The 269,654-nt window shown below is 56.0% G+C and overlaps 19 protein-coding genes, 1 long non-coding RNA gene and 1 other non-coding gene across 51 annotated transcripts in view; 11 read left to right on the forward strand and 10 right to left on the reverse strand.

The window, feature by feature from the left end:
- The first annotated feature begins 8,883 nt into the window (after positions 1-8,883).
- On the forward strand, positions 8,884-38,720 carry TKTL1 (transketolase like 1). The gene is made up of 12 exons (XM_007185521.3): positions 8,884-8,971; positions 13,308-13,405; positions 15,064-15,255; positions 15,337-15,464; positions 16,693-16,886; positions 20,003-20,167; positions 30,514-30,670; positions 32,234-32,364; positions 34,074-34,157; positions 36,441-36,540; positions 36,670-36,789; positions 38,071-38,720. Exons 1-12 carry the CDS (start codon positions 8,888-8,890, stop codon positions 38,241-38,243), a joined length of 1,626 nt encoding a protein of 541 aa, XP_007185583.2. The 5' UTR covers positions 8,884-8,887; the 3' UTR covers positions 38,244-38,720.
- Positions 38,721-45,054: 6,334 nt separating this feature from the next.
- LOC130706335 (uncharacterized) lies at positions 45,055-51,567 on the forward strand. The gene is made up of 5 exons (XM_057537722.1): positions 45,055-45,117; positions 45,284-46,056; positions 46,423-46,537; positions 46,855-47,014; positions 47,278-51,567. The coding sequence occupies exons 1-5, from the start codon at positions 45,055-45,057 to the stop codon at positions 47,571-47,573; spliced, it is 1,407 nt and encodes a 468-aa protein (XP_057393705.1). The 3' UTR covers positions 47,574-51,567.
- Positions 51,568-52,864: 1,297 nt separating this feature from the next.
- Positions 52,865-78,409, reverse strand: FLNA (filamin A). 2 transcript variants are annotated; one of them, XM_057538019.1, is made up of 48 exons: positions 78,264-78,409; positions 74,711-75,198; positions 71,286-71,534; positions 71,083-71,180; positions 70,816-70,963; positions 70,315-70,433; positions 70,144-70,221; positions 69,889-70,051; positions 69,588-69,788; positions 68,992-69,129; positions 68,779-68,902; positions 68,525-68,661; positions 68,231-68,424; positions 67,981-68,094; positions 67,746-67,889; positions 66,894-67,017; positions 66,647-66,807; positions 66,470-66,560; positions 66,213-66,382; positions 65,844-65,961; positions 65,483-65,745; positions 64,660-65,257; positions 64,400-64,573; positions 64,152-64,314; positions 63,914-64,074; positions 63,651-63,821; positions 63,121-63,244; positions 62,875-63,031; positions 62,024-62,213; positions 61,845-61,868; positions 59,302-59,549; positions 59,123-59,218; positions 58,850-58,952; positions 58,622-58,762; positions 58,385-58,513; positions 58,016-58,189; positions 57,758-57,919; positions 57,461-57,664; positions 57,232-57,384; positions 56,995-57,117; positions 56,610-56,876; positions 56,336-56,473; positions 56,022-56,137; positions 55,363-55,495; positions 54,412-54,588; positions 54,029-54,247; positions 53,741-53,944; positions 52,865-53,352 (listed from the first exon to the last, which is right to left on the reverse strand). In XM_057538019.1, exons 2-48 carry the CDS (start codon positions 75,081-75,083, stop codon positions 53,165-53,167), a joined length of 7,944 nt encoding a protein of 2,647 aa, XP_057394002.1. In that variant the 5' UTR covers positions 75,084-75,198; positions 78,264-78,409; the 3' UTR covers positions 52,865-53,164. The 2 variants fall into 2 exon arrangements, with proteins under 2 accessions (XP_057394002.1, XP_057394003.1); XM_057538020.1 differs by lacking the exon at positions 61,845-61,868 and having other exon boundaries at positions 78,264-78,408.
- Positions 78,410-83,188: 4,779 nt separating this feature from the next.
- On the forward strand, positions 83,189-85,601 carry EMD (emerin). 3 transcript variants are annotated; one of them, XM_057538021.1, is made up of 6 exons: positions 83,199-83,463; positions 83,588-83,695; positions 83,855-83,932; positions 84,134-84,267; positions 84,742-84,788; positions 84,835-85,601. In XM_057538021.1, exons 1-6 carry the CDS (start codon positions 83,382-83,384, stop codon positions 85,199-85,201), a joined length of 816 nt encoding a protein of 271 aa, XP_057394004.1. In that variant the 5' UTR covers positions 83,199-83,381; the 3' UTR covers positions 85,202-85,601. The 3 variants fall into 3 exon arrangements, with proteins under 3 accessions (XP_057394006.1, XP_057394004.1, XP_057394005.1); XM_057538022.1 differs by having other exon boundaries at positions 83,209-83,463; positions 84,871-85,601; XM_057538023.1 differs by lacking the exon at positions 83,855-83,932 and having other exon boundaries at positions 83,189-83,463.
- Positions 85,602-90,631: 5,030 nt separating this feature from the next.
- On the reverse strand, positions 90,632-95,615 carry LOC103000302 (uncharacterized). Its single transcript, XM_057537723.1, has 5 exons — positions 95,553-95,615; positions 94,614-95,386; positions 94,133-94,247; positions 93,656-93,815; positions 90,632-93,392 (listed from the first exon to the last, which is right to left on the reverse strand). Exons 1-5 carry the CDS (start codon positions 95,613-95,615, stop codon positions 93,097-93,099), a joined length of 1,407 nt encoding a protein of 468 aa, XP_057393706.1. The 3' UTR covers positions 90,632-93,096.
- A 6,674-nt stretch (positions 95,616-102,289) lies between these two features.
- On the reverse strand, positions 102,290-145,697 carry LOC130706211 (transketolase-like protein 1). The gene is made up of 12 exons (XM_057537521.1): positions 145,587-145,697; positions 141,153-141,250; positions 139,303-139,494; positions 139,094-139,221; positions 137,672-137,865; positions 134,392-134,556; positions 118,801-118,957; positions 108,307-108,437; positions 106,514-106,597; positions 104,130-104,229; positions 103,881-104,000; positions 102,290-102,599 (listed from the first exon to the last, which is right to left on the reverse strand). The coding sequence occupies exons 1-12, from the start codon at positions 145,668-145,670 to the stop codon at positions 102,427-102,429; spliced, it is 1,626 nt and encodes a 541-aa protein (XP_057393504.1). The 5' UTR covers positions 145,671-145,697; the 3' UTR covers positions 102,290-102,426.
- Positions 145,698-151,619: 5,922 nt separating this feature from the next.
- Positions 151,620-154,266, forward strand: RPL10 (ribosomal protein L10). 2 transcript variants are annotated; one of them, XM_007185522.2, is made up of 6 exons: positions 151,620-151,774; positions 152,628-152,686; positions 152,772-152,879; positions 153,099-153,237; positions 153,803-153,965; positions 154,050-154,266. In XM_007185522.2, the coding sequence occupies exons 1-6, from the start codon at positions 151,752-151,754 to the stop codon at positions 154,200-154,202; spliced, it is 645 nt and encodes a 214-aa protein (XP_007185584.1). In that variant the 5' UTR covers positions 151,620-151,751; the 3' UTR covers positions 154,203-154,266. The 2 variants fall into 2 exon arrangements, with proteins under 2 accessions (XP_007185584.1, XP_028023115.1); XM_028167314.2 differs by lacking the exon at positions 154,050-154,266 and having other exon boundaries at positions 153,814-153,922.
- Positions 153,624-153,758, forward strand: LOC114238301 (small nucleolar RNA SNORA70). Its single transcript, XR_003623690.1, has one exon. It is a non-coding gene; the product is annotated as a small nucleolar RNA SNORA70 (small nucleolar RNA).
- A 1,771-nt stretch (positions 154,267-156,037) lies between the features above and the next one.
- DNASE1L1 (deoxyribonuclease 1 like 1) lies at positions 156,038-159,186 on the reverse strand (the record flags this gene model as incomplete). The annotated part of the gene is made up of 7 exons (XM_028167318.2): positions 156,038-156,551; positions 156,634-156,882; positions 156,962-157,074; positions 157,211-157,311; positions 158,397-158,483; positions 158,565-158,653; positions 159,013-159,186. Coding segments are annotated over 7 exons (966 nt in total), but the record flags the coding sequence as incomplete, so codon positions are not given.
- Positions 159,187-163,482: 4,296 nt separating this feature from the next.
- Positions 163,483-171,024, forward strand: TAFAZZIN (tafazzin, phospholipid-lysophospholipid transacylase). 9 transcript variants are annotated; one of them, XR_009006635.1, is made up of 10 exons: positions 163,483-163,933; positions 164,103-164,231; positions 165,255-165,300; positions 165,545-165,630; positions 168,871-168,951; positions 169,058-169,099; positions 169,210-169,378; positions 169,524-169,576; positions 169,966-170,043; positions 170,165-170,224. XR_009006635.1 is itself a non-coding variant. In XM_057538014.1 (10 exons), the coding sequence occupies exons 1-10, from the start codon at positions 163,825-163,827 to the stop codon at positions 170,712-170,714; spliced, it is 771 nt and encodes a 256-aa protein (XP_057393997.1). In that variant the 5' UTR covers positions 163,484-163,824; the 3' UTR covers positions 170,715-171,024. The 9 variants fall into 9 exon arrangements, 6 of the variants coding, with proteins under 6 accessions (XP_057393995.1, XP_057393999.1, XP_057393998.1 ...); XM_057538014.1 differs by lacking the exon at positions 170,165-170,224 and adding an exon at positions 170,631-171,024 and having other exon boundaries at positions 163,484-163,933; positions 169,316-169,378; XM_057538013.1 differs by having other exon boundaries at positions 163,484-163,933; positions 169,316-169,378; positions 170,165-170,407.
- Positions 171,025-171,473: 449 nt separating this feature from the next.
- LOC130706384 (uncharacterized) lies at positions 171,474-178,055 on the reverse strand. The gene is made up of 2 exons (XR_009006662.1): positions 177,664-178,055; positions 171,474-173,596 (listed from the first exon to the last, which is right to left on the reverse strand). It is a non-coding gene; the product is annotated as an uncharacterized LOC130706384 (long non-coding RNA).
- Positions 178,056-178,218: 163 nt separating this feature from the next.
- ATP6AP1 (ATPase H+ transporting accessory protein 1) lies at positions 178,219-185,592 on the forward strand. Its single transcript, XM_007185523.2, has 10 exons — positions 178,219-178,438; positions 178,687-178,813; positions 181,180-181,254; positions 181,524-181,717; positions 182,109-182,149; positions 182,943-183,028; positions 183,433-183,674; positions 184,158-184,205; positions 184,287-184,518; positions 184,737-185,592. Exons 1-10 carry the CDS (start codon positions 178,287-178,289, stop codon positions 184,944-184,946), a joined length of 1,407 nt encoding a protein of 468 aa, XP_007185585.2. The 5' UTR covers positions 178,219-178,286; the 3' UTR covers positions 184,947-185,592.
- A 585-nt stretch (positions 185,593-186,177) lies between these two features.
- On the forward strand, positions 186,178-192,084 carry GDI1 (GDP dissociation inhibitor 1). Its single transcript, XM_057538104.1, has 11 exons — positions 186,178-186,352; positions 187,513-187,620; positions 187,755-187,854; positions 187,997-188,131; positions 188,603-188,801; positions 189,048-189,179; positions 189,731-189,830; positions 190,165-190,336; positions 190,637-190,781; positions 190,907-190,961; positions 191,052-192,084. The coding sequence occupies exons 1-11, from the start codon at positions 186,308-186,310 to the stop codon at positions 191,202-191,204; spliced, it is 1,344 nt and encodes a 447-aa protein (XP_057394087.1). The 5' UTR covers positions 186,178-186,307; the 3' UTR covers positions 191,205-192,084.
- Positions 192,085-192,703: 619 nt separating this feature from the next.
- FAM50A (family with sequence similarity 50 member A) lies at positions 192,704-197,296 on the forward strand. 2 transcript variants are annotated; one of them, XM_057538954.1, is made up of 13 exons: positions 192,704-192,940; positions 194,177-194,261; positions 194,360-194,459; positions 194,733-194,878; positions 195,312-195,388; positions 195,500-195,566; positions 195,723-195,784; positions 196,029-196,105; positions 196,333-196,387; positions 196,578-196,626; positions 196,719-196,789; positions 196,884-196,994; positions 197,105-197,296. In XM_057538954.1, the coding sequence occupies exons 1-13, from the start codon at positions 192,830-192,832 to the stop codon at positions 197,111-197,113; spliced, it is 1,020 nt and encodes a 339-aa protein (XP_057394937.1). In that variant the 5' UTR covers positions 192,704-192,829; the 3' UTR covers positions 197,114-197,296. The 2 variants fall into 2 exon arrangements, with proteins under 2 accessions (XP_057394937.1, XP_057394938.1); XM_057538955.1 differs by lacking the exon at positions 192,704-192,940 and adding an exon at positions 193,018-193,157.
- A 6,863-nt stretch (positions 197,297-204,159) lies between these two features.
- PLXNA3 (plexin A3) lies at positions 204,160-219,588 on the forward strand. Of its 5 annotated transcripts, none has more exons than XM_057538409.1 (33): positions 204,160-204,298; positions 206,152-206,774; positions 207,177-207,716; positions 208,099-208,281; positions 209,218-209,346; positions 209,418-209,518; positions 209,787-209,910; positions 209,996-210,152; positions 210,229-210,328; positions 210,503-210,617; positions 210,757-210,957; positions 211,161-211,257; positions 211,378-211,568; positions 211,648-211,793; positions 211,886-212,006; positions 212,122-212,258; positions 212,341-212,511; positions 212,716-212,809; positions 212,895-213,134; positions 213,213-213,356; positions 213,434-213,668; positions 213,755-213,897; positions 213,987-214,243; positions 214,332-214,398; positions 214,492-214,638; positions 214,725-214,884; positions 215,046-215,149; positions 215,359-215,455; positions 215,663-215,919; positions 216,223-216,392; positions 216,922-217,134; positions 217,344-217,494; positions 218,518-219,588. In XM_057538409.1, the coding sequence occupies exons 2-33, from the start codon at positions 206,178-206,180 to the stop codon at positions 218,611-218,613; spliced, it is 5,685 nt and encodes a 1,894-aa protein (XP_057394392.1). In that variant the 5' UTR covers positions 204,160-204,298; positions 206,152-206,177; the 3' UTR covers positions 218,614-219,588. The 5 variants fall into 5 exon arrangements, with proteins under 5 accessions (XP_057394392.1, XP_057394394.1, XP_057394393.1 ...); XM_057538411.1 differs by having other exon boundaries at positions 215,729-215,919; XM_057538410.1 differs by having other exon boundaries at positions 214,029-214,243.
- A 4,867-nt stretch (positions 219,589-224,455) lies between these two features.
- LAGE3 (L antigen family member 3) lies at positions 224,456-225,850 on the reverse strand. Its single transcript, XM_007184598.3, has 3 exons — positions 225,521-225,850; positions 225,035-225,163; positions 224,456-224,783 (listed from the first exon to the last, which is right to left on the reverse strand). The coding sequence occupies exons 1-3, from the start codon at positions 225,793-225,795 to the stop codon at positions 224,669-224,671; spliced, it is 519 nt and encodes a 172-aa protein (XP_007184660.2). The 5' UTR covers positions 225,796-225,850; the 3' UTR covers positions 224,456-224,668.
- Positions 225,851-231,235: 5,385 nt separating this feature from the next.
- On the reverse strand, positions 231,236-233,902 carry UBL4A (ubiquitin like 4A). Of its 2 annotated transcripts, XM_057538810.1 has the most exons (5): positions 233,743-233,902; positions 233,463-233,568; positions 233,033-233,247; positions 232,811-232,917; positions 231,236-231,397 (listed from the first exon to the last, which is right to left on the reverse strand). In XM_057538810.1, the coding sequence occupies exons 1-5, from the start codon at positions 233,788-233,790 to the stop codon at positions 231,286-231,288; spliced, it is 588 nt and encodes a 195-aa protein (XP_057394793.1). In that variant the 5' UTR covers positions 233,791-233,902; the 3' UTR covers positions 231,236-231,285. The 2 variants fall into 2 exon arrangements, with proteins under 2 accessions (XP_057394793.1, XP_057394794.1); XM_057538811.1 differs by lacking the exon at positions 231,236-231,397 and having other exon boundaries at positions 232,732-232,917.
- Positions 233,903-234,495: 593 nt separating this feature from the next.
- SLC10A3 (solute carrier family 10 member 3) lies at positions 234,496-238,343 on the reverse strand. 5 transcript variants are annotated; one of them, XM_057538807.1, is made up of 2 exons: positions 238,320-238,343; positions 234,496-236,303 (listed from the first exon to the last, which is right to left on the reverse strand). In XM_057538807.1, exon 2 carries the CDS (start codon positions 236,163-236,165, stop codon positions 234,732-234,734), a length of 1,434 nt encoding a protein of 477 aa, XP_057394790.1. In that variant the 5' UTR covers positions 236,166-236,303; positions 238,320-238,343; the 3' UTR covers positions 234,496-234,731. The 5 variants fall into 5 exon arrangements, with proteins under 5 accessions (XP_057394790.1, XP_057394789.1, XP_007184656.2 ...); XM_057538806.1 differs by lacking the exon at positions 238,320-238,343 and adding an exon at positions 238,184-238,315; XM_007184594.2 differs by lacking the exon at positions 238,320-238,343 and adding an exon at positions 237,917-238,177.
- Positions 238,344-242,210: 3,867 nt separating this feature from the next.
- On the reverse strand, positions 242,211-250,163 carry FAM3A (FAM3 metabolism regulating signaling molecule A). Of its 3 annotated transcripts, none has more exons than XM_057538922.1 (10): positions 250,010-250,161; positions 249,603-249,675; positions 247,612-247,725; positions 247,021-247,044; positions 244,771-244,894; positions 244,609-244,667; positions 244,214-244,264; positions 243,808-243,892; positions 243,605-243,731; positions 242,211-242,899 (listed from the first exon to the last, which is right to left on the reverse strand). In XM_057538922.1, exons 2-10 carry the CDS (start codon positions 249,613-249,615, stop codon positions 242,804-242,806), a joined length of 693 nt encoding a protein of 230 aa, XP_057394905.1. In that variant the 5' UTR covers positions 249,616-249,675; positions 250,010-250,161; the 3' UTR covers positions 242,211-242,803. The 3 variants fall into 3 exon arrangements, with proteins under 3 accessions (XP_057394905.1, XP_007184650.1, XP_057394907.1); XM_007184588.3 differs by lacking the exon at positions 250,010-250,161 and adding an exon at positions 249,793-249,954; XM_057538924.1 differs by lacking the exon at positions 244,214-244,264 and having other exon boundaries at positions 250,010-250,163.
- A 4,787-nt stretch (positions 250,164-254,950) lies between these two features.
- On the reverse strand, positions 254,951-266,604 carry G6PD (glucose-6-phosphate dehydrogenase). Of its 2 annotated transcripts, none has more exons than XM_057538915.1 (13): positions 266,464-266,604; positions 265,471-265,598; positions 259,316-259,353; positions 259,127-259,235; positions 258,398-258,615; positions 257,423-257,581; positions 257,210-257,335; positions 256,866-256,959; positions 256,398-256,584; positions 256,075-256,310; positions 255,910-255,986; positions 255,731-255,823; positions 254,951-255,632 (listed from the first exon to the last, which is right to left on the reverse strand). In XM_057538915.1, exons 2-13 carry the CDS (start codon positions 265,588-265,590, stop codon positions 255,542-255,544), a joined length of 1,548 nt encoding a protein of 515 aa, XP_057394898.1. In that variant the 5' UTR covers positions 265,591-265,598; positions 266,464-266,604; the 3' UTR covers positions 254,951-255,541. The 2 variants fall into 2 exon arrangements, with proteins under 2 accessions (XP_057394898.1, XP_057394897.1); XM_057538914.1 differs by lacking the exon at positions 266,464-266,604 and adding an exon at positions 266,165-266,321.
- IKBKG (inhibitor of nuclear factor kappa B kinase regulatory subunit gamma) overlaps positions 262,096-269,654 on the forward strand; it is a 24,829-nt gene continuing 17,270 nt past the window's right edge. For 3 of the 6 annotated variants that reach the window (XM_057538921.1, XM_057538920.1, XM_057538916.1), the window contains exon 1: positions 266,715-267,188. The gene's annotated coding sequence lies outside the window, so the exon portion shown is untranslated. Of the gene's footprint in view, positions 262,266-262,898; positions 263,264-266,714; positions 267,189-269,654 lie in introns of those variants that run through there. The other 3 variants (XM_057538918.1, XM_057538919.1, XM_057538917.1) reach the window with 3 other exon arrangements.

Consider the following 269,654-nt stretch of genomic DNA (forward strand, 5'->3'; position numbering starts at 1 on the left):
GCAGCCAAAAATTAATTAATTAATTAATTTTTTTAAAAAAAGAAGCCCAAGATATCCCAAGCAGGATAAAACGGAAATAGATCCACACCTAGACACAGATCTTAGAAGCAGCCAGATTGTAAAAGCTGATTACCATGACTTTTAGACTGAAAGCTACCTTCTCTAAGGCATCAATGAAATCCAGAAGAGTTGAATAATATCTTCAATATGCTGAGAGAATAACTGTCAGAGAGAGAAAAAAAAAAAGGTCACATTCAAAGAATCAGAAGCCAGAATGTCTTCAGACTTTTCAGTGAAGCACTAAGAATTAGAAAACAATGAAGTAATGCCTTCCAAATTTGGGGGAAAAACGATTTTCTCACCTAGAATTCTATAACCAAACTGTCAATTTTTAGGTTAAAGGCATTTTCTAACATGAAAGAACTCAAATAGTTTACTTCCTTTGAATTCTTTTTCTGGAAGCTACTAGAGAAGACGTGCCACCAAAACCAGAGAGGAACCTAAGACAGAGGTAGAGACGGGATTTATGAAACTGGGGCCCCAAGCTCAAAGAAAGGCAAGGGCAATCTCCAGGATGATGGAAGGGGACCCAGGCTGGCAGCTGGGCAGTGGGCCTGGCGGGCAAGTCAAAAGGCTCCAGGAGAGAGTGCTCCAAGTGAATGAAATATGCAGGACATCTTTCAGCAGCTGGAGAGGAGATATAGCCAGTTTGGGGAAGTGCTGACCTATAGTAAGTAGTAGAGAACAAGCAACACGGGGTGGGGAGAGACAAGTGTTAACTCTAAGGAAAACAAAACATCAGGAGAGAAAGGAAAAGTCATCAGAGTTGCCGTAGACTTGATAACGTGAACACCAAAGAATAATCTAATGCAGATGATTGTATACTGTACTGGAAGGATGGGGGTGGTGAAAGAGCTACATCATCATCTTTTACTGTGAGAAGTCAATCAATAATTCCCAAAATCTAAAAAATAAAGAAACAGCACTATAAACAATTTATTTACAGAACTAGAGGTAAATGCCAAAAGAAACAGCTAAAAGGGTTGAATGTAGTTGATTCTGGGGAATGGATGGACGACTGTGGGTGGAAGCAAGAGACTGTTATTTTTTAAAAATATGTATTTATTTGGCTGTGCCAGGTTTTAGTTGCAGCATGCAGGATCTTTAGTTGCAGCACGCGATCTCTTAGTTGCAGCATGCGATCTCTTAGCTGCGGCACGTGGGATCTAGTTCCCTGACCAAGGATCGAACCTGGGCCCCCTGCATTGGGAGTGCGGAGCCTTAGCCACTGGACCACCAGGGAAGTCCTGTAGAGATTGCTATTTTTTGTAATAAACCTTGTAGAACCATTTAACTCTTTGAACCAGGGGTTGGCAAACTATAGACTGGTTTTGTACAGGTGTGAGCTAAGAATGGTTTTTATGTGTTTATATGGTTGAAAAAAATCAGAAGAAGGATATTTTGTGGCATGTGAAAATTGTATGAGATTCAAATTTCAGTGTCCACAAAGGGTGATTGGCACACAGCCACACTGATTCACTTACATATAGTGTATGGCTACCTTTGTGCCACAACAAAGGTCTAGTTGAACAGCTACAACAGAGAACATGTGGCATCAAATATTTACTATACGGCCCTTTACAGAAACAGTTCGCTGACCCCTGCTTTAAACAATGTTCATACGTAGCACTGATAAATGAAAGAACTAAGTATTTTTAAAGAAAATAGTTAATAGAGAAAGTTAAAATTTGCTAATGACTTGTTCTATTGAGGAATTTTATAGATATCATATAAAACTCAAAACTGACAAAAGAATATACTGGTGAAAAAAAAATTCAAGGCAACCAGTAGAAAAAAGCCAGGTAAATAACATCCAAATAATCAAGGGCAGAAAAAAAGGAACTTGATTAATCCAGAAAAGGGAAGGAAAGGAGGAACAAAAAGAAATGAGATATCAGGTTAAATAGAAAATACAAAATAGGATGGCAATAAGATGTGATTATCAATGGCTGTATACCATGTTCTTGAGAAGACTCAATACTGTAAATATGTCAGCCCTCTACATATTAACTTATAAATTCAATGAAATAACAGTTAAAAACCCAATGGGAATGTCTTATGAATGTTAGATTAGCTAATTCCAAAATGCAAAAGAATAGCTAAGAAATTTTGGGAACGAAAAATAAATATGGTCTTGGGATACTTGGCTATTTGAATAAAACTAAGTTAGAGTGCTACTTTACATCATATACAATAATAAAGTCGAGACAGAATAGAGAACTAAACATAAATATGAAACTCGAAAGGTATCAGAAGGACACAATAGGAAATGTTTTTATAATCTCTCTGTGGAGAACACCTTTTTGAACAAGTCTCAAACCAAAATGCCATAAAGGAAAAGATTTACATATTGTACTACAGTTAAAAAAATGTTTAAACCTTCTTATGGTGAAGGAAGCATAAAGTTAAGAAGCAACCTTTCGGTTTTGGTTCAAACACTTGCTTCTTCTTAAAAATAAAGTATCTCCATTAACATTTTTAAAGAGCAACAGATTAAGAAAAAAAGATTTGCAATTACCTCTAAGAGATAAAAGGCTAATCAACATAATATATAAAGAACTCCTACAAATTAGGAAGCTAAAAACAAATCATCAAACATAAAAACAGTAAAGGGTAGTAATAGACAATTCAGAAAAGATGAACTATGAATACCAGTAAACATATGAAAAATGTGCAACTGCAAGGAAATCAGGCAGACATAAATCAAATGATTAAAAAAGATGTTCTCATACATCAGAATGCCACACATTAAAAAGACTAACATCAGGTGGTGATGGGGACGTGGGGAAAGGCGCACTCACATATCTGCGGTAGGAGGACATGGAGGTTTGGGGTTTCGTTGCGCCATTGTCAATGCACGAAGCCTTTAACCCGGCGAGAACGTGGGCCCCCGGCCAACCTCAGGGCCGCTGGGGGTCTCTCGGGAGGGCGACACTTTTGAACTAAGAAGCTCCCCAGTGGCTGAAGTGAGGGTGTGGTGTTGTGGGGATGGTGCCACTGGGGCATTGGAAAAGCATCTCAGAGTCGGAGGGATAAGCTCCAACACTACACTGTGGCCTTGGTGATGGGGGCTTTCAGACTGAAAGTTAACGGAAGCCCCCTCAACTCAGGCTTCCCGGAAAAGCTGTAGCCTAGCGTTGGGCTCACGCCACCTCAACGGTAAGGCGGGGCTGGCCGTCCAGAAGGTTCTAGAAAGAGAAAGAAGGTCCGCGCAGAGATGCCACACTGCCTCAGAACGCTCAGGCAGCCTCACCTGCTGTGAAGACCTCCCAACCCCCACTGCCCGGGGCTGGGCTGCTAAGGGGCTGGAGGGAGGCGGCTGCAAAGGGGAAAATTCCAGCGTGGTTTTTTTTAATAATGTGAGGAAGTGCGCAAAACAAACTGCACTATTGTATCACTAACTTTTTAAAATCCTGTGAATGCATCGGCCCTCCTTTACTACAGTCACCACGTCGCACAACTATCACACCACCTAGTTCCAGAATTTTTTTATCACCCCAAAAGTAGACCTGGTCCTGCGCGGAGGCAGCCCTCTTTGAATTGATAGGACCAGGGCAGATATAAAAGAATTAAATTATTTCGAATAATGTGCAACATATGAATAACAATTGTTCAAAATCCATAGAGTTGGAGGGCGCGCGGCGGGAGCGTCGCGCGGCGGGAGCGTCGCGCGGCGGGAGCGTCGCGCGGCGGGAGCGTCGCGCGTGCGGCCGGCTGAGGAGGCTCCGGGCCATTTGCTCCTCAGACGCGGGCGAGATCACAGCTATGGCTGACGAGGAGGCGAACAGAGCGATGGTGGAAGAAGCCAAGCTTGAGGAGAACATCTTGCAGGTGCTGCAAGACATAGCCAATCGCCTGCGCCTCCACGTCATCAGGTCCCTCTGTGCCTCAAACTGTTGGTAAGGCACCCTGGTCGAAGCTCCGGTCATTGAGCGGCCGGCCCTGCGGCGACGACCGGGGAGAGAGTTGAACGGAGCCGTCGGGGGCGGGGTGGGCTCCGTTATTTAGTGGCCCCATTTCAGGCCCTCGGGGCTTGGCAGCCACCCCCAGACTCGTGGCCGCCGCTGGCCAAGTACTCAGGCAGCCGCCCCTCACTGGCCCACGGAGAGAAGCCGAGACGCGGGCCGGCTGGCGGAGCGCCTGCGTCCGACGGGCTAGAGTGGGAGCGGCCCGGCGTTTTCCGTGTAAGTGGTTGTCCTCGACGCCAGGGTCCGATCCAGGACGTGGAGTTCCGGGAAGTAAAGCCTAAAAGTAATAGGCGAGTAAGAATCGGAGCAAAAGGGGACTGTTGGTTCTGCTGGTATTTTGTGAAGGATGTTTGCGTCAGTATTCGTAAGAGATTTTAGCCGTTAGCTTTCCCCGAAGGTATTTGTCTGCCTTTAGTATGGGGGCAATTCTGACCCCAGAGTGAGTTTCAATGTGTTCCCTTCAGTTTTTTGGGGAAAGTTGGAGGAGGATTGAGGATTCACCAGTGAGGCCATCAGGTTCAAAGTTGTTTTTTGTCACGGAGCTTTTCGACTACTGATTCAATCTCCTTATTGTAGGTTTATTCAGATTTTCTATTTCTAAAAATTTCTTCTAGGTTAACTGATTTATTGGCGTACAATTGTTCACAGTCCTTTATAATCCTTTTTATGTCTGTAGAATTGGTGGTTATATCCTTACTTTCATTCCTGAAATGTAATTAGTAATTTCAAATCGGATTTAGTAAATTCAGTAATTTTCTCTTTTTTCCTTACTTTAGCTAAAGGCTTTTGTTGGTTTTTTTTAGCTGCGTTGGGTCTTCATTGCCGCGCGCGCGGGCTTTGTGACGAGCGGGGGGGGGGGGTTATTCTTCGTTGTGGTGCGCAGGCATCTCTTGTTGCGGAGCACGGGCTCTAGGCACACGGGCCTCAGTACTTGTGGCTCGCGGGCTCTAGAGCGCAGGCTCAGTAGTTGTGGCGCACGGGCTTAGTCGCTCTGCGGCATGTGGGATCTTCCCGGACCAGGACTCAAACCCGTGTCCTCTGCATTGGCAGGCAGATTCTTTTTTTTTTTTTTTTTTAGTTTATTTTTTGGCTGTGTTGGGTCTTCGTTTCTGTGCGAGGGCTTTTTCTCTAGTTGCGGCGAGCGGGGGCCACTCTTCATCGCGGTGTGTGGGCCTCTCACTATCGCGGCCTCTCTTGTTGCGGAGCACAGGCTCCAGATGTGCAGGCTCAGTAGTTGTGGCTCATGGGCCCAGTTGCTCCACAGCATGTGGGATCTTCCCAGACCAGGGCTCGAACCCATGCCCCCTGCATTGGCAGGCAGATTCTCAACCACTGCGCCACCAGGGAAGCCCAAGGCTTATTAATTTTGTTAATCTTTTCAAAGAACCAGCTTTTGGTTCATTTTCTACATTGCTTTCCTAGTCTTTTATTTATTTCTGCAATAATATTTATTACGTTTTCCATTCTGGTAGCTTTGGGTTTAGTTCTGCTTTTCCTAGTTACTAAGTTGTGAAGTTAGGTTTTCTTCGAGATCGTTCTTTTTTTAAAAATTTTTATTTACTTATTCATTTATTTATTTTGACCGTGCCGTGCAGATTGCGGGATCTTAGGTCCCTGACCAAGGATCGAACCTGGGTCCACGGCAGTGAAAGCGCCAAGTCCGAACCACTGGACCACCAGGGAATTCCCAGAGATCATTCTTTTTTAATGCAAGCATTTACAGCTATAAACTTATCTCTTGTCACTGCTTTTGCCACATCCCATAAATTTTGGTATCTTGTGTTTTCTTTTTCATTTGTCTCAATACTTTCCAACTCTCTTGAAGTTTCTTTGACCCATTGTTCGTTTAAGTGCATTGTGGGGGAAGGTTGTTTTCTTTTTTAATAGAAGTGTAGTCGACTCTTACATTAGTGTCACGTGTACAATATAGTGATTTAATGTTTTTACGTATTATACCCCATTTAAAGTTATTCTAAGAGTGTGTTGTTTAATTCCCACAAATGTGTGAATTTTACCATTTTCTTTCTATTATTGACTTCTAACTTCACCCTGTCCTGGTCAGATAAAATAGTTTGCACGATATCTTTTTTAAGTTTTGTTTTCCAGCCTGTGCTATAACATGAAAGAGGCAATGTCAATGAGTTTAAGACCTGCATGGTTTGGATTTTTTTTTTTTTACACTTTCATTTTGCTCCCTTCACCTTCAAAATTAATAAGTTTGCATTTTCTCAAGAGATCTGTAACAGCTTTTAAATCCAAATCATCCACCTGGGATACTTGCAAAGGCAAGAGGCTTAACTCTCCATTTTCTGTATTGTGAAACTTGAAAGGGGAGATTATTAATACACATGAGCTGGGCTTAAAATGTTACTCTTCTGACTTTTGGGGTGTGGCAGGGCTCTAGGGAGTTGGTTTTGTCCTCTGCCCTGCCACCTCCTCCCCTTCTTAATTAATGGCAGACTGCCTGGACTCCCATGCAGGCTGCTTTCTAAGAGCAGCAGTTACTTCATTCTATAAGGGCCTCAAGTTACACCACAGCGAGAAACTTCTCAGTCTGACCATTCACTTCCTAAAAGAAATTCATTTTAGGAAGTAGAATGCATTTTCTTTGTTGGATTTTTAAAAAATTTTCTTTCCCAGTTTTATTGAGATGTAATTGAGCACACAGCAGTATCTAAGGTATACAGCATAATGATTTGACTTACATATATTGTAAAATGATAAATACAATAAGTTTATTTATCACCCATCATCTCATAGATACCAAAAAATGGAAAAATGTTTTTTCCCTGTAATGAGAAGTCTTAGGATCTACTGTTAACAACTTTCAAATATACCATACAGCAGTGTTAATTATAGTCATTTTGTTATATATTACATCCCAAGTATTTATTTATTTATTTTTAAAATTTATTTACTTATTTGTGGGGTTTTGTGGGTTTGTTTTTTTTTTTTTTTTTTTTTTTGGCTGTGTTGGGTCTTCGTTGCTGCACGCCGGCTTTCTCTAGTTGTGGCGAGCGGGGGCTTCATTGCGGTGTGCAGACTTCTCATTGTCGTGGCTTCTCTTGTTGCAGAGCACGGGCTCTAGAGCGCAGGCTCAGTAGTTGTGGCTCATGGGCTTAGTTGCTCTGCAGCATGTGGAATCTTCCCGGACCAGGGCTCGAACCCATGTCCCCTGCATTGGCAGGCGGATTCTTAACCACTGCGCCACCAGGGAAGCCCTGTATTTATTTATTTTATATCTGGAAGTTTGTAACTTTCGACACCTTCATCCAGTTCCTCATCCCCTCAACCCCGACCTTTGGTAACCACAAATCTGGTGATCTCTTTTTCTGTGAGTTTGGGTTTGGGTTTTTTTTTAGATTCCACAGTGTAATAATACAGTATTTCTTTTTCTGTGAGTTACTTCATCTAGCATAATGTTCTCAAGGCCCATCCATGTTGTCATAAATGGCAGAATTTCCTTTTTGTGTCTGAATTATGTTCCATTATATAGCTGTACCACATCTCCTTTGTCCATTCATCTGTCAGACACTTCGGTTGTTTCCATAGCTTGGCTATTGTAAATAGTGCTGCTGTGAACGTAGGGGTGCAGATATCTCTTCCACATAGTGTTTTCATTTTCTTCAGATATACTCCCAGTAGTGGAATTGCTGGATCATATGGTGGTGTTTTTTTTTAAGATCCTCCATATTGTTTTCCATAGTGGCTCCTCTAATTTACATTCCCACCAACAGTGCACAAGGGTTCTCTTCTCTCCACATCTTTGCCAGATTTGTTAACTCATCTTTTTGATGACAGCCGTTCTGATAGGTGTGAGGGGATATCTCATTGTGGTTTTGACTTGCAATTTCCCTGATGATCAATGGTGTTGAGCACCTTTTCATGTGCCTGTTGTATGTCTTCTTCGGGAAAATGCCTATTCAGATCGTTTGCCCATTTTTAAGCGGATTTTTTGTTGTTTTGTTATGGAATTATGTGAGTTCTTTATATATTTTCCATATAAACACATTATCAGATATATGATTTGCAAATACTTTCTCCTATTCAGTAGGTTGCTTTTACATTTTGTTGATGGTTTCTTCTGCCATGAAGAGTTTGGTTCAGTCCCACTTGGTTTTTGTTTGTTGTTTTTGTTGCTTTTTTTTTTGCTTTTGCTTTTAGTGTCCGATTCAAAGAACCCTCTCTAAGACTCAGGTCAAGTAGCGTAGTGCCTATGTTTTTCTTCTAGGAGTTTTATGGTTTCTGGTCTTACGTTTAAGTTTTAATCCATTTCAAGTTAATTTCTGTGAGTGGTATAAGGTAGGTGTCCAGTTTCATTTTTTTACATGTGAATATCCAATTTTTCCTGTATCACTTGTTGAAGAGACTGTTTTTTCTGCATCGAGTATTCTTGGCTCCCTCATCAAAAATTAGTTGACCACATACGTGTGGGTTTATTTCTGCTTTGTGAAATTTCTGATTAATGATATCACAGATGAATTCAAACAAGTGAAATGACACTCAAATGCTTACAGAGTCACCAGGCGAACTTCCCCAAGTATGCCGGTGCTCCACTGATAGAAGGGGGCTGGTCTGTGAGGTCTTGCTCCCTACAGGGAGAGGAGTTGTGAGGTTCCTGGGCCTGAAAGCATCCTTACAAGCTGTGAACTTGGCGGGCAGTGGCCCAGCATCCCTTTCCCTTGGCTGGATTCTTTCAGGACTGGCAGAAATGACTGCTGCTTCCAGTTTGAGGAGACCATGTGCTGAAAGGCCTCCTCATGCACTGTGTGTGTCCCTGGTGAGTCACTTGCCTGTGAGAAACGACCTGTGCCATGTCTTTCAGCCACCCCACAGTGTGCAGCAGTGCTGCTGAGATCATGTCTGTGCTGTTTTTCTACATCATGAGGTATAAACAGATGGACCCGGAGAACCCGAACAATGACAGATTCGTCCTCTCCAAGGTAAGCTGGCATGGGAACCCATGCTCAGACACTTGGTTCCTGAACTCATTTTAAAAGCCACCATGTGGCAACAAGACCTGAAATGGCCTCTGTTTATCCTTTTGGTGCTTCTCTCTTTGCCTCATGTCTTCATCTGTTCAGGCTGATATAATAAAACATCAAAGACTGGGTGGCTTATAAACAATAGAAATTTATTTCTCACAGTTCTGGAGGCTAGAAGTCTAAGATCAAGGCACCAGCATGGTCATGTTCTGGTGAGGGCCCTGTTCCTGGTGGCAGACTTCTCACTGTATCCTCGTGTGATGTAAGGAGAAATGGTCTCTCTTTTATAAGGGCATTAACCCCACTCTTCAGGGTTCTGCCCTCATGACCTAATCACTGCCCAAAGACCACTACCTCCTAATACTATCACCTTGGGCCTTAGGTTTTCAACATAATGGATTTTGGGGAGGGGGCACAAACATTCAGACCATGGCACCTCATAAAGATCTAAAAGGTGTTCTAGTGAGGACTGCGTGGTGGGAAGGATGACTTGCGGCAGCTGGCAGTCCTTCTTTTCCTTTGATGGTGCCTCACTTTACCCCACCTAGCACTAAAGCCCCCCTTGTCAGGGTCATGCTGCTCCGATCCTCTGCCACCTGGGTAGAGGAGGGCCACATGAGTGAATCCGACTTGTTGAGCTCGAGGAGCGTTGAGCTTGATTTGGAGGGATGTCCCACCCGTCAGTCAGCTTTCTCTTCCATTTCCCTGCATATCTGACCTGATACCAATAAGGAGTTTCTCATTAGGCTAGCTATAGTACGAGATAACCTCATGACACTGGGGGACAGGAAAGAAAAGAAATATTAAAAGCAAGGTCGATCTAGAAGAACAAGCAGCTCTTTTGATGCTGTCTGAAAGTTTGCTGTGTTCTGAGCAAAGCATTTAAAGCTCAACTGGTAGAACGACATGTGCAAATAGAAACCCCAAATCTGGGCAGCGGGAAGTAAAGACAAAGGCAGAGTATAGGCAGAGTACCTGGAGCCGTAGTTATGATCCTTGCCTTGGTGTCTAAAACATAATCTCAAATGAGGTTTGGCAAAGGATAAATAAAACGTGTGTGTAGAGGAAGAGAGATGAAGCAAACGAAGTCCATTAGTAATAGTTGACAAATTTAGGTAAAGAGTATATGGAACTTCATTGTACTATTCGTACAACTTTTCTGTAAGCTTGAATTTCCTTCATCATAAAAACTGAATAACTATAGGTGTACAAACAAAGTATGGGTGTTTAGAGCTTTACTTTAAAAAAGGGAAAGATGTGGGAATTCCCTGGTGGTCCAGTGGTTAGGACTCCACGCTTTCACTGTTGGGAGCCTGGGTTCAATCCCTGGTCAGGGAACCAAGATTCCGCAAGCCGCACAGCACAGCCAAAAAAAAAAAAAAAAAGATGCCTAGACTATCCCATAACCGCTGCTATCATATAATCAGAGTCATTGGCCTTAGAGGGATAGAGAGACTTTCTGGCGTGTAGCCTCAGGCTGGGCTCTACTCATTTGCCAGATTTGTGTGTTCATCAGACTTACACAGCAGATAAAGTTTGAAGACAAGAAAAAACACTCAGGGGACTTCCCTGGTGGCGAAGTGGTAAAGAATCCACCTGCTGGGCTTCCCTGGTGGCGCAGTGGTTGAGAATCTGCCTGCCAATACAGGGGGACACGGGTTCGAGCCCTGGTCTGGGAGGATCCCACATGCCGCGGAGCAACGAAGCCCGTGTGCCACAACTACTGAGCCTGCGCGTCTGGAGCCTGTGCTCCGCAGCAAGAGAGGCCGCGATAGTGAGAGGCCCATGCACCGCGATGAAGAGTGGCCCCCGCTTGCCACAACTAGAGAAAGCCCTCGCACAGAAACGAAGACCCAACACAGCCAAAAATAAGTAAATTAATTAATTAATTTAAAAAAAAATATATATATATATATAAAAGAATCCGCCTGCCAATGCAGGGGACACGGGTTCGAGCCGTGGTCTGGGAAGATCCCACATGCTGCGGAGCAACTAAGCCCGTGCACCACAACTACTGAGCCTGCGCTCTAGAGCCCACGAGCCACAACTACTCAGCCCACGTGCCACAACTACTGAAGCCCGTGCGCCTAGAGCCCGTGCTCCGCAACAAGAGAAGCCGCTGCAATGAGAAGCCCGTGCACCGCAACTAGAGAAAGCCCACATGCAACAACGAAGACCCAATGCAGCCAAAAATAAATAAAATAAATAAATTTAGTTTAAAAAAAAAAACACTCAGGAGCATAGTCCATCTTGGCTCTGGTTGGGAATGGAGTAAATGGACTCGCTAGAGGCCGAGAAGCCAGGGTCTCCATAATCTGTGCTCCCGGGGCAGGAGTGTCTATGTAGACAGCTGCATGAGGAGGCCGCTTGCTAAGGCCTGGCCATGGCACTGACTGAGGTGCTCATGATCTCTCCGTCCACCACCCAGGCCTTAGTTTTTGTTTTATCAGCTCTTTTGTTTTCTTTAGCCAAGGAGGCTTGGGAAGTAACCAAAAAGCCTTCTTGTAATTTGTTCTTGAAGCACACTTTGTGTCAGAACAAAGATGAGAAGTACCACCTGGAAGAGAAAGCTTTCTTTCCTGGGTGCCCTCAGCAGCTTGTGTGCATCTTTATTCTTGGCCCCTCAGTTGTGAGTGTCCCCCCCACAGCGAAAGGATTCTTAGGAAAGGAAAGGGAACCCATGTGGGCGTGCTTCCACCATGCCAGACATCATGCTGATGCCCCACCAATCTTCTCAAGTAATCCTACAGCCTCTTGCTTCCTGAACGGGGCTTTCCTCACCATCATACCCAGAGAGCAAAGCCTTATGGAAGTGGGCTTACTTGTCCCCTGCGTTAAAGCTGGGGGGAAGTGGAGTTGGTCTGAGTGTAGAGCGCAGGCTCACTCCAAGGGCACGTAAGGCACCTGGGAGCCAGAGCTTGTTACAGGAGTAAAATAGGAGCTGTAGGGAGAAAGACTAAGCTAGCGATGTTGTCAAGAGAGACTTCAGTGGGACAGTTCTCGGGGCTAGAGATGCAAAACAAATCTGTGAGGGCACAAAGCACGTAGAGAAAGTTAAGGAAGGTCAAGAGCCCCAGGAAGAGCAGAACAGTAGGGTGGAGCAAGACAGGAGAGGGATCTGAGACTAACAAGTACCATCCACTCATCCGTGGTAGTGACAACACAAACCAGTCTCTGAATGGAGCTGACATCTGAATGGAGGAAGGGGGCAGACAAGAAACAAACCCAGAAATAGCATGTCAGATGGGGCTGAGTATCCTAGATCCAAGGGAAGTGGAGGGCAGGTACTAGGTGAAAGAGATGGTCCAGGAAAGCCTTGGTGTTGACATTTGAGCAGAGACTTGGAGGGTGTGAGGGAGTGAGCTGTGCCCTTATTTAGGCACAAGCACTGAGCACTCGGGGGAGAGGGGGCCACACGTGCTAAAGCCCTGAGGCAGGCATGTGCGTGGCGGGTTCAAAGGACATCCAGGAGGCCAGGCACCCGGAGCAGTGGGAGGTGATGGGGGTCTGGAGTGAACAGGCCACTGCAAGAACTTGAGCTCTACTTGACGTTAGATGACAAGACCTTGGACAGTTCTCCGCAGCGATTGAGGGGCGGGCTTCGGTTTTATCGTGCTCCGCCTGGTGGCTGTGTTGAGAACGACTGTGGAGGGAAGCAGGGAGGCCACTGCTCTGACAGAGGCAAGAGATGTTTGTGGCCAGGCCAAGATGGTGGCAGCAGAAGTGTTGAATAAGTTCGCTATCTCTTGAGAAGCTTGGGAGCGAGTGAGGCCTCAGTGCAGCAGACCTTTGGCACTGGCACCACCTTGTGGCCCTCAGAGGGCCACACTCTCTCCGTGGGACCGTGATAGCCTGTGCGTACAAGCAGGTCAGTGGGGATAAATGGAGTGGTGGTAGAAAGTGACTTATTTCTAGCATAACCTCCTACATCACCACTTCCCAAATCTCAGTTGACTTGAGTTTTACAAACCAGGGAAATTGAAATCTTCTTCAGTGTTTCTAGTTTCTGTTTAAGAGTCCATATTCTCCAAAAACATTGAACATCTGGTCTGTATACAGCTAGATAAAAGGTCTTGTGGAAATGGCAAGACTTCTGCTTATGTTTTTTTCTGCTTTGCTCTTGGGCTCTGTTTAGACTGCTGTGTGCAGAAGCTTCCCACTTCTATGTTGTCAGAGCTCCAGTTGCCCTCACCAGCTGCATGGATTACCTGAGACTCTGTTGTCTTTGTGACGTTGATCTGACACTTTGAGGTGCATGAGGGTGTGTAGATTCATTTGGTGCTTTCTCTTACAGAGTCTGTCGTTTGTTAATGTGGCAACTGGATGGCTGGGGGAAGGACTGGGGGTCGCGTGTGGGATGGCATATACTGGCAAGTACTTTGACAAGGCCAGGTAAGGCGCTTACCCAGAAACCACTTAACTGTTCCCACCCCACCCCACCCCCAGCACTTTGGCTTTATTTATCGCTTATTAGTTTGGGAAGACAGTGATTGTGTTAAAAGTTCAGGTTACCAAGTACTCAAGGAGTAAAAAGAAATCATATTTCATGAAGCGGTTCTAGCATCTCCTGTTGGGTTCTAAGTGCTGCCTGCAGTATAGAAATCAGTTCATTAGGGACTTCCCTGGTGGTCCAGTGGATAAGACTCCGCACTCCCAATGCAAGGGGCCCAGGTTCGATCCCTGTTCAGATAACTAGATCCCACATGCATGCCGCAAGTAAGAAGCCCACATGCTGCAACTATGAGCCCACATGCCACAACTGTAGGATCCCGCATGCTGCAACTAAGACCCGGCACAGCCAAAATAAATAAATAAATATTTTAAAAAAGAAAGAAAACAGTTCATTAGGATTCAAGTCTAAGTTTTTTTAAAACATTTATTTATTTACTTGTTTGTTTATTTAGCTAGCTAGCTAGCTGCGCCGGGTCTTAGTTGCAGCATGCGAGGTCTTCAGTGGTGGTACGCAAGGTCTTAGCTGCAGCATTGTGGGATCTAGTTCCCTGACCAGGGATCAAACCCGAGCCCCCTGCATTGGGAGTGCGGAGTCTTACCCACTGGACCACCAGGGAAGTCCTAGGATTCAAGTTTTTACTAAGAGAGACATCTTCCTGTTTCCCATATCTCAGTGAGCTTCACTGTAGAGTGAACAGATGGTGTATTTGCCTTTCCATTGGGGACCCTTACATGTTAATCAAAGGTCTCTTTTTCTGGAATGGTCCACCTTCCTGAAGACAGGCAGATCCATGCCTTTCTTGCAGGGGTGTGTGCCCAGGTGCTGCTGATGTAGGAGCAGCAAGATGGGGGATCCTGGGGGGCTCAGGGTTGGCCATGATGGTGTGCATGTTCTACTCCCATGGTTCACCCAGGGTGCCTGAGTCTGCAGCCCCTCGGTCCCAGGTTCCAGCCCAGGTGGCCCCTCTGGAGGCACTTTGTTGTGCTTCCTCCACTGTTGACCTTTTTCATCTCTCACTGTTGCCTCTGTTAGTCCCTATCCTGTGGTTAATCACTTTTTTTATACCTCATTTATAGCATTTTGGGGGGGGTCTGGGTTGTGTTTTAGTGCTTTAAACATTTCATGTTTCTGCTGCGGAGGAGTTTAATATTTGTAACAGAACATACGCTCCTGAGGTAGGATGTTTTGATTGTTATTATTGTATATAAATTTGTAAGATCAGAAATAGAAGGTGGCAGTGCTTAACATGGAGCTTATCAAGAAACCATATATGTAAATGTTTGGGCATTTAAGGGAGCTGCCTTCTCCCCATCCGCTCTTATTCGTCGGGCCCAGGGAAGTGGCAGAAGAACGTAGAAATTACTTTTACAGCTAGAATGAGAAGACTAGCCAAAGGTGCAGCCCATGTCGTGAGGCCCAAGCTTTTAAAGCTGTGTTTCCTCAGCTGTGGAATTTGGGCAGCGTTGACAGGGAAAATTGTCTTAGGTCTGAAGCAGCTGCTTCTGTCTCCTCCTTTGTTTCTCTCCATGAAATATATTTGCTCGAGCTGCCCAGAGGAGCCCCAGGCACGGTCCTAACGTCTCTCGGCTTGCCCCAGCTACCGGGTGTTCTGCCTCATTGGAGGTGGCGAGTCCTCGGAAGGCTCCGTCTGGGAGGCCATGGCCTTTGCTTCCCACCACAGTCTGGACAACCTCGTGGCCATCTTTGACGTGAATCGCCTGTACCACAGCGGCACCCTGCCCCTCAAGCACTGCACAGACGTCTTTCAGAAGCGCTGTGAAGCCTTTGGGTAACTGTCCTGTTTTGTGGCACCTTCTTTCCGCCCCATCCCCCCTTCGCCTTCTAACCTGGCCCACTTCTCGCTTGACAGGTGGAATACTTTCGTGGTGGATGGCCGCGATGTGGAGGCACTGTGCCAGGTGTTCCAGCAGGCGGCTCAAGTGAAGAGCAAGCCCACTGCTATAGTTGCCAAGACCTTCAGGGGCCACGGCATGCCACGTAAGGAAGTGTTGCTTTTCTGCTTGTGGTTGTCAAAAACCTCTGCCTAGCATATGAGGTGGAGGGAGGCTTAGGCTAGCTGGGCAGACAGCTGACTTCACGCACAGTGATTACGCCTGTGACTTGCGCCCAGCGCTCTTGCTCTTTCTCATGCTTGTAGATAGCAGATCTGGTTAGGGCAAGGGGGAGGGAGCCCAGACCCCCAGCAAGCGAGCGCAAGGGAGCGGCTGAGAGGATAGTCCCTCAGTTAGAGGACCAGCAGGGAGCCATCTCCACGGGAGTTCAGAGCCAGAGGGGGGCTGAGCGTGAGCAGATACGTAAACATGAGTGTACGTGCCTGCGAGCGCCCTAGCCTGTGCCCACGCTACCTGGGAGGACACACAGGCCACTAGTAAAGCAGCGCCTCTGGGAAAGGTAACTGTGGAACTGAGGGTCGGGGAAGGGAGGGGGTTTTGAAAGTCTTAACTTCTTGCAGATTTCAAAGTGGACCTCTGAAGTTGTTCATCTCAAGTATAAATAGTTGCAGTAGGTGTGATCCCTGGTGTGTTTTTAGTGTTGACATTTTAGAATAAAACTCTTCTATGACTCCTTCTCAAAATACAGTCTTATTCTGGTACCCCCGTTCAGTAAATGACGACTGGACCAGTTTGCTCCTGGCAGAAACCTGGGTATTGTCCTTGCCTCCACCTCTCCCTTATGTGCCCCCTACACACATACCCAGTCTTTCATCGATTCTGATTGATTCTGCTCCTGACGTACGTCTCAAGTCTGTTCGCTCCTCTCCATCTCTCTTGCCCAGGCCCAGTCACCTCTCCCTAACTGCAGTCTCCCCAAGCCAGCCCCCACATGACTGCCGTGGTGATCTTTCTACAACATGAATCTGATCAGTCACCATCCCCCTTCCAAACCCGTCAGTGGTTTCCCATCTTGCTTTGGACAGAACTCAGACTCCTTATACCCATAGGATCCTCCATGGTCTGCTCTGCCTGTCCAGCCTCATCTCCCTCACTCTCCCCTCCATTCACCAGCACATGGGCCAGTGGCCCCCTCAAGAGCCTCTCGGCCTTTGTCAAGGCTGTCTCCTGCAACTGCAGTACCATGTCAGGCCCCCTGTGCCAGCTTTTTACTCTGTGGCTGACATCTTTTCCATCTGGATGTCTTTCAGATGACCAAATAGGAGCTCATTAGATACTTAGGGAATGAATGTGTTTTATCCATTGGGTTGCAGAAGTTGAGGATTCAGAAAATTGGCATGAAAGGCCAATGCCAAAAGAAAGAGTGGATACAATTATCAAACTAATTGAGAGCCAGATACAGACCAAGAAGAAGCTTGACCCAAAACCCCCTGTTGAAGACTCGCCTCAAATCAACATCGCAGATATAGAAATGATCTCTCCACCTGCTTACAATGTTGGTGACATGGTAGGCAAACTGCTTTTTTCTCTGCTTTTCCTAAATACAGAGGACTCTGTTTACTCTGATCTCCAGGAATGAACAAATTGTTAGGTGATGTGGTATTTAACTAAAGATTATAAGCAATAAATATGGATTTACCTTCTCTTTTACTGTTTCTGATATTTATTCTTTGATTTCAAACTTAACTCAGGTCTGAATTTTCTTACCAGTCAGTCACTACTTATTTGTGTCCAGTGCTGTGCAACTTTTGTTTGCTTCTGTGTCTACTCAAAGGATGGGGGCCTGGCTGGATTGATCTGTTGGGCTTATTCCCTGGATTACACAAGGAAACACACCAATTCATCAAAGACCAGTTCTTCAAAAAGGAAACAAATTAGGCACGAAAGGCTGAACATAAAACCTTTCTGCTTTTTGTTACCATTTTTGTATTCAAAGTATGCAGGGTCTTCACAACCTAAGGAAATAAGGTGGTGAGCCTGGGAGGAAGGAAATACTTATTTATTTGGGGACATTTTGAGTGTTACTTACGTTTTCTTAGCCTGGTAATATGGGTTTAAAATAAATGAATTGACTATTTGAGAAATTAGAAAACAAATTTAAAAGCAGAAGAACGCTATTAATAAGGGAAAAGTACATATAAACAGAGGCTACTTTGGTAATATGTGTTAACACTTTAGCTGTTCACACCCTTCAAACTAGCAGTGCAACTCACAGGAATTTATCCTACAGAAACACCTGTGCAAGTGTGCAGAATAGAATGAATGTCAATTGCAGCATTGACTATGATGAAATGTTTATGTCTGGAAGGTAGGTGGGATTATGGGAGCTTTTCATTTTTTGAAAGAAGTGTATATATTTTACTAATAGGAAAAATTAAGGAAACAGGCCAGTTCGTAAAAAGTTAATGAATTAAAGAACAAGAAGTCACATTAATACACAAATCAAAGAGTTGGCTCTTTGAATTACTAATACAGTAGACAAACCATTATCTAGCCTACTTAAAGAGATGAAAATCATAAATGAATAAAATTAGTCACTAGAGGAGATAACCACAGATGCGGAAAACAGAATTTTGAGAAAACTATGCTAATTGGTATGAAAACCTGTAAAAAAAAAAAAAAAAAAAAAAAAAAAAAAGGACCTCTTTTAGGAATACATAAAATACCAAAATTGACTAAAAAGACACAAAACACTTAAGTGGATCAACAGCCATAGAAAAATTTGAGAAAACTGTCCAAGAGTTGTACCTCCAAAGTGCCAGGCTCACTAAGTTGCAAGAGTGACTTAATTTTAACCTTCAAGGAATGGGTTAATTCCTAGGCTATTTCAAACCTTCTTGAATATGGAAAAAGCCATTTATGAAGCCAAAATGTTATAATGCTAGCCCAAAGGAAAAAACTACAGGCCAACCTCACTTATGAATATTGATGTAAAAATTCTAAATAAAATGTTCGCTGGTCTCAACTCAGTACCTTAAAGAGGTATATGAATCAGTGAAGTTCAAATTAGTAATGCATATCATTCCCCAGTATTAGGAGGGGGGAAATTATGATCATTAACAATTAAAGACTCAGTCCTGACAATGAAAAGGCAAGCCTATTTGCAGGTGGTAGAGTTGTATGTCTGGAAAGCCCAAGAGAATCGAGAGAAAATGGTTAGAAATAAGAGGAGTCCAGAACGAGAACTTGTAGCAAAACTAATATACAAAGATTGATTCTTATATTAATAAAATGGAGAGATTATCCCTTTTACAATGGCAATGAAAACTAAAATAACTAAAAATAAACTTAAGTATATAAGGTCTATGTTAAGATACTTATAAAACTATAGCCCTAAAAGAAGCTCACATGCCTTGTATGCATGAGATGCTCACCAAGTATTTGTGAGTAGACCATTGCCAAAAGGATGCCACACAAACCTGTCATTTCCCTTACCTCTGGGGAGAGGAACTGGGAGAGCAGGAGGAAGATGGCCTTTTCACTCGATATCCTTTCATAACCTGACTTTTGTACTCATCTACATGAATTGCCTGTTTTAAAAAATATTTTTAGGAGTGTTTAGATGAATGAACAAAGACAAATGAGGAGGCAAACCTTGTTTTTTTAAATAACAGCTTTATTGAGATAATAAAGCTATATAAAGCTATAGATTTCTATATAATCTACCCATTTGAAATGTACAATTCAATGGTTTTTAGCATACTGACAAGAGTTGTGCAACCATCACCACACTCAATCTTACAACATTTCCGTCATCCCAAAGAGAAACCCTATACCCATTAGCAGTTACTCTCTATTCCCACCCAGCCCCTAGTAACTGCTAATCTACTTTCTGTGTCTGTGGATTTGCCTATTCCAGACATTTCATGTAAATGGGATCATATAATATGCAAAGTTTTGAGTCTGGCTTATTTCACTTAGCACTGTGTTCTCGAGGTTCATCCGTGTGGTGGCAGTACTCCATTTTATGGGTATATCATATGTTTTATTTATCCATTCACCTGTTGCTGGGCATTTGGGTTGTTTCTGCCTTTTGGCTATTGTGAATAATGCTGCAATGAACATTTGTGTACAACCTTTCGTATAGATGTATTTTTCTCTTGGGTATATACCTAGGAGTAGAATTGCTGGGTCGTAGTAATTCTGTTTAACTCTTTGAGGAAATGCCAAGCCTTGTTTTTTTTAATAGAAAAACTCAATATTGTAAGGGTGTCAGTTCTCCCCTAAATTAATCCATAGATTGAGTCCAATCTCAAACAATATCCTAATGGAATTGTTTATTATTTGTATTATGTTTCTAAAGTTCTACATTTTAATATTTACAGTGAGTATTATCAGTTTTATAGTTAAACACTCACAGAGGCATTTGCATTTTGGGAAATGTAAATTTTTAAATCAACTATAGGAATGGGACAGAAGAATAAATTTATTTGGGGGAAATTGATACCCAGTGAGCCAAGTATGGATTTAAAATTGGCTAGCAGTCCTTTTTTATGACCCTAAAGGAGATTATTGGTGAATCACAAATTTGCTTTCTTCATTAAGGTAGATGACAGTTTATAATTCTACCAATTCACCTTCCTTCTAAACCCATTCTAAGAAACTCTACTGTTTAACTTCCAGATAGCTACTCGGAAAGCATGTGGTTTGGCTCTGGCTAAGCTGGGCCATGCAAATGACAGAGTCGTTGTGCTGGACGGTGACAGCAAGAACTCCACCTTCTGTGAGGTATTCAAGAAGGAACACCCTGAGCGCTTCGTTGAGTGTTGTATTGCTGAGCAAAACATGGTATGTATGCTGGGGACATCCATCTTGAGTCTTCTCATTGACAAACAGTGGCCCACCAGACATAGGAGGGCTGCGCTGTGTTACAGTTTTTCTTTCCACTTACAAAAGCAAAGGAACTGGAGGAAAAAAGTGTCGGGGGAAACAAGTACAGAGCAGCCAGGCAGAGTCTGAGGGGTGACTTCCAGGACCGCAGGGAGGGGCTCCAGCCATCTGCCCTCAGGTCTCCAGGCCTAAAGCATGCCCAGCTCCCTGGTAGCTCTAGGTGACCCCACTCTTCCTGCCCTGCCCATCCCACAACCAGGCAATCCTACAACATCCCAGAGGCCAATAGATTGAAAGCTACAAGGGACTGTGGTTTTTCTCTCCACCTTGTTGCATGGGGCCTAATATATCCTAGATATTCAAATGTTGCCCTAATTGCAGCCTCAAGAACGTCAGTAGTGCTGTGGCCTTAGGTAGAGCTGTTCTGCTTCTCTGTGCTTCAGTCTCTTCCCAGGATGACATTCGCGCAGGAGTCCCTTATGCATGCACGTATCCGCACACACTCCCCTCGAGAGAGAGAAAGGGGTTTGTGCAAGTAAACGCCTTGACTTGTAAAGCTCTGTGCCACTGCAGAGGCCAGCGCACATGCACCTTCACATCGTAGAGGCCAAAAACAGCACTGGCCAGAAATCTATGGGCCAGCAGGCCTTACGTGACCACCAGAGAGATTGTATTTGGCACAAGTAGTATTTACAAATATTTTAAATTAGTTGTCAGCTTTTTTTTTCTTTTTTTTTTTTTTTCTTTTTTTTTGCCTGTACCATGTGGCATGTGGGATCTTAGTTCCCCGACCAGGGATCAAACCCGCGCCCCCCTGTGTTGGAAACACGGAGTCTTAACCACTGGACCGCCGGGGAAGTCCCAGTTGCCAGCTTTTAAAAGTCAGGAAATTTTATATGGAATCCAAATTTCTGGATTCTCTTGAAGAATGGGAAGATCTGGCAACATTGGGACGACATTCCTTCCTTCCTGCCACCAGTTAGCTGGAGCCAAGCAGGGGCCCCATTTAGATGGGGGTCCACAGCCAGCTCACCATGTCCCTGCGTCCTGCTGGCCCGCTCATTTGTTCACGGTGCTTCCCTGGCCCTGTCAGTGTTGGAATTTAAGCCCCCCTGTTCAGTAAAGTAGGTCATTGCAATTGTAAGAATATGTACATTTTTCTGTGGGTCTCATTAAGCTAAGCTGTTTCCATTTTGAATGGAAAAAAATACAATTCATAATTTTCTGAATTGAGCCACCTATCAAAAAGCTTGCTTCCTAACTCATTGATTCTTTCAGTCAGCAACTGAAGGCAACGAATAAAGCAGCAGCCAGCAAGTGGGTAGCATCCAGGGCTACCAGGTGAAACTGGTGACTACAGTGATAGCGTGACTAGGGCCAGTCAGCAGCAAGGTCTCAGAGGACGTGACGTTTAAGCTGAGACTTAAGTGACAAGGAGTCAGTCATGCGCAGATCTTTGGGGGACGGTATTCCCAGCAGGGGGCCCAGCTAGCTCTGTGGCACGCCCAAATCTGAGCTGTTCAGGGAGCAGAAGGGAGGGCTGCTGTGGAGAACAGCTTGCTGGGGGGAGCGGGGGAGGTGACAGGAGATGGCGACTTGGACCAGGGCAGCAGCTGTGGGGTTGGAGAGGAGCAGACTCATCCAGAATCTGCTTTGCCGGGAGAGTCGGCAGGATGCCATGGGGTAGGTGTCAGGGCAGGAACCAAGGCTGGCGCTAGGGCAGAGGCCAGAGCACCTGGGAGCGGAGGAGTGTTGCTTCCTGAGATGGACAAGACTGGGGGAGGAATGGGTTTTGGGAACGCAGTCAGGAGCTCTCTTTGGGCCCTGGGGTAGGGGGGTCAGGGTACCTGTTAGACTGGGGATGGGGGTGCCAGGTAGCTTAGAGGATAGATCATTTATCTCCAAATGTGTTTGCTTTCCAAACTGCTGAATGTGTTTTTCTAAACTAGATCTTTTTCTGCCTAGCTTTAAGTTAACATCTAAATTTTTCATCACAGATTTAAGTAGATGCAAAGGATATACTTTCCCGTATATTGAAATTTGTGACACTTTAACACTCAAATCATCCAATTACATGAAGGCTCTTTGTCAGAAATTAAATCCGTTTTTCTACTTGAATTCTTATTTCCGTTCTGCTTCCCCAAATATATTTATGCATGAAGGCCTTTTGTTGACAGTTCTTTTCTGCAATAAAAATATGCATATACATTGACAGTTTTTAAAAATTTTCTTATGTCCATAGGCCTTGGAGCATTACAATTTGTTTTCTTCTAGATTGAGCTACAGTTATAATTATTAGCTTGTGTAGCATTGGTTAAGTACACTTAAAGCTAGAATGAGACAAGTTTCAGAACAAAATCTATTCGTATTTTAATGATGTAAGTGCCAAGAAACCTTGTTTACATAAATAAGGTGATGGGAAGGGAAAGAGTTTTGTTGCGGCAACATCATTCAATTCATTTGAATTCCTTCCCAGTTATAAGCCAAAAATGACACAGTGATCTTTCATGTTAAGTTGTTGGTGGAAAATTATTTGTAAAGGGTTGACAGTTACATTAGGTTCTCTTTCAGTTTTGTTAAAAGAATTGGAAAACCCCTGACTTAAAAAAGAATTTGTTATCCAATCTTTTGAGTTCTGTAGTTTCTCAAGGCTGCTATGATTATTTCGAATTGTCCTTTCTGTTTTGATCCGGAGCTCTTACACTCCAGGGTGTTGCCCAACTGAAGGACCCAATGAGGGTGAGAGAGCGCCTTTCGGCAGTCAGTGACTGGGAGGCGATTATCAGGGAGACAGTGGGAAGTAGGCCCTGGGCCCTTTTGCTGGCAGACGGACATGGGAGTCAAGGATCTTGACGTTGAGACCAGCCACAGCCATGTGCCCCTTGGACGGTCTTTGTTTACCCCAAGATGTTCATCTTCTACTTTGAAGCCTGCCAGGGTATGTGAGCCTGCCCTTCCAGCAGAGGTGAAGAATAGAGAGAGAGAGGCGTGGTTAGCATCAAGCACATCAGACTGACACAGTGGGACCATATGCTGGTTCCCTGTGGAGGGGGCAGATGAGGAGGAGTGTGGCCCGAGGCCCAGGACTCAGTCTAGGTGCGCCCCCCAGCAGAAGCGGCCTAGGCAGGGTCAGCAGCGTTCAGTGAGACGGCTGGTCTGTAGTGCTGGAGGCACCTGAGAGGCCAGGTAAGATGCAGACAGGGTCTGTAGTGCTGGGCGCTCCTGAGAGGCCAGGTACGATGCAGAGAGGGTCTGAGGTGCTGCAGGCTCCTGAGAGGCCAGGTACGATGCAGACAGGGTCTGTAGTGCTGGAGGCTCCTGAGAGGTCAGGTACGATGCAGGAAGGGTCTGTATTGCTGGAGGCTCCTGCGAGGTCAGGTACGATGCCGGCATGGTCTGTAGTGCTGGAGGCTCCTGCGAGGTCAGGTACGATGCAGGCAGGGTCTGTAGTGCTGGAGGCTCCCGAGAGGTCAGGTACGATGCAGGCAGGGTCTGTAGTGCTGGAGGCTCCTGAGAGGTCAGGTACGTTGCAGGCATGGTCTGTAGTGCTGGAGGCTCCTGAGAGGTCAGGTACGATGAAGACATGGTCTGTATTGCTGGAGGCTCCTGAGAGGTCAGGTACGATGCAGGCAGGGTCTGTAGTGCTGGAGGCTCCTGAGAGGTCAGGTACGATGCAGGCAGAGTCTGTAGTGCTGGAGGCTCCTGAGAGGTCAGGTGCGATGCAGACAGGGTCTGTAGTGCTGGACGCTCCTGAGAGGTCAGGTACGATGCAGACAGGGTCTGTAGTGCTATAGGCTTCTGAGAGGTCAGGTACGATGCAGACAGGGTCTGTAGTGCTGGACGCTCCTGAGAGGTCAGGTACGATGCAGACAGGGTCTGTAGTGCTATAGGCTTCTGAGAGGTCAGGTGCGTTGCAGACAGGGTCTGTAGTGCTGGAGGCTCCTGAGAGGCTAGATACGATGCAGACAGTGTCTGTAGTGCTGGAGGCTCCTGAGAGGCCAGGTACGATGCAGGCAGGGTCTGTAGTGCTGGCGACTCCTGAGAGGCCAGGTACGATGCAGACAGGGTCTGTAGTGCTGGAGGCTCCTGAGAGGCCAGGTACGATGCAGGCAGGGTCTGTAGTGCTGGAGGCTCCTGCGAGGTCAGGTACGTTGCAGGTATGGTCTGTAGTGCTGGAGGCTCCTACGAGGTCAGGTACGATGCAGGCAGGGTCTGTATTGCTGGAGGCTCGTGAGAGGTCAGGTACGATGAAGACATGGTCTGTAGTGCTGGAGGCTCCTGAGAGGTCAGGTACGATGCAGACAGGGTCTGTAATGCTGGAGGCTCCTGAGAGGTCAGGTACGATGCAGACAGGGTCTGTAGTGCTGGAGGCTCCTGAGAGGTCAGGTACGATGCAGACAGGGTCTGTAGTGCTGGACGCTCCTGAGAGGCCAGGTACGATGCAGGCAGGGTCTGTAGTGCTGGAGGCTCCTGAGAGGCCAGGTACGATGCAGGCAGGGTCTGTAGTGCTGGAGGCTCCTGAGAGGCCAGGTACAATGCAGGCATGGTCTGTAGTGCTGGAGGCTCCTGAGAGGTCACGTACGATGCAGACAGGGTCTGTAGTGCTGGAGGCTCCTGAGAGGTCAGGTACAATGCAGACAGGGTCTGTAGTGCTGGAGGCTCCTGCGAGGTCAGGTACAACGCAGAAAGGGTCTGTAGTGCTGGAGGCTCCTGCGAGGTCAGGTACAATGCAGACAGAGTCTGTAGTGCTGGAGGCTCCTGAGAGGCCAGGTACGATGCCGGCAGGGTCTGTAGTGCTGGAGGCTCCTGAGAGGCCAGGTACGATGCAGGCAGGGTCTGTAGTGCTGGAGGCTCCTGAGAGGTCAGGTACGATGCAGGAAAGGTCTGTAGTGCTGGAGGCTCCTGAGAGGTCAGGTACGATGCAGGCATGGTCTGTAGTGCTGGAGGCTCCTGAGAGGTCAGGTACGATGCAGACAGGGTCTGTAGTGCTGGAGGCTCCTGAGAGGTCAGGTACGTTGCAGGCATGGTCTGTAGTGCTGGAGGCTCCTGAGAGGTCAGGTACGATGAAGACATGGTCTGTATTGCTGGAGGCTCCTGAGAGGTCAGGTTCGATGCAGGCAGGGTCTGTAGTGCTGGAGGCTCCTGAGAGGTCAGGTACGATGCAGGCAGAGTCTGTAGTGCTGGAGGCTCCTGAGAGGTCAGGTGCGATGCAGGCAGGGTCTGTAGTGCTGTAGGCTTCTGAGAGGTCAGGTGCGATGCAGACAGGTTCTGTAGTGCTGGACGCTCCTGAGAGGTCAGGTACGATGCAGACAGGGTCTGTAGTGCTATAGGCTTCTGAGAGGTCAGGTGCGATGCAGACAGGGTCTGTAGTGCTGGAGGCTCCTGAGAGGCTAGATACGATGGAGACAGTGTCTGTAGTGCTGGAGGCTCCTGAGAGGCCAGGTACGATGCAGGCAGGGTCTGTAGTGCTGGCGGCTCCTGAGAGGCCAGGTACGATGCAGGCATGGTCTGTAGTGCTGGCGGCTCCTGAGAGGCCAGGTACGATGCAGACAGGGTCTGTAGTGCTGGAGGCTCCTGAGAGGCCAGGTACGATGCAGACAGGGTCTGTAGTGCTGGAGGCTCCTGAGAGGTCAGGTACGATGCAGGCATGGTCTGTATTGCTGGAGGCTCCTGAGAGGTCAGGTACGATGCAGGCATGGTCTGTAGTGCTGGAGGCTCCTGAGAGGTCAGGTACGATGCAGACAGGGTCTGTAGTGCTGGAGGCTCCTGAGAGGTCAGGTACGATGCAGGCAGGGTCTGTAGTGCTGGAGGCTCCTGAGAGGTCAGGTACGTTGCAGGTATGGTCTGTAGTGCTGGAGGCTCCTGCGAGGTCAGGTACGATGCAGGCAGGGTCTGTATTGCTGGAGGCTCGTGAGAGGTCAGGTACGATGAAGACATGGTCTGTAGTGCTGGAGGCTCCTGAGAGGTCAGGTACGATGCACGCATGGTCTGTATTGCTGGAGGCTCCTGAGAGGTCAGGTACGATGCAGGCAGGGTCTGTAGTGCTGGAGGCTCCTGAGAGGTCAGGTACGATGCAGACAGGGTCTGTAGTGCTGGAGGCTCCTGAGAGGTCAGGTACGATGCAGGCAGGGTCTGTAGTGCTGGAGGCTCCTGAGAGGTCAGGTACGATGCAGGCAGGGTCTGTAGTGCTGGAGGCTCCTGAGAGGTCAGGTACGATGCAGGCAGGGTCTGTAGTGCTGGAGGCTCCTGAGAGGTCAGGTACGATGCAGGCATGGTCTGTAGTGCTGTAGGCTTCTGAGAGGTCAGGTGCGATGCAGACAGGGTCTGTAGTGCTGGAGGATCCTGAGAGGTCAGGTACGATGCAGGCAGAATCTGTAGTGCTGGAGGATCCTGAGAGGTCAGGTACGATGCAGGCAGAATCTGTAGTGATGGAGGCTCCTGCGAGGTCAGGTACGATGCAGGCAGTGTCTGTAGTGCTGGAGGTTCCTGAGAGGCCAGGTACAATGCAGGCACGGTCTGTAGTGCTGGAGGCTCCTGAGAGGTCAGGTAAGATGCAGATATGGTCTGTAGTGCTGGAAGCTCCTGAGAGGTCAGGTACGATGCAGGAAGGGTCTGTATTGCTGGAGGCTCCTGAGAGGTCAGGTACGATGCAGACAGGGTCTGTAGTGCTGGAGGGTCCTGAGAGGTCAGGTACAACGCAGGCAGGGTCTGTAGTGCTGGAGGCTCCTGAGAGGTCAGGTACGATGCAGGCAGAGTCTGTAGTGCTGGATGCTCCTGAGAGGTCAGGTACGATGCAGGCATGGTCTGTAGTGCTGGAGGCTCCTGAGAGGTCAGGTACGATGCAGGCAGGGTCTGTAGTGCTGGAGGCTCCTGAGAGGTCAGGTACGATGCAGGCAGGGTCTGTAGTGCTGGAGGCTTCTGAGAGGTCACGTACGATTCAGACAGGGTCTGTAATGCTGGAGGCTCCTGAGAGGTCAGGTACCATGCAGGCATGGTCTGTAGTGCTGGAGGCTCCTGAGAGGTCAGGTACGACGCAGGCAGGGTCTGTATTGCTGGAGGCTCCTGAGAGGTCAGGTACGACGCAGGCAGGGTCTGTAGTGCTGGGGGCTCCTGAGAGGTCAGGTACGATGCCGGCAGGGTCTGTAGTGCTGGAGGCTCCTGCGAGGTCAGGCGCGATGCAGGCAGGGTCTGTAGTGCTGGACGCTCCTGAGAGGTCAGGTACGATGCAGACAGGGTCTGTAGTGCTGTAGGCTTCTGAGAGGTCAGGTGCGATGCAGACAGGGTCTGTAGTGCTGGAGGCTCCTGAGAGGCCAGGTACGATGCAGGCAGGGTCTGTAGTGCTGGAGGCTTCTGAGAGGTCAGGTACGATGCAGGCAGGGTCTGTAGTGCTGGAGGTTCCTGAGAGGCCAGGTACAATGCAGGCATGGTCTGTAGTGCTGGAGGCTCCTGTGAGGTTAGGTAAGATGCAGGCAGGGTCTGTATTGCTGGAGGCTCCTGAGAGGTCAGGTAAGATGCAGATATGGTCTGTAGTGCTGGAAGCTCCTGAGAGGTCAGGTACGATGCAGGAAGGGTCTGTATTGCTGGAGGCTCCTGAGAGGTCAGGTACGATGCAGACAGGGTCTGTAGTGCTGGAGGCTCCTGAGAGGTCAGGTACGATGCAGGCAGGGTCTGTAGTGCTGGAGGCTCCTGAGAGGTCAGGTACGTTGCAGACAGGGTCTGTAGTGCTGTAGGCTTCTGAGAGGTCAGGTGCGATGCAGACAGGGTCTGTAGTGCTGGAGGATCCTGAGAGGTCAGGTACGATGCAGGCAGAATCTGTAGTGCTGGAGGATCCTGAGAGGTCAGGTACGATGCAGGCAGAATCTGTAGTGCTGGAGGCTCCTGCGAGGTCAGGTACGATGCAGGCAGGGTCTGTAGTGCTGGAGGTTCCTGAGAGGCCAGGTACAATGCAGGCACGGTCTGTAGTGCTGGAGGCTCCTGAGAGGTCAGGTAAGATGCAGATATGGTCTGTAGTGCTGGAAGCTCCTGAGAGGTCAGGTACGATGCAGGAAGGGTCTGTATTGCTGGAGGCTCCTGAGAGGTCAGGTACGATGCAGACAGGGTCTGTAGTGCTGGAGGGTCCTGAGAGGTCAGGTACAATGCAGGCAGGGTCTGTAGTGCTGGAGGCTCCTGAGAGGTCAGGTACGATGCAGGCAGAGTCTGTAGTGCTGGATGCTCCTGAGAGGTCAGGTACGATGCAGGCATGGTCTGTAGTGCTGGAGGCTCCTGAGAGGTCAGGTACGATGCAGGCAGGGTCTGTAGTGCTGGAGGCTCCTGACAGGTCAGGTACCATGCAGGCATGGTCTGTAGTGCTGGAGGCTCCTGAGAGGTCAGGTACGACGCAGGCAGGGTCTGTATTGCTGGAGGCTCCTGAGAGGTCAGGTACGACGCAGGCAGGGTCTGTAGTGCTGGGGGCTCCTGAGAGGTCAGGTACGATGCCGGCAGGGTCTGTAGTGCTGGAGGCTCCTGCGAGGTCAGGTACGATGCAGGCAGGGTCTGTAGTGCTGGAGGCTTCTGAGAGGTCAGGTACGATGCAGGCAGGGTCTGTAGTGCTGGAGGCTCCTGAGAGGTCAGGTACGTTGCAGACAGGGTCTGTAGTGCTGTAGGCTTCTGAGAGGTCAGGTGCGATGCAGACAGGGTCTGTAGTGCTGGAGGATCCTGAGAGGTCAGGTACGATGCAGGCAGAATCTGTAGTGCTGGAGGAACCTGAGAGGTCAGGTACGATGCAGGCAGAATCTGTAGTGCTGGAGGCTCCTGCGAGGTCAGGTACGATGCAGGCAGGGTCTGTAGTGCTGGAGGTTCCTGAGAGGCCAGGTACAATGCAGGCACGGTCTGTAGTGCTGGAGGCTCCTGAGAGGTCAGGTAAGATGCAGATATGGTCTGTAGTGCTGGAAGCTCCTGAGAGGTCAGGTACGATGCAGGAAGGGTCTGTATTGCTGGAGGCTCCTGAGAGGTCAGGTACGATGCAGGCAGGGTCTGTAGTGCTGGAGGCTCCTGAGAGGTCAGGTACGATGCAGGCAGGGTCTGTAGTGCTGGAGGCTCCTGAGAGGTCAGGTACGATGCATACAGGATCTGTAGTGCTGTTGGCTCCTGAGAGGTCAGGTACGACGCAGACATGGTCTGTAGTGCTGGAGGCTCCTGCGAGGTCAGGTACGATGCAGGCAGGGTCTGTAGTGCTGGAGGCTCCTGAGAGGTCAGGTACGACGCAGGCAGGGTCTGTAGTGCTGGAGGCTCCTGAGAGGTCAGGTACGACGCAGGCAGGGTCTGTAGTGCTGGAGGCTCCTGAGAGGTCAGGTACGATGCAGGCAGGGTCTGTAGTGCTGGAGGCTCCTGAGAGGTCAGGTACGATGCAGGCAGGGTCTGTAGTGCTGGAGGCTCCTGAGAGGTCAGGTACGATGCAGGCAGGGTCTGTAGTGCTGGAGGCTCCTGAGAGGTCAGGTACGATGCAGGCAGGGTCTGTAGTGCTGGAGGCTCCTGAGAGGTCAGGTACGATGCAGGCAGGGTCAGGTGTCCTCTCTGTTTGGCAGCTTCTGGGTCCCTCACAGGGAATGGCAGCCTAGATGAAGGGAAACGGGCAGAAAGTGGGAAATTAGGAAGTGTGCGAAGTTTCCTGTGAAGGAGAACATAGACGAAGGGCAGCATCTGGCGCGGGAAGACAAGGTGAAAGTGAGGGGGGAAGATGGAAGATAGTAGCACACACTTCAGTCATCAGAGAGGGAGAAAGTGAGGGAACATGGGAGTGGAGGGAATGATTGCACATTCAGAGATGCCCTTGAGGAAGCAGGAGAAGGCTGAGGTTCAGCAGGGTGGGCACGTGGGCCTCAAGTAGGTACCGGTCTGCCCCGTCTCCTACTGACACGGCGGGGACGTGGGGACGGGATGGGAGAGCCTCCGTTGTTTACCTCTCTTCCCCAGGAAATGCGCAGGGGAAGCATGCGAAGGGGCAGGGAGAGAGGGGACAGAAGGTAGGGGAAGAGAATAGGAAGGAGACCCACGGTGACTGCAGGGCAGCCTTGAGTGTCTCGAGCTTCCACATCTTGGATTTGAAGGAGCAGGGTCAGCACCGCAGCTCCTCTTTTGTGGCAGCATTCAGGGGACACCGTGGATTTGCCAGGTTTGGGGTTTTCCCAGGTAGGTGCCTGGGGGAGGGGTGGCAAGGTGAGAGGGTGCAGAGTAGAGGTTTCCCTGAGATCCCCACACTCTGTGCTGGGGAACGGAAGGGGCAGTGGTGTCCGGGAGTGTTCTAATTCACCTGCTTTGTGTTGCAGGTGAGCGTGGCTCTGGGATGCGCCACCCGTGGTCGGACTGTTACTTTTGTTTGCACCTTCGCTGCCTTTTTGAGCCGAGCATTTGATCAGATCCGGCTGGGAGCCATCTCTCAAAGCAATGTCAACCTCATTGGGTCCCACTGCGGGGTATCCATAGGTATGAGTTCTCAATGCCGTCATTTTAATCGCCTTCCTCCTTTACAGAGAAAGATTAGCCTGTAAGAGGTTGAACTGCCAGCGTGCTTAAGGTTCCATAATGTTTGATTATCATAACCTCCGTTTTGAAAAAAGCCATGTCATGTTTTAGAAGTTCCAGACACTCTGGGTAACTTTTGAGCCGATCTCTTGGTATTACTGAAAAGTGCCCATTTTTTCTGTCATCGAGAAATAATTATCTGTCCTGAGTGCCTCTTCTTTGTCAAGCCACGTACTAGGTAGAGATTGGGTCACCCTGGCATCACCGAATTGTTTACTGCTCTCTGGTCGCCTTAGTCTAAGTGGGGACAAGCTGCATGGGCACAGCAAAGTGAGCAGCACAGCCTGCCAGGGCTCCCCCAGCCCGAGCAGCCTGCTTGGACAGAATGGGAAACCTCGAGGCGCCCAACACGTGGGCATTAACCGTGGATGGGCTACATGGAAGCTGGGGGAAACACGGGAGCCGGGAGGAGGACCGAGGCGTGTGTTAGCAGTGGATAGAAAATCGGGCGAGTCTGTGAGAACCTGAAGAAGGATTTCAGCGTTGCTGACAGGAGGAGTCTCAGACGGCAGGAACAGCAGAACCCCAGTCCCCGGGGGTTTCTTGCCTGGGAAACGTCCGGGATGACAGAAATGGGGAGTCTAGAGAGACGGGGCACCTGACATTCCTGTGGCGGGGCAGGTCAAGGTAGATGTGGCAGCTTACGCTTGCTGCCAGAACGCTGGAGGGGAGGGCTGGACGTGCGTGTTTGGGTGTCGTCTTGGGGACTTCCTGGGAGAGCAAGACTGGCTAAGAAGTCTCTGGATGGCCAGATGCAGGGGAAGAGAGCAAGGAGGGAGGAGGGCCTGGACAGGGGTCCGGGGTCTCTGCCTGGGGCTGGGTGAGGAGTCAGTTTTAGACTCAGCTGAGTGGAGAAGTGGCTCTAGGTCCAGCCCAGAGGAGCCGGGGTTCTGAGGAGAGACAGTGGTCCCAGGCCAGGCGGTGTACGCGGCGACAGTTCCCTTCCTAGCTGGAAGAGCTAGGCCGCCCTGGTGTACATCGGGCTTTCTCTTTGCACAGAGTCTCTTTCCCCCCCCCACGAAGGCCCTCTGAGTTCCAGCAGCACCCCGAGGGCACCCCAAAGGCTATGTTCTGTGATTCTCAGCTACTTTGAAGGCCATGAGAAATGAATGAGACCATTTGAGTCTGAAAACTTTAGTCTCTTGATGGAGAAGGTAGAAGAGCAGAGAAGAAATGACAGAGTCTGAGGGGGCCTCCTAGGGAGAAGTGCACAGGGCCAGAGACCTGGCGCTCGGGGACGAGTGTTGGGTCGCGCAGGGCAGCAGCGCTAGGACCGTGTGCCAGGGGTTGGCGAGGCTTGGGGCCGAGAAGAGGCCTGTGCCGTGTTGCTTGCAGCGCCAGTTGGGAGCCTCAGGCGGGGCGTGGCAGTGACCTGCGCTGCGCTGGCGGCCACCCCGGTGGCACGCGTGCTTGGCTGACTGGGCGGGCTCACCTTTCCATTGGGCTGTGGCTTTGCTTTCTCAGGTGAAGACGGCCCCTCCCAGATGGCCCTGGAGGATCTGGCCATGTTCCGAGCGGTTCCGAACTGCACGATTTTCTATCCGAGCGATGCCATCTCAACGGAGCACGCCGTGCTCCTGGCGGCCAACACCGAGGTATCCGTAAGGGGGCACTGGCGCCGACAGAAAACATTGCTGGGCTCTGATGCTGCTTTGGTACTGATGGCTTGATTTTTTTTTCCCCATTTTTTTCTCAGCATAAAGAAAATAGATGTTCGTTATAGGAAATTTGGTTGTAGGATTCCTTTTAAAAGTAGAACCATTGCCCCAGAAAAGGGTGATGAACCACGAAGAACATGAACACATTCGCGTTGTAAAAAGCAGTGCAGAAGAATTTCGAACCCCTGACGACCTGTATCGGGTGGGACTTGGGTCAAGAAGAGGGGGTGCTCTGGGGCTCTGAGACAGGGAGCCCTTGGCAGGGCCACGGAAGTGGGTCCCAGCGCCAAGCCATCATGTGCTGGCCTTAGACACAGCCCGCGCAGCTGCCACCTCGTGATATCAGAAAACTGGACAGTTGCCAGTGGGAGGCCACTGCAGACAAACCCTGGGGTCCCCAGCCCTGTCCCGCCCTCAGAAACAGCTTAGAAGGCTACAAGTCTGGCTTCTGCCCTGCCTGCCCCTCCTGAAGTCTCACCCAGGGGCATCAGATGGACACAACCTAACTCCTGTCCAGAACCCAGCCGCAGCAGAGGCTAGGGGACAGAATCTTTACCTTTCTAACCATTCTAGCTAGCGGCCGCCAGACTCACCTCACCCTCCAGGCCTGCACGCACCCATGCCCCTGCACAGGCAAACCTGGGCACAGTTGGGGTGGGTTGTACAAGTTCCGTTCCAAGCATTTCCAACGTGTTAGAGACATGAGTTTCTTTTACTTTTTTCCTTTAAACCTAAGTGGCCTCACACATTGTTCTGGATTTTTCTACGTGCTATATCCGGGACATTGTTCTATGTCCTTGCATGTACAGTGCAATCTCGTGTGCTGCAGGATCTTATTTGTGGGAAGTTCAAAAGAGACAAAGCTGTGGTGACGGAAATCAGAATAGAGGTTGCTTCTTGGGTGGGGAGAGTGACAGGAGAGAGGCATGAGGGAACTTTCTGGGCAGGTGCAAATGCTGTCCAGACTCAGGAGATGGTTACATGGTGTATAACTTATCAGAATTCGGGGCGTGCTCCACTTAAGTAAATTTTACCTTGTAAAAATACACCGAATAGAACTAGTTCATAACATGTAAATGAACAAAAGGAATCAGTGTTCCTAAATTAATGTATGGGTTTATCATGTACGATTTAAATATGTATGTAAATTAACAAATACTAGACATTTGAGTATTCATTTACATTCCTGTTTATATGTTCAAGGTGATAAAAAACGTATTTACATCTTTTTATTGGAGAAATAGTCATGTTATATTCCGGTGTCTAAGGTCCTTCTAAGGATGGAGCGTTCATTACAAGCTGTTGTGACAAAAGTTGTTTCCCATGTGTTTTAGGCTTTCTAGTCAAGGTGAGTCAGCGCTCCTGCTCCACGTTTATGTTCTGTGGAGACACAACCGATCGATTTATATTTGAGAAAGCTTTCCTAAACGGGTGAGCAGGACAGTGTGGAGAGCTCGTCACAGGGCACCCAGCAGGGTCCTTCGCAGTAACCTGACCCCGTGACAGTTGGCCCTCACTCCAGAAGGCACATTTTGTTTTTAGTACAAAGAATTGTTAGGTCCTCCCCCGCTTCTTTTTGAGGTTTATTAGTTGGAAATTTAGTTTGATTTTCTAAACTGTGGCTCTGGTGTTCATTTACACCCTAGGGGATGTGCTACATTCGGACCAGTCGGCCAGCAACTGCAGTTATTTACACCGTATACGAAAACTTTGAGGTTGGACAGGCCAAGGTAAGGCCTTAAGTTCTCCAGTGTCTTCCAGCATCAGTTCACGTGGAGAGCACTGTTCTTAAAGCCAGCGCTAGAGACATCCACAGTTGACGCCTCATTCTTTCTTTGCACTAGTTTAAAAAAAATTCATGACCTTTGCCTGCTTTTCTTCAGGAAGGAACATTCTGCCAATATCAGCCTGAACCGAACTTTCCTCCTTTCTGAAAGGAGTCTCTTTGTTGAGCCCTTAAAGATAAGCTGGTAACAACTTGAAGGCTTTTGAGTTGCTTTGCTGTACCTTATCACAGCCTCAAGCTAAACAAAATAATAGAACCCATTTCAGATGAATAGTATATCTGTTAGGTTCTGGTTTTGCAGGTCCAAGGCCAGGAATATAACAAACAAATATGAACCATCTTGCCTCTGGCCATTGTGTGACCCTGCGGTTGGTTTTGCACATGGATTGTGGCCTCGCCCCCAGGCCTGCTGATAAAGGCTGGCATTGCAAGGTGCCTCCTATCTCCTGTATCCTTGAGAAAGCCCTAGAAGCACAGATTGTTAGCAGCCAGCCATGTTTTGTAGATGAGGGCCAGAGAAAGTGTTCAGGAAGACCAGGATTCAAGCCCCTACGGCAGCTCGACGTCTGTGTGCCTGCCTGTCCGAGCTGCGCGTGCAGAAAACCAGCAGCGTCTGTGGAGAAAATAAGTGACTGCCCACCACCTAGAGAGCAGGGCTTACAGACATTTGGCCGTGTTTTCTTCCTGGCTTTTTCTATATACACGTATATATATGTGTATATCTTAGTTGAGATCATACTGCATAGGAAAGTTTTATGTCCTGTCTTTATCTTATAAGCCTTTTAGAACGTCATTAATACTCTCCTTAAGTATGTGAAAGACTGATAGCCACTCTTGAAGAGCAATAGGTGACTTCCAGCTTGACGGCTAAGGGCTAGGCTGCCCCAGAATTCACAGTGGCTAGTGCTCAGGATGAGTGAATGCGCGCTGGGTGGCTTTAGTGCCGCAGTAGAGCAGGTGCGCCCAGAGCCGTTAATAGTCCCCCATAGTTCCATTCTGCTGAATGGAAAAGCTGTATTATTCACTTCAGTGTGGACTACACGCTCACACTATTGTTCCCTGGACTCCCACGTTTAACTCAAAGCCATATGTTTGCCTCCGGGGGTGGTGGGGAGTGTGTCTTGGTGATAGTTATATGGTTTTCAAAGCTTTCTCATATCTCTCTTCTTTTTTTTCCCCCCCTGATGTTTGTCCTGTCCTGACAAAATGAAGTAAACTTCCTGATGTGAGTTAAAACGTGTGTGATAATATGCATGCCATGGATAATTCAAGGGCTGGATTTGCAAAGGGGGACGTAGGTGTGTGTATGTATGTGTGTATATGTATGTATCTATACATGTATATTGTGTGTGTGTGTGTGTGTGTGTGTGTGTGTGTATGAAAACACTAGAACATTCTCGAAGAATGGGGGTGGGTGGTTTGAAGCCCTGAATATCTGTAGTCAGCAATGGTTCTTAAGCCACAGGAAAAGCTATACAGAGGAATGCAATGCAGACTTCCAGATGCCTTTGGTTGGGTGACTTTGGAGGAAACAAAACGATGGAAAAAAGAGCAGAGAACCCTGTCTGCTTACAGAATAGCGGGTGGTTGGGAGCATGGGCTTTGAAGTCAGATGGGCCTGGCTGCTGGTCTCAGCCCTGCCCTGGGCGAGTTCCTCCTGTTCTGAGATTTGCTTTCCACAGCCACAGAAGGGGCCCGCTAATGCACGGGCTTCACAGGGCACTTGGGCACGCACCTCGAAAATGCCCCCAAATGGTCCCCATCCGCGTGTTCGTGATTGCAGTCCAGTCTGTGTGAGTGCCCCAGCAAGATGTTCACGCAGCCCGGAGGTGGCGCCTTTGCAGACCCCTTGGTGGGCGTGAGTCCGTGCTCTGGAGCAGATGGGCTGCACAACTCGCTTCTGGCCTTCAGCCTTTCACATCCCAGTTGGAAATGCACCTGCTTTGCTAAAGGGTCATTTTGCATACGTATTGTAAAAGAACTTAGTAATTTGGCATCGTGAATCATGAGGAAAAGTAGGTGAATTTGTTAAACAAACATGAAGTGGGGCTTATTAAAAAGAATATGTCCTTGTTGGTCAGTGTGCTGACTCGGCCTTTTTTATAGTGAACTATTAAGGAGTGACATTGGTAGGCTCAGGAGAGCAGTGTAGCAGAGTGTCCTCCACTTTGAGACACACTCTGTGTGTAGTAAGCACAGCATTTTTGTTTTGTGGGTGCGACACCAGGTCGTCCGCAACGGTGTCAACGACAAGCTCACAGTTGTTGGAGCTGGAGTGACCTTGCATGAAGCCTTAGCAGCCGCCGATGATCTTTCTAAGCAAGAAGGTCAGTTGGTTGTTGCTGAATGCTGAAGTTCAAGCTGGGAGTGGCAGGACTTGGGCTGCCTGTGTGCCCCCATCTGTCTTTTATTCTAAGTCTGCTTCATACACCAAGCTGGTTATCTCTGTTCTCCAGATATTTCTATCCGCGTCATCGACCTGTTTACTGTTAAACCCCTGGATGCAGCCACCATCATCTCCAACGCAAAAGCCACAGGTGGCCAGATTATCACAGTGGAGGATCACTCTTCAGAAGGTGTGTGCAGGCCTTGGGGACCACTTTGAAAGTCTGCTTTGGTGCAGCGTGTTTTTGTTTTCCTTGACCAGAGGTGTGCCGTGATCGTGGGCAGCACCTCCAGCCAACCACTCACCCAGCAACCTGTATTACTTGCTCTTTGCGACGGTGTGGGTATAGGGTCTCCTGCCCGCCTGCACTGGCTGGCTAAGGGTGGGGCCGTGCCCATCCTCGTTTGTGTGTGCTCAGCGCAGGGTGCAGTGCCTGGTCCCCGGGTAGCTGGCTCAGTGGCAGTGCAGAGGAGTGTCTAACTTGGCATTGTGAGGGGAGGCGTCATAAGAAGCTTCACAGTTGCTCTTGAGTATTGAATGATTAATAGTTTGCCCCCCACAGAAAAATGGCAATAGTGCCTTGCAAGCAGAGAACACAGCAAATGCAGGAAAAGTGTGGCCAGGGAGAGGGGGCTGGGCAGTGTTTGGCCAGGGAAGGTCAGGTGGGGCAGAGGAGGGAGTGGGGAGCTTCATGTGTTTGCGTGTCAGGGGCCCCAAGAGCACCCCCGTGATCTGCAGGAAAGCACTCCAGTGCCCTCCCGGCTGAGGTTGATGGCAGGGAAAGGGCACACGCCAGCACCCCCAAGGACAGAAGACACGGGTCGGGGGTGGAGAGCCCCACCCCTTCAGCTTCCTCTCTCCCTCCCATGAGGGGCCAGCCGAGCACTCTCCCTTCGCCGGCAGTCACAGATGCCTCCCTGGGGACCCAGGGAGCCCACTCGAGACTCAGCGCCCCGGGTTTCATTGAGGGCTGGTCGCAGCCCGGCACGTGCCAAACTTCCCGATTCCCAGGGGAAAGCAGGTGTGCCCCATAAACCACCCTGTGGTGCCAGAGTCCAGGCACAGGGACCACCCTTATCAGTAGGGAAAGTGTCTCGTTGATGCAGGGCACTCGCACCAGCCCACTGCCCGGGCACCACCCCAGGGGCAGCCTTGCCAGCTGGCCCTTCCGAAGCCGGCACCCAGTTCGTAGGTTTCTGACAGCTTTGAGGATCTGAGTTCCACAGACGCCTGTGTCCGTGGAGCCCCAGTGGAAAGAGCCCCTGCCATGAGTGAGGCTGGGAGCAATTTGGAGACTCGCACTTTTGAACGAGAACGCTTCTGGTCAGTCGGGGAATGGCTGTTTATGAATCAACAGCCAGTGAAAAATATCTTTCCCTGGGAACCACAAATTCAAAGGCGTCTATGCGATGGGGTTTTAAGGCTGACTAGCTGTTTCCAGAACAGAGCCTGATGTCCCTTGCTTCCCCAGGTGGCATCGGGGAGGCTGTTTGTGCAGCGGTGTCCATGGAGCCTGACATCCTGGTCCATCAGCTGGCAGTGTCAGGAGTGCCTCGGAGCGGAAGGCCGAGTGAGCTGCTCAGTATGTTTGGAATCAGTGCCAGACACATCATAATGGCTGTGAAGTGTGTCTTAATGAATTAAAATAGCTGTTGGCTTTGGTCTTAGAAGACTGGCCTCTTTACCTTACATTTATGCTTATTGCCAAACCATCACTTAAATCTATACTGTTGCGCTTTATTCTTTTTAAAAGCAAAGCCAGTTAACTACTTTCCTGTTAAGCCATAACTACGTATACAAGAGTAACTTTCACCTTTGAATCATAAATGTGGGTTACAAGACAAGGTTTTAAGTGACAGAATAGCTAACAAAACAACCACCTAATAAATTTTCTGATGAGACTACAGATAACTGGGCTGGGGACCAACATAAGGTAACAGTTTCTTAAATGTGTGTCATAAGTAAAGAAAATGCGAATTGAATTGTAGACTGCAGTTGCCCAGGTTTGGCAGCGCTATACCCCCATGCTGCGCACCGCTGTCCCAGCTCAGTCCACCTGCTGCCATCCTACCTGTAGCCTCCCAGGCACTGTGTCAGCGCAGTTGCCCTGGAACTTCCTCTGGTGTCTGCCTTCATCTCCTCTCTTCCGCGAGGAGGCTGCGCCTAGTGTGTCCCGTGCTGCTTGCGGCGACTGCTCCGCGGAGAGGACACAGCCCGTTCTCGTCTCCACACCACACCCTCCTGTGAGATCTCAGAAGTGTCTCATTTGCCCAGTGACCAACCCGAACTGTTATCTCAACTGTACTCATCTGCTAAGCATGCTAGTTAAAGTTAATGTTAATAAAGCAATTAAGAACCGGCTGCCTGCTTTATTGCGTTTGTGCCTTGTATGTGTAATTTGGTTTCTCCTTGACAAAATCCTAAATGAGGAAGGAGCTGTTATCTAAACCAGCAGAGAGCCATGTCCCTTAACAAGCCCTGGAAATGGTACTGGGCAGGAGATGCACCACTAGAGGACAGTATACAGCCTGAAAAGCCAGCCCTGAGCTGACTCCTTAATTTAGCTCTGAGCATGTAAACCATGTGGCCAGAATACAAGAAGAAAATACCTGCCAGGTAAATTAAAGATAGGCCCCGCCTCCGCACCCCCCCCCCACCCCCCGCCATAACCGAAGAGTCCTGAGCCCTCTTCTTTGCGGGCTGTACGAGAAGTCCTCCTTCCCTGGAGACCCGGGGCGGGGTCTGCGCCCTCCCGCGAGAAAGGCCAAGAAAAAACCGCCCCCAAGATCCAGGGCTCAGGAGACCCCCGTGAGCACCGTTGGGCCCACCCTGACCCGGCAGAGAAAAGAGACGTTGTGCTCCCCAGGGTGACTTGGAGAAGGGGAAGAGGAAGGTGGCGACCCCACCCAGATGGCAAACGAGCACTGTCACTCCTTGTCCGGCTGGGCCCCAGTCCTGGCCTCTCAGAGCTGCCTTGATCTGTACTCCTGGGAGCTTCCACCCTCCCACGGCCCAGAATGTGGCACCCACCCCCACACACAGTTCTCTCCCCGCCCACTGAATTCCAGCGCCTCCTGAGTGTGCCTCTGAGATATTCTAAGATAAAGCACGGATCCTTCCCCCGCCCGCCCAAGGATAGCTGCCAGAGAAGTGTCCAGAGCTAGTACCCATACCACCAGGGATCTAAGTATCCGCCAGAGGTGCCCACGCTTCTAGAGGTGGGGACAGCAAGAAGGTAACAAAGTCTTCCCCATGTCACTTGACAGGTGTGACACACCTGTTCTTCTCCAGGACGACCTGTCACTTTAGTGAATGGGTCCTTTAGGAAGGCTTGGGAAGATTTGCGGTGTGCACTTCCAGCAATGCTGCAACAAGGTCCTTCCCAGGGAACACGGCCTCCCCTTCCATCAGGGGGGCTCTGGGTCTGGAAACTGGGTGAGAAGGTGTGACTCTCCACGGGGGCAACTCAAGTCAGGTTTTTGCTCCCAGAACTAGAGGGTTTAGGGTTATACGCATCAAGCAGTCCTGTAGCAGGCTGCCCAACTATTTCCTGCTTAGAGGCTCATTTTCTGCGCCTTGCTCGCTTGCCTCCAGCCCGCCATTCTTGCTTTTCCTGGAACATGCCAGATTGTTCCTTGGGGTCGGGGCCTTGGCTCCGGCTGGTCCTCAGTCCTTACGCTGGTGTTCCTGCTCTAATGGCTCTCTCAGCGCCTTGCTGAAAAGAGCTGCTTCTGGACCTATCCCTGGAACACAGTTGGGGGGTGGAGTGTTCAGGCTGGATATGATGAATCTACTCTCAAATTCCTCTCTCCCTAAGCTTATGGATTCTGTCCTGCACCTCCTGTCAGGGCATTTCTGGCATCAAAACCCATGAAATGCAGGTCAGTAGTAGGTCCAAGCCAAGCATGCGAGTGCTAGACTACACACCAGCTGCATGTCCTAATACTTTTTTTATTTTTAAATTTATTTATTTATTTATTTTTGGCTGCATTGGGTCTTCGTAGCCGCGTGCGGGCTTTCTCTAGTTACGGCGAGCGGGGGCTGCTCTTCGTTGCGGTGCGCGGGCCTCTCATTGCGGTGGCTTCTCTTGTTGTGGAGCACGGGCTCTAGGTGCACGGGCTTCAGTAGTTGTGGCCCACGGGCTCAGTAGTTGTGGCTCGCGGGCCCTAGAGCGTAGGCTCAGTAGTTGTGGCACACGGGCTTAGTTGCTCCGCGGCCTGTGGGATCTTCCCAAACCAGGGCTCGAACCCGTGTCCCCTGCATTGGCAGGCGGATTCTTAACCACTGCGCCACCAGGGAAGTCCCTAGGCAGGCAGATTCTTAACCACTGTGCCACCAGGGAAGTCCCTGTCCTAATACTTTTAATCTGGAACCTCTAGTAAATACACTATCAGTTAATCCACCCCATCGAGTGGCCCACTTCCCCTACTGAGTCGCACACCCTGAGAACCTACTACCACAAATGTTCAAATACAGTTCAGTTGGTAGGTATCGGTGAAGTCCGGAAAATATGTTTTTTATATCCTTATGGAAAATATTTATTGACGTATGAGCTGTTTCCTCTAGGGTCAGGCTTTGGTCTGTCCCCCTGGATCATGCTGTGATTGGGCCCCAGTTACGGGTCTAATGGCAACAGGGTGTGGTGGCAGAGGGTGTGGAGGACAGTGGGTGTCCCCTTGCAAGGCATCTGCGCCAGGTGAGGTGATGACACAGTCCCCAAGGGAGAGAACACCAGCCTGCCAGACACGGGAGGGCAGGCTACTTCCACCCGCAAGGGAGGCTCAAGGGGACTGCGGGCTTCCCGACTGTCAACCCCCACCGTGGGCAACCAGATGTCCCGATTCTAGGTTTCAGGTCCCACTCCTCCACCCAGTGCCGTACCTTTCACACGAGAAACATGGAGAGGCTGGGAATTCAGGTGACCTTGGGATTCTGCACAATGATGCAGGTTTTGTTTGTGTTTGTAGTGTTTGATTTCCAGCACCCTCAGCCCTGCAGGTACAGGAAGAAGAGAATTTTTAGGGCTGCCATGGAAGTGCTCTGGCTGTCATACTGTGCCTTGAGCTGAGAGGTAAGGAATCTGACCTTGTCAGTTTTTTCTCTGTGCCCTCCCGGGGACACTCTGGAGTCAGCCCACAGCACAGCCTTGATTCCCCAGCGTCCCCTCCACGACAGTTCAGGGCAGCAGCCGGTCCGGCTCCCCTGGGCACTTGCTGCACTTGGCCCTTCATCCCAGTCAACCACAGGGGAGAGCTTGATGAATGGTGAGGCCCCCGCAGGTCATGGGTGCCTCGAGCCCCACTTGGTTACTCGGGGATCGGAGGGCTGGATGAACAGAGATAGTACAGGAAGAAGCTGCCCCCCACCCCCAGAGCCTGGGAAAAAGGGAGGGGGTTAATGTCATCTGCAGCCTAGAAGCCAGGATGAGGGGCCTTGAAGAACAGAGGCTGGATCTCTGAGGAGGGGCTGCTGCAGTCTCTCAGGGAAGGAGAGAGCAACAGCACCGGCTAAGAGGGGCAACGGGGCAGGAGGGGCAGGAGGGGCAGGAGGGGATTTCCGAGGCACCACCTATCTTCCAGGTCACTGGTTCCTTCTTCGGTGGCATCCGATCTGTGGTTTGATTCATCTGTTGAGATTTTTATTTCAATGACTGTGGCTTTGTTTTTAACTTCTAAAGTTCTCTTTCAAATCGGCCTGGGCTTTTAAAATTAGTCTTATCTTTGTGATTCCTTCCTTGGTATCTTTGTTTTGTGTCTCGGAGGCTGTTGAAGACTTGGGGAGTTGGAGTAGCCTTCTGTCACAATAATGCAGACGATTTGTAAATACCCATGAGAACTGCTCTCTGATCTCAGGAGAATCCAAAGGTAATGTCAGTCTGTGTTTCAAAGGTCCCCCTGATTAAGCACAAGAGTAGAAGGCGTTTCTCTTTCTCACCCTCCTTCCTTTATGGGCTGGCCCAAGGCCGGGGCGGGGATAGTCACCAGGACTCACCTCCGACGCCTTCAGGGCAAGCTGATGTACCACACGCGCCACGGCCCAGGAGCCTCCCTGCGAGGGAGCGATCCAGATGCAGCGCCTGGCCCGCAAAAGGAGGTCAGGGTTGGAGGCCAGTGTCCTTGATCCACACCTCGCCTTGGCCACCTGCTAGCTAGTGATTCAGAACAAGCTACTCAACCCTTCTGTGTCGTGCTGTCCTCATTGCTCATCTGGAGAATGGGGAGGACACGCTCCCAACTTCCTAGGGCCACCGCGAGGGTGGGATGGACGAGTCCAGGCACGGAGCAGACACTCGCAGCCCTCACCGAAAACTATATTATCTGGCCTCTGACCGGGATGCCCTGGGGACGGGACGTTGACAGGGCCAGTCTTCCGATGTTCCATGAGGGTGGGCGGTGTCTTCAATTTGAGATGGCAGACCCATCTTCGGCTGGGCCTCTGGGAGTCCCGAGGGGGAAGCCAGGGGTGAGGTGTCCCCGTCCAGGGAGCGACTGCTCTTCGGGGAGCCCAGCAGTACTACCACGATGGGGGGCGGTGGGCATCCTCTCCCTCTCAGCCTGCGGTTCTCTGAAGCGCCTCTGTCTGCGGCAGTGGGGAGGGGAGGCAGCCCCAGCTTGTGGATGATGGGGCCAGGGTGCTCCTCTCCTGCTCACTCAGACCCATGCTGGGATGGACCCACTTCTTCTTACAGCCCTGTCCTTCCTTTTCACTGTGCAGGTGACCTTTCAAGAGCGCTGGTTTCAGGCGGATTCTCAGTTCTGCTCGCTCACCTTCTGCGGCCCATTAACTCTGAGCCCCTCGGAAAGCCCGCCCGCAGCTCCTCTCCCAGCCCCAGCCTCGGCCCCAGCCACCCCACTGATTCCACTTGTGGTTTCCCCCATGGATCTCCCTCGCTCCCCTGCGGGCCACCTATGCATTTAAATAATATAGCTAAACTCTTCTCGTTACACATTTGCTTGTCTTCTCCGCAACTGGACTGGCACCCCTGGAGGGCAGGGGCTGGGTGTCTGAGAGGCACAGCCCCCAGCCCCGGTCTACATAGCGTGGGGTCATGTGACAAACACCACCTCCCCCCAATCTGCCCCCCCCCCGCGCGCGTGTGCGCGCGCGCGCGCGCACACACACACACACACACACACACACACAGTGATTGGCCAGCAGGCCGACCCGCCAGCCAGGGTCAACGAGGAATTTGCTGTGGGGACTCAGAAATCCCCCCCGCCCCGCCCCCGGCGGTCGCATCACTCTCCTCACACGTGGGAGGAGGCCTTTGTGCCCAAGATACAAAACCCAGAAATCATCAACTGAGAGTTTAATAAATTTGGTCATATAAAATTGTATAGCCTCTTGACAGCCGAAACCAACTAGCCTAGTCTTTCAAGACAAGAGACAGACTGAGGGAAAATATTTACAACATATGGAACAAAGGACTAACAGCCCTAGTGTATGACAAGCAGGGTCTTTTGGGGAGGCAATTATGTAGTGTCCATTGAAACTGTAAATGCCCATAGGTTTTGACCTGGCAGGTCCACTTAGACGTAATTATTCTAGGGTGACACTGACACATGTTCAGAGCAGGTAGCAAAAACAAAGAAAAAGGAGAAGACAAAGAAGAAGAAGGGAAAAGGTAAAAGTTCATCAGTTGGGGATTTGTTATGTAAATTATAGGACGTGTACTCTATCAAATACCGCGTGGCCAGAGAAGAAATGAGCTAGATGTTTCTGTACTGACATGGAAGAATTTCGAAGCTATATTATTGCTAGTTAAAAGAAAATCACAATTGAATGTACAGGGTTTGTGTTTTTTAAAACTGTGTGAGTAACTATGTTGGTGATTGCATACAAGAACATGGTTAGAAGTGAGAAACAGAACTGTTAACAGTCTTGCTTAAGATAATGTTTTGTAAAAATTTTCAGTTATGTGCTTTAAAAATATGCGGGTTGCTAACGTGTAAAATGGTCCAGCCACCGTGGAATGCAAATTGGCAGTTTCTTCCAAGGCTAAACTTCCACCTCCTTAGAACCCAGCAGTTGCACTGTTGGGCAGGCATGCCAAAGAAATGGAAACTTCTGACCACAGGAAAACCTGTACACGAACGTTCATAGCAGATTTATTTGTAGAAGCCTAAAAGTGGGAATCGGCAACATGTCCCTCAGTGGGTGAAGGCCCGAACAAACTGTGGCTGATCCACACCGAGGACGACAGCTAGCAATACAAAGGAACAACTAACTATTGATACCTGCAACCATTCCGATGGATGATGGATCTCAAGAGCAGTGTGTGAGTGAAAAAAAGCCCTGGTGGCTCGCGGGATCCTAGCTCCGGCCCGGAGCAGGGATGGAACCCCCGCCCTTGGCAGTGAGAGCGGGGACTCCTAACCACTGGACCGCCAGGGAAGTCCTTATGTAATGTCTTCAAATGACAAAATTACAGAGCTGAGAATAGAATCCGGTTGCCATGGGTTGGGAGGAGGAGGAGGGAGGGGGCTGTGGCTATGAAAGGTCTACAGGAGGGGTCCTTGTGAGGGGACGGGCTGGATATTGATGGCAGTGGTGGTCACCTGAGTCCACACACACGCACACACACACACACACACACACACACACACACACACACACACGGGGATAAAACCCGGAGCAGCTCTCCGCTGGCACCAATGCCCTTTCCTGGTGTGCGGTCCCACTAGCTGTGCAACAGGCTGACGCTGGGGGAACTGCGGGAGGTGCTCCGGCCTCTTGGACGTTTCCGTGTAACTTCCTGTGAACTTAATTCCTTCAGAATACAAGTTCACACCAAAAGCACACAAGCAGGGCTTAGAGTGTACACATCGGACCACTCGCGCGACTCTGCACGGACAGTCCCCGCTCTCCTGGTGGGGACACCTAGAGGCCGCAGCCGGCCCAGCCGGCGGCCGCGGAAAAACCGCGCGGGGGCAGAGCCGAGAGGAGCGCGCAAGGGGGCTTCTTTTGATTGGGCAACGGAGGTGCCCGTCACACCAGAGGGGCCGGGCTTTCTGGGGGCGGGTCTCGTCACGAGTCGAGCTTGGTCATTGGCGAAGCCAGCCGGAAGGGGTGGGCAGGAAGGCGGTGCTCCGCGGCTTCCGGTGGGCGCGCTGAAGGGACGTGAGGAGGCCGGCGCGGGGGCGGTCAGGGCGGGGCTCGACGCGCCGGGACGACGCCCCGGCCTTGTGGTCACCGCCCACCTTTCCCGGACTCCGCCCCCCGCCCCTCTGGTTCCTGGGCCTGGCCAGAGTCCCCGTTCCCCGAGTCCCCGGGAGCCTACGCCCTCTCCCGGGGAGAGGCCGAGGAGACGCCTCCACCGAGTCCAGGCCCCTGGAGACCTCGGGGGCTCCGTCGGGCGCCCCTCCCGCCGCTCCCGGCAGGATTCCCCGCACTGTCCTGAGGGCGTCTGGCGCTCGAGAAGGCCAGGGACAGTGTATTGGGGGTCCCCAGGGGCCTGGTGAGGGGGGAAAGGAGGGCGGCGACCCCACCGGGATGGCAAAGGGCACGGTCACTCCGTCTGCGGCCCCCCCGCCCCAGTCCTGGCCTCTAAGGGCGGCCTTGGCTCCGCGCTCCTGAGAGCTTCCACCCTCCCGCCACCCCACCCCTTGCCTGGCCCACTGTGTTCCAGCGCCCCTGAGTGTGATTCGGACGGTTCCCTGTGAAGCACGGATCCTCCCCGCTCCACACACACGTGGTATCCAGGGAGAGGTGGGCAGAGCTGCGGCCGTGCCCGGAAACTTGGTGTCTGCCAGGGGTGTCTGTCCATGCTGCGGGAGGGGGGGACGGCACGAAGTAACAAAGTCTTCCCCATGTCACTTGACAGGTGTGGCCTGCTGGGAAGGAGTCCTGCCCAAGCACGCCTGTTCTCCAGGACAACCTGTGGTTGCAGCCATCGGCCATCAGTGCCTGCCTGCCTGCCTCTCACCTGGGAAGTCAAGGTGAGCCCCGCAGAGAGAGAAAGCTCATGGCTTCTCTAGAAGAGGGTGCGATCAGGAACCGTCCATCCCGGTGGTGGTTCTCACGCTGAGAGGCGCGTAAGAACACCTGGAGGGCGCGTTCAAACCTGGGTTGCAGGGCCCCACCCCAGAGGCTCTGATCTTGCACACCTGGGGCGGGGCCTGCGAATTTGCTAGTCCAGCAATCCTGGGTGATGCTGCTGCTGGCCCAGGGACCCCGCTGTGAGAAGCACTGCTCTAGAGGCCTGAGACTCCTCGGTGTGTGCCCCCTGCCCTACCCCACACTGGCTCCTCTGCAGGGTCCCCACGGGCCTGGGAAGCGCCAGGAGGGTGCTGGCTCTCGCGAGATCTGGGGCTTCCCGTTGAGCAGCCTTCACCCTTCCCTGCCTGAGGATGTGGTCCACAGCGCCCCGCTCCCCCTTCCCCCCCCCCACCCGCCCCGGCAGGATCAGGTGTCAGGTTCGTACACGTGCTCAGCAGTTCCCGGACTGGGGCTGATAACATCTGGACACTTAGGAGGGAGGGGCGGAGGCCTGGGCGTGGGGATGGGAAGAACTCTCTGATGAGGCAGAGGAAAAAGACCTGACCGCCTAGCTCAGAGATGGGAAAGGAACACGGGCCCTGAGACCAAGAGTGTGGATTTGGGGGAGCGTGGAGGCCAGAAAGGGGGTTGTCTGCCCGGGAACTGCCCTGACAGTTGTCTGGTCTGTGGGCGTGGCCAGCCCTCTCCAGCCGCCGCCGCCGCCGCCTTTCCTGCCAAACGTTCCTCACCAAGAGGGTCTCCCAGCTCCTGGGTGACGCTGCCCAGACCTGCTCAACGCCCAGCGCCACCACCCACCGTTCTGGCCAGTCCTTGCGGTGGCTGCTCTTTGTTCGGCTCCAGGATGGCCCGCCTTCTAGTTGGAGCCGCAGAGCAAATGCAGTGCCGGTCACCAGACCCCATGTGTGCCCGGAACCAGCAGCTCTGGGACCCCAACACCCGAGCACGTTCTGGCTGTGGGATCAGATGGGGGGGTAGCCTTTGGCTTGCATTTTCCGCGGCCCCCTCCTGCACCCCCTTTTCCTTTGCGTCGTTGGGCTTTCCTTGTTGACTGGTTCAGGCTCTCTATGCGTTAACGATATGAGCCCTGAGTCGCGTCTTGCTACTATTTTTTTGCCCCGCTTTGTCACTTGTGTCTTGACTTTGTGGTTTGGGGTTTGTGTTTGGCCAGGCATACGATTTTAGTGTTTGTATCATCAGACTTTCCGGGCTTCTCCTAATGGCTCCTGGGGCTTCTCGTCGGTTTGTTTGCTTCAGACTGACTTGGAGTGGTCTTCTCCATTTAAAATCATCGTGTATTAGTTACCCGTTGCTGCATAACAGATTACCCCAATCGTAGCACCTTAACGCAGCCAACCGTCGTACTCTCCTGCGTGTGTGAAGGACAGGATTCTAGAAGGCTTGGCTGGGGGCTTCTGGCTTGGGGTCCATCACAGGCTTCAGTCGAGGCCTCCGCTGGGGCCACAGCCCCCTGGTCTGCCTAGGGTGTGGGGATGGGCGGGGGCAGCTCTGCTTCCAAGATGGCCTGCGTGGCTGTGGCGGGGCCTCGGGCCTCCCCCTCCCCCCGGACCTCTCCCTAGGGCGGCTCAGGGCGGGGCTTCGCCAGAGCCCACGACCTAGGACAGAGCAGCCCCGAGATCAAGGCCGCAGTGTTTCTCTAAGAACTTCAGCTCGAAGTGACACCCCCTCACCTCTGCTGTATTTTTATGGCTCACACGGGTCAACCCAGGAACAGCGGAGGAAGGGACGGTACCTGCTAGGGCGTAGCTTGTTCGCGTTCATGGCGGATGAGAAGGCTCCAAGGAGTGTCCTCGCTCCTGAATCTGGGTGCGGGACTCCTGGTCCGCACAGGCCCCTTGGGAATGCGTCCTTTGTCTGAGCGGGGGTGGCAGGTTCCAGCCCGGGACTGAGACAGGCAAGGCCTGTGTTTGTAAGGGCAGAGAGTGGCTTTTCACCTTTCAACGGTCGCAGACAAAACACACAAAAAGCCAGAGAAAGAGGGACTTCCCTGGTGGCGCAGTGGTTAAGAATCCGCCTGCCAAGGCCGGGGACACGGGTTTGAGCCCTGGTCCAGGAAGATCCCACATGCCGCGGAGCAACAATGCCCGTGCGCCACAGCTACTGAGCCTGCGCTCTAGAGCCCGCGAGCCACAACTACTGAGCCCGCGAGCCACAACTACTGAGCCTGCAAGCCACAACTGCTGAGCCTGCGAGCCTGAACTACTGGAGCCCGCGCACCTAGAGCCCGTGCTCCGTCCGCAACGAGAGAAGCCACCGCAATGAGAAGCCCGCGCACCGCAACTAGAGAAAGCCCGCCCGCAGCGACGAAGACCCACCTCAGCCAAAAATAAATAAAATTTTAAAAACAAAAGTTAAAAAAAAAAGAGCCAGAGGAAAGAAAGAACATGTGACTGGACCCCAGCGTGGCCCACAAAGCCAGCGGTGCGTGCCCCCTGCCCAGGAGTTTGCAGCTCTGGTGGGAGTCCTGGCTAGTTGCGCTGCCGTGGGCGCGGGGGCCGGAAGCGCTTTCTCATCACAGCAGCCCATCCACTGCCAGGGCCATGCAAGTGCGCACCCAGGCCTGGGCCCCAGTGCTCTCCGACCTCCAAGGTCCCCACCCCCTCTCCTTCCCAGTGGGGTGGGGGCGGGGGCAGCTACCTTGCCTGAGGCTGGGATGGCCTCTCTGTGCCCATAGGTGCAGGCCCTCCTCTCCCCGCTCCCCTCCCCACCCCACCAGCCTCCCACCGTGCAGCTGGGAAGTGGGTAGGGGCAGGGAGCAGAGAGGGGTGGGCCCCATTGTGAGGGTGCAGGCTGGCGAGCCCCTTGTCCTCAGTGACCACGCCAGGTAGCCCCGGGCTGGGTTGTGATGGCTCAGCAGTGGCAGGCGCCAGCCCGGGGTGGCAGCCGAGTGTCCCTTTGGTCCCAGGAAGGAGCTCCCACTGTGGCCAAGGGAGAGGTGCCCGCCGCATCCTTCTTGGCTGGGACTCAGACGTGACTCCCTGATGACACGCTTGGTGGCTCTGAATTTGTCACGCAGGTTCTGTGGGCGGTGAGTGCCTTTCCTGTTGGCTCTCGCTGCTGGGCAATGCCGGGGCCCTTGGCGACAGCTCCCCGGCCCCGTCCAAGGCCGCCATGCACTTCTTGAACCCCAGGACCGTGGGTGTCAGGAGAGCCGGGCTCTCTGTCTCCGTCCCATGAGCAGAGGCCGAGGCCGAGGCCGTGCTTGCTGGGCCCGGCCTCCTGGCTGTGGTGGTGGCTGCCAGGGACACCCTCCGGCCGGGATGGGGGGCCGCAGGGTCCTGGGGCTCCGGGAGATGCTCGGGCCCGCTGAAGCCCCACACTCCTGGGCCATCTGACGGTCCCCCTAAGTAGAGCCACCTTCCAGTCCCTCAGCTCTGGGCAGAAGGAACGACAAGGCGGGCCCGGCTTCCCTGCAGTCTTCCCTCTGAGGTGGCCTGCCCACGGGGGCCCAGGGCACTGCGTGGGCGCGGGTCCTCCCTTGCCCGGGGGAGCTCTTCCTAGCAGCCCGCTCTGTGGATGGGCATAATCAGGGCAGCAGCCAGGCCCTGTGCCCACCCAGCCGCTACCCCCCTGCAGTGCTCATCCTTGGCCCTCACCCTCTCCGCCCGCCCGAGGACCTGGGTGCCTCTCCCCCCCCCCCCCCCCCGCTGAGCACGGGCGTCTGTACCTGGCCCGTCCTCAGTAGGTGCGCCGACCCAAGGGCAGTCCCCCAGCCCCGCCCATTGTTTAGCGCTGTCCTCAGTCCTGCTCCCCTGCCTGGGGCCTCGCTGGGCTTGTGGGGACCTTCCAGACACACACACACACACACACACACTCCCATCACTGGCTTCATCGGGGTTCCTGGGGGGTGTGGAGGTGGCTGCCCTGGAGCACCGTGGCCCTGTGCCCTGGAGTTGGGTGAGGCCGCCCGTGCTGGGGGCCTGCATGGGAATCCCAAGGGTCTCCAGACGAATGTCTCCCTTGTTGAAGTGCTGGGGCTCCCTCACTGTCGGGTGGGTGGCAGTCCCATCCTGAGGGGCCGGTGCTCCCCTTTCCTCAGCCGGGTCCCTCCCATCCTCCTGGGGGAGCGGGCAGCAGGGAGGGTCGGGTGCAGAGGTGTGGCCAGAGCAGGGGTGGAGGCTGGCCGTGGGGTGTGGGTGGTCAGCTCCACCATCCCCCTGCCCTGCCTGGACTCAGGCCAGACAGGACCTGCAGGATGCGGGGCTGCTGCCAACTGGGGCGACCAGCCACCCCCTCCCCAGACTTAGTAGGTGAGATGGGGCCAGCCTGGGGGAAGGCGTGTGGCTGGGACCTCGTCTCTGCTCCTGGCACCTGCTGGTGAGCGGGGCTCGGGCATGGGCGTGGGGCCTGTTGGAGCTGGGCCACCACCCCTGCTGGCTCTGGGTGGGTGGCCCGGGCTGGACACCCTGCGTGTGAACCTGGCTGAGGCCCAGGCCTCGCACTTCCCTGTCTCCTAGCGGCCGCGGTGTCCTCTGGGGGATTTGCTCAGTGGGGCCAGGTCCCAAGCCGTTTGCCCCCAGCAGGATGGGGTCTCGGTGGTCCTTTTCCTGGTGCCATCTGCCTGTCCCCCCCGCCCCAGAAGCCCTGGCAGGGATGGTGCCCCAGTCTCGCTCCCTCCTGACCCCTGCCCGGGCAGGCCTCAGGCTCAGGCCTGGTCTGTCCCGTGGCCTCTGTCCTCAGGGCTGTCGTCAGGGTCCTGTTTCCCCCCATCCAGGGTGGCATCTTTTCCCCCGCTGCCGCCTAGCGTGCCTCATGGCTGCCTGGGTGTGATGTGGAGTCCGGGGCGGGGACGGAGCCTCCTGTTTAAGCTCAGCCTGGCTCTGGGGCCATTCTCCCATGGGGGCCCGTCCAGCAGGCGGGGTTCGGAAAGGACGGGAGACAGGACTGTCTCCTCCTGGCCGACTGGTACGGGGAGCAGGCAGGAGGCTCTGGGTGAGTCGGCGGGAGGGGTGCCTGGTGGGCCGAGGGGAGAAGGCGGTGCCTGGGGGGGACCACCTCTATCCCCCCCACTGGGGCTGGACTTCTCTGGGCCTGGCTCTGACCCTTCTCCACCTGAGCAGCTTCTAGACGAAGAGTCTCCAGGGACTGGCCGCAGGCCAGCCCAGGGGCAGTAGCGGTGAGGACCACGACCCTTTCCTGCAGATCAGTGACTGCCCCTGCTCTGCCTGCTCCCTGCATGCTCGGGAGGCGGGGCTGGAGGCTGGGTGGAGCCCTTGGTCTGGGTGTTGGGGAGCTGGCCACTGGCCCCTGCCTGCTCCTCTTCCTCTCCCTTCCTGAGCTCATGCTTTTTTTTACTGGGCTGTGGCTGAGAAGCAACTGTGATCTGAATCTGGGCTCATGGTGGCCCAGAAAGTGCTTCCAGAAGGGGGGCATGGCCAGCATGTTTCCAGCTGCCCAGTTGGGAGAGGAGGCCTGAAAGCTTGAGCCTTGGCTGGCTTTAAGGCGCTTCCCTACATCCAGGGGGCGAGGCTGGCCGCTGCCCAGGGGAGGAGCAGGGTGGCTGTGCGGCTGCGGGAGGGACATCAGAGCTGTGTGCAGAGGGCGGAGAAGCACGGAGGACTCGGGCTGTGGCACTGGGCACAGAGGTGAGGGAGGCTCTGAGCAGGGATGCAGAGGAGCCTGAGCGGCTGGGATCGCCCCTGCGCACCAATGGCAAGTGGGAGCCATGGCAGGGCCCACCCAGGGAGGTAGGGCAGGACAGGCGCAGACACCTGAGGCTGGAGTTGGGATGGGGCGGACTCTGTGGCCAGTGCCTGGAATGCGTCCACCTGCTGCCACCTGCCCACTGAGGGGCCTGGAGACCCACAGCCTGCCCCCCGGGTGGGGAGCCTGGTGACAGTCCCTCCTCGGGGGATGGTGGCGCGTTTAAGCTGTCTGCGGGATGGCCAGGGCTCGCTGTGACTTCAGGTCCTGCTTATCTGGTCCTCCCACCCAGCATTTTACCTCCTGTAGCCTGGCCATGGCCTGGCCTTCCCCCGGGACAGCATCGTTGCTGGTGGGGTCTGGGATAAGCACACTAGCGTCAGGCCCTGTTCTGGAGGCACGACACACCCTTTGCCCCACATTGGTCTGGACTCAGGGAGGCAGAGAGGAGGCCAGTGCAGATGGGACCCGAGTCAGGACCCACTGGGTGCCAGGGCAGTGGGAGGGGGCCGGGCCTGGAGATCCAGCAGCCTGTGGTCTGGGCCCGTGCCTCCGTCCAGCCTGTCTACCGTGTCAGCACCCTTGCCAGAGAGCTCGAGCCACCCTCAGGAGAATGGAAGCAGAACTTTATTCCTCTTGGCTAGAGAAGAGAACTAGCGGGCAGTTGTGCACAAGACCCCCACCCCTCACCCCTCCCAGGAGCAAAGAAGACAGGCAGCCTCCCTCTGCTCGCCTCTCTCCTTTGCCCAAGTGGAGGCAGGTGAGCGCAGCACAGGGCAGGGTCGGCTGCGGTGACAGGGTGGCCAGGGCTGGCCAGGGCTGGGGCGGGTGCTGCTTGGGTGGCGGAGGGCGGGCGCAGGGGCACTTCTCATCCTGGGAGCTGCTGGCTGGCACGGACACAGAACTCAGGGCACCAGGACGCGGTAGGGGCTGCCTGGGATGTGCTCGTCGCCCCATTTGACCACCAGCGTGTATTCCCCCTTGTCCTTGAGCAGGTAGGAGACGCTGTAGAGCCTGCTGCCCACGTGCTTCACCAGGATCTCCTCGCAGGGTGTCCGGGGCCCGTGTACCCCCACCAGCAGCATGTTGTTGCCTGGGGGTGGGGGAAGGGGCCTCAGTGCCAGGCCCCATGTCCCTCCCCTCAGCTGTGACTGCGCTGACTCCCTTCTCCTGTCCTGTCTCCTCCCCTTCCCACCTCGTCGCCTGTGTCGCCTGTTTCGGGGTGACAGCCCTTCCTAAGGAGCTGCCAGCAACCTCCCCCGCCCCGCACCCGCCCGGCAAGACCAGCAAAGGAAACTCCAGCTCCTCCAGGGCACTCTCCTGAAAGGTAGAGGAGACGGCAGGGAGGCCCAGGCTGGAAGTGGCCCGCTCCCAAAGGCATTCCCGCCCCCTCACTCCCCTTCTCGTATTCCCAGGCACTGGCTGTCTGCTCTTATTTCCAGCCTCATCTTCTGGAAGCGGGCTACGGCCTGGACGCCCACCTGCTTTGCTGCAGTCCACCGTGAAGCTGCTCTTCTGGCCCATGTAGGCCTTGCTCAGCCCCACGCCCTTGGCCAGCACCTTGCTGGCGTCGGTGGGACCTGGGCCTGGGGCCCCATGCTGGGGGGCACTGGCAGTCTTGGTCAGGGAGTCCACAAACACTGATGACGTCTCATGGAGGCTGTGGTTGCTGACCAGACGGTGACCTGCAGGGCAGAGCAGGCGGGGCTAAGAGGTGGCCAGAGTGTCACGCACTGGGTTGGGTAGCAGCAGTCTGGTATAAGGCTCACCTGTAACTCTGGCCTTGAAGGGGCTGCCCCCAATGTGGTAGGGGCCACCGTACTTGATGGAGATGAGGTAGCTGCCAGGTGCCATGGGGGTGTAGGTGACGCGGTAGCCCTCAGGGCACTCCTGGCAATCCATCTTCACCTTGGAGGGCCCGTCGATTGTGACCGATAGGGCACCAGCGCCCGCATTGCTTGTGTTCACAATAAACTCAGCTGGGCTCCCTGGGGGCACGGGAGGTTAGGCAGAGCTGGCCTGGCCTGTTTCCCCACCCCAGCCCCCCAGTGTAGCCTTGTCACCTCCGCACGCCTCCTGTTGTCACTGAGAGCTTGGAGGAGGGACCCGAGCAGTTGTGTTCACACACCGGAAGCTGCACCCACTGACCTACCTGTGACGCCGCCTTCCAGGCCAGCTCCGTAAGCGGACACCAGGCCTGGGTCCCCTCCATGCCCAGGCTCCCCAACTCGGATCTTGAAGGGGCTTCCAGGGATGTGGGTGCCATTGAACTTGACATCAATCAGGTAGATGCCATTCTCCCGTGGGATGAAGCGCACGGCGTACTTATCTGAGGAGCAGAGGAGCGTGCTGTGGGCCTGGGGTCTCTCCTCCAAAAGTGAGCAGCTGGCATCGGTGAGGGGCTTCCCTTGCCCGCCAGCGTTGAGCCCAGCAGGTCTAGGGGGCCCACTCAGCTTTTTCTGGAGACCGTGCTGGGCACCCACACCCCACTGCACAGACCTCCTGAAGCCTGAGGGGTGAAGCTTAGATGCCCAAGCTACTGATAGGACTCATTCGGACTGGAATCTTTTGTAGGCAAAACGCCCGCCTCGATGCCTCCTTCTCCAAAGGGTACCATGAGTGCCTTATCCCCCACATGTTCACTGGGGCCCAGAGACAGGCAGGAACTTGCTTGAGGTCACGCAGCTGGGAAGGGGCAGGACTAGGCTGTGAACTAGTGAAACTGGGCTGAGCAGCTCCCCCCACCCCCGGGGCTGTCCCGGGCCTGTCCCCAGGTTCCAGGCGCCTGGGCAGCCCCCATCACTGGACTTCAGGTCTCTCCCTCAAGAGACTGCGCTATACGGCCTGCAGAAGGCGTTTTCCTTTCTAGCAGCATGGCTGCTGAGCCAGGTCCCCAAGGGCTTGGGTCACAAGTTGAAGGCTGAAGGAGCCCGGCTGAAGGAGCCCAGGCCTCTGGGCCCTGTCTCAGCTGCTTCCGGAGTCTGTGCCTTCCCTTTGTACTCTCAGCCTGCTTCCAGCCAGTGGGCCAGGCCCGGGGGAGGCCCACTGCTCCCAGTGGGGCCAGGGCAGACGGCTGGGTGGCCGGGAAGGGACAGGGCCTCACCTTGGTCGATCTCTGTGACATAGCACTCCTCCAGGGCTCCTGAGGGGCTGTGCACCTTGGCATCGATCGCCCCCTTGGCCCCGTTCAGGCTGACTGCAAAAGAGGCTGGCTGGTTGACCTTTAGCCCTGACTCCTGGAAGCACAGCAGACGCGGTTAGGGGCTGGGGCGGGGCAAGGGAAGGCAGGGCTCCAGAAGCAGGAGGCCCACGGGGTTGCACTTACCCATCTGGCGTCCAGCTTGGTTTAAAGAGGGAGAGCCATTGATTCTTGAGGGGCAGCAAGCTACAGGCACACACCCCCGCTCCCAGACCCACGCTCTACAGTCACACACCGGGCGGCAGGAAGGGGGGTGGCCCCGCCCTGCGGGCAGCACTCAGCCCTGGCAGGCTGTCCCTCTTTAAACCTCAGCCCTGGTGCTCAAGGGGCACAGGCTTCTGTTCAAAGCCTTTAGAGCTGAGACACGAGAAAAACTCCACGCGACGGTCAGGGGTACTTCCTCCGACCCCAAGCGTGGGCTGCACCCGGCCAGAGCAGAAGCCCGGCGCCCCGAGCTGGGCTGGGCGGGTCACTCGACACAGGGCCAAGGCCTGCTCTGTGCGGCGGCTCTGGTCTGGCCGGGCCCAGGAGCCCCAGGCGGGCGGTTTCTCTCGGTGCCTCACCTGAAGACTAGAAACAGTAAGGCGGCGGGCGTCACCAGACGGAGAAGCCACAGGCACCACAAAAGGGCTATCGGGGATGTGCTCCTCGTTGAACTTGACTGAGACCTCGTAGTCACCTGAGCAGGGAGAGAGAACAGAGGGCGTGCCGGGAGGTCCCCACCTGTCAGCATTCGAGCCTGCCGCCTCCCACAAACAGCCTGAGTGGCCCTGGGACCTCAAGGTGGAGGGTGGGAGCCAGGCAGGGCTGTCCGCGTAGACCCAGACCAGCACCCAAACCCGGGTGCTGCCTCCCAGCCCCAGCCACATCTCAGTACCTGGCTCCTGGACCACATAGGCCACGCCACAGGAGCCATCCTTGCGGTCCTCGAAGGAGATCTCGGCCTTGCTGGGGCCCTCGACAGCAATGGCCAGGCCCCCGGCGCCAGCTTCCCTGGTCCAAATGCTGAATTCAGCTGCGGGAAGGTACAGTGTGTCCTCACGGAGGGCTGCTCCCCTGGCATCGGCCCCCGCCAAGCATGGCTGCTAGCCCCCTCCTTCCCCCCAGCCCCTGCCCAGGAGTGGCAAGAGCCCCGCGGGAAGTGGGCCTACCTGGCACTCCAGCTTCAGCCCTTTCCAGGCCAGGGCCCCCGGCGCGGACCTTGTGGGCTCCCCCTTCCCCCAGGGGCCCTACGGTGAACTGGAAAGGGCTGCCAGGCACGTGCTGGCCCTTGTATTTGACGCTGACGGTGTGCATGCCCATCTCAGCGGGCACGAAGCGGATGCAGTAGGTATGGTTCTCCCCTTCCACGATCTCGGCCTCATGGCTCTTGCCTGATGGGCTAGTCACCTGGGCTGTCATGTCCTGGATGCTAATTTCTGTAGGTGGGGGACAGCCTGGTGAGCAGGAGACCGAGGGCCCACCCCTCTGTTTGGGACCACCTCGGGCTGGCACCTAGGACTCCCTGGGACCCTCCCTGGCTCCTGTAGCTCCTACCAGGGATCTTCAGGCTGAGGTCACAATGACTGCCAACGTTAGCCACCGAAGGGGCCCGTCGCCTGCGTGTGATGCTCTCTTTCACCCGGCCCTCGCCTGTCACCTTCACGGAGAAGGGGCTGCCTGCAGGAAGAAAGCACAACCCACATCCCACACAAGTTACGTTCTGCAGGTGGACCCTGGCGTGGCAAGGAGGGTTGCCCAGCCATGGGGAAGGTGCGTGGGTGCCTCACTCACCAGGCACGTGCTGGTCAGCGAACTTGATGTTGATGATATAGTTTCCAGGCTCCGTGGGGCAGTAGGTGACCCTGCATGTGCCATCCTCCAGGTCCTCTGTGTTGATGTCCACCTTGCTGGGACCCTCGATGGACAGGCTGAGCCCACCATAGCCTGCGGGAGGGACACCCCTGAGCCGGGGGGCCAAGTACAGTGGGCTCACCCCAGCTTCCAGACCACCACCACCTACCTGCATCGCGGGTGTCGATGATAAACTCCGCAGGCTCAAAGGTGTGGCCTTCGTGGAGGCCCCGGCCTGAGACCCGCACGCGGCTGGCGTCCCCGATCTCCGACTGGCTGATCACCACGGGAATGGGGCTGCTCGCCACGTGCTGGCCACTCTTCTTCACGTGCACCAGGTGCTCCCCGGCCTCCTTGGGCACGAATGAGATCCCTGGACGCGGGGAGGGGCTGTCAGCCGGGGAGAGGCGTGCCCCCACCCCCAGCCTCCCCCCTTCCCAGAAGGCCCTGCTCCCCAGCCTCTTACCCACGTGGCCATTGCGCAGCCGCTTCAGCAGACAGGGCTCCTCCCGGCCCGAGGGCGGCACCACTGTGGCTGTCAGCAGGCTGAGGTCCGTCTCCGAGATATTGATGGGGATGTCAGCGGCAGAGCCCACCTTCAGGTGGGACATGCGCATCGAGTCGTCACCTGGCGGGGGACGGTCACTGTGTGTCCAGGCACAGAGGGAGACTGCACCCACCCTGCCACCTGCCTCCTTTTGTCACTGCGCTGGGTATCACCTACCTGTGACCCTGGCAGTGAAGGGGCTGCCCGGGATGTGCTGCTCGTTGTACTTGACCAGGATGCTGTAGTCACCAGGCAGCACGGGCAGGTAGGAGACGCTGCACGTCCCGTCCTGGTTGTCAGTGCAGCTGATTTCTGCTTTGGATGGGCCCTCGATGGCCAGGGACAAGCCCCCTGGAGAGAGTTGTGGGTGAGGGTGGGAACTGTGCCCAGCGACACTGCGCCAATGAGGAGAAGCCCCAACGGGCAAGCAGAGGCCGGGGGTGGGGCAGGGAGCCTCATCTGGGGAGCATCTCCAGTGTCTAGCCCCCCACCGGCTGACAGTAGCCCGCGACACACAGGCAGGTCAAGACGAGAGCTGCCGCTCACCTTCTCCTGCATCCTTGGTGTTGACGGTGAAGACAGCAGGCTTGTTCACCACCCCGTGGGTGAGGCCAGGCCCGTAGGCTGTGACGTGGCCGCAGTTCACATAATCCACATAGAACTGTAGGGGGCTTCCTGAGGCAGGAAGAGGGGCCACGTGGAATGGGGGCCTCGTGTTGCCCCCAAGCCCCTCCCCCAGCCCCACGCCCCTGTAAGGTGGTGGTGGCATGCTGGGGGGCGCACCTGGGATGTGCATGTTGTCGTAGCGGATGTCCATCTCATGCAGGCCGGCCTCGCTGGGTGCGTAGCGCACGGTCACGGTGCCATCCTTGTTGTCGGTGATGGCCGGCTGCGCCACCTTGCCCGAGGGCATCCGCACCTCCCCTGCAGGGCAGTGGGGCCCGGGTCAGGGCAGCCCGTTGGCACACTCTGGCCTCTGTGGCCCCCTAGCTCCTTCCCGCCCCCGCTCACCAGTGATCTCGCCCTTCTTGATGGTGAAGGGGATGACAAGGTCGAAGGGCCTCAGGCTGGTCACATCCAGCCCGTTGACACCCACCAAGGGTCTTTCTGGGGCCTGCAGTGGAGACAGAGGGCCTGAGTGAGGAGCTGCAGGAGGGAAGGGAGTCCCGCGTGGGAGGATCTGGGGTCCCTCCTAACAGGTGGCAGAACAGGGCCTCACGGGACACCCAGCTGGCCGGTCCCCGAGTGTCCCCTAGGGCTGGGAGGAGGTGGGCCAGGCCATACCCAGGTCTGCTGGCCACCCTGGGCGTAGGTGTACGGTGGGGCCAGCTGCTGAGGCCGTAACGGGGGCTGTGCCGTGGGCTGGTCTCCAGCCAGAGCCTGCAGAGCAACGCACAACAGCTGGAGACTCTGTCATCGCAGATGAGTCCCGCCCGGACGCCTCACCCCTGACCCCTCCTGACCGTCACTTGGAAGGGGCTGTTGGGCACATGTTCGCCGCCAAAGCGCACGCAGATGACATATTTGCCCGGCTGGGGGGCCGTATAGAAGATGTCAAAGGTGCCGTCCTCGTTCTCTACCACGTCCACGTCCACCTCAGAGCCGTCGGGTGTGCACACGGTGCAGGTCACCTTGCCTTTGCCTGCCGCCTTGGTGTCCACGGTGATCACCGTCTCCTCCCCAATCTGGATGGTGGGGCCGATGCCAGCGCCTGGTGGGGCAGGGTGGGTCCCCAAAGGGGGGGCCAGTGCATGAGCTCGGCGCTCGGGCCACTCCTGTCCACCTGCCACCCGCCCAGGCCTCTTACTGCCACCACCAAGCACAGCCAGGCCTCCCGCCCCCGCCCCCCCAAGCTGGGATGGTGAGTGATTTCTCAGAAGGCAGGAAAGGTTCCCCTGAGCCACCTCAAGCCTGGGAGTCCTGTCTCGGGGGAGTCCCCCACATGGGAAAGGCCCAACGGGTGGCACCCAGGAGTCTGAGAGGAAGGAAGGGCCGGGAAGCCCATGAGGCCACCGCCGCCATCAGGGCACAAGCATTTGCTGCCACCGCCCCTGCCCACTTGGCTTCAGCCTGCGCCGTGGACCATGCTGACCGGCGCCAGCGCTCCAGCTGGGCCCACAGCTGCCTTCGCCCCCGCGGCCTGGCCCTGGCCCCCAGTGCCGTGTGCGGATGCGGTGAGGCGGAGTCCTGCTGCAGCGTGGGGAACGTGACACTCGCCCCCCGCCCCCCGGGCCTGAAGGTGAAGTTGGAGTTTCCTGACAACTGAGAACGCTCGCTCAACCGGAGGCTTGCAGAGAGGGGCGGCCGGGCGCGGCCCGGCGCAGGCAGGGAGCTGGGAGCAGGGAAGCAGGGAGGCAGCACAGCGCAGCAGGCAGTGGCAGCACCCAGGGGGAAGGGGGGCAGGAGGCCCGAGCCAGAGCCGCGGCTGCGAGGTGGCGAGAGCAGAGCAGCGGAGCAGCCTCCGGGGCCCCAGAGTGCCCGAGGAGAGGGGAGGGACAGTGACGTTATGATCTGGGCTCAGCCGTGGAGGCTCGGGGGGGCTGTGGGCTGTGAGGCCTGGCAGCGAGTGCTTTCTGGAGCCCGGCCCCTGCCGGGGAAGCAGCTGGGAGCACCGGACCAGCTCGAGGGCTGAGTGCAAGGGGGTCCCCCGGGCAGCCTGCCACTGAACTCTCCTGTCTGCCGAGGGCTCCCACTTTGCTGGGCTTCATGCTGGCCTTCCGCGGCTCTCCTGAGCTCTACACCTGGCCCCCCCTGCTGCCCCCCCTGCCCTGGGAGGCCTCACCTCGCACACAGCCACACCTGGTCTCCCTGGCTCAGAACCTGGACCTGCCACCTAGCTAGTAGCTCGGGCCCCAACCTCACGGTCAGCCCCGACTCCCCGCTTTCCCTGCCCAGCGCCCAGCCCCTCAGCTGCTCCATCCTCAAAGTAACCCCCCAATTTGGCTCCCCCTCAAGCCCCACCACCAGCAGCCTAGCCCAAGCCACCCCTCCGACTGGTCCAGAAGTGACTTCGGTTCCCCAGCTGGGCGCCCTGTCTCCATTCTGCACACAGTGGCCAGGTAAACCGAGACCACTCCCTCAGCCCAGTCCTGCCCCTGCCCCTGCCCCCCCAGGCCCTACCCCCTGCCCTAGGCACGCAGGGCTGGCATCTCAGACCCCGAGGCCTGCTGTCCAAAGTCGTCGAGCCCCTGCCGTGGAGCCCCAGCCACCCTCTAACTTTCTCCCTGGCTGCCTCGGCCAAGGTCCAGGCCGACAGCCTTCAGAGGCTCCCGTGTAGTCGTTGCCTCTTCTCGGTGTCCCTGGCTGGGGCTGGCTCTCCCCTCCCATGCCTGAGCAGGAGAACCTCCGTGCCTGGTTGGGGACCATCTGAATAACGTCACTGCTTGGGGAATAGGGGGAGGGAGGGGGGAGGGGGGCCACCGAGTGCACTTTGGGGCTCTGAGGCCGGGCCGGGCCCCGCCATGCTGGCCGCCCAAGCAGTCGACGCTGGTGCTACGGCACTACCAGCCAGCCCCACCCACTCATGCAGCCTGCACCTCCCCCGGCCTGGGACGCAGAGGCCCCCGGGAGGTGGGGATGGGGGTCTGTGGATCCGGCCGGGGCCGGGGACTCCCGCTGCTTGGGGGAGACCCCACGCGAGAGCCCTGGACGCGGAAAGAGGAAGTGAAAAGAAAGGGCCTGCTGCCCGCCCCCGGGACTTCCCCGGGAAGCCAAGATCCCCAGACCCCAGAGCCCCCAGGGGGGTGCCTCTCAGGATGCACCTCACCCCAAAGCTCTCAGCTGCAACCCGACTTCTCAGATGGGGAAACGGAGGCCCAGAGAGGGGGAGGGCCGGAGCGCTCATGCTCAGCTCCGGAGGCCCCCCTGGGCCCTAACCCTCCAGCTCCCCCCTCTGTCCCTGCCAAGAGCTGCAGCTGGAACTGTCCTGGGAATCAGCACGGAAGAGGAAAGGAAGCTGCCCTCTGGGCAGGAGGGGCATTGGGAGTGGCCCCAGCAAGCAGCTTACCTAGCCCGTGACCTCCGATTGACACTGAGGTGAGAGGGCAGAGAGCAAGGAGAAAGGTCAGGTGAGTCACTCAAGGGGGCGGCCCCCACTCCCACACGCCGCCCCAAGCAGCGAGCCCTTGCACACAGGCACACCCAAGCCCCGTGCTGAGCGCCGTGGCCGCTGGCGGGCTGGCTCACCTGTGACGGTGCACTTGCTGGCATCCCCAGTGGGCACGGCCCGAACGCGGTACGGGGAGAAGGGGATCTCATCACCACCATACTTGATGAGGATGGTGTAGCGGCCCGTCACGTCTGGCACGTAGGCCACCGTGTACGTGCCGTCGTGGTTGTCTTGGATGTGCGTCTTCTTGGGCTTGCCCTCAGGGTCCTGTGTGGCAGAGCACAGGGGAGGCAGTTGGCCCAAGCCCAGCCAGGCCCGGGGTTCCCTCAGGCCCTCTCAAAGGACCAAGCGTCAAGCACCACTGCTGCAGGGACAGCCTCCGAGCCGCTCAACCACCATGGCCCAAGACGGCTGCCTGCATCCACCACTGTCCTTTACTTCCCCACGGGCAAGGTCCAGAAGGGAAGCGCCAAAATGCCCAGTGCCCCCCTCCCCACCCTGCGTGATAACAGGCAGGGCCAGGGACTTGGCGCCCATCCTGCTTTACCCCCACGAGGACCTCTCAGCTCCCATCCTCTACCCCAGGGCCTGCCCCAGCACTAGGACGAGCTCCCCCGAAGATCTCAGAGTCCTAGCCTTAATACCTGGCCCCAGAGAATGTTACAGGCAGAAAAGCTGAGGCACTAAGGGCTTTGGTGACATCAGAAGTGAGCAAGTGCATGCATGGGGCAGCCTGTGTGGCGGGGGGGCCTGCCCTGGCTGGCACGGCTCCTAAGGGAGACCAGAGAGCCGGACTGGCCCATCTGCCCCAGGCCGCGGACCCCGCGCTGCACCCCGCTCCAGCCTGGGCCCCTCCCCTCCCTCGCCTTCCCTGTGCCCGGAGCTGCAAAACAGCAGGACCAGGCGGCCACCCGCGCGGCCAGCTCACCGTGATCTGGACCGCCAGCAGGCCCTCCCCCGCGTCCTTTGCGTCAATGGTGAACTCCACAGGCAGGCTGGCGGGCACGCCAGTGGTGTTGAGCCCGGGGCCGCTGGCCTTTACCTTGCTGGCATCATGTGTAGGCAGCACCTTGACCTTGAAGGGGCTGTTGGGCCAGGATGCTGTGAGCGGTCAGGAAGGCTCTTGGTGCCCAGCCCAGGCCCCTCCCCACAGGCAGAGGGCCCAGCCTCTTACCTTCGGGGCACCTCTTCTTCCCCATACAGCACTGAGATGCTGTAGGGCCCCTCACGGCTGGGCACATAGTTCACGGTCTGGGTGCCATCGGCATTGTCCACCACATCCACTGGCTCCACCAGGCCTGGCCCCAGTCCCACAGACAGAGCCTTAGCCGGTGCCCTGGGCCCCTAGTCCCACCACACTAGAAAGCCGAGTCTGGGCCACGCACCCAGCCCTCACCCCAGGGGGGCTCGACTTGCCCTCACTTGCCCGTCCCCAGAACAGCCCTGAGCCCCTGTGACATCTCAGACCCTTGCCCGCTCTACCTGCCTCCCGCCTGCCACATCTGCTCAGTTGCTGAGTCCTGTCTCTTCTACCTCCTTTTGGTCCCCTGCCCCAGGGCACTGGCTCTGGGGTCACCTGAGGCTCCTCCGTCAACTGCCTGCCCACCGGCCCCGCCCCCCGCCCCCGCCGTGTGCTGGGTCCCCTCCCTCAGAGGACCACACTCTCCTGACCTGACCCCCGCTCCCAGGCACAGGAACACTCACCTTTGGGCCCCTGCACTTTGACCTGCAGCGGTGCCACGCCGGCCTTGCTCGTGTCCACCTGGAAGGACTGAGGGAGGTTGGCACGGACCATGCCTGGGCTCAGGCCAGGCCCAGAGCACTTGACCTTGGACGCGTCTGTCACATCGTGCACAGGGACCTTGAAAGGACTGCCTGGAGGCAGGCAGAGGGATGGCAGCTGTGTGAGACAGAGTGGAGGGCGGACGGGTGGTCCCAGCCCGGCCCCAGCTGACCTGCCTCCTCACCTGGCACTTGATGGCCGCCATAGGTGACGTTCAGGCTGTAGGTGCCGGCCTCGTAGGGCACGTACTCGACCGAGCAGCTGCCGTCCTTGTTGTCCATGCAGGACATCTTGGCCTCGGAGGGGCCCTCTACGGCCAGGCCCAGGCCCCCTGTGCCAGCTCCCCTGGTCCAAACAGACAGCCCGTTATCCCCTGGGTTCCAAGGCCCACTGCGGCCCCTGCCTCTGGGGCTCTCGCTCACCTGGTCTCCACGGTGAACTTGTTAGGCTTGTTGGTGGTGCCGCTTTGGATGCCCGGCCCGTGGACGCGCACTCGGGAGGGGTCACAGCCCTCGGTCACGGGCACCTGGAAGGGGCTGCTGGGCACAGGGCTGCCGTCGTAGGTCACGTCCACAGAGTGGAGTCCTGCAGGAGGGCAGGCTGGGTCAGGAGGAGCCCAGGTCGCCCTGCCCCCGCCCCCGGCCCATCCCTCCAGCGCCGCAGCACACACCCTCCTCGTAAGGCGTGTACTCCACTTTGTACGTGCCGTCGCCACAGTCCTGCACGTAGGTCTCGGTCAGGTTGCCCGAGGGGTTGGCCACGCGAGCCTTGACGTGCGGCCCTCCGGTCTGCGTCAGAGCCCGGGCATCCACACTGAACTCAGTGGTGGCTTCTCGGAAGACGCCTGCAGGGGGGCAGGGAGAGGAAGAATGGGGCTCCAGGGACCCCGGCTCTCCCTGCTCGCATGCCCTATGGTGGGAGGCCTCTCACCTTGGCCCTCGATCCCGGGACCATAGCACTGGACGCCTGAGGTGTCCACTGCGGGCTCCACCTGCAGCTTGCTGGGGAAGTTGGGCACGGGCTGGCCGCCATACTTGATGGTGACAGTGTAGGCCCCGGGGCACAGGGGGATGTAGGTGATGGTGTGCGTGCCATCGCCGTGGTCCTGGATGTGCACCTCGGCTGGCAGCCCCGCCTCGGAGCGGATCTCAATGGTCAGCTCTGCGCTGCCCGCGCTCGAGCAGTCCACGTGGAACTGGCCCGCCTCGCCGGCGGTGGCCCGCTCCAGCCCGGGGCCCGAGCACTTGACCTTGGACGGGTCAAAGCAGGGAACCACGTGGGCCTTGAACGGGGAGCCGGGGATGTGGGTGCCAGCGAAGAGGATGTTGATGTTGTAGTCCCCGGGCTCCGCAGGCACGTAGGACACGGAGCACGTGCCGTCCCCGTTGTCCAGGCACTCCAGCTGGGCCTCACAGGGGCCCTCCACTGTCAGGCCCAGGCCGCCTGTGCCGGCGCCCTTGGTGTCGATGGTGAAGCGGGCAGGGGAGCCTGCGCTGCCCCCCTGCAGCCCCGGCCCAAAGGCTTTCACCTGCGGGAGGAGAGGCAGGTCAGGAGCCAAAGCCACGCCACCTCCCTGACTCTCGACCCTCAGACCCCCAGCCTGACTCCGCCTGCCTCCTCTCGTTCTGGCTCCCCTCCCCCGCCAGACGGGCACAGGCAGGCCTGAGCAGGGCCACCGCTCAAAAGGACAAAAATGAGAAGGGGCGAGGGCGAGTCTGGAGAAGAGAGGGGGTGGCACCTACACCCCAGTTACCTTGCTAGGCTTGGTGGGGGGCACAGCTTCGAGAGAAAAGGGGCTGCCAGGCACAGGCATGCCGTCGTAGGTCACCTCGACCTCGTAGGGCCCCTCCTCACGGGGCACAAAACGCACCACGCTGTTGTCAGCCCCTAGGCCTGGCTCCACCTTGCAGGGCACCGCTGTCCCCGAGGGGCCCACAATCTTGGACACCACTTTGCCTTGGCCACCGGCACCCTTCGACTTGACTGTGAACTCTTGGTCTTTGCCAACATCCACCTCTGTTGACATGATGAAAGGAAGGAGAGAACTGTGACACGGGCCCAGGCAGCCCCGGGGCATGCTCAGTGGCTGGCTGTGACAGGCCCCAACTACTTACTCTCTCCCAGGCCGGACACCTTGATCTTGCTGAGGTCCAGGCTTGGAGACACCGCCACCGAGAAGGGGCTCTTGGGGATAGGATCCCCTCCATAAGTGACACTGACACCCACTGGGCCCTGGGAAGGGTACAGAAGGGCAGGGTCGTGGGTCATGGCTTCCCAACTTGGGCATGGGGAGGGGGCTTCAGAGACAATGGCTTCTCTCTGCCACTGCACCCCCTGGACTTCCATGCCCGCTCTCTCCCAGGTGGAAAACGAGAGTGGGCGGGAAGCCCCCTGGAGCTGCCCACCCAGCCCACCACGTGAGGGGGCCCACGGGCTCAGCAGGTGTATGGACAGGCGTGGCCACAGGGGGTCAAGGTAGCTACCTGCTGCACAGGAGTGTACTTGACGGTATAGGTATTGTCATGGTGGTCAACGAGGTCTACATCACGCACCGCGTCCCCCTTGGCCAGCCCCGAGAACTGGACATCCAGCTTGCCTTTGCCGGCAGCTTTGGCATTGACCGTGAAGTGTGTGGGTTTGCCAAGCTCGACACCTGAGGAGAGACAGCTACCCTGTAGGGGCACCTTGCCCCACACCCCCTCAGGGCTCCCCAACCTCCCCATGGGGTACTTGTCCTCACCGGTACGACTGAGGCCAGGGCCCTCGGCCTTCACCTTGCTGGCGTCATGGGAGGGGTCCACCTTGACCCGGATGGGGCTGGTGGGCGTGGCCTGCAGGGGGCAGGAGGAGAAGGGCTGAGAGGAGAGCAGCACCCCAACACCCAGCAGCGTTAGGGGCCGGGAGTGGCAGCACCCACCTGGTCAGCAAAGAGGACCATGATGGTGTAGCTGCCCGCCCCACGGGGTGTGTACTTGACCGTGAAGGTGTCGTTGTCATTGCGGATGATGTCGAAGTCAATGTCGGCCTCGGCGGGGCCCACCACGCCAGGGGCACACTTGATGCCGATGCTGACGTCACCTGCGGGCGAGGAGGGAGTGGAGGCTGGGGCCTCATGGGGACGCCTCGCCCACTCGCCCACCCGCGCTCTCGAGGCAGGGCCTTACCCTGGCCGGCCTCCGTGCAGTCCACAGTGAAGTAGGTGGGCTCGTGAGCCTTGAGTCCCGTCTTGGCCACTCCTGGGCCGTACACCTTGACCTTGTTTGGGTGGCTGCCGGCTCCCACATTCACCTGCAGGGCACGGGGGCAAGTGCAGGGGCATGACCAGTCTGGAGTAGGGGCAAAATGGCGTGCCCACCCTGGGGAGTCGCCTGGTGGCTGCTTGAACAGTGACGTGTAAAGCAACCACACGCTGCTGCAATGCCGCCACCCTTCGCTCCCTATCCAACCAGAGCGATGAGATCGCTCGTCTGCACTAACACCTGTACTGGAGCGTTCATGGCAGCACTGCTCACAACAGCCAAAAGGTGAAAAAACCCCAAATGCCCATCAACAAATGACTGGACGCCTAACATGTGGTCTATCCGTACGATGGAGCACCATTCGACCGTGGAAAGGCAGGAGGCACTGACTCGTGCTATGCTGCGGGTGAACTAACGCGAACACGACGTTGAGTGAAAGCAGCCAGACACAAAAAGCCACAGGGCCTGGGAGTCCGTCCCCAGTAAATGTCTAGAGAAGGTAAACCGCACAGCCAGAAAGTGGGTGAGTGGCTGCTTCGGGCCGGGGGCAGTTGGGGGGTAGAGGAGTTTCTCTGGGGGACGGTGAAAATGTCCTCATCCTCGACTGTGGTGATGGCCGCACAACTCTGAACTTACTCACAACCAGCGAGTTGTTTAACTGAAAGGGGTAGGCTGTACGGTATGCGAGTTTCATCGAAGAGGGCCGTACCAGAGCAAAGCAGGTGCCCAGGGAGGTGGGCTAAAGGCCTGTCTGAGGCCTGCAGAGGGCAGGCTCACCCGGAAGGGGCTGCTGGGGATGCTGACGCCTCCCCAGGACACCATGGCCGTGTGCTTCACCGGCTTCCGGGGCACGTAGGAGCAGCTGTAAGTGCCATTGCCGTTGTCCTTGACCACCGCCTCCACGGGGCAGCCCTCGTTGTCCTGGAAAGTGGGCGGGCGCAGGCAGCCTCCTGGTCAGTGCCCGGGTCTGGGCACCTGCCCACCCTGCCCCCCCCACAGACGGGCACCCCACCTGGACTTGGACCCTGAGAGGAGCCTTCCCGCCGTGCTTGGCGTCCACCGTGAACTCTGCCGGCTTGTTGACGGCCACGCCCGTCTTCTCCAATCCAGGCCCACGTGCCTTCACCTAATGGGGGGGCCACCCAGATCTCAGGGGACCAAGTGCTGGCCTCCAAACACAGAGTGGCAGGAGCACGCTGCCGGCGATGCCAGCCCAGGGCCCCAAAGCCCAGAGACCCAGCCCAGCGGCCCGCGCCCTTTACCCTGTCAGGATGGAAATCCTGGGGCGCCTCGCGGATGTCGGCCATGAAGGGGCTGAGACGGATGTCTTCACTGTTGCACAGCACGTGCACGGCATACTCGCCAGCCTCCTGGGGCCAGTAGCGCACATCACAGGAGCCATCGCCCTTGTCATCACATTCGATCTTGGCCTGTGACGGGCCCTCCACCGAGAAGCCTGACAATAGCCACTAGCTCCGTCAGTGCCCTGGAGCCTCGGGAGGGTGGCCCTCACCAGCCTCTGCCCCCAGGTGCCCACATCGCAGCCTCCAACTTACCCAGGGTGCCCACGTCGTCCCCAATGGCCTCCACCACAAAGTCTGCGGACTTGCCGACGACGCCGCCCTCCAGCCCGGGGCCCCAAGCCCGCACCTTCTGATTGCCACACTCGGTGCCCACCTTCACCTCGAAGGGACTGCAAGGAGAGAGCCACCCAGGGGAGTGCCAAGGGGCCCCGTCTTGGAGGGGGGCCGGCCCGAAGCCAGCAGAGGGAGGAGCGCGCCACCTCTGAGCGCTCAGCCCAGGGCCTCACCTGCGCCCGATGTTCTGGCCGCCCCACGTGATGGTGACAGTGTATGTGCCGGGGACCATGGGGTAATACTCGAAGCCATAGACACCATCCCCCAGGTCCTTCTGTTTCACGCGCTCCTCGCCCTCTGCCGGAGACAACAGAGGGCCTCAGGCCTGCCCAGCGGTGGCCGGGGACTGGCACCGGCCACCCCAGCCCAGCCACAGGCCAACTTACTGGGACCCTTCACGGTGACCTTCAGCTCCCCACTGCCCGCGCCCTTCGTGTACACCTTGAAGTCGGCAGTCTCCTTCACTCGCACACCCTTGGGTTGGAGGCCTCGGCCGACGGCGCGGCAGGCACCTGGGTTACAAGCTGTGGGCAGAGGGCTGGCTGAGCTGCGGGGAGCTGGCGCGGGCGACCCCTCCCTTGCTCCCACAGGGCCGGTGAGGGACGCGTAAGAAAGAACTGGCCATGGCAGGCCTCCTCCCACCTGCTCCAGCCACGCCAGCCCCCAGCCCTCCGCCCACCCGCCCCTAGGAAGACAGATCCAAGTACCGTTGACCCTGTGGGCAGAGCAGAGAGCAGCAGGTTTCTAGACAGCTGGAGCGAGCTCTTCCGAAGGTGAAAGCGTGGAGAGAGAGAGATGGAGAGGGCGAGAGGAGGAGGAGGAGAAGGGTCCCAGCCGGGCCAGAAAGAGTGCGCCCGCACAGCGGAAGTACAGAAGCCCAGGGAGCCGGGGCGGGGGCTGGAACGGGACCTGCCCGGCTGCCCCCCTCCGAGACCGCAGGGCTGGAGCCGTGCCCAGCGGGGGGCGGCCGGGACTGGCCTACCTTGGCCAACAGTGACAGTGTAGGGGCTGCGAGGGATGGGCACACCAGCGAAGGTGACATGCACCGTGTGGACGCCCTCCATGGTGGGCTGGTAGCTGCAGCGATACGTGCTGTCGCCCCGGGCCTCCAGCTGAGGCTCCACGGTACCCTTCCGTCCTGCGGGGTCCTGGATCACCACTTCCACCTCGCCTGTCCCCGCTCCTGTCGGGAGGCATCGGCTCAGATCCCAGAGCCTCCAGGCCGCTCCCGCGCCCCCGCGGCTCTTTCCCCAGACCTGCCGGCCTCGGCACCCTCCCCTCACCCGCCGTGAAGATCTCAAAGTAGGTGGTCTTGTTGGCGATGTTGCCGCTGGGCTCCAGGCCAGGGCCCTGGGCCGTCACTTTGCTGGCATCTCCCTGGGACTTGTCCACATACACCTCGAAGGGGCTCTTGGCGATGTGCTGGCCGGCAAAGAGCACGGTGACCTGTTCCCAGGAGGGGCGCACCATGAGGGCAGGGTTGGGGGCGCCCTCGCCACTGCCCTCGCCACTGGCCTCCCCTTGGGCTGAGGGCTCACCTTGTGAGTCCCCGTCACCTCGGGGACATACCAGACAGAGAAGGTACGGTTCTTGTCATTATTGGCGGTCACCTTTGCCTAGGGTGGGAAGGAATCCGTGAGCCGTTGCTCAGAGCGGCCCCTCCGCGCGGGGGCCCGGCAGCGCCCTGCCCTGCCTGCCGGCCGCCCTACCTCCTCCTGGTGCCCGGCTGGGTCCTCCACGTACACCAGCACCTCTCCCTGCCCAGCGCTTCTGGTCTCCACGGTGAACTCTGCCCGCTTCTTCACCATGTTGCCTGTGGGCTCGATGCCTGCCCGGGGATGGGGGGAAGCCACAGGCTGGCTGTGAGGGCTGACGCACCCCCACCGCAGCCCCATCAGGCCGTTCGGAACGGGGTGAGTCAGTTCGGTGTACACCCCAGCACGCAGAACCCAGCCTTCAGCCCCAGCTGCGCTCCTGCCGTGGGACAGGCCTGGGCCTGTTTTCTAGAACGCTGGCTTGAGTTTGCCTCGGGCTGGTGTGGCGGGGGGAACACAGAGCCAGTGGCCAGTTTTGACCAGCCCTGACCCACTCCTGTCTGACTCACGGGGGGCATTTGATAACCCGGCAGCCACGTGACTGCAGACTCCCCAGGAGCTCACGTTCAGGGAGGAGGTCACCTTGCAGGAGAACCCCCCGCCCGGCTCTCTCACCTGGCCCGTAGGCTCGGGCTTTCTTCGGGTTCAGTTTGGGCCGCAGGGGAGCCCCTGGTTTCAGCTTGGCCTTGGGGAACTGGGACAGGTAGGTCATGACGGAGTGCTCATCCACATTGGGGTCCACGATCTCCTCAGGGGTGATCACCTGTCACGCGCAGAAAAAGCAGCCAGTTGGCCTCCAAGCCTCAGGGTCCTGGGACGCACCACCTCCCCGCACTGGGACCTCGGCCCCCAGGCGGCCCCGGTTGGCCCGGCGGAGTGTACCTGAGGGATGCCCAGCCAGTCGTCGGCCTGCTGCATGGCTTCCCTCGCATTGTTCACGGGCTTGCTGGCATCCCAGGAATCCCAGTCAGGGCACAGGCCTGCGAGGCAAGGAAGGCCATGAGTCTGGGGGGCCACGAGACCCGGCTGCAGGCCACCCCCTCCACCCCCCTACAGGCGGCCCCGGCCCCCCCGATGCCCCTCACCCGGGGCACAGCTGTCAACAAGGGCGCCCAGGGCCCTGCCACTCTGCCAGTCCCGGCTGAAGTTGGTGATGGGCAGCTGCGGCAGCTTGTTCTGGATCCAGCCCAGGAGCCTCTGCTTGGGTGTCTGTTTCTTGGTCTCCTCGTCCTCCTCCTCGTCCCACATGGGCATGGAGATGGAGTAGTGCAGGATCAGGGTCCAGATGAGGCCCAAGATCAGCTTGAGGTTCCCGTCCACGATGGCCTTGCTGTCTGTAAGGGGAACGAGTGGCAGCGCTGGGTGGGCAGGGCCGACCCGGGAGTCCCCGTGCGTGCGCGCACACACACGCACATGTGGCTTTGGGGGGTGGTGCACGTTCAGGGTGTCAGGCCACTCCCAGGCACTGGGGAATGTGGCAGCACAGCAGGCCCCAGGGAGGAGGCGGAGGCCCCCGTGGGGCAGGGTGGGGTGTGGGTCGGGGCCCTTTCTGCCCAGGGCCCCTTTGGGGGTGTGAAGGAGGTTCAGAGGCCAAACACCTGTAGACACATGGTGACAATACAGCACAATGAGGGGGCATTGCTGGAAGCCCTGGGGCCGTGGGGACCCAGAGGAAGGACAGGAGACAGACCTAGGCAGCAGACAGGGCCAGGGGAGGCCTGGGGACGAGCGCCCTTCCCCAAAGGTGGCTCTGGAGAGTGAGTGGGATGAGTGCTTTGCAGGGGCCCAACGCCCATCCCCAGGGATCTCCAGGAAAGGGGTAGGAGGAGCAGCCGGGCCCCAGGCCCTTGACGCCACGCCAGGGCCCCTGACCTGGCACTGAGAAAGAGGAAGGCAGGCGGGCGGAGAGGTTGGGAAATACGGCTGCTGCCCTGGGGTCGCGGGGGCGGGTGGATGGCATGAGGCCGGGGAAGCGGAGGCGTTGGGCAAGGACCCTTTGGGTGGAGGGTGTGAGCCCCGCCCCCCCACTGCCTTAGTGCTCCCCCTCCCCCAACAGAGCCAGGCTGGGAGTTGGGCAGCAGCCCTGGTGCAGGGGGAGGGGCTGGGAGCCCCAAGGAACCAGTGGTTGGGCTGCATGGCCCTGACTCACTGGGGCCCGGCAGGGATGGCCTGCCAGCCAGGATGACGGGCAGGACACATTCCAGGGGCCCCCTCACCCAGCCCGAAGGGGGAGGGCGGAGCCAGTGAGCCTGGGTTGGGCGCTCAGGGCCCAGCTTGGGAGCCTGGGTGGCAGAGGTCATGGGTGGGGTCCCCAAGTCCCGCTGCCTCAGCAGAGCCTGCTCAGCTGCTGCCCGCCCTCCTCGCCACCTAACGGGCCACTGGGCTGCAGGTTGGTGGCCGCCAAGCTCACCACAGGGGAAGTGGTTAGGGCGGGCACCCTGCACCCCATCACCATGGCAATCCCTCTGGGCTCTGAGCCCCACCCAAGGCCCTTCTGGGTCTCAGCCTCCTCAAGCGATGGGGGGGGGCTGGGGGGGGTTCTCTGAGAACTCAGGAGGGCTGCTCATCTTTGGAATCCCTGCTGGCGTGTTCCACCTACCATTCCCCAACAATCAGTAGAAAATACTTGTCTAGTGAGTCAACTTAGGGGTGGGGAGAAGGGGATGGACACCACCAAAAGGGCCATCAATGGCAGGTAGCCTCTGAATCCAGTAGGCAGCACCTTGCGGACCAGCTCAATGCCACTCAAAGCAGAGCGGCCTTCCTGCTCCTAGACTGGGGCTGGTCCCGGTCCCTCACCACTGCCTTGCACTGTCCCCAGATGGCAGGTAGCAGGGTGGAGTGGGGGCTTCAGGCTAGGGGTGACGGGAAGGTTCAGACAAGACCAAGGGCGCAGGAGCAGCCGGGCCTTCCCGCCAGGCTCCCTCCCGCAGAATCCTGAGTCTAGCACAAGCCCTCAGCAGGCCCGAGGTCCACTATGACCCACGAGGGGAAACACAAGGCCAAGCTCATCAGCCATCATGGGGCTGGGCCCTCCCCACCCCCCCCCCCCCCCCCCCCCACCCCCCGTCCATAGGAGGCTGGCCTAGGCCCTCCCATCCACCTCACAAAAGAGGGTGGGAAGGACCGGGCTCAGAGTTGAGAGACTGACTGGTTGGATGGCCCCGCCCCATCCCACCCCCTTTCCCCAGCCCCCGGGGCCAGCCTGCCCCCTCCCTCCCCTAATCACTGCTGCTTTCCAACATTTTTTTGCCTTATATGGCAAAGCTCTGGGAACTAGGCCTGCTCCAGCCAGCTCACAAGAGGAGGAGAAGGAGGGAGGGGGGGAGGAGGAGACCCCCCCCAGACAATTGGGGTGTGGCCCGCCTCCCCACATCCGGTTGCCCCCCCACCCAAGGCTCAGAGATGACTCAGCTTGGCTAGACTGAGGCTGGGACTGGGGGGTGGGCCTCGGCCTCGACTTGCATTCCAGAGAAAGAGGTGGGGCCCTTGAGACCTGCCCTGAGTGGTTGGGGGCACCTGAGTCTCGGTCCCTCCTTTTCTCAGGCTCAGCATGGACCGGGCCAGGGCTGTAGGGACAACTGGAAGGCCTCTTTCGATTCTGAAGGAAAGAAAGCTCATGCCCCTCCTCTCCCTGTCGCGTCTCCCCGCCCCCCGAAGTCGCCAGCTCTGGTGCCTGTCCCTGTGTGGCTCTCATCTCCGAAATGCCTGGGATGATGCAGTAGGCCCGATCAAGGCCAGCCTCACCAGCCCGGTGACATGAACACTGGGCTGGCAGCGAGCCCAGCACATGCTGGAGTACCTCCCAAACAACTCCTGCATATTCTAGATGCAGGAAAGCAAGTCCTTACATGGAGGCAAGCGTTTGGCACAAGCTCGACAGTAACTGGGTATCTAAGTGACTACAAGCCAGCTCCCTTCACTGGCCAGCGCCCAAACCCATCTCAGGTGCTGTTTTGCTAGCTATGGCCCTCTCTGGCCCCCTAGTTCCCGAAAGGAGATCTAAACTTGGGGTATGAGCCATCTTCACTGGAGGGCACTAGACAATGGGACCCACAAGCTCCAATCCCCTGTTTAAGGAACCACAGGGGTGCCTGAAGCCCAGAGGGCCCTCTCCAAACTGCTGTAGGGGGTGGAGAGACCCGGCCTCCCCCTCGTTAGAGATGGGGCACTAGGCGCACGGCCAGAGCTTGGCCAGTGCCCGCCCCCCCAGGCCCTCTCCCACCGCGGGCGCAGCGGCGGGGGCGCGGCCTGTGGAGGATGTGAGCTCAGCCGGGGCGTGGGCCAGCCGGGGACCGGCGGGCGGGGGCGCGTAGCGGTCCGCACGCACCGCCGGCCTGCGAGCCTTTGTTCTCGAGGCCCACACGGAGCTGGGCGGCCCCGGGGACTCCCGGGGCAGCGCCACAGCTTAGGGGGGGTGTCTGCGAGGGGTCAGCCCGGGGAAGATGGGAGGACGCGCGGAGCCCCCCTCCCTCGCCTCCCAGCGCCACCGGGCGGCCCGCGCCCTCACCGATGGACACGAGCTTGATGCTCTCACGCTCCAGGAACTCGAGCGCCACCGACACATTCTCGAGCTGCATCTGGCGGAAGGTGGGCCTCTGGTTGTGCTTGCGGTGCATCTTCTTCTGGCTGAGCACCTCGAGCAGCGCGATAAGCCGCAGCCCGTCACTCAGGTCCGTCTGCAGGTTGGCGATGCGCTTGCTCACGCACTTGAGGTGCTCGTTGCACCAACGCGTGAATGTGTTCTGCTGGATCTTCTTCCACGGCGCATCCTCCGCCAGGTCCTTCTCGGTGGCCGGCATCTCGGCGTCTCGCGTGTCGGCGCCACTTCCCGGAGCCGCGCCCGCAGCGCTCTGGCCCGCCCGGGAGTGGGAGCTACTCATTTTGAGGCGCGAGGAGCCGAGGGGCGGTGCTGCAGCCCAAGCGAGGGGACGGCCCTTTAATTAAAGTCGCAGGCACCTCAGCGAGCGCGGGGCGATGCAGACAGCAGAGGTTGCGCTGCGGAGAGAGCGAGCCCTTTAAATGCGGGTGGGGGCGGGGCTGGGAGGCGGAGTCACATCGGGGCGTGGCCGTGGGTGGGGCTTCGGGCCGTGCCCGCCCCGCCCCACCCCACCCGTTGGAATGCCCCCCTGAGTCCCCCCGCCTAGGCGATTTCGACCCGACCCCCAGGCTCCGGGAAGGGTTGTTGGGCCCCATAGCGGGCAAGGATGCGCTCAAGTCCTGCGATCTCCCTCCTGCACTGCAGGAAACGCTGCAGCGAGGAAAGGCTTAGCAGCGCCTGGCGCTGGACCGCTTGGCTTCCAGCGGGCACACCATACAAGGGACTTTCCTTCCCCAAGGCCCCTGCGGGGGGGTGGGGTGGCTCGCCCTCCCTGAGTCACGTGGACTCCGCTCGGTCCCCGCAGCCCCCCGCCGTCCCCTCTCCCCCGAGCTCCGGCGCTTGGGGTTCCCTGGACGCGCCCCAGCCGGCGGCCCCGGCAGCAGCAGCAGCAGCAGCCCCAGCGGGAAGGGGCCCGATCTGAAGGGCGAGCCCTTGGAGAGCGCAGGTCTGGGCCAGGCGCTGCTGGCAGCGCTTTGCGCGCGTGCGCCACGCCAGGGAAGCCCGTAGCGCCCGAACCCTAGGCCGCCCCCCCCAGACCCCCAGACCCCCTGCCCCAGCCCGCCTTCCCGCTCTGCAGGGCCTGGCCTGCGCACCTGCGCCTCGCCGGTCCCCACCGCCTCCCTCCCTCCCCGCTCCACCCGGGAGGAAATGGGGCACTGGGCCAGGAGGCCACCGGCACTCCAGGAGCCAGCAGCCTTGGAAGGGGCCCGGGCGTGCCGATGCGCACTGGCACAGGGCGCCGTGTGATGCATGCAGAGACAGCGAGTGCCCGCCTCACCCACCCGCTGTCCACCTGGGGCGGGAGGGGCTTCCGCTCCTGTCGGAATGGCCCCTGAGCCCAGTGTGACCAGCGGCCGGGCAGCGGCGGGGGGCGGGGGTGGGGGCTTCCAGACTCAGAGGGACCTGCTCCGGGGTTCCAGTAAGACTTGGTGGGCTCTGAGCACCTGGGTCTCGGTGGGCTTCGGGGCCGTGGTAGTGCAGAGCGGGCCCCCAGGACAGGGGGCCAGGGGACCGAAGGGGGCAAACCACGGAAGGCTGCCAAGGCCTGCTGGGGAGCCGGGATGGTGTCTCCAGGGCAATGGGGAGATATTTGCTCAAAATTAATTTTCTGGTAGATAACTGGAGACCGTGGGAGGTCACTGTGGGGAGACATTGACCGGCAAAGGCACAGGGGCAAGAGGCCTGTTGGGACATTCACTGCTACCCTCCTCAGTGAAGAGAAGCCAGCTTACTCATGGCTTTGTCACCAGAGTGGACTCACTTGCCCCAGTTCTGTGTACCTCCCCTCTCCAGGATGTTCCCTTCTTTACATCTTTTTTCCAGAAAGGCATGTCTCTGTCCCTCCTGCTTGATTCTTAGATTGACCCACAGACTAGCAGTAATTAAGTTATCTGCTGAAGACCAGTGGGAGAGGAGGCCCTGGGTCAGCCAGCACGTCATGCCCAAATATGGTTGACTCTTGCACAGCCCTGGTATCTGCATCACCCACAGTGGGGCTGCAGTCCCCACGGGCATCTCCCCTGCCCTCCAGCATGCTCGCTTAGGGGCTGCCTGTCACCCCATTGGTTTTTCCTCACCAGTGGTGGTGGTATGGGGTCCAAATGATGTTTTTCAGTCTGAGGCTCACCTCCTGTGCACTGTCCACTCCTGACCACTTTCAGACACACATGCACAAAACTCCACACTGCGGTGTCTGGGAACTGGGATGGAGGTGGGAGAGACAGCTGTAGAGGGGGACCCGTGTGGACCCCTCCCTACCAGGCCCCATTCAAGAGGGGGTGAGAGTTGTTCTTCTGATTCCCCTGCCCCACTGGAAAGCAAGTTCTCAAGGACAGAATTACACCAAGAATTGATTTTCACTCCATAACTGCCATCCAATTGGGTCTGTGTTCATTCCTTAATCTTCAGAGAGCAGGGAAACTGAGTCAGAGTAAGCGACCAGAAGCCGGCTCCAGCAGAAAGGGGGACAGAAGCTGGGTGCCCTGGCTTCCAGCCCTAGGGTTTCCCTATTTGGGGGCGATAAGTGATGGGGGTGTAGAGGGTTCTTGTCCCTAGGGGACATAGTATCACCACCAGGTGGCGCCCCATCCCAAAGCCCCCAGATTGGGCAGTCCTTGGAAGCCAAAATCCAGCTCTTTCATATTTTCCCTTATTTGGAGTAGATTCTTGGATGTTAGACACACCCCGCCTCCCACCCCACTCCTGCCCTCAGACTCCAGGCCAGACCCTCCCACAGGAGTGCTTCGGCTGATGAAGAAAGCCGAAGAGTGGCAGGAGGGGCTGCTCAGGCAAGTCCAGGTGCAGCAGGTGACAGCACTCAAGTCCTGAGTTCCCACTTCGACAGTGCTGCCTGGAGCACACGCAGGTGGGTCTGCCAGCGGACTTCACCTGCTTCTCCTGGACCAGGTGGCATGGGAATCTGGGGACCCTGCCGCTCACATCCCGGCTGGTGTGAACATCTAGCTCAGAGCCAACCTGGGACAGGGCGCAGCCTGAGAATCTGGCCTGGCCACCCTCCCACCCGGGTCCCCGTGGAGCACAGCAGCCCAGGAGCCAGCCCCCATGTACCCAAGGCAGTTGGTGCCCAGAGGACTGGTGTCACTGAGGTACCCACTGTCACCCTCCCAGGGGGCATACTGGCTGCGAAGTGTCCTTCCAGGTGGTCACTCGCGCTCAGCCCACACAATGTCCTGGTTTCAGGGCCTTGCCTTCCTGGACAGTCATGCAGTGACCCGCTCACGGGCACCCATGAGAGCCCATATCCTGCCAAACGCTCAGACACCCTCTCTCTCAGGGACCCCCCGTGGCTTTCGGCTCCCACACTCCTGGGCACACACATAGATTCCCGGGGAAACCAGGGAAGGCGGCTGCGCTCACGCACCCGGCTGCAGCTGGCCCTGGGCTCCCGCTCCGCGAGCAGCTTGGTGACCGTCCCACTCGGTGCCCGCCTCGGAGGCCTCACCTGCTGTCCCTGCGGGCGGTCGGCGACCGCGGGGTGGCGCCTGGCCGGTCCTACAGCCCGCGCCGAGCGCCTCGGGGCTCCGCTGGCGTCCGCTGCGCGCCGCGCGCCTCCACGCGAATGGGCCGCCGCCGCCCGCCTTCTTGTTTGCCGCACCCCCGCCCCGCGCCCGTCCCGGCCCGGCGAGAAAGCCTTAATTGGTAAAATCGCCCAGGAGCGGGGGTGGCGGGGCGCCGCGGGGGCGCGCCGTGAGCTCAGGCGCCCGGGCCGCCGGCGACGCCCCCCCACCCCCGATGAGCTCACCGTCCAGCGAGGGGAGGGGTGCGCCCAAGGGGTCTGCAGGGCCTGCGTCTCAGCCCAGCAGCAAAGGCCACCTCCTCCAGGGAGCCGCCCACAGTCACGGCCCCCCGCCTTTGCCCCGAGCCTGGGCTGTCCAGACAAGTTTGATTCTGCCCTTGGGGGTGGGGGGCGACAGGCGCTTGCAGGTGCTCACTGAGCGCCTACCACCCGGAAGTCCGCACTGGGGCAGGGACCCGAGCCCTGTGATGAGCCAGCGTCCTGGCTGCCACTGATTTGGCCTCTGATGGGTGCCAGGCCTGGCCTGGGAGCGAGCAATAGAAATGTTCTGAATTCTCAGGAGCATGATTAGGTGCAGTGCTGAGCTCTGGGCGTGTACAGTGGGGTGTCGCCGAGGAGCCAAGTGTCTGTGAACTGGGTGGGCACAGCCATGCCCTGGCACTGCCAGGTTCCCTCTTCCTCTTCTACGTGCCCATTTCCTGGTAGCTTCATATTCAGCTCAAATGTTACTTCCTTGGGGAAGGCCACATAAAGCAGTGTCTTAATATTTTGCCCACAACCCTCAATAAGAACTACATTTTACATCCTGAGCCAGTACCTGCACGCACACACAGATTGACACAAATAACTGAAACAAACGTTCCACCAAATGAGACTTTCCCTTACTGCCTGAAAACACTCTGATATTTCCTATTCTATTCTACTTCATAAAAAGAGAGAGAGAAAAGAAGGAAGGGGGCTTCCCTGGTGGTGCAGTGGTTAAGAATCCACCTGCCAATGCAGAGGACACGAGTTTGAGCCCTGGTTCGGGAAGATCCCACATGCCGAGGAGCAACTAAGCCCGTGCGCCACAGCTACTGAGCCTGTGCTCTAGAGCCCGAGAGCCACAACTACTGAGCCCGCGTGCCACAACTACTGAAGCCCGTGCGCCTACAGCCCGTGCTCTGCAACAAGAGAAGCCACTGCAACGAGAAGCCCGCGCACCGCAACGAAGAGTAGCCCCCGCTCGCTGCAACTAGAGAAAGCCCGTGCGCAGCAACGAAGACCCAGCGTGGCCAAAAATAAATAAATAAATTTTAAAAAATACCTTTAAAAAAAAAAAGAAAAGAAGGAAGGGAGGAAGGGAAAAAGGGAGAAGGAAGGAAGAGGGAGGAAGGGAGGAAGAAGTTTGGTCACACCTGCTAAAATGCTGGCTCTGCTGGCAATGACCTTTCCACCTTGACCCATGGTGGGATCTCCTCGCAGTGCCTCGGCCTTTGTCTCTCCATCTACTGGGATCCCGTCCCCACAGCACTGGGTTATCCGCACTTGACAGATGAGTGGCCTGAGTTTAGATCCATGAGGTGGCTGTGTTGGAGCTCATGGCCAAGGCTGTCCTTCAAGGAGGGAAACCCACCTACCACAGGCATTGCAGTCAGAGCCAGGGGTACAAGAGGTGGGGTAGCAGGAAGGAGACACCTTCATTTTAATTTTCTCTTTACACTACTATCTCCCTCCCCTCCCCCCACACCCCTGAGACACAAAAATCTCGGGGTCTCTACTTCTTCCAGGTCTGGGGGAACAAAGGTTTGTACAGCACCAGCTCTTGCCTGGTAGAGACCGTAATAAAGACTTTTTCTCCTTGTGTTGAAGGTTCCTGAAAAGCACTAGAACCGGCTCCATTCCCACTGCCAAGGCAAGCTGACTCTCCAGCTAGTCGTGCCAACGGTCCCAAGGTGGACGGATGTGTTCTAGGGCTGGAACACAAGGTGTTAATTGAGAGGATTTTGGTCAGCTAACCATTCCCTGCTGTATATTGACTGGAACAATCTTCCACATGTTAATTTTCACAATAATCACCATCTTACGACTTTTGTTACTATCTGAGCAATGTTTTAAAGTATTTGATTGCCAGGCAAAACCCATAGGATGTTTAACATCCTTGAAGAGAAAAACTAAATTTTGTATTGTACCAAAGTATTAAGGTTCTGATCTTTTTAAAAAAATATTTATTTTATTTATTTGGTAACTATTTATTTGGTTGCACCGGGTCTTAGTTGCAGCAGGCAGGCTCCTTAGTTGTGGCATGCAGGTGGGATCTAGATCGAAACCGGGCCCCCTGCATTGGGAGTGCAGAGTCTTAACCACTGCACCACCAGGGAAGTCCCCTTAAGGTTCTTATCTTAAATAAAACATTAATAGCTCAGTGAATAATCGTCTCCTTGGACCTGACTGTTGAGAAATGTATTCATGTTGATATTACTTTTCCTTACAATTTTTGATGTTGCTGGGATTACAAGTTATAGAATATACTGCTTAGAATCCATTCCCCATTCTCAAAGGAGAAACTGTCTTCTTGTTCTTGACTTGGAATCGGTGGCTTCCAAGCCCACTCTTCCCAGCAAGACTCCCCTCAAGGCCCCAGATCTCCCCTAACAGGTCCTCTGCTGACTCAGAACCCCCGCTGGGCCGCACTGTCCAGGTTAGGACCTCGCGGGCTAGGTACTGGCTGGGGGAACATCCATGAATGAATTGCACTCGGGGCCCTTGCACAAGTCTCCTCCCTCTCTGGGTCCCCAATTCCTCCTCTATGTGACGGGGTGGTGCCGAGGGCCTCTCAGCTCTGATGGTCAAGGGCTCGCTTGGTTTCTGGTGGTCTGGGACGGGTCTGCCTGCAGTGGGGCTGGACTTGGGCTCCAGGTGGGCTTGTGCGCAGGCAAGTCAGACTCCTGGTGCCATCCATGGTGGGACCTCATAGCGGGGCAACTGGGGGAGAGGGAAGTAAAAGGCAGAGGGCCAGGGCAGGTGCCGGGGGAGGGGCTGTTCCTAGAGGAGAAGGCAAACTTAGAATTCCTTGACCTCATAAGGAAACATCTTGGGTCTGTATGGGGAGGGGTGGCATGGGGAGGACAGCCTCTGGGACAGGGGCCAGCACTGCAGAAGGCTTGGAGAGGTACTGGGGAATCTGATCTTGCCAAAACTCCAAATTCCATGAGGCCAACTCTGAGCGGCCCAGAGCCCAAACGCCATCTCCCTCCCTGCCCTGAGATAAGCAGCAAGACCCTGCCCTGCCCAGGGCTCTGCCCCCTCGTACTGCCATGCATGTCTGGGGCCCTCATATTTTGGGAGACAGAGCAGGCCTCATCCTTACTCTAAAACCCAGCCTACAGCAACTTTTCTGAGGGTCTTTGTGTGTGGTCAAACCAGGGCCCTATCTTCTCTCCACCCCACGAACAAACCTCCATGCAGAACTGGTCTGTGACCCTCACCAGCTGGGCCAGCCTTCCTGCCTTGTCTTCCCCCAGGTACCAGCCGTCATCTATGAGAACCTCCTCCCCAGGCTCCCAGTTCCGGGAGAAGCACTTAAGTGCCCCCACACTCCATCAGCTGCCTTCGTTTAGAACGTGACTGTCATCTCCTTCCCAATTTCCACAGGGCAGCTCTTTACTGACCAAGCCCCTCACCAACTCCTAGTAACAGTCCCGGCTCCCCAGCAGGCCTTGGCAGCCTTCCGTGGTTTGCCCCCTTCGGTCCCCTGGCCCCCTGTCCTGGGGGCCCGCTCTGCACTACCACGGCCCCGAAGCCCACCGAGACCCAGGTGCTCAGAGCCCACCAAGTCTTACTGGAACCCCGGAGCAGGTCCCTCTGAGTCTGGAAGCCCCCACCCCCGCCCCCCGCCGCTGCCCGGCCGCTGGTCACACTGGGCTCAGGGGCCATTCCGACAGGAGCGGAAGCCCCTCCCGCCCCAGGTGGACAGCGGGTGGGTGAGGCGGGCACTCGCTGTCTCTGCATGCATCACACGGCGCCCTGTGCCAGTGCGCATCGGCACGCCCGGGCCCCTTCCAAGGCTGCTGGCTCCTGGAGTGCCGGTGGCCTCCTGGCCCAGTGCCCCATTTCCTCCCGGGTGGAGCGGGGAGGGAGGGAGGCGGTGGGGACCGGCGGGGCGCAGGTGCGCAGGCCAGGCCCTGCAGAGCGGGAAGGCGGGCTGCGGCAGGGTGTCTGGGAGTCTGGGGGGGCGGACTAGGGTCCGGGTCCGGACCCGTGCTCTCCAAGGTCTCGCCGTTCAGATCGGGGCCCTTCCCGCTGCTGCTGCTGCCGGGGCGGCCGGCTGGGGCGCGTCCAGGGAACCCCAAGCGCCGGAGCTCAGCGGAGGGTGGACGGCAGAGGGGGCTGCGGGGACCGAGCGGAGTCCATGAGACTCAGGGAGGGCGAGCCCCGGCCAGCGCGCGACCCCGCCCCACTTCTATGTCCTGGCCGGTTTCTGCCGGTTCCACGGCCACAGGCCCCGCCCCTCTTCATTTCGGGCCCGAACAGGCCAGCTGGTGACGTCTTGGCTCGCCGACCCCGCCCCGCTCCCAGGTCCTGGCGGGTCTAAGCTCGTCCCCCTCAAGCGCAGGCCCCGCCCCTCGTTCCCGTCTAGCCCAAACACGCCAGCGTGTGACGTCTCTGGGCTCGCAGGCCCCGCCCCCTCCCGGACGCACAGCCCCGCCCTCTCCCACGGCCCGACCGGTCCGCGGCTCTTCGGCTCTAGCGCACCCTACATCCCTCTTTCGCCTCTAGCCAATCCCGTCAGCCCTGTGACGTATGGGCTCGCCAGCCCCGCCCCCGCCCGTTCCCAGGGCCCGACCGCTCTGCGCCGGGGGCTCCCCGCATCCTGGCTCCGCCCCGCGCAGCGCGCGCGGCCCGCAGGGACCGCGGTTGGACGCGAACGTGACGCAGGCGTGACGCGGGCGTAGCCGCTCCCGAGGCGTTCGCGCTGCCCCTGCCGCGCTCTGAGGCAGTCGTAGCTCGGCCCGTATCGCCAGGCCCGGGCCACCCCCAGGCCTCTGCCGCCCGCTGCCCGCCATGGACGACTACGCGGTCCTGTCGGACGCCGAGCTGGCTGCCGTGCTGCGCCAGTACAACATCCCGCACGGGCCCGTCGTGGGTACGCGGCGGCGGCGGGCCCCCTCCCCGCGCTTCGCCCCGCGCCCCCTTCCTTAACCCCTCTCCGCGCCTCCCCCGGTCTCGCGGCCTGCGCCCTGACCGCCCTGTGCCCCATGTCTGGCCAGGTTCCACTCGCAAGCTCTACGAAAAGAAAATCTTCGAGTATGAGACCCAGAGGCGGAGGCTCTCGCCCCCGAACTCGTCCACATCCTCTTTCTCCTATCGGTTCTCGGGTGAGGCCCCCGCCCCACGGCTCCACCTGGCCGCCCTCGGGGACAGGGTTTGGGAGGAAGGGGTCGCGATGGTGTGGCAGGGGCGCTGGCCGGGAGGGGCACAGGGGAAAGGGGAGGTGAGCCTTGGAGGCAAATGGCCCTGGCCCCTCCCCCATTCAGACTTAGATTCAGCGTCCGTGGACTCGGATATGTACGATCTGCCCAAGAAAGAGGACGCCTTACTTTACCAGAGCAAGGGTAAGGCAGGGGTGGGGTGGGCACCCTGACACCTTCATTCCAGTGTCAGGGAGAACCTGAGATCTCAACCCCCGCCGTCCTACAGTAGTCCTGGAGGGGAGAAACCGAGTCACAGGCCCCAAAATGGGATTCAGATTAGGGCCATCTGGCCAGGTGGGGACACCGTTGCTCCCTCTGCTACCGCTGCCCCCCCTTCCCAAGGCTATAATGATGACTACTATGAGGAGAGTTACTTGACCACCAGGACTTACGGGGAGCCTGAGTCTGTGGGCACATCCAAGGGCTTCCGCCAGCCCTCGGCTTCACTCTCAGATGCTGACACCTTTCACCACCAGGTGAGCTGGCTGTCGGGCACCCTGTACTTGGGTACAACCTGAGGGGGTGATTGCGGGGTTTGGATAAATCAAGGGGGCCACTGGGTGCAAATGGGGGCTCCCAGAGCCTCCCGGGAGAGGTGGGGTCAGCAGACACCTGCCAGGTCAGTGCCTTTTTTGGGGGGGGGGCTGTCAGAACTGTTTGACTAGAGTGCCTGGTACATGCCCTGCACCCTTGCCTGGGATCTAGGTTTGAACTCTTTCTGAGAATCCTGGGGCAGAAAGTAGGGTGTAGGCAGCTGGGACAGTCACTTAGCAAGTGGCAAGGCCCCACAGACATAAGGCCGGGAACCAAGAAGGGTGCTGGAGGGTGGCAAGGCCCAGGCCTTGAAGCAGTGTTCAGAATAGTCTGGGCAGGGAAGTTTGGACTGAGGGGTATGACGGGGCCACGCTGACCCTGCCAGCCAGTATTCTTACCCTGATTCACTTCTATAGGTTCGCGAAGACAATCTTTTCTCTTCTGAAGAGGAGGGCAAGGATAGGTGAGTAGTAGGGAGGGCCAGGGACTGGGGCTGATTCTGGGCTCAGGCCTTCCTGGCCTATCTGCTCTCCTCTTTGCTTTAGGGAACGCCCCGTGTATGGCCGGGACAGTGCCTACCAGAGCATCGCACACTACCGTCCTGTTTCCAACGTCTCCAGAAGCTCCCTGGGCCTGTCCTATTACCCCACCTCCTCCACCTCTGCCGTGTCCTCATCTTCATCTCCTCCTCCTTCGTGGCTCACCCGCCGTGCCATCCGGCCAGAAAAGCAGGCCCCTGGGGCTGGTCTGGGCCAGGATCGCCAGGTCCCACTCTGGGGCCAGATGCTCCTGTTCCTGGTCTTTGCTGCCTTCCTGCTTTTTGTTTACTACTCCATGCAGGCCGAGGATAGCAACCCCTTCTGGGCGGGGCCCTGAGGGTCTGGCTTGGTGGCTTGGGGCCAGCTGCTCTTGGAAGTCCTGGCTGACTGCCTTAGCAGTGTTTTCTGGGGGAGGGGGGTTGGGGCTTTTCTGTGTGTTCTAGCTTGGGGGTACTGGGACAGGGGCAATGTTTGCTTCCCCTGCCTTGTCCTGCCAGGGAGGCAGCAGGCCTGGGCCCTCTGCAGCATGGTGGGCCTGGGCAGGTGTTCCTCTGGAGCCTCCTGGCCCTACTTGCCTCTGACCCTTAGGGCCTAGGAGGGCAAGACCCTTCTCGTGGAGAGGAGAACATGGTTGTCGTCATTGCATGCCTCCTGTTCATTGTCACCTCATTGGGGGGGATTAACCAAAGGCCACCCTGACTTTGTTTTCGTGGACAATAAAAAGACTTTATTTTTAACGTGTGGGCTCTTCCCTTTAATGTGTGGGGGGGGGTTGGGCTGCCCCCTGCTAAGGCCCTCCAGGCCTTGGGTCTCCAGAATTGCCATCTGGCTTTGTTGGTGGTTCTTTTCTTCCTTTGCGCTTGGGGTAGGGATCACATGCTACCCATGGACATATTTGTGCTTTGCTTTTGGGGTCCGCTCCCTGACTCGTTACCCAAAGCTCTTGTAACTACTCATAAAAATAACTGTCACACGGAGAACCCACTTGGAAATGCAGGTGAGGCTGCTTGCACGATGTCAGTTATGGGTGTTTAACTTTCCAGCAGACGCCAGTCTTGGTGTTCAAGGGTAGGGGGATGAAGAGGAAACGAGGCGTCTGCTTGGTGGGCCATTTCTGCTGGAAAGCTGATTGTTTAATGCTACAGGGGAAGGCTCCCAGTACTCTGCAATGCTCCATCACCTTTCGGTAAACCAGTTCCTCACCTGGCTATATTCTTTCTTATTGCCAGGTTTTCTGCTGTGGGTATTTCATAATTTTCAAAGAAGGAAACCAAGGGTAGACTGCCACAAGAGGCTGTGCGTCCTGGCTCTGCACTGCCAGTAGAGGGCAGTAAAGCATGGAGAGGCTGGCTCCGTGTAAACAAGTGGGAATCAGGCACCACAAGGGCTACCTCATTGGGTGGGGCCCTAGCATCAGTCCCTCTCACCTCTGACCGGCTCCTTGCTACAGGTGGCAGGACTTGGCAGGGCCTGGCCTCTCACCTGCATGTACACTATGAGATCCTGAGCCTTTGGGGGCTCTTGGCTGTCTATGGCTGCATGGTGAGCTTTGGTCAGGGCTGGGGCTGGAACCATCCTACCAAAGCTCCTGGACATTTCTTTCTGATGCATCCTAGTCTCCCCACTTTTTTTTCTAGGGGGGCGGGTGTTTTCTTAAAAATAACACATACTTTTTTGTGCATTTAAAAAAGAATGATGGGACTTCCCTGGTGGTCCACTGGTAAAGAGTCCACCTTCTGGGACTTCCCTGGTGGCGCAGTGGTTAAGAATCCGCCTGCCAATGCAGGGACATGGGTTCGATCCCTGGTCCAGGAAGATCCCACATGCCGCAGAGCAACTAAGCCCATGCGCCACAACTACTGAGCCTGCGCTCTAGAGCCCACGAGCCACAGCTACTGAGCCGGTGAGCCTAGAGCCCATGCTCCACAACAAGAGAAGCCACTGCAATGAGAAGCCCGCGCACCGCAACAAAAGAGTAGCTCCCGCTCTCTGCAACTAGAGAAAGCCCACGTGCAGCAACGAAGACCCAACACAGCCAAAAATAAATAAATTTATTTTAAAAAAAAAGAAGAATCCACCTTCCAATGAAGGGGACACGGGTTCGATCCCTGCTGGGGGAACTAAGATCCCACATGCCGTGGGGCAACTAAGCCCACGTACCACAGCTACTGAGCTTATGCACCTCAACGAGACAGCCCACGCGCCCTGGAGCCCACGCCACAACTAGAGAGAGAAAAACCCACACGCCGCAATGAAGAGCCCGAGCGTCACAATGAAAGATCTTCTGTACCGCAACTAAGACCTGATGCAGCCAAAAAATATATATATTTTAAAAATATTTTAAAATATATACAAAAAAGAATGAAAGAAATTGCTTCTAATTTTCTCACCCCTCCCACAGCCTCAGCCTCCTTTGTTTGTTGCAAGCCCCTCCCACCTGGCTCCCCCAGCACCCAGCCAACTGTGGCATGGACTCCCCAGGTCTCCAGCTTCTGCCCCTTGCCATCCCAGTGCAAGAGCTGAGATGAGACTTGGTTGCTTCATGGTGGGTGGTGGGCATGGGCAGGGGGTGCTGCCTCCTCATCGGTGACAATAAGGCCTGATGGTCAGATCAGTGAGCCTGAATGGGGGTGGGGGTGCAGAAGAGGTAGTCACGTTGCCAGTGCACCACAACTCCAGGGCGGCATGGTGAGACATCTTGCTTCAGCAACGGATCCCAAATCAAGTATGTTGAGAAGAGGGACCGAGCCTGTGAATACAGCTCCCCCACAGGCTCACACTACCTGGGACTGCTGTTCAGCTGGAGCCCCACCAGGTCTGGGCAGAGAGGCAAGAGGAGCCTAGGGACGTGGTAAGGTTGACATGCTGATACTCTGTGGAGTAGCTGGGGCGGAGAGAAGGGACAGCATGGGAGCAAGGGGAGCTGGGCTTGGGCCCTCCCAAGGAAGGGGAGAGAGATGGCATGGCCTCTGGGTGGAATGGTCCTCTCCAGGCCTCAGGTCCTTGATCTGTTCCAGGAAAGAGGGGGAGGCTAGGTGTGCTTGGCAACCACTGTGGTGTCTGATAGAAGAGAGGAAAGAGTCCCCACCCAGGTGACATAGTCTCCCTGTTCTCATTCATTTATTCCCCAAGGGCAACCACATCCATTGATCACCATGCACCAGAGGGAGGGTTGCTGCGGGCTCCTGAGTGGCTTCAAGCTTCCTGCCCCAGGGCTCTTAGACACCCCCCTCACAAAGAGTTCTAGCTCCCAAGGGCTCTGGACCGCCCCCAGCACTCCCCTTCAGGCGTGGCCCCACTTCCCAGGGCTCTGAGACTACCTCCAGCAAGAGCTCTGAGGGGCCCAGCTGCCTGAAAGTCCCCCGAGGGCTCTGGAGTTCCATCACAGGGCAACTGAGGATTTCCATTCCCCAGGGCTTAGGCCATCCTCCCTTCCCCCACCAAGGGCTCCAGTGGTGCTGGGAACACAGCAGGGGGGAGCAGCTGCCCAAGGTTAAGGGGACAGTGCCTCCCCTGCTGTGTAGGTGCCAGCAGAACGGAGGGGGGAGGGAATGGTGGTGGTGGTGGTCCTGCCAGGCAGGGAGGAGCCTGGATGACGCAATGGAGCTGGTTGCAATGGAGCTGGATGCGTGGCTGCTACCAGAGGTCTGAGCCGCATCCCTGGTGGAGCACAGAAGGGAGGGCCCTGTGGGTGGGGCAGGGGGTGGAGCCAGGAATCCTAGCTCAGGATCCCACCCTTGACCTCCACCCCCCTGTCAGGTCCAGGGTAAGCAGCAGACAGTGTTGGGCAGACCTAGGTCCACCCCTACCTTGACCCCCACCCTGTGCTGGAGCTGGCTGCTTGAGCTAGAGAGGGTGGCTACTGGGCGGGTCCCCACACTGAAGAGGACAGTCCATCCAAGAGAACAGTCCAAGCGGTGCACAGCCTGTGGATCCACAAGGATGAACCACCCCAGGCCCCGAGGGTCTAAAGGACAGGAAAGTGCCACTGTTACTACCCCGGGGGCTGGCCAGTTGCCCTAGGTTCAGGGTGGCCATCGCTGGAGACTCTGAAAAAAGTCAGGTCCCGCCCCCTGGCCCACCAGTTCTCAGGCCATGCCTGCTGCCTGGGGGGTGAGGGGGGCAGGCACACTCTGGAGGCTTCTGGAAGCTGCTCAGCTGGAGAAGTCCAGCCCCAGTGGGGGGGATAGAGGTGGTCCCCCCCAGGCACCGCCTTCTCCCCTCGGCCCACCAGGCACCCCTCCCGCCGACTCACCCAGAGCCTCCTGCCTGCTCCCCGTACCAGTCGGCCAGGAGGAGACAGTCCTGTCTCCCGTCCTTTCCGAACCCCGCCTGCTGGACGGGCCCCCATGGGAGAATGGCCCCAGAGCCAGGCTGAGCTTAAACAGGAGGCTCCGTCCCCGCCCCGGACTCCACATCACACCCAGGCAGCCATGAGGCACGCTAGGCGGCAGCGGGGGAAAAGATGCCACCCTGGATGGGGGGAAACAGGACCCTGACGACAGCCCTGAGGACAGAGGCCACGGGACAGACCAGGCCTGAGCCTGAGGCCTGCCCGGGCAGGGGTCAGGAGGGAGCGAGACTGGGGCACCATCCCTGCCAGGGCTTCTGGGGCGGGGGGGACAGGCAGATGGCACCAGGAAAAGGACCACCGAGACCCCATCCTGCTGGGGGCAAACGGCTTGGGACCTGGCCCCACTGAGCAAATCCCCCAGAGGACACCGCGGCCGCTAGGAGACAGGGAAGTGCGAGGCCTGGGCCTCAGCCAGGTTCACACGCAGGGTGTCCAGCCCGGGCCACCCACCCAGAGCCAGCAGGGGTGGTGGCCCAGCTCCAACAGGCCCCACGCCCATGCCCGAGCCCCGCTCACCAGCAGGTGCCAGGAGCAGAGACGAGGTCCCAGCCACACGCCTTCCCCCAGGCTGGCCCCATCTCACCTACTAAGTCTGGGGAGGGGGTGGCTGGTCGCCCCAGTTGGCAGCAGCCCCGCATCCTGCAGGTCCTGTCTGGCCTGAGTCCAGGCAGGGCAGGGGGATGGTGGAGCTGACCACCCACACCCCACGGCCAGCCTCCACCCCTGCTCTGGCCACACCTCTGCACCCGACCCTCCCTGCTGCCCGCTCCCCCAGGAGGATGGGAGGGACCCGGCTGAGGAAAGGGGAGCACCGGCCCCTCAGGATGGGACTGCCACCCACCCGACAGTGAGGGAGCCCCAGCACTTCAACAAGGGAGACATTCGTCTGGAGACCCTTGGGATTCCCATGCAGGCCCCCAGCACGGGCGGCCTCACCCAACTCCAGGGCACAGGGCCACGGTGCTCCAGGGCAGCCACCTCCACACCCCCCAGGAACCCCGATGAAGCCAGTGATGGGAGTGTGTGTGTGTGTGTGTGTGTGTGTCTGGAAGGTCCCCACAAGCCCAGCGAGGCCCCAGGCAGGGGAGCAGGACTGAGGACAGCGCTAAACAATGGGCGGGGCTGGGGGACTGCCCTTGGGTCGGGGCACCTACTGAGGACGGGCCAGGTACAGACGCCCGTGCTCAGCGGGGGGGGGGGGGGGGGAGAGGCACCCAGGTCCTCGGGCGGGCGGAGAGGGTGAGGGCCAAGGATGAGCACTGCAGGGGGGTAGCGGCTGGGTGGGCACAGGGCCTGGCTGCTGCCCTGATTATGCCCATCCACAGAGCGGGCTGCTAGGAAGAGCTCCCCCGGGCAAGGGAGGACCCGCGCCCACGCAGTGCCCTGGGCCCCCGTGGGCAGGCCACCTCAGAGGGAAGACTGCAGGGAAGCCGGGCCCGCCTTGTCGTTCCTTCTGCCCAGAGCTGAGGGACTGGAAGGTGGCTCTACTTAGGGGGACCGTCAGATGGCCCAGGAGTGTGGGGCTTCAGCGGGCCCGAGCATCTCCCGGAGCCCCAGGACCCTGCGGCCCCCCATCCCGGCCGGAGGGTGTCCCTGGCAGCCACCACCACAGCCAGGAGGCCGGGCCCAGCAAGCACGGCCTCGGCCTCGGCCTCTGCTCATGGGACGGAGACAGAGAGCCCGGCTCTCCTGACACCCACGGTCCTGGGGTTCAAGAAGTGCATGGCGGCCTTGGACGGGGCCGGGGAGCTGTCGCCAAGGGCCCCGGCATTGCCCAGCAGCGAGAGCCAACAGGAAAGGCACTCACCGCCCACAGAACCTGCGTGACAAATTCAGAGCCACCAAGCGTGTCATCAGGGAGTCACGTCTGAGTCCCAGCCAAGAAGGATGCGGCGGGCACCTCTCCCTTGGCCACAGTGGGAGCTCCTTCCTGGGACCAAAGGGACACTCGGCTGCCACCCCGGGCTGGCGCCTGCCACTGCTGAGCCATCACAACCCAGCCCGGGGCTACCTGGCGTGGTCACTGAGGACAAGGGGCTCGCCAGCCTGCACCCTCACAATGGGGCCCACCCCTCTCTGCTCCCTGCCCCTACCCACTTCCCAGCTGCACGGTGGGAGGCTGGTGGGGTGGGGAGGGGAGCGGGGAGAGGAGGGCCTGCACCTATGGGCACAGAGAGGCCATCCCAGCCTCAGGCAAGGTAGCTGCCCCCGCCCCCACCCCACTGGGAAGGAGAGGGGGTGGGGACCTTGGAGGTCGGAGAGCACTGGGGCCCAGGCCTGGGTGCGCACTTGCATGGCCCTGGCAGTGGATGGGCTGCTGTGATGAGAAAGCGCTTCCGGCCCCCGCGCCCACGGCAGCGCAACTAGCCAGGACTCCCACCAGAGCTGCAAACTCCTGGGCAGGGGGCACGCACCGCTGGCTTTGTGGGCCACGCTGGGGTCCAGTCACATGTTCTTTCTTTCCTCTGGCTCTTTTTTTTTTAACTTTTGTTTTTAAAATTTTATTTATTTTTGGCTGAGGTGGGTCTTCGTCGCTGCGGGCGGGCTTTCTCTAGTTGCGGTGCGCGGGCTTCTCATTGCGGTGGCTTCTCTCGTTGCGGACGGAGCACGGGCTCTAGGTGCGCGGGCTCCAGTAGTTCAGGCTCGCAGGCTCAGCAGTTGTGGCTTGCAGGCTCAGTAGTTGTGGCTCGCGGGCTCAGTAGTTGTGGCTCGCGGGCTCTAGAGCGCAGGCTCAGTAGCTGTGGCGCACGGGCATTGTTGCTCCGCGGCATGTGGGATCTTCCTGGACCAGGGCTCAAACCCGTGTCCCCGGCCTTGGCAGGCGGATTCTTAACCACTGCGCCACCAGGGAAGTCCCTCTTTCTCTGGCTTTTTGTGTGTTTTGTCTGCGACCGTTGAAAGGTGAAAAGCCACTCTCTGCCCTTACAAACACAGGCCTTGCCTGTCTCAGTCCCGGGCTGGAACCTGCCACCCCCGCTCAGACAAAGGACGCATTCCCAAGGGGCCTGTGCGGACCAGGAGTCCCGCACCCAGATTCAGGAGCGAGGACACTCCTTGGAGCCTTCTCATCCGCCATGAACGCGAACAAGCTACGCCCTAGCAGGTACCGTCCCTTCCTCCGCTGTTCCTGGGTTGACCCGTGTGAGCCATAAAAATACAGCAGAGGTGAGGGGGTGTCACTTCGAGCTGAAGTTCTTAGAGAAACACTGCGGCCTTGATCTCGGGGCTGCTCTGTCCTAGGTCGTGGGCTCTGGCGAAGCCCCGCCCTGAGCCGCCCTAGGGAGAGGTCCGGGGGGAGGGGGAGGCCCGAGGCCCCGCCACAGCCACGCAGGCCATCTTGGAAGCAGAGCTGCCCCCGCCCATCCCCACACCCTAGGCAGACCAGGGGGCTGTGGCCCCAGCGGAGGCCTCGACTGAAGCCTGTGATGGACCCCAAGCCAGAAGCCCCCAGCCAAGCCTTCTAGAATCCTGTCCTTCACACACGCAGGAGAGTACGACGGTTGGCTGCGTTAAGGTGCTACGATTGGGGTAATCTGTTATGCAGCAACGGGTAACTAATACACGATGATTTTAAATGGAGAAGACCACTCCAAGTCAGTCTGAAGCAAACAAACCGACGAGAAGCCCCAGGAGCCATTAGGAGAAGCCCGGAAAGTCTGATGATACAAACACTAAAATCGTATGCCTGGCCAAACACAAACCCCAAACCACAAAGTCAAGACACAAGTGACAAAGCGGGGCAAAAAAATAGTAGCAAGACGCGACTCAGGGCTCATATCGTTAACGCATAGAGAGCCTGAACCAGTCAACAAGGAAAGCCCAACGACGCAAAGGAAAAGGGGGTGCAGGAGGGGGCCGCGGAAAATGCAAGCCAAAGGCTACCCCCCCATCTGATCCCACAGCCAGAACGTGCTCGGGTGTTGGGGTCCCAGAGCTGCTGGTTCCGGGCACACATGGGGTCTGGTGACCGGCACTGCATTTGCTCTGCGGCTCCAACTAGAAGGCGGGCCATCCTGGAGCCGAACAAAGAGCAGCCACCGCAAGGACTGGCCAGAACGGTGGGTGGTGGCGCTGGGCGTTGAGCAGGTCTGGGCAGCGTCACCCAGGAGCTGGGAGACCCTCTTGGTGAGGAACGTTTGGCAGGAAAGGCGGCGGCGGCGGCGGCTGGAGAGGGCTGGCCACGCCCACAGACCAGACAACTGTCAGGGCAGTTCCCGGGCAGACAACCCCCTTTCTGGCCTCCACGCTCCCCCAAATCCACACTCTTGGTCTCAGGGCCCGTGTTCCTTTCCCATCTCTGAGCTAGGCGGTCAGGTCTTTTTCCTCTGCCTCATCAGAGAGTTCTTCCCATCCCCACGCCCAGGCCTCCGCCCCTCCCTCCTAAGTGTCCAGATGTTATCAGCCCCAGTCCGGGAACTGCTGAGCACGTGTACGAACCTGACACCTGATCCTGCCGGGGCGGGTGGGGGGGGGGAAGGGGGAGCGGGGCGCTGTGGACCACATCCTCAGGCAGGGAAGGGTGAAGGCTGCTCAACGGGAAGCCCCAGATCTCGCGAGAGCCAGCACCCTCCTGGCGCTTCCCAGGCCCGTGGGGACCCTGCAGAGGAGCCAGTGTGGGGTAGGGCAGGGGGCACACACCGAGGAGTCTCAGGCCTCTAGAGCAGTGCTTCTCACAGCGGGGTCCCTGGGCCAGCAGCAGCATCACCCAGGATTGCTGGACTAGCAAATTCGCAGGCCCCGCCCCAGGTGTGCAAGATCAGAGCCTCTGGGGTGGGGCCCTGCAACCCAGGTTTGAACGCGCCCTCCAGGTGTTCTTACGCGCCTCTCAGCGTGAGAACCACCACCGGGATGGACGGTTCCTGATCGCACCCTCTTCTAGAGAAGCCATGAGCTTTCTCTCTCTGCGGGGCTCACCTTGACTTCCCAGGTGAGAGGCAGGCAGGCAGGCACTGATGGCCGATGGCTGCAACCACAGGTTGTCCTGGAGAACAGGCGTGCTTGGGCAGGACTCCTTCCCAGCAGGCCACACCTGTCAAGTGACATGGGGAAGACTTTGTTACTTCGTGCCGTCCCCCCCTCCCGCAGCATGGACAGACACCCCTGGCAGACACCAAGTTTCCGGGCACGGCCGCAGCTCTGCCCACCTCTCCCTGGATACCACGTGTGTGTGGAGCGGGGAGGATCCGTGCTTCACAGGGAACCGTCCGAATCACACTCAGGGGCGCTGGAACACAGTGGGCCAGGCAAGGGGTGGGGTGGCGGGAGGGTGGAAGCTCTCAGGAGCGCGGAGCCAAGGCCGCCCTTAGAGGCCAGGACTGGGGCGGGGGGGCCGCAGACGGAGTGACCGTGCCCTTTGCCATCCCGGTGGGGTCGCCGCCCTCCTTTCCCCCCTCACCAGGCCCCTGGGGACCCCCAATACACTGTCCCTGGCCTTCTCGAGCGCCAGACGCCCTCAGGACAGTGCGGGGAATCCTGCCGGGAGCGGCGGGAGGGGCGCCCGACGGAGCCCCCGAGGTCTCCAGGGGCCTGGACTCGGTGGAGGCGTCTCCTCGGCCTCTCCCCGGGAGAGGGCGTAGGCTCCCGGGGACTCGGGGAACGGGGACTCTGGCCAGGCCCAGGAACCAGAGGGGCGGGGGGCGGAGTCCGGGAAAGGTGGGCGGTGACCACAAGGCCGGGGCGTCGTCCCGGCGCGTCGAGCCCCGCCCTGACCGCCCCCGCGCCGGCCTCCTCACGTCCCTTCAGCGCGCCCACCGGAAGCCGCGGAGCACCGCCTTCCTGCCCACCCCTTCCGGCTGGCTTCGCCAATGACCAAGCTCGACTCGTGACGAGACCCGCCCCCAGAAAGCCCGGCCCCTCTGGTGTGACGGGCACCTCCGTTGCCCAATCAAAAGAAGCCCCCTTGCGCGCTCCTCTCGGCTCTGCCCCCGCGCGGTTTTTCCGCGGCCGCCGGCTGGGCCGGCTGCGGCCTCTAGGTGTCCCCACCAGGAGAGCGGGGACTGTCCGTGCAGAGTCGCGCGAGTGGTCCGATGTGTACACTCTAAGCCCTGCTTGTGTGCTTTTGGTGTGAACTTGTATTCTGAAGGAATTAAGTTCACAGGAAGTTACACGGAAACGTCCAAGAGGCCGGAGCACCTCCCGCAGTTCCCCCAGCGTCAGCCTGTTGCACAGCTAGTGGGACCGCACACCAGGAAAGGGCATTGGTGCCAGCGGAGAGCTGCTCCGGGTTTTATCCCCGTTTGTGTGTGTGTGTGTGTGTGTGTGTGTGTGTGTGTGTGTGCGTGTGTGTGGACTCAGGTGACCACCACTGCCATCAATATCCAGCCCGTCCCCTCACAAGGACCCCTCCTGTAGACCTTTCATAGCCACAGCCCCCTCCCTCCTCCTCCTCCCAACCCATGGCAACCGGATTCTATTCTCAGCTCTGTAATTTTGTCATTTGAAGACATTACATAAGGACTTCCCTGGCGGTCCAGTGGTTAGGAGTCCCCGCTCTCACTGCCAAGGGCGGGGGTTCCATCCCTGCTCCGGGCCGGAGCTAGGATCCCGCGAGCCACCAGGGCTTTTTTTCACTCACACACTGCTCTTGAGATCCATCATCCATCGGAATGGTTGCAGGTATCAATAGTTAGTTGTTCCTTTGTATTGCTAGCTGTCGTCCTCGGTGTGGATCAGCCACAGTTTGTTCGGGCCTTCACCCACTGAGGGACATGTTGCCGATTCCCACTTTTAGGCTTCTACAAATAAATCTGCTATGAACGTTCGTGTACAGGTTTTCCTGTGGTCAGAAGTTTCCATTTCTTTGGCATGCCTGCCCAACAGTGCAACTGCTGGGTTCTAAGGAGGTGGAAGTTTAGCCTTGGAAGAAACTGCCAATTTGCATTCCACGGTGGCTGGACCATTTTACACGTTAGCAACCCGCATATTTTTAAAGCACATAACTGAAAATTTTTACAAAACATTATCTTAAGCAAGACTGTTAACAGTTCTGTTTCTCACTTCTAACCATGTTCTTGTATGCAATCACCAACATAGTTACTCACACAGTTTTAAAAAACACAAACCCTGTACATTCAATTGTGATTTTCTTTTAACTAGCAATAATATAGCTTCGAAATTCTTCCATGTCAGTACAGAAACATCTAGCTCATTTCTTCTCTGGCCACGCGGTATTTGATAGAGTACACGTCCTATAATTTACATAACAAATCCCCAACTGATGAACTTTTACCTTTTCCCTTCTTCTTCTTTGTCTTCTCCTTTTTCTTTGTTTTTGCTACCTGCTCTGAACATGTGTCAGTGTCACCCTAGAATAATTACGTCTAAGTGGACCTGCCAGGTCAAAACCTATGGGCATTTACAGTTTCAATGGACACTACATAATTGCCTCCCCAAAAGACCCTGCTTGTCATACACTAGGGCTGTTAGTCCTTTGTTCCATATGTTGTAAATATTTTCCCTCAGTCTGTCTCTTGTCTTGAAAGACTAGGCTAGTTGGTTTCGGCTGTCAAGAGGCTATACAATTTTATATGACCAAATTTATTAAACTCTCAGTTGATGATTTCTGGGTTTTGTATCTTGGGCACAAAGGCCTCCTCCCACGTGTGAGGAGAGTGATGCGACTGCCGGGGGCGGGGCGGGGGGGATTTCTGAGTCCCCACAGCAAATTCCTCGTTGACCCTGGCTGGCGGGTCGGCCTGCTGGCCAATCACTGTGTGTGTGTGTGTGTGTGTGTGTGCGCGCGCGCGCGCGCGCGCACACGCGCGCGGGGGGGGGGCAGATTGGGGGGAGGTGGTGTTTGTCACATGACCCCACGCTATGTAGACCGGGGCTGGGGGCTGTGCCTCTCAGACACCCAGCCCCTGCCCTCCAGGGGTGCCAGTCCAGTTGCGGAGAAGACAAGCAAATGTGTAACGAGAAGAGTTTAGCTATATTATTTAAATGCATAGGTGGCCCGCAGGGGAGCGAGGGAGATCCATGGGGGAAACCACAAGTGGAATCAGTGGGGTGGCTGGGGCCGAGGCTGGGGCTGGGAGAGGAGCTGCGGGCGGGCTTTCCGAGGGGCTCAGAGTTAATGGGCCGCAGAAGGTGAGCGAGCAGAACTGAGAATCCGCCTGAAACCAGCGCTCTTGAAAGGTCACCTGCACAGTGAAAAGGAAGGACAGGGCTGTAAGAAGAAGTGGGTCCATCCCAGCATGGGTCTGAGTGAGCAGGAGAGGAGCACCCTGGCCCCATCATCCACAAGCTGGGGCTGCCTCCCCTCCCCACTGCCGCAGACAGAGGCGCTTCAGAGAACCGCAGGCTGAGAGGGAGAGGATGCCCACCGCCCCCCATCGTGGTAGTACTGCTGGGCTCCCCGAAGAGCAGTCGCTCCCTGGACGGGGACACCTCACCCCTGGCTTCCCCCTCGGGACTCCCAGAGGCCCAGCCGAAGATGGGTCTGCCATCTCAAATTGAAGACACCGCCCACCCTCATGGAACATCGGAAGACTGGCCCTGTCAACGTCCCGTCCCCAGGGCATCCCGGTCAGAGGCCAGATAATATAGTTTTCGGTGAGGGCTGCGAGTGTCTGCTCCGTGCCTGGACTCGTCCATCCCACCCTCGCGGTGGCCCTAGGAAGTTGGGAGCGTGTCCTCCCCATTCTCCAGATGAGCAATGAGGACAGCACGACACAGAAGGGTTGAGTAGCTTGTTCTGAATCACTAGCTAGCAGGTGGCCAAGGCGAGGTGTGGATCAAGGACACTGGCCTCCAACCCTGACCTCCTTTTGCGGGCCAGGCGCTGCATCTGGATCGCTCCCTCGCAGGGAGGCTCCTGGGCCGTGGCGCGTGTGGTACATCAGCTTGCCCTGAAGGCGTCGGAGGTGAGTCCTGGTGACTATCCCCGCCCCGGCCTTGGGCCAGCCCATAAAGGAAGGAGGGTGAGAAAGAGAAACGCCTTCTACTCTTGTGCTTAATCAGGGGGACCTTTGAAACACAGACTGACATTACCTTTGGATTCTCCTGAGATCAGAGAGCAGTTCTCATGGGTATTTACAAATCGTCTGCATTATTGTGACAGAAGGCTACTCCAACTCCCCAAGTCTTCAACAGCCTCCGAGACACAAAACAAAGATACCAAGGAAGGAATCACAAAGATAAGACTAATTTTAAAAGCCCAGGCCGATTTGAAAGAGAACTTTAGAAGTTAAAAACAAAGCCACAGTCATTGAAATAAAAATCTCAACAGATGAATCAAACCACAGATCGGATGCCACCGAAGAAGGAACCAGTGACCTGGAAGATAGGTGGTGCCTCGGAAATCCCCTCCTGCCCCTCCTGCCCCTCCTGCCCCGTTGCCCCTCTTAGCCGGTGCTGTTGCTCTCTCCTTCCCTGAGAGACTGCAGCAGCCCCTCCTCAGAGATCCAGCCTCTGTTCTTCAAGGCCCCTCATCCTGGCTTCTAGGCTGCAGATGACATTAACCCCCTCCCTTTTTCCCAGGCTCTGGGGGTGGGGGGCAGCTTCTTCCTGTACTATCTCTGTTCATCCAGCCCTCCGATCCCCGAGTAACCAAGTGGGGCTCGAGGCACCCATGACCTGCGGGGGCCTCACCATTCATCAAGCTCTCCCCTGTGGTTGACTGGGATGAAGGGCCAAGTGCAGCAAGTGCCCAGGGGAGCCGGACCGGCTGCTGCCCTGAACTGTCGTGGAGGGGACGCTGGGGAATCAAGGCTGTGCTGTGGGCTGACTCCAGAGTGTCCCCGGGAGGGCACAGAGAAAAAACTGACAAGGTCAGATTCCTTACCTCTCAGCTCAAGGCACAGTATGACAGCCAGAGCACTTCCATGGCAGCCCTAAAAATTCTCTTCTTCCTGTACCTGCAGGGCTGAGGGTGCTGGAAATCAAACACTACAAACACAAACAAAACCTGCATCATTGTGCAGAATCCCAAGGTCACCTGAATTCCCAGCCTCTCCATGTTTCTCGTGTGAAAGGTACGGCACTGGGTGGAGGAGTGGGACCTGAAACCTAGAATCGGGACATCTGGTTGCCCACGGTGGGGGTTGACAGTCGGGAAGCCCGCAGTCCCCTTGAGCCTCCCTTGCGGGTGGAAGTAGCCTGCCCTCCCGTGTCTGGCAGGCTGGTGTTCTCTCCCTTGGGGACTGTGTCATCACCTCACCTGGCGCAGATGCCTTGCAAGGGGACACCCACTGTCCTCCACACCCTCTGCCACCACACCCTGTTGCCATTAGACCCGTAACTGGGGCCCAATCACAGCATGATCCAGGGGGACAGACCAAAGCCTGACCCTAGAGGAAACAGCTCATACGTCAATAAATATTTTCCATAAGGATATAAAAAACATATTTTCCGGACTTCACCGATACCTACCAACTGAACTGTATTTGAACATTTGTGGTAGTAGGTTCTCAGGGTGTGCGACTCAGTAGGGGAAGTGGGCCACTCGATGGGGTGGATTAACTGATAGTGTATTTACTAGAGGTTCCAGATTAAAAGTATTAGGACAGGGACTTCCCTGGTGGCACAGTGGTTAAGAATCTGCCTGCCTAGGGACTTCCCTGGTGGCGCAGTGGTTAAGAATCCGCCTGCCAATGCAGGGGACACGGGTTCGAGCCCTGGTTTGGGAAGATCCCACAGGCCGCGGAGCAACTAAGCCCGTGTGCCACAACTACTGAGCCTACGCTCTAGGGCCCGCGAGCCACAACTACTGAGCCCGTAGGCCACAACTACTGAAGCCCGTGCACCTAGAGCCCGTGCTCCACAACAAGAGAAGCCACCGCAATGAGAGGCCCGCGCACCGCAACGAAGAGCAGCCCCCGCTCGCCGTAACTAGAGAAAGCCCGCACGCGGCTACGAAGACCCAATGCAGCCAAAAATAAATAAATAAATAAATTTAAAAATAAAAAAAGTATTAGGACATGCAGCTGGTGTGTAGTCTAGCACTCGCATGCTTGGCTTGGACCTACTACTGACCTGCATTTCATGGGTTTTGATGCCAGAAATGCCCTGACAGGAGGTGCAGGACAGAATCCATAAGCTTAGGGAGAGAGGAATTTGAGAGTAGATTCATCATATCCAGCCTGAACACTCCACCCCCCAACTGTGTTCCAGGGATAGGTCCAGAAGCAGCTCTTTTCAGCAAGGCGCTGAGAGAGCCATTAGAGCAGGAACACCAGCGTAAGGACTGAGGACCAGCCGGAGCCAAGGCCCCGACCCCAAGGAACAATCTGGCATGTTCCAGGAAAAGCAAGAATGGCGGGCTGGAGGCAAGCGAGCAAGGCGCAGAAAATGAGCCTCTAAGCAGGAAATAGTTGGGCAGCCTGCTACAGGACTGCTTGATGCGTATAACCCTAAACCCTCTAGTTCTGGGAGCAAAAACCTGACTTGAGTTGCCCCCGTGGAGAGTCACACCTTCTCACCCAGTTTCCAGACCCAGAGCCCCCCTGATGGAAGGGGAGGCCGTGTTCCCTGGGAAGGACCTTGTTGCAGCATTGCTGGAAGTGCACACCGCAAATCTTCCCAAGCCTTCCTAAAGGACCCATTCACTAAAGTGACAGGTCGTCCTGGAGAAGAACAGGTGTGTCACACCTGTCAAGTGACATGGGGAAGACTTTGTTACCTTCTTGCTGTCCCCACCTCTAGAAGCGTGGGCACCTCTGGCGGATACTTAGATCCCTGGTGGTATGGGTACTAGCTCTGGACACTTCTCTGGCAGCTATCCTTGGGCGGGCGGGGGAAGGATCCGTGCTTTATCTTAGAATATCTCAGAGGCACACTCAGGAGGCGCTGGAATTCAGTGGGCGGGGAGAGAACTGTGTGTGGGGGTGGGTGCCACATTCTGGGCCGTGGGAGGGTGGAAGCTCCCAGGAGTACAGATCAAGGCAGCTCTGAGAGGCCAGGACTGGGGCCCAGCCGGACAAGGAGTGACAGTGCTCGTTTGCCATCTGGGTGGGGTCGCCACCTTCCTCTTCCCCTTCTCCAAGTCACCCTGGGGAGCACAACGTCTCTTTTCTCTGCCGGGTCAGGGTGGGCCCAACGGTGCTCACGGGGGTCTCCTGAGCCCTGGATCTTGGGGGCGGTTTTTTCTTGGCCTTTCTCGCGGGAGGGCGCAGACCCCGCCCCGGGTCTCCAGGGAAGGAGGACTTCTCGTACAGCCCGCAAAGAAGAGGGCTCAGGACTCTTCGGTTATGGCGGGGGGTGGGGGGGGGGTGCGGAGGCGGGGCCTATCTTTAATTTACCTGGCAGGTATTTTCTTCTTGTATTCTGGCCACATGGTTTACATGCTCAGAGCTAAATTAAGGAGTCAGCTCAGGGCTGGCTTTTCAGGCTGTATACTGTCCTCTAGTGGTGCATCTCCTGCCCAGTACCATTTCCAGGGCTTGTTAAGGGACATGGCTCTCTGCTGGTTTAGATAACAGCTCCTTCCTCATTTAGGATTTTGTCAAGGAGAAACCAAATTACACATACAAGGCACAAACGCAATAAAGCAGGCAGCCGGTTCTTAATTGCTTTATTAACATTAACTTTAACTAGCATGCTTAGCAGATGAGTACAGTTGAGATAACAGTTCGGGTTGGTCACTGGGCAAATGAGACACTTCTGAGATCTCACAGGAGGGTGTGGTGTGGAGACGAGAACGGGCTGTGTCCTCTCCGCGGAGCAGTCGCCGCAAGCAGCACGGGACACACTAGGCGCAGCCTCCTCGCGGAAGAGAGGAGATGAAGGCAGACACCAGAGGAAGTTCCAGGGCAACTGCGCTGACACAGTGCCTGGGAGGCTACAGGTAGGATGGCAGCAGGTGGACTGAGCTGGGACAGCGGTGCGCAGCATGGGGGTATAGCGCTGCCAAACCTGGGCAACTGCAGTCTACAATTCAATTCGCATTTTCTTTACTTATGACACACATTTAAGAAACTGTTACCTTATGTTGGTCCCCAGCCCAGTTATCTGTAGTCTCATCAGAAAATTTATTAGGTGGTTGTTTTGTTAGCTATTCTGTCACTTAAAACCTTGTCTTGTAACCCACATTTATGATTCAAAGGTGAAAGTTACTCTTGTATACGTAGTTATGGCTTAACAGGAAAGTAGTTAACTGGCTTTGCTTTTAAAAAGAATAAAGCGCAACAGTATAGATTTAAGTGATGGTTTGGCAATAAGCATAAATGTAAGGTAAAGAGGCCAGTCTTCTAAGACCAAAGCCAACAGCTATTTTAATTCATTAAGACACACTTCACAGCCATTATGATGTGTCTGGCACTGATTCCAAACATACTGAGCAGCTCACTCGGCCTTCCGCTCCGAGGCACTCCTGACACTGCCAGCTGATGGACCAGGATGTCAGGCTCCATGGACACCGCTGCACAAACAGCCTCCCCGATGCCACCTGGGGAAGCAAGGGACATCAGGCTCTGTTCTGGAAACAGCTAGTCAGCCTTAAAACCCCATCGCATAGACGCCTTTGAATTTGTGGTTCCCAGGGAAAGATATTTTTCACTGGCTGTTGATTCATAAACAGCCATTCCCCGACTGACCAGAAGCGTTCTCGTTCAAAAGTGCGAGTCTCCAAATTGCTCCCAGCCTCACTCATGGCAGGGGCTCTTTCCACTGGGGCTCCACGGACACAGGCGTCTGTGGAACTCAGATCCTCAAAGCTGTCAGAAACCTACGAACTGGGTGCCGGCTTCGGAAGGGCCAGCTGGCAAGGCTGCCCCTGGGGTGGTGCCCGGGCAGTGGGCTGGTGCGAGTGCCCTGCATCAACGAGACACTTTCCCTACTGATAAGGGTGGTCCCTGTGCCTGGACTCTGGCACCACAGGGTGGTTTATGGGGCACACCTGCTTTCCCCTGGGAATCGGGAAGTTTGGCACGTGCCGGGCTGCGACCAGCCCTCAATGAAACCCGGGGCGCTGAGTCTCGAGTGGGCTCCCTGGGTCCCCAGGGAGGCATCTGTGACTGCCGGCGAAGGGAGAGTGCTCGGCTGGCCCCTCATGGGAGGGAGAGAGGAAGCTGAAGGGGTGGGGCTCTCCACCCCCGACCCGTGTCTTCTGTCCTTGGGGGTGCTGGCGTGTGCCCTTTCCCTGCCATCAACCTCAGCCGGGAGGGCACTGGAGTGCTTTCCTGCAGATCACGGGGGTGCTCTTGGGGCCCCTGACACGCAAACACATGAAGCTCCCCACTCCCTCCTCTGCCCCACCTGACCTTCCCTGGCCAAACACTGCCCAGCCCCCTCTCCCTGGCCACACTTTTCCTGCATTTGCTGTGTTCTCTGCTTGCAAGGCACTATTGCCATTTTTCTGTGGGGGGCAAACTATTAATCATTCAATACTCAAGAGCAACTGTGAAGCTTCTTATGACGCCTCCCCTCACAATGCCAAGTTAGACACTCCTCTGCACTGCCACTGAGCCAGCTACCCGGGGACCAGGCACTGCACCCTGCGCTGAGCACACACAAACGAGGATGGGCACGGCCCCACCCTTAGCCAGCCAGTGCAGGCGGGCAGGAGACCCTATACCCACACCGTCGCAAAGAGCAAGTAATACAGGTTGCTGGGTGAGTGGTTGGCTGGAGGTGCTGCCCACGATCACGGCACACCTCTGGTCAAGGAAAACAAAAACACGCTGCACCAAAGCAGACTTTCAAAGTGGTCCCCAAGGCCTGCACACACCTTCTGAAGAGTGATCCTCCACTGTGATAATCTGGCCACCTGTGGCTTTTGCGTTGGAGATGATGGTGGCTGCATCCAGGGGTTTAACAGTAAACAGGTCGATGACGCGGATAGAAATATCTGGAGAACAGAGATAACCAGCTTGGTGTATGAAGCAGACTTAGAATAAAAGACAGATGGGGGCACACAGGCAGCCCAAGTCCTGCCACTCCCAGCTTGAACTTCAGCATTCAGCAACAACCAACTGACCTTCTTGCTTAGAAAGATCATCGGCGGCTGCTAAGGCTTCATGCAAGGTCACTCCAGCTCCAACAACTGTGAGCTTGTCGTTGACACCGTTGCGGACGACCTGGTGTCGCACCCACAAAACAAAAATGCTGTGCTTACTACACACAGAGTGTGTCTCAAAGTGGAGGACACTCTGCTACACTGCTCTCCTGAGCCTACCAATGTCACTCCTTAATAGTTCACTATAAAAAAGGCCGAGTCAGCACACTGACCAACAAGGACATATTCTTTTTAATAAGCCCCACTTCATGTTTGTTTAACAAATTCACCTACTTTTCCTCATGATTCACGATGCCAAATTACTAAGTTCTTTTACAATACGTATGCAAAATGACCCTTTAGCAAAGCAGGTGCATTTCCAACTGGGATGTGAAAGGCTGAAGGCCAGAAGCGAGTTGTGCAGCCCATCTGCTCCAGAGCACGGACTCACGCCCACCAAGGGGTCTGCAAAGGCGCCACCTCCGGGCTGCGTGAACATCTTGCTGGGGCACTCACACAGACTGGACTGCAATCACGAACACGCGGATGGGGACCATTTGGGGGCATTTTCGAGGTGCGTGCCCAAGTGCCCTGTGAAGCCCGTGCATTAGCGGGCCCCTTCTGTGGCTGTGGAAAGCAAATCTCAGAACAGGAGGAACTCGCCCAGGGCAGGGCTGAGACCAGCAGCCAGGCCCATCTGACTTCAAAGCCCATGCTCCCAACCACCCGCTATTCTGTAAGCAGACAGGGTTCTCTGCTCTTTTTTCCATCGTTTTGTTTCCTCCAAAGTCACCCAACCAAAGGCATCTGGAAGTCTGCATTGCATTCCTCTGTATAGCTTTTCCTGTGGCTTAAGAACCATTGCTGACTACAGATATTCAGGGCTTCAAACCACCCACCCCCATTCTTCGAGAATGTTCTAGTGTTTTCATACACACACACACACACACACACACACACACACAAATATACATGTATAGATACATACATATACACACATACATACACACACCTACGTCCCCCTTTGCAAATCCAGCCCTTGAATTATCCATGGCATGCATATTATCACACACGTTTTAACTCACATCAGGAAGTTTACTTCATTTTGTCAGGACAGGACAAACATCAGGGGGGGAAAAAAAAGAAGAGAGATATGAGAAAGCTTTGAAAACCATATAACTATCACCAAGACACACTCCCCACCACCCCCGGAGGCAAACATATGGCTTTGAGTTAAACGTGGGAGTCCAGGGAACAATAGTGTGAGCGTGTAGTCCACACTGAAGTGAATAATACAGCTTTTCCATTCAGCAGAATGGAACTATGGGGGACTATTAACGGCTCTGGGCGCACCTGCTCTACTGCGGCACTAAAGCCACCCAGCGCGCATTCACTCATCCTGAGCACTAGCCACTGTGAATTCTGGGGCAGCCTAGCCCTTAGCCGTCAAGCTGGAAGTCACCTATTGCTCTTCAAGAGTGGCTATCAGTCTTTCACATACTTAAGGAGAGTATTAATGACGTTCTAAAAGGCTTATAAGATAAAGACAGGACATAAAACTTTCCTATGCAGTATGATCTCAACTAAGATATACACATATATATACGTGTATATAGAAAAAGCCAGGAAGAAAACACGGCCAAATGTCTGTAAGCCCTGCTCTCTAGGTGGTGGGCAGTCACTTATTTTCTCCACAGACGCTGCTGGTTTTCTGCACGCGCAGCTCGGACAGGCAGGCACACAGACGTCGAGCTGCCGTAGGGGCTTGAATCCTGGTCTTCCTGAACACTTTCTCTGGCCCTCATCTACAAAACATGGCTGGCTGCTAACAATCTGTGCTTCTAGGGCTTTCTCAAGGATACAGGAGATAGGAGGCACCTTGCAATGCCAGCCTTTATCAGCAGGCCTGGGGGCGAGGCCACAATCCATGTGCAAAACCAACCGCAGGGTCACACAATGGCCAGAGGCAAGATGGTTCATATTTGTTTGTTATATTCCTGGCCTTGGACCTGCAAAACCAGAACCTAACAGATATACTATTCATCTGAAATGGGTTCTATTATTTTGTTTAGCTTGAGGCTGTGATAAGGTACAGCAAAGCAACTCAAAAGCCTTCAAGTTGTTACCAGCTTATCTTTAAGGGCTCAACAAAGAGACTCCTTTCAGAAAGGAGGAAAGTTCGGTTCAGGCTGATATTGGCAGAATGTTCCTTCCTGAAGAAAAGCAGGCAAAGGTCATGAATTTTTTTTAAACTAGTGCAAAGAAAGAATGAGGCGTCAACTGTGGATGTCTCTAGCGCTGGCTTTAAGAACAGTGCTCTCCACGTGAACTGATGCTGGAAGACACTGGAGAACTTAAGGCCTTACCTTGGCCTGTCCAACCTCAAAGTTTTCGTATACGGTGTAAATAACTGCAGTTGCTGGCCGACTGGTCCGAATGTAGCACATCCCCTAGGGTGTAAATGAACACCAGAGCCACAGTTTAGAAAATCAAACTAAATTTCCAACTAATAAACCTCAAAAAGAAGCGGGGGAGGACCTAACAATTCTTTGTACTAAAAACAAAATGTGCCTTCTGGAGTGAGGGCCAACTGTCACGGGGTCAGGTTACTGCGAAGGACCCTGCTGGGTGCCCTGTGACGAGCTCTCCACACTGTCCTGCTCACCCGTTTAGGAAAGCTTTCTCAAATATAAATCGATCGGTTGTGTCTCCACAGAACATAAACGTGGAGCAGGAGCGCTGACTCACCTTGACTAGAAAGCCTAAAACACATGGGAAACAACTTTTGTCACAACAGCTTGTAATGAACGCTCCATCCTTAGAAGGACCTTAGACACCGGAATATAACATGACTATTTCTCCAATAAAAAGATGTAAATACGTTTTTTATCACCTTGAACATATAAACAGGAATGTAAATGAATACTCAAATGTCTAGTATTTGTTAATTTACATACATATTTAAATCGTACATGATAAACCCATACATTAATTTAGGAACACTGATTCCTTTTGTTCATTTACATGTTATGAACTAGTTCTATTCGGTGTATTTTTACAAGGTAAAATTTACTTAAGTGGAGCACGCCCCGAATTCTGATAAGTTATACACCATGTAACCATCTCCTGAGTCTGGACAGCATTTGCACCTGCCCAGAAAGTTCCCTCATGCCTCTCTCCTGTCACTCTCCCCACCCAAGAAGCAACCTCTATTCTGATTTCCGTCACCACAGCTTTGTCTCTTTTGAACTTCCCACAAATAAGATCCTGCAGCACACGAGATTGCACTGTACATGCAAGGACATAGAACAATGTCCCGGATATAGCACGTAGAAAAATCCAGAACAATGTGTGAGGCCACTTAGGTTTAAAGGAAAAAAGTAAAAGAAACTCATGTCTCTAACACGTTGGAAATGCTTGGAACGGAACTCGTACAACCCACCCCAACTGTGCCCAGGTTTGCCTGTGCAGGGGCATGGGTGCGTGCAGGCCTGGAGGGTGAGGTGAGTCTGGCGGCCGCTAGCTAGAATGGTTAGAAAGGTAAAGATTCTGTCCCCTAGCCTCTGCTGCGGCTGGGTTCTGGACAGGAGTTAGGTTGTGTCCATCTGATGCCCCTGGGTGAGACTTCAGGAGGGGCAGGCAGGGCAGAAGCCAGACTTGTAGCCTTCTAAGCTGTTTCTGAGGGCGGGACAGGGCTGGGGACCCCAGGGTTTGTCTGCAGTGGCCTCCCACTGGCAACTGTCCAGTTTTCTGATATCACGAGGTGGCAGCTGCGCGGGCTGTGTCTAAGGCCAGCACATGATGGCTTGGCGCTGGGACCCACTTCCGTGGCCCTGCCAAGGGCTCCCTGTCTCAGAGCCCCAGAGCACCCCCTCTTCTTGACCCAAGTCCCACCCGATACAGGTCGTCAGGGGTTCGAAATTCTTCTGCACTGCTTTTTACAACGCGAATGTGTTCATGTTCTTCGTGGTTCATCACCCTTTTCTGGGGCAATGGTTCTACTTTTAAAAGGAATCCTACAACCAAATTTCCTATAACGAACATCTATTTTCTTTATGCTGAGAAAAAAATGGGGAAAAAAAAATCAAGCCATCAGTACCAAAGCAGCATCAGAGCCCAGCAATGTTTTCTGTCGGCGCCAGTGCCCCCTTACGGATACCTCGGTGTTGGCCGCCAGGAGCACGGCGTGCTCCGTTGAGATGGCATCGCTCGGATAGAAAATCGTGCAGTTCGGAACCGCTCGGAACATGGCCAGATCCTCCAGGGCCATCTGGGAGGGGCCGTCTTCACCTGAGAAAGCAAAGCCACAGCCCAATGGAAAGGTGAGCCCGCCCAGTCAGCCAAGCACGCGTGCCACCGGGGTGGCCGCCAGCGCAGCGCAGGTCACTGCCACGCCCCGCCTGAGGCTCCCAACTGGCGCTGCAAGCAACACGGCACAGGCCTCTTCTCGGCCCCAAGCCTCGCCAACCCCTGGCACACGGTCCTAGCGCTGCTGCCCTGCGCGACCCAACACTCGTCCCCGAGCGCCAGGTCTCTGGCCCTGTGCACTTCTCCCTAGGAGGCCCCCTCAGACTCTGTCATTTCTTCTCTGCTCTTCTACCTTCTCCATCAAGAGACTAAAGTTTTCAGACTCAAATGGTCTCATTCATTTCTCATGGCCTTCAAAGTAGCTGAGAATCACAGAACATAGCCTTTGGGGTGCCCTCGGGGTGCTGCTGGAACTCAGAGGGCCTTCGTGGGGGGGGGAAAGAGACTCTGTGCAAAGAGAAAGCCCGATGTACACCAGGGCGGCCTAGCTCTTCCAGCTAGGAAGGGAACTGTCGCCGCGTACACCGCCTGGCCTGGGACCACTGTCTCTCCTCAGAACCCCGGCTCCTCTGGGCTGGACCTAGAGCCACTTCTCCACTCAGCTGAGTCTAAAACTGACTCCTCACCCAGCCCCAGGCAGAGACCCCGGACCCCTGTCCAGGCCCTCCTCCCTCCTTGCTCTCTTCCCCTGCATCTGGCCATCCAGAGACTTCTTAGCCAGTCTTGCTCTCCCAGGAAGTCCCCAAGACGACACCCAAACACGCACGTCCAGCCCTCCCCTCCAGCGTTCTGGCAGCAAGCGTAAGCTGCCACATCTACCTTGACCTGCCCCGCCACAGGAATGTCAGGTGCCCCGTCTCTCTAGACTCCCCATTTCTGTCATCCCGGACGTTTCCCAGGCAAGAAACCCCCGGGGACTGGGGTTCTGCTGTTCCTGCCGTCTGAGACTCCTCCTGTCAGCAACGCTGAAATCCTTCTTCAGGTTCTCACAGACTCGCCCGATTTTCTTTTTTTTTTTTTTTTTTTCCACACACACACACTGTATTTTATTTTTACAAGAGATAAATAGACTGACACCAAGCATTGTACATGGATGACCACAACAAAAGCAACAATGATTGCAATTACCAAACATGAAACACACTTATACTATGTCATAATATTGACATTCAGTCCAGTAATCCTCCACTGTAACAGCTCCTTTACTTTGCAGTGAAAATTGATTTGTATATTCTTTGCCTCTGAGTCCTTGTGGGATTTTTTTTTTTTTAATTCAGACAGAAAGTCACATAAATTATACTCATCCTCATCAGTTCACTCAGTCCCATGTAATTAATTTCTTTTTTTTTTTCATCTTGATCTTTTGTTAGCACTTTTATGAGTTCATCAGTTTTTCATTAGAGTTCTGAAAATGCTTATTCATTCAGTTCAGCAGTACAGTCAGTTACCAGAAACCTGTACTTGTCAGAGTCTTTTCCATGAATTTCTTGAAGATGAAACCCTTTTATAGGAACATATTTGCAAAATCATCAGAGTACACCCAGAACTGTCTGTAAATGACAAAAGACTTAAACATGACCATGGTTAAAGATTTGAAGAAAGTTCATAATAATGCAGTTGACAAGAAAATTAGTTATTTCTGAGATATACATTTTAAAGTAATAACTAGGATTATTACTTATAACATTATACCAGAACATATAAGATTTTTAGACGTTTCCTGTAATGTCTGAAACATTTATATTAACATATTTCCATACATATTTCCATACAAATACAAATATAAGATTTTTAGAAATTTCATGTAATGTCTGAAACATTTATATTAACATATTTCCATACATATTTCCATACAAATACAAATATAAGATTTTTAGAAATTTCATGTAATGTCTGAAACATTTATATTAACATATTTCCATACATATTTCCATACAAATACAAATATAAGATTTTTAGAAATTTCATGTAATGTCTGAAACATTTATATTAACATATTTCCATACAAATAACCCAATGAAAGTTTAGTATTAGTTGTTTTGTTTGTTTTTTTATACTGCAGGTTCTTATTAGGCATCAGTTTTATACACATCAGTGTATACATGTCAATCCCAATCGCCCAATTCAGCACACCACCATCCCCACCTCACCGCAGTTTTCCCCCCTTGGTGTCCATATGTCCATTCTCTACATCTGTGTCTCAACTTCTGCCCTGCAAACTGGCTCATCTGTACCATTTTTCTAGGTTCCACATACATGCATTAATATACGATATTTGTTATTCTCTTTCTGACTTACTTCACTCTGTATGACAGTCTCTAGATCCATCCACGTCTCAACAAATGACTCAATTTCGTTCCTTTTTATGGCTGAGTAATATTCCATTGTATATATGTACCACACCTTCTTTATCCATTCGTCTGTTGATGGGCATTTAGGTTGCTTCCATGACCTGGCTATTGTAAATAGTGCTGCAATGAACATTCGGGTGCATGTGTCTTTTTGAATTACGGTTTTCTCTGGGTATATGCCCAGTAGTGGGATTGCTGGGTCATATGGTAATTCTATTTTTAGTTTTTTAAGGCACCTCCATATTGTTCTCCATAGTGGCTGTATCAATTTACATTCCCACCAACAGTGCAAGAGGGTTCCCTTTTCTCCACACCCTCTCCAGCATTTGTTGTTTGTAGATTTTCTGATGATGCCCATTCTAACAGGAGTGAGGTGATACCTCATTGTAGTTTTTTTTTTTTTTTTTTTTTTTTTTTTTTACAAGAGATAGATAGACTGACACCAAGCATTGTACATGGATGACCACAACAAAAGCAACAATGATTGCAATTACCAAACATGAAACACACTTATACTATGTCATAACATTGACATTCAGTCCAGTAATCCTCCACTGTAACAGCTCCTTTACTTTGCAGTGAAAATTGATTTGTATATTCTTTTCCTCTGAGTCCTTGTGGGATTTTTTTTTTTAATTCAGACAGAAAGTCACAAAAATTATACTCATCCTCATCAGTTCACTCAGTCCCATGTAATTAATTTCTTTTTTTTCATCTTGATCTTTTGTTAGCACTTTTATGAGTTCATCAGTTTTTCATTAGAGTTCTGAAAATGCTTATTCATTCAGTTCAGCAGTACAGTCAGTTACCAGAAACCTGTACTTGTCAGAGTCTTTTCCATGAATTTCTTGAAGATGAAACTCTTTTATAGGAACATATTTGCAAAATCATCAGAGTACACCCAGAACTGTCTGTAAATGACAAAAGACTTAAAAATGACCATGGTTAAAGATTTGATGAAAGTTCATAATAATGCAGTTGACAAGAAAATTAGTTATTTCTGAGATATACATTTTAAAGTAATAACTAGGATTATTACTTATAACATTATACCAGAACATATAAGATTTTTAGACGTTTCCTGTAATGTCTGAAACATTTATATTAACATATTTCCATACATATTTCCATACAAATACAAATATAAGATTTTTAGAAATTTCATGTAATGTCTGAAACATTTATATTAACATATTTCCATACATATTTCCATACAAATACAAATATAAGATTTTTAGAAATTTCATGTAATGTCTGAAACATTTATATTAACATATTTCCATACATATTTCCATACAAATACAAATATAAGATTTTTAGAAATTTCATGTAATGTCTGAAACATTTATATTAACATATTTCCATACATATTTCCATACAAATACAAATATAAGATTTTTAGAAATTTCATGTAATGTCTGAAACATTTATATTAACATATTTCCATACATATTTCCATACAAATACAAATATAAGATTTTTAGAAATTTCATGTAATGTCTGAAACATTTATATTAACATATTTCCATACAAATAACCCAATGAAAGTTTAGTATTAGTTGTTTTGTTTGTTTTTTTATACTGCAGGTTCTTATTAGGCATCAGTTTTATACACATCCGTGTATACATGTCAATCCCAATCGCCCAATTCAGCACATCACCATCCCCACCTCATCGCAGTTTTCCCCCCTTGGTGTCCATATGTCCATTCTCTACATCTGTGTCTCAACTTCTGCCCTGCAAACTGGCTCATCTGTACCATTTTTCTACGTTCCACATACATGCATTAACATACGATATTTGTTTTTCTCTTTCTGACTTACTTCACTCTGTATGACAGTCTCTAGATCCATCCACTTCTCAACAAATGACTCAATTTCGTTCCTTTTTATGGCTGAATAATATTCCATCGTATATATGTACCACAACTTCTTTATCCATTCGTCTGTTGATGGGCATTTAGGTTGCTTCCATGACCTGGCTATTGTAAATAGTGCTGCAATGAACATTCGGGTGCACGTGTCTTTTTGAATTACGGTTTTCTCTGGGTATATGCCCAGTAGTGGGATTGCTGGGTCATATGGTAATTCTATTTTTAGTTTTTTAAGGAACCTCCATATTGTTCTCCATAGTGGCTGTATCAATTTACATTCCCACCAACAGTGCAAGAGGGTTCCCTTTTCTCCACACCCTCTCCAGCATTTGTTGTTTGTAGATTTTCTGATGATGCCCATTCTAACAGGAGTGAGGTGATACCTCATTGTAGTTTTGATTTGCATTTCTCTAATAATTAGTGATGTTGAGCATCTTTTCATGTGCTTCGTGGCCGTCTGTATGTCTTCTTTGGAGAAATGTCTATTTAGGTCTTCTGCCCATTTTTGGATTGGGGTGTTTGTTTCTTTGATATTGAGCTGAATGAGCTGTTTATATATTTTGGAGATTAATCCTTTGTCCGTTGATTCATTTGCAAATATTTTCTCCCATTCTGAGGGTTGTCTTTTCGTCTTGTTTATGGTTTCCTTTGCTGTGCAAAAGCTTTGAAGTTTCATTAGGTCCCACTTGTTTATTTCTGTTTTTATTTCCATTACTCTAGGAGGTGGATCGAAAAAGATCTTGCTGTGATTTATGTCAAAGAGTGTTCTTCCTATGTTTTCCTCTAAGAGTTTTATAGTGTCCAGTCTTACATTTAGGTCTCTAATCCATTTTGAGTTTATTTTTGTGTATGGTGTTAGGGAGTATTCTAATTTCATTCTTTTACATGTGGCTGTCCAGTTTTCCCAGCACCACTTATTGAAGAGACTGTCTTTTCTCCATTGTATATCTTTGCCTCCTTTGTCATAGATTAGTTGACCATAGGTGCGTGGGTTAATCTCTGGGCTTTCTATCTTGTTCCATTGATCTATGTTTCTGTTTTTGTGCCAGTACCATATTGTCTTGATTACTGTAGCTTTGTAGTATAGTCTGAAGTCAGGGAGTCTGATTCCTCCAGCTCCATTTTTTTGCCTCAAGACTGCTTTGGCTATTCGGGGTCTTTTGTGTCTCCATACAAATTTTAAGATGATTTGTTCTAGCTCCGTAAAAAATGCCATTGGTAATTTGATAGGGATTGCATTGAATCTGTAGATTGCTTTGGGTAGTATACTCATTTTCACAATGTTGATTCTTCCAATCCAAGAACATGGTATATCTCTCCATCTGTTGGTATCATCTTTAATTTCTTTCATCAGTGTCTTATAGTTTTCTGCATACAGGTCTTTTGTCTCCCTAGGTAGGTTTATTCCTAGATATTTTATTCTTTTTGTTGCAATGGTAAATGGGAGTGTTTCCATAATTTCTCTTTCACATTTTTCATCATTAGTGTATAGGAATGCAAGAGATTTCTGTGCATTAATTTTGTAACCTGCAACTTTACCATATTCATTAATTAGCTCTAGCAGTTTTCTGGTGGCAGTTTTAGGATTCTCTATGTATAGTATCATGTCATCCGCAAACAGTGACAGTTTTACTTCTTCTTTTCCAATTTGTATTCCTTTTATTTCTTTTTCTTCTCTGATTGCCGTGGCTAGGACTTCCAGAACTATGTTGAATAATAGTGGTGAGAGTGGACATCCTTGTCTCGTTCCTGATCTTAGAGGAAATGCTTTCAGTTTTTCACCATTGAGAATGATGTTTGCTGTGGGTTTGTCATATATGGCCTTTATTATGTTGAGGTAGGTTCCCTCTATGCCCACTTTCTGGAGAGTTTTTATCAGAAATGGGTGTTGAATTTTGTCAAAAGCTTTTTCTGCATCTATTGAGATGATCATATGGTTTTTCTTCTTCAATTTGTTAATATGGTGTATCACATTGATTGATTTGCGTATATTGAAGAATCCTTGCATCCCTGGGATAAATCCCACTTGATCGTGGTGTATGATCCTTTTAATGTGTTGTTGGATTCTGTTTGCTAGTATTTTGTTGAGGATTTTTGCATCTATATTCATCAGTGATATTGGTCTGTAATTTTCTTTTTTTGTAGTGTCTTTGTCTGGTTTTGGTATCAGGGTGATGGTGGCCTCATAGAATGAGTTTGGGAGAGTTCCTTCCTCTGCAATTTTTTGGAAGAGTTTGAGAAGGATGGGTGTTAGCTCTTCTCTAAATGTTTGATAGAATTCACCTGTGAAGCCATCTGGTCCTGGACTTTTGTTTGTTGGAAGATTTTTAATCACAGTTTCAATTTCATTACTTGTGATTGGTCTGTTGATATTTTCTGTTTCTTCCTGATTCAGTCTTGGAAGGTTATACCTTTCTAAGAATTTGTCCATTTCTTCCAGGTTGTCCATTTTATTGGCATAAAGTTGCTTGTAGTAGTCTCTTAGGATGTTTTGTATTTCTGCGGTGTCTGTTGTAACTTCTCCTTTTTCATTTCTGATTTTATTGATTTGAGTCCTCTCCCTCTTTTTCTTGATGAGTCTGGCTAATGGCTTATCAATTTTGTTTATCTTCTCAAAGAACCAACTTTTAGTTTTATTGATCTTTGCTATTGTTTTCTTTGTTTCTATTTCATTTATTTCTGCTCTGATCTTTATGATTTCTTTCCTTCTGCTAACTTTGGGTTTTGTTTGTTCTTCTTTCTCTAGTTTCTTTAGGTGTAAGGTTAGATTGTTTACTTGAGATTTTTCTTGTTTCTTTAGGTAGGCTTGTATAGCTATAAACTTCCCTCTTAGAACCGCTTTTGCTGCATCCCATAGGTTTTGGGTCGTCGTGTTTTCATTGTCATTTGTCTCTAGGTATTTTTTTATTTCCTGTTTGATTTCTTCAGTGATCTCTTGGTTATTTAGTAACGTATTGTTTAGCCTCCATGTGTTTGTCTTTTTTACGTTTTTTTCCCTGTAATTCATTTCTAATCTCATAGCGTTGTGGTCAGAAAAGATGCTTGATATGATTTCAATTTTCTTAAATTTACTGAGGCTTGATTTGTGACCCAAGATGTGATCTATCCTGGAGAATGTTCCGTGTGCACTTGAGAAGAACGTGTAATCTGCTGTTTTTGGATGGAATGTCCTATATATATCAATTAAATCTATCTGGTCTATTGTGTCATTTAAAGCTTCTGTTTCCTTATTTATTTTCATTTTGGATGATCTGTCCATTGGCGTAAGTGAGGTGTTAAAGTCCCCCACTATTATTGTGTTACTGTCGATTTCCTCTTTTATAGCTGTTAGCAGTTGCCTTATGTATTGAGGTGCTCCTATGTTGGGTGCATATATATTTATAATTGTTATATCTTCTTCTTGGATTGATCCCTGGATCATTATGTAGTGTCCTTCCTTGTCTCTTGTAACATTCTTTATTTTAAAGTCTATTTTATCTGATATGAGTATAGCTACTCCAGCTTTCTTTTGATTTCCATTTGCATGGAATATCTTTTTCCATCCCCTCACTTTCAGTCTGTATGTGTCCCTAGGTCTGAAGTGGGTCTCTTGTAGACAGCATATATATGGGTCTTGTTTTTGTATCCATTCAGCCAGTCTATGTCTTTTGGTTGGGGCATTTAATCCATTCACGTTTAAGGTAATTATCGATATGTATGTTCCTATGACCATTTTCTTAATTGTTTTGGGTTTGTTTTTGTAGGTCCTTTTCTTCTCTTGTGTTTCCCACTTAGAGAAGTTCCTTTAGCATTTGTTGTAGAGCTGGTTTGGTGGTGCTGAATTCTCTTAGCTTTTGCTTGTCTGTAAAGCTTTTGATTTCTCCATCAAATCTAAATGAGATCCTTGCTGGGTAGAGTAATCTTGGTTGTAGGTTCTTCCCTTTCATCACTTTAAGTATATCATGCCACTCCCTTCTGGCTTGCAGGGTTTCTGCTGAGAAATCAGCTGTTAACCTTATGGGGGTTCCCTTGTATGTTATTTGTCGTTTTTCCCTTGCTGCTTTCAGTAATTTTTCTTTGTCTTTAATTTTTGCCACTTTGATTACTATGTGTCTCGGCGTGTTTCTCCTTGGGTTTATTCTGTATGGGACTCTCTGCGCTTCCTGGACTTGGGTGGCTATTTCCTTTCCCATGTTAGGGAAGTTTTCGACTATAATCTCTTCAAATATTTTCTCTGGTCCTTTCTCTCTCTCTTCTCCTTCTGGGACCCCTATAATGCGAATGTTGTTGCGTTTAATGTTGTCCCAGAGGTCTCTTAGGCTGTCTTCATTTCTTTTCATTCTTTTTTCTTTAGTCTGTTCTGCAGCAGTGAATTCCACCATTCTGTCTTCCAGGTCACTTATCCGTTCTTCTGCCTCAGTTATTCTGCTATTGATTCCTTCTAGTGTAGTTTTCATTTCAGTTATTGTATTGGTCATCTCTGTTTGTTTGTTCTTTAATTCTTCTAGGTCTTTGTTAATCATTTCTTGCATCTTCTCAATCTTTGCCTCCATTCTTATTCCGAGGTCCTGGATCATCTTCACTATCATTATTCTGAATTCTTTTTCTGGAAGGTTGCCTATCTCCACTTCATTTAGTTGTTTTTCTGGGGTTTTTTCTTGTTCCTTCATCTGGTACATAGCCCTCTGCCTTTTCATCTTCTCTGTCTTTCTGTAACTGTGGTTTTTGGTCCACAGGCTGCAGGATTGTAGTTTTTCTTGCTTCTGCTGTCTGCCCTCTGGTGGATGAGGCTATCTAAGAGGCTTGATGGGAGGGACTGGTGGTGGGTAGAGCTGACTGTTGCTCTGGTGGGCAGAGCTCAGTAAACTTTAATCCACTTGACTGTTGATGGGTGGGGCTGGGTTCCCTCCCTGTTGGTTGTTTGGCCTGAGGCAACCCGACACTGGAGCCTAAGTGGGCTCTTTTGTGGGGCTAATGACAGACTCTGGGAGGGCTCATGCCAAGGAGTACTTCCCAGAACTTCTGCTGCCAGTGTCCTTGTCTCCACGGTGAAACAGAGCCACCCCCCGCTTCTGCAGGAGACCTTCCAACACTAGCAGGTAGATCTGGTTCAGTCTCCCCCGGGGTCACTGCTCCTTCCCCTGGGTCCCGATGCACACACTATTCCGTGTGCGCCCTCCAAGAGTGGGGTCTCTGTTTCCCCCAGTCCTGTCGAAGTCCTGCAATCAATTCCCACTAGGCTTCAAAGTCTGATTCTCTAGGAATTCCTCCTCCCGTTGCCGGACCCCCAGGTTGGGAAGCCTGAGGTGGGGCTCAGAACCTTCACTCCAGTGGGTGGACTTCTGTGGTATAAGTGTTCGCCAGTCTGTGAGTCACCCACCCAGCAGTTATGGGATTTGATTTTACTCTGATTGCGCCCCTCCTACCGTCTCACTGTGGCTTCTCCTCTGTCCTTGGACGTGGGGTATCCTCCTTGGTGAAGTCCAGGGTCTTCCTGTCAATGATTGTCCAGCAGCCAGTTGTGATTCTGGTGTTCTCGCAAGAGGGAGTGAGAGCACGTCCTTCTACTCCGCCATCTTGGTTAATCCACCTCGCCCGATTTTCTATCCACTGCTAACACACGCCTCGGTCCTCCTCCCGGCTCCCGTGTTTCCCCCAGCTTCCATGTAGCCCATCCACGGTTAATGCCCACGTGTTGGGCGCCTCGAGGTTTCCCATTCTGTCCAAGCAGGCTGCTCGGGCTGGGGGAGCCCTGGCAGGCTGTGCTGCTCACTTTGCTGTGCCCATGCAGCTTGTCCCCACTTAGACTAAGGCGACCAGAGAGCAGTAAACAATTCGGTGATGCCAGGGTGACCCAATCTCTACCTAGTACGTGGCTTGACAAAGAAGAGGCACTCAGGACAGATAATTATTTCTCGATGACAGAAAAAATGGGCACTTTTCAGTAATACCAAGAGATCGGCTCAAAAGTTACCCAGAGTGTCTGGAACTTCTAAAACATGACATGGCTTTTTTCAAAACGGAGGTTATGATAATCAAACATTATGGAACCTTAAGCACGCTGGCAGTTCAACCTCTTACAGGCTAATCTTTCTCTGTAAAGGAGGAAGGCGATTAAAATGACGGCATTGAGAACTCATACCTATGGATACCCCGCAGTGGGACCCAATGAGGTTGACGTTGCTTTGAGAGATGGCTCCCAGCCGGATCTGATCAAATGCTCGGCTCAAAAAGGCAGCGAAGGTGCAAACAAAAGTAACAGTCCGACCACGGGTGGCGCATCCCAGAGCCACGCTCACCTGCAACACAAAGCAGGTGAATTAGAACACTCCCGGACACCACTGCCCCTTCCGTTCCCCAGCACAGAGTGTGGGGATCTCAGGGAAACCTCTACTCTGCACCCTCTCACCTTGCCACCCCTCCCCCAGGCACCTACCTGGGAAAACCCCAAACCTGGCAAATCCACGGTGTCCCCTGAATGCTGCCACAAAAGAGGAGCTGCGGTGCTGACCATGCTCCTTCAAATCCAAGATGTGGAAGCTCGAGACACTCAAGGCTGCCCTGCAGTCACCGTGGGTCTCCTTCCTATTCTCTTCCCCTACCTTCTGTCCCCTCTCTCCCTGCCCCTTCGCATGCTTCCCCTGCGCATTTCCTGGGGAAGAGAGGTAAACAACGGAGGCTCTCCCATCCCGTCCCCACGTCCCCGCCGTGTCAGTAGGAGACGGGGCAGACCGGTACCTACTTGAGGCCCACGTGCCCACCCTGCTGAACCTCAGCCTTCTCCTGCTTCCTCAAGGGCATCTCTGAATGTGCAATCATTCCCTCCACTCCCATGTTCCCTCACTTTCTCCCTCTCTGATGACTGAAGTGTGTGCTACTATCTTCCATCTTCCCCCCTCACTTTCACCTTGTCTTCCCGCGCCAGATGCTGCCCTTCGTCTATGTTCTCCTTCACAGGAAACTTCGCACACTTCCTAATTTCCCACTTTCTGCCCGTTTCCCTTCATCTAGGCTGCCATTCCCTGTGAGGGACCCAGAAGCTGCCAAACAGAGAGGACACCTGACCCTGCCTGCATCGTACCTGACCTCTCAGGAGCCTCCAGCACTACAGACCCTGCCTGCATCGTACCTGACCTCTCAGGAGCCTCCAGCACTACAGACCCTGCCTGCATCGTACCTGACCTCTCAGGAGCCTCCAGCACTACAGACCCTGCCTGCATCGTACCTGACCTCTCAGGAGCCTCCAGCACTACAGACCCTGCCTGCGTCGTACCTGACCTCTCAGGAGCCTCCAGCACTACAGACCCTGCCTGCGTCGTACCTGACCTCTCAGGAGCCTCCAGCACTACAGACCCTGCCTGCGTCGTACCTGACCTCGCAGGAGCCTCCAGCACTACAGACCATGTCTGCGTCGTACCTGACCTCTCAGGAGCCAACAGCACTACAGATCCTGTATGCATCGTACCTGACCTCTCAGGAGCCTCCAGCACTACAGACCCTGCCTGCATCGTACCTGACCTCTCAGGAGCCTCTAGCACTACAGACCCTGCCTGCATCGTACCTGACCTCACAGGAGCCTCCAGCACTACAGACCCTGCCTGCATCGTACCTGACCTCTCAGAAGCCTCCAGCACTACAGACCCTGCCTGCATCGTACCTGACCTCTCAGGAGCCTCCAGCACTACAGACCCTGCCTGCATCGTACCTGACCTCGCAGGAGCCTCCAGCACTACAGACCCTGCCAGCATCGTACCTGACCTCTCAGGAGCCCCCAGCACTACAGACCCTGCCTGCGTCGTACCTGACCTCTCAGGAGCCTCCAGCAATACAGACCCTGCCTGCGTCGTACCTGACCTCTCAGGAGCCTCCAGCACTAAAGACCATGCCTGCATCGTACCTGACCTGTCAGGAGCCTCCAGCATTACAGACCCTGTCTGAATCGTACGTGACCTCTCGGAAGCCTCCAGCACTACAGACCCTGCCTGCATCGTACCTGACCTCTCAGGAGCCTCCAGCACTACAGACCCTGCCTGCATCGTACCTGACCTCTCAGGAGCCTCCAGCACTACAGACCATGCCTGCATCGTACCTGACCTCTCAGGAGCATCCAGCACTACAGACTCTGCCTGCATCGTACCTGACCTCTCAGGAGCCTCCAGCACTACAGACCCTGCCTGCATTGTACCTGACCTCTCAGGACCCTCCAGCACTACAGACCCTGTCTGCATCGTACCTGACCTCTCAGGAGCCTCCAGCAATACAGACCCTTCCTGCATCGTACCTGACCTCTCAGGAGCCCCCAGCACTACAGACCCTTCCTGCATCGTACCTGACCTCTCAGGAGCTTCCAGCACTACAGACCATATCTGCATCTTACCTGACCTCTCAGGAGCCTCCAGCACTACAGATCGTGCCTGCATTGTACCTGGCCTCTCAGGAACCTCCAGCACTACAGACCCTGCCTGCATCGTACCTGACCTCGCAGGAGCCTCCAGCACTACAGATTCTGCCTGCATCGTACCTGACCTCTCAGGATCCTCCAGCACTACAGATTCTGCCTGCATCGTACCTGACCTCTCAGGATCCTCCAGCACTACAGACCCTGTCTGCATCGCACCTGACCTCTCAGAAGCCTACAGCACTACAGACCCTGTCTGCAACGTACCTGACCTCTCAGGAGCCTCCAGCACTACAGACCCTGCCTGCATCGTACCTGACCTCTCAGGAGCCTCCAGCACTACAGACCATGCCTGCATTGTACCTGACCTCTCAGGAGCCCCCAGCACTACAGACCCTGTCTGCATCGTACCTGACCTCTCAGGAGCCTCCAGCAATACAGACCCTTCCTGCATCGTACCTGACCTCTCAGGAGCTTCCAGCACTACAGACCATATCTGCATCTTACCTGACCTCTCAGGAGACTCCAGCAATACAGACCCTGCCTGCACCTTACCTAACCTCGCAGGAGCCTCCAGCACTACAGACCATGCCTGCATTGTACCTGGCCTCTCAGGAACCTCCAGCACTACAGACCCTGCCTGCATCGTACCTGACCTCGCAGGAGCCTCCAGCACTACAGACCATGCCTGCATCGTACCTGAACTCTCAGGAGCCTCCAGCACTACAGACCATATCTGCATCGTACCTGACCTCTCAGGAGCCTCCAGCAAAACAGAACCTGCCTGCATCGTACCTGACCTCGCAGGAGCCTCCAGCACTACAGACACTGCCTGCATCGTACCTGACCGCTCAGGAACCTCCAGCACTACAGACCCTGCCTGCATCGTACCTGACCTCTCAGAAGCCTCCAGCACTACAGACCCTGCCTGCATCGTACCTGGCCTCTCAGGAGCCTCCAGCACTACAGACCCTGTCTGCATCGCACCTGACCTCTCAGAAGCCTACAGCACTACAGACCCTGTCTGCATCGTACCTGACCTCTCAGGAGCGTCCAGCACTACAGACCCTGCCTGCATCGCTCCTGACCTCGCAGGAGCCTCCAGCACTACAGACCCTGCCGGCATCGTACCTGACCTCTCAGGAGCCCCCAGCACTACAGACCCTGCCTGCGTCATACCTGACCTCTCAGGAGCCTCCAGCAATACAGACCCTGCCTGCGTCGTACCTGACCTCTCAGGAGCCTCCAGCACTACAGACCATGCCTGCATGGTACCTGACCTCTCAGGAGCCTCCAGCATTACAGACCCTGTCTGAATCGTACGTGACCTCTCAGAAGCCTCCAGCACTACAGACCCTGCCTGCATCGTACCTGACCTCTCAGGAGCCTCCAGCACTACAGACCCTGCCTGCATCGTACCTGACCTCTCAGGAGCCTCCAGCACTACAGACCCTGTCTGCATCGTACCTGACCTCTCAGGAGCCTCCAGCAATACAGACCCTTCCTGCATCGTACCTGACCTCTCAGGAGCTTCCAGCACTACAGACCATATCTGCATCTTACCTGACCTCTCAGGAGCCTCCAGCACTACAGACCGTGCCTGCATTGCACCTGGCCTCTCAGGAACCTCCAGCACTACAGACCCTGCCTGCATCGTACCTGACCTCGCAGGAGCCTCCAGCACTACAGATTCTGCCTGCATCGTACCTGACCTCTCAGGAGCCTCCAGCACTACAGATTCTGCCTGCATCGTACCTGACCTCTCAGGATCCTCCAGCACTACAGACACTGTCTGCATCGCACCTGACCTCTCAGAAGCCTACAGCACTACAGACACTGTCTGCAACGTACCTGACCTCTCAGCAGCCTCCAGCACTACAGACCCTGCCTGCATCGTACCTGACCTCTCAGGAGCCTCCAGCACTACAGACCATGCCTGCATTGTACCTGACCTCTCAGGAGCCTCCAGCACTACAGACCCTGTCTGCATTGTACCTGACCTCTCAGGAGCCTCCAGCAATACAGACCCTTCCTGCATCGTACCTGACCTCTCAGGAGCTTCCAGCACTACAGACCATATCTGCATCTTACCTGACCTCTCAGGAGCCTCCAGCAATACAGACCCTGCCTGCATCTTACCTAACCTCGCAGGAGCCTCCAGCACTACAGACCATGCCTGCATTGTACCTGGCCTCTCAGGAACCTCCAGCACTACAGACCCTGCCTGCATCGTACCTGACCTCGCAGGAGCCTCCAGCACTACAGACCATGCCTGCATCGTACCTGACCTCTCAGGAGCCTCCAGCACTACAGACCATATCTGCATCGTACCTGAACTCTCAGGAGCCTCCAGCAATACAGACCCTGTCTGCATCGTACCTGACCTCGCAGGAGCCTCCAGCACTACAGACACTGCCTGCATCGTACCTGACCTCTCAGGAACCTCCAGCACTACAGACCCTGCCTGCATCGTACCTGACCTCTCAGAAGCCTCCAGCACTACAGACCCTGCCTGCATCGTACCTGGCCTCTCAGGAGCCTCCAGCACTACAGACCCTGTCTGCATCGCACCTGACCTCTCAGAAGCCTACAGCACTACAGACCCTGCCTGCATCGTACCTGACCTCTCAGGAACCTCCAGCACTACAGACCCTGCCTGCATCGTACCTGACCTCTCAGGAGCCTCCAGCACTACAGACACTGCCTGCATCGTACCTGGCCTCTCAGGAGCCTCCAGCACTACGGACCCTGCCTGCATCGTACCTGACCTCTCAGGAGCCTCCAGCACTACAGACCCTGCCTGCATCGTACCTGACCTCTCAGGAACCTCCAGCACTACAGACCATGCCTGCATCGTACCTGACCTCTCAGGAGCCTCCAGCACTACAGACCTTGCCTGCATCGTACCTGGCCTCTCAGGAGCCTCAGGCACTACAGACCCTGTCTGCATCGTACCTGACCTCTCAGGAGCCTCCAGCACTACAGACCCTGTCTGCATCGTACCTGGCCTCTCAGGAGCTGCCAGCACTACAGACCGTGCCTGCATCGTACCTGGCCTCTCAGGAGCCTCCAGCACTACAGACCGTGCCTGCATCGTACCTGGCCTCTCAGGAGCCTCCAGCACTACAGACCCTGTCTGCATCGTATCTAGCCTCTCAGGAGCCTCCAGCACTACAGACCCTGTCTGCATCGCACCTGACCTCTCAGAAGCCTGTAGCACTACAGACCCTGCCTGCATCGTACCTGACCTCTCAGGAGCGTCCAGCACTACAGACCCTGTCAGCATCGTACCTGACCTCTCAGGAGCCTCCAGCACTACAGACCCTGCCTGCATCGTACCTGGCCTCTCAGGAGCCTCCAGCACTACAGACCCTGTCTGCATCGTACCTGGCCTCTCAGGAGCCGCCAGCACTACAGACCCTGCCTGCATCGTACCTGGCCTCTCAGGAGCCTCCAGCACTACAGACACTGTCTGCATCGTATCTAGCCTCTCAGGAGCCTCCAGCACTACAGACCCTGTCTGCATCGTACCTGACCTCTCAGGAGCGTCCAGCACTACAGACCCTGTCTGCATCGTACCTGACCTCTCAGGAGCCTCCAGCACTACAGACCATATCTGCATCGTACCTGACCTCTCAGGAGCCTCCAGCAAAACAGAACCTGCCTGCATCGTACCTGACCTCGCAGGAGCCTCCAGCACTACAGACACTGCCTGCATCGTACCTGACCGCTCAGGAACCTCCAGCACTACAGACCCTGCCTGCATCGTACCTGACCTCTCAGAAGCCTCCAGCACTACAGACCCTGCCTGCATCGTACCTGGCCTCTCAGGAGCCTCCAGCACTACAGACCCTGTCTGCATCGCACCTGACCTCTCAGAAGCCTACAGCACTACAGACCCTGTCTGCATCGTACCTGACCTCTCAGGAGCGTCCAGCACTACAGACCCTGCCTGCATCGCTCCTGACCTCGCAGGAGCCTCCAGCACTACAGACCCTGCCGGCATCGTACCTGACCTCTCAGGAGCCCCCAGCACTACAGACCCTGCCTGCGTCATACCTGACCTCTCAGGAGCCTCCAGCAATACAGACCCTGCCTGCGTCGTACCTGACCTCTCAGGAGCCTCCAGCACTACAGACCATGCCTGCATGGTACCTGACCTCTCAGGAGCCTCCAGCATTACAGACCCTGTCTGAATCGTACGTGACCTCTCAGAAGCCTCCAGCACTACAGACCCTGCCTGCATCGTACCTGACCTCTCAGGAGCCTCCAGCACTACAGTCCCTGCCTGCATCGTACCTGACCTCTCAGGAGCCTCCAGCACTACAGACCCTGTCTGCATCGTACCTGACCTCTCAGGAGCCTCCAGCAATACAGACCCTTCCTGCATCGTACCTGACCTCTCAGGAGCTTCCAGCACTACAGACCATATCTGCATCTTACCTGACCTCTCAGGAGCCTCCAGCACTACAGACCGTGCCTGCATTGCACCTGGCCTCTCAGGAACCTCCAGCACTACAGACCCTGCCTGCATCGTACCTGACCTCGCAGGAGCCTCCAGCACTACAGATTCTGCCTGCATCGTACCTGACCTCTCAGGAGCCTCCAGCACTACAGATTCTGCCTGCATCGTACCTGACCTCTCAGGATCCTCCAGCACTACAGACACTGTCTGCATCGCACCTGACCTCTCAGAAGCCTACAGCACTACAGACCCTGTCTGCAACGTACCTGACCTCTCAGCAGCCTCCAGCACTACAGACCCTGCCTGCATCGTACCTGACCTCTCAGGAGCCTCCAGCACTACAGACCATGCCTGCATTGTACCTGACCTCTCAGGAGCCTCCAGCACTACAGACCCTGTCTGCATTGTACCTGACCTCTCAGCAGCCTCCAGCAATACAGACCCTTCCTGCATCGTACCTGACCTCTCAGGAGCTTCCAGCACTACAGACCATATCTGCATCTTACCTGACCTCTCAGGAGCCTCCAGCAATACAGACCCTGCCTGCATCTTACCTAACCTCGCAGGAGCCTCCAGCACTACAGACCATGCCTGCATTGTACCTGGCCTCTCAGGAACCTCCAGCACTACAGACCCTGCCTGCATCGTACCTGACCTCGCAGGAGCCTCCAGCACTACAGACCATGCCTGCATCGTACCTGACCTCTCAGGAGCCTCCAGCACTACAGACCATATCTGCATCGTACCTGAACTCTCAGGAGCCTCCAGCAATACAGACCCTGTCTGCATCGTACCTGACCTCGCAGGAGCCTCCAGCACTACAGACACTGCCTGCATCGTACCTGACCTCTCAGGAACCTCCAGCACTACAGACCCTGCCTGCATCGTACCTGACCTCTCAGAAGCCTCCAGCACTACAGACCCTGCCTGCATCGTACCTGGCCTCTCAGGAGCCTCCAGCACTACAGACCCTGTCTGCATCGCACCTGACCTCTCAGAAGCCTACAGCACTACAGACCCTGCCTGCATCGTACCTGACCTCTCAGGAACCTCCAGCACTACAGACCCTGCCTGCATCGTACCTGACCTCTCAGGAGCCTCCAGCACTACAGACACTGCCTGCATCGTACCTGGCCTCTCAGGAGCCTCCAGCACTACGGACCCTGCCTGCATCGTACCTGACCTCTCAGGAGCCTCCAGCACTACAGACCCTGCCTGCATCGTACCTGACCTCTCAGGAACCTCCAGCACTACAGACCATGCCTGCATCGTACCTGACCTCTCAGGAGCCTCCAGCACTACAGACCTTGCCTGCATCGTACCTGGCCTCTCAGGAGCCTCAGGCACTACAGACCCTGTCTGCATCGTACCTGACCTCTCAGGAGCCTCCAGCACTACAGACCCTGTCTGCATCGTACCTGGCCTCTCAGGAGCTGCCAGCACTACAGACCGTGCCTGCATCGTACCTGGCCTCTCAGGAGCCTCCAGCACTACAGACCGTGCCTGCATCGTACCTGGCCTCTCAGGAGCCTCCAGCACTACAGACCCTGTCTGCATCGTATCTAGCCTCTCAGGAGCCTCCAGCACTACAGACCCTGTCTGCATCGCACCTGACCTCTCAGAAGCCTGTAGCACTACAGACCCTGCCTGCATCGTACCTGACCTCTCAGGAGCGTCCAGCACTACAGACCCTGTCAGCATCGTACCTGACCTCTCAGGAGCCTCCAGCACTACAGACCCTGCCTGCATCGTACCTGGCCTCTCAGGAGCCTCCAGCACTAAAGACCCTGTCTGCATCGTACCTGGCCTCTCAGGAGCCGCCAGCACTACAGACCCTGCCTGCATCGTACCTGGCCTCTCAGGAGCCTCCAGCACTACAGACACTGTCTGCATCGTATCTAGCCTCTCAGGAGCCTCCAGCACTACAGACCCTGTCTGCATCGTACCTGACCTCTCAGGAGCGTCCAGCACTACAGACCCTGTCTGCATCGCACCTGACCTCTCAGGAGCCTCCAGCACTACAGACTCTGACTGCATCGTACCTGACCTCTCAGGAGCCTCCAGCACTACAGACCCTGCCTGCATCGTACCTGACCTCTCAGGAGCCTCCAGCAATACAGACCATGTCTTCATCGTACCTGACCTCTCAGGGGCCTCCAGCACTACAGACCATGCCTGCAACGTACCTGACCTCTCAGGAGCCTCCAGCACTACAGACCCTGTCTGCATCGTACCTGACCTCTCAGGAGCCTCCAGCACTACAGACCATGCCTGCATCGTACCTGACCTCTCAGGAGCCTCCAGCACTACAGACCTTTCCTGCATCGTACCTGACCTCTCAGGAGCCTCCAGCACTACAGACCCTGCCTGCATCGTACCTGAACTCTCAGGAGCCTCCAGCACTACCGACCCTGTCTGCATCGCACCTGACCTCTCAGGAGCCTCCAGCACTACAGACTCTTCCTGTATTGTACCTGACCTCTCAGGAGCCTCCAGCACTACAGACCCTGCGTGCATCGTACCTGACCTCTCAGGAGCCTCCAGCAATACAGACCATGCCTGCATCGTACCTGACCTCTCAGGAGCCTCCAGCACTACAGACCATGTCTTCATCGTACCTGACCTCTCACGAGCCTCCAGCAATACAGACCCTGACTGCATCGTACCTGACCTCGCAGGAGCCTCCAGCACTACAGACCATACCTGCAACGTACCTGACCTCGCAGGAGCCTCCAGCACTACAGACCCTGCCTGCATCGTACCTGACCTCTCAGGAGCCTCCAGCACTACAGAACCTGTCTGCATCGTACCTGACCTCTCAGGAGCCTCCAGCACTACAGACCATGCCTGCATCGTACCTGACCTCTCAGGAGCCTCCAGCACTACAGACTCTTCCTGCATTGTACCTGACCTCTCAGGAGCCTCCAGCACTACAGACCCTGTCTGCATCGTACCTGGCCTCTCAGGAGCCTCCAGCACTACAGACCCTGTCTGCATCGTACCTGGCCTCTCAGGAGTCGCCAGCACTACAGACCCTGCCTGCATCGTACCTGGCCTCTCAGGAGCCTCCAGCACTACAGACACTGTCTGCATCGTACCTAGCCTCTCAGGAGCCTCCAGCACTATAGACCCTGTCTGCAACGCACCTGACCTCTCAGAAGCCTATAGCACTACAGACCCTGTCTGCATCGTACCTGACCTCTCAGGAGCGTCCAGCACTACAGACCCTGTCTGCATCGCACCTGACCTCTCAGAAGCCTATAGCACTACAGACCCTGTCTGCATCGTACCTGACCTCTCAGGAGCGTCCAGCACTACAGACCCTGTCTGCATCGCACCTGACCTCTCAGGAGCCTCCAGCACTACAGACTCTGCCTGCATCGTACCTGACCTCTCAGGAGCCTCCAGCACTACAGACCCTGCCTGCATCGTACCTGACCTCTCAGGAGCCTCCAGCACTACAGACACTGTCTGCATCGTATCTAGCCTCTCAGGAGCCTCCAGCACTACAGACCCTGTCTGCATCGCACCTGACCTCTCAGAAGCCTATAGCACTACAGACCCTGTCTGCATCGTACCTGACCTCTCAGGGGCGTCCAGCACTACAGAACCTGTCTGCATCGCACCTGACCTCTCAGGAGCCTCCAGCACTACAGACCCTGCCTGCATTGTACCTGACCTCGCAGGAGCCTCCAGCACTACAGACACTGCCTGCATCGTACCTGGCCTCTCAGGAGCCTCCAGCACTACAGACCCTGTCTGCATCGTATCTAGCCTCTCAGGATCCTCCAGCACTACAGACCCTGTCTGCATCGCACCCGACCTCTCAGGAGCCTCCAGCACTACAGACTCTGCCTGCATCGTACCTGACCTCTCAGGAGCCTTCAGCAGTACAGACCCTGTCTGCATCGCACCTGACCTCTCAGAAGCCTATAGCACTACAGACCCTGTCTGCATCGTACCTGACCTCTCAGGAGCGTCCAGCACTACAGACCCTGTCTGCATCGCACCTGACCTCTCAGGAGCCTCCAGCACTACAGACCCTGCCTGCATCGTACCTGACCTCTCAGGAGCCTCCAGCAATACAGACCATGCCTGCATCGTACCTGACCTCTCAGGAGCCTCCAGCACTACAGACCATGTCTTCATCGTACCTGACCTCTCACGAGCCTCCAGCAATACAGACCCTGCCTGCATCGTACCTGACCTCGCAGGAGCCTCCAGCACTACAGACCATACCTGCAACGTACCTGACCTCGCAGGAGCCTCCAGCACTACAGACCCTGCCTGCATCGTACCTGACCTCTCAGGAGCCTCCAGCACTACAGACCATGCCTGCATCGTACCTGACCTCTCAGGAGCCTCCAGCAATACAGACCATGCCTGCATCGTACCTGACCTCTCAGGAGCCTCCAGCACTACAGACCCTGTCTGCATCGTACCTGGCCTCTCAGGAGCCTCCAGCACTACAGACCCTGTCTGCATCGTACCTGGCCTCTCAGGAGCCGCCAGCACTACAGAGCATGCCTGCATCGTACCTGGCCTCTCAGGAGCCGCCAGCACTACAGACCCTGCCTGCATCGTACCTGGCCTCTCAGGAGCCTCCAGCACTACAGACACTGTCTGCATCGTATCTAGCCTCTCAGGAGCCTCCAGCACTACAGACCCTGTCTGCATCGCACCTGACCTCTCAGAAGCCTATAGCACTACAGACCCTGTCTGCATCGTACCTGACCTCTCAGGAGCGTCCAGCACTACAGAACCTGTCTGCATCGCACCTGACGTCTCAGGAGCCTCCAGCACTACAGACCCTGCCTGCATTGTACCTGACCTCGCAGGAGCCTCCAGCACTACAGACACTGCCTGCATCGTACCTGGCCTCTCAGGAGCCTCCAGCACTACAGACCCTGTCTGCATCGTATCTAGCCTCTCAGGATCCTCCAGCACTACAGACCCTGTCTGCATCGCACCCGACCTCTCAGGAGCCTCCAGCACTACAGACTCTGCCTGCATCGTACCTGACCTCTCAGGAGCCTTCAGCAGTACAGACCCTGTCTGCATCACACCTGACCTCTCAGAAGCCTCCAGCACTACAGACCCTGCCTGCATCGTACCTGACCTCTCAGGAGCCTCCAGCAATACAGACCATGCCTGCATCGTACCTGACCTCTCAGGAGCCTCCAGCACTACAGACCATGTCTTCATCGTACCTGACCTCTCAGGAGCCTCCAGCAATACAGACCCTGCCTGCATCGTACCTGACCTCGCAGGAGCCTCCAGCACTACAGACCATACCTGCAACGTACCTGACCTCGCAGGAGCCTCCAGCACTACAGACCCTGCCTGCATCGTACCTGACCTCTCGGGAGCCTCCAGCACTACAGACCCTGTCTGCATCGTACCTGACCTCTCAGGAGCCTCCAGCACTACAGACCATGCCGGCATCGTACCTGACCTCGCAGGAGCCTCCAGCAATACAGACCCTTCCTGCATCGTACCTGACCTCTCAGGAGCCTCCAGCACTACAGACCCTGTCTGCATCGTACCTGGCCTCTCAGGAGCCTGCAGCACCTCAGACCCTCTCTGCATCGTACCTGGCCTCTCAGGAGCGCCCAGCACTACAGACCCTGTCTGCATCTTACCTGGCCTCTCAGGTGCCTCCAGCACTACAGACCAGCTGTCTCACTGAACGCTGCTGACCCTGCCTAGGCCGCTTCTGCTGGGCGGCGCACCTAGACTGAGTCCTGGGCCTCGGGCCACACTCCTCCTCATCTGCCCCCTCCACAGGGAACCAGCATATGGTCCCACTGTGTCAGTCTGATGTGCTTGATGCTAACCACGCCTCTCTCTCTCTATTCTTCACCTCTGCTGGAAGGGCAGGCTCACATACCCTGGCAGGCTTCAAACTAGAAGATGAACATCTTGGGGTAAACAAAGACCGTCCAAGGGGCACATGGCTGTGGCTGGTCTCAACGTCAAGATCCTTGACTCCCATGTCCGTCTGCCAGCAAAAGGGCCCAGGGCCTACTTCCCACTGTCTCCCTGATAATCGCCTCCCAGTCACTGACTGCCGAAAGGCGCTCTCTCACCCTCATTGGGTCCTTCAGTTGGGCAACACCCTGGAGTGTAAGAGCTCCGGATCAAAACAGAAAGGACAATTCGAAATAATCATAGCAGCCTTGAGAAACTACAGAACTCAAAAGATTGGATAACAAATTCTTTTTTAAGTCAGGGGTTTTCCAATTCTTTTAACAAAACTGAAAGAGAACCTAATGTAACTGTCAACCCTTTACAAATAATTTTCCACCAACAACTTAACATGAAAGATCACTGTGTCATTTTTGGCTTATAACTGGGAAGGAATTCAAATGAATTGAATGATGTTGCCGCAACAAAACTCTTTCCCTTCCCATCACCTTATTTATGTAAACAAGGTTTCTTGGCACTTACATCATTAAAATACGAATAGATTTTGTTCTGAAACTTGTCTCATTCTAGCTTTAAGTGTACTTAACCAATGCTACACAAGCTAATAATTATAACTGTAGCTCAATCTAGAAGAAAACAAATTGTAATGCTCCAAGGCCTATGGACATAAGAAAATTTTTAAAAACTGTCAATGTATATGCATATTTTTATTGCAGAAAAGAACTGTCAACAAAAGGCCTTCATGCATAAATATATTTGGGGAAGCAGAACGGAAATAAGAATTCAAGTAGAAAAACGGATTTAATTTCTGACAAAGAGCCTTCATGTAATTGGATGATTTGAGTGTTAAAGTGTCACAAATTTCAATATACGGGAAAGTATATCCTTTGCATCTACTTAAATCTGTGATGAAAAATTTAGATGTTAACTTAAAGCTAGGCAGAAAAAGATCTAGTTTAGAAAAACACATTCAGCAGTTTGGAAAGCAAACACATTTGGAGATAAATGATCTATCCTCTAAGCTACCTGGCACCCCCATCCCCAGTCTAACAGGTACCCTGACCCCCCTACCCCAGGGCCCAAAGAGAGCTCCTGACTGCGTTCCCAAAACCCATTCCTCCCCCAGTCTTGTCCATCTCAGGAAGCAACACTCCTCCGCTCCCAGGTGCTCTGGCCTCTGCCCTAGCGCCAGCCTTGGTTCCTGCCCTGACACCTACCCCATGGCATCCTGCCGACTCTCCCGGCAAAGCAGATTCTGGATGAGTCTGCTCCTCTCCAACCCCACAGCTGCTGCCCTGGTCCAAGTCGCCATCTCCTGTCACCTCCCCCGCTCCCCCCAGCAAGCTGTTCTCCACAGCAGCCCTCCCTTCTGCTCCCTGAACAGCTCAGATTTGGGCGTGCCACAGAGCTAGCTGGGCCCCCTGCTGGGAATACCGTCCCCCAAAGATCTGCGCATGACTGACTCCTTGTCACTTAAGTCTCAGCTTAAACGTCACGTCCTCTGAGACCTTGCTGCTGACTGGCCCTAGTCACGCTATCACTGTAGTCACCAGTTTCACCTGGTAGCCCTGGATGCTACCCACTTGCTGGCTGCTGCTTTATTCGTTGCCTTCAGTTGCTGACTGAAAGAATCAATGAGTTAGGAAGCAAGCTTTTTGATAGGTGGCTCAATTCAGAAAATTATGAATTGTATTTTTTTCCATTCAAAATGGAAACAGCTTAGCTTAATGAGACCCACAGAAAAATGTACATATTCTTACAATTGCAATGACCTACTTTACTGAACAGGGGGGCTTAAATTCCAACACTGACAGGGCCAGGGAAGCACCGTGAACAAATGAGCGGGCCAGCAGGACGCAGGGACATGGTGAGCTGGCTGTGGACCCCCATCTAAATGGGGCCCCTGCTTGGCTCCAGCTAACTGGTGGCAGGAAGGAAGGAATGTCGTCCCAATGTTGCCAGATCTTCCCATTCTTCAAGAGAATCCAGAAATTTGGATTCCATATAAAATTTCCTGACTTTTAAAAGCTGGCAACTGGGACTTCCCCGGCGGTCCAGTGGTTAAGACTCCGTGTTTCCAACACAGGGGGGCGCGGGTTTGATCCCTGGTCGGGGAACTAAGATCCCACATGCCACATGGTACAGGCAAAAAAAAAGAAAAAAAAAAAAAAAGAAAAAAAAAGCTGACAACTAATTTAAAATATTTGTAAATACTACTTGTGCCAAATACAATCTCTCTGGTGGTCACGTAAGGCCTGCTGGCCCATAGATTTCTGGCCAGTGCTGTTTTTGGCCTCTACGATGTGAAGGTGCATGTGCGCTGGCCTCTGCAGTGGCACAGAGCTTTACAAGTCAAGGCGTTTACTTGCACAAACCCCTTTCTCTCTCTCGAGGGGAGTGTGTGCGGATACGTGCATGCATAAGGGACTCCTGCGCGAATGTCATCCTGGGAAGAGACTGAAGCACAGAGAAGCAGAACAGCTCTACCTAAGGCCACAGCACTACTGACGTTCTTGAGGCTGCAATTAGGGCAACATTTGAATATCTAGGATATATTAGGCCCCATGCAACAAGGTGGAGAGAAAAACCACAGTCCCTTGTAGCTTTCAATCTATTGGCCTCTGGGATGTTGTAGGATTGCCTGGTTGTGGGATGGGCAGGGCAGGAAGAGTGGGGTCACCTAGAGCTACCAGGGAGCTGGGCATGCTTTAGGCCTGGAGACCTGAGGGCAGATGGCTGGAGCCCCTCCCTGCGGTCCTGGAAGTCACCCCTCAGACTCTGCCTGGCTGCTCTGTACTTGTTTCCCCCGACACTTTTTTCCTCCAGTTCCTTTGCTTTTGTAAGTGGAAAGAAAAACTGTAACACAGCGCAGCCCTCCTATGTCTGGTGGGCCACTGTTTGTCAATGAGAAGACTCAAGATGGATGTCCCCAGCATACATACCATGTTTTGCTCAGCAATACAACACTCAACGAAGCGCTCAGGGTGTTCCTTCTTGAATACCTCACAGAAGGTGGAGTTCTTGCTGTCACCGTCCAGCACAACGACTCTGTCATTTGCATGGCCCAGCTTAGCCAGAGCCAAACCACATGCTTTCCGAGTAGCTATCTGGAAGTTAAACAGTAGAGTTTCTTAGAATGGGTTTAGAAGGAAGGTGAATTGGTAGAATTATAAACTGTCATCTACCTTAATGAAGAAAGCAAATTTGTGATTCACCAATAATCTCCTTTAGGGTCATAAAAAAGGACTGCTAGCCAATTTTAAATCCATACTTGGCTCACTGGGTATCAATTTCCCCCAAATAAATTTATTCTTCTGTCCCATTCCTATAGTTGATTTAAAAATTTACATTTCCCAAAATGCAAATGCCTCTGTGAGTGTTTAACTATAAAACTGATAATACTCACTGTAAATATTAAAATGTAGAACTTTAGAAACATAATACAAATAATAAACAATTCCATTAGGATATTGTTTGAGATTGGACTCAATCTATGGATTAATTTAGGGGAGAACTGACACCCTTACAATATTGAGTTTTTCTATTAAAAAAAACAAGGCTTGGCATTTCCTCAAAGAGTTAAACAGAATTACTACGACCCAGCAATTCTACTCCTAGGTATATACCCAAGAGAAAAATACATCTATACGAAAGGTTGTACACAAATGTTCATTGCAGCATTATTCACAATAGCCAAAAGGCAGAAACAACCCAAATGCCCAGCAACAGGTGAATGGATAAATAAAACATATGATATACCCATAAAATGGAGTACTGCCACCACACGGATGAACCTCGAGAACACAGTGCTAAGTGAAATAAGCCAGACTCAAAACTTTGCATATTATATGATCCCATTTACATGAAATGTCTGGAATAGGCAAATCCACAGACACAGAAAGTAGATTAGCAGTTACTAGGGGCTGGGTGGGAATAGAGAGTAACTGCTAATGGGTATAGGGTTTCTCTTTGGGATGACGGAAATGTTGTAAGATTGAGTGTGGTGATGGTTGCACAACTCTTGTCAGTATGCTAAAAACCATTGAATTGTACATTTCAAATGGGTAGATTATATAGAAATCTATAGCTTTATATAGCTTTATTATCTCAATAAAGCTGTTATTTAAAAAAACAAGGTTTGCCTCCTCATTTGTCTTTGTTCATTCATCTAAACACTCCTAAAAATATTTTTTAAAACAGGCAATTCATGTAGATGAGTACAAAAGTCAGGTTATGAAAGGATATCGAGTGAAAAGGCCATCTTCCTCCTGCTCTCCCAGTTCCTCTCCCCAGAGGTAAGGGAAATGACAGGTTTGTGTGGCATCCTTTTGGCAATGGTCTACTCACAAATACTTGGTGAGCATCTCATGCATACAAGGCATGTGAGCTTCTTTTAGGGCTATAGTTTTATAAGTATCTTAACATAGACCTTATATACTTAAGTTTATTTTTAGTTATTTTAGTTTTCATTGCCATTGTAAAAGGGATAATCTCTCCATTTTATTAATATAAGAATCAATCTTTGTATATTAGTTTTGCTACAAGTTCTCGTTCTGGACTCCTCTTATTTCTAACCATTTTCTCTCGATTCTCTTGGGCTTTCCAGACATACAACTCTACCACCTGCAAATAGGCTTGCCTTTTCATTGTCAGGACTGAGTCTTTAATTGTTAATGATCATAATTTCCCCCCTCCTAATACTGGGGAATGATATGCATTACTAATTTGAACTTCACTGATTCATATACCTCTTTAAGGTACTGAGTTGAGACCAGCGAACATTTTATTTAGAATTTTTACATCAATATTCATAAGTGAGGTTGGCCTGTAGTTTTTTCCTTTGGGCTAGCATTATAACATTTTGGCTTCATAAATGGCTTTTTCCATATTCAAGAAGGTTTGAAATAGCCTAGGAATTAACCCATTCCTTGAAGGTTAAAATTAAGTCACTCTTGCAACTTAGTGAGCCTGGCACTTTGGAGGTACAACTCTTGGACAGTTTTCTCAAATTTTTCTATGGCTGTTGATCCACTTAAGTGTTTTGTGTCTTTTTAGTCAATTTTGGTATTTTATGTATTCCTAAAAGAGGTCCTTTTTTTTTTTTTTTTTTTTTTTTTTTTTACAGGTTTTCATACCAATTAGCATAGTTTTCTCAAAATTCTGTTTTCCGCATCTGTGGTTATCTCCTCTAGTGACTAATTTTATTCATTTATGATTTTCATCTCTTTAAGTAGGCTAGATAATGGTTTGTCTACTGTATTAGTAATTCAAAGAGCCAACTCTTTGATTTGTGTATTAATGTGACTTCTTGTTCTTTAATTCATTAACTTTTTACGAACTGGCCTGTTTCCTTAATTTTTCCTATTAGTAAAATATATACACTTCTTTCAAAAAATGAAAAGCTCCCATAATCCCACCTACCTTCCAGACATAAACATTTCATCATAGTCAATGCTGCAATTGACATTCATTCTATTCTGCACACTTGCACAGGTGTTTCTGTAGGATAAATTCCTGTGAGTTGCACTGCTAGTTTGAAGGGTGTGAACAGCTAAAGTGTTAACACATATTACCAAAGTAGCCTCTGTTTATATGTACTTTTCCCTTATTAATAGCGTTCTTCTGCTTTTAAATTTGTTTTCTAATTTCTCAAATAGTCAATTCATTTATTTTAAACCCATATTACCAGGCTAAGAAAACGTAAGTAACACTCAAAATGTCCCCAAATAAATAAGTATTTCCTTCCTCCCAGGCTCACCACCTTATTTCCTTAGGTTGTGAAGACCCTGCATACTTTGAATACAAAAATGGTAACAAAAAGCAGAAAGGTTTTATGTTCAGCCTTTCGTGCCTAATTTGTTTCCTTTTTGAAGAACTGGTCTTTGATGAATTGGTGTGTTTCCTTGTGTAATCCAGGGAATAAGCCCAACAGATCAATCCAGCCAGGCCCCCATCCTTTGAGTAGACACAGAAGCAAACAAAAGTTGCACAGCACTGGACACAAATAAGTAGTGACTGACTGGTAAGAAAATTCAGACCTGAGTTAAGTTTGAAATCAAAGAATAAATATCAGAAACAGTAAAAGAGAAGGTAAATCCATATTTATTGCTTATAATCTTTAGTTAAATACCACATCACCTAACAATTTGTTCATTCCTGGAGATCAGAGTAAACAGAGTCCTCTGTATTTAGGAAAAGCAGAGAAAAAAGCAGTTTGCCTACCATGTCACCAACATTGTAAGCAGGTGGAGAGATCATTTCTATATCTGCGATGTTGATTTGAGGCGAGTCTTCAACAGGGGGTTTTGGGTCAAGCTTCTTCTTGGTCTGTATCTGGCTCTCAATTAGTTTGATAATTGTATCCACTCTTTCTTTTGGCATTGGCCTTTCATGCCAATTTTCTGAATCCTCAACTTCTGCAACCCAATGGATAAAACACATTCATTCCCTAAGTATCTAATGAGCTCCTATTTGGTCATCTGAAAGACATCCAGATGGAAAAGATGTCAGCCACAGAGTAAAAAGCTGGCACAGGGGGCCTGACATGGTACTGCAGTCGCAGGAGACAGCCTTGACAAAGGCCGAGAGGCTCTTGAGGGGGCCACTGGCCCATGTGCTGGTGAATGGAGGGGAGAGTGAGGGAGATGAGGCTGGACAGGCAGAGCAGACCATGGAGGATCCTATGGGTATAAGGAGTCTGAGTTCTGTCCAAAGCAAGATGGGAAACCACTGACGGGTTTGGAAGGGGGATGGTGACTGATCAGATTCATGTTGTAGAAAGATCACCACGGCAGTCATGTGGGGGCTGGCTTGGGGAGACTGCAGTTAGGGAGAGGTGACTGGGCCTGGGCAAGAGAGATGGAGAGGAGCGAACAGACTTGAGACGTACGTCAGGAGCAGAATCAATCAGAATCGATGAAAGACTGGGTATGTGTGTAGGGGGCACATAAGGGAGAGGTGGAGGCAAGGACAATACCCAGGTTTCTGCCAGGAGCAAACTGGTCCAGTCGTCATTTACTGAACGGGGGTACCAGAATAAGACTGTATTTTGAGAAGGAGTCATAGAAGAGTTTTATTCTAAAATGTCAACACTAAAAACACACCAGGGATCACACCTACTGCAACTATTTATACTTGAGATGAACAACTTCAGAGGTCCACTTTGAAATCTGCAAGAAGTTAAGACTTTCAAAACCCCCTCCCTTCCCCGACCCTCAGTTCCACAGTTACCTTTCCCAGAGGCGCTGCTTTACTAGTGGCCTGTGTGTCCTCCCAGGTAGCGTGGGCACAGGCTAGGGCGCTCGCAGGCACGTACACTCATGTTTACGTATCTGCTCACGCTCAGCCCCCCTCTGGCTCTGAACTCCCGTGGAGATGGCTCCCTGCTGGTCCTCTAACTGAGGGACTATCCTCTCAGCCGCTCCCTTGCGCTCGCTTGCTGGGGGTCTGGGCTCCCTCCCCCTTGCCCTAACCAGATCTGCTATCTACAAGCATGAGAAAGAGCAAGAGCGCTGGGCGCAAGTCACAGGCGTAATCACTGTGCGTGAAGTCAGCTGTCTGCCCAGCTAGCCTAAGCCTCCCTCCACCTCATATGCTAGGCAGAGGTTTTTGACAACCACAAGCAGAAAAGCAACACTTCCTTACGTGGCATGCCGTGGCCCCTGAAGGTCTTGGCAACTATAGCAGTGGGCTTGCTCTTCACTTGAGCCGCCTGCTGGAACACCTGGCACAGTGCCTCCACATCGCGGCCATCCACCACGAAAGTATTCCACCTGTCAAGCGAGAAGTGGGCCAGGTTAGAAGGCGAAGGGGGGATGGGGCGGAAAGAAGGTGCCACAAAACAGGACAGTTACCCAAAGGCTTCACAGCGCTTCTGAAAGACGTCTGTGCAGTGCTTGAGGGGCAGGGTGCCGCTGTGGTACAGGCGATTCACGTCAAAGATGGCCACGAGGTTGTCCAGACTGTGGTGGGAAGCAAAGGCCATGGCCTCCCAGACGGAGCCTTCCGAGGACTCGCCACCTCCAATGAGGCAGAACACCCGGTAGCTGGGGCAAGCCGAGAGACGTTAGGACCGTGCCTGGGGCTCCTCTGGGCAGCTCGAGCAAATATATTTCATGGAGAGAAACAAAGGAGGAGACAGAAGCAGCTGCTTCAGACCTAAGACAATTTTCCCTGTCAACGCTGCCCAAATTCCACAGCTGAGGAAACACAGCTTTAAAAGCTTGGGCCTCACGACATGGGCTGCACCTTTGGCTAGTCTTCTCATTCTAGCTGTAAAAGTAATTTCTACGTTCTTCTGCCACTTCCCTGGGCCCGACGAATAAGAGCGGATGGGGAGAAGGCAGCTCCCTTAAATGCCCAAACATTTACATATATGGTTTCTTGATAAGCTCCATGTTAAGCACTGCCACCTTCTATTTCTGATCTTACAAATTTATATACAATAATAACAATCAAAACATCCTACCTCAGGAGCGTATGTTCTGTTACAAATATTAAACTCCTCCGCAGCAGAAACATGAAATGTTTAAAGCACTAAAACACAACCCAGACCCCCCCCAAAATGCTATAAATGAGGTATAAAAAAAGTGATTAGCCACAGGATAGGGACTAACAGAGGCAACAGTGAGAGATGAAAAAGGTCAACAGTGGAGGAAGCACAACAAAGTGCCTCCAGAGGGGCCACCTGGGCTGGAACCTGGGACCGAGGGGCTGCAGACTCAGGCACCCTGGGTGAACCATGGGAGTAGAACATGCACACCATCATGGCCAACCCTGAGCCCCCCAGGATCCCCCATCTTGCTGCTCCTACATCAGCAGCACCTGGGCACACACCCCTGCAAGAAAGGCATGGATCTGCCTGTCTTCAGGAAGGTGGACCATTCCAGAAAAAGAGACCTTTGATTAACATGTAGGGGTCCCCAATGGAAAGGCAAATACACCATCTGTTCACTCTACAGTGAAGCTCACTGAGATATGGGAAACAGGAAGATGTCTCTCTTAGTAAAAACTTGAATCCTAGGACTTCCCTGGTGGTCCAGTGGGTAAGACTCCGCACTCCCAATGCAGGGGGCTCGGGTTTGATCCCTGGTCAGGGAACTAGATCCCACAATGCTGCAGCTAAGACCTTGCGTACCACCACTGAAGACCTCGCATGCTGCAACTAAGACCCGGCGCAGCTAGCTAGCTAGCTAAATAAACAAACAAGTAAATAAATAAATGTTTTAAAAAAACTTAGACTTGAATCCTAATGAACTGTTTTCTTTCTTTTTTAAAATATTTATTTATTTATTTTGGCTGTGCCGGGTCTTAGTTGCAGCATGCGGGATCCTACAGTTGTGGCATGTGGGCTCATAGTTGCAGCATGTGGGCTTCTTACTTGCGGCATGCATGTGGGATCTAGTTATCTGAACAGGGATCGAACCTGGGCCCCTTGCATTGGGAGTGCGGAGTCTTATCCACTGGACCACCAGGGAAGTCCCTAATGAACTGATTTCTATACTGCAGGCAGCACTTAGAACCCAACAGGAGATGCTAGAACCGCTTCATGAAATATGATTTCTTTTTACTCCTTGAGTACTTGGTAACCTGAACTTTTAACACAATCACTGTCTTCCCAAACTAATAAGCGATAAATAAAGCCAAAGTGCTGGGGGTGGGGTGGGGTGGGAACAGTTAAGTGGTTTCTGGGTAAGCGCCTTACCTGGCCTTGTCAAAGTACTTGCCAGTATATGCCATCCCACACGCGACCCCCAGTCCTTCCCCCAGCCATCCAGTTGCCACATTAACAAACGACAGACTCTGTAAGAGAAAGCACCAAATGAATCTACACACCCTCATGCACCTCAAAGTGTCAGATCAACGTCACAAAGACAACAGAGTCTCAGGTAATCCATGCAGCTGGTGAGGGCAACTGGAGCTCTGACAACATAGAAGTGGGAAGCTTCTGCACACAGCAGTCTAAACAGAGCCCAAGAGCAAAGCAGAAAAAAACATAAGCAGAAGTCTTGCCATTTCCACAAGACCTTTTATCTAGCTGTATACAGACCAGATGTTCAATGTTTTTGGAGAATATGGACTCTTAAACAGAAACTAGAAACACTGAAGAAGATTTCAATTTCCCTGGTTTGTAAAACTCAAGTCAACTGAGATTTGGGAAGTGGTGATGTAGGAGGTTATGCTAGAAATAAGTCACTTTCTACCACCACTCCATTTATCCCCACTGACCTGCTTGTACGCACAGGCTATCACGGTCCCACGGAGAGAGTGTGGCCCTCTGAGGGCCACAAGGTGGTGCCAGTGCCAAAGGTCTGCTGCACTGAGGCCTCACTCGCTCCCAAGCTTCTCAAGAGATAGCGAACTTATTCAACACTTCTGCTGCCACCATCTTGGCCTGGCCACAAACATCTCTTGCCTCTGTCAGAGCAGTGGCCTCCCTGCTTCCCTCCACAGTCGTTCTCAACACAGCCACCAGGCGGAGCACGATAAAACCGAAGCCCGCCCCTCAATCGCTGCGGAGAACTGTCCAAGGTCTTGTCATCTAACGTCAAGTAGAGCTCAAGTTCTTGCAGTGGCCTGTTCACTCCAGACCCCCATCACCTCCCACTGCTCCGGGTGCCTGGCCTCCTGGATGTCCTTTGAACCCGCCACGCACATGCCTGCCTCAGGGCTTTAGCACGTGTGGCCCCCTCTCCCCCGAGTGCTCAGTGCTTGTGCCTAAATAAGGGCACAGCTCACTCCCTCACACCCTCCAAGTCTCTGCTCAAATGTCAACACCAAGGCTTTCCTGGACCATCTCTTTCACCTAGTACCTGCCCTCCACTTCCCTTGGATCTAGGATACTCAGCCCCATCTGACATGCTATTTCTGGGTTTGTTTCTTGTCTGCCCCCTTCCTCCATTCAGATGTCAGCTCCATTCAGAGACTGGTTTGTGTTGTCACTACCACGGATGAGTGGATGGTACTTGTTAGTCTCAGATCCCTCTCCTGTCTTGCTCCACCCTACTGTTCTGCTCTTCCTGGGGCTCTTGACCTTCCTTAACTTTCTCTACGTGCTTTGTGCCCTCACAGATTTGTTTTGCATCTCTAGCCCCGAGAACTGTCCCACTGAAGTCTCTCTTGACAACATCGCTAGCTTAGTCTTTCTCCCTACAGCTCCTATTTTACTCCTGTAACAAGCTCTGGCTCCCAGGTGCCTTACGTGCCCTTGGAGTGAGCCTGCGCTCTACACTCAGACCAACTCCACTTCCCCCCAGCTTTAACGCAGGGGACAAGTAAGCCCACTTCCATAAGGCTTTGCTCTCTGGGTATGATGGTGAGGAAAGCCCCGTTCAGGAAGCAAGAGGCTGTAGGATTACTTGAGAAGATTGGTGGGGCATCAGCATGATGTCTGGCATGGTGGAAGCACGCCCACATGGGTTCCCTTTCCTTTCCTAAGAATCCTTTCGCTGTGGGGGGGACACTCACAACTGAGGGGCCAAGAATAAAGATGCACACAAGCTGCTGAGGGCACCCAGGAAAGAAAGCTTTCTCTTCCAGGTGGTACTTCTCATCTTTGTTCTGACACAAAGTGTGCTTCAAGAACAAATTACAAGAAGGCTTTTTGGTTACTTCCCAAGCCTCCTTGGCTAAAGAAAACAAAAGAGCTGATAAAACAAAAACTAAGGCCTGGGTGGTGGACGGAGAGATCATGAGCACCTCAGTCAGTGCCATGGCCAGGCCTTAGCAAGCGGCCTCCTCATGCAGCTGTCTACATAGACACTCCTGCCCCGGGAGCACAGATTATGGAGACCCTGGCTTCTCGGCCTCTAGCGAGTCCATTTACTCCATTCCCAACCAGAGCCAAGATGGACTATGCTCCTGAGTGTTTTTTTTTTTAAACTAAATTTATTTATTTTATTTATTTTTGGCTGCATTGGGTCTTCGTTGTTGCATGTGGGCTTTCTCTAGTTGCGGTGCACGGGCTTCTCATTGCAGCGGCTTCTCTTGTTGCGGAGCACGGGCTCTAGGCGCACGGGCTTCAGTAGTTGTGGCACGTGGGCTGAGTAGTTGTGGCTCGTGGGCTCTAGAGCGCAGGCTCAGTAGTTGTGGTGCACGGGCTTAGTTGCTCCGCAGCATGTGGGATCTTCCCAGACCACGGCTCGAACCCGTGTCCCCTGCATTGGCAGGCGGATTCTTTTATATATATATATATATTTTTTTTTAAATTAATTAATTAATTTACTTATTTTTGGCTGTGTTGGGTCTTCGTTTCTGTGCGAGGGCTTTCTCTAGTTGTGGCAAGCGGGGGCCACTCTTCATCGCGGTGCATGGGCCTCTCACTATCGCGGCCTCTCTTGCTGCGGAGCACAGGCTCCAGACGCGCAGGCTCAGTAGTTGTGGCACACGGGCTTCGTTGCTCCGCGGCATGTGGGATCCTCCCAGACCAGGGCTCGAACCCGTGTCCCCCTGTATTGGCAGGCAGATTCTCAACCACTGCGCCACCAGGGAAGCCCAGCAGGTGGATTCTTTACCACTTCGCCACCAGGGAAGTCCCCTGAGTGTTTTTTCTTGTCTTCAAACTTTATCTGCTGTGTAAGTCTGATGAACACACAAATCTGGCAAATGAGTAGAGCCCAGCCTGAGGCTACACGCCAGAAAGTCTCTCTATCCCTCTAAGGCCAATGACTCTGATTATATGATAGCAGCGGTTATGGGATAGTCTAGGCATCTTTTTTTTTTTTTTTTTGGCTGTGCTGTGCGGCTTGCGGAATCTTGGTTCCCTGACCAGGGATTGAACCCAGGCTCCCAACAGTGAAAGCGTGGAGTCCTAACCACTGGACCACCAGGGAATTCCCACATCTTTCCCTTTTTTAAAGTAAAGCTCTAAACACCCATACTTTGTTTGTACACCTATAGTTATTCAGTTTTTATGATGAAGGAAATTCAAGCTTACAGAAAAGTTGTACGAATAGTACAATGAAGTTCCATATACTCTTTACCTAAATTTGTCAACTATTACTAATGGACTTCGTTTGCTTCATCTCTCTTCCTCTACACACACGTTTTATTTATCCTTTGCCAAACCTCATTTGAGATTATGTTTTAGACACCAAGGCAAGGATCATAACTACGGCTCCAGGTACTCTGCCTATACTCTGCCTTTGTCTTTACTTCCCGCTGCCCAGATTTGGGGTTTCTATTTGCACATGTCGTTCTACCAGTTGAGCTTTAAATGCTTTGCTCAGAACACAGCAAACTTTCAGACAGCATCAAAAGAGCTGCTTGTTCTTCTAGATCGACCTTGCTTTTAATATTTCTTTTCTTTCCTGTCCCCCAGTGTCATGAGGTTATCTCGTACTATAGCTAGCCTAATGAGAAACTCCTTATTGGTATCAGGTCAGATATGCAGGGAAATGGAAGAGAAAGCTGACTGACGGGTGGGACATCCCTCCAAATCAAGCTCAACGCTCCTCGAGCTCAACAAGTCGGATTCACTCATGTGGCCCTCCTCTACCCAGGTGGCAGAGGATCGGAGCAGCATGACCCTGACAAGGGGGGCTTTAGTGCTAGGTGGGGTAAAGTGAGGCACCATCAAAGGAAAAGAAGGACTGCCAGCTGCCGCAAGTCATCCTTCCCACCACGCAGTCCTCACTAGAACACCTTTTAGATCTTTATGAGGTGCCATGGTCTGAATGTTTGTGCCCCCTCCCCAAAATCCATTATGTTGAAAACCTAAGGCCCAAGGTGATAGTATTAGGAGGTAGTGGTCTTTGGGCAGTGATTAGGTCATGAGGGCAGAACCCTGAAGAGTGGGGTTAATGCCCTTATAAAAGAGAGACCATTTCTCCTTACATCACACGAGGATACAGTGAGAAGTCTGCCACCAGGAACAGGGCCCTCACCAGAACATGACCATGCTGGTGCCTTGATCTTAGACTTCTAGCCTCCAGAACTGTGAGAAATAAATTTCTATTGTTTATAAGCCACCCAGTCTTTGATGTTTTATTATATCAGCCTGAACAGATGAAGACATGAGGCAAAGAGAGAAGCACCAAAAGGATAAACAGAGGCCATTTCAGGTCTTGTTGCCACATGGTGGCTTTTAAAATGAGTTCAGGAACCAAGTGTCTGAGCATGGGTTCCCATGCCAGCTTACCTTGGAGAGGACGAATCTGTCATTGTTCGGGTTCTCCGGGTCCATCTGTTTATACCTCATGATGTAGAAAAACAGCACAGACATGATCTCAGCAGCACTGCTGCACACTGTGGGGTGGCTGAAAGACATGGCACAGGTCGTTTCTCACAGGCAAGTGACTCACCAGGGACACACACAGTGCATGAGGAGGCCTTTCAGCACATGGTCTCCTCAAACTGGAAGCAGCAGTCATTTCTGCCAGTCCTGAAAGAATCCAGCCAAGGGAAAGGGATGCTGGGCCACTGCCCGCCAAGTTCACAGCTTGTAAGGATGCTTTCAGGCCCAGGAACCTCACAACTCCTCTCCCTGTAGGGAGCAAGACCTCACAGACCAGCCCCCTTCTATCAGTGGAGCACCGGCATACTTGGGGAAGTTCGCCTGGTGACTCTGTAAGCATTTGAGTGTCATTTCACTTGTTTGAATTCATCTGTGATATCATTAATCAGAAATTTCACAAAGCAGAAATAAACCCACACGTATGTGGTCAACTAATTTTTGATGAGGGAGCCAAGAATACTCGATGCAGAAAAAACAGTCTCTTCAACAAGTGATACAGGAAAAATTGGATATTCACATGTAAAAAAATGAAACTGGACACCTACCTTATACCACTCACAGAAATTAACTTGAAATGGATTAAAACTTAAACGTAAGACCAGAAACCATAAAACTCCTAGAAGAAAAACATAGGCACTACGCTACTTGACCTGAGTCTTAGAGAGGGTTCTTTGAATCGGACACTAAAAGCAAAAGCAAAAAAAAAAGCAACAAAAACAACAAACAAAAACCAAGTGGGACTGAACCAAACTCTTCATGGCAGAAGAAACCATCAACAAAATGTAAAAGCAACCTACTGAATAGGAGAAAGTATTTGCAAATCATATATCTGATAATGTGTTTATATGGAAAATATATAAAGAACTCACATAATTCCATAACAAAACAACAAAAAATCCGCTTAAAAATGGGCAAACGATCTGAATAGGCATTTTCCCGAAGAAGACATACAACAGGCACATGAAAAGGTGCTCAACACCATTGATCATCAGGGAAATTGCAAGTCAAAACCACAATGAGATATCCCCTCACACCTATCAGAACGGCTGTCATCAAAAAGATGAGTTAACAAATCTGGCAAAGATGTGGAGAGGAGAGAACCCTTGTGCACTGTTGGTGGGAATGTAAATTAGAGGAGCCACTATGGAAAACAATATGGAGGATCTTAAAAAAAAACACCACCATATGATCCAGCAATTCCACTACTGGGAGTATATCTGAAGAAAATGAAAACACTATGTGGAAGAGATATCTGCACCCCTACGTTCACAGCAGCACTATTTACAATAGCCAAGCTATGGAAACAACCGAAGTGTCTGACAGATGAATGGACAAAGGAGATGTGGTACAGCTATATAATGGAACATAATTCAGACACAAAAAGGAAATTCTGCCATTTATGACAACATGGATGGGCCTTGAGAACATTATGCTAGATGAAGTAACTCACAGAAAAAGAAATACTGTATTATTACACTGTGGAATCTAAAAAAAAACCCAAACCCAAACTCACAGAAAAAGAGATCACCAGATTTGTGGTTACCAAAGGTCGGGGTTGAGGGGATGAGGAACTGGATGAAGGTGTCGAAAGTTACAAACTTCCAGATATAAAATAAATAAATACAGGGCTTCCCTGGTGGCGCAGTGGTTAAGAATCCGCCTGCCAATGCAGGGGACATGGGTTCGAGCCCTGGTCCGGGAAGATTCCACATGCTGCAGAGCAACTAAGCCCATGAGCCACAACTACTGAGCCTGCGCTCTAGAGCCCGTGCTCTGCAACAAGAGAAGCCACGACAATGAGAAGTCTGCACACCGCAATGAAGCCCCCGCTCGCCACAACTAGAGAAAGCCGGCGTGCAGCAACGAAGACCCAACACAGCCAAAAAAAAAAAAAAAAAAAAAAACAAACCCACAAAACCCCACAAATAAGTAAATAAATTTTAAAAATAAATAAATAAATACTTGGGATGTAATATATAACAAAATGACTATAATTAACACTGCTGTATGGTATATTTGAAAGTTGTTAACAGTAGATCCTAAGACTTCTCATTACAGGGAAAAAACATTTTTCCATTTTTTGGTATCTATGAGATGATGGGTGATAAATAAACTTATTGTATTTATCATTTTACAATATATGTAAGTCAAATCATTATGCTGTATACCTTAGATACTGCTGTGTGCTCAATTACATCTCAATAAAACTGGGAAAGAAAATTTTTTAAAAATCCAACAAAGAAAATGCATTCTACTTCCTAAAATGAATTTCTTTTAGGAAGTGAATGGTCAGACTGAGAAGTTTCTCGCTGTGGTGTAACTTGAGGCCCTTATAGAATGAAGTAACTGCTGCTCTTAGAAAGCAGCCTGCATGGGAGTCCAGGCAGTCTGCCATTAATTAAGAAGGGGAGGAGGTGGCAGGGCAGAGGACAAAACCAACTCCCTAGAGCCCTGCCACACCCCAAAAGTCAGAAGAGTAACATTTTAAGCCCAGCTCATGTGTATTAATAATCTCCCCTTTCAAGTTTCACAATACAGAAAATGGAGAGTTAAGCCTCTTGCCTTTGCAAGTATCCCAGGTGGATGATTTGGATTTAAAAGCTGTTACAGATCTCTTGAGAAAATGCAAACTTATTAATTTTGAAGGTGAAGGGAGCAAAATGAAAGTGTAAAAAAAAAAAAATCCAAACCATGCAGGTCTTAAACTCATTGACATTGCCTCTTTCATGTTATAGCACAGGCTGGAAAACAAAACTTAAAAAAGATATCGTGCAAACTATTTTATCTGACCAGGACAGGGTGAAGTTAGAAGTCAATAATAGAAAGAAAATGGTAAAATTCACACATTTGTGGGAATTAAACAACACACTCTTAGAATAACTTTAAATGGGGTATAATACGTAAAAACATTAAATCACTATATTGTACACGTGACACTAATGTAAGAGTCGACTACACTTCTATTAAAAAAGAAAACAACCTTCCCCCACAATGCACTTAAACGAACAATGGGTCAAAGAAACTTCAAGAGAGTTGGAAAGTATTGAGACAAATGAAAAAGAAAACACAAGATACCAAAATTTATGGGATGTGGCAAAAGCAGTGACAAGAGATAAGTTTATAGCTGTAAATGCTTGCATTAAAAAAGAATGATCTCTGGGAATTCCCTGGTGGTCCAGTGGTTCGGACTTGGCGCTTTCACTGCCGTGGACCCAGGTTCGATCCTTGGTCAGGGACCTAAGATCCCGCAATCTGCACGGCACGGTCAAAATAAATAAATGAATAAGTAAATAAAAATTTTTAAAAAAAGAACGATCTCGAAGAAAACCTAACTTCACAACTTAGTAACTAGGAAAAGCAGAACTAAACCCAAAGCTACCAGAATGGAAAACGTAATAAATATTATTGCAGAAATAAATAAAAGACTAGGAAAGCAATGTAGAAAATGAACCAAAAGCTGGTTCTTTGAAAAGATTAACAAAATTAATAAGCCTTGGGCTTCCCTGGTGGCGCAGTGGTTGAGAATCTGCCTGCCAATGCAGGGGGCATGGGTTCGAGCCCTGGTCTGGGAAGATCCCACATGCTGTGGAGCAACTGGGCCCATGAGCCACAACTACTGAGCCTGCACATCTGGAGCCTGTGCTCCGCAACAAGAGAGGCCGCGATAGTGAGAGGCCCACACACCGCGATGAAGAGTGGCCCCCGCTCGCCGCAACTAGAGAAAAAGCCCTCGCACAGAAACGAAGACCCAACACAGCCAAAAAATAAACTAAAAAAAAAAAAAAAAAAGAATCCGCCTGCCAATGCAGAGGACACGGGTTTGAGTCCTGGTCCGGGAAGATCCCACATGCCGCAGAGCGACTAAGCCCGTGCGCCACAACTACTGAGCCTGCGCTCTAGAGCCCGCGGGCCACAACTACTGAAGCCCGTGCACCTAGAGCCCGTGCTCTGCAACAAGAGAAGCCACCGCAATGAGAGACCCGCGCACCGCAACGAAGAGCAGCCCCCGCTCGCCGTAACTAGAGAAAGCCCGCACGCGGCTACGAAGACCCAATGCAGCCAAAAATAAATAAATAAATAAATTTAAAAATAAAAAAAGTATTAGGACATGCAGCTGGTGTGTAGTCTAGCACTCGCATGCTTGGCTTGGACCTACTACTGACCTGCATTTCATGGGTTTTGATGCCAGAAATGCCCTGACAGGAGGTGCAGGACAGAATCCATAAGCTTAGGGAGAGAGGAATTTGAGAGTAGATTCACCATATCCAGCCTGGACACTCCACCCCCCAACTGTGTTCCAGGGATAGGTCCAGAAGCAGCTCTTTTCAGCAAGGCGCTGAGAGAGCCATTAGAGCAGGAACACCAGCGTAAGGACTGAGGACCAGCCGGAGCCAAGGCCCCGACCCCAAGGAACAATCTGGCATGTTCCAGGAAAAGCAAGAATGGCGGGCTGGAGGCAAGCGAGCAAGGCGCAGAAAATGAGCCTCTAAGCAGGAAATAGTTGGGCAGCCTGCTACAGGACTGCTTGATGCGTATAACCCTAAACCCTCTAGTTCTGGGAGCAAAAACCTGACTTGAGTTGCCCCCGTGGAGAGTCACACCTTCTCACCCAGTTTCCAGACCCAGAGCCCCCCTGATGGAAGGGGAGGCCGTGTTCCCTGGGAAGGACCTTGTTGCAGCATTGCTGGAAGTGCACACCGCAAATCTTCCCAAGCCTTCCTAAAGGACCCATTCACTAAAGTGACAGGTCGTCCTGGAGAAGAACAGGTGTGTCACACCTGTCAAGTGACATGGGGAAGACTTTGTTACCTTCTTGCTGTCCCCACCTCTAGAAGCGTGGGCACCTCTGGCGGATACTTAGATCCCTGGTGGTATGGGTACTAGCTCTGGACACTTCTCTGGCAGCTATCCTTGGGCGGGCGGGGGAAGGATCCGTGCTTTATCTTAGAATATCTCAGAGGCACACTCAGGAGGCGCTGGAATTCAGTGGGCGGGGAGAGAACTGTGTGTGGGGGTGGGTGCCACATTCTGGGCCGTGGGAGGGTGGAAGCTCCCAGGAGTACAGATCAAGGCAGCTCTGAGAGGCCAGGACTGGGGCCCAGCCGGACAAGGAGTGACAGTGCTCGTTTGCCATCTGGGTGGGGTCGCCACCTTCCTCTTCCCCTTCTCCAAGTCACCCTGGGGAGCACAACGTCTCTTTTCTCTGCCGGGTCAGGGTGGGCCCAACGGTGCTCACGGGGTCTCCTGAGCCCTGGATCTTGGGGGCGGCTTTTTCTTGGCCTTCCTCGCGGGAGGGCGCAGACCGCCTGGAGCCGACGCAGGCCCCGCCCCGGGTCTCCAGGGAAGAAGGACTTCGCGTACAGCTCGCAAAGAGAGCTCAGGACTCTTCGGTTATGGCCGGGGGGCTGCGGAGGCGGGGCGAGGGCGGGCCTCCCGCTCCGGCCTCCCGGTCGACAAAGGAACGCGCGCAGAGCCTCCAGCAGGGCGCCTCCGTGTTGGGCTCTGGCGCGCAGGGGAATGTACAGAGGGCTTGTCCCAGGCTCCGCCATGCCCGAGAACACGCGCGCAGCCGCCGTAAGCCCCATTCGGCATTTTCCTTCTTTCAACTGTAGGAACATACGTCTTTCATAGTTACGGCAAAGCCTCGGGCAAGAGTACTACGCCCAAAATGGCCAGCCGGAAGCCGGCTTCTCTCGCCGATGTGGCGAAGCCCCATTCGCCAGCTGGCCGCCTGCGGTAGGGGACCCACCCGCCCCCTCCGCTCTACGCTTGTCCCCAGCCACTCCCGCACGCAGGCGCAGAGCACCTCTGTGACTACGGTCCGGAAGTCTGACAGAGTGTCTATCCGCCCTCACCCGGACTCTATGGTTCCTACGCGTGAAGATAGACCGCCTATATAAGGCCTGCGCAGGCGTAAGAGCATCTCTTTCCGTTCGGCGCGGTGAGTAGTCGGTGTTTGCGGCTCGTGCGTTGCCCTTGCCATTTCTCTTTCCTAGTTTGAAGTCTGTCTTCGACTGGTCTTCCGACCTTGTATGTTTTGTTTCAGCCACTGAAGATCTTGGTGTCGCCATGGGCCGCCGCCCCGCCCGTTGGTGAGTGCCTGTTTCGCTGCTGGGGAAAGGGAGGGAGAATTGCATTTGGCTGCTAAAAGCAGTCGTGGGGTGGGGTCTCCCTAGTGCGGCTTTCCTGTTCTGGGAACGGACTCCGCTTATTCCCCAAGAACTTGCAGGTCGCTTTTGGTCTTTGTTTGTACCATTTGGTTTTAAAAATTCATGCTGGTGTTTTACCGCTTCCCCCTTTTTGTTGGAGTGGCCGGTTGACCCAGGTCTGCATACATTAGCCCCAGTTTAGGACTACAAGCGACGTACGCCTTGCGTCCCGCGTTCAGAGCTGAAAAGTCGCTTGCCTTTTAGGTTCGGTGCCCTCAGGGCCTTTGTGTCCCATTCCCGTTTTATTTCTAGGCGACGTGCAGTGTGGGCTCTTCGGACGCCAAGGGCAGTCCCAGAAAAGCGTGTTCAGCCGCCTCGTGTGCCCTGCAGGGGGCGCCCTTCACGAGGCTTGGAGGCCGACTTAATGCCACGTGCCCAAAGGTCTTTAGGTGGATGGCATGAAGTGTGTTACTCTTACGTGGTATTTAAATTGAGAAAGTCCGTTTCAGGATGTTAGCCTTATAGGAAGTTGAAAACACAACAGGGCATAGAGTGGTTTTTTTGTTTTTTTGTTTTTTTTACTTTTATAAGCTCCTAGCATAGGTATCCTAATTTCTGGCCACATCTTGTTTTAGCACCAATTTCCAGGAATGAAGACCAAGCTTAGAGATGACATGTGTCATCTCCCCCTCTCCCAACGCCCCTTTGGTCGTAGATTGAGGAAGCACTCAAAGTGCCTATTGTGGAGTTCACTTGTGAATCCCTGCTAACTTGGGTTCCCCCCCCTTCCCCGCAGTTACCGGTATTGTAAGAACAAGCCGTACCCAAAGTCTCGCTTCTGCCGAGGTGTCCCCGGTAAGTGGTGGGAAAGCTCCCAAACCGGTTTGGCTGCACTGACCCAGTTGCTCTGGCACACCCACACTAACCAGGTTTTTTTCAGATGCTAAAATCCGCATCTTTGACCTGGGACGGAAGAAGGCAAAAGTGGATGAGTTCCCACTCTGTGGCCACATGGTGTCGGATGAGTACGAGCAGCTGTCCTCTGAAGGTGAGGCAGGTTTCCTTGTTAACCATTCCTGGGCCCTTGTATGTGCTCCCCCAGCCAGACCTAGAGCTCGCTGCGCTGGAATTACCAGGTCATTAATCACAAGCACCCAATCATGAGCCTCTTTACTAAACTCACGCAGCCACTACAGGTGTTCCCAGAGAACCATGGTAAGTGCTTCTGTGCCATTGTCTCACTCTGCTGCCTCCCCCACCCCAATAGCCCTGGAGGCTGCCCGTATTTGTGCCAACAAGTACATGGTGAAAAGCTGTGGCAAAGATGGTTTTCACATCCGAGTGCGGCTCCACCCCTTCCACGTCATCCGCATCAACAAGATGTTGTCCTGTGCTGGAGCTGATAGGTGAGCTGGGTCCTGAGACTCCTGGCCTTTTCAGATGTTTTCCCATATCTTAAACCCTGGGCTTGATTATTTTTTCCATCAGTCAGGGCAAAGAGGTGGCCTCACAAAGACTCAACCACCCATAGCAAAGCCAGGCCAAAGAGCTAGCAAGTGGACTTCAGTGGACACTGAACAACCCAGAGTCCCAGAGACAAACACAAAAGGCCTCATGGCTCTGGGCAACAGGTAGAGGGAGCTGCTGCTGCGGGAGTAGCTCTTCTTTGAGCCTCATGACATAACCTGCAGGCAGGCAGGTTGCTGCCGTGGTCACAGGTTGGATGGCTTTCAGATGAGCCCAGTAGCACCTTGCAGGGACTAGCTAGTCTGTTTGGGGTACTCTGTGTCCTTTGCAGCCAGTTAAGCCGACCGTGCTCTTCTCCCCATGGGGGCCCGGTGCGCAGTGGCTGCAGACAGCAGCCTCCTGGGTAGTGTATGCAGCCTGTTGCCTGTGTGGGTTGCCCTAAGGGACCTTGGAGACAGCCCTTTCCCGTGGACATTAATGACTGGCATGCTGTCCCCAATCTAGGCTCCAGACAGGTATGCGCGGTGCCTTTGGAAAGCCCCAGGGCACAGTGGCCAGGGTCCACATTGGCCAGGTCATAATGTCCATCCGCACCAAGCTGCAGAACAAGGAGCATGTGATTGAGGCCCTCCGCAGGGCCAAGTTCAAGTTCCCTGGCCGCCAGAAGGTATGTAGTGCTGCAGCCTTGGTCTCACCTTTCCCTGCTCCTGTCTCCATGTCTCCTGACTCAGCTGTTTCTGTCTTGCTGTAGATCCACATCTCCAAGAAGTGGGGATTTACTAAGTTTAATGCAGATGAATTTGAAAACATGGTGGCAGAAAAGCGGCTCATCCCAGATGGCTGTGGGGTCAAGTACATCCCTAATCGTGGCCCCCTGGACAAATGGCGGGCCCTGCACTCGTGAGAGCCTTGGCGCTGCCCCCTGCCTACCCATGCCCACCAATAAACTCTACTTTCTTGTCCCTGTCTTTGCATCTGGATTCATGGGGGGTGGGGAGCCTCTGGGAGCCCTAGGGTTGCTGTTCCTTCTCTTCAGAAAAAGTCTGACAACTAAGCTGGCCAGTTGGCACTTAGCAGGGCCAGCACCAGGACCAGCACTTGAACCTGCCTTAGATCCCAGGCAGTAGGTTCACGAGTCCCCCTGCATGTGCATGGAGCACTTCCTTAGTAAAGCACCCACCCTGGGTGATGGAAAAGGGTCTCAGGCAGCTGTGGAAGCTCTTCCCCAAGGGTCCCAGACCAGGACAGGAACATTGTTGGACATGGGGAGGAAAGAACCAGACCAGACATGGTTCTGGCTGTATTTTCACCAGTTAACTCCTGGAGTAAACATTTGTCCTGGGCCTAACCACATTTCCCTGTCTACAGAGTTGAGAAATCTCGTCACCCTGCCCCATCCTAAGCCTAACCCACTACCCCTTATAGGGCCTCACTCCCAGGGCCCTTTACTCCTGATATCAAGCTCCTATGGCTGAGAGAGGGCTTGGCGACAAGAGACCTTTGGGCAAATAGTGTGCAGTGCCCTCTTTGGCCCAGGGGATCCTGGTGTGCTGTCTGACACCAACTGCCAGGGCCACCCTGCTGTAAGAGCAGCTGAGTCCCAGAGCTCTGCTCGGTGGGGTGGCCTGAGGCTGTGAGCCCAGGAGAAGAGGACCCTAAAGGGATTCGGTTCCAGAGCCCAGCATAGTAGCCGGAGAGCCTGGCTGCAGTCTGGCTGTGACTGAATGCAGCACTCGGCCCCTCAGCCCCTGAGAGGCCTCTGGCATTTTGTAATCCTTAGTAACTGCCATTTCTAAAGTTTAAAACTACCTTTTAACCTAAAGTAGATGTTTCTAAATTGTAAAAACATAACTTGCATTTAAAAAATGGCTCTGATGTCCTGCTAGCCATATTTTTTTTTTTAATTTATTTTATTGATGGCTGTGTTGGGTCCTCGTTTCTGTGCGAGGGCTTTCTCCAGTTGTGGCAAGCAGGGGCCACTCTTCATCGCGGTGCGCGGGCCTCGCTATCGCGGCCTCTCGTTGCGGAGCACAGGCTCAGCAATTGTGGCTCACGGGCCCAGCTGCTCCGCGGCATGTGGGATCTTCCCGGACCAGGGCTCGAACCCGTGTCCCCTGCATTGGCAGGCGGATTCTCAACCACTGTGCCACCAGGGAAGCCCTCGGAAGCCCTCCTGCTACCCATCTTTACTGAGCTCTGTTCTCTGGGAGATGGAGCTGGGGAAGGAGGGGTTCTGTGATAATACTAAGTGGAGTCATTGTTACTTCAGCGTATGTTGTATCCTGTAGCCCTTTCCCCTGGGGGATCACATAGTCACATAGTAGCTATTATGGTTGCACAGTAACTTTTGTAGATACTATAACTGGTTTATGTAGCTACTTTGTGTGCACCTGTAGCCTTGGCAACCAGCCTCTTCCAGGCAGTGCCGACAGCATCCTGGAGGGTGGGGGCCAGACTGCATGGTGGTTCTGAACATGGACTTGAGCAGAGGTGTCAGGGCAGCTAGCTGGGTTACAATGAACTTAAACATTTCCTGTTGACTAGTTACCGTGTGTGTGTGTGTGTGTGTGTGTGTGTGTGTGTGTGTGTGTGTGTAAACCGCTTATCTCCGTCCTTGTATCTAGTGGGGTCTTGATATTGTTGGTTCATATGAGTCCCATGTACGATAAAGATGACCCTTTGCCATGTCTGCTACACACACGTAATATCCCTGCAGTCTAGCTTTCTGTTCTCAGCGTGTATGGTCTTGTTATACAATAATTTTTTTTATTTCTTTGGCTGCATCGGGGTCTTAGTTGTGACACGTGGGATCTTCATTGCGGCATGGGGGATCTTAGTTCCCCAATCCCCGCCCCCCAAGCCCTGGAGCCTGCTTTTTGTCCTCACTCCTGACACTACCTGGGGGAAGAGTGGCACGGTTCCAGCCTCAGGGCCCCTGCCTTCCTCTTCCACATTCCGATGCCAAGCACAGGCCCAACCAAAGAACACGAGGCAAAGCAAAGGGACACAGGAGTGGCAGGGCAGGATAGAAGGGGGCGGGGGTCTGAGCCCAGGAAACAGCACAGGCCTCACATCTGTGGGCAGCTGGTACGCCCTGGCTTCAGGCCACCAGGCCCAGCTGGGGGGACAGGAGTGGCAGGAGAAGCAGGAGTGACCGTACCGGAGTGGCCAGGCTGACGGGCTGGACCCCGCGCACCGCACAGCTCAGCTCCACCTCCACCTCCACGGGGAAGTGATCGCTGACGTTGAGGGCCTGGGGGTGGGCAGCGGGACAAAGCATCAGTCTCAGGGCCTAGGGACTTCCCTGTGAGCCCATTCCTGCCTCAGCCCTTTACCTCCTCCTCGGTGAGCCCAAAGCTCCGGGGGAAGTCGAAGGCGGCTGTGCCGCGCAGCAGGCTCTGGAGATACTCCCCGTGTAGCACTATGCGGTCGTAGGTGCAGCGGGTGCTGGCCCGCACCGTGGTGTCCACGCCATCAGTGATGGCCCAGTGGAAGGCAGCCTGAGTCCGAAGGACTAGGCCATCCAGGTGCTTTTTGGTCAGCGAAGCACAGTCAGCGTTGAAGTCCCCAAGCAGGATCACGTCCTGGAGAGGGAAGCAGCAGTCGGGCCTGGCCAGCTGGCCATCCTGTCCCCTCCCTCCCGTACAATTGGCCCAGCCCTACCTCGCTCTGCCAGCGCTGGGAGGCGTCCAGAAACACGTGGTACAGGGCGTTCAGCTCCGTCTCTACAGCCTTCGGCGTGGTGTGCAGTGGGACCAGCACCAGGCTGGGAAGGACTGCAAGGCCCCAGGGACGGAGGGCTCCCAGCCACTCCTGGCCCTCCTCTGCCCAGCACCCCCCTGGCCCCCCGTAGAACCCACCAGAGCCCCATTCCTGCTCCCTCATAACGGGCCACCCTTCATCCCTACCTACCCTTGCTGGGCAAAGAGAACCGGCACACAAAGGGCTCCCGGGCAAAGAGGTCATCCTGATCGTCGTACACGTAGGAATCCAGGACCTGTGTCTTGTGTGACCTGGTGGACCACAGGTTTCGGTTTGCAAGTGCCCACATCAGACCTGGCACTCAGGGAGGGGGCCTCCACCAGCAGCTCCATTTCATGTAAGCACAGCCTGCCTAGCCTTTCTTTCTAGAACTTCTTTTAGATTGAGATATAATTTGCACATCGTAAAACTCACCTGTTTAAAATGCACAATTCAGTGGCGTTCAGTACATTCACAAGGTTGTGCAACCATCACCACAATCAATTTTAGAACATTCTTATCACCCCAAAGAAACCTCGCCCATGAGCAGTTCCCGATCCCCTCCCCGCCAGCCCCTGGCAGCCCCTGATCTGTCTTCTGTCTCTGTACATTCGCCTCTGCTGGACATTTCATGTGAATGGAATCCAATAATACAAAGTCTTCTGTGTCTGGTTCTTTCCCTTAGCACATGTGTTTCAGGTTCATCCAGGCTGCAGCCTGGCTCAGACTTCCTTCCTTCTTAGGCTGAATGATATTCCACTACGTGGAGAGACCGCCTTTTGTTTATCTGTTCATCAGCTGACGGACACTCGGATCATTTCCACTTTGAGATTGTTATGAGCGGTACTGCTGTATGGGCGTGTCTCTGTTCCCCCATCATTTTGGAGTAAATTCTAGACATTATGTAATTTCATCTATGTATAGGAACAGGTCTCCTTCCCTGACTGCCACCCTTGCCCTCTCAATCCTGACCACCCCCCCCCCCGAGGCTATCCTCCCAGGGACTTAGGGCTGTTTCCGGAAACTGGGTCTGCCCAGGACCCACGACAGGCCCCTGGTAAGCCTCTTCCCAGAAGCTGCAACCAATCACTCCCAAAGAGGGAGCCAGCCTCACCCCAAGCCCCTGTGGCTTCCACAGGAGAGAGGCGGGGGGCCCCACTTCTGTGCTTGTAGAAGGCCACCTGCTGGAGGGACACATGGGCACTAAAGCTGTCTGGGGTAGAGGACAAGAAGACCCCAGGGTAAAACCACTGAGGAGAAAAAGTGTGATGCAGAGGTGAGGGCCACCCTTGGGGCTATTGCGCCACCTCACACCGGGCCAAGTGTCCAGACCGCCCCGGTTACCATCTGCACTCACCGGTAGATATACACGTATTTCTCCTTGTACGTGCCACGCCCCAGCAGGAGGCTGCTCAGGAAGCTGTAGGGCCCAGAGTCATCAAATCTGCCAGGAAAGGGGAACCTCGGGTCAGCGGCCCTGAGGCTCAGTGGGGCCCCCAGTTTAGACCCCCAGAGCCCTCCTCACCGATTGAGTTCTCGAAGCAGGAGCGGGATGGCACTGCCAGTAGAGTCCACCACCTCCTGCAGCACTGTGATGTCACAGCGAGCCAGGATCTGCAGGACACCAGGAAGGCCAGCCCCACTCAGTGCCAGCCACCCTGGGAGAGGGGTGGTATCCCTGGGGACCTGGCACCAGTGCGGCCAAGAGTGTCATGACATGCTGGCTGCAGGCCAAACAGAGCAGCGAGGCTAGAAGGGACCCGGGAGAAGACTGAATGCCATCTCCACCAACACCACACCCACTTTATGGAGGAGGAGACTGAGGCCAGCGACAGGGAAGAACGGTGCTCCATGTCTCCACACCATGTCTCCTGATGTCCCCTCTTCTCTGGCACATGCCCCTGGTCAGGTAGGGCTAGGGGCTTTGGGTCATGGTCCTTAGGGGCACAGCTTCTCTGCAGTGATGAACCTACCCGAACTAAGGTGTCCAGCACAGGCTCCTTGGCCACCTTGTTGAGCGTCAGCCGCTGGGTGTTAAAAGCACAGATGTGAAAGGCCTCAGCCCCACCAGCCAGGAGGAGGAGCAGGAGCAGTGCATGGCCGTGTATGGGCTTCTGGAACCCTCCAGAGGAATCCAGGTTGCTCCAGGTTCAGGTCCCAGTCGGGCTCAATTCTAGTTCCAGAAGGACATGGTAATATGCGACAGAGAAAGTGATGCCATCCTGCTGCTGCCCAGCACCAGCCTCCCAGAGCTGCCAGCACCACACATTTCCTGCCTTTCTTCCTTGTGGACACCTTCCGACATCAGCATGTATGGTTCAATCTCATTCTTTTTAATTGCGGTCAAATACACATAGCATCAAGTTCACCATCTTAACCATTTTTAAGTTCAGTGGCATGAAGCACCTTCACATTGTTGTGCAACCATCCCCACCATCCATCCCCAGAACTTTTCCATCTTCCCAAACTGAAACTCTGTCCCCATTAGACACTAACCCCCACCCCCCTCCCCCAGCCCGTGGCCCCCCATCCTGCTTTCCGTCTCTAGGAATCTGACGACTCTAAGCGGCTCATACAAGTGGAGTCATACAGTATCTGTCTGTTTGTGACCGTTTGATTTCACTGATCATAATGTGCTCATTTCATCCATGTCAGAATGTCCTTCCTTTTAAATTCTAAATAACATTCCACTGTATGGATGGACCACATTTTGTTCATCTATTCACCTATCCATGGACACTGGGTTGCTTCCACTTTCTGGCTACCATCAATAGTGCTACTGTGAACGTGAGTGTACAAATATCTCTTCAAGTTCCTGCTTTCGATCCTTTTGGTTAGATACCTAGAAGTGAAATTGCTGGAACATATGGTAATTCTATATTTAATTTTTTTGAAGACCTGCCATACTATTTTCCACAGTGGCTGCCCCATCTTACATTCCCACCAGCAGTTCACAAGGGTTCAACCTTAGAGTTGATTCCAACTTTTCACCGCCATTAGCAACTAGAAGGACCATCTTCGTGCATCTGTCTCCTCACTTGGCAGACATTATGTTTAAGACAAACTCCCAGCAGTATAATTGCTGGATTCAAGGGCGTATGCATTTAGAATGATCTCGGATACAACAAATCACCACACTGCAGTGTGTGATAGAGCCCCTCTCCCCATCCCCTCTACCACTGGTGAGCCCTACTTGTTCATCTTACCAGCTGGAGCCCCCCTCTTCCTGAGTGTCTTTCTCAGTTTATCTTTCTCTCAGGCTCCCAGGCTTTGCCCTGTCTTTTGGGCTCAGGCCCTTGCTCAACTCCCTGTTGGTGTTGCCCTCATACAGCGACGTAAGTCCCTCTACTTCTGTCTGCCTGCTTTTCTCTGTTGCCTTGTCACCTTCCCCCTTGGTTTCACTTTCTGCCTGCCTGGGCTCCAGGCCTGTTTCTCCCTAGCCACCTGCTCTGTCATTCATGCTAGTTTGGGTCCCCTGCCCTGGTATCTATTCTGGGATGTATGTAGGCCTTTAGGCAGCCCTGGGCTGGCGAGGGCAGGCTTGGAGGCTGTGGGGCCAGGGGCTCCCAGGTGGGCGGAGAAAAAGAACTAGAGAGTTCCTGGCCTCAGCCCAAAGTCGGTCCGGGCTCCCAACACCAGCCCTTAGCCCCAGCCCTGGGATTCCCTTCCCCTCTCGCCTTCCCTCACAGGCTGGGGGCAACTTCCTCCTTCCCTCTGGCCAGAGGGCTCCCATACCTGCACAGACCGGGTCGTCTCCACACCACCTTCCTGTGCTGTGAGCGGATCGCGACTCCCCACGGAATCACAGCGTCTGCCTGGGCAGAGACCGCAGACAAAAAAAGAGGTACAGGCTCTCAACTCTCCCCACCCGTCAGGGCTGGTTCGGCAGCCCCACCCTTCCTGGTGGGCGGGCCCGGCCCTGGCTCCGCCCCGGAGGCCGCAGGGAGGTTGGGCAGCGGGCCTGGCGCGGACCTGGCCGCCCACTTTCCCACCAGACCCCGCCCGGGTGGGACAGGGCGCTAGCGGAGGCGAAGGCGGGGGAGGGTTTGAGCAGATGACCGAGCTGTGAGTCAGAGTTTTGCCTGTGCCCAGGGCCCGCGGCGAGGGGCTGCGGGCGCCCGAGCGCAGACTCCGTTCTGCGCTCTCCCAGGCCCGGTGCTCAGCCCCCGTCCCCGGCCGCCTGCAGGAAGGATACGGTGGGGAAGACCCCAGAGCTGGAGCGTGTGCCCGACAGAGGGAAGCCCCGCGGCGAGCCTGGGCACCCCCGAGGACAAGAGCCTTCTCTCCAAGTCCTCGGGCCGGGCCCGGTGTGGCTGCGCACTTCTGAGCGCTCTGAATACCCAAAGCGAGCGACAGTCGGCGCAGGAACTGGCCATGGTGGTGGAAGCCGAGGGCGGACTAAAAAACTGTACCTGAGAGATTAGAGCGCTGGCAGCTCAGTGCCCCGTGGGGGTCCTGCACTGTCGCTGCTGGGACAAGTGGGGGACTCAGGCGGTGTCTGCGGGCGGGCGATGGGTCCTTACTGGATGGTTGCAGTGCGGTCTTCGGGGCAATGTCCCCGTTGGCAGGACCTACGTGCTAATGGATTTGGGGTGGTGATGAGCCGAAGATTGGGAATTTTTTTATTTTTCCGCGTCTTGCTGGATCTTAGTTCTGGACCAGGGATTGAACCCAGGCCCTCCGCAGTGAGAGCACCGACTCCTAACCACTGGACCGCCAGGAAATTCCCGGGAAAAATATTTTTTAATCAATAAAATTATACTTTGCTTTAAAAATAAAAAATAGACTGCTTAACGACTACAGGGCTTTCTTTTTGGGGTGATGAACATGTTTGGACCTAGTTAGAGGTGGTGCTTGACAACACTGAGGGTGTACTAAACGATATAAAATACTGTAATATATATAGTATTTCCTATTGTATGTTATATACCACTATATATTACATATTGCATCACATGTTACATTATATTACATACATACATTCGTATAGTACAATGCTGTAATATTGTGATTATATAAAATTGTAGGGCTTCCCTGGTGGCACAGTGGTTAAGAATCCGCCTGCCAATGCAGGGGACACGGGTTCGAGCCCTGGTCCGGGAAGATCCCACATGCCGCGGAGCAACTAAGCCATGTGCCACAACTACTGAGCCTGCACTCTAGAGCCCACGAGCCACAACTACTGAAGCCCGCGTGCCACAATTACTGAAGCCCTCGTGCCTAGAGCCCACGCTCCGCAACAAGAGAAGCTGCCGCAGTGAGAAGCCCGCGCACCGCAACGGAAGAGTAGCCCCCGCTCCATGCAACTAGAGAAAGCCCACGCGCAGCAACGAAGACCCAATGCAACCAAAAATAACTTAATTAATTTAAAAAATTAAATAAATTGTATGGGGACTTCCCTGGTGGCGCAGGGGTTAAGAACCTGCCTGCCAATGCAGGGGACATGGGTTCGAGCCCTGGGTCTGGGAAGATCCCACATGCCACGGAGCAACTAAGCTCGTGCGCCACAACTACTGAGCCTGCGCTCTAGAGCCCACGAGCCACAACTACTGAGCCTGCATTCTGCAACTACTGAAGCCCGTGCACCTAGAGCCCATGCTCCACAACAAGAGAAGCCGCCGCAATGAGAAGCCCGCACACCACAACGAAGAGTAGCTCCCGCTCACAGCAACTAGAGAAAGCCCGCGTGCAGCAACGAAGACCCAACGCAGCCAAAAATAAATAAATTAATAAATTAATAAATTAATTTTTTAAAAAAATAAATTGTATGTAGCTAATTATGTAAAATTACATAATGTAACATATACAACATATAACATTACATATGTTACATACATAAAATAATGTATGAATATAAAATGCTATAAAATACTATAAAATGGTTAATTCCATGTTATATGAAATTAATGAAAACAAAGGGAGAAAAAAACTAAAGTAAAAGTGCTCCGCCAGTCCCGATCTTTTTTTTTTTTTTAATAAATTTATTTTATTTATTTATTTTTGGCTGCATTGGGTCTTCGTTGCTGCGCGCAGTGCACGGGCTTCTCATTGCAGTGGCTTCTCTTGTTGTGGAGCACGGGCTCTAGGCGCGCGGGCTTCAATAGTTGTAGCACGTGGGCTTAGCTGCTCCGCGGCATGTGGGTTCTTCCCTAACCAGGGCTCAAACCCGGGTCCCCCAGCATTGGCAAGCGGACTCCTAACCACTGCACCACCAGGGAAGCTAGCCCTGATCTTGCGTGGTGTCAGGTAATCGTGCTGCGCAGCCCGTGTTACTCACGGAGCCTTTACCAGGGAGGAACTAATGAGACAAAACGGACCTGCAGCCAGACTGCAGCCTCAAATCCGGACTGCTCCGGAGCGGGGCGGGGCCACGTGGCCCGCGGGCCCGCCCCCGCTGCCGTCAAGCGGCCCGGGCGCGTTTTGCGACAGACGGCGGTAGAGCCCGGCGCCGTCGCAGGCTCGCTTTCCGGCGGGTGCGGGGGCCTCGCGGCTATTGCCCCCGTCCGCGCTAGGTCCTCAGGGCGCACCCCGTGTCCTGGCTCCAGGGCGGCTAGTGTGTGGCGAGAGATCGGGGCCGGGCCCGGTTCTGGCCTGACCCACTAGGTGACCTTGGTCGAGTCCCCTGTCGCGCCGAGCCGCGGCGCCCGTCTGTGGCGCGGGCCTGTTAGGGACCCATTCCCCGAGCGGTTGAGGACACAGACCTAGAGTAGCCCCACAGCCTGCCCCAGGGCAGGGGGAGCGCCGGGCCGCCGGGGGCGGTGGGGGAAGCTTGGTCGGGGGGGGAGATGCCCCTACATGTGAAATGGCCGTTCCCCGCGGTGCCGCCGCTCACCTGGACCCTGGCCAGCAGCGTCGTCATGGGCTTGGTGGGCACCTACAGCTGCTTCTGGACCAGTGAGTGGACCCAAAGCCGAGGCAGGGTTGGCCACGGGTCTCCACGCCCAACCAGAGTTGGTGTTCGGGGTTGGGGGCGCTGGCAGGGGCTGGCTTGGCCGGGGGTGGGGGGAGCCCTGGGCTCCCCGGAAAGGAGGCCAAGATCCCGACCCTTCCCCTCTCCCGCCAGAGTGCATGAACCACCTCACCGTCCACAACAAGGAGGTGCTGTACGAGCTCATCGAGAACCGAGGCCCAGCCACGCCCCTCATCACGGTGTCCAATCACCAGTCCTGCATGGATGACCCTCATCTCTGGGGTACACGGGCCAGTGTGCTGGGTTTGGGGAAGCAAGGAGGGAACCTGGGGCAGGGCCAAACACAAGCAGAACAAACTCACTCCTCACGGGCTGCTTTGCATAGCTCTGGCACTCCTGTTTCTGGGATGTCCTGCCCCAGGGATGAAAGTTTGATTTGTGGCCCCTTCAGCATCCTCCTAGGGAGTGTAATTTGGAGAGGGCCTCAGATATTTGGAGGGAATGGCTGCAGGGCAAGGTCTGACAGCTTCTTTACTCTGATGTATCAGGCCCAATGTGTGAGACCCTCCATTCTCTAAACTGTTGACGGTTCCAGAGAGCCTTGGGAATAAATCTGAGGACCACAGAGTGTCCTGTCAAGGCAACTCTGGGCTAGGGGCTGGAAGACCTGTGTCCTGTTTCCAGGTTTGCCCCAGGCTGGGTTTGTAGCCTTCCACCAGCCTCGTTTGGGAGCTGGCTTCCCCACCTAGAAGTTCCTGCTCTGCTGACTTCACAGAGAGTGGCTTGGCTCCAGTAACCCAGATGGCTGGTTACAGGGGTGCCCGGGGCTCCCACTGCTGAACTCAGGAGGTTATAGACTAGGAGGTAGAGCTCGTGGGGAGCCATTTGGTCAAATCAGAGCCTTTCATAGCTCACCCTTGCCGCCGGGCAGAGCATGGCCCGCAGGGTGCCACAGGCAGATTCCAGGAGACCAGGAAGGAGGCTCTAGAGCCATCCAGTAACCTGGACCAGGGGTGTGGCAGTGACAATGGGGGAATGGGTAGAAGAATAGGCAGCGTCAGAATGTATCGGGGAGGTAGGCAGACCAGCTGTGGTGACTAATAAGACGTAGGGGGTGAGAGAGAGGGAGGGGCCAGGGAGAACTTGGGGGTCCAGCCCAAGGGTCGGGAAGATGCCACTTTGGGCCGTAGGGAAATGGTAGTGCTGCTGTCCATGTCCCTCATTCCCCGAAACAGGGTGACAGAAATCGGCGCCCCCTAGGTACAAGGTAAGTTGGGGCATGAAGCCTTTCCTCTCCTTCTCCAGGGATCCTGAAACTCCGCCACATCTGGAACCTGAAGTTGATGCGTTGGTGAGGAGCAGTGGGCCCCTCGTGGTGGGCTGGCAGGCTTCACCCGTCTCTGCCCAGGTCTGCCCTCCCCCTACTGTGCCCAGGAGGAGCCTCCAGCAGTCCAGGCAGGGCACGGGGTGGGGCCCCGCAGGCCCCCCTGTGCCTCCATTCTGCACTGCCCACGATGTCAGGCCTCATGCTGGGAGCAGGGCAGAGAAGCAGGGTGCAGGGGAGGCCACGGTGACCGCGTCTGTCCCCGCTCCAGGACCCCCGCGGCCGCAGACATCTGTTTCACCAAGGAGCTGCACTCCCACTTCTTCAGCTTGGGCAAGTGCGTGCCCGTGTGCCGAGGTGAGGTGCTTCTGGGGGCTTCTCTGGCCTCCCTTGGGGCCGGGAGACTGGTGGCCCGTGCCTCTGGCTTGGCAGTGCTGGGAGTGGAGGGACCCTGCTGGGACAGGGAGCCGGGGGCCGCTGCCTCACTCGCGTGAGGCCTAGCTTCATCCTGCGGCGGGAGGGGTGGCGGTGGCTTCTTGGAGAGCACTCCATTCCCTGCGACTGCCTGAGGATTGTGTGCCCCCGGCTCCGGTGTTAGAAGTGGACGAGGCGTTATCCCCGGTTCCTTCTCTTGAGGACGTTGCTGAGAGAGACTCACTGACGGCAGTGTGGCGTCATCAGTGTGTGATGGTGGTGGCCTGTGCTGTAGGGTGAGGGGTGTGACGTTGAGTAATTACTCAGCACCTCTCAGCTTCCGGAGGTAGGGCCCATTTTCATCCCCCTTCTCCAGACAAAGGGGCTCAGAGGGATAAAGGTGCTGGCCCAAGGTCACAGGGCAAGAGGTGGCAAAGCCAGGATTCAAATCCAGGTTGCTTTTTCCTCTGGGGAAGCAGGGTTTTTCCAGGGAGAATATGAAAGGAAAGGCATCCTAGACACGGGAAGCATGTAGCAGACACTGGAGAGGTACGTGATAAAGGTAGAAAATGTGCATTGCAGGCTGAAAGTGAAGGTTCTGGAACAATCATGTGAAGAATTTGGACTCCATTTTCTCATCAGGGTAGTGACGGGGCTTTCGAGTGTGGTTAGAGAGAGAGCCCCCGGCTGCAGTGTGCCTGGAGGGCAGAAGCGGGGTCGAGGATTGTAGCTGGGCCTCTGGTGGTCACCACGGAGAGCAGAGATGAGGCGGCTTTGGGATACGCTCTGGAGGCGGAGTGGACAGGACTTGATAGGTTGGGTGTAGGAGGGGGCGAGGAAAAGGAAATGCAAAGATGACACTAGGTGATGTCTGGAAACGGTGAGCCACTGGGAGGATGGGACTAGGGGAAGGCAGCATGGCGCTTGAGAGGGGCCTGTCACCTGAGGAGGCGAGCGGTCCAGAGACAGTGAGATGCGCAGCTCTGGAACTCAAAAGAACGCTTGGGAATAAAGATACCGGAACTCAACCGCAAACAAAGTCACAAACATACAACTGAGATCGTAGACGGGGAGAGCACGGAGAGAGCAGGGGCCCAGGACAGCACCTCAGCACAGAAGGAGACATGAGCCACCAAGACAGCAGAGAGCAGTGGCCAGAGAGGAAAGAAGCAAAGCAGGGCCCCTCGGTACTGTGGAAGCCTCCGGTGACCCTGGAGAAGCCGTTTCTCTGGACTGACGGCCACAGGAGCTTCGGGGCGGGGCGCGGGGTGGACAGCGGGCTGGCCACTCCTCCCAGAGGTTGGGTTGTGAAGAGGAAGTAACCAAAGGGCATTGGAGGTCAGGGAAATCTTACTTCTAGTAGATGGAAGTAAAACATGGTAAAATCCAATAAAGTAACCTCAAATAATAAACAAGGTTCTTTAACGAAAAGCTGCAGCGCCCACCCTCCAGATCCGCAGACCTGGTTACTCCCCAGAGATAGCCACCTGGAACACTTTCTCTTTTTGCTGCTTTTGGAGGCTGCTTCCTTTCACTAAAACACAAGCAGAGGCTACAACGTCACGGCAAGTGACCATGGCGTTGTTTATCATGCACTGCTCTGAGAGGTGGCGACTCTGCTCGTGTACCCCATCCCTGAGTCTCAGTTCCTCCTTTCTGCGACCTCAGAGGCCTTCCATGTCCACTTCTAGTCTCATTCTTCTTTTTGACCCGCATCTAAGTTTTATTGCACAATAAAAGCAGCACGTGAAATCTTAATCCTAAGCACCTTCTGGTGAGAGAAAGTGGGCAGGGACAAGCTGTTTCTCAAATGCATTTGACATGCAGCAAAGATCTAACAACACGTACTGAAGCAAAGGAAGTATCTGGCATATGTTGCTTCTGTGTTCCAGAAAATTCCCCTTTCCCCCCAAGCATAGGCCTTGTGATAGGACGTGAAGTGTCAGAGTGATCTTGCACGAGCTATACAAGTGAGTAGAAGTAGCATTTGCAAAAGCTAAACATTATGAAGTGTTGCTCCCAAAGCACGGTATTTGTAAATTTTGATTCCAAGCTGGATGGCTCGGTTGCACCAGTGGGGTTTTGTAGAGCGGGAGCCTGCGCCCCTGCAGCCCACCCCTACCGGCTAATGCGAGCCCAGGTAGCGAAACTGCTGCTCTCAGCCGCGACACCCTGAGAAACTGCAGTGGGTGACTGCTCCCCAGCTCCAGCCCCCGAGGGAGCTGCCGGGCCGGGTTCCCATTTGGGTTGGGTTGAGACTCCTGGATCCCTATCTAGCACCTTCCAAAGACTCCGCCTTGCACAGAACAGGTTGAAAGTCCATTTCTTAGTGCATTGGCCCAAATAGTCCCGGTGTCAGTCTGTCTGTCTGTCTCCCTCTTTGTGATGCGGCTCTCTACTCCTTGCTTGATAACATAAGGATATTTACCCCGCTTCTTCAACCTCCCCCCTCCTCTGTCTCCGTCCACTCTACGGACAAGGTTGACGAGTGAGGCTCTTACTGCGCGTGGGTACAGATTGCCCCCACGTGCCTCCAAGTCAAGAGCCAGCATGCGGCATTAGGCATTCATGTCTGTGTTGTTGCTGACCACCGGGCCACCTGGGTCCAGTGTCGTGGTCTCAGGGCAACTCCAAGGCGAGTGTTGCTAGCATTGGGGGCGGCTCAACCCTGCTGTTTCCCATGTAGCAGGTTTGAGTTTTCCCCAGCTCTCAGTGACACTGTGTTCCGTCAAATGTTCTCCCGTGCCCGAGAGGCCTGGCTGAGGGTGAGTCTACTTTTCAGGGGGAGCCCTTCAAGGAAGGGGCCAGCAGGAGGCAGGGCCAGCAGAGGCTGAGGGCTCAGGAAGGGCTGGGGGGCCTGTGAGGAGTGGCTGCGGGAACTGGCCTGGCAGAGACCCCGGGGAAAGGGTCGCTGTCCAGAATCTGGGGCCCTCGTGAGGCTGGAAATCACGAACAGACTGGGCCAGAGGCAGCAAATGGTAGGCTCGCCCCAGGGGTGGCTCATCCTAAAGCTCCAAGAGCCCAATCAGGAAGGCGGCTGAGCAGGCCCGAGAGGGACCGGCCTTGGAAGGTGTTCGTGTGGGCCACCCGCTGGGGGATGGGGAGCTGCTGCTTTGCGCCCAGGGAGGGCGGAGGAGGGGCCCTGGAGGATGGAGACTGAAGGGAGGGACTGCCTCTTGGCAGGAGATGGCGTCTACCAGAAGGGAATGGATTTCATTTTGGAGAAGCTCAACCACGGGGACTGGGTGCACATCTTCCCGGAAGGTCAGTGGGGCTGGCAGGGCCGTGACCCTCAAGAATACGGGTGGGACTGCCCCCCCGCCACCGCCCGGCAGCCCCCAAGCCTCACCTCCATCCTGTCTCTCAACAGGGAAAGTGAACATGAGCTCCGAGTTCCTGCGCTTCAAGTGGGGTAAGAGCCACTGGCCCTCCCTGGCTGGGTTGGACTGTGGCAGCTGGGGCAGAGGAGCACGTTGGGGGCAGCGAGAAGGGCAGGCGCCGAGACGAGGGCTTGCCTTGCAGACGTGCTGGCCCAGGGCAGCTGCTGGGGGAGGGCAGGCATGGCCCCGGCCGTAGGCTGGCACCGAAGCTCCGCTCATGCCACCATTCCTGCCTCTCCCTGGGGTAGGAATCGGACGCCTGATCGCCGAATGTCACCTCAATCCTGTCATTCTGCCGCTGTGGCATGTCGGTGAGCCAAGGCTGCGGCCCAGGGAGAGGGGCTTCGCTCGGTGGTGTTGGCGGGTGGGTCTCCTCTGGGTGGCAGAGAGGGGGTGCCCGGGCTGCCCTGCTCCACCCCACACCTGCTTCCCAGCCTTCTGTCTGCTGTGCTACAGGAATGAACGACGTCCTTCCTAACAGCCCGCCCTACTTCCCCCGCTTTGGACAGGTGGGTAGGGCTGCTGACCTTGTCTGTCTGTCTGTCTGTCTGCCATCTGCCCCGTGACTCCCACTCAGCACCACTGAGGCCAGATTCAGGAGGCTGCAGCAGGGGGAATGGAGTGAAGCAGGGTGGGGGGCTTCCTGGCACCAAGGCCGGGGCAGGGGCAGGCCTTGGGATTGGGACAGGACAGGATGGGATGACTAGGGCATGGACCCCGGCACTGCGATGGCCCTTGGATGTCACTGAGCCCAACTACCTCATTTTAGAGAGGTTAGAGTGGACCCGAGGGAGTACTCAGCAAGGTGGGGACAGGATTTGGCCTCTGGCTCCCCAGGGTGCTGGGGCTGTGGGCACCCCCCGCTCCTGTCACCCACCAGTGGCCCGTCTCCCCACAGAAAATCACCGTGCTGATTGGGAAGCCCTTCAGTGCCCTGCCTGTGCTTGAGCGGCTCCGGGCAGAGAACAAGTCAGCTGTGAGTTTCTCCCCCAGGCCATCCCAGAGCTGTCCTAGCCCATCCCAGTGCCCTTGGCCTCCCAGGGACCCTGGGCGAAGCTCCCTGAGGGCTGCAGGCCAGCCCCAGTCCTTCCCCTCAGGTGGAGATTCGCAAAGCCCTGACGGACTTCATCCAGGAGGAATTCCAGCGCCTGAAGAGCCAGGCCGAGCAGCTCCACAACCACCTGCAGGCCGGGAGATAGGCACCACCCCGCCCAGACCCTGCCCCGGCTTCCTCTTGGACTGGAGCCGGGGCGGGGAGGGGCGGCGAGGCCTGGGACAGAGGCAGCTCTGGGACCCGAGTCCCGCTGCCGGGCGATCGGTGCCGCCTTTGGGTTCTCGCCCTACACAGGGCTGGGCTGGGGGATGGACTGATGCTTTGAGCTCAGATACGGTTTTTTAGACAGATTTGTACAGAACCCTTAACGGGTGCCCTCTCCTAGTTGGTGAGCGTTCCAGCTCCTCTGTGGTTCTTCAGCTGAAAGAAGGGTCTCAGCTGCTCCTCCCACTTGGCCACGCAGGGAGGAAGACATTTAGGCAGGGGCCTCCTTCCTTCTTGCCTTCAAGGTGTTCTCTCCCAGGGCCGGGCACTGGAGGAGGGTAGTAGAAGCGGGGCGGTGGCCAGGCCTGGCTTCTACCCGCCTGCCCTGATCCAGGAGCTGCTCACCACTTCCTCAGGGATGGCCGTCAGCCACGTCTTCCTTCTGCCCACGCTCCCCACAGGCGTGGGACCCTCGGGCAGGGCCCAGCCCTGGGCTGCAGGTAGAAGAGCTGCCCTTTCCCAGAAGTGGAGCCCAGCCAAGTGGAGCCTGCAGCAAGGGCCCAAGACCCGGCCCCTTGCCCCCATGCTGGGGCCCACCGACTTCTCCGTCCTTTCCGCCTCCCTGGTGTCACTTGAATCCCCTGGGGCCTGGGTTTTCATGTTTTATAAACAATAAAGCATCTGTGTTGTGCTCTTTTACATCTGGCCTCTCTGTAGGGGTGGGGGTGGGAGGTGACCCTCTGGACAGGAAGGCTGGACCTTAGAGCTCTGGGCACATCAAGAGCACTTGACCAGATGGGCTCTCAGTGTGTACCAGTCACCTAAGACTTCCGTCATTGTCTATAATCCCCATACAACCTTGCAAAAGTAGGGATTAATCTCATTCTGCAAAGGATGCAGAGCGAGGTTAATGGACTTGCTTCAAAACCCAAAGATTTGTAATACATGTAACCAATGCAGGGCTCACACCCAGCATAAATAAATAACTCCTATAAATCAGTAAAAGGATAAACAATCGGATAGAAAAACGGGAAGACTGATGTGAGCAGGCATTTCATAGAAGAGGAAACACAATGGCAGAGCTGAAAATACATGTACTGTATGAGTTTGCTGTAACTGCAGTAACAAAGCACCCTAAACCGGTAGGGTTAAGACAACAAAAGATTTATTCTCTCACAATTCTGGAGGTCAGAAGTCCAAGGTCAGGGTAACGGCAGGGTTGGCTCCTTCTGGGGGCCCTGAAGAGGGATCTGCCTCTCTCCTAGCTTCCAGTGGTGGCCAGCAATCCTTGGTGTTCCTTGGCTTGAAGACACAAGTTCACTCCAATCTCTGCTTCCAGCTTTGTATGGCCTCTTCTCTGTGTCTGTGTGTCTCTTTTTCTCTTCTTATAAGGACACCATTCGCTGGATTAGGGCTCGCTACTCCACTATGACCTCATCTTAACTAATTATACTCACAAAGATCCTTTTTCCAAATAAAGTCACATTCTGAGGTTCCAGGTGGACATGAATTTGGGGGGACACTATTCAACCCAGTACATACACTCTATGACCTGATACATATACCCATTGAAATGCACGTATATGTGCACCACATACGTAAGGATTGGCAGCACCACTAGCCATGCTAGCTAAAGTGGGAAACCACTCAAATGTCTCTCAACACTAGAAGGGCTCAATGACTGGCAGAATATCTATCTAGGGGAATAGCCGTCATGTCACTGTTATGCAATGACTCACATTAACCTCCCAATTTTTTAAAATATTTATTTATTTTGGCTGCACCAGGTCTCAGTTGCAGCATGCAGGATCTTCGTTGTGGCATGCGGACTTCTTAGTTGCGGCTTGCGGGATCTAGTTTCCCGACCAGGGATCAAACCCGGGCCCCCTGCACTGGGAACGTGGAGTCTTACCCACTGGGCCGCCAGGGAAGTCCCTAACCTCCCAATTTTGAGCACAGAATCTAGACACAAAATGTAATACTGAATAATTCCATTTATATAAAGTCCGAAAACAGACAAAACAAAATCATCATATTGAGGGATGCCTGCTTATCTCGTGCGATGGCCTGGATGTTTGTGTCCCCTCCAAATTCACTGAAACCTAATCCCCTAATGGTATTAGGAGGTGGGGCCTGTGGGAGGTGCTTAGGTCATGAGGTCATGGGGGTGAGGTCCTCATGATGGGATTAGTGCCCTTATAAAAGAAGCTCCAGAGAGTTCCCTCACCCCTTCCACCAGTGAGGATACAATGAGAAGTCTGCAACCCGGAAGAGGGCCTTCCCCCACCCTGATGGCACCCTAATTTCTGACTTCCAGTCTCAGGAACTGTGAGCAATAAACTTCTGCTGTTTATAAACACCACAGTCTGTGGTACTTTGTCATAGCATCCTGGACGGACTGACACAATTGGTAAAATTATAAAAACCAAAGAGATTACCACAAAAATCAGGTTTGTGGTCACTTTGGTGGAAGGGAGAAGGAAGTGATGGGAGGGATGACGGGGTTTGGGGAGGTAGACATTTGAGTTCTTGACTTGGGTGACGCCAAGTGAGTGTTTGCCTTGCTAAGTCATTGCGCCGTACACCTGGATTTTGCAACTTTTCTTTTTTTGGCCAGCGTAGGGGTGGGGGGCAAGGAGTGTGTGGGGAAGGCAAGCCTGGGAGGGCTGAGCAGTGGTCTGGGTGAGCAGGCTCAGGGTGTGGACTCCACCTTGCCTGGGGACACACTCAAGATGACGTGGGATGCAGGGGTGAGGAGGTGGCGCCCTTCCCGCCCCTTCACCTGTCTCACACCCAGCATAGCATGGAGTTCAGGGTTTCAGCAGCAACGTTCCAGTGCCTAGTCACTTGCTGTGCAGGTGTTGTAACACAGGGCCCCTGGTGGTCTCCTGATCCCCGGATCCCAGCTACGGTGGGGTGCCCTGGAACCTGCCTCTTCCAGTGTGTCTCCTGGCTGGCGATGGGCAAGGAGGGGTGCTCCTAAGGGAAGGGGGAGACTGAATCACTGTGAACGACGGTGCCGTTTGCCACGGCCCCTGAGACATCTTGCGTTCGTAGGTCATGAAAAGTCTCCTGGCAAACAGGGCCAGTAGGGAGCACCGGCATCTGCCAAGGGGAGAGTGAAACCAGGGGTCGCGGAAGGCTCACCACCAGACTAGCAAGGATGGCACGATGCCACCTGCGTCCCCTGCGCAGGACTACGAGCAGGACGATGCCATTTCGTCAAGCTCAAGTATGAGCAGACTGAGCACTAGACTGTTTAGTGGTCAACCTGTAAGAGAAATAAAGAGAGAATGATAAACAGCAAATTCAGGGTAGCTATTACTTCTGGGCGTGAGGCAGGAAAAAGGGATTGGGGGAGACAGATTCTTGCCCAGGAACTGGCAGCGCTCTGTGAAGTCTGGGGTGGGTGATGAGGGCTCCTTTTATTGTATATTTCACATACAATAACGTATCATGTGTAACGTATGTAAGACACAGGCCACACGTGTCTATGTAACATATGTAATCTATGTAGCACACAGATATTACACGTATTTTGGGGTGTGTCCAATATTATATTAAAACAATTTAAGAAGACATGGAGATGATGAGGGCCCAGAAAGGTTTTAATGAAGAAATGCTTTTACCCTAAAAATGAAGCACCGGACAGAAGGTGCTTGTGGGCGCTATCAACATTTAGTGAGTGACTCAGCTTAGATGTCACCTTGTGGTCAAAGCAGACTCAGGTGGTGCCCCTCTTTGTGCCTCCCTCCCAGCCCTGTGTCTCCCCCTTTTGAACATCCATCACCCTGGGTTGTGACCCACTATTCTGCATCTCCTCCAGATCAGATTGTGAACTTGAGGGGCAGGGTCCGAGTCTGAGTCAGTGCCTGGCCCATAGCAACCGCTTCAGGAAGCCTCGAGGGTCACCACTCCAGGGACCTCCGGGAACTGAGGGAAGAAGAAAAGTAGCCACGGGACTTTCTCCCTTAAAGATGGTGAGCAAGAGACTGCTGGCCACCAAGGTCACACTTTTGAGAAAGTTTTTGCCTTGAAACTTTATTTAAATGGTGCCCTTTGTGTTCCTAAGTCTGCCCATGGCCATGGGCTCCTCTTTTTTTTTTTTAATATTTATTTATTTATTTGGCTGCATCGGGTCTTAGTTGCGGCATGTGGGATCTTTAGTTGCAGCATGCGGGGTCTTTAGTTGTGGCATGTGGGATCGAGTTCCCTGACCGGGGTCGAACCTGGGCCCCCTGCATTGGGAGCGCAGAGCCTTAGCTACTGGACCACCACAGAAGTCCCATCAGCCCCTCTTGTCACCCTGTGTCACTGTTCTGATCCCTGGGGCCTCTGTCCCTTCCCTCGACAGCTTTCACTCCTGTGGCATCATTATAGAACTTTCCTCTCAAAATGTGTCCCTTGCCGGGTCTGTCCTGGGCCTGGAGGACTTTGACTTTACTGTGATGCCCCAATTGGGGGTCCTCATTTTTTTCCCCCCCAGGCGCTGGGCCGAGCAAGATTTCTAGGACTTTGGTGAGTGACGGAATGACAGACCGAGGGGATGCAACTGACCCCCAGGGAAGCGCGTGAGAGCAAGAGCAAGGCCAGGGAAGGACTTGAGCATGCGGGGATCTGGTTTCCCCACCCCCCGCTGGCTGCCCTGGCTTCGACCTCTCACTTCAGATGCTCCTGGGGCCCTTGCCCCACCATCATGCCACCTGGTCGAACCTCAGTCCCGCACCAACACTGAGGCAGCGACCTCTGCAGTCTCTTTCGCCTTCCCTCTCTGCCCCTCCATTACCCTGGCCAGGCCCCCATCATCTTTCTCCCAGATCATGGCGACAGCCTCCTCCTGGTTTCTGCTGGCACTCCCATCCCTATAATCTGCTCTGCTCCCACAGCCAGATCCGCCTTTTCAAATACAAATCAGATCATGGCACTAGGACTTCCAACCTCTCCCAGGGTTCTGGGGACACAGCAAGCTCCAGCACAAACCTCTCCCCTCAGCTGGCCCGGACATGGCCAGTTGGGGGCCCCACAAACAACCCAAACTTAACTGTCCCCAACTCAGAGACATCCAAGAGCCGCCTTCAGCCACTGTCCTCCCCGACCATGGCAAGCCCACCTCCTGTCTTCAGCTCAACTGCCACTGTCTTAGTCCGAGCCACATGTGTGACAACCATGACTACAATCTCATAAGCAGTTTCTCAGACAAGTGCAGGTGATCAATGGTCTGTCAGCTCCGTGGGGCTGGGTGGGAGTCATTGTGTACACGGTGTGGCGGCTCCCAGCATCTAGTCCCCCTTCTGGTGTGCTTTCCTGTGCTGCATTGAGGGTTCCGCACGCAGATCGAATCCTGCCAAGGAGATGGTGTTTGAGGGGCAGGGGCGGCAGCAGCAGTGGCGGGGCACAGTGTCCCGGTGTCTAGTCACAAGTGCCCACATCTTTGCAACTACAAATGGCGCTGCAATGGATCTCTTTGTATGTGCATCTTGTGCTTGGCTGAGTATTTCTGCTGAATGGATCCCTAAGAGGGAGACTGCTTGGTTAAAGGTCATACACGTTTTAGTTTGTTAGATGCTGCCAAATCATCCTCCAAAAAAGTTCTACCAATTGATACTCTCACCACTGTGTAGGTGAGACTCTATTTCCTAACATCCTTGCCAGCAATGGGCCTGATTAAATTTTCATCTCTCTCTCTCTCTATATATATTTTCTAATAAATTTATTTATTTATTTATCTTTGGCTGCATTGGGTCTTTGTTGCTACGCGTGGGCTTTCTCTAGTTGTGGCGAGCGGGGGCTACTCTTTTTTTTTTTTTTTTATAAATTTATTTATTTATTTATTTATTTTTGGCTGTGTTGGGTCTTCGTTTCTGTGCAAGGGCTTTCTCCAGTTGTGGCGAGCGGGGGCCACTCTTCATTGCGGTGCGTGGGCCTCTCACTGTCGCGGCCTCTCACTGTCGCGGCCTCTCCCGTTGCGGAGCACAGGCTCCAGACGCGCAGGCTCAGTAGTTGTGGCTCATGGGCCTAGCCGCTCCGCGGCATGTGGGATCTTCCCGGACCGGGGCACGAACCCGTGTCCCCTGCATTGGCCGGCGGATTCCTAACCACTGCGCCACCAGGGAAGCCCGGGGGCTACTCTTCGTTGTGGTGCGCAGGCTTCTCATTGCGGTGGCTTCTCTTGTTGCGGAACACAGGCTCTAGGTGCGTGGGCTTCAGTAGCTGTGGCACGTGGGCTCGGTAGTTGTGGCTTGTGGGCTCTAGAGCACAGGCTCAGTAGTTGTGGCACACGGGCTTAGTTGCTCCGCGGCATGTAGGATCTTCCCGGACCAGGGCTTGAACCCATGTCCCCTGCATTGGCAGGCGGATTCCTAACCACTGCGCCACCAGGGAAGTCCCTCCCTATATGTTTTATTATGAAAAATATCAAACATATAGTGTGTTAGTTTCCCAGGGCTGCCATACAGATTACCACAAACTGGCAGGCTTAAACCAACAGAAATTTATTCTCTCCCAGTTCTGGAAGCTAGAAGTCCAAAGTCAACAGGGCTGTGCTCTCTCTGAAAGCTCTAGGGAAGAATCTTTCCTTGCCTCTTCCAGCTTCTGGTGGCTCCAGGAGTTCCTCAGTTGGCAGCTGCAAAACTCTGTCTCCATCATCAGTTGGCCTTCTTCCCTGTGTGTCTGTGTCTAAATTTCTCTCTTCTTGTAAGGACACTAGTCACTGGATTTAGGGCCCACCCTAATCCAGCATGACCTTATTTTGATCACATCTGCAAAGATCCTGTTTCCAAATAAAGTGACATTTACAAGTTCTGGATACACATGAATTTTAGGGGGATACTCTTCAACCCAGTACATGTACCAAGGTCAAAAAAAGCTTACAGTGAACACCCATATACTCACCCGCGAGATTTCAATGGTCACTAATATGAGAAACAAAAAATGGCACAGAAAGGGACTTCCCTGGTGGTGCAGTGGGTAAGACTCCATGCTCCCAATGCAGGGGGCTGGGGTTCGATCCCTGGTCAGGGAACTAGATCCCACATGCATGCCGCAACTAAGAGTTCACATGCCGCAGCTAAGGAGCACGCCTGTTGCAACTAAGGCCTGGCGCAACCAAATAAATAAATAAATCTTTTAAAATGGCACAGAAAAAGATGAAAGTCTCCCAATTTATTTGAGGTGGTATCTCTCATCTTCTGACTCTAGCTGTCACTCTGTCTCTTTCCTCTCTTTAAGGCAAACTTCGAGAAAGGACAATCTATACCGTGTCTCCACTTCCTCACACTGACATCGCTCTCACCAAACTGGTGTTGCTAAGTACAAGAAAGTTTTCTGTCCTCATCTTACCTGCTTCCTGGCAGCAGTCGAGAATGACGTTGTTAACCATGGTGTGCTTGAAACTTCCCTGGGTTTTCCCCTTCTCTGTGATGCCCCTTCTCCGAGCTCTCTTCTGGATCCTCCTCCTCCCTGCCCGTAGTAAGTGCTGGTGTTCCTCTGGACGCTATCCTGGGCGTCCTCTTCTCTCCTTACCTGTATAAAGGAGGGTCCATCTGCAGGAGAAGGTCCATCTGCAGGAGAAAGAAACCACTCTTGCTACTTTAAGCATTAAAAAGATTAAAACAGGGAAAGGGGAAGCTGTGCGTATGGAAACCAGCAGAGCCCACTCCGCTCCGTTCCTTTCTGCAGGGTTGGAACCCGCGGCGTCCGCAGAGGTGCAGGAGGCTGTAGGAGCCGGCGGAGCTCGGTTCCACCCTCTTTCCTACTTGGAGCGTGCGCGCCTGGAGACACGTACAGCCAACCAGTGAAAAGGAGCGGCTCTGAGTGGCATCCACTTCGTCCAATCATCTGAGGGTATGGAAAGCGGTCTTGCGCCCGGGTCAATGGCGGCTCGAGGCGGAGCTCGGGCGGGGGCGACGGTCACCTGATCTGCGGCGGCCGCGGCGGGTCCAGGCAGTGGAGGCTGAGAGGTTATGATGGCGGCGACCGCGGTGGATCGAGTGCGGGCGGGGATGCGGCGGGCCCTGGCGCTCTGGCAGATGCCATGGCTGCCGCTGGTGATGGTGGCGGCGGCGGCGGCGGCGTCGGAGCAGCAGGTGCCGCTGGTGCTGTGGTCGAGTGACCGGTGAGCGGGGCGGGCCGGGGCGGGCTGCGCTGCGCGCCGCGGCGGCTGAGGTGCCCTCGCCCGACTCCGGGGCTCTCCTTGGCGAGGGGCGGCGGGGCCCAGAGGGGGACTGTCCCTTGCTCGGCGGCTCCATAGCGAGTGGGCTGGGTCTGAGCTCTGGGCCCCACGCATCAAGCTGGGAGCCCGTGGGTTTCCGATCTCAAGCCATGAGCCCCCGCTTGACAGCACCTCTTCTAATCCCCTGCCAGAGACCTCTGGGCTCCTGCGGCCGACACCCACGAGGGCCATATCACCAGCGACATGCAGCTCTCTACCTACTTAGACCCCGCCCTGGAGCTGGGCCCCCGCAACGTGCTGCTTTTCCTTCAGGACAAGGTGCGCCTGCCACAGCCCTCTCTCGGTCATCAGGAGGCAGGCAGGCCCCCCCTCCCAGGACACTGAGGCCCATTCCTCAAGAGAGGCTTCAGTGACCTTGTCCCAACTCTAGGGAGGTGTGGTTCCTCCCTTGGGAAGGCATGTAGGAGAACGTTCAGTGGGAATGGTGAGGGCCTTGAAATGGCACCCACTTGATTGGGGGAAGTAAAGGGTCAGAGGCCAGATGCCCAGTGAGTGCCAGACCCTTATCTGATCTACTCTACATGGTGGGGATGATGAACCCTCTTTACAGATCAGAAGAGTGATGCCCAAGGATGGCAAATGACTTACCCAAGGTCACACAGCTAATGGGTGGCAGAGTCGTGATTCTAACTGTAATCATCGTGAGGGAGAGAATCGAAGAATGATCACTTACTGAGTGCTTCATTCGCACTATGCTAAGCTGATGTCATTATCTTGGTTTTACTGCCAAGGAAGGATTGGCTGAAGTTGTGTGGCTTGTGCAAGCCACAGCTGGTTCCAGCCTGAGTCTGTTGGACACCCCTCCACCCCAGGTTTGTGCTCATATCCAGCACACTGTTTACCCTCCCATCTGGGTCTTTATGCTCCCAAAGCAGGCCTGTAGACCACAAGAAGGTTCGAGGGCAGTGTAGGATTGTCGTTTGGGAGGTTATCGAGCTTCTGCTTGTCTGTTCCTCATTGGTGGCCTGTATGGTTCATTCCCCTTTTGGTCTTGCTCTGTCGTTCTGTGGGCAGGTGGTGGCGGCTGTGCTGGCCTGTAGTCCTTCCAGGAGGTGGTAAATAATGTAGTCAGACTGGAACTCAGTTCTAGTTATACTACTTACCGGCCTTTGGACACGTGAAATACTCTGCAAATGCCCCTTTCCGCATCTGTAAAATGAAGACACCACTGACATCAGAGGGCTGTGAGGAGCATTCCTCATAGGCCATGTAAAACGTTTAGCTGGCATCCCCACCCTGTCTTGTGGCATTCCTTCAATTCATTCATTTGTCAAATATGGACTACCTACTGTGTACCAGGTATTAAGTGTTGGGGACACAGCAGTGAGAATAACCCAAGCCCCTACCCTGGAGAAGCTGACACTCTCGTGAGGGTGACAGGTAAATGCTAAGTTGGTGTATGATACAATGTCAGTTCTGTAGTCCTTAGAGAAGGAAGCAGACTAAGGGAACAGAGTGACTGGCAATGCTGTTTAAGATAAGGGTGACCAGGCAAGCGCTCGCTGGGGAGGTGATATCTGAGCAGAGATCTAAGTGGAGGGAGGGATGGAGCCGTGTGGCTGTGGGGGAAGGGCATTCCTGACAGAGGTAACAGCAGGTGCAAAGGCCCTGGGCAAGGAGCGCTCCTGGTGAGCCCGTGGAAGAGCTGGTGTGGCTGGAGAATAGTGAGCGAGAGAAAGGGGTAGGAGATGGTCAGCCAAGGAACCAGGAGACAAGGGGGGAAGACGTTGGTTGCAGTTCTAAATGTGGCAGGAAGCCTTGGGTGATTTCGAGCAGGGAGTGCCATGAGGACACAGCGGTGGTTCCTGGGCTTTCAGAATGAGAGCTTAGGTGGCCAGACAGGGTCAAGATTCCTGCCCAGAAGGGAGAGGAGGCCGGGCAAGTATGTATACTAAACAGGATGAGGTTAGGGAAGCTGATTAAGATCTCCTCTGGGCCTAACTGGGAAAAGCCAGAGGAAGCTGGGAGTTGGGATGGAGGGGCAGAGGTTGAAGGACACCTCTAGGTTGCAGAGGAAGAGGGACGGGCTTGGGGTTACTGTGGTCCAGAGAGCTCAGAAGACTGCAGTGCTTTCTCCAGCACGTTATGAGATCCTCACCTCTCTCTCGCCTTCCACCAAAACCAGGCAGGGAGGGGCACTTCTCCCCCTCCTTTGCAAAGGGTCTCATCCAGACCGAATGGACGCGGCTCTACCTGTGGCAGCTGGCGTGCAGGCTCTCCTTGTCTCTGACTTCTGCCCTGGGGGGCGTGCAGTCAGTGCTCCTGGCTGCCCCCCAGCTCCTCCCTACAGCTTCCCTCTTCCCTCCGCAGCTCCTCCTGTCTGCTTGCGGGGGGCGGCTGACTCTTACTCCCGAGGTTACCGTGAATCAGCTGCCCACAGACTTCCTTCCAACCCCGTGACCACCTTCCTTGTTCCCTCACCCTGCCAAGAGGGTGCCGGAGAAAAGAGAACCTTCCACCGCCCCACCCCACCCCTAAAATGTACCCTCGCTCACTCTTCGGAACAGATCAAATTTGACTCTAAATGAGATTTTGCTGGCCCTGCAAATGCACAGGGAAGGTGTCTGCCCCCTGCCCTGGCCCTAGCCCAGCGTTCTGAGGCCGTCTCCCTGCTTCCCTACTAGCTGAGCATTGAGGACTTCACAGCATACGGTGGCGTGTTTGGAAACAAGCAGGACAGTGCCTTCTCTAACCTGGAGGTAAGGGTCCTCTCCCAGCTGCAGGCCCTGGAGGCCATCCTGCGCCCCCCCTCCCAGCACAGTAAGAACCATCCCCTCAGGAGCCAGAGATGCTGGCTGAAGGTAGAAAGGCCTTAGTGTCAGGGCCAGGGGTGTGGCGTGTTTTCTTTGCCACCTGGAATGAGAGCTGGTGTGGGTGTGGGCGTGGCTTCCCAGAGAGGTCTGGGAGGCTGGCCCAGGTCTCCTGGCCCCTTGCTAACTCATCCTCTCGCCTGCCCCTCTGTCCCCAGAATGCCCTGGACCTGGCCCCCTCCTCTCTGGTGCTTCCGGCCGTCGACTGGTACGCGGTCAGCACTCTGACCACTTACCTGCAGGAGAAGCTCGGGGCCAGCCCCCTGCACGTGGACCTGGCCACGCTTCGGGAGCTGAAGCTCAACGCCAGCCTCCCGGCCTTGCTGCTCCTCCGCCTGCCCTACACGGCCAGGTACGGCCCAGCCTCTAGCCTCAGGGCCCAGGCTCCGGTGGCGCAGCTCAGCCAAGGGGAGCAGTCCTCCCGTTAGCACCTTGAGGCCCTCCCAGAAGGTGCCTGTGTGGCCGGACGAGGCGGACGTGGGCCTTGCTGGCGGGGAGCCGGCCCGCCTAGCGGGGACCATACACGGGGCAGGTGGCAGGGACTTGAGCGGGACTCCGAAGCTGGAGGAGGAGGGCCGGGGGATTCCAGGCAGGGCTGTGAGGTGAGCAAAGGTGCCGGTGGTGGGAGTGAGCCCCCCCAGCTCGAGCGTGCTAGGTGGCGGGGCTACCAGGCAAGGACGGCAGCCCAGGGCGGCGGCGGCCATTTGGATTTGGGCGCCTCTAACGTTCTGTCTCTTCCCTAGCTCGGGTCTGATGGCGCCGAAGGAAGTGCTCACAGGCAATGGTGAGCGGGGGCGGGGCGGGGCGCGCTTTCTGTCCTCATCCCACCCTCGGCCACAAGGAGCCCGTGCTCCTCAGCCCCTCCGCCCTCCCAGGGTGGCCCCCCTGCTTCTTGGCAGCAACCGGCCAGCTGAGCAGGGCCCCGCCGGTCCCCAGGCCTCAGCCCTCTCTGGCTGGGCCCAGCCTGGCAGAGCTGTTGGATGTCCAGGGGCCTTCTGCGTGCCGCCTGGGGCCAGTTTCCACTCAGGCGGCCTGAATCCTAGGGTTTGGGCTTGAATATACCAGCAACGTTTCAAAAAACAGTTCCGAGGACTGGTCTTCCTTTGGCTGTAAAGGACAGTCATTCCTCCTGGCAAAGTCACTGGACACTTTCCGGGGGTGGAGTTGGAGTTTTCTGTGTCTGTCTGTCTCTCCTCCTTCCGCTGAGTTAGGGTGTGGCATTAGGGACTCAGTGACTGGGGCCATGGTGGCCGGGGGAGGCTGGGGCTGGGGGGATGGTGAGAAGCGGCTGCTGGAAACAGTGAACACTAGTGAAGGTTGCGAGGGTCTCAGCGTCCCACCAGAGGACGTGCCGGGTGCTGGTGTGTGGGGACTGCGCAGGGCAGACGTCCGGTGCGCCCCACCTCGACACGGCGACCCCACTGAGCACCGTGCAGAGGCGGCGCCGAGAGGGTGCATGGAAGGGCCCAGCCTTGCCTCTGCCGCGCCACAGTCAAATGGGTTCTCGTGGGCAGGGGGAGCGTGGCCGTGAGTGGCCGCCTGCGACTTGCTTCTCTGCTCTCCCCGTTGCTCCTCAGATGAGGTCATCGGGCAGGTGCTGAGCGTGCTCAAGTCGGAAGACGTTCCGTACACGGCGGCCCTCACGGCAGTCCGCCCTCCTAGGGTACGTGCCCTTGCCCGGGGCTCCGGGAGGTGTGGCCGGGGGCCTGGAGGGGGGCCGGCTTCTCCTCTGGGCAGATGTCGGGGCGGGGGGCGTGCATGAGCCGTGAAGTCCTGCTTCCTCCTTCCAGGCGGCCGCTGCCCATCTCACCCCAACAGCCTTACTGGCTGGCGTATTCGGACCATAAGTCCAAGTGTTCCTAAGGTGCAGAGACGAGAAACCTCACACAGGCTTAGGGGCCACCAGGGGAAAGCTTCCCAAAGGAAGCTTTGAGTGTGAGCGTGGCTGGTGGGACTTGCGATGGTGGAGAGAGTGCCCCGCGGGGACCGCGAGGGCAGGCCGCTTGGCTCAGGGCCTGCTGAGAGAACCAGGGCTGTTGAGAGAAGGCTTGTGGGCTCTTTCTGCAGGTGGCCCGCGATGTAGCCTTGGTGGCTAGGGGTCTGGGTCGCCAGCTGCTGCAAAGACAGTCGGCATCGCCTATGATCTTTTCCCCTGTGAGTTACAACGACACTGCTCCCCGGATCCTGTTCTGGGCCCAAAACTTCTCGGTGGCATATAGGGACCACTGGAAGGACCTGACCTCCCTCACCTTTGGGGATCAGGACCGCCTCAACCTGACCGGCTCCTTCTGGAATGACTCCGTTGCCAGGTAAGGGCGAAGTACATGCCACTGGGGGGGTATGTGTTGGGGGCTGTTCGCCGTGGGGATGCAGGTGGCATTGTGGCGGGGGGAGGCTGGCGGAGGGCTCCTGAGTGGGCGTTGTTCAGAGTTCCGCCTCCTCACGCCTTCTCGTCCTTGGCCCGACCTCGGTGCTTAACACCTTGGATCCTGCTGCTTCCCCTTGAGCAGCCTCAGCAATCCCAAGGGGGAGCTGAAGGGAGTGGCCGTGGTTTCAGGGGAACCAGAGGGAGGAGCTCTCAGCTGGAGGTAGGGAACCTGTGTGCTGGCTGGTTCCTGACTTAGGGTGTGATGGGGCCTCAGTTTTCCTATCTGTCAAGTGGAGGCACTGCCTCTTCAGGTGGCTGTGAGGACCCCGTACAGCTTAGGTAGAAGGATACCTGAGGAACTTGCTCTAAGATGCTCAAGGCCATCCCAGAGCCTGATAACTCACCTCTTCCTCTGACTCCGCAGTCTTGTGCTGACCTATGAACAGCTCTTTGGTACCACGGTGACATTCAGGTGAGTCCGAGAGGCAGGTGCAGGTGGGCTCGTGCGGCTCCGGCCTCTCCAGCTGCCTGACACCTCCACGGCCTCCCCCAGGTTCATTCTGGCTAACCGCTTCTACCCGGTGTCCGCCCGACACTGGTTTACCCTGGAGCGCCTTGAAATCCACAGCAACGGCTCCGTCGCCTACTTCAATGCGTCCCAGGTCACAGGGCCCAGCATCTATTCCTTCCACTGCGAGTACGTCAGCAGTCTGAACAAGAATGGCAATCTCCTCGTGCCCGGCACACAGCCCTCTCTCTGGCAGATGACTTTTCAGGACTTCCAGGTAGGAAGGGGGAGGGACCGCGCCTGGAGGTGGGGAGCCCAGGTTGGAGGTAGCCCAGTACTGGGAGGGGCTGGGGGAGCAGAGGCCTGAAGAGTCTCAGTGTCCTTTGGGTTGGGGTTAGGGCTTGGGAATGTAGTTGAGAGTCCTGTCCCCTTGGTGCTCCCACACCCTTACTGGGCCTCCCTGTGTGGGGCCACTCGGTGCTTTCTGCCCCCCAGATCCAGGCCTTCAACGTGACAGGTGAGCAGTTCTCCTACGCCAGTGACTGTGCAGGCTTCTTCTCCCCGGGCATCTGGATGGGGCTGCTCACCTCCCTGTTCATGCTCTTCATCTTCACCTACGGCTTGCACATGATCCTCAGCCTCAAGACCATGGACCGCTTTGACGACCACAAGGGCCCCACCATAGCTTTGACCCAGATCGTGTGACCCTGCGCCTGTGGGGGGTTGAGGGCGTGCTGGTGTCCAGGTCGTCGCGTTCCCACCAGAGGCATGCTGGGCAGGAGGGCTTCCCCTCTTCCTACGGTAGCATGACTCCTGGCTCCCCTCAGCCTGTCTGGCTCTCTGTTCCACCTGCTGAGGGTCTTCCCTGGGCTGCCCACTCCCCACCTCTATCACCAAGGTGTATGTATTCTGCGTAGATAGTAGGCACATTTCCCAGGCTTGGTCATTGTGAAGGAAGGGGCCGTGAGTTCTAGGGCCCGTCCTCCTCCCCCTTTCTCCTTATTTATTCTCATCTCTCCGCCTTCGCCCCTTGCTGTTTATAGTGCTGTTGTGTAGCCGGTGCTCCCTCCCCAGGCTCTATGGGGCTCCTTGTAGCAGCCAGGAGCTGGAAGTTCCCTGAGTTTGGGGGGTGTGGAAGTACTATTTAACTGTCTGTCCTGCTTGGCTGGTGTTATTGTTTTTTGGTGATGTTGTGCTAAGGATAAGCAGTGCACTGGGGTTTTTTTTTTTTTTTGGTCTGAGAAGGAAGGGACCTCCATGGCAGGGGGGCTGGGTGTGATCACTGGGTGCCTGGCAGGAGCCTGGGGTGCTCGCGGTTTCCTTCCTAATAAAATAAAGACGGGTCGCCATGCTTGGGCCTCTTGTTACTCATTTCTGCGCTGGGCACAAGGGAGGATGCGCTTGGCTGAGGGCTGCCGGAGGAGGCGTGCGAATGTACCCGTAGCCTAGCGCGACCAAGAGGGAGGCGGGAAGGTCTCGCACGGGTCCGTCCTGCGGGCTGCTTTTCCGGGGGCCAGGGGAGGCCGGGAGGGTTGTTAGCAAGCTGCGTCCCTAACCGACTAAAGGAGGGCGGGGGCGGTCAGCGCCCGGGAAGGGGCTGGAGACGGCCGCGACAATGGCCGCCCCCACGTCCCTAGGGGGCCGCCTCGGGCTGCCGCAGCGGCGCGCACCCAAACCGCGGGGCCGCGCTGAGCTTTCCGGGGGGCGGGGCGCGTGCGGCTCCCGCGCACGGATCCCTCGCGGACCTCAGCACCGGCTGCCGGGCCGCCCCACCCGCCCCGCCCCGCCGCTCTCCCCTCAGGGCCGTTGGCGAGCGGGCGCTGCCCGCAGAGCCGCGCTGGTGCTGGGGCCCGGGCCCCAGCAACCCTCACGGGAGACAACCCGGGGAGGCGGTGGCCCCGGTCGGCGCGGCGGGGGCGGGGAGGGGCCGGGACTCTTTGATGCGGCGGAGGGGTCGGGCTACGGCCAAAGCGCCGCCATCTTTGGTCCAGTGCGGCGGCGGCGGCGGCGGCGGTGAAGGAGGAGGAGGAGGAGGAGCCGACGGGAGCTGACACCGAGGCCTGACCATGGACGAGGAATATGATGTGATCGTGCTGGGGACCGGCCTTACCGTAAGTGCGGCCTCTGGCGTCCGGGGCTCCGCATCGCCCTCTCCTCCCCGGGATGCTGCAGCCCTCGGCCCCATCCTCCCATCATTGCCATCGCGGCGCTGCCGCCCCCGGCGTTCGTGTCCCCGAAAAGACAGCCCCATGCCCATCCCCCCTCGACGTTGCTTCTACCCACTGCCATGGCCCATCTCCAAGAAGCGGCCCCTCTTCTGGCCGCCCCCCCCAACTCCCCGGGCCCCGACCCCTGGCCCCTCCCGTCCTCCCTATTCCGGCCGGCAGGGCCGGAAAACGCACCCCCGCTCGCCCCGATGTCTCCTGTTGCTCCCTGACCCCGCCCACCCGGCCCCCACCCAAGGCCAGCCCAGCATCACCTACCATCTTGCGCTAATTCTGGTGGGGATGTAGTAGTACAAGGACCGCCGGTCAGGTCGGGGGACCTCACCAGGATGGGCCCTCATCCCGCCTCGGGGCCCGGGGACCCATGGAATGTTCCAGAAGGAGCAGCAGTGGGGGCAGTGACCACATTCCCGTTACCCCACCCCGGTTTCCCGTGGAGACCTCAGGCTGAGTCGTATTTGCAGCCTTTGTCCTTGGGCTGGTGACAGTGACTGGTGAGGGTATTTACCCTCCCCCAGACCCCCTCGGACTGCTGCCTTGAGAGATGCATCCCTTTCAGTCGGGCGCAGAAGCCCCTCCCGTGGCTGGGAAGGCTCACGGTCAGGGGCTCTCCTCTTTGAGGAAAGAGCAGCCCAGGGTGGGGCCTGGGATTTCAGTACCATGCTAATTCCTTTTTGGGTCCCTTTGGCTGTGCAGTTAGGTCTTCCCTGTGGTTCATTGTGTTTTATCTGCTTTTCTGTGGGGCTCTACATAGGTAGATGATTTGCTTGGTATCTGGGTTGTTGGAAGACCGTGCGTGTGTCTGCTGGATACTCTCTTCCTTGTTCACCTTTTTGCCCAGCAAGGTTATGAAAGGAAACCGTGGTCAAATGAAGCACCACCGCCAATTTTAGGCAAGGCGACCAGCCACGGATGGAAGGAGCTGTCCGTTGGGGCACAGTCCTTCCAGCTTTGCTCTCCTCTCAGGGTTGGGGTGGGGAATACATCAGCGCTGCTGGTGGGAATGTGGGCAGGTAGGAGTGCAGTGAACGTCGCCCCTCGCCCAGGAATGTATCCTGTCGGGTATCATGTCCGTGAACGGGAAGAAGGTGCTGCATATGGACCGGAACCCCTACTATGGGGGCGAGAGCTCCTCCATCACCCCCCTGGAGGAGGTAGGGTGCTTGGGGCCCAGGCCCATCCCTTGTTAACCTCGCGCGTGGGGTGCAGAACGAAGCAGCTCCCCAGGTTTTCTGGGCGGGGGGTGGGGTCCTTGAGGTGCATCTCTGTCTCTCTCTCCTGCCTGCAGCTGTATAAGCGTTTTCAATTGCTGGAGGGGCCCCCTGAGACGATGGGCCGGGGCCGAGACTGGAACGTTGACTTGATCCCCAAATTCCTCATGGCCAACGGTGAGGGAGATGAAGGAGGTATTATGGGGGGTGATTGGGATGACCAGAGGAGGGTCAGACTCCAGAGAAGGGCAGCCAGACCAGCTAGAGCTTCTGGAGTGAGCCACGCTGACTCTGTTGCCTTGCCCACACCACCCCGCAGGACAGCTGGTGAAGATGCTACTGTATACAGAGGTGACACGCTATCTGGACTTCAAGGTGGTGGAGGGCAGCTTTGTCTACAAGGGGGGCAAGATCTACAAAGTACCGTCCACCGAGACCGAAGCCTTGGCTTCTAGTGAGTGGGGGTCCCCTGAGCCAGGGAATCGTGGGGGGGGGGCAGCTGTCCAGAGCAGGGCGCCCCTTGCCCAAGGTCACGTTCCTCACGCTGTACCAGAAGCCCTTTGCTCTGTCGTCCCTCTGTGCCCTGGGCCATGCCTCCCACTGGTTGCCAGGAGGGGAGTCCACGTGCGGAAGGGATGTGGGGTCCTTGACAGACTTCAGGTTTTGACAGGGGCTCCATCTGATTAGTGACACATCCCCAGGTGTCGGAGCCGGGAGGGCCCTCAGAGCCTGTCCAGCCCGACTCGCTCTTCGTACATATGGGGAAGCTGAGGCCAAGAAGCACAGAGGGGTTAATCTGAGGTCACATGGGGGTCAGCAAGAGAACTCAGCTGGGAGCTAGGGTGCCCGCTTGCTCCGCCTGCTTAGTGGGATGGAGAGTTTCATTGTCTGTGGTGCAATGATTGTTTTCACGTTGCCCGCGTAGATCTGATGGGCATGTTTGAGAAACGGCGCTTCCGCAAGTTCCTTGTGTTTGTGGCAAACTTTGATGAGAATGACGCCAAGACCTTCGAGGGCGTCGACCCCCAGAACACCAGCATGCGTGACGTCTACCGGAAGTTTGACTTGGGCCAGGATGTCATCGACTTCACCGGCCACGCCCTGGCGCTCTACCGCACCGATGAGTGAGGGGAAACCGGCATGGCAGAGCACCCCTCGTCCGGCCCACACCCTGCCCTCCCTGCTCCTGCCTGCTGGCCTCTTGTACTCAGCCTCGTGCTCGCTTGCCTGTCGCCTTTTCTGTCTCTTCCCTACATTTGACCCGTGGTCTTCCCCGGGCCATTGAGGGTGGTGGGAAGGCTGGCCTGGTGCCTGGGTGGGTTGCACTGGGGGTCCTGCTGTTGGAGCCTCTTCTGACCCCATCCCCCCAGCTACCTGGACCAGCCCTGTCTTGAGACCATCAACCGCATCAAGTTGTACAGCGAGTCCCTGGCCCGGTATGGCAAGAGCCCGTACCTGTACCCACTCTATGGCCTTGGCGAGCTGCCCCAGGGCTTTGCAAGGTAAGGGCGTGGCTTTGGTTGGTTGGCGGTCCCAAGAAGGACTGAGGCCAACGATGGAAACGGCCCCCTTGGGTATCTCCACAGCATTTTGTACTTCCCCACTGTGGTCCTAGTTCATTTCACACCATCCTTGGGTGATGGCACTACAGTGGGGTATTGACGTGCAGAGTTGAAGGACCACAAATGGGGGCTTGCTTGGCTCCTGGCCTGAGTCAGGCAGTGCTAGGACTGTGCGCGGGGCCTGGAAACCTCGAGTCGGATTCTCCAGAGCCCTTCGTTCTGTCCCCCAGAACATTTCCGTGAGGAGCCACCCTCACGCTAGCCCTTTGCAGAACACTCTGGCGTTAAGCTCCAGAGAGGAAGGAGCACTCCAGGTTCAGTCCTGAGTTTGTGGTGGTGACAGAGTTGGGAAGGACCACCAGGTCTCCTGAGCTCTGCCTGCCTGGGGCCGCCTTCTCTGCACCCTCGTGCTGGTAGGGGCAGGTGGTGCAATAGCACTGGTCCCCGTTTGTCCTGGGAGGGCGCCCTCACCATCACTCTCTCCACCACAGGTTGAGTGCCATCTACGGGGGGACCTACATGCTGAACAAACCCGTGGATGACATCATCATGGAGAATGGCAAGGTGGTGGGCGTGAAGTCCGAGGGAGAGGTGAGCCGTCCCCGCCGTGCAGGCACGCTGGTCTGGGCGGGGTTCGCCCCCTCCTTAGAGGCGCTCTTCCCAGTGACCCTGGCTCTGCTGGGTCTGCTGCTGCTCGGCTCTGAGGGCCCCAGGCTGGGGACCGGGGCTCCAGAAGAAGACTATGTAGCCGATCCTGTTGGCAGACATCTGCGTATCAGGGCCCCCCTCCCCAAGGTGCAGGAGGAAGCTGCACGTTGTGGGAGTGTCCCGCCTGCCGGAGCTGCCAACCCTCATCGTGAGTCCGGGCCCTGAAACACCGAGGGGTGTGATTAGGTAGGGACAAGGCCTTTTGGTGCTTTCATAGGTGGCCCGCTGCAAGCAGCTGATCTGTGACCCCAGCTACGTTCCAGACCGCGTGCGGAAGGCTGGCCAGGTTATCCGTATCATCTGTATCCTCAGCCACCCCATCAAGAACACCAACGATGCCAACTCCTGCCAAATCATCATCCCCCAGAACCAGGTCAACAGGAAGTCAGGTAGGCCAAGCCCCATGTGACTTCCTCCAGCGTGTTCTCTTTGGTGTGGCTCAGGCCTGTCCCCCTCAGCCTGGGGGCTGGCTCTCTGCCAGATCCCTCCATGGAAGAACGGGGCCCCACACTGCAGTCCCCATGACCTGAGGCTCTAGGGATTGGCTGGCTTGGCCTCTTCTCCTCTGGGAGGGCGGCAGCTTGCATGCTGCCTGCTCTGCAGGGCTGGGGAGCGAGGGCGGGCGGGCGGGCCGAAACTGAGCTCGGTCCCCCACATGCCCGCGTTAACCGAGCCCTTCCTGCGGGCAGACATCTACGTGTGCATGATCTCCTATGCACACAACGTGGCCGCGCAGGGCAAGTACATTGCCATCGCCAGCACCACGGTGGAGACCGCAGAGCCCGAAAAGGAAGTTGAGCCGGCCCTGGAGCTGCTGGAGCCCATTGACCAGAAGTGAGGGGCTGGGGGGCTGGGGCTGAAGCTGGGGGGAGGAAGGGAGCCAAGGAGCCGGAGGGTGGGCATCAGGGAGGGCAAGGCTGGTTGTGAGACCTGTCTCGTCCCTTCCATCTGCCCGTCAGGTTTGTGGCCATCAGTGACTTGTATGAGCCCATCGACGATGGTTCCGAGAGCCAGGTAAGCAGCCTGTCCCGGCCCCGGCTCCTGGCTGCCTGCCCAGGGCCCCTGCCCAACTCATCTCGGGCCCTGGGCGCTGGCTCTTTCCAGGTGTTCTGTTCCTGCTCCTATGATGCCACCACACACTTTGAGACAACCTGCAACGACATCAAAGACATCTACAAGCGCATGGCAGGCTCTGCTTTTGATTTTGAGAACATGAAGCGCAAACAGAACGATGTCTTTGGAGAAGCTGACCAGTGATTGCCGACCCCCGCCCCAGCCCCTGGTGCCCTTTGCCCCAACCTGAGCCTGTTCTCCTCAAGGGCTGGGGAGATGGGCGTGGCTGGGCACCCCCGTTTCCAGCATCCTCTGCTTCCCCCACCACATTCCTGTCACCCACCTCATTGATTCACTGACCAAATCCTTAACCTTAGTGATGGTTTGGGAGACGGCGGGGGGGGGGGGTTGGTTATCCTCTTTCTTGGCCCTTCCTTATTCTGGGAGAAGGGGGTTCCTCTCCTTGTGTGTGTCTCTCCCCCCACCCCTAAGTCTTCTGCCCTGTTTGGGAGGAACGTGGAGGAAAAGCTGACTTCTGCCCCCACCGCTCTTACCCCCGCTCTAGTGGCCTTTGGAGATGCCCCCTGCCTCCCCCCACCAGCTCTTGTGTGTTGGAGAGAAGGGGCCCTCCCAGCACAAAGTTGCAGTCCTTTCCCTACCCCACTCCCGTAATTTATTCTAATTTATTAATTTGGGCCCACCCTGTGTGAGAAGGGGGCACTGTGCCCCGCGGCCTCACGGTGCGGCCTGGGGCTGTGGAGCAGCTACCCTGGCCTGGCCTTCCTAACCCTGGCGACCCTGGTGCAGCCTGGGAAGGAAGAGGGCTTGGGTGTGGCCCCGTTGGAGGTTGATTTGGTTTTTGTTTCTTGTCTTTGTGTTTGCTGGTACTTGCTGAGAGAGAAAAGACATGTGAGCAAAGCAGAAGGAGGTGGGAAAATGGATCCAAACCCCGTGTGCCCTGCCCTATTCCTTCCCCTTAGTGGTGGGAGACCCTTATCTCGCAAAGTGAATGTGTCCCCTTCCCCAGCCTCTAGTGTATTTCACAGAAAACAAAACCTCCCAATAAAACTGTGTTGAAACCTGAGCCCATATCGTTAGTTTTATTTCCCCAAAGCTGCATCTGGGGCGGGGCCTTGGCTCCCTGGGCTGTCCTGCTCTCCTACCCAGGCTTGGGACTGCGTGTGGCTTAGCTTTGCTCCTGATGGCTATAAGAGGTGACTTTCTTCATCAGGAAATTGCAGAGGCCCTGAACTGAAAGGGCCTATAGAGGAAACAGGTCACATCACCCTGCCCAAGGGGTTAATGTGAGAGGACTCGAGGGAGAGGGGTCTGGCCTGGGGTGGGGGCTGAAGTGGAGGAAGCAGAAGCGCAGGCCCAGCCTCGTGGCCTGGGGAAACGCGGGACTGGGGCCCTGTCTTGGGAGGGGAGTCAAAGCCAAGGAAGCAGGGGGAACCAGGGCGCCCTCAGGCAGGGAGGCAGCGAGGGGATTGGGGGGATCTGCCCTTAGACTGGGATCAACATCGAGGAAGTGAAGGGCCCGGGGGCCCAGCCTTGGGGTCAACAGGGAAGCAGGACTGGGGACCCAGCCTCGTACCGGCGGTTATTGTTCAGGAACTGATGGAGAACCTATAAAGAGAGGGACCGGCGTCCAGCTTCCGGCGGCCGGCGGGGCGGGGCGGGGCGGTGGGAAGTCACGTGCCGGGGGCGGCGCGCGGTGGCAGCGCTTCTCCCGGAGGCGGACGTCAGGGCGCTGAGATTAGTTGACTAAAAGGCCGCCTCTGCAGCCGGCGCAGCCCCTGAGACTTGGCCGGACCGCTGTCGCCGCCGCCATGGCTCAGTACAAGGGTGCCGCGAGCGAGGCGGGCCGCGCCATGCACCTGATGAAGAAGCGGGAGAAGCAGCGCGAGCAGATGGAGCAGATGAAGCAGAGGATCGCGGAGGTGCGGGCCGGGCCGGGATGCCTCGGCGCATGCGCGCGGCCCGCCGCCCGTGCTCTGCTCCCGCCGCCCGGGGTCTCGCGGGGCCCCGGGGAGCGGGAGCAGAGCGCGGGCGGCGAGGGGGGGTTGGGACCGTTGCTCGCCGATCTCTAGCAAGGGGCGGAAATGAGCCGGCGACAGTCTGTTCATCTGTAAAATGGACGCAGAAGGCTGAGAGGAGGTAGGTTGTGACAAGCCTCCAGCAGGAAGGAGCCACACTCAGTGGCTACGTTTTTGGCATTGGGGCGACCGTTGAGGGCACCGAGCATTCCTTCTCTGGCCCTTCAGCCCTGAGAGTCAGGCCCAGACTCAATGGATATCAGGAAGGGTGGGCCCCAGCCAATGCACCGGACTCATTCTGGAGCCCTTTCCACGGGACAAAGGCAGGCAGGAAGATCTGGGGTGCTCGCGGTTCACTAAGGGCTTCAGTGAGTGGCCAATGGCAGTGGGCCGTCAGGAAGGAAGGCGCCCTCCACTTAGGCCTTTGGGGGCGACTCGGTGGAAGAGGAGGGACTCGGCGCAAGGGGAGAGCAGGCCTTAGGTGCTGTGGCAGCCGGGCCCAAGGAAGCGGCTGCATGCCGAGGCCTGGTGCTGCCTCGGTTTACACTCATGCCCCAGCCCCACCGTCTCAGTGCGAACTCAGTGGCGGGACGGAGGTACATTTCTCTGCTGGCCACCTCCTGTGGAGGCTGCTGGCCAGAGAGGGACCTGCTTGGTACCAAGTGGGATGGGACTGGGCTGGAGTGAGGAGGCCTCGTGGGAAGCTGTTGGCAACATCTGGGGCCAAGAGGGAGCAGCATTGCTCGGTGAGGGGCTCGGCCGTCAGCCACTCTCTGCTCCCCTTGTCACTCCTTGCCTTGGGTCTCCAGAGCTTCAGCTTAAGAGCTGGGCGTGAAGAACACCAACGGCAGGGAGGACCCACGGCTCCAGACCACTGAGTGAGCTCTGGTTCCCAGCGGGACCTGTGGAGGGGCCGGAGCAGCGCAGATGGCGCGGGGAAACGGCCCCACTTGGTCCCCTCGGCACTGGAAGAGCCTCTCACAGCCCCGTGGAGCCTTCCATCAGTCAAGGGAAAGGGACGTGTCTTTCCCAAGGTCACATCATAGTGAGTCTAGGGACACACCTGGGACTAGAACCCAGGTCCCCACTTGCATGGTGGGGTGGCAGGTGGCCCTCACTGCTGCCTTCCCTCCCGGACAGGAGAACATAATGAAATCCAACATTGACAAGAAGTTCTCTGCGCACTACGATGCCGTGGAGGCGGAGCTCAAGTCCAGCACCGTGGGTGAGCAAGGCGCGCGTGTCCCCGCTCCCGGGCTGAGGCCAGCTGCGTGGCTGACTCTGGGTGACCGCCTCTTGCCCCCGCGTCTCCTCACCTCACAGGTCTTGTGACGCTGAACGACATGAAGGCGAAGCAGGAGGCCCTGGTGAAGGAGCGGGAGAAGCAGCTGGCGAAGAAGGAGCAGTCGAAGGAGCTGCAGCTGTGGGTCGCCTCCTCCCAGCCGGCAGCCTCCCCCTCCGGGCGGGGGGCGGGGCTCGTGCTTGGGGGCGGGTCAGGCTGGTGCTGCACGTGGAAGGGGAGGGAGACCCTTCGTCATCATCAGAGCCCTGCCCGTGAACTTGAAGTGCCCCGGGCCAGTAGGACTCCTCTGGGCCTGCGCTGAGTGGGACCCGCACTGAGCACACAGGTGGCTCTGGGTCGGGGAAGGGGCCTCGGGGGTGGGGACATGCATGACGGCCACCCATGCCTTGGCAGGAAGCTGGAGAAGCTGCGCGAGAAGGAGCGCAAGAAGGAGGCCAAGCGGAAGATCTCCAGCCTGTCCTTCACCCTGGAGGAAGAAGACGAGGCAGGCGAGGAGGAGGAGGAGGTGACCATAGACGAGGAGGAGCTGGAGAGGGAAGGTGAGGGCAGGCTGCGGACGGGGTGCGGTCCCGCTGGCAGAGCTCTGTCCTGGCTTCTGGCTCTCAAGTGGAGAAGCACATCTACCAACAGCCTCGACGGCCCGCCGCATTTGGGGTCCCGGACCTCACAAGTTGGGGCAGGAGGGAAAGGGCCAAGTCTTCACCACGGCAAAGTTGAGTGGGGGGCTCACTTTCGGTGGCCGACTGAGTGGGAACCAGCTGTGCGGTCCCTGGGCAGGTGTGTGGGGCTCGTGTGGCTGGGCACCAAACTTAATTCTGTTTGAATAATTTCAGTGTAAATTGACCCAGCCGCAGAAAGTAAGTGGCTGCTCGCTGGACAGTGCAGGCCTTGCCCAAGGGAACAAGGGGCCACAGGAGCGACTCGGGAAGGCTGAGGCCACCACGGAAACCCTTGTGTTTCCTTTTGCTCCAGAGATCACCGCAAAGAAGAGGAAACTGGGGAAGAACCCAGATGTGGACACGAGCTTCTTGCCTGACCGAGATCGGGAGGTAAAGGCGGCCTGACCCCGACCCTGGCAGAGGCTTTTGCTCAGGAAGTGGGGCCCTGCGTGCCCCGCTGGGCAGCCCTGGGCCTCCCTCCTTTGCCTCTTTCTCTTCTAGGAGGAGGAGAATCGGCTCCGGGAGGAGCTACGGCAGGAGTGGGAAGCCAAGCAGGAGAAGATCAAGAGTGAGGGCTCCTGGAGCGGGATGCACGTGGCCCGGGGCTGGGAGCCACGCCCGCTCTCCTGCCAACGCTGCTCTGGGCAGTGCCCCGAGCCCCAGGGAGCTGGCAGGGAGTGGGGACACCGGGGTCTGGAGGCCAAGAGACAATTCTGTTTTGTAGGCGAGGAGATCGAGATCACCTTCAGTTACTGGGATGGCTCTGGGCACCGGCGCACAGTCAAGGTGACGCTGCGGGGCCTGCGCCCCGTGCCCCATGCCCCTCGCCCTTCGGGCCCAGCCTCCATTGGACTCGGTGGGAAGGAGCTGTCAATCCCGACAGAGCCCTCAGGCCCCTTGGTGTGGGTGGCCCCTGGGGGTTCGGGGGGAGCAGGGAGGAGGGTTCCGGGCTTCCGTCCTCCCTTCCCAACTCCTCGGTTGGTTTCCCCACATGGTTTCCCTCTCGCCTCTTCTCGGGTCACTCACACAGATGAAAAAGGGCAACACGATGCAGCAGTTCCTGCAGAAGGCCCTCGAGATCCTGCGCAAAGACTTCAGCGAGCTCAGGTGGGGCTGCGCGGGCGTGCGACGGGGTGCACCGGAGTCTGCAGCCTCAGCCCTGGCGCTCGGGACCCCAGGTGGCAGCTGCTGCTCGCGGCACGCTGGGCGCCGCGCTCCTGAGAAGGGGGCCGGGCCCCCTTTCCCATCCCCCTCCCAGCATCGCGGGCCTCTGCCTCCTGGCTCTGGTGCCCCGGTGTCCTTGGCCACCTGCTTCCTGGTCCTTTCTCCCTCAGGTCGGCAGGGGTGGAGCAGCTCATGTACATCAAGGAGGACCTAATCATACCCCACGTGAGTCCCTTCTCTGTCCCCGCAGCCCCGCCCGGGTTGCGGGGAGGGTCTCGGGCTGTGGCACACCCGGGGGCTTCGAGGGGGGCCCCGCCTGCTCTGGGTCTTCGGCTCAGGTGGGCAGGGCTGGAGCCCAGCTTGCAGGCGGCCGAGATGGCTCACCTGCCGTCGCTTTCCTGCCCTCTGCTCCTAGCACCACAGCTTCTATGACTTCATCGTCACCAAGGCGCGAGGGAAGAGCGGTGAGTGTGCCCGGCCCCACCCCCCAGCCACTTGCCCGTGTCACAGGGTGGCAGCTGAGGGGGCCTGGCCTCTTGTCTCCTTGTCCCTGCAGGGCCCCTCTTCAATTTCGACGTTCACGATGACGTGCGGCTGCTCAGCGACGCCACCGTGGAGAAGGATGAGGTACGGTGGGCGGGGGCGCCGCGCGGGTAGGAGGGGGCCAGCTGCATGGCCCTGAGCCCTGAGCTGCAGCGCCCGGCCCTCCTCCCGTCCTCAGTCGCACGCGGGCAAGGTGGTGCTGCGGAGCTGGTACGAGAAGAACAAGCACATCTTCCCTGCCAGCCGCTGGGAGCCCTACGACCCTGAGAAGAAGTGGGACAAGTACACGGTACAGCAGCCCTCGAGTGCTGAGTGGGAGCTGGCCTGGCTGCCGGGCAGGAGGCCCGCCCGGCCCTGCTCAGCTCGTTTTTCCTTCTCTGTGCCCTGGTCCTGCACCAGATCCGGTGATGGGGCAGCAGCGCGGCCCCAGCTCCTCCGGCTCCCTGCGGCCCCCTCCCTACGTCCCCAGGATTCCGGGCGCCCGGCTCCCCGCTCCCGAGACGTGACGGGACCTGCTCAGCCCCTGCCCCTGGCGCTGTTGTTTACCGCCTTTTTCTTTTACGACAAAGAGATACACGCGTCAGAGCTGGAGCACCTGTTGTGCGTTTTATTTTCAAGATTTTTTTGTTGTTGAGGTAAAATTCACATAACATAAAATTCACCATTGTGACCATTTGAAAGCGTACCATCCAGGGGTACTTAGTACGTTCATAATGTGAATCACCCCGAAAGGAGACCCCACGTCCATTAGCAGCCGCCCCCCAGCCCCTCGCACCCCCTAGTTTACTTTCTGTCTGTATGGATTTGCCTATTCTGGAAGTTTCACATAAGTGGAACTATACAATATCTCTGCTCTCTGTGTCTTGCAAGAAAGTGTGTGTTTGGCGGGGGTGGGAGGGTGGAAGGGATATTTGGGATCCACTGGGGCCTCAGCAGGCCCAGCTGTCCCTGCAGCCATCTCGTCCCCACCACGGCACCTACATGGGTAGGAAGGGCCTTCCCCCCCGTGCTTCCTGCCCAGGACTTTGGGCTCCTTTGTGTCTCCTAGCTGCCCGTTCTATAAGGGACACGGCTGTCCTGTGGCTCCCAGCCACCCTGTGTCCCTGTCGCAGCATCTCTCCCCAGTCTGGACACGGGAAGGCCGCCGTGGATGCCTGCACTCACGGCTTGCCCACCCCACCCACGGCCAGCTCTGCTCACGCTGCCTTGGGGCTGCTCGCTGTCGCGGCCCCAAGGGGGGGAACTGGCTTGGGGGCACGTGCTCCTGCTTCCTGCCCTGCCTTGGCGGCCAGCTCCCCTGGTTCCCCTGGGCCCGGCTCCGGGAGGCTGAGGAAGGTAAGCTCGCCACCCCTGCTCCCCCCTTATTCCTCTTGCCTGAGACCTGGCAGAGGGGATGGGACAGACCCCAGCCGGCAGGGAGCGTCTCAGCTCTGGGTCCGGCCCACCTCCCTGGCCAGTGTGCAGATCTGACGGTGGTGGCAGGCTTTGCCGGGTGCACAGGCTCTTGTGCCTTCCTCCTCTGCGGCAGGGCCCTCTGTCCTGTTCAGCCGTGGCCTGGGGAGGCCCATCTGGCAGCTAGGAGCTGTCACTTGGGCTTCCTTACCCTGTGTCTGGGGCGGGGCCGTCCAGGGTCACTTGGAGGAGGGAGGAGGGTAGACTAGGCCTGGGCACCTGGGGCACAGCAGGGAGGGGTGGCCAGGCCTGACCCTCAGTCCTGGATGTGGGGAACAACTCTGAGGAAGTCGATGGGGCTTTTTGTTGGGTTCCAGGAACCCTGGGGAGGGGATCCTCTGGCCTGTGCCAACCCCCTCCTGCCCTGTTTGAGAAGCCACCAGAAGAGGAGGCTTCCTCGGGAGATGGAGCCCCTCAGCCAGCTCACCCAGGACTGGATGATTTGAGGGAGCCGCCTTTGGCCCGGCAGCTTCTGGAAAACAAGCCCCTTGAGGCCCAATCTTGGGTCCTGTCAGGGAAGGAGCTGGTTTTTAGAAACAGCCCTAAGTTGCTGGGAAGTCAGGCTGGGAAGAAAGGAGACATCTGGGGTCAGGGTCAAGGGGGCAGGGAGACTGTCAGGGGAGGAGACCCCCTTCCCTGTGGCCATTGGAGGGATGGAAAAGACACCATGGTTGGCGGGGCCCAAGGGAGGAGCCCCTTATCCTAAGAAAGGGCTGCGGCAGGGCCAGCTTTCTGCTTGGCAGTCTTGGGCTCCCTACTTCTGCCTGGAGGCCAGCGCAGGCCAGCACTCCTGCCAGGAGGGGCACTGTCGTGCTGGGGGCCCTCTCCTCGGGACCTTGAACTCGTGTGAGTGTGGCGTGTAGGGGAGGGGTCTGGGGACCGCAGAGGAAAGTTGGGGGCTGCTGGGACAGGTATTATCTGATGCTTTAGAACTACACAAGGTCACCAAGTCCATTGAGTGGTCACCAAGGCTTTTGGGGACTAGTGTTTGCGGGGGGGTGGGCTAGGCGGTGAGAAGAGCAGGTGTGGCGACACAGGCAGGCAGGCTGGAGGTGAGTGGGGTGGAAGGGAGGGAAGGAGAGAGGGGAAGGCGGGGAAGGGAGGAAAGGTCAGAGAGGCAGTGCCGGGAATGAGCGGGAGGGGCAGGGCCAGCTCTTCACCCTCCGGGTCCAGTTGCCCCAACAAAGCATTGCGTTTGTCGCTTAACAATACACCCCCCAGCAGCCTACGTGTCTCTCCAGATCTGTGCATACAGAGCCTCCTCCGTTTTAAATCTTTTTAAAATTTTTTGGCCGCGCCATGCGACCTGCGGGATCTTAGTTCCCCAGCCAGGGATGGAACCCGTGCCGCTGCAGTGAAAGTGCCAAGTCCTAACCACTGGACCGCCAGGGAAGGCATAATTAATTTTCCAGACAGTGGCAGACTCCCCCCCAGGCCCCTCCCATTTTGCAGCACCACCACCAGGTGAGAGTCCTGGCTCCCAGGCTTCGCGCACAGCGCACTGTCACTCCTCAAGGGGCTGGGGGACATATGCAACCTGAGATGGCACAGGTGGTCTCTCACTGTGGGATTTTGTTTTTTATTTTCAATTTTTTTTTCAGCTGAGGAAAAATTCACATAACATAAAAATAACCATTAACCATTTAAAAATGCACATTTCAGTGGCATTGAGTATATTCGCAATGTTGTGCAACCATCACCTCTATCTACTCCCAGAATATTTTTATCATCTTAAAAGGCGAGAAGAGATGTCTATTGTTTTAGCCACTCAGTTTGTGGAACTTTGTTACAGCAGCCACAGGAAACTTATACGCCTTACTTAGACCACACAGAAAAATGAACTTGACCTGGGTTGTAGACCTAAAAGTAAAAGCTAACACTAAAACTATATATAAATAAAACATGGGGGAAAACCTTTGTGACCTTGGTCTATGCAAAGTTTTCTTGGACAGGAAACAAAAAACAATCATAAAAGGAAAAATTGATAAATTAGACTTCATCAAAAATCCAGGGGCTTCCCTGGTGGCGCAGTGGTTAAGAATCTGCCTGCCAATCCAGGGGACACGGGTTCGAGCCCTGGTCTGGGAAGATCCCACATGCCGCGGAGCAACTGGGCCCGTGAGCCACAATTACTGAGCCTGCGCGTCTGGAGCCTGTTCTCCGCAACAAGAGAGGCAGCGATAGTGAGAGGCCCGCGCACCGCGATGAAGAGTGGCCCCCGCTTGCTGCAACTGGAGAAAGCCCTCGCACAGAAACGAAGACCCAACACAGCCATAAATAAATTAATAAATTAATAAATTAAATTTAAAAAAAAGATTTGAATACACAGTGTCACAAAAGACGAATAAGAATGGCAATAGCAACACAACATTGTAAATCAATTATACTCCAATAAAAATTTTTTTAAAAAGGAGAAAAAAAGAAACGGCAATAGCAAGTGAAAAGATGCTCACCGTCTTCGTGGTGACAGCAAGCAGATGGGCAGTCACCTGGGGCTGGGCGAGGGGCACCGGCTGCAGGGGGAACCCAGAGGGGCCTCTGGGCTGATGGAAACGGCCTGTATCTTGACTGGAGGGTGGTTATAAGGGGTATGCATTTGTCAAAACTCATTGAACTGTACCCTTAAAGTGGGGTCATTTATTGTCTGTAAATTATACCCCAATAAAGCTCATTTTAAAAGAAAAAAGGAAGAGAAGGCAACTAATGAAACTGGTTACCTAAAGGGGTAGGAGGGAACTGGGTGATAGGGATACGAGAGGGAGTGACGCTCCTCTGGATGTCTCTTCTGATGTAGTTTTGACTTCTGGACACGTTTCTATTTTACATACTAAAAAAAAAAATCAACAGGATGGGGTGAAAAGCTAAAACTGAATACAAACAAATTCTCCCAAGTGTATTTCAAATGAATAACAGCTATATTAAAAGGAAAGATTTTTCTTTTTTGGCCGTGCTCTGCTTGGCTTGTGGGATCTCAGTTCCCTGATCAGGGATTGAACCCGGGTCACGGCAGTGAAAGCCTAACCACTAGGCCACCAGGGAACTCCCATAAAGGGAAAATTTTTTAAAAGCTACCCAAGGGACTTCCCTGGTGGTTCAGTGGTTAAGAATCCATCGTCCAATGTAGGGGATGCGGGTTCGATCCCTGGTCTGGGAACTAAGATCCCATGCGTGGCGCGGCCAAAAAAACAAAAACAAAACAAAAAGACAGTAATGGATTACAGTCCATCGAATAAAATCCACATCCCCGAGTCCACACTGATAATGAATATACAGATAGATGAACAGAGGAGCTCTTCCTGACAGGAGAATGCCATGAATGAGTGTAGGAGGGATCATGGAGGGAGAAGAATCACTGTTTTGTAACCATCAGAGTAATCATTGATTTAGGCAAGAATTATCAATGACTTGGTGACATTTTGATAAGGAACAGAATATTTACCTAGTTTCAAAGTATCTTCCTACAAGCTACTTTTTAGTTACAAAGGGAAAAATAATAACTGTCCACTTGAGAAACTGGCAGTCACCACCTTAACCAAATGCTTAAAGTTAACATCACAGTGAAGGGACAAAACAAGAACACTTGCCTCCTGATAAGAAGCACAGAGAGGGCCTGGTAGCCTCCCAATACCACATAACCCAAATCGCACCCTGAGAAAACATCGGACAAATCCAACCTGAGGACGTTCCGCCAAACACCTGGCCTGCACTCTTCAAAAATGTCCATGTCATGAAAGGCCAAGAAAAGCAGAGGAATGTTCCAGATTAAAGGGAACCAAAGAGACATGAGAACGAATGCCACGTGGGATCCTAGACTGGATCCTGGATCAGAAAAAACGTCATGAGGACAATTGGTGAAATTGACCTTAGATAAAATAATATTATCGTATTAACATTAACATTTCTGATGTTGATAGTTATACTTTGGTTATGTAAGAGTCTATAATAATTATACAGTAATTATGCTGTGGTTATGAAATACAGAATGAAGTATTTAGGGGTAAAGGGGTAAGCTGTATGCAACTTACTTAGACATAGTTGATAAAAATATTATTTTTATATATAATAAATACATATGCACCCACAAGTGAGAGGGAGAGAGAGAGAATGAGAAAGCAAATGGAACAAAATATGAACTCTTGGTGAATGTGGGATAAGGGTACATGGGAGCTTTCTGTACTAGTCTTACAGCTTTTTTCTAAGTCTGAAATAATTTCAAATTATAAAGTTAAAAAGAAAGCTACCGCTTCTATCCAACATTGACTGGAGGGTGTAGCCAGGGCAATTAGGCAACACAATGAAATAAAAGGCATCCAGATTGGAAAGGAAGAAGTAAAACTATCTCTATTCTCAGATGACATAATCTTGTATATGCAAAATCCTAATAAATCTTCTAAAAAATATATTAGAGCTAATAAATGAGTTCAGCAAAGTTGTAGGATGAAAGATCATTACACAAAAATCAACTGTACTTCTATACCGTAGCAATAAACAATTTTGTTTATAATAGCATTATAAAGAATAAAATACTTAGGAATGAATTTAACAATAGAAATGCAAGACTTGTACACTGTAAACTGGACAATGTCATTGAAAGACAATAAAGAAAACCTGAATAAATGGAAAAATATTTATTTAGTTAGGGTTCTCCAGAGTAACAGAACAGGATACACACACACACACACACACACACACACACACACATACGATTTATTTTGAGGAATTATCTCATGAGATTGTGAGGGCTGGCAAGGTGGCAAGTCTAAAATTTGTAGGGCAGGTCGGCAAGCTGCAACCTCAAGCAGGACTTCTACATTACAGTCTTGAGGCAGAATATCTATTTCTCCTGGAAACCTCAGTTTTTGCTTTTAAGGCCTTCAATTGAGTGGACAAGACTCACCCACATTATGGAGGGTGATCTTTACTTAAAGTCAACTGATTGTCGATGTTGACCACACTTACAAAATTCCTTCACAGCAACACTTACATGAGAGTTTGATTAAATAACTGCAGACTACAGCCTAGCCAAGTTGAAATTAATACACATAAAGTTAATCATCACATCCCATGCTCATGGATGGAAAGAATCTTGTTAAGATGGCAACACTCTCCAATTGATTTACAGATTCAATTCAATCCCTATCAAACTCTTGCTGGCTTTTTTGCAGAAACTGACAAGCTCATCCTAAAATTCACATGGGGCAGACTGGGAGGACTGCTAAGGGGTATATGGGGGCTTGCTTCAGGGGTCATGAGAACGTTTTGGAATCTGGTAGTGGGGATGGCTGCACAACTTTGTGAATATACTAAAAGTCATTGAATGTTACACTTTACATGAGTGACTTACATGACAGATGAATTATAGCTCAATAAAGCTGTTTAAAAAGAAAAGGAAAAGGAAACCAAGGGAATGAAAACCTCCCTCCGATTCAGGGCCAGGGTGGCTGGCTGGGGAAGGGGCCAGGTGTAAATGGCCGACAGCCTTGAGTCCTCGTGCCGGGCATCTGCATGTTATTAGCCGCGGACCCTCCGGATTTAGGACCGTCGGGGGAGAGTGTCCTGAGCCAGGACCGCGAGTCCCCGGCTGGTGTGCGCCCTAAGGGTTGGGACAGGGGAGGCCGCGCACCGGCGGCAGGTGGCCCCGGGCGCGCCTCCGAGCGCCGGGGCGGGGTCTGCGCGCGCCCCGGGCCCTAGTGGGGGTGTGGCGCGGGTGCGCGCGGGTCCCAGGGTTGAGGGAGGCGGCGGGCCGGGGCGGGGGGTGGCGGGGGAGAGGCGCGCGCCGCGGACGCGGCCATTGCGCGAGGGGGGATCGGCTCGCTGGGTGGGGACCCGGGCCGCTCACGGGGTCCCGGGCTAAGCACTGGGCCTTTCCCGGCCCCACGGAGGGGCGGCCCCCGCCCGCGAGCCCTGCCGCTCGGCCCTCCCTGGGCGCCCCCGCCCGGCGCGGTGGTACGGTCCGGGTTTAAAAGGCCCTGGCGGCCGCGGGCCGGCCCAGTGTGTGGGCGGCGGCGGCGGCGCGGGCGCGCGGGGGGTAGGGCGAGGGGTGCGGCGGCGGGGGCGCGCGAGCGGGGCGGTGTGGGGCTCGAGGGCGCGTCCACGTGGCCGGCGGGCGGCCACCCGGAGCCAGCGGCGGCGGAGGGACAGGTAGGTGGCCTCCATCCCCCGCCGCCCGTGCGGGGCCAGCCTGCTCGGCGGCCCTGGGCTCCGGCAGCGCGGGGGTTCGTCTCGGCCTTTAAGGGGTCGGGCCCTGCCCCTGCCTCTCGGGCGCCGGCCTGACTGGTCCTTCGTGCCCGGCGCCGGTAGGGACCGTCCGTCCGCGGCTAGCCCCTCGGCCCGATGGGGACCCTTTGTGGCGGAGGAGCGGCCCCTGCAAGGACTGTTGCGGCGCCTCCATCCACTAGGATCCCCGTGGATCTGCCGGGGGGGGGGGGGTGGTCCCTGGTGGGGGCGGGGCGAGCCGGGCAGGCAGCACCGCGCGGGGCGTTGGGGAGCGGGCGCTAGAGCCGGGTCTCTGCGAGGGTCTGTCCCCACCCTCGGGCTCTGCTGGCAGGGCCGTAGCAGAGAGGCTGGGTGTGCCTGTGATGCCCGAGGCTCCCGGTTACAGGCTGAGGTTTGGGATGGGCACTTGGGCTGCAAATTCTGCCTTTCCAGGTCTCCCTCCCGACCTGTCCCATCCCCATTCTTAGGCCTGTATTCCTGTGCGGTGTGGAGGAGGTGAGGGTGGCATGAGGCCTCCCTTCTCCGTCTTCCTTTCTTCTCTGGCTCTTGCATTAAGGATCCAGGATGCGGACCTGACAAAAGAGCCCCAGAGATGATCAGCCTGAGCTGAAACTTTGCAGTTCCAAGCTGGGTCTTCTCCTTGTTCTAGCAAATGCATTTTTTCCCTTTTCCTTGGTTGCTGCCTTGGTTTGGTTCCCTGCACCCTCCCCAAGCTGGGTAACTTGTGTCTCCCTTGGGGCTTGGGCACTGAGAGGGTATCGCTGAGCCCTGCCCCCTTGGCTGCCACGACACTTCTCTGCTGTCTTTGCTGCCTGGAGCTGGCCGAGGGCTGGGTGTGGCCTGGGGGTGAAGACCCAGCCAAGCCCAGTACTGCTCCTGTGGTCCCCCACCCCATCTCCCCAAAGTCTCAGCTGTATTTCAGAATGTTGCTCCCCTTCCATAGGGCTCCTTGGGCCCCCCTGCGTCTCCCCTTCCCCAGCTAACGTGTGGATTTGGAGGGAGAGCCGCGCAGGGCTGCCTGGGCATCCGTCTGGCTGTGCCTGAGCAGAGCCTGACTTATGTCTGTCTCTGTGCTTTGCTCTGGGGGCAGGCGACTCGGCTTTGTGTTGCAGCCGGTAGGCTAGATGGCAGGCTCCTCCTGGACGGCCAGCAGACGGAGGCCCCTGGGGCGAGGAGGCAGCTGGGGCCAGGAAGGTGGAAGTGGCAGCCCTGGTTCCCATCTGGTCTCAGGCTTTGACGCCTCAGACCTCTGTCCTGGGGTGGTGTCCTGACACCCCCCCACCAATTTGCGATTGTTCTCTCCCTACCTTTTCTCCTTTCCCCAACTAGGGTGGGAGGGACGTCTGTGGCCTTGGCTTGCCCACGGTTGGGTTGCTCTTGTGTGCGGCTGGCCACCCTCAGCTCTGGGATCTGGTGTTTGGCTTCTCCTTTCTGGAGGGCCTCCCACCCTGCCTTTCCTAGCATCTGGCTCTGCTGCCCCCTTGGGTGTGGCCCAGCTGAGGCGAGGCCTCCTGGCTCCTTTCCAGCAGTGGGTGGGGGATGATTGATGGCCCCCAAGCCTGCCTGCACTCGCTGCTCACTCGTGCGCCCTGGCGGAGGCCCCTCCTCTCTCCCAGCCGTGGTCGCCATCTGGGGCTCTGGCATGGTGGTGGGCGACTGGCCTCCACCCTCTGTGGCGTGGCTCTTGGCCTGCTGGGGGCCCTAGGCCAGGCAGGGCCGGAGGCGGCTGGGCGCCCTGGGCCGGGGGCCTCTGACCAGCACTCCCTGTCTCTCCTCAGGCCCACCCCCGGGGCAGCCGCCGGCCATGCCCGCCGTCGGCCTCCTCCTGCTGTTCCTCCTTGCCGTGGGGCGGGCCCTGGGAGGCAGCACGCCCTTCCCTGCCTTCTCAGTGACGGACACCTCGCTCACCCACCTGGCCGTGCACCGGGTGACCGGGGAGGTGTTTGTGGGCGCGGTGAATCGCGTCTTCAAGCTGGCCCCCAACCTGACCGAGCTGCGGGTCCATGTCACGGGGCCCGTCGAGGACAATGCTCGCTGCTACCCACCCCCCAGCATGCGTGTCTGTGCCCACCGCCTGGCGCCTGTGGACAACGTGAACAAACTGCTGCTCATAGACTACGCAGCCCGCCGCCTGCTGGCCTGCGGCAGCATCTGGCAGGGCATCTGCCAGTTCCTGCGCCTGGACGACCTCTTCAAGCTGGGCGAGCCGCACCACCGCAAGGAGCACTACCTGTCGGGGGCCCAGGAGCCTGACTCCATGGCGGGCGTCATCGTGGAGCAGGGCCAGGGGCCCAGCAAGCTGTTCGTGGGCACCGCCGTGGATGGCAAGTCTGAGTACTTCCCCACCCTGAGCTCCCGAAAGCTCATCGGCGACGAGGACGGCGCCGACATGTTCAGTCTGGTGGGTGAGCCCGCCCATCTGCTCGGCCGGCCCCTGACCCCTGCCCTCCCCTCCCCTCCCTTCTCGCCCCTCTGAAGAGCCAGCTCCCATGCCCTCCTGCCTTCACTCTGTCCTGGCTCTGCGTCGGGAAGAGCCCTGGTCCCAGAGCGGGCAGGCTGCTGAGGACGGGAGGGCGGGCCGGGTCCTGGGACGGGGCTGCTCAGCCTGCCCTCTGGAGCCTTTCTGGCCTGGGGTCCTGTGACCCCGCGGGTCGGGGGCAGGGAGGTTGTGGGGGAAGCCCCCCGGGGGCCATGTGGTGGGCACAGGGCCAGGCTGGGTGGCGGGGGCCCAGGGGCCATGGTTGGGGAGCTCGAGGGTGGACCTAGGCCTCGTCCCAGGCTCTGTCCTCCACCCGCTCCCCAGGTGTACCAGGACGAGTTCGTCTCCTCTCAGATCAAGATCCCCTCAGACACGCTGTCCTTGTACCCAGCCTTTGACATCTACTACGTCTACGGCTTTGTGAGCGCCTCCTTCGTGTACTTCCTGACACTGCAGCTGGATACCCAGCAGACACTGCTGGACACGGCAGGCGAGAAATTCTTCACGTCCAAGATCGTGCGCATGTGCTCGGGGGACTCGGAGTTCTACTCGTACGTGGAGTTCCCCATCGGCTGCTCTTGGCGCGGCGTGGAGTACCGCCTGGTGCAGAGCGCCCACCTGGCCAAGCCCGGCCTGCTGCTGGCCCAGGCCCTGGGTGTGCCGGCCGACGAGGACGTCCTCTTCACCATCTTCTCTCAGGGCCAGAAGAACCGGGCCAGCCCGCCGCGGCAGACCGTCCTCTGCCTCTTCACCCTCAGCAGCATCAATGCCCACATCCGGCGCCGCATCCAGTCCTGCTACCGTGGGGAGGGCACGCTGGCCCTGCCTTGGCTGCTGAACAAGGAGCTGCCCTGCATCAACACCGTGAGCCCTCACCCGCCCCCGCCCCTGCCCACGGGCTGGGCCCTCTGCCCCTTCCTGGGTCTGCGGGGCTCGGTCTTGGGAACGACAGCTTCGCCCGGGGTCCCCCGCCCCCGTCATCCCCTCCTTGCCTCTGCTGCTTCTCTTTCCTCCCCGGCCTGCCTTCCCCCCGCCTCTCTTGGTGGGTGTGCTCTCTGTGTGGACCACCCCCTTCTTCTTCCCGACCCTCCCCACCCCGGCCTGCTCCTGCCTGCTCTCCGTCCTCCGCCTCCCTCCTCAGCCCCCGATTTCCCGTGGGGTCCCCCGTAGGACGTGGGGTCTCATTGCCTCTGTCCGGCTGGTGCCCCCCAGCTCTGACTCGTGCGTCCTTCTCCTGTTTCACCAGCCCATGCAGATAAATGGAAACTTCTGCGGGCTGGTGTTGAACCAGCCGCTGGGCGGGCTGCACGTGATCGAGGGGCTGCCCCTGCTAGCCGACAGTACCGATGGCATGGCCAGTGTGGCCGCCTACACGTACCAGAAGCACTCTGTGGTCTTCATCGGCACCCGCGGCGGCAGTCTGAAGAAGGTGAGCCCCGGAACGCTCGGCATGTGGGTCCAGAGCGTGCGGATGAGCCTTGCAGCACCTTGGACGGGGCCTGGCCGCTGGGGGACGGGGGCCTTCCCAGGCTGGGCCCCAGGAGCCCAGCTGTGCTCCACGCACATGCTTGAATGCCACCGCCCGCCGTGGCCTGAATCGCTGGCTTCCTGTGGCTCTGGGGGCAGAGCGGGCCTATCTCCGGGCCTCCCTGCCGGGAGAGCCGGAGCCGCCGTTGCTGGGTCCTCAGTCGAATGAACGAGGAGACAAATGTGGACCTAACCCTCTTTGCCCTCTTGTCCCCTCGTGGGCACGGGGGCTGCAGTGCCGGCAGGGCCGCAGCTGTTCCTGTTCCAGGGTGTTCTGAAGGGACAGGAGTCAGGACAACTGCCACATTCTCCTGCTCACCTGGGGGATGCGGGGCTGTCCCTGGGGGAGGTCGGGGGTGGCCAGGGGAAGGTTTGTGAAGGGAGCCACTGAGCTCTTGGGGCCTGGTCTGCTTCCCTCCTGGTCCCCGTTTTGCATTTGTCACAGCTTTATTGGGGTGTAACTGCCGTGTCACACTGCCCCCCCCCCCGTTTAAAGCATACATCTCAGTGATTTCAGTAAGTTTGCGGAGTTACTCAAGCATAACCGCTATCTCATTCTGGGATGTTGCCATCATCCTAAAAATCCTTTCCCTTTTAGCTCTCACGCTTTCCCTGTCCCCCAACTCTAGGCAACGCTCATCTCTGTCTCTATGTCTTGGGAGGCTTTTTGGACTGGCTGTGTCACCCCCAAGGGCCTCCAGGGGGCAGCCTTGGCGTCCTCCTTCCCTGGTCTGTGGGACAAGGGGGCGGCGGGCAGGCTGGGTCCCTGGCTCGAGAATAGGATGCCCGGGCGCGTGGGGTGCTGCTGTGGTGTCAGGTGGCTGGTCTCGTGGCCCAGGTACGGGTTGACGGCTCTCAGGAGGCCCACCTGTATGAGACGGTGCCTGTGGTGGACGGCAGCCCCATACTCCGTGACCTGCTCTTCAGCCCCGACCACCGGCACGTCTACCTCCTGAGCGAGAAGCAGGTGGGCCCGCGGCAGGCCGGGGGGCAGGGGCGGGACGGGGGTGGGGCGGGTGCTGACACGGCTGCCCCCAGGTGAGCCAGCTCCCGGTGGAGACCTGCGAGCAGTACCCAAGCTGTGCAGCCTGCCTGGGCTCGGGGGACCCGCACTGCGGGTGGTGCGTGCTGCAGCACAGGTGAGGAGCCGCCCAAGTGCCCACTCCCCCCAGCTGCGCCCCTGTGGCCTCCCCCTCCCTGCCCTTCTACTTTCTCCAGCTAACGAGTGGAACCTCTATCCCAAGTGACATCCCTCGCTCGGACCCCAGGGGATGAGGCCGAGGCATGCGGTTGCCTGGTGCCGTGGGCTGGGCTGGCCGTCCCCTTCATCCCCCCGGCCCCCGCTGCACTCCCGCTCCGGGCCTTGCTGGGGCAGCTGTGGGATGGGCCTGGCCTGACCCCGTGCAGATGCTGCCGCCATGGGGCCTGTCCAGGCGCCTCGGCCCTGCATGGCTTCGCCAAGGAGCTGAGCAAGTGCGTCCAGGTGCGGGTCCGGCCCAACAATGTGTCGGTGACATCGCCTGGGGTGCAGGTGAGTGGTGCGGGGGGTGCGGGTGTAGAGGCCCGTGCACACGTGTCAGGGGTGCGCGCAGCTCTGAGCCCTCTGCTTCCCCCAGCTGACCGTGGCCATAAGCAACGTGCCGGACCTCAGTGCGGGCGTGAGCTGCGCCTTCGAGGAGGTGACCGAGAGCGAGGCCGTCCTGCTGCCCTCTGGAGAGTTACGCTGTCCATCGCCTTCCCTGCAGGAGCTCCGGGCTCTCACCCGGGGGCACGGTCAGTGGATGGGCTGCTGGGGGCAGGGGTGCTCTCTGTCCGCGGCTCACGCGTCGCTCCCCTGGGCTCGCTGCAGGGGCCACGCGCACCGTGCAGCTGCAGCTGCTCTCCAAGGAGAGCGGCGTGAGGTTTGCCGGGGCCGACTTTGTCTTCTACAACTGCAGCGTCCTCCACTCGTGAGTACTGGCCCTCCCGACCCCCGTCCCCGTGTCTCTGTTGCTCGCGGTGTCGTGTGGGCCTCAGGCGGGCCCCGGTGCCTTTTGCCTTTGGTTCCCCATGTGCCCCACAGGAGGGACGGTGAGGGGCCAGGCCCGGTCTTCTCCGTGATTTCTGAAGCCTCTCCCCTCCAGGTGCATGTCCTGCGTCGGCAGCCCTTACCCCTGCCACTGGTGTAAGTACCGCCACATGTGTACCAGCCACCCCCATGAGTGCTCCTTCCAGGAGGGCAGGGTCCACAGCACCGAGGTGAGGCGGGCGCCACACGCGAGGGGGCCGGGCTCTGCGCGGGCCAGCCCCTGGCTTTTCTGCTTTCGGTCTTGCGGTTTTCTTGGAGCCCCCTTAACCGGGGGCCGGCCCAGCTGGCTGATGGGCGTTCTCCCCTCAGGGCTGCCCTGAGATCCTGCCCAGTGGGGACCTCCTGATCCCAGTAGGCGTCATGCAGCCTCTCACTCTGCGGGCCAAGAACCTGCCGCAGCCCCAGTCGGGCCAGAAGAACTACGAGTGCGTGGTCCGGGTGCAGGGGCGGCAGCAGCGGGTGCCTGCCGTGCGCTTCAACAGCAGCAGCGTGCAATGCCAGAACGCCTCGGTGAGGCCCACCCGCCCTGCCTCCCTCGGGGGTCCAGGCTGTGCAGGGCTGGGCGTGGTGCAGATCTGTGCCCAGCAGACTGTTCTAGAAGCCTCAGCTGACCATGGCGAGGGACCTTCTGAGTCTTCTGCTGGGGATTTCTGAGCTGGGGGAGGGGCGGTCTGCGCACCTTCGCTGGAGTCACGCGGGTCCCTCTCCCCCAGTATTCCTATGAAGGTGATGAGTATGGTGACACCGAGCTGGACTTCTCCGTGGTCTGGGATGGAGATTTCCCCATCGATAAGCCCGCTACCTTCCGAGGTGAGTGGCAGGATGGGGCTGAGGAGCTTGCCTCCTGGGACGGAGAAGGCACGTGCTGGGGCCGGGCCCACAGCGGGACCCTTCGTAGCTGCTCCCCAGCGGTGCCCTCTGTGCCCACAGCCCTCCTGTACAAGTGCTGGGCGCAGCGGCCCAGCTGTGGCCTCTGCCTCAAGGCTGACCCTCGCTTCAACTGTGGCTGGTGCATCTCGGAGCATAGGTGCCAGCTGCGGGCCCACTGCCCGGCCCCCAAGACCAACTGGATGCACCCAAACCAGAAGGGCGCTCGCTGCAGCCACCCCCGCATTGCCCAGGTCGGCCTCCCCACCACCCGCCGCCCTCTGGGTACCCACTGCCTCGGCTCACCCTCCCGCCTCCCCTCCTGCTCCGCAGATCCACCCGCTCATGGGGCCCAAGGAGGGAGGCACCCGGATCACCATCGTGGGCGAGAACCTGGGCCTCACCTCCCGAGACGTGGGCGTGCGGGTGGCCGGCGTGCGCTGCAACGCCATCCCCACCGAATACGTCAGTGCCGAGAGGTGAGTGCGGCTGTGCGGGCGCTGGGCCTCCCCCCCGGCCTGTGGCCGGGCGCCTGGGCCTGACCTCCGACCCGACCCGACCCGACCCCTAGGATCGTGTGTGAGATGGAGGAGTCTCTGGTGCCCAGCCCGCCACCGGGGCCCGCGGAGCTCTGCGTCAGCGACTGCTCGGCTGACTTCCGCACGCAGTCTGAGCAGCTCTACAGCTTCGTGGTACGTGAGCTGCCCACCCCCTTCCCTCTCCCGCTCCTTCCTGGCGGGGGCTGTGGCCCGGCCCTGCTGGGCGCCTGCTGTCTCCCCACTCCCCTCAGGGCTGCTTCTCCTGTAGACGCCCACGTTCGACCGCGTGAGTCCCAGTCGGGGCCCAGCCTCGGGGGGCACGCGAATCACCATTTCCGGTCATTCTCTGGACGCCGGCAGCAGAGTCACAGTGACCATGAGAGACAGCGAGTGCCAGTTCGTGAGGTGAGTGTCGCAGATCGGGGCCGCGGGGCCGGCAGGTGGCAGCCCTGGGCGGCCCGCTCCAAGTCCCCGCTTGCTGACATAGGAGGGATCCTGAAGTGATCGTGTGCATCTCGCCTGTCTCCACCCTGGGCCCGAGCCAGGCCCCCATCACCCTGGCCATCGACCGCGCCAACATATCCAGTCCCGGCGTCCTCTACACCTACACTCAGGACCCCACCGTCACTCGCCTCGAGCCCACCTGGAGCATCATCAAGTAAGGCCCTCGGGAGAATGGGGCCTGGCTGGCAGAGGGGAGGCTGGGGGCCAGGTCCTTGAGTGCCCAGCCTGGGCCTCGCCTGGTGACCGGGTGACCCAGGGTCGGTGGGGCCCTGGGCTCCCATGGCAGCCTCGATAATGCTCCAGGGCTGGGCTCAGGGTGGTGAGGAGGAAGCCTGAGGCCCCTCACCCCCATCCCTAGTGGAAGCACCGCCATCACTGTGAGTGGGACCCACCTGCTGACGGTCCAGGAGCCCCGGGTCCGGGCCAAGTACCGAGGCATCGAGACCACCAACGTGAGTGCCAGCTGCCGCCATCCCACCCCTGACCCCCTGCCCGCTGTGGCCTCACATGCTGGGCTGCCCACCTTTGTCCCCACAGACGTGCCAGGTGATCAACGACACTGCCATGCTGTGTAAGGCCCCCGGCATCTTCCTGGGGCGCCCCCAGCCGCAGGCCCAGGGTGAGCACCCTGACGAGTTCGGCTTCCTGCTGGACCACGTGCAGACGGCCCGTTCCCTCAACCGGTCCTCCTTCACCTACTACCCCGACCCCAGCTTCGAGCCACTCGGGCCCTCTGGGGTCCTGGATGTCAAACCTGGCTCCCACGTAGTGCTGAAGGTGCCGGCGTGGTGGGCGCCTAGGGCGGGAGGGGCGGGGCGGTGGGGAGCCCTGGCCAGCAGCGCTCTCCATCTGCAGGGCAAGAATCTGATCCCTGTGGCGGCTGGCAGCTCCCGCCTCAACTACACGGTGCTGATCGGGGGCCAGCCGTGCACGCTCACCGTCTCAGACACGCAACTCCTGTGTGACTCCCCCAGCCAGACGGGCCGGCAGCCGGTCATGGTGGGTAGGGGGCAGGGAGGCCGCCAGAGCAGCCTGGGGCGGGGGTGGGGGTCAGCTTACGGCGCCTGTCCCTGCAGGTGCTGGTGGGCGGCCTGGAGTTCTGGCTGGGCACCCTGCACATCATGGCCGATCGGGCGCTGACCCTGCCGGCTGTGGTGGGGCTGGCGGCGGGGGGCGGGCTGCTGCTGCTGGCCATCACCGCCGTGCTGGTCGCCTACAAACGCAAGACTCAGGATGCCGATCGCACGCTCAAGCGCCTCCAGCTCCAGATGGACAACTTGGAGTCCCGGGTGGCCCTGGAATGCAAGGAAGGTGCCTGCATGGGGGTGGGGGGTGGGGCAGGCGGCAGGGGCTCCCTCCTCCCTCGCTGCTCACTCTCCCTCACCGGCCCTCCCCAGCCTTCGCTGAGCTGCAGACAGACATCAACGAGCTGACAAACCACATGGATGGCGTGCAGATCCCCTTCCTGGACTACCGGACCTACGCCGTGCGTGTGCTCTTCCCGGGCATCGAGGCCCACCCAGTGCTCAAGGAGCTGGATGTGAGTGCCCCCTGTTGCCTGCCCATGCCCTGTCACCCCCAGGGCCACCTGCACCCTCTGAGATGCCCTGTCCCCCACCCTGCCCCCAGACACCCCCCAATGTCGAGAAGGCCCTGCGTCTCTTTGGGCAGCTGCTGCACAGCCGCGCCTTCGTGCTCACCTTTATCCACACTCTGGAGGCTCAGAGCAGCTTCTCCATGCGCGACCGTGGCACTGTGGCCTCGCTCACTATGGTGGCCCTGCAGAGCCGCCTCGATTATGCCACGGGGCTGCTCAAGCAACTGCTGGCGGACCTCATCGAGAAGAACCTCGAGAGCAAGAACCACCCAAAGCTGCTCTTGCGCAGGTACTTGGGGCCCCCTCCGCCAGCCCTGCCCCTCCCCTGGGAGGCCCAGCCCTGCCCGGCCAGGGCCCCAGCACCCCTTTCACCCTAGGACCGAGTCGGTGGCTGAGAAGATGCTCACCAACTGGTTCACCTTCCTGCTGCATAAGTTTCTGAAGGTGCGTGCGCTCGAGGGGCAGGCGGGGGCGAGGGGGTGTGCGGGGGCAGCCGGCCGCAGGCGGCGGCAAGCTGTGTCCCGGCGCTGGCTGCAGGAGTGCGCCGGGGAGCCGCTCTTCCTGCTCTACTGCGCCATCAAGCAGCAGATGGAGAAGGGCCCCATCGACGCCATCACGGGCGAGGCCCGCTACTCCCTGAGCGAGGACAAGCTCATCCGGCAGCAGATCGACTACAAGACGCTGGTGAGCGGGGGGCCAGGTGGGCAGGGTATTGGGCCTGAGGGGACGCCTCACCCAGGACCCACCCTGTGGTCCCCCCTTGCCCTCAGACCCTGCACTGTGTGTGCCCGGAGAGCGAGGGCAGCGCTCAGGTCCCGGTGAAGGTTCTCAATTGTGACAGTATCACCCAGGCCAAAGACAAGCTGCTAGATGCTGTGTACAAGGGCATCCCCTACTCTCAGCGCCCCAGAGCTGAGGACATGGACCTAGGTGAGGCCCCTGCCCTCTCCTCCTGGCCCCCCCCACCTCCTGTGGCCGCGTTACCTTGGCTGGCGTTCACTCTCCCCACCTGAGCTCTGTCCTCTGAGGGCAGTGGGCCCAGGGTCCCAGGGGACGCGGAGCAGGACCTCAGAGCTGCCTGTGGCCCGCAGAATGGCGCCAGGGCCGCATGGCCCGCATCATTCTCCAGGACGAGGATGTCACCACCAAAATCGAGTGTGACTGGAAGAGGGTCAACTCACTGGCCCACTACCAGGTGAGGAGCCGGAGGTCCACTCACGCCCAGGGCCCCTGGGAGCCATGGCCCTGCCCCTCCCCCCTCTGGCCCCCGCATCACAGGCCCCCCTCGGGGAGCCGTGGGAGCTACCCCACACGTGCCCTGCCGGGCCGGGGTAGGCGGTGGCTCAGGCCCCTTGGCTTCTCGGCCTCCTGCATTGCCCCCCTCTCTGTCTCTGGGATCTGCAGGTGACAGACGGTTCCTTGGTGGCACTGGTGCCCAAACAAGTGTCAGCCTACAACATGGCCAACTCCTTCACCTTCACCCGCTCTCTCAGCCGTTATGGTAGGCGTCCTCAGTGTGGGGTCTCTGCTGGCCCCGTGCCCTGCGAGGCTGTGTTGGCCGTCGTGGGGAACCCCCAGCCCCACCCCGTCTGAGCAGCCAGCTTGGCTCTGGCGGCCCCCCTGGACCCTGCTCTCAGGAGGTCTCTAGTTCCTTAGAGCCTAGAATGCGGTGGGCCCGTGAGAGCAGACGGGCCCCCTCGGCCTGCAGGGCTCCGAGATGGAGGGGAGCGAGGCCACGGCGATGGCCTAAGGGGCACACCACCCTCTGCCCCAGAGAGCTTGCTCCGCACGGCCAGCAGCCCTGACAGCCTCCGCTCTCGGGCACCCATGATCACGCCCGACCAGGAGACGGGCACCAAGCTGTGGCACCTGGTGAAGAACCACGACCACGCCGACCACCGAGAGGGAGACCGAGGCAGCAAGATGGTCTCGGAGATCTACCTGACGCGGCTGCTGGCCACCAAGGTGTGGGCCTGCCCCGCGCCACCCTGGCCTTAGTGCACGTGCCTTCTAGCCCGGCCTTGGCCCTGGGGTTGGCCCGGGCTGCCTGGGGAAGGGGCCACTGGATTGTTCCAATCCCAAGGGACTTGCTCAACGCCTTTGCTACGGGAACTGCCACCCTGAGGTCGAGGCCAAGCTTGCCTGAAGGGTGCTGGCCGAGCAGGGAAGCCTTGCTCGTTGTCAAGCCTCTCCGTCCCCGTCTGTCCTGCCGTGGGGACGTCCCGCCCTGGCTCCCCGTCAGCTGGTGTCCTTGCTGCGCCCCTGCAGGGCACACTGCAGAAGTTCGTGGATGACCTCTTCGAGACCGTGTTCAGCACGGCGCACCGGGGCTCGGCCCTGCCTCTGGCCATCAAGTACATGTTCGACTTCCTGGACGAGCAGGCCGACCAGCGGCAGATCAGCGATCCCGACGTGCGCCACACCTGGAAGAGCAACTGGTACTGCCGTGCACCGGCCCTCGGGCGGGGGCGTGAGGAGGCTTGGCTGGGGCTCGGGGACCACGGTCAGGATGCCAGCGGGGGCTTGGCTGGTCACCCTGGCAGGAGAGGACAGCGGCCTGGCACTGGCAGTGCCGCCGAGCACAGAGAGCAAGTGCGTGTGATTCCGCAGGTGGGCTCTGCCGGGGCTTCAGGCAGCTGGGATGTGGGTAGTGTGGCCAGCACCCAGAGGTGCCCTTGGCCCTCAGGGCCTTGCTGCTCAGCTGATGGTACCGCTGACACAGGGCAGAGATAACCGGAAGCCCGGTCCAGGGCTTAGCCGTGCGAGGGGGGCGCGTTGAAACTCACTGAGGACAGAAGACCGTTCACTCTGACTTTTCACCGCTTGAAGTCAGGCAGAAAATTAAAGAAAAGGCTGCCACCTCTCAGTGCGTCAGTCTTGCCGCCTGTGGGCCTGCGGAGGTGAGCGCGGACGGGAGGGTGTGCGCGGGGAGATCGGGGAGCTGCGGGCCTTTGTCCCTCTGTCCAGCCTGCCCCTGCGCTTCTGGGTGAATGTGATCAAGAACCCGCAGTTCGTCTTCGACATCCACAAGAGCAGCATCACGGACGCCTGCCTGTCGGTGGTGGCCCAGACCTTCATGGACTCCTGCTCCACGTCCGAGCACCGCCTGGGCAAGGACTCACCCTCCAACAAGCTGCTCTACGCCAAGGACATCCCCAACTACAAGAGCTGGGTGGAGAGGTGGGCCCCAGTGTGTGGGGGGAGGCGGGGCCGGGACCCCAGGGGACGCGGCTGCTGGGCGAGGGGGCAGGAGCTGCGCCGCCACGGGCTGGCTCCTCTTCGGGAAGGCCTGGCTTCAGGAAGAAGGCCCGGAGGCTGGCCTGGCAGCCAGGGCAGGGGCTTTGGCTTTTGTGGCGCCTGCTGGCACGACCTCCTCGGGGTCCCAACAGGTACTACCGGGACATAGGCAAGATGGCGTCCATCAGCGACCAGGACATGGACGCGTACCTGGTGGAGCAGTCCCGTCTCCACGCCAGTGACTTCAACGTCCTGAGCGCGCTCAGTGAGCTCTACTTCTACGTTGCCAAGTACCGCCAGGAGGTGCGTGCCGCCCCCTCCGGCCCCTGCTTGTTGGCTCTGAGGGTACTGCTGGTGGCAGAGGCAGGGGCGTGGTGGGGGTCAGCGAGCCCAGCTCTTGGATTCCTCACAGTTCCTCCCCCAGCCAGGCCCTTAAGGTGGCACAGGTGACACTCTGTAGATGCTGGGATTTGAGGGACCCAGTAGAGAAGCCACTGGCTGGAGCGCAAAGCTCTGGTCCGGCAGAAGTTAGGGGCCGGGAGCACACGGAAGGCTGGGTTGCCGATGGGCTGGGGCCAGAGGTGGGCGGGGTCAGCCCACCTGCCTGGTTTGTGGCTGGAGAGTCGGGGAAGACAGATGCGCCCGCTCCAGGGTTGGATTCCTGGCTGGAGATAAGAATGGGTGGGCCCGGACAGGGCCCCGAGCCTGGATGAGCTCCCCAAGGGGGGCGGGGCGCCACGGGCAGCTGGAGAGGGAGACGTGGCCCAAGCACTGAGCCCTGGGACACTCAGAGGTGGCAGAGAAGAGGGGGGACCGGCTGCAGAGTCTGAGGAGGCTCGGGAGGGGCCCCCGAGTGCCAGACGGGTCCTGGAACACGCGTGAGGACCCCCCACCCCCGCCCTGGGCGTCAGGGAGGAGGGAGCGATGGGCTCTGTCAGGTGCTGCCCATGGTTAAGGGAGGTGAGGCCCGAGATCGCGGAGACCTGGGTGAGAGAGGTCTGGGGTGGAGGTGGGGGTTAGCAGGGGATGGGAAATGGGGGCCTCCAGTCCAGACCACCCTTTGGGAGGCGCTGTGTGCCGGCCGTGGAAAGGAGGGGAAGAGGGCTGTGCAGTTGGAGGAGGGGTTGGGGTCAAGGAGGAGCTGGAGGTCCTTTCGGAGGCCAGAGGCTGGGCCCCTCCCACGTGCCCAGGGCCCCAGCGGGGAGGGGTACGCTGAGACCCGAGGGAGGGGCGAGCCCACGCTGGGGAAGGGGGGGCAGCGGGGGGGGGGGCTTGGCCAGGAGGAGCCCGCCCCTCAAGAGCCCAGCTCGGGGCCTCTTCCTGCAGGTTCTCACCGCTCTGGACCGAGATGCCTCTTGCCGGAAGCAGAAGCTGCGCCAGAAGCTGGAACAGATCATCGGCCTCGCGTCCAGCAACAGCTAAGGGAGGCGGACCCCGTGAGGAGGGGGCTTCTCAGTCCTGAGCCATCCCCCCGTGCAGAGGGGCGTCTCCCGCCTGGGTCCCGGGGCTGAGCCCTGGATCGGGTGGCATGAGGTCACCGGGCCAAGATGCCCTGGGCACAGCCGGGCCCCCATCATTAGTGCCTTGCTTTGGGCCCTGCGTGGGGAGGGGGTGACCGGACCAGGCCCCCCGACCCGGCAGCAGCAATACCCCCGCCCTCCCACCCTCGTGCCGGGGGTTGTGGTCGCCCCTGCCCTCCTTGCTATTTATACCCCAACCACCTATTTATTTAATTTATCTCCACCTCACCGTCGTCTCCATCTGTAAATACGCGCCCCCTACTCCCCCGCCCCCCAGAGGTTGCCAGCCTCACTCACCTTCTCTCCTTGAGTCCTCCCGGCTCCCTTGTGACAGGGTCAGCCTTGGCCTAGCCTCTGGCCCCGCCCCCTTGCCCTGGCTGGCCCCACCCATGCCGAGGACGGGGCCTCGGCACCAGCAGCCCTTGGGGCGGGTGAGGCACCGAAGTTGCCCTCGGACGGTGGCTCGGCCAAGGGGTCCCCCTGCGGCCACTGCAGCAGCCCCTCCAGACTTCTCGGGCCGGGACTGTACCCCCTCCCGGGGCCCCGATCTCTCTCAGCGCCTGAAGAGCTTGAACCAGACTCCTGCCAGAGTGTGAGCTGGGCCTGGGGGCACCGAACTCCCCTTCTCCGGGCCCTGCTGCCAAACCCCCTCGGTGTGGTCTGCGTGTCCGGACCCCTCATCCTCCGCTGCCCTGTCCTGCGCCCGCCCCGAGGGGCAGAGGCGGCAGTGCCTTACTCCTTCGTCCTTCTGCCTCCTTGGAGGAATCTGGCCCCGGCCCGCGCTCCTGGAAACCCACTTGGCCCCTTTTTCTCTTTTTTGCATGAGGTTTTCTTTGTCCTCGTAATTTTTTTGCCTAATTAAATGTTGAGAAATGGACGCAGTGTGTGGCTTTGTCCTCAGGGCAGGCGGCTGCTCCCCGAGCGAACGTGGAAGCAGGTGGGGAGGCTGTCGGACTCTGCATGAGCTGCTCGCCCTTGATGGGGGGGAAGGGTGACACGTTGCAGGGTTTCTGAGGACTTGAGGAGCTCCAGGGCCACGTCCAATCCATCAGTGAGTCCTGGTGGCTCCACCTTCAAGACACATGCAGAATCCGCCCCCTTCTCCCCACCTCCACTGCCCCCAACTGGTCCAAGCCGCCCTTGTCACTTGCCTGGATGCCAGGGTCCCCATTTCTGCCCTGGCCGCCCTCAGCCTTTTCTCACCATGGGAGGCACTGGGACCCTGGTAAGATACACAGTGGACCTTGTCCCCACTCTGTTCAAAACCATCCAGGGCTTCATGGCCGCAAACGCCTTCATATCTGACAACTCTTTACTGTCCCAAGTGCACTGCAATCATTGTGCTCCTACCTACCTCCTGCCTCTCACCCTCTTACGCCGCACGCCTGTTCAAGTAATCCGGGTGGGGAGAAAGCAGGATGCGATTTTAAATAGAGCGGCCGGTTTTCAGGTGAGCCAGGGGGATCCCCAGAGGAAGAGCGTTCCAGACTGAAGAGAACCAGTGCAAAGGCCTTGAGGCAGGAGCCAGCCTGGCATGTTTTTTTTTTAATAAACTTATTTATTTATTTATATTTTTGGCTGTGTTGGGTCTTCGTTGCTGCGCATGGGCTTTCTCTAGTTGCAGCGGGCAGGGGCTACTCTTCCTTGCGGTATGTGGGCTTCTCATTGTGGTGGCTTCTCTTGTTGCGGAGCATGGGCTCTAGGTGCGCGGGCTTCGGTAGTTGTGGCACGCGGGCTTCAGTAGTTGTGGCTCGTGGGCTCTAGAGCTCAGGCTCAGTAGCTGTGGCACATGGGTTTAGTTGCTCCGCAGCACGTGCGATCTTCCCGGACCAGGGCTCGAACCCACGTCGCCGGCATTGGCAGGCGGATTCTTTACCATTGAGCCACCAGGGAAGCCCCTGGCCTGGCAGTTTTGAATGGCTAAGGAAGCCAGTGCGGCTGAATCAGGATGAGCAAGCGAAAGGGTGGGAGTGGAGAAGATCGGAGAGGAAACGGGCTGGATCACATCTGGCTTTTTTTTTTTTTTGGCTGCACTGGGTCCTCATTGCTGCGCGTGGGCTTTCTCTAGTTGCGGCAAGAGGGGGCTACTCTTCGTTGCAGTGCACGGGCTTTTCATTGCAGTGGCTTCTCTTGCAGAGCTCGGGCTCTAGGCGCGCAGACTTCAGTAGTTGTGGCGCGCGGGCTCAGTAGTTGTGGCACATGGGCTTAGCTGCTCCGCGGCATGTGGGATGTTCCCGGACCAGGGCTCGAACCCGTGTCCCCTGCATTGGCAGGTGGATTCTCAACCACTGCGCCACCAAGGAAGTCCCTCACATCTGGCTTTTCAGGCCACTGTTAAGTTCTTTGGCTTTGTCCCTAAGAGTCCCTTTTGGAGATTATTTTTAACAGAAGAGTGATGCAATCCGACTTATGTTTTAAAGCAACCTGGCAGCTTCACCAGTTCATCTGTCAGGCCAAGGTAGTAGGCTGATTCTGGGCTTTGCTGGGTGAGGGAGGGAGAATCAGATTGACGTCGGGCCCTAGAGCCTGGGGTACTGTAGCTCGGGAGCTGCTGGCAGAGAGGAGCCTGGGGAACTGCAGAGGGTCCCCCTGGAGTATCAGGGGGTGCTGATCACGCCCCGGGCCTGGGAAAGGGCTGCCAGGAAGGATTAAAGGTAACTATGCTCAGGGCTCAAGCAGGACCTGGATGAGCACCTGTCCCCACTGGCCAGAATGGAAACCTCGGAATTCAAGAGGCCTGAGGGAGGGCACTCAGACGGGTCTTGCCTCAGTAGCGGGAAAATAATTAATTCTACACTAGAAGCTGCTCTAGCGCCATGTAGCAAATCTTAGAAGCAAGATTCTAAAGAATCAAACTGTCTCCAAGTAACCACAGCACCTGAGAACAAAGTTCGAGTATGTTTAGGGATACAAAAATACCCAGGACCCAAGGGAAAACATACAAGGTCTGCTATCCAAGCAAAAACACTTGGCATGAAAATAGTAAAGACCAGCCCATTAGAAGGAGATAGATAGAGCAATCAATAAAAGGCAACCAGATTGGAAAGGAAGAAGTAAAACTTCCAAGATCTCAGGATATTTTAGAGGGAGCTCACTCCCCCTGCCCAGATCCTGAGCCAGGTGTGCCAGCAGTTTTCTTCGCTGATCTGAAACAAAGCCAGTGAACTACAAAATTCCTAGCCTAGTGTTTCTGGGTTGCTTGCTCTTCTCACACACAGTTTTTTATTTTTGCGGGACACTAACCTAATGGTGACATAGATGTGGGGAAACCAGAATTGTGGTGGGAGGGCACAGTTTCTGGAGTGAGTAGAATAGAACCATTTGGGGAGGAGGCAGAGGGACAGTGGCGTGAAAGTGCTCAATTCTCATCTCCCCATCGATAATTAAAGTCTTAAAAATGGTTTTTAAAAAGGGAAGAAAGAAAAAGACCCTTGCTGTAGCCACCAGAGCTGCTGCGTGCCGGCGGGGGAGATGCTCCTTCATCACCGTCATCGCCATGCCCACCGCCACCATCCCCAGCACCAGCGTCCCCCTCCCTCCAGCCCACGCGGCCAGAGCTCTCTGGGTTCTGTCCCGGCAGACTCCGCTCACGCACATGCAGGAACAGGGACCGGATCTCCCCGCCACTGGCTGGCAAGAATCCCCTAAATGCAGCCAAAAGATATGAAACACAGGCTGTGAAGAAACTGGGCCTCAGGCGAGGGAGGACCCTCAGTGACCTCTGGGAGCTGAGACCCCGAAGAGGTGAGCCGTGCAGCTGCCCCAGCTTGCTGTCTACACGGACTGTCCGGACCGAGTCCAGCCGCCTCCCCGGGTCTCGGGGGTGGATCGCAGAGCGCAGGCAGCCGGAGCTGGCGGGTGGAGGACCGGAGAGGACACAGCGGCACAGGGGGAGAACCGTGCCCAAGGGCGGAGGGTCCATTGGAGTGCGCTGAGGACCCCTGAGCGGCACCAGCGTGGAAGGAAACTCTGCGAGGCGGGGGACAGGGCCACCCGAAAGGATGGAAGGTGACTCTGCCCAGCGCTCGAGCAGGACAGGGGCTGGGGGCCGTCCCCACCGGCCACAATGCAAACCTCATAACTGGGGAGGCATCCGGAAGGGGGCTCAGAAGGCTCGCACCTCAGTAGTGTGGGAAAAAAATGAATCCTATGGGACTTCCCCGGCGGTCCAGTGGTTAGGACTCCGCACTTCCAATGCAGGAGGTGCGGGTTCGATCCCTGGTCGGGGAACTGAGATTCCACATGCCACGGGGTGCGGCCAAAAACTAAAAAAAAAAAAAAAAAAAAGTGAACCCTACACTGAAAGCTGCTCTGGTCCCACACAGCAAATCTTCAAAGCAAGACTCAAAAGGATCTGTCCCCAGTAATCTAACAGCATCCCAGAACAAAGCTCAAAAAATATGTCTAGGAATACAAAGATACCCAGCACCCAGGGGAAAAGGCTCAATATCTGACACTGAAGAAAAAACTACCAGGGATACAAAACAGCCAAATCTAATCCTTAACCAGGAGAAAAATTCATCACTGAAAGGCACGCAGATTGGAAAGGAAGAAGCAAAACTGCCTTTATTCTGAGAAAACGTGATCAATGATGAAAATCCAATGGCATCTACCAAAGAACTACTAGAATAAGTGAGTTTAGAAAGGCTGCAGGATACAACACCTTTTACAGGAAGCTAACTCCTTCTAACTAAAGGCTTAAATGACTGTCCTAGCACTTTTTCTTCACTGATTTGAGACAAGACCAGTAAGCCACAAAGCTCCTATTCGAGTGTTTCTCGGTTGTTTGCTGTTGTCATACAAACCCAGTTTTTAAAAAAATTTTACCGAGGAGACCCAGTAGTGACAAGGACGTGCGAAACCAGCGTTCTGGTGGGAGGGTACATTTTCTGCACAATTTGGAGAGCAATTTCACACACTGCAGCGTGAGAGCTTTACATATTTAACCAATTCTACCTCTTGTAGTCTATCTTAAGAAAACAATCATTCAGGCAAAGCTCTACATACAAGCATTCCACTGAATCATTACCTATAATATGGCAAAAATTGAAAATAATTTAACATTCAATAATGTATCTTTGGACTTCCTTGGTGGCGCAGTGGTTAAGAATCCGCCTGCCAATGCAGGAGACACGGGTTCGAGCCCTGGTCCGGGAAGATACCACATGCCGTGGAGCAACTAAGCCCATGCACCACAACTACTGAGCCCGTGTGCCACAACTACTGAAGCCCTCACGCCCTAGAGCCCGTGCTCCACAACAAGAGAAGCCACTGCAATGAGAAGCCCACGCACCGCAATGAAGAGTAGCCCCAGCTCGCCACAACTAAAGAAAGCCCGCGCACAGCAACGCAGCCATAAATAAACAAACAAACAAACATATAAATAAATAAATAAATTAAAAAAAATAATGTATCTTTTATGTATCCATTCAATAATGCTTTTGAAGAATTTTTAGAAAAAGGTTCATGTTAGATGAAAAATATCAGGAAAAATGCTACACTTACAAAATATTATTACTGTTACACATTTACTACATAAATACCACTATAAAACTAAGAAAATATTCCAAAATGTTGACAGTAGTTAATACTGAACGACAGACAGGACCTATCCTCTTCCATTTCTTAAACTGTCTTCAGTTACGTTGTGCTACTTGAATATCTGAATCACAGAACCTCCCCTCCAATCTAAGGACAAAGGCAAGAATATTTAAAGGTGCTGTAGTTGAAAATAAAGTCAGACATAGCATCGTAGCTCAGTTTTATTTTCAGTAGTTAAGAAACATTTAAGCACCAAACAAAGCAAGTGAACCCTCAGCACCCAAGGGCCAGTAGAGGCAAAAGGTGAGGCCCCCATAATAAAGCGGCAACTACTACAGGAATCACTGCCCTAGGAGGGATGCACTGTCTAGGAAGGGACACAAGTTTAGACCTTAATCCCCTTCTCTAGCCCTGGCTTAGCGTGCAACAGGGGGCCCAAAGCGCTGCATGGTCCGTATCACCAGAGAAAGCTGGTCAAGAAAGTTGACGATGGAAATTTGGAGGAGGTGGGAATCTTCAGCTCTCCAGTGGCTAAAAGTGACGGAAAAAGAAAATCAAGGTGATGGTAGCAACCCCTCCAGTCCCTGGCTCTGCCCCTCTATGACACCGAAGCCGCTGCCATCTCCACTGGAGTGCCCGCTGGGGCGGAGATGGGTCCAGTGCACCGCGTCACCTCCCTAGATCCAACCCTGGAGTGTCTCCGAGTCTCCAATAGAGCGCCCTTGGGGGAGACTGGCCCGGCCACCTGCTGCCACTCCCAAGCAGCCCTTTCTAGAACTTACACCGCCAGGACGCTGCCGTTTACTGTGAGCTCCTTCCCAACAGCCCCATGGTGCAGTTCGGCATCTGGGGCCAGGGACCCACGGGCGATCTCCGCCTCCAAGGTGGACGGGAAAGGCACACTTAGGGCGCTGATGGAGATTCGGTTAAGGCACCATCCACACGGATTTGGTGCTTTGGGCCCTGTCTCAGGGCACCCCGGCCAGTCTCACCCCTTTCAGGACTGCTTCCAGCACCCTCCCAGACCACTCCTGGCCCTAATCCACCCCAGCCACCCCGCTGCCCCGTGCTCTCATTTCTTCGCCCCCAGGCGCCCCGGGTTTCCTTCTGCCCTTATTTCTCCCCCTCAAGACCACCCGCCAGCAGCCCCTGACTCCCCCCTTCTCCCCTTCGCTCCCAGGCTGCCCCTGACTCGCCCGTCCCTCTGTCCCACCTCCCACCGCAGGCAGCCTGCAGCCCATTCCCCACTCCGCCCTCGGGTAGGATACAATACGTGCGGCCGGCTTCCCGGCCTTCTGGCCGTGGACGCGGGGTGTCCGCCCGGCCCCGGAGAGTGCTGTGCCGGCGCGACACACAGAGCTCCGTCGTTTGCAGCGGCGGCAGCACCCGCGCTGCGAGGGCCGCCCCGACCCCCCCTGCCCCCCTGGCTGCCCAGGCCTTCAGCGCCGCCCGCCATCCTGCCTGCGCCTGCGTCCGCCTCTGCCGCCTGCATGGCCGCAGCGCTCCGCCTCCGACTCCGTCTTCGGGCCGCCGGTCTCCCCATCCGCTCTCTCCGCGGTCGGCTGAGAGACGACGGCTCCTTCCTGAAGCTCCGCCCCCTCGCGCTGACTCCGCCCCGTGCGCCTGCGCAAACAGGCCCTGCTGAGGCCGAAGGGGTGCGCGGTGGGTTCCCGCGGAGCCGGCCCGCGGCGGGGGGGGGGGGGTTCTCCAAGACGCCTTTGGCCGCAGAGAAACTGAGGCTCCCTCCCAAAGCCCTGGCCCTTCGCAAACTGTGTGACGCGATTTTAACTTCCTTTTTCTGTTTTCCTGCAAGTTTTTGACAGTGACCTTATACGACATTTTTAATCAAAAATAAGTTTTTAAACTGCCGTGAAATTTCCGATGGTGATAGTCCTGTTAGTTTTCTGTTTTCCTACTTTGTAATCATAAGGAAGGGCAAAAAGCTGAACTGGGTCACCGAAGCCTGTTGGATCTCCCCGAAAATAAATCCTAAATCACCCCACTTCTCTCCACACAGTAGAATCAGTTCTTAATTTTTGATATAAATCACATCATATCATGTCCTTGCTTAAAATCCTAAAACAGTTTCCCTTTGCCTTTGGAATCAAAACCAAACTCCTTCCTGTGTGACCTGGCTCCCGGCTCCTCCGCTCTCTGCCCCCACCTGCCTGCTTCCTCACTCTGTGCAGCCTCTAGGGTCTTTTCTCTGCTCCTGACCAAGGGTGGCCTGCCCCCGTCCCCCTTTGCACTTACTCTCCTCTTTGGAAGCCTCTGTCCCCAGACTCCGTGGCTGGCTCCTTCGTGTCGTTAAGATCTTGGCTCCAGTGTCACCTCTGAGAGGCCTTCGGGATCACCAATCTAACATACTACCCCCAGGCGCCCTTCATCACATTTGCCCATTTCAGTTTGCTGCGTTTCTAATAATCTGAAATTGTAACTTTGTTTCGTTCACTTCCGTTGATGTACTGTCTCTGGTACACTTTCACTGCAGTTTATGCAGTAGGTGGTTTGTTACTTGTCGGATGAAACAGAGTATTAAGCAAGTACAAAACTCAGTGTCTTGGGCCTAGCAATGCCACATGTAGGAAGTTACTTCACAAATATGAAACAACATATTTATAAAATTACTCATTGTAACATAACTGGTAATAGAAAACTATTGGACACAACACACATATCCATCAGCAGGGAACTGGTGAAATCAATTGTGGTTCATTCATACAACAGTCCTAAGCAGCAGTAAAAAGAATGAAAATCTCTAATGAAAAATGAAATGATTTCCAGGATATATTGTTATATGAAAATATGAGAAAAGCAGGGTGCAAATGACAACTGCACACACGCTCACAGACACACATGCTTATTGGGGAAAAAAAATAAGGAGGATGGAAAACCCTGAAACTAGTGAAAATTATCACCTATAGGGGGTTGAGATGGCTATGAGATTTCTTGTAATATACCCTTTTGTGTAGTTTTGACTTTGAACCATGCAAATATTTTATATGTTCAAAAATACGTTTGAGGGACTTCTCTGGTGGTCCAGTGGTTAAGACTCTGTGCTCCCAATGCAGGGAACCAGGGTTCGATCCCTGGTCAGGGAACTAGATCCTGCATACTGCAGATGAGACCCAGCGCAGCCAAATAAATAAATAAAAATTATATATATATATATATATATATATATATATATATATATATATATATATATTTGAAAGAGTGAAAAAAAGCTAAAATTGAATATAAACAAAAGCAAAAAAAAAAAAAAACAAATAAGCCTAACTGCATATCCAATTGATAACAGAACCACACAGAGAAAATAAGTCAGGGAGCTTCCAAATTCAGCCCTCTGACTGTGCTCCCTTCATGGGATACATTCTAAGGACAGAAAGACTCCACTCTATTCTCAGTATGTATGTTGTTGGCAATGATAGTGCTGAGGTGATTGTGAAGCTAGAGTCTAAGGTAGACTCTATCTGGTAGAGGACATGAGTAAATATATCCATATATGGATGTTGTCAGGAACATCACTGTGGAATGAGGGAAGGTGAGAAAGAACTGTACTGCCAGATTGGAATTGAGGACTGCAGTATGAACTCTTAAAAAATAGATTTCCTAGTTTTGTCCAGTGAAAGAGTCTAGAAGCATTGAAACTCCAGTAGCAATGAACACACCCTGTACCCAGACCTTGGTTTCTCAATACCATTCTCCACTAAAAGGAACCAGAGGTCCTTGGAGAGGTGGAAGATTCTAGGTATGGGGCAGGAAAAAATACAAGATGAGCCTGGAGCACCTTGTGGTGCCAGAAAGTAAGGACATGCTTGAAAAGCAAAAGGATGAGGCATGTCAAAGGGACATGGGAGCCAACCAGAAAGAACCAAAGCTAGAACATTTGAGCATCCAAAAGGCTATTAAACCTTTTGGAGGAGGCACCAGGGAAGGTAACGTATATGTATTCACTTTAAAATTCCATTGAGCTGTACATTGACGATTTATGCACATTACTCTATGCATGCTATAGTCCAATAAAACTCCCCCTCAAAATGACACTCTTGGATCCTAAGTTGTTGAATAAAAAAAAAACAATGCGCGGACTTCCCTGGTGGCGCAGTGGTTAAGAATCCGTCTGCCAATGCAGGGCACATGGGTTCGAGCCCTGGTCCGGGAAGATCCCACATGCCGCGGAGCAACTAAGCCTGTGCGCCACAACTACTGGGGCCGCACACTGCAACTACTGAAGCCCGCGCTCCTAGAGCCCGTGCTCCGCAACAAGAGAAGCCACTGCAGTGAGAAGGCCACGCACCACAGTGAAGAATAGCCACCACTCGCCACAGCTAGAGAAAGCCCGCGCGCAGCAACAAAGACTCAACGCAGCCAAAAATAAATAAATCAGTAAATTGATTGATTGATTGATTTAAAAAACAAACAAAGAAACAATGTGTCCACCATGACAATTGTGAAAAGGGAAAGCTCTTTATAGAGAAATGCCAACTAATAATTGTAGAAAGAAAGAAAGCATGAGAAAACCACCACTTTGCAGCCACCAATGCAATTCATCCAGTTGGGAGTCATCCTTGGATGGTAAAACCATTAGATAAAGGTTGCTGGGGAAAAGATAGTCACTGGGTCTCAAGGTGTCACCCAGATTACTTGTGCATTAGGGAGGGAAAATGCAACTTTACAAGGGAGACACCAGGTGGTCAAACCGAGCCTCCCTAACGGTGGGCAGCCGGGCCCCCTGCCTCTCCTCGCCCTGTGCGGGGAGGGAGAAGGACAGAGCCTGCCCTGGGCCGTGCTGTCCTCAAAACACCTAAGCTGAATCTAACCAGGAAGGAAGTGGGCAAATCCAGACTGGGACTTTCTACAAGGCGAGTCCCCTGGACTCTTCCAAAAATACTGTTGCCTGATTGCCCGTGGAGAAGGGAGGGTTGGGAGAAGCAAAGTCAGCCTCCCACTTCCTGTCGTTAAAAGCCTGGCCGATGGCGTTGCCCTTCAGTGCCGGGCACAAGTGCGGACGCAGGTGCCAGGCGGGAGGGAACTCCCCGTGCCGCCAGCAACTGGGACATGCACTAAAAGAATGACAGGAGGCTTGTGCAGGGGAGCTGGGCATGGCCTCAGAGTCACAGCCCAGAGCTGTGGTCTGAAGCTCAGAGACAGGGCTGGGATGAGCCACAGACATGGGTGCAAAACACAGAAACGGCGATGAAGGTGCACAGGCTCCCCAGGGAGCGACATGGAGAAGGGGTCCGGGGACGGAGTCTCGGGGCTCCCCGACAGTAAGAGATGGGGGTTTGGGGGGAGAACCAGCAAAGGAGCCAGAGGAGTGAGCCACCAAGTGGAAGGAAAAGCGGAGAGGGCGGCAGCAGAGGTGGCCAGGGCCAGGTCTCCAGGAACTCGGGGAGGCTGCTCTGGCTGGGTCCTGGAGAGGGACAGGGGCGACCGTCTCTCCTGCAGGCTTTTCAAGGCCCGGAGGGCTGAGGCCGCCACGGCTGTCGCATCTGCTGCTGGCAGGGCCTGGCACGGCTGAGCAGCACCTGTCCCACCTACTGGAGCTGGTGAGGCCCGGTCTCGTCCAGGCCGGCGGGGAAAGCCTGCAAGGCGCCAGCAAATTGTGGGCACAGCCGATCTGTCGCCTGGGCGCTTCCAACTCCATGAGCCCCACCCCAAAAGAAACGCTGCTTTCCTCTGAGTCTGCCCCTCCTCCTGTGCCCGTGGGCAATGGCACCACAGGCATCTCATTCCAGGTGCCAGACCATTTCTGTCTGAGAGGCCACTTCAGCTGGGCCCTTCACTCATCCTGCCGTCTCCCAGCGGCATTGCGATCACCACAGGGACTGCGAGCTGCACCAGGGCCCTGGGGATCAGGGGCTGTCTCGAGGCCCCTCCGCAAGGAGCGGACAGCGGGTCTCGGGGCCCTACAGCGGCCAGGGGCCAGGGGGTAACAGGTGGGTCAGCACCCACCTCCGGGGCGGACACTTGGCCCAAGGGGTACAGTGCCCGCGATAAACATTCCAGCCCCTGTGGAAGGATCTCAGCATTTGGAGCCTCCGGTGTACATGGGGCCACCCCGAGAATCTAAGAGCAAAGGCAGGGTGCAGCCTGCAGCCATTCCATCTTCACGTGCGGTCGCCCGTCTCCTCTCATGACGGCACGGGCCTGGACCGGAGCCTCCCTGGCCCCTTCCCACCTGGGACTCCCACCTCTCACGCCGGCAGCATCTCCTCCCTCTCCATCTTCCCTCCCCGGCCCTGCCCCTCCGCAGCTACACCCTGCTGCGCAGACAGGCTTCCAGAAGCAGGCGTCCGCGGTCACCGTCACGGCCTCTTCCCCACGGCGCTGCCGACGACCTCCTTGCTACCGAGGCGAGAGGAGTCTCTGCCCTGCCCTCCCTGTGCTTCTCGGCACCACTAGCCAACCCCCCCCCCCTTCCTGGAGGGGCGTTCTTGGCCTCTGACACCGAGCTCTCTCTGCAGCCTCCATAGCGTCTCCAGTTGGTGAAGTCCCGCACGGCCCAGTGCTCTCCTCTCTTTTTACGCCATGCTCCCAGGGAAGCCGTCTCATCCGTCCTTACGGCATCTAGGACACTGTGTCCACAGGCCGCTCCCAAACGTCATGGAAGGCTGCACAGGGCTGTGGAATCAGACCAGGTCCGGATTGCAGTCAGTTCTGTCAGCGAGGTGCCTACCGTGCACCCTGAAGACGCCACTCCTGTCTCCCTGTCTAGCCTGATCTCCCCGCCGCCGACTTCCTGACCCCCCGGTCCAACTGCCCAGCAGATGGCTTTGTCACCCCCAAGCCGGGAGGCACTGGCACAAGGGACTCAACAACCGCCTCTAGGGTCTGTCTGCAGCATGCGTGTGCGGGTGTCACTGCCGTGCACTGCACCGGTCAGCCCTCCCCGAGGACCTGGCTTTCGCTGAGAATCTCCCTCTCCTGCCCAAGCCCACCCCATCCCCTGCCAAAATGATGGAGGCTCCACCCGGGTCTGACCAACGAAAGGACAGCGTTTATTTGCTGGGGGCATCTGAGAAAGAAGCTATGCTACAGGTCGGGAAGGTGCTCCTTGCTGGCTGTGATCGAGGGATTTGGTGGAAGCTGCAGGCAACCATCTTCTGATCCTGAGGCGGAGGCCTGGGATGAAGCAGACGCTGCAGAGTGCAGAGGGGAGGTAGGAAGAAACTGGGTATTTGGTGAAACTGTTTATCTGCTGCCAATACCCCTGGACTTCTCAGTTTCGTAAACCAGTACATTTCCTTTATTGCTTTAAACCAACTTCCTCTACGGTTAAATCAATTACTGGAAACCAAAAGCCGCCCAGCTAATACAGTTCCTTTCAGATCAAAGTCTCACATTCACCTCTAGTGCGACTGGAAGTGTCAGTATAAACCTTCCTGACTGAAGAGAAATGAGAGTGTAGGCAAGTCTATCACACAGGCCCTGCTGCTGGGCGGGGCCGGGGCCTTCCATCTGTTCTTCAAAGCCTTTGCCCGTCAGGCCTCTGTCCGTCCTCCCAGCCCGGGGACCCGGCGCTTACCCCACGAGGCCCAGGCGGGAGGGCGGCCCAGGCGCCCTCCTCCGAGGAGCAGGTGCCTCGATGATCTCTAGGGCCTACCCGCCAGCGGCTTCTGCCCCTCCCTGGCCCCTCGAGGTTCCTTGTCAGGCAGTGAGCGGCGTGCACAGCGAAAGTCCCTGTACACACGCAGCAGGGGAAGGGTCTACTTTCACACTGTGGGTGAGCGCAGGGTGTAGGGGCCTGGCTGAGTAACCTCGAGCCCATCACCTGTCATCTCTAAGGGTCGAGGACTGCCCGTGTCCAGGAGGAGACAAGCAGAGGGGGTGCCCAGAGAAAAGTTGTGACACTAAGGGCCAGGGCACCCCATCTCTGGGCCACGCTTGGCCATCACTCAGCTTTTGGCCTCACTTTGTATCTGGGACACAAGGGGGAGGATGGCTGCAGACTCCCGACCCCAGGGGGTTGGGGGTAAAGGAAACTGAGGTTTAAGGAGTGGCCCTCACTGTGCAGAGTCAATGGCTGGGGACCAACATGGCACAGGGACTTGCCTAAGGTAACACCCCAGAGCTGGGTGACGTCCCAGACCCCCAACACGCTTTCCCTTCATCGAGTGCACACTGGTGACAGCAGCCTGAGGGGGCCCAAGGCTGGCTGTCACTTGACCTGCTAATGCCAGACCTGCCAGAGGCGAGGTGACAGGACTGGGCAGCAGGGGCCAGCTGCTTCCCCTTTCAGGCCTGGAAAGGTATTGCTCGAGGGTTTATCCTCAGTGGGCTGAACATGGAATGCCAAAGCCCACCCCTCAGAACCCTTCTAAACAACCCTCTCACCCTGAGGCACTTCTAGAAGCTGGCTGGACTCAGATTGTGGCTCTCCCACTTCAGCACTAGCGCCAAACGTGGGAGCAAACCCAGGTCAAGAGTCGGATACAGGTACCCGCGTACCCGCCAGCTAGTATTATGAGCCGAATTGCAACATGAGAACACATTTAATGCTACATGCAGCTTGTGGCCTGGCCCGGCTCCTCCCCACACTCCGAGAATCCTACTTGGAGAACCCCTTCTCCATAGCTTCAGTCACTTCAGGGTGCAAGAAACGGCCAGCCAAGCGTTCGATGTCATCCAGCGTCAGGCGGCTCAGGGACCTCTCATAATCCTGAGGAGAGAAGGCCAGGAGGATTCAGCGGCGCGGGTCGGGGGGCACACTGGGATAAGGGCAGGGGCTGCGAGCGGCTGGGTGGGACGTGGAAGTCCCGGGCCACGCTGCTCACCCTCTGGAGTTGGTCCAGGACTCTGCTGGCATCTGCGGCGCTGAAGTGACGGGCCAGGACTTTGGAGATTAGAGGCCAGGCGGCTGGGGGTGGGGGCGGGGCCTCGGCCACTGTCCGCTCGCTGCTTTCTTCCAGTAACACCTTCTCCAGAGGTTTGACCACTAGGTTGAGCTTGGAATTGGGCCCAATGCTGTAATCGGAGAGTCTTTTCCCATCTGCCCGAGAGAGATTGATGGAGCTGTGGCCCACGGTGGTGGGAAAGGCCTCGGGGAGGCCAGGCGGAGCGCCGCGGCATCCGGCTGAGGATGCAGCCTCCCCAGGGGTCAAGTGGCCAGAGCCCCCTCCACTCCACTGCTGCCCAGGCTCGGCCCGGACGCCGCGTCCCCTGACTTCCCTCGGGGCTCCCCGGGCGTCTCCTCTCCCCGGTTACCTGCTAGGGCCTTGCCCTTGAACAGCAGCCGCTGCTGGCGGACAGGGATGTTCAGCCTCTCGGAGACCAGATGTTTCAGCGTGGACACCAGCTCGTCCTCCGACACCTGGCCAGGCCGAGGGTGAGAGGCAGGCGGTGAGGCCGCAGCCCCCGCGGAGGGCGGCTCTCCTGGCTTCCCCGGCGCAGCCGGCCCGCCCGGTCCGTCCCCGCCCTCGGCCCGGCCCTGCGCCCGGGGGCCAACCGCGTGAGCCGGCACGGCGGCGGGGCCCGGCGACGCTACCTGCAGATCGCACTCGCGGCCCTGGAGCGCCTTCACTGTTAGCTGCATGGCGGCCGCGGCGGCGTCCACTCCGGCCGGCGCGAAGCCCTACAGCCCCCCGCCGCGCGCAGCCGCCCCGGGCGCGCGCCAGACCCAACCGCCGCTGCCGGAAGTCGCGCGAGGGGCGCGCCCGGCGTCGCGGCCCCGCCCCCCCCGGCCCCCCACCCCCACCCCGGCGCTCGGGGACCGGCCCGGACCCGGGCCCCGCGGCGACTGAGCCGGGAAGCCCGCGGGGATGGGAAGAGGCGGAGGAACTAGTCGGGCCCGGTCGGCGGAGTCGGGGAGCTGGGACTCGGGGGAGAAGGCGGGCCAGGGGTTCGCTCGCCCCCGCTCACTGCCCGCGGGCGGAACAGGTCAGCGCCGAGGCCGATTCCCTGCCTCTCAGGAGTCCGCTGATGACCCGGCCCTGCAGAGCTCAACCCGCGGCCCGCGGGCCTCCCGCCGCCTCCTTTCTAGTCGGCCTGCGGAAAACCAGCTGAGCTTGGGAGCGGGCTGGGGAAATAGTCCTCTGCTCTCATCTTCCCACCGCTCCTTCTAGAACAGAGAGACCCCACTCTCAAGAGGGGATGCATGGGGAAGGAGGGCTGAGAGAGAAGGCCTGGGCAGAGGTCACCGTGTCACCCAAGCCAGCCCTCCACCCTGGCCCACACTTACCCCGCCACACCCTTCCTTCCCCCACCCGCAGGCCTCAGAAGGCAAAGACTGGAAGGGACCCAAGCTTGCTTCTCTCTTTTATTGAAATATATTTTCTAGGCAGTGCCCACCTACTGAAATCAGCGTGGCCTCTTTGGCACTGAAAGCTGGAGAATAAAAAACGAGTAAAAAAAATAAGCCTGGATTTTTCTGAGTGCATAGTGCATGAGAACTAAAGGCCTTTGGTACACAGGAACTGTGGGGACCGTGGGTGGAGGCTGGGGGCTAGGGGCGGCGAAAGCTTGCCCCGGGGGGCCTCAGGGAACTGCACACACACTGCTATAGATGAAGTGGCCAGTAACTAAGGCCAGCATCTCTGAGGTGCCACTCAGTGCCACAAGGAAGGGGGCCTGGGAGGCATAGTCAGCCTGCAGGCGGCGGAGGGACAGCTGCAGCATGGCCAAGGCCAGCAGGCTGTTCTGCACCCCGACCTCGATGCTGACGGTCCGACGCTGGGCCACTGGCAGCTTCAGGCATGTGGCCAGGCAGTAACCCACCAGGAGGCCAACCGGGGGCACTGTGAGGCCCACCAGCACGATGGGCAGCCTGACGCCCGCCAGGATGAAGACCCCCATATGGTAGGCCAGGAAGAGGCCGCCCAGGAGCAGCACGAAGCTGAAGGGCTTGATGACCTGCAGCAGCAGCTGCGAGAACTTGGGGAGCTTGGACTTGATCACCACGCCCGCTGCTATGGGGATGGCGATGAACAGCAGGGTCCCCAGGATCTTGGAAATGGGCACGTGGAGTGTCTCGTGGGTGCTGAGCAGGCGGCTGTAGATGGCCGAGGACAGCGGCAGGAAACCGGTGGCAGCCACTGTTGAGATGAAAGTCATGGAGATGGCCAGGGTGACATCCCCCCCGAGGAGGAGGCTGAAGAGGTAGCTCCCCCCGCCGCCGGGCGACGAGCAGGTGATGATGAGGCCCAGAGCCAGGGCCTTGGGCAGCATGAAGACCTTAGCCATCAGAAAAGCGTAGAAGGGCATAACCAGAAACTGGCCCAGGAGGCCCAGCAGCATGGGCTGGGGGCTCTGCAGGAGCCCCTTCAGAACCTCGAGCTCTACTTGGCACCCAAATGAACACTTGTTGACAAAGATAAGAGGCAGGAGCAAGTAGAGTACTGGGTTCTCTGAGAAGTGGACCAAGTCAGTGCCAAGGGTGGCAGGGGTGTCTTCAGCAGGTGAGACCTTGATGCAGAAATCCCTCCGCTCCTCAACCAGCGTGGGCGGGGCCTCACGGGGGTCCAGGAGCTGGAGGTGGAGTGGCGCTAGCCCAGGCAGGCCCGAGTGGATGCTCACCACGAAGCCACCCCCACCAGCCCAGGCTACGGCACTCACGTTCTTGATGGTCAGCACCTCTGTGTCCAGGGAGGTGACCCTCAGCACGGGGCTGGGCCCCGTCCCGTTGCCCTGGCCCGGGTACTGGCTTGAGACCACGATGATGCCCTCGCTCTCCTCTGGGAACTCAAACTCCGTCACGGAGCCATCCCCAATGCTCAAGTAGCGGCGCCCTGTCAGGGGCACGGTACGGCCCACAGCCGTGCTAAGACTGGCGCTGGCTGTGCCCCGCGCCCCCCAGAGCAGGCTGACAAGCAGCAGGCTGGCCCTGAGCATGCCTAGGGGGCCTGTGCAAACACTGCCCCCTCCCGGGCCCGGCCACCTCAGGGAGCTGCACCTGCCCCTCCTAAACACCATGGCTCCTCCCAAAAGATGGGGAGCCCGGGCCCCCTGCGGCTTAGGAGAGCAGCTGTGCGGGTGCCGTCAGGTTGTCCTGAGAAGGGTCCATGGGCAAGGCCTGGCCCTGTGCTGCCTTTCTTGATGGCAGAGCTCTTCCTGAGGAGAGAAGGGACATAGAGAGGTAGGTGGCTGGTGAAGGTGAGCAGCTGCGAGCCCAGGAGTGCAGGATCTGGAAGCCCACTGCTGGGAGACTCGCCAGGGCCCCTTGCCGCAAGCCTGGGGGTGGAAACGGAAGGCCTAGTGCTGGCCCTTGAGTGCCATTCGGCTGTCCCCTCCCCAGTCACAACTGCCTCAAGCTTCCCATCCCTCACCCAGACGGGCCACCTACAGGTCGGAGTTCGCCTTCAGCCCGCTGATACGCGCTGATTTTCCTGGGTTTGCCCACCACAGTGACCATCTGGAGATGTCCCGATACCAGAGGACCTGGGAGAGCCACCCTCAATCCTGTCACCACTAGCCTGTGCCCCACCTGCTTTGAGACGCAGCTGCAGCAGTACCAGAACCGGGACGAAATCTCTGAAGGACTGCCCAGGGATGCCAAGGAAGCAGGCCCACTGAGAGCAGGTTAGGGCATTTGAGTGTCATCTGCCAGGCAGAGAGCAGCCGGCAAAGGGTGAGGCAGTGGGTGACCACCAGGCCAAAGGCCCCAGGGGCTGATGTTCACCATTGACATGTGAACGGCGTTGCTGTGCATGGCCACCTGGCCTACCCTTCCTGCTGACAGGGGTGAGATGGGGGTTCTGGGAGGGAACAGGTCCCCTCTCCCCAGGGGAGTTGCCGGAAGGGGCAGCAGGAAGGGATCAGATAGGGCCACGTGTCCACTGGGGGGTTTCTTCTCCTTCTGTCAGAGCTCCCACTCCCCTGGCAGTCCCAGAATTTGCGCTCCTAGAGCCACTGTGCCACATCTGAGGGGCTCTGCTCGAAGTCCAGGGACTCCTCCCCTGCCCACGTGTGCCCCTAGCAGAGCCTGGAACTACCAGTGAGAGGAGGAGTGTTTCTAGGGGGGCAGGGCGCCTCAGGGGGAAAGGAGGACGTCTGTCTCCTTCCACTTCTCAGTTTGGGCAGCCAGCAGCCTATTGCCACATCACCTGCAGGAACCGGAGCAACCAGGATGAGGACACAGTGCTTCTTCATCATTACTGTTGATTGACTCACATCCTGCGCTGTCCCAGTCTCGGAAGAGGCCCCTGCTTCTCTAGATCCTATCAGGGTTGGGTTCTGGCCGCCCCCCCCGCCCCCCCACCGATGCCGGGGAAGCAGGGGAAGTAGGTGGTTAAGTTCCGCTGTGCCACCCTGCGATGCCATGGCCTCTCCTGGCTTGGGGTTTGCGTCACTTACTCTGGAGGCCTTGATCCGGCCTCGAGTCCCACCACTGAAGAGGGAGGCAGGAAAACCAGAGGGAGTCACAGGGAAAAGATGAAGGCACCCAGTACTGAAGCCACCGGGGTGCTGTGAACCAGTTCAGAAGGGAGAGGAGGCGATGGGCCATCCACCCCGTCCTTCCAGTACCGCTGGCGGCTTTGAGTCACTGAGTCACTGCGTGAGGGGTCTGGCCCGGATCCCCACTATTTCTGCTTGAGGTATCGTTAGAGTTTGGGCAGATGCGCCCCTAGGCAGGCGACGGAACCCCGGGCCGGCGGCTTTTTCCATACGGGCCAAGCGTTCGGTGTCGGGGCAGTTGGCAGTGCTGACCCGGGTCGCCTCCCTACCTGGGAGTCCAGAAGTTGTCGGATTGGGCACAATCAGAGCTCGGGCAGGAATCGGGGAGGGAGGGGAGGAGGAGCGCGCCGCCGCCGGGTTCGCGCTGCAGCCCCGCAGCCGGCAAGCCGGCGACCCGCCCGGGCGGTCCCGGGGTCTCTCACGCCACTCCCGGTCCCCGCGGCCGCGCCAGGCCTCACGAACGCGCGGTGGCGGCCCTTCCCGGGCCGGGGCCAGAAGCCGCCTTCCAACCGCCCTTCCCGGACCGAGGCTCTCACCTGCCTCCGCGGCTCCGAAGCTGGGCGCCGGCGCCAACGGCTGCCGGGCGGGCGGACGCCTCCGAGCTCGGCCCGCCGGGGCCCCGCCCCGAGCCGACGAGCCCCCGCCCCGCCTACCCCGCGGCGGCCTCCTCACCTCTCGTTGCCGGGGCGCGTCCCGACCGGAAGTGGCGTGTCTGGGAGCGACAAGGCGGCGCGCGCGCGCCGGCTTGGCAGCCTTCGGGTGGCGGGTGGGCGGCGCTGGGTGCGGATTCGTGTGGCCACCGAGCCGCGGGTCCCAGCCTTCTGTGGTCGCCGCCGGGGCGACTCGCCCCGGGTAGGCACCCCAGTCATTCCCAAACACGCTGCGACCTCTGGGGGCGCTGGGACACAGGCTTAGACGTTAGCCGAGCTCGGACGCCCGAGGGCTGCTGCTAGTGGCGGGAGACGGGGGTCAGGGTTTCGGCCACGTTCCTGCTCAGGGCGCCCAGCCCCATAGCCCGAGAGCCGAGTCCGACCGACCCAGACTCCGGGGCCCAGGCTCGGCCTTGTTCCACCTTCCTTCGTCCAAGCGTCGACCGAGCGCCTATTTCCACACTGTGTAATATCAGTGAACCTTTCAACCTCTCAAAACTATTTGGGGCCATCAGCAAGGTCCGGAGGCTTCACGGAAAAGGAATGCACACACATGGCATAAGGAAGGGCAAAAAGGTGGTGAGGATGTAGAATGTGGACATGGGAAGACAGTAAGCAAGCAAGTGTAGAATCACGGGGATTTGCATGTTCCCAGAGGCTGCTGGGCAACCGCAGTCAGGCAGCGGGACGATGGCTACCCACTGCTCTGGAAGACCTCTTGTTGGGCTGTGATGGAGGCCAGTGGTGCCCAAACTTGCAGGTTCTTGCCCCCAGGAGGGTCATAAGACACATCGTAGAGAATGTCCAAAGAGACCCGTAGCATCTCTTCTATTTAATTTTTCCAATAAATAATAATTGTAATCATTTAATTAAAAACCTATTAATTTTAATTTAGCCTTATTTAAATACATTTTACTTATTTAAAAATTCTAGTTGTGTATGTGTGCTATAAAGTTCAGATTAGTACATGCGTGTGACATGTAAGCACACACATGGTGAGGGTACACACTCAGGGTTTGATTTATGTCAATGATCCAGAAACATTCAGAGGCCATAGCTCTAGGCTGTTCTTTAGTCTCAGTTCATAAGCCATTTGTGTGTGTGGACTTGGTGTCCCAGAAAGTCTGTACTGTCCCTCTCAAATGGGTTGAGGTGTCCTGATGGAAGCAGGCTGGCACAGGTGAGAGGGCTGAGCTTGGCACATGCTGTGTTGAAGACTGCAGTTTGCAAAAGAGCAGTGGTGCTGTCGCTGTCTGAGGATGGGGTAAAACTGGCCACAGGGAGAAGGGGGATGGGTCAGCTGGAAGAACTGGGGATGGAAAACCTAAAAGATGTGTTCGCTCTTGAGGAAACCTGCGTTTTTATATTCCAACTGGACGGGAATTGGTGCCAGGGGTCAAGGGGAGCAAATGTAGTTAGAAGGCTGCTCCCCACTATCATCAGTCCCTTCAGTCTTCCCTGAAAAGCCAGAGTGGGCGGGTGGGCTGTCCGACATGAGGGAATTTAGAGGCCTTCCCTGCAGGAAAAAAGGGGTGGCTAAATTAAAGACAAGAGAATGTTTGTAGTTAGTTTAGGGGATTCATAATTTACCCCAGAAGAGAAGGAAGGTCTCTACGAATCAGTCAAGGATATCTAGTTCCAAAAGAAAAGTCATCTGGACAGACAGAATAGATGGCACAAACGATAGTGACAGCTAAAACAACATCCGTGCACTTCAGATGGGAGACCTGCCACCGTCCTGCTAACAGGGTCACAGTGATGACCCTGAAAAGTGTGCCTACCTCCTGCTCTCCAGGCAGGGGCCTCCAAGTAGACCGTGTGATAAATCAGCACGCACGGAAGGCATATTCTATACAAGCACAAGTACGGGATGCGTTTGGTATTTACCGGGAAATGTAGTGACAACTGGCGTTTTTGCATGCCCAGCAACAGGTCACGGCCCCCGAGTTTTCTTTGTGGGGCTATCCCTCCTCCATTCTCGGTACACAAGGTTTGCATGAGGATGACCCCAACACTGGCCTCTGGGGTGGGCACAGGCCCAGAGGTAGCCAATCAGAGCCACACAGACTGAGACAAGGATAAACCCATAATCCAATCTGGACCGATGAGAGGTAGTTCCGGGGGACTTGGGCTGGAACGACTGGCAAGGTGGGGGCTCTTTTCTTGCTGGGGTTGCTAACCTGGGACATCTACTGTTGCTCCCCCTGCCTGGGGAAGACAGCATGTTTGAAAAGGATGCAAACACAAAGAAAAGCGGAGCCAAGAGATGGAGAGCCCGTATCCCAAGGACATTACTGGAGCTGGAATCACCCGTAGGCGTTGGGGTCTGTTACAGGAACATTAAGCCTCCCTCCCCTGTCATTCTGTATTTATTTTTGCATATGCCAGTTGAGTTGGGACCCTGTCACTTGTAACTGACGGTGTCTTAACTCCTAAGGGTAGGCCTGGGGGACAAAACCCTGGCGGAAGGGGACTGCAGGATGTAGAAAGACGTACCTCTGCTTTGGGAGGTCGGGCGGGCTGCGTTCCACACCACTGCCAGCATCCTACCTGCGTTGGGCCACGTGGGGGATAAAGCTGGCCTGCCGTTTCCATCTGTGTGACTCTGGCGCACGCAGTGAAGGTCTGGGGCAGGTCAGCTGGCTCAGCAGTTGTGTAAGAGGCACCTCCCAGCCTTGCAGTGCGGCCCTTCGCTGAGACGCGTTTCATTTGGGGCGAGTGACTAACCTTGCGGGGCCCTATTCATCTGGCTTCTAACCTCCCAGCTCCAGGGAACTTTCCTGAGCACACCAGGGACCATTTATCTTCCGTAAACGGGGCTCACCAGCAACCAGCAGCACTTGCTCGCTAGGGTTGATCACTGTGGCAGCCCCACTGGGTACATCTAGATTCATCAGACTAGTCTCTCTACTTTGGAGGATGTTGAAAATGTCCATAATAGAAGGTTTAAAAAATGAATACATGTATGATACTATAGTGGTAAGTACTCATCATTATAAACACTGCCAAACGCACAGACTGTACGACGCCAAGAGGCGGCCCTGGTGCCCACCCTGGGCTGCGGGTGGTGATGACGTGTCAGTGGAGGCTGGGTATGCGGGAGCTCTGGACTTTCTGCTCAACTTTGCTGGGAACCTAAAACTGCTCTAAAACAGGAAGTCTATTTAAAAATGAAGACACGTAAAGCTCTCGGCACAGGGTCAGGCTGCGTTTCAGTTTCTGTGAACACCGTCTCCCAGGTAAGCAATCCGGGCCCTCCTCACGTCTCCACTTCCTGATCCTTCGCAGCCATGGCTATGGCCTCACAACCACAGCTTCTCCTCCCGGGCCGGCCCTCGCCTCTCTCTCCTCTTCTGCCACCTCCTTAAATACTTTCATTTCCTGATGCCGTGTTCACACTCTCGCAGCACCTAAGCCCTAGAGGGGGGACCTGCGAGTCCACCGCCCCCGCCACGGCCCCCTTGAGCCTACCTGGCTGGCGCCCCGATTCCTCCGTCTGGGAAGTCCCAACCACCTTCTCTCCTTTTTGTGACCCCAGACCATTTCTGCACCCTCATGTGCTTTTCCAGAAAACTCCTTATAGTTTCTTGCTGGTTCTCACCCCTTGCAGGGAAATATAACTGCAATCTGCGAGAAATGCCAAATAGCCCTCGTGACTCGGCCTCTTGCTGGCCTGATTTCAAAGGCATCTAACACTGAGCACTGCGGGGGAGACACATGAGCTCCTGCGGGAGGCCGCGGGGAGGGGGAAGCTCCTGGGTTGGCTTTAATCCCCATCCCGGTCCCTATAGGCCTGTGCCGTGTCTAAGGGCAACGCTACAGGGATGCCCGCAGGGGAGCCCCTCTGCTCACCACCTGAGTCACATCTCAAGGACACCACCCCCCGACTCCCCTCTGAATGCACCTCATTCCATCGGGGGCCACCAGTTTATTAAGACGTCATTTAGAAAGCGGGCCCTCTGACAGACAAACTGCAGGAGCTGCCACCCGCCACACTAGGAACTGCCATCGGGCTGGCGACCTCACTGCCCGGCCTGCCTGGCTCCCAGGCGTCACCCCTTTCCGCGAGAGCAAGGCAGGAGGCAGCCAGGCGCCGGGAGTGGCCACCACATTCGGCTCAGCAGAACGAATCACACTGGAAACAGGACTGGCCTGCAGAGCAGCGAGCCACTCTGGGACGGAGAGGTTCCGGAAGATGCCCCGACCTGCCAGGCAGCTGCTGTTAGACTTGGGGCCGCAGGCGCTTGGGACTTGGGTGGGTGTTGGCCAGCAGAGCAGCTTTAGGAAAAGGAGATGGGTACCTGGGGTCCCCAGACAAAGCGCCACGGGGCCGCAGCGCAGCCCCACCGCTGGGCCCCGTCTGGTCACTGGTCACCGCCTCGGAGCCCTGATGTGCTGGGGCGGAGCGCTCCTGGCTGGGCGTGGGGTCGGGCCTCAGCGCTGTGCCGGCGCCTCCTCCGGCTGGGTACACACAGCCTCACTTAGTCTGGTCCTCGAGCTTGGCCGCTAGCTGGCCGTGGTCCTCCTGGGGATGCAGCCTTCCATCTCCAGCGCCTCAGGCCAGCCTTCGTACTTATTGGTGTGCTTACTGTTCTTCACGTGCTGTGGGTCGGTGGGGGCAGGAAGGCACGGGCTCAGCCCTCGGGCACCAGGGCCAGACAGAACTCTCTGTCCCCCTGTGCTGGGGTCAACCAAGCGTGCAGCCTCAGGCACCCGCCACCTGTCTGTCCCAGCGCCTCAGCGTTCTCATCTAAAGACGGCAGCAGCTGCCCTGGCCTGCCCCCTCGCAGGTTGGGGGGGGGGCGTCACCTTCTTTGAGCGTAGGTGGGCCTGGCGCGCGCTGGGAAGGGAAGCAGGGGTGTGTGTCCCTGCCCTCACCAGCCCTCAGGGAGCCGCTGGAAGCTGCGGGAGGAGCAAGGCCACAGGGGGCGTTTCTCCTCTGGGGGCTGAGCTGCTCTTTTGGCAGCCGGAGCCTTCCAGAAACTAGCCGAACAGCCTGTTTGCCTTGCCCTGCTGTGGGGAGCAGGGTGTGCAGGGTGAACTGGGGTGCTGGGTTTTGGGGGGATGGGACGGCATGCAGGATCTTAGTTCCCCGACCAGGGATTGAACCCGTGCCCCTTGCAGTGGAAGCGCGGAGCCCCAAACACTGGACCGCCGGGGAAGCCCCAGGAGCAGCTTACAGATGTGTGGGCCGCTGTGTGTGTGGGTGCTGGGCGTGAACAGAGGGGACCTCAGAGGATGCAGGCAGGAGGGGAGGGCAGACTGGCCTGCGCCGGGCAGTGGGGGCCCCAGGGCCTGCGCCCATACCTGCTCAAAGGGGCTCTTGTTCTGCACACCCTTGGCCCCTACAAACACCCAGCTGTCCCGGAAGGCCAGGTCCTTGACATTCTTGCTGCCCAGATCGCTGAAAAGCTTCCTGGTCTCTTCATTCATCCTGCCCCACAGAAGAAAGAGATATGAGCCGTGACCACAGAAGGGTGAGGCCTCGGCCAGCCTCGGCCATTACTTACTTGGTGGCTGGGTCATCGTAGGAAGCCACAAACACCAGGGTGCCTTCATGCAGCGGCCGGATAAACTTCAGTAGATCATTGACATCTGGGGGGACAGTTCCCGTGGAGCATCAGGCACCACTGAGCACCCCTCCCTCACCAAGCCCTGTTCTCCAGATGGGGAAACTAAAGTAGTGATCAGGCCAGGGACACAGCCCGGCCAGGGCTGCTGAGTGAGTGCAGGGACCAAATGGTACAAGAAGCCAGGGCCGAAGCCCTGACCGTACACCTGGCCTTCTCCCCGGCTTTTCTGAACCCAAGGAAGTGCTCAAGACGCCCCAGCGAGTGGACAGAGGGAGCAGCTTTCAGGGGGAAGATGCCGTCTTTCTGCCCACAGTCAGAAGGCGGAGGCCGCGGCTTGACTCACCTCCCGCCCACATGTCGAAGGCACGGGCCTCGATGAGCTCTCCGCTTACCCCTGGTCGGAGGGAAGGATGGGTGCTACTGGAAGCTTCTCACCTCCCCCCATATTCACGCCCACCGTGCCCCTCGTTCAGAGCGCTGGGACCCACCCGAGGCTGTGGAGCTTCTGCTCAGCACTGGGGGTCCTCCAGGGGCTCCCCATGAAGCAGCCTCCCACCTCCTGGAAACTTCCAGTTCTTCACTGCTGCCACGCTCTCGTCCACTGGGTCACCTCTTCTGTGGAGCCTTCAGCTCGCACAGACCCCTTCCCAGGCCCCCCTGGGAATCCCTGGTGGCGGGGTGGAAGGAGGGCGGCAGGTCACGGCTCAGCTTTGCCTCTCTGCTCCGTGGGCAACTCACCATTCACCAGGGCGATGTTCAGTCCCCGGCCCACGTTGTCCTTGACACTGCTCATGAGCCTAGCAGGGGGACAGAGCCTTCCAGCGGCACGTCTACCCTGCTCGACTCCGGTCCTCGCAGACCCAGCTCCCCTCCCCACCCCCGTCCGCCTGAGGAGCTCACATCCTGTCCTCCAGGCAGATCTTGGGTCCAATGACGTTGGCAGCTCCGCTGACCATGCGGAAGGCCAGGTGCTCCTCGGGACACGGCTGAGGCAGGCCGCATTTGTACTTCCTGGCCCTCGGCTCTGGGTAGGGACAACAGGGGTGACCCATGGGCCTGGCCCTGGGGGCACCCGAGACCTGAGAGGGGGAGGTCAGGACCAGCCCATAGGGAGGAATGAGTGACCACAGACCAGGGGACTGGCGTGGGGTGGGGACGTGGCTCAGGCCAAGGAAGGGACACTTCCATGGACACTGTATCCCACCGGGGCTGGCCTCAGGGCAAGGTGACAGGGACCCCAGGGAGGCTCTTCGGCCACTGGTGGGAGAAGAGAAAGGAGGCAGGAGGGCTGGCCTGGGCTGTGGCCCCACCGGGAACAGAGGACAGGAGGGAAGGAAAGCCGCTGGGAGGGCAGGTGCAAGGACCCCGTGGAGAGGGCACGAGGAGGTTGGTCTCTATTACGAGGCGACCTGTGTCCCCACAAAAGATGTTCTCAAGTCCCAACTCCCAGGACCTCAGAACGTGATCCTCTGTGGAAACAGGGTCATTGAAGTTATAATTCGTTAAGATGAGATCATCCTGGAATAGAGTGGGACCTAAATCTAATGACACGTGTTCTTACAAAAGACAGAAGAGAAGACACAGACACGGAGGAGAAGTCCTTGTGAAGATGGAGGTGGAGATGGGAGGGAGGTGGCCACAAGTCCAGGGACACCTGAGGCCACCAGAAGCTGGCAGAGGTGAGTAAGGGTCCTCCCCTGGAGCCTCTGGAGGGAGTGTAGCCTTCCAACACCTAGATTTCAGACTTCTACCTTCCGGAACTGTGAGAGAATACACTTCTGTTGTTTAAGCCACCCGGTTTGTGCTACTTTGTTATGGCAGCCCCAGGAAACTGATACAGATTCTGATACCAAGAAGTGGGGTGCTGCCATAATAAATCCCTAAAAATGTGGAAATGGCTTTGCAATTGGGTAACGGGTAGAGGCTGTAGAATTTTGAGGTGCATATTAGGAAAGGCCTAGATTGCCTTGAAGAGACTGTTGGTAGAAATATGGACATTATAGGTGATTCTGGTGAGGGCTCAGAAAGAAGAGAGAGGAGCAGTAGAAAGAGCTCCTACGGTCTGGGATCACGCACGTACCATCGTGACCAGGCTGTCGATGGAAATGTGAATGCTAAAAGTGCTTCTGGTGAGCTCTCAGACAGAAATGAGGAACATGTTATGGGACACTGGAGGAAAGGCCATCCTTGTCATAAAGTGGCAAAGAACTTGGCCAAATTGTTTTCTACTGTTTTGTGGAAGGTAGAGGTTGTAAATGCTGAACTTGGGGATTGAGCTGAGGAGATTTCCAAGCAAAGTGTTGAGGGTTTCTCCTTGCTGCTCACAGTAACATGTAAGGGAAGAGAGATAAATTGAGGATGTAATTGTTAAGTATGAAGGAACCAGAATGTGAAGATCTAGAAAATTCTCAGGCTAATCATATTGCAAAAAATGAGAAAGCAGGCTCGGGAGAGAACACCAAGCGTGTGGCTGGACAACTGTTGGTAAAGAGCTGGGCCGTGTGACCTGTGGACCAACTCAACCATGTCAGCGGAAGCCAGGAATGGAGAGATGAGGTTATCCAGGAAAGATCTGGAGGACTCTCTTGTCTTACAGCTTAGACCCTCATGAATTGCGCAGGAGATCAACAGAGTTTTTGAGAATTTTATACCAGTAGAAACACTGCCAGCCTGGACTGAAAGGGACAGAGAAAGGACAGAAGGGAGGAAGGATGATTCCAAGGGCAGAGCAATGGCTGCAGAGGCCAGAGTTGGCTCAGGCCCAGAGGGAGGGTAGGATCGTCCCCTACGTTCCAGGTTCCCCATACCCCCACCAAAGGCCCAGGGATTCTTATGTTTTGAAATCGAATGGATCTGCCCTGCTGGGTTTGGGACTTGCTTGAGACTGATGACCCCTTTATTCCTTCCGATTTCTTCCTTTTGGAATGGGAATATCTATCCTATGCCTGTCCCCCTAGTGTATTCTGGAAGGAGGTAACTTGTTTTCTAGGCTCACAGCATGCAAGCAGCTCCAGTGGGCTGTGACGGCTAGTTTGGGGAGGGATGAATGGAGAAGAGAAACCCTGGAGGGCTGGGGACAGGCACGCGTGTCACAAAAGTGGTAAGCGGGGTGGGCACAGGGGAGGAGCAGGGAGGTGACAGGAGCCTTACCTGCAGTCGCTGAGCTCTCTGGGCCTGTGGGTACAGAGAGTTGTTTCTGTTAGTGTGGACCTTGCCCAGGGCAGCCTGCTCCTATACTGTGAAGTCAGGTTCAGGGGCCAAGGGCTAAGCCAGGCTGACCTTGGCACGTACATCCCTGCTCAAGTCTAAATGATGTTCAGATGCAAAGCTCTCTGCTCCAGGAAAAGGGTAGATCGGAATTGCAAAAAGTACTTAGGTGATGTGTCACCAGTAACGAGGTGTCGAGTCCCCTGCCCATCTCAGAACCCAGCGGAAAGCCTGCAGGGAACAACTCGGGAGTCGTCCCCAGCATTCAGCAGAAGCCCCCCTGCCCCTCACGCGGGCCCCAGTGAACAAAGGATTCTAATTAGCGGGGATTGGCGTTTCCAGCCGAAGCAACTGGGTGGCAGGGGGAAGGCTGTGCCGGATGCCAGGAGGTGGACCGAGGGCAGCTACAGGTGCCCTGCCAGGAAGACACAGCAAACCCAGGCCACCGCCACCCCCACCCCGAGCCTCAGGCTGCAGGCCCAGGCGGCCGCGCCGGGGACCTCGTAGCGGGGCGAGGGAGAGTCCCACACTCACCGGCGAAGAGTTGCTGGATGCGAGGAAAGCCACCGCCAGGCCCACCGAGGAGGATGCTGGCTACGAGCCAGGTGAGGCCCACGGTGATGACCAGGGCCACGATGCGGAGGGGACCTAGAGGCATGACAGACACGGGCAAGGCCTCCTCGGGTGCCAGCGAGCTCCCGAACGACCCCAGGGCCTCTCATGATCGGATCTCCCCAGGCGCTTGGGAAGAAGTGACGGGAGAACAGGAAGGTGGGAGCTCCTGGCGGGCGAAGGAGGAAGCTGAGCTCCAACTCCAAGGCTCAGCTTGGCTCTGCCTGGCGGTGTGGAGGGGCCCCCTAACCTCCTGCTTCTGAGGCTACCAATGTCTTTGAGTCCCTGCCATCCTGCCCCCCTTTCTCCTGTGACGGTGATGGAGGCGGTTCCTACTCCTTTGCAAGGCCAGGCAGATCCTCCCTTCCCCTGCTGTGAGCTGGGCGCCGAGCTCTCCGCCCTGCTCGGCTTTCTTAGCGTAGCGGTCACTTTGTCTCCCTCTTTCCCCTCTATCTTCAACACCTCCCATCCTCAGAAAACGCGGGAGGAGAGGCCTCCTTCGGAATCACACCCGCAGCCAGCAGCGGGGCTCTGCGCCCTCCCTTCCTCTCCCTGCCGGCTCCTCCAAAGTCCTGTGCGCCGGCTCCTTCCATAGGCTTCCCTCCCCGTCTCGCAACCTGCCCCGCTCTGCCCTTGCCTCCATTACCCCCGCAGGACGGCTTGTGGCCAAGGCCGCCTGGGGCCTTCTTGGTGCCAGCGCCCCGGGTTACCTGTTGGCCCTAACGTCCCTTGACCCTCAGGTGGCCGCGCAGGCTGAAGCCCTCCCGCGGAAACCCTTCTCGGCTGGCTTCTGGGGCAGCACCCTTGAACCCCACCTGGATGCTCCTCATCCTTCTTGCTTAGATCGTCCTCCTTGACCCTCCCCTGAAAAGCTGGATTTTCCCCAGCTCCTGTCCCACAGTGTCCTCTCTGCCTTTACCCTACTCTCCATCTCCTCTCCTGCCTTGACTCTACCTAGAGGTGCCCTGCTCTGCTCCCAGCCTTGAACTAACCCTCACGAGCACTGACTGTACGTTACCACTCCAGCCCTGACCACTCTTGAGGCCCCACTCTCCCAGCCAGTTCCTCATGGGTCACCTTCCCCAGGATACATTCATAATGCTTCAACTTTAGCAGGTATGAAGTCCACCCCCCAACCTATCCGTCCCCAAGCCCCCTTCATCTTAGCTGTCCAGGCGACAGCAGGGCTGGCACTGGGTTCACATCCAACCACGGGGCCACCGTGGTCAGCTTCTCGTCTGAGACCACAGCCTCGCCTTGTCCGCCCAGCCGCCGTGCTCCCTGGAGCTCTCTCCCACAGCTCTGTTTCCAAACAGCGGCCAGTTATCCGATTTAGGAGAAATCTATTATCATAACCCTCATCTCACAGCTGAAAAGAGAGAGCTGGGAGCTGAAGTCCTCAGATGTGAAAGGATTTGCTCCAGGTCATAGAATGAGTGTTTCTGCAGAGTCCTCTGTTTCAAAAACCAAACCCAGGGACTTCCCTGGTGGTGCAGTGGTTAAGAATCCGCCTGCCAATGCAGGGGGCACGGGTTCGAGCCCTGGTCCGGCGAGATCCCACATGACGAGGAGCAACTAAGCCTGTGTGCCACAGCTACCGAGCCTCTGCTCTAGAGCCTGTGAGCCACAACTACTGAGCCCACGTGCCACAACTCCTGAAGCCCGCGCACCTAGAGCCCGTGCTCTGCAACAAGAGAAGCCACCGCAATGAGAAGCCCGCGCGCCGCAGGGAAGACCCAACATACCCAAAAATAAATAAATAAAAAATAAATAAATGTATATTTAAAAAACCCCCAAACCCCAAACCCAGTGGTCCCACCACCCCCGGCCCTTCCAGACAGACCTCTGGACACCTGGGCCTTCAGCCAAGTCTCCTTTCCAACTCTCTCCGGTTCACTGTGGAAGCCACCCACCTGCCAACCTCATGTCCACTTCTCCCGCTGGGGTGGGGCAGCCGTCAGGTGCAGCGTTTGTGGACCGTGCGCTCTGGGGGGCAACAAAGCAGAAGAGCAGGTTTGGGTGGGGGTCAGGGATGATGAGCCCGTGCTGGGTCCCAGCTGTGGGGCGGGCGTGATCGGTGCACCGACTTGCTCGTCCAACTACCTGACCAGGCTCCTCGGGAAGGCGGAGAGAAGCCCGGCTGGGACCAGAGGGGCCTCGGAAACCTGGAGGCTCACGATCGTGCCCACGGGAGCCTCTGGGCCTGGGAAGTGGAAGTGGTTCTCCCGGACGAGGGCGTGGGAGGCCCCAGCTCAGCCCCCCCCCCCGGGCCCCCGGGCCTGGAGGTCGGCGACGCGGGCCGGGCCGGCCAGAGACTTGCCTGGCGGTGAGGGGGATGCGAGCTCGGTCAGGGGCAGCCCCGTCAGCCCGGCTGCCCCGCTCTGCTCGGCGAGGCGAGGCGAGGGAGCTCCGCGGCGCGGAGCGAGAGGCCCGGCAATGGCGGCCCAGGGCGGTAGCACGGCCCGCAGGCGCCACCCCCGCCATCGGTTGGGGCTGGGCGACTGGCCACCGGGTGGGAGGGGCCCGAGCCGGCCCCGCCCCCGACGCACGCTCCGGCGGAGCCGCGGGGTCGACCGGCCAGGCTGCCAAGGGGAGGGGCCCTACTCAGCCCCGCCCCCGAGGTCTCCTCTGAGACTGCGTTCACGCGGGAGAGCCGAGCGTTCCCAGGCTTTGAGGGCAGGGCTATGCTCGTGCCCTAAGCTCGGATTTCTGAAGTTTAGGAAGGGGTGGATGGATCTGGAGGGGTAATTAGACATTGTTTCAAAGTTCAAATGTGTGCCTTTTCGAAGCCCGGAGGGACAGAAGCGTGTACGGGAAACAGCAGAATGCGAAGAGCCCGGGGTCAGCAGGCTCAGCCTTCTGCGGCCTCCCTTTCGCCGTCTTCTTTCTAGAGGGCAGCGCGCTCACACGCTGTCACCCCTGCCTGCTCCTCCAGCCTCCTTCACAAAGGCGCCCCCGACACCGCCCAGGGCACCCCGATCACCTCCCGCGCTGGGAGAGCTGGGGCCACCTCTGTCGCCTGGACCCGTCTTTCTGGACAGCAGCGGCCCGGCGGCTTGAGAACCACTGAAACATCCGTGCCCTTTGACCCAATGACACCACTTTCGGGAAACCTTCCTAAGGAAAGAACCCAGAATACAGAGAAAGTCGATAAGAGCCAGGCAGTGACGGAGCTCTGGTTAGCCCCCAGGAGCTTCTACACTGGCATTCACAACACTCTCTCGTTCTCCCTAACAAGATCAAGGTGATAAGTTTCAGGCCCCTGTGCTGCTGTCACGGGTTGGTATTTGAGTTTTGTCATGGAATTTGGGACCAGAAATAGTGCTGACCATTTGCCAAACTCTCACATATCTGTGAGTACCAAGCCCTGGGCACCGTGCCCTCCTTAGTGCTCTTCCCTGTAATGCTGGCAGTTGTGGTGCCCAGTAGGCGAAGCTCCTGCCAGGCACAGGGCAGCGGCCAGACGGCTAGTTCTTAGAGGACAGTGTTTACATCTTGCTCAGAGCAGGCATTTTGGAAAGACTGGTTTAATGAGCCCCCCTGAGGGCCCAGAGGCACATTCACCAACCCCAGGGGCACCACCCTCGAGAGGGCCAGGGGCCTGGGATTCATCCCAAGCCTTCTGTGCCTCAAGGGGCAGCTTTGTTTCTCCAGGAATGTTTTTCGATGGGGACTTGGAGCGCATGAGACCCGCCTGTCATAGACCCTCATGGCCCTGCCCCAGTGCGGGCACCCAGCGGGAGATGGCAGAGAATGTAGTTCCCACAGCTGCGGCGCCAGTTCACTGTGTTTCCTTGGCTCCTTGTGTCCCTGCCTGAGTGTAGGCACCCAGAGCCCGCGCGCTCAGCTGATCCCTTGTTCCCCTCTCAGTGTAGACGCCGAGCACGGAGTTGTCACTTGACAGTGCTCACGTGGGCCTGCATGCTCACGCCCCTGTGCCAGCACCTCCCGCCTCTACCCCGAGTAGGCACCCAGAGCTGAGGTGACGGGCGACTGTCCTATCACGGGACCTCTTGCCTATACCCTAGATTAGGCAATCGGATCTCCGGTGACAGCTGAATGCCCTCACCTGAGGCCACCTCTGCCACAGTGTAGGAACCCAGAGCCGAGGTGACAGTTAAATGACCTCCATGGCCCCTCACTCTCCGTTCCAGTGTAGCTACCAAGACTTGTGCTTGTAGTCGACTCACCTCACCTGGGCCCTCACGTCTCTGCGGCGTGGAGCTGTGTGGAGGTGAAGTGGCATTTGAGTGCCCCTTGCTGGGCCTCATGTCTGCCCCAGGGTGGCTGCCATCGCTGAAGTGCTACCTGTGTGCCCTCACCTGCCCCTCATGCCTTTACCTGAGGTTGGGCCTCTAAGCCTCGCCCTGGTCCAGGCATCCCACAGTTAAATGTGAGTTGAACGTCGAAACCTGGGCCCAATGCCTCTCACCCAGTGTAGGCACCCAGAGCTAAGGGGACTGTTGGCTGTCCTCGCCTGGGCCCTCCTGCTCTGTCCCACTGTAGAGATTCAGTGCCAGTTGAAAGCCCTCAGTGCCAATGTTGCCACCCAGAGCTTAGGTGACAGGTGTCTTTCCTCACCAGTGCGTCGTGTCTGTTCCCCATCCTAGGGCCCCAGAGCTGTGACATTTGTCTCAATTCAGCGAGGCCCTAAGGACTATGTCAGAGATGAGGGGACCGGTGACTGTCCTCACGGGGTCCCTCATGCTTGAGGTGACAGCTGAACGTCCTTACCCGGGACCTCATGCTTCTTCCTCATTTCAGGCTCCTAGAGCTGAGGTCACAGCTACTGTCCCTCTCAGGTCTCTCATCTCTGTCATCACAGGCACCTGGTGTCACGTGACAGTGGGGCATCCTCACCAGGGCCCTCCCGTCACTGCCACAGGGTAGCACCCAGATCGGAGGTGTCCGCTGATTGCCCTGACCTGGGCCCTCTGTCATGGTGGGGACACTCAGACAGATGGGGAGGGTCCCCACCCGGGTCCCCACCCCTCCCTCCCTCCCTCTCTCCCTTCTCACAGGCGGTTATCACATTTTGGGGGCCCAGGAGGAGCTGGGTCCCTCCTCCACTTCAGGCTCCTGCCCCTACATGGATCTTCTGTGCTGCTGAGTCCCCCTCGGTGACGCCATGCCAGAAGGTTCCCCAAGGGGCCTGGGGCCTGGGAGGACCATCCCCAGCACACAGCTCTACTGTAGAGCGTCTGTGGGGCTCTGTGAGGGGGCTCTGAGCACCAAGACCCCAGCGGGGTCAGGAAGGGCCCCCTGCACCTCCGTTCATTTGGTTTTTATCCCGAAGGTTTGAGGTCATCCTCAGGCCCGGATTTTGAGGGTTTGAGGTCCCAGGACTGGGCCAGGGACTCGGTTGCCCCTTCCCTGGGAGCAGCACAGCGCCCCCTGGCGGTGAGCAGAAGGCCCGGCTGCGGCTCCTAGGACCCGCTCCATCGCGTTCTGGGCCACCATCTCGGGGTCTCGCGCTCTCGTGCCATCCTGGGCCTTTTGCAAAGCCTCATCTGCCCCTCACGGGCACGTGGCTGCACCACAGAGAGTCAAGGGCAGGACCCTCTGTAGCCACGCTGGAGCCAAAGCGTTACAGGGGGTCGCGTGAGTCCCTAGGCCCACACCATCAGCTCCCGGCGAACCTGGGCGACTTACGGCCCCTTCCCCAGGCCACAGGCATCGGGAGGACCAAGGCCACTGCCCCCCCGCCCCCAGGCTGAAGCCTGGCCTGTAGTCCTGTCCACGTGGGGCCTTCTCAGCTGCTCTGCGTGGACCTGGGCCAGGAGGCACTGCGGGATCCGGATTCCAGCCGCCCCTGTCCCAGAAAGCCCCTCCCTTCCCCGTTCACCTAGGTCTACGTGAACTCTGTGGTCTCCCTCCTGCACAAGCTGGAAGCGGCGCGTCCTCTGGTTACAGGAGGGGTCAGGGAGAGCGGGGATGGCACCTGGGGATGCCGCCGGTGTGCAGGGTGGGACTCACCACCCTAGCTCACGGGACAGGAGGCGGCCAGCCCCCACTCGAGTTCCTTCTCGTCTACTTACTGCTCCTGCAGAGTCCTGCGTGGGAGCCGCCGCTCTGCCCCCAGCCCCAGGGGCCGTGCAGGGGTTAAGGAGAGCTGGTTGTCAGCATCAGGCTGAGGAGAGGCCTCCGTGATGGGAGCAAAAAGCCCTAGACAGTTGCCTTCAACAGTGGGGGTGGGGACAGGCGGGCCAGAGGCCCAGCTGAAGGGAGGGGCCACTGGCCAGGTTCTTGCCAATGGCCTGAGGGCCTGGCCCCGCTGCCGCAGAGCGTCCTGTCCCGGGAGCCCTGAGCCCTGCCAGCTGTGAGGCCCTGGGGCGTGGAGTCCGCCTGCCCGGGGCACGCATTGGGCTGCTGGCTCGTTCCCTCCGTAGGACGTAGCAGCATCTGAGTTCGTCTGGTTCGGGTCAGCCGCGCCTACCAGAACCCAGGCTGAGGGCAGGGACTCCACAGCCGGCTGCTGCTGTCCCCGGTGCTCGGTGAGAGCGGAGCTGGGGGGAGGGCAGGACAGACGCCCAGGGAGCGTGCTCCTATTCAGAAGTGGGCTGTGTGCAGACGTAATCAGGTTAAGGTGAGGTCATCCTGGAGGAGGCTGGGCCCCAAATCTAATATGACTGGTGTTCTCGTAAAGGGAAAACAGAGCGAGACAGACACACGGAGAAGGATGTCATATGAAGACACAGAGAGACCAGAGTGATGGGTCTATGTGGCCAGTGAGCCCCTGGAGGGCGCTGGCCCTGGAGCTCAGCCTTCCGCCCTCTGGCACTGGGAGAGGATACCTTTCTGTTGCCTTAAGCTTCCCTGCGTGTGGCGCTTTGTTACGGGGGTCCCAGGAAACACAGGCAAGGGAGGCTGGTGAGAAGGCCAGCTGTGCACCTCTCCGTGGTGCCCAGGGTGCGCCCTGGACTTGCCCCTCCCCCTTGGCATCTGTTCCCAAGTCCCTTAGCCACTCCTTCCTAAATACTTGTCGCCTCAGTGGGCCGGCAGTGCCCCCTGAGTGCCCTGGCTGGGGCAGGGGCACTGCCTGGGGAGGGAAGGGGAAATGAACGTGACCTGTTCTTGTGCCCAAGGTGGTGTCGTGACAAAGTTCTAGGGTGTGGGGCAGAGAGGAGGGGAAGGCCGGGCTTGGTCAGGACTGAAGGATACCCACGTTCCCGCCCGAGCCAGCGGCGGAGGGAAGTGGGTGGCGGGGAGAGGCGAGGGCTGGGGCCCGTGGTCGCAGGTGGCAGGAAACAAACAACCAGGGGACAGGCAGGCCCGTCTGCGGATTTAATGGCAGGGAACTGAGCGGGGGCATCCCACCTGCCGTTTCTGCTTTTCCAGTGGCGAGGGCACCACCTGAGGGTGGGGTGAGATGGGGCGGCCGTGGAGTGCTGAGTTAGGGTGGCCGCGGGAGCTGGGGGGGTCAGAGGGCCACTCGGGAGGCCTGACACAGGCACGCTGCTGGGCAGCACAGAGGTCCCTTCCAGTGGGGAGCCAGGAATGTCAAGTGGTGCTGAGACTGGGCCGCGCCTGCCCCCTTCCCCTGCGCTCCGAGGACCTTGCCCCCCTGCTGCCCACAGCTGCAGCCCTCCTTCTCCTTCCTCCAGCGGGGCTCAGTCCGGGGGGCAGAGGCTGGCTCGGGCGGGGACGGTCACAGTGCTGGGTGGCAGAGGAATGAGACTGGGCCCAGGGGCAGGTGGCGTGGCCCGAGCTCGGGCAGGAATGTGAGGCTGAGGGCTGTGGTCCCGAGTCCTCCAGAGGCGGGTCCTCCCGAGGTGGGTCAGGCGGGGGGGGGGGGGGGGAGGGGCAGCAGGGGAGCACGGAGAGGTGGGGCGGGGGTGGGCCCGGCACAGGGTCAGAGCTTGTGCGGGTTCACCCACTTGTAGGTGCCCTCGTACTGGAAGCCCACTCTCTTCATCAGCTCGTCCGCCTCCACAGGGCCGCGGCTGGGAGGGGGACAGATGGGGGGAGAGGTGAGGAAACCCTGAGCCCCAGGGTCCCCCTCCCCCATCACCCCCATCACCTCCCCGGCCGCCCCCCACACCTGCCGTAGACGTAGGGGATGGGCTGGGCCTTCTCGCGTTCGATCTGGTGCAGCAGAGGAGTGAAGATCCGCCAGGCCTCCCGCAGCTCGTCACTGAGGGGACAGGGGGCAGAGATGGGGTGGGTGGCGGCCCAGAGGGAAGGAGGTGGGGAAGGAGGGAGGGAGGGGCCGCCCCTCACCTGCGCACGAAGTGCATCTGGCTCCCACAGAAGACGTCCAGGATGAGGCGCTCGTAGGCGTCGGGGAGCTTCACGTTCTGCCGGCGGACAGGCGGGAGGGAGTCACCGAGGCGCGCGCCCCTTGGAGCCCTGGCCGCCACCCCCTCCCCGCAGGCGGGCACCCACCTTGTATCTGTTGCCGTAGGTCAGGTCCAGCTCCGACTCCTCGGGGTTGAAGAACATGCCAGGCTTCTTGGTCATCATCTTGGTGTACACGGCCTCATTGGGCTGCACACGGATCACCAGCTCATTGCGCTTGCACTGCTGTCGGAAGATGTCCCCGGCCACGTCGCGGAACTGCAGGCGCACCTCGGCCTTGCGCTCGTTCAGGGCTTTGCCGCAGCGCAGGATGAAGGGCACCCCTGGGGGGACAAGGCCAGCCTTGGGGGGCCGTTCGGGTGGATGAGGGGGCCAGGTCCCACCACCGCGGGCCCGGCGGCATCACCTACCGTCCCACCTCTCGTTCTCCACGTAGAGGACGACGGCCGCAAAGGTGGCCGTGGTGGACCCACGGGGCACCGTGGGGTCATCCAGGTACCCTTTGGTGGCCTCTCCCTCTCCGTTGGGGTTCCCCACGTACTGGCCCAGGACCACGTTGCTCGCCTGCACCTCTGAGATACATTTCAACACCTTGACCTGGAAAAGAGCCAGGGAGAGGGGCCCCTTGGGTAACAAGGACAGCGGGTGCCAGGAACCATGTGACTCCGAGGGCTGGCCTTCCTGGACGGGTGAGTGGCCTGGATAGTCAGGAGGAGGCTCTGCCACGCAAGGGCCCTCTGGGGCTACCTCAGCCCACCCTCACTGTTTCTGAAGGAGAAGCTGAGGCCTAGAAGGTCAGTTCTGGGACAGGACACCTCGGGCTCAGGACTGGTTGCTGCGGAAAGGGGCGGGGCCTGGGAGGGCAAAACTCCACCCACCTTCTCATCGCGGACATCATCCGAGTGGGTGGAGGCGGGCTTCTCCATGGCCACCAGACACAGCATCTGCAGGAGGTGGTTCTGCATCACATCCCTGGCGGGAGGAAGGAGCAGACAGTGAGCTAAGGCCCCTCCTTGTTGGCCAGGTTCTGGGGGCTCAGGGCCTTAAACTGGGCTTGTTTCCTGGTCCCCAGTGTCTGCCAGGTCCCCTTAAGGCAAGGAAGAAGGCCATGACCACTCCTGACTGCTCAGACACTCCTGCTGCCAAAACAGGAAGAGGCGACCCTGCAGGGTGGCGGGATGGCCCCCCGCCCATCTCCCAGGAAGGGGAACCAGGCTCTCACCGGATGATCCCAAATTCATCGAAGTAGCCCCCACGACCCTCAGTGCCAAAGGGCTCTTTGAAGGTGAGAATGATGCAGGCGATGTTGTCCCGGTTCCAGATGGGGCCGAAGATCCTGTTGGCAAACCTGCAGGAGGGGCAGGGTGAAGGCTGGTGGGCGTCCAAGGGGGCAGCAGCAGGGCCCCCCAGCGCCCAGCCCTGGCCCCAGTCGCACCTCAGCACCATAAGGTTCTGGACCATCTCCTTGCCCAGGTAGTGGTCGATGCGGTAGATCTGGTCCTCGCGGAACAGGGATGCGATGTGGTTGGACAGCCGGTCGGAGCTCTGCAGGTCCCTCCCGAAGGGCTTCTCCACGATGATGCGATTCCAGCCTCTGCGGGAGGCCGGAGCTGCGTCACTCCCGCACCCTCGCTGGGGAACAGGGCTGAGACCCTCCTCCCCCTCCACAGCCCCTTCCCCAGGGAGTGAGGGCAGAGCCTCCCTGCGGCCGCTCTGCGGTGAGATGAGCCAGCGGAGCTCTGCTGGGCTGGCCCTCCCGCGGCCTCAGCGCGGAGAGCACCTCCCCTCCTTCCCAGCCCTCAGCGCCACGCTCAAAGCCTCTTCAGAAGCCTTCTGGGCTGACTGGCCGGCTCTGCTCCCTCCTGGTCCCCGAGGGTCAGGAGTGGCCCCGAGCTAGTGAGAAAACGGGGAGGGGATGCCAAAAGCAGAGCCACCTCCGTGGCTTTTAATGTGGGGAAAGACCCCTTATTCCTCAGAAGAGTTAATGTAGAACAAAGTGAAACCGACATGGCCGTGGCTTTGGGAAAACAGAGCGCTGAGCTGCTGCGGCACAGGCAGCAGGGTTCCCGTGGACCAACGCCGCCCTCTGGTGGTGGTCGAGGGGACCCTGGGAAACGCCGAAAGCTAGAGTAAGCGACCGGCAGCCAGAGTTTCGTGGAGCAACGCTGCCACCTTGTGGTGCTAGCCGGGACTGCTGCCAGGGACAACGGGATTTCATATGGGGCATTTGGAAGGTAAACACGGGTGGTAGCATTTTCAGTAAAGGCTGTTAGAGAACTACTCTTACTCCTATTCCCTTCTTTGGAGAGCTAATTCATGGCAAGAACAAACACGGGACATCTATCTTTTTCAGACTCCCTAGATCGGTCGGCCCAGGAGGCAGGAAGGGAGGGTGAAAGAGCAGCCTTACGTCTGGCTCATGCAGGTTTCGTGGATGTTCTTGGTGACAGCCTCATAGACAGTGGGGGGCAAGGCCAGGTAGAAGAGGCGGTTGGCCTGTGGCCCCTGGTGGAGAGCGTTCATGTGGCTGTTGAGGCGCTCATAGGAGGCCGCATCGTCGTACTGGCCGGCCACGTAGGAATTGCGGGCAAAGAACTCCTCCAGTTTGGGCTTCTCCTCCGGGGCAGCCTAGAAAATATGGACACAAGGATGTCGGCCTGGCCCCTCCCTCCCTCCCTGATCCCATAGGCAGGGTGGGCTTCCTGAGCAGTCAGCCATCCTAGCCCTGCACTGGGTTCACTCCCATCTCGTCGGCTTTGCACACCCATGGGGGCGGAGGCCGCATAACCTAAGATGGAAGCCAGAGTTCAGGAAACTTTGACCTGGAGAAAGATCTCTCTCCAAAGTCATTCCACCAAAGTATGGTATGTTGAGAAAAGTCAGGCTTGCAGCATTTCCACGGTGGAGGGGCCGCAGGGTACAGTGGGGAGGAACTGGTGAGCCCAAGTCAGACGGGGCTGGGAAACAGGGGTCTCAGGCTGGCATCAAGGAAGCGGTGGGAGCAGGTGGGGAGGAGTGCCAGGCTGAGGATCCCTAGGGACGGAGTGGCCCCGGCACGGGGGGACAGGCTGGGCCTGGGGGCAGGGGGGAAGGGCATCTGTGATGGGAGGGGGGCATGGAGACCCCAGAAGCCACTCACTTTGAAGAAGGGCTCGCTCTGCTCGCGGATGTCAGCCACTGTGAGGCGGGAGCGGGCATAGCCCACGATGTAGGTGTCTTCGGGCAAAAGGCCATCCCGGAACAGCCACCTGAGGGCAGAGCACGGCTGTGGCGAGGGCAAGGGCAAGAGGGCCGCAGGGGGCAGTGAGCAGTGGGGGAACAAGCTTACCAGATGGTGGGGTAGATCTTCTTCTTGGCCAGGTCACCCTGTGGCAGAGAAAACAGGCATGGTTAGGAGCTGAGGACATGCCCTAGATCATCTCCCCCCCAGGACACCCGGGTACCCTTGTCCTGCCCCTGTGTATAGCCTGAGCAGCTTGAACCAGAGCCCAGCCTAGCCCTTGACCCTGACCCGATAGTGCTCGCACACTGCCGGGGGCACTTCGAGGCAAACAGACCTCGTGCTGGCCAGGAGGCAACCACCAACCTGCTGGTTCCACGATCCACAGACCCCAGTCTCTGGTCGAGCAGGCAGAACCAAAGCCAACACAAGATGCCCGCTTCTAAACAGCTCACGGGCTAAAGAAAACCCTAAATTCCCTGGAACTGAATGGCAATGGAAGTAGCACACATCAAAACTGAGCCGTGACCTTAAATGCTTAGGTTAGCAAAAAAGAACAGCTGGAAGCTGATGAGCTCCGAATTCAATTGAAGAAGTTAGAAAAAGGACAGCAGAATTTTAAAGCCAAACAAATTACAAGGCAGGGAACAATGAAAAATAAAAATGAATAAAATGGAAAGCAAACCAAAAGAAAAGATCAACAAAGCCAAAAGTTGGTGTTTGAAAAAGACTAATCAAAACAGACAGCCCTCTGGCAAGACTGGTTTTTTAAATTAATTAATTAATTATTGGCTGTGTTGGGTCTTCGTCGCTGCGCACGGGTTTCCTCTAGTTGCAGCGAGCGGGGGCTACTCTTGGTTGCTGTGTGCGGGCTTCTCATTATGGTGGCTTCTCTTGTTGCAGAGCACAGGCTTCAGCAGTTGTGGCTCGCGGGCTCAGTAGTTGTGGCGCACGGGCTTAGTTGCTCCATGGCATGTGGGACCTTCCTGGACCAGGGCTCAAACCCGTGTCCCCTGCATTGGCAGGCGGATTCTTAACCACTGCACCACCAGGGAAGTTCCAAGACTGCTTTTTAAACAGGCACCAAGAATTAGGAGTGCAGTGGGACAAAACTACCGACGGGAAAGACAGAAGAGGGGTTTATGAACAACCTTACTCCATGGCTGGCAACTTACGTGAAACGGACACATTTCTAGAAAAATCCAATATACCAAAACGGAGCAAGGGACCTGAGCAGGCAATGGTTATTAAGGAGACAGGATTGCAGCCACAGCCTTCCCACCAAGACAAGCCTGGCCCTGATCCTGGCACAGAAAGCTCTGCCAGCGGGTCTCTCAGGAAGAGAGAACGCCGGTCTGAGGCAAACCCTGCCTGGGAAGCACCTGCTGAGCCACGTGATGGGGCCCCAGAACCCTGTGGCTGGAACCTCTGAGAAATGCACACAGGAGGCCCCAAGCCCATCTTGTCCATGTACACAGATGCAGATGCAAAATTTCTGCAGAAGATACCAGCAAACCCAATTCTGGAACGTCAAAAATGGAATATGTCAGAACCAAGTTGGGGTCATCCTGCAAACGAAAGGTTGGTTTGATGCTGAAAAGCAAAAAAAAAAAAAAAAAATCACTGAAATTCACCACATTAACAGATTAAAGGAAAAAAAGCTGTAAGAAATCTGTCTACTCCTTTTGATTTTTCAATCTAGCAACCTTGCTAAACGCAGAGGGTGGGGCCCGGGTAACCTGAGGTGGCTGCTCCTCGCGCTCGTCTGTTGACTTGTGTCCGCGTGAGACTTTCCAAAGGGAGAGCAAGGGTATGAACACACAGCAACTGTGGGCAACAATATGGCCATCCCACGGGGGCGACAGAAGACTCACTAAAAAGTCACCAAGTCCCTTCTCTCCACTCCAGTTCAGTCGCCATAGCCATGGCAACATGTGTTAATTTGGTGACCTGACAAAGGAATTCTCCACTCGGTGGAAGAGGCTTCGAGTGAGGGCATGGCCTGGGGGGCAGAGGAAGCCTGCGGGGCACAGCAGGCCACCCTTTCATGCGCCCGCCCTGTAATCAGGGAGGGCCACTGGGCGGAGGCGCTGGACTCACCCTGGGCAGGAAAACCACCTCCAGGGATAAGGACCCAAATCTTCACGGCAAAATGTCCTTAGGAGCCACGTAACCACTGGACGGGTTCACGTCTATGAACCACTGCAGAACAGAAGCCACGTGACCAGAAGCGAAGCAATTCCAACCTGATTAAAATCCCTGCCCCCTAGACAGGCAGTTAGGAAGGCACTTGGGGGGCTCCTGGGTGGCGGTGGAGGTCGGGGCGGGCCACTTATGAGACTCAAACGTTCGCGTTCCTCCTGTCCTTCGCTTTGGCCTCCAACTCCCAGGCTAAGCCGAGCTCTGCATGCAGACAAGCCCAGCTGTGTTCCACCCCAGGTCACCACCTCCAGGCTCCACCGGGACCCCGACGGCCCGAAGTGGGCGGTTCCCAAGCCAGGGTTCCCCCTGCTGCCGCCCCTGCCCATGTCTTGCCAACTGCTCAGAACTGATCCCCCACGTGCCTGCCACATTCCACAGGAGCCACGGACACAGCAGCGCCTCAAGGTCCGGCTCCGACCCCCAGCCGCGGCCTCGAGCTGCTCCCGAGCCCAGTAGCCCCCAACTGCGGGCCCCTCCTGCCAGGGCCCATTGGCGCCTGCTTCCTGCTTCCCTATCACTGGGACCGGGCCGGTGGGAGACTCCACTCCGGTCCCCGGGGCTCAGTGGGCCCCGCCTGCTCCCGGGCTTGTCGGGGACTGGCCGGGAGAAACGACCAGCACCACGGCCCACAGCCACCTTCCGCCTTCCTGGCCAAGTGGAATGTTTGCTTCCGATCAAATTCCAGCAGGCTGCCCGCTGGGCCCAGCGTCCTGCCTGCTGACTCACGGCGCCCCACACCCCACTGCTCTCGCCGGTCCCTTTGGGATTAACTAGCGATAGAACCTGCTCGCCTTGTTCAGCTCAGCCCTGCGACCAGTGGCCTGTCGGGCTCCGAGTCACCCAACGGAAAGACGAGGTAGGACCCAGGACAGTGCGGGGCAGGGGCCCGGGGAGGCCCACCCTCCCCACCAGCCTGGGCTGGACTCCTCTGCCAGAACCACTGTGGGAAGAGAGCACGCTGCGCATGGTGGGGGCGATGATGGGGCTCCCGAGGACCACAGCGGGGAGGGACGTGCCTGGGGACACATGGTGACGTAGTAGGAGAAGCAGTACCTGATTCAGGTTTCCAGCTGTCAGCAAACGGCCGTGGGCCGCCACCTGCCTGTCACCGCCCAGGTCTGACCTCAGTCTCCAGTTTTATAAACCCTTGGTCTCGTTCTCGGAGGCTTTTAGGGTGGAGGGGCGCAGCAGAGAATGCAGAGGCTGGCTGCCAGCTGGAGGCCAGGCAGGGGTGGGCTATCCCTGTCCCCCTAGGGCCACCCGGGTCAAGGATTGCCCAGGTCCCAGGGTGGAGCGCAGCTCTGCTGGGGCCCAGCTGGATCTCAGCCACTGGGGTGAGACCCTGGGGCTGCTGAGGCAGGCTGGGCCGCAAAACCAACAAAAGGGCCTCCCTCCTACTCCCTGGGGCTCATGAATCATCAGGCCTTTGGGGGAGTGCCAGAGTCATCATGACACAGCAAGAATCTTATCGCCCTAAGAGGGGAGGCAGCCCAGAAACACCCCGAGGAGAGGGAGGGCTGAGGCTGCCAGGTCATGCCATGCACGGGCCCATCACTGGGATGGGACCTGAGCACCCATCGAGCGCACGGCCCTCGTGGTCCAGGTGGGGAAACCGAGGCCCAGAGAGGCGAGGGACGTGCTGAGGACCGTGCAGTGAGCCAATCCTGCCCGAGGGGGCTCCCAGTCCTGTTCTCCTTCTCTTGCCCTGAATGCTCTCTCTGCCCACTGGGGGGGAAAGTGGCTCCAGCCCGGGAGAGGACACACACGCTGCGCCAGGCCCCAGGTTCCTCTGCCAGTGCTGGTCTATAAGGAGAAACTGAGCCCCTTCATTCCAGAGCACTCTGAACTGGGACAGTAAGTACCTCCACTCCCTTCCCGGCCGAGGGCGGGGGTCCTGAGAAGGGGGACAGTGGTCTCAGAGCAGGGAGAAGAGAGTGGCTGAAAGTCCATCGGTAAGGCCACGAGCCAGCTTCAGGACGCCCCCAGGAAGGAAGCTGGGCACGTGGGCGACGGCTGGGTAAGCGGGCCAGGGAGGAGAGGCGGCAGAGGACAGCCCTGCAGCCCAGCCTGCCCCAGGGGCTCTGCGTCCGCTCGTCCTTCTGAGAGGAAGGCTCTGTTCCGTGGCCCTCCTCGTGAGCCCTGGGAACACGAAGGCCTGGCAGTGTCTGCTGTCACATGCACTCACCTTCGGTCCCGGCCCCCAGCACAGTTCCCACGAGGAGGAGGAGGAGGGACAGGGAGGGGGCAAGCCTCCCAGCTGGGCTAGGTGGGAGCTGTTCTAGGTGCTGCCCATGCAGGGACACCCCCCGCCCCCGCACCAGGAACAGGAGGAGGGAGAAATACACAAGGGCTCTTTCTCAAGGACCCTCCTCCTCCCCCACTCTGCCCTGCTGGAGCGGCACTCCCCACTTCTGCTCTAGAAGCCTCTGGTTATTGCTCCCAGAGCAGAGGAGAGCAAAGGGGAACCCTACTGTTGGCAAAGAAACAAAGTTGCCTAAGCCCAAGCCCGCCCCACAGGAAGGCAGTGAAGTCACAGAGTCAGCTCCGCAGAGCCCAGGGCCCTCTGCACTTGTTTCCAAAGACCTCAGGTGCTAAGTGCAGACAATGAGGTCCAGAGAAGGAAAGACACCTGCCCCAGGCCACAGAGCAAACCTGGGTGCTCTCAATGAAGTACCTAAGTGTAGAGGGCCTGGGGCCATATGCCATTTACTGAGGCCTGGGACCCTCTGTTGGAGCATCCTGTGACAGGCCGGTATGGCGACGGGGGGAAGGAGGAAAAATAGTCCTGAGTTACTTTCTCCTCCAACCTATTTCTTGGACACAGTCCCAGGTGTGAAGGTTTCTGGCTCCTCTAAGGGGATGAGGCTGGGGCCAGGGTGGGGGCTAGGCCTGCTCCGTGTGCTCGTCCTGGGCATCCCCCAGTCTTGGGTGACAGGGTGTCAGGGGACAGTGTTTGGGGTGACCTTCCTTCCCTCCCACTGGCAGAGCCCTGCATTCTGGCTCGCTTTCCCAAGTTCTGAACAGAATCACAAAACTGGCAGGAAGCAGGCTGTGCAAAGCACGGTGGCGTGTTACGACACATGAACGAAGAACCAAGTTCCTCCAGAGCTGAGGGGATAGGGGTGTGGAAGTCACAGAGAGACAACGTCTGCCCCATCAAGAGCTGACTAGTTTGGGTAGAACTCTTGCTTGAGGTTTATGTAGTAAGTTACCAGCAAAGATGCTCATATCATGGGTAGCAGATTCTTGGTCAAGTCCATGGTGAAAAGTGAAAAGAGACCACTTTCACTTTGAGATGAAACCCTGACAGCTCCCCAGCCCCTGCTCACGTCTTACCACCGGGGAGACCTTGTTTCCACATGGCACGCGGGGAGAGTGCTTCAGTCAGGGGTCATGGCTCTCCGAGGACCCACCCTCCCTCTCCTGTTCCCCCACCCCCATCACGTATGGTCAGCGTGCTTTACTTCTGCCTTTGCTTCTACTCTTTGGCCTTTCTGATCAGAGCAAAGTGGCAGTTCCACTGGCTAGACAATGGGGCTGGTCTCAGTTCCTCAGCAGGCCTTGGAAGCTGGGGCAAAGAGATGGCGTTTCAAGAAAGGTCGAGTGTTTTTCCTCAGGGAACTTGACGGTAGAGAGATAAGGCAGAGATTCGGCCTCGAATCCTACCTCTGGATCTAACTGTGTGACATCTGTCAAGTTAGAAACAGGTTTGGAAAACATACTCCCAGAATGAATCGCTTCCCCTGTTTGCATCTCAGTTTTCCCTGTGGAGGAGGAAGTCCAACCAGACAGTCTCTAAGGACCTCCCAGCTCCAGGACATAGGTCTACAGTCAATGGCTGCACACGGACTTCAGAAATGCCTCGCGGTGTGTGTATACTGGGTGGTGGCAGGAGGAGTGGCACATGAGCAAGAGCAACAGCGAGAGCCCAACCGAGCAGAGCCCGGGGGACCCAACAACAATCAGTTGGGAAAGCCCAGGTACCTAAAGGGAAGGGACCCGAAGCAACGTCATGCTCTAAGTCTGCTGCTTCTACGATGCAGGGCCTGGGGGAGACTCACCGATGCACCCATGATGATAAAGATATGCGTATCAGCCTGATGGAAAGCATCGCCCTGGTACAGCTCTTCCCGCAGGATCCCGCACACCTGGGTCCGGCTCAGAGCCACCTGCCCTGCCATGATGCTCTCTGGTGGAAGAAAAACTCGTTAACAAGGCAGGGGAACAGAAGAGCATTGAGAAGCTGGCCCCTTTCTGGAGGGGTCCTTTGGGCTCTCACCCAGCTGGTGCCTGATTATTGAAACCACTCACTGTGAATGGCTGGGGAGCAGGATGTTTGGGAGGTTAGAAACTGCTGGCCCTGGGCTCTGGCCATACTCTCTGGGCAACCTTCTTTCATGGTGTATGTTACAAAATTACCCAAAGCATTAGTGAATTCCTACTAGGGCCTCCGCTCTGGGGGACTGAGTAAAACCTTGCTGGAGCATCGTACGACCTGCTTAAGACTATCTCACCCGGGATTCAGGCGGAAACTCCACAATGAGCTGGAGCATGCTAGATTGTGCAGCTGATGGAGTGTAGCTCCAGCCCTCCTCCTGCCACGCTGCGAGACACCGGCAAGTCCCATGTCCAGTGTGGCGGGGGAGCGGGGATGCAGGGGACTGTGAGATCGGCTAAGACCCTCTCGATTTTGCCCTGTTCCCAAGTATGGGAAATCAAAGTGCCTCGCAGCGCCGCGACCGCCCACTCAGTTACCTGTGCTTCGACGCTGCCGCCCGTCGCGCTCACAGCCCCGGAGTTCCCGGCAGTTTCCGGGGGCTGCTCCCCGCCGGCCCATTTAACCGGCGGGGGCGGGCACCTGGTCTGAGCTGACCAGCCTCAGGCGAGACGCGCGGGTGGGGCCTCTGCAGGCCCCTCCCTCGAGGGGCGGGAAGGGCCGAGGGCGCGGGCAGGTGCGCGCGCATCCCAGGCCGACCCCCCCAACCCCCCCCCCACCGCCCACCAGCAGACCCCGTGCGAGGGCCGAGCCCTGGCCCGCCCTGCCCTTTGAGCACCTGCGCTGGCCGCCGGGCCGCGAGCCGCCTCCTTTACCCGCCGCCGCTGCACCGTGTCCCCGATGCTTCGAGAGTCCGCGTGCTGCTCTCCACTGCTCGCCCGCGTGCCAATCCCCGGCCCGACCCCGCCCCTATAGTCCGGCTTTCTCGCGGGCCCTGGGAGGTTCCGCGCCCTCGCTAAGGACTCCACTTCCGCCGGCCGCGTGGTCACGCCCCTCGACCTTATTTGTGGGCGGGGCCTTCAGCAGCCCCGTCCCCTCGCCGGACCGGTCGCCGACTCAGGTCAAACCGGCCCTATTAGATGATAGCCTCGTCGTGGCTCCTCCCCTAACGGGGGCGGGGCGGCCAAGCGCCTTGTGGCTGGATGCCACCGACGGAGAGACAAGGGGGAATGCGGGTCGCGACGCATATTACTGGGGAGCGTCCTGAGGGCCAGCCGAGGCTGGCGGGCTCGGGTTTCGGTCTGAGGCAGCCTCCCTCACACCTCTCGCCGGCCGGCCGGGGTCGGGGCCTGAGTGTTTTACTTCCGGATCCCACAGCTACGACACCGGAAGCCGGAAGTGGGAATTTGGCAGCGGGAGAAAGGAAGGGCTACCGCGGAACCCGGACTTTCTCGGAGCATCGGGGTCCGAGGAGCGCTCGGGGCCTGCCACTCCCGCCTTTCTCACGTCGGACCGACTCTGCTGACAGGTGTGGTCCTCTTCTCCGAAGACAGGGTACCATCGGTGGGTGTTCCGCCGCCTCCGAGACCCCCCCCCGCCCCGGACGACCAGGCTTCCCCCTCCTGTTGGGCCCCGGCCGGGTTCTGCCGCCAGCTTCTAGACCAGGGGCCGAGGCCGGCCGATTTAGGACTCAGGTTACTTTGGCGGCGAGCGGGGCTGTTTCTGCCTCTTCTTCCTCCACCACGGCGGAGTCTGACCACACCCCTAGTTTGTGAATGACTCTTCTAGTTCGGAGACATTTTCTGTTCATCAAACTTGACTGCATTTGAGGTTAAGTTCTTTAAAAAAGTCTCAAATATAACTTGGCAGCGAAGTATCTTAACTCATGTGCCTCATTTTGCTCCCTTTGCAAAAGGTGATTGTCTCCCGGACCTCATATCATTTCTGTGACTTGAGGATGAATGGGCCATCCTGGCATGTTCGAGGAACTCATTAAGGAGGCCACTATACCTGGAGTAGAGTGAGCGAGGGGAAAGTACTTAGAGTGGAAGCCATGGGGGACCAGATAGTGCACAGCCTTGTAGGCGGGTTGTAGGGACTTTGAGTTTTATGCGACGGGCAATGAGGAACCATGGTAGGGATCCGAGTAGAAGAGGATGTGATCAGAATCACCTTTTAGGCTGATTGTTCTGGCGCGGTGGGGCGAACAGACTGTAGGGGGCAAGGGTAGGAGCAGGGTGACCTGTTAGGAGGTGACTGTAGTAATCCAGGTGAGAGACGATGGTGCTCTGATCATTTTATTATGTAAAATTTCAAAGATGTTCGAAAGTAGAAAGAATAGTCTAGTAAATCCAATATACCCACTTCCCAGCTTCAACAGTTACCAACTCGTGGCTACTTTTGTTTAATTTATATCCCTCACAGTATTCTGTTATTTTCAAAAATAGCTTTATTGACATAAAATTCACATACCTTACAATTCACCCATTTAAAGTGTACAGTTCGCTGGTATATTCACAGACTTGCACAACCATCACCATTAATTCCAGAACATTTTCATCACTCCAAAAAGAAACCCCATAAACTTCAGCCATCACCCCCATCACCCCATCTACCCCAGCTCTAAGCATCCACTAGTCTCTATGTATTTGCCTATTCTGGACATTTCACATAAATGGAATCATATAATATGTGATCTTTTGTGACTTGTTTCTTTCTCTTAGCATAATGTTGTAGTGTGGGAACATACTAGATTTTGTTTATTCATCAGTTGATGGACATTTGGGTCATTTCCACTCTTTGGCTGTTAGGAGTAATGCTGCTGTGAACATCCCTGTGTGGACATGGGTTTTCATTTCTTTCAGGTAGATACCTAGGAGTTCCCCCATTATTTTGAACCAAATTCCAGACACCGTGTAATTTCGTCCGTAAATATTTCAGTGTGCATCTCTAAGAAATGACTTTGAAAGAAACATAACCACGACACCACTATCACATCTAAAATAATTATCATTCTTTGCTTAGCATCATCAGATAAATTCTAAGATGCATTTTGACAGGATTTCCTGATGGATCCGATGTAAGCTGTGAGAGGCAGAGAGGACTCAAGAAGGACTCCTAGGTTTTGTTCTGCTAACTGGAGGATGGATTTGCCATCAACTGGTAATAAGGAAGGCCGTGGGTGAGCTGGCTTCTGGGGACTGTCAGGAGTGCAGTTTTAGAGACGTTAGTTTTGAGAGGATGACTAGATACCCAAGTGGAGATGTTGAGTTTGATGTGTTAGTTTGGAGTTCAGGAAAGAGTTCTGATTCGGGGCATCATCAGCATTAAGATGAGGGTTACAGCTTTGAGTATGGGTGGAATTAGTATTGGAGTGACTGGAGTTAGAGAAACGATCCCAGAACAGAGCCCTGGGCACCACCACGTGAAGGGCTGGGCTGATGAGGATGGTCCAGTGAAAGAGCCTGAGCAGGAGCAGCCAGTGAAGTAGGAGGAAGACCAGGAGAGTGGGCTGTTCTGGAATCAGGGACCAGCGATCCGTCAGATACTGCTGATGGGTCAGGAGGGTGTTCAGGTAAGTATCAGTGTAATAGTGAAACGTCCAGGCTCATTCGGTGTTCAAGTCTCTGGCTGAAGCTCAGGCCCTACTCCTGGAAACTTCTGTTGGGATTGGCCTCCTCCTCCACGTAGTCAGTCTTCTCGGTCAGGACTTAAAAGGGCTCCGGGCTGGTGCTGTCTGGCATAGCCTCCCTCTCTGCACTCTAGTTCACAAGAGAACGCAAAGAGCTCAGCCTGTGTCTGCCACTCTCTCTTCGGCTGTGAGCCCAGCTCCCACTTTCAGATGCTTCAGTACATGTCAGATGCTAGATGTCCGCCTCGGCCCCTCAGGTCCAGGGAACACTCATCAGACTCTGAGTGAAGCCCCTCTTACTTGGTGTATGGATTTCCTAGGGCTGCTGTAGGAGATGTCCACAAGCCAGGGGGCTTAAAACAACAGAAATTTATCTTCTCCCAGCTCTGGAGACCAGA

The sequence above is a fragment of the Balaenoptera acutorostrata genome, chromosome X (genome assembly GCF_949987535.1).
Source record: "Balaenoptera acutorostrata chromosome X, mBalAcu1.1, whole genome shotgun sequence".
NCBI classification, from domain to species: Eukaryota; Metazoa; Chordata; class Mammalia; order Artiodactyla; family Balaenopteridae; genus Balaenoptera; species Balaenoptera acutorostrata.

Coding starts and splice junctions, on each gene's coding strand:
- EMD (XM_057538021.1), top strand. CDS start 83,382: ATGGACGACTACGCGGTCCTGTCGGACGCCGAGCTGGCTGCCGTGCTG. Junction 83,464..83,587: donor CCCGCACGGGCCCGTCGTGG/GTACGCGGCGGC, acceptor ATGTCTGGCCAG/GTTCCACTCGCAAGCTCTAC. Junction 83,933..84,133: donor CTTACTTTACCAGAGCAAGG/GTAAGGCAGGGG, acceptor CCCCTTCCCAAG/GCTATAATGATGACTACTAT.
- G6PD (XM_057538914.1), bottom strand. CDS start 266,246: ATGGGCCGGCGGGGAGCAGCCCCCGGAAACTGCCGGGAACTCCGGGGC. Junction 265,599..266,164: donor GCGGCAGCGTCGAAGCACAG/GTAACTGAGTGG, acceptor TTCTTCCACCAG/AGAGCATCATGGCAGGGCAG. Junction 256,585..256,865: donor ATGATGTCCGCGATGAGAAG/GTGGGTGGAGTT, acceptor GCTCTTTTCCAG/GTCAAGGTGTTGAAATGTAT.
- FAM50A (XM_057538954.1), top strand. CDS start 192,830: ATGGCTCAGTACAAGGGTGCCGCGAGCGAGGCGGGCCGCGCCATGCAC. Junction 196,106..196,332: donor AAAGACTTCAGCGAGCTCAG/GTGGGGCTGCGC, acceptor TTTCTCCCTCAG/GTCGGCAGGGGTGGAGCAGC. Junction 196,388..196,577: donor AGGACCTAATCATACCCCAC/GTGAGTCCCTTC, acceptor CTCTGCTCCTAG/CACCACAGCTTCTATGACTT.
- TAFAZZIN (XM_057538012.1), top strand. CDS start 163,825: ATGCCCCTACATGTGAAATGGCCGTTCCCCGCGGTGCCGCCGCTCACC. Junction 165,301..165,544: donor AACCTGAAGTTGATGCGTTG/GTGAGGAGCAGT, acceptor TCCCCGCTCCAG/GACCCCCGCGGCCGCAGACA. Junction 168,952..169,057: donor GGTGCACATCTTCCCGGAAG/GTCAGTGGGGCT, acceptor GTCTCTCAACAG/GGAAAGTGAACATGAGCTCC.
- TKTL1 (XM_007185521.3), top strand. CDS start 8,888: ATGTCTGTGCTGTTTTTCTACATCATGAGGTATAAACAGATGGACCCG. Junction 8,972..13,307: donor ACAGATTCGTCCTCTCCAAG/GTAAGCTGGCAT, acceptor TTTCTCTTACAG/AGTCTGTCGTTTGTTAATGT. Junction 16,887..20,002: donor CTTACAATGTTGGTGACATG/GTAGGCAAACTG, acceptor TTTAACTTCCAG/ATAGCTACTCGGAAAGCATG.
- FLNA (XM_057538019.1), bottom strand. CDS start 75,083: ATGAGTAGCTCCCACTCCCGGGCGGGCCAGAGCGCTGCGGGCGCGGCT. Junction 68,095..68,230: donor AGGATTTCCATCCTGACAGG/GTAAAGGGCGCG, acceptor CCCCCCCATTAG/GTGAAGGCACGTGGGCCTGG. Junction 65,962..66,212: donor AGTACACTCCTGTGCAGCAG/GTAGCTACCTTG, acceptor TACCCTTCCCAG/GGCCCAGTGGGTGTCAGTGT.
- LOC130706211 (XM_057537521.1), bottom strand. CDS start 145,670: ATGTCTGTGCTGTTTTTCTACATCATGAGGTATAAACAGATGGACCCG. Junction 141,251..145,586: donor ACAGATTCGTCCTCTCCAAG/GTAAGCTGGCAT, acceptor TTTCTCTTACAG/AGTCTGTCGTTTGTTAATGT. Junction 104,001..104,129: donor TGATCTTTCTAAGCAAGAAG/GTCAGTTGGTTG, acceptor TCTGTTCTCCAG/ATATTTCTATCCGCGTCATC.
- LOC103000302 (XM_057537723.1), bottom strand. CDS start 95,615: ATGGGTTGGGAGGAGGAGGAGGGAGGGGGCTGTGGCTATGAAAGGTCT. Junction 95,387..95,552: donor GGTCTACAGGAGGGGTCCTT/GTGAGGGGACGG, acceptor CGGTCCCACTAG/CTGTGCAACAGGCTGACGCT. Junction 94,248..94,613: donor TGGGGGTCCCCAGGGGCCTG/GTGAGGGGGGAA, acceptor GTCACTTGACAG/GTGTGGCCTGCTGGGAAGGA.
- FAM3A (XM_057538922.1), bottom strand. Junction 244,668..244,770: donor ATCTGCCTGGAGGACAGGAT/GTGAGCTCCTCA, acceptor TCCCCCTGCTAG/GCTCATGAGCAGTGTCAAGG. Junction 243,893..244,213: donor CTTCGACATGTGGGCGGGAG/GTGAGTCAAGCC, acceptor CTGTCCCCCCAG/ATGTCAATGATCTACTGAAG.
- GDI1 (XM_057538104.1), top strand. CDS start 186,308: ATGGACGAGGAATATGATGTGATCGTGCTGGGGACCGGCCTTACC. Junction 188,132..188,602: donor GACCGAAGCCTTGGCTTCTA/GTGAGTGGGGGT, acceptor TTGCCCGCGTAG/ATCTGATGGGCATGTTTGAG. Junction 190,962..191,051: donor ACGATGGTTCCGAGAGCCAG/GTAAGCAGCCTG, acceptor GGCTCTTTCCAG/GTGTTCTGTTCCTGCTCCTA.
- UBL4A (XM_057538810.1), bottom strand. CDS start 233,790: ATGCAGCTAACAGTGAAGGCGCTCCAGGGCCGCGAGTGCGATCTGCAG. Junction 233,569..233,742: donor GCCGCGAGTGCGATCTGCAG/GTAGCGTCGCCG, acceptor CGGCCTGGCCAG/GTGTCGGAGGACGAGCTGGT. Junction 232,918..233,032: donor TCCTGGACCAACTCCAGAGG/GTGAGCAGCGTG, acceptor TTCTCTCCTCAG/GATTATGAGAGGTCCCTGAG.
- RPL10 (XM_007185522.2), top strand. CDS start 151,752: ATGGGCCGCCGCCCCGCCCGTTG. Junction 151,775..152,627: donor GGCCGCCGCCCCGCCCGTTG/GTGAGTGCCTGT, acceptor CCTTCCCCGCAG/TTACCGGTATTGTAAGAACA. Junction 152,687..152,771: donor CTTCTGCCGAGGTGTCCCCG/GTAAGTGGTGGG, acceptor GGTTTTTTTCAG/ATGCTAAAATCCGCATCTTT.
- LAGE3 (XM_007184598.3), bottom strand. CDS start 225,795: ATGGGGAGACCGGCGGCCCGAAGACGGAGTCGGAGGCGGAGCGCTGCG. Junction 225,164..225,520: donor GGAAGCCGGCCGCACGTATT/GTATCCTACCCG, acceptor AATCTCCATCAG/CGCCCTAAGTGTGCCTTTCC. Junction 224,784..225,034: donor AACGGCAGCGTCCTGGCGGT/GTAAGTTCTAGA, acceptor CGTCACTTTTAG/CCACTGGAGAGCTGAAGATT.
- LOC130706335 (XM_057537722.1), top strand. CDS start 45,055: ATGGGTTGGGAGGAGGAGGAGGGAGGGGGCTGTGGCTATGAAAGGTCT. Junction 45,118..45,283: donor GGTCTACAGGAGGGGTCCTT/GTGAGGGGACGG, acceptor CGGTCCCACTAG/CTGTGCAACAGGCTGACGCT. Junction 47,015..47,277: donor CCGGCAGGATCAGGTGTCAG/GTTCGTACACGT, acceptor GGGCGTGGCCAG/CCCTCTCCAGCCGCCGCCGC.
- ATP6AP1 (XM_007185523.2), top strand. CDS start 178,287: ATGATGGCGGCGACCGCGGTGGATCGAGTGCGGGCGGGGATGCGGCGG. Junction 181,255..181,523: donor GTGCCTTCTCTAACCTGGAG/GTAAGGGTCCTC, acceptor CTCTGTCCCCAG/AATGCCCTGGACCTGGCCCC. Junction 184,206..184,286: donor GGTACCACGGTGACATTCAG/GTGAGTCCGAGA, acceptor GGCCTCCCCCAG/GTTCATTCTGGCTAACCGCT.
- SLC10A3 (XM_057538807.1), bottom strand. CDS start 236,165: ATGGTGTTTAGGAGGGGCAGGTGCAGCTCCCTGAGGTGGCCGGGCCCG.
- PLXNA3 (XM_057538409.1), top strand. CDS start 206,178: ATGCCCGCCGTCGGCCTCCTCCTGCTGTTCCTCCTTGCCGTGGGGCGG. Junction 210,329..210,502: donor AACTGCAGCGTCCTCCACTC/GTGAGTACTGGC, acceptor TCTCCCCTCCAG/GTGCATGTCCTGCGTCGGCA. Junction 213,898..213,986: donor CAGTGCTCAAGGAGCTGGAT/GTGAGTGCCCCC, acceptor CCCTGCCCCCAG/ACACCCCCCAATGTCGAGAA.